Here is a 288358-nt window from a genome sequence, read left to right as displayed (position 1 = left end):
GGCCTGGCCACAGGCTTGCATGCCTCTCTTCCAGGCAGTGACTGTGAGTGCCGGAGCCCCCAGCGGAGACCCACTTCCATCAGCCACAATCCCACAGGGCGCCCCAGACCAATGTCCCCCAGGTGTTCTCATGACCTTGGAATCTTCTAGAAGCCCAGGAAAGGGAGGAAGGGTGGGGGTGTCTCAGGACTTTGGCATCCTCTAGAAGGCCAGGAAGGAAAGGACGCCTTGGGGGTGGTGTGCCTGCTTGGCCCTGCTCTGTGCCCTCAGGTCTCTGGGTCCCATGGACTGAGCCGCCCCCGGCCAGGGGCCAGGAAGGGCAGCCCCCCAGAGGAAGGTCGGTTCTGGGAGGGAGTGTGGAGGGGTTGCAGCAGGGCCAGACTTTGGCTGTGAACATGAGCTGGGCCCCCGAGTCTGCTGTCCACACCGGCCTCGCTCACCTCCACGTGCCACTGCTTGCCCAGTGCATTGACCACCCGGCCCTCGATGGGCCGGCGGCAGGCCCCGCAGATGGGGACCCCCATCTTGTCGTGGCAGGGCAGGCAGTAGAGCTCGCCCTTCAGCTCCCGGGCCTCTGCGGTCAGCTCCTTCCTGGAAGACAGCGCAGAGCCCCCAGTGACGGCACTGCCCAGCTCCCGCCCCTCCAGACCCAAGGCAGCAGCTTCTGAACAGCCCCCCACCCCAGTTCTGTCCCTGCAGAGCCCCTCAGGCAGGCGTTGCTTTCATCTCTGCTCTCTTTGGAGACTTCCTGTGCCCCAGACAGGCCCCAGGGCATGGGATTCCGGCTCGGCCCTCGCAGAAGGAGGCCTCTGTTTGGCACAGAGCTGTTCCCGGCCCCTCCGCCCCCAGATCAGACTGGGCATCTGGGACAGACCCAGCGGGGCGGGGGGACCCTGCAGCCTCTCCTTCCTCTCTCGTCCCTCGGGCACCTCTGAGTCTCCAGTCCTCCCTGAACGGAGCCCCAAAGAGAGGAGTCTCCTGCATGGATGTCCTCGGGCCCCCATTCTACCTGCCCCTGCACCCCACTCTCCCGTTGCCCCTCTGCCCACCTGGTCCTCCTCTCCAGCCCCATCACTGCCCTGGGGGGCTGTCCCACCTCCACCCAGCTCTCCCCCTACCCGCAGTGGGTGCAGCTGAAGTGGTCAGGGTGGTAGGCGTCGTTCTTGAACATGAGGGGCTGCTCGTCGATGACCAGGTGGCAGCGCTGACAGATGTACTTGCCCAGGCCCTTGGCCTTCTCGCGGTTGTGGCAGGGTCGGCACAGGTGTCTGTGGGGAGTGAGGCGGGTGTGAGGAACACAGCCTCCCCTCCGCAGCGCCCCCAGGCAGCTGGGCCACCTCCCTGGAGAAGACATCTCCGAACACCGAAGACAAAGGTCCGTCTAGTCAGAGCTGTGGTTTTTCCAGTGGTCATGTATGGATGTGAGAGCTGGACCATAAAGAAGGCTGAGCACCAAAGAACTGATGCTTTCAAACTGTGGTGTTGGAGAAGACTCTTGAGAGTCCCTTGGACTGCAAGGAGATCAAACCAGTCAACCCTAAAGAAAATCAATACATTGGAAGGGCTGATGCTGATGCTGAAGCTGAAGCTCCAATACTTTGGCCACCTGATGCGAAAAGCTGACTCATTAGAAAAGACCCTGATGCTGGGAAAGATTGAAGGCAGGAGGAGGAGAGGACAACAGAGGATGAGATGGTCGGATGGTATCACCGACTCGATGGACATGAGTTTGAGCAAGCTCCGGGAGTTGGTGAAGGGCAGGGAGGCCTGGCGTGCTGCAGTCCATGGGGTTGCAAAGAGTCGGACACGACTGAGCGACTGAACAACAACAACACCCTCACCCCTACAGCCTGAACAAATGTCGGGAAGCCTTGGGGGTTCAGCCCAGTGTCCCGGAACAGCCAGCCAACAATCTGCTGCTGGGAAGGCCACAGGTGAGCCCTCTAAGAGGAGCACAGGACAAAGAGCAGAAGGAAACACGGCGGCAAGTTGGTGCTGGTGTCTTTGGACGCAAGGCAAACACGGTGTTTTTCTTCTTTATGCTTTTTCTGAGCCTAGGACATCATGTGGACAAGAACAGCTCAAAAATTCACTTTATTTTTCAAATATCTTTCAACACATAGGAGTAACTGTACAGTGTGTTACCAGCCCACTGTGCCCAGTCAAGGAGCCAAGGAGTGCCAGGCCCGTCGGGCACTCAGGACCTGCTTCCTCAGGGGTCCTCCCAACAAAGAGGAACCCGGACGTCTACAGGCTTGCTCTGTCTCCAAAGACAAGCACGGTTGTGCCAGATGGAGCCCCCAGACCTAGGAACTGTCATTACAGAGTCTTTTTTGTAAAGACCTCCGAGTAATTTCTGATGGTACTTTCTCCTCTGGGCAACAGCTGCGGTCTCTACTGAGAGAAATCAACATGGTTTCTGTTTCCTTGGGCCTCACAGGCGGCAGGAATTTAGATTCACTGTCCCGGGCAAAGATGCATTAATACAAAGGCCCCAGTGCCCTGCTCCCATCCCCCACCTGCCACCTGATCTGCCAGTGCTGTCGGCATCTGGGCCTTCCTGCTCTCCCTTTTCCAGGCCCCCACCCCTCCCACCAGCCTCATGCCCACCTGATACCAGTGTTGGCCTCTTTCAGGGGCAGATCAAGTAAAGAATCTGCCTGCCAATGCAGGAGATGTAGAAGACTCGGGTTCGATCCCTGGGTTGGGAAGATCCCCTGGAGGAGGAAATGGCAACCCACTCCAGTATTCTTGTCTGGGAAATCCCATGGACACAGGAGCCTCGCGGGCTACAGTCCATGGGGTCGCAAAGAGTCTGACACAACTGAGCATCTAAGCACACACAGGGAGTCTTCTTGAAAGATTAACTCTCAGACTCAGGACCACGCCGCTCCCACCCCACACACCCCACACCCCCGCCAGGCAGGTGTGGTAGGCAGATCCTAGATGCCAGGGCAGCGAACTCCCTGCCCTTGACCATAGCATTGGCCACTGCATTTGGGTCTGGACTGCCCTCTGCTTGCCCCAAGTGTGTCTTATCTCCCCAGAGCTGAAGGACAAGGGCCCAAAGGAGTGCCCAGCAGCCACCTTCTAAGCTGTGAACAGGCTCCCAGCTGTACTCCTCCGAAGCCTGGGTGCCCCGCACAAGGCAGAGGCTCAGGATGCATCTTCTGATGCGTGAGTACATGAACAACTGTGAACAACAGGAAGGGGAGGACAGCAGGTGTCATCTCCCCAAGACCTGACGGCTACTGAGACTAGGCCATCTCCTGGCCTGGGACCCCTGGCTCCCTCTACCCGCCCAGGGCCCACAGTTGTGGCCTGGGCTCTAGTCTCCATCTCCTGGGCAAGGCTTTGCCCCCCTCCCCTGCAAGGTCCCTGAAGCCCAGTGGGCTCTCCCCACCCCACTCTCCCTAAGACACCCTCTGCCCAGCCCCATCCCGGGTCTCCTGCCATGGCAGAGCCTCCCCACGCCACACCTGCCACCTGCTATGTCTCTGTCTCAGAGAGTGTTTATTCCCCACCGCTCCACTCCAATTCTGATGCCTCCTCTTAGCAGCAGGACAACATTCAACCCATATGGAAAGATTTCTCCTCAAAGTTCACCGAAATGAGCACAACTCCTCAAAATCTGGTTGCAACACTCAGTGCCCTTAAAACCACTGTCATCAATCATCCAACAACCGACAGCTGCACTCAGGGAAGCCAGCCAGATTCCCGTGCTTCAAGCCACCATGAGCCAGTTCTCCCAGACAGCTACCTTGGGCCACAGTGGGGAGGGAGCCTCACACCCCACCAGCTCCGGGTCAAGACAGAACTGAGGAACCCTGCTCTCTCACAGGACCCCCAGATGAGAAATATCTTTTCAACAGACCTGATCCCAGCACCAGATCTAAGGACAACCTGCAGAATTTTTCCAAGGTAGAATGAAGATGGAACCTAGGAATTCTACCACTGAGGTGCAGCAGAAGAGAACAAGACAAAACACATACACATGCAGCCTAAGTTTTAGAGTGACACATGCTTGAGTCCGAATCCTAGCTCACTGGTTTGTGGCTGGAGCCTCAGTTTCCTCATCTGTAAAATGGGCAGTAATCCCAAGTGCACAGGACTGTGTGAAAGAGCACATTTCAGAGAGTACCTGTGGGAGGTTCCTCCCAGTGATAGCATGTATAGCTTTAAACATCTTAACTAAAAAGTTGTAAAGTCTTTTGAAACTAGAAATAGTGGTCTGGTGCCCTGTGCTACTGGGTGTATCGTTTTGGGAAAGACAGAGAGAAACAACTTTGCTGGAGTAGCCACTGTCGACATCCAAACAGCCACCCCCCAGACTCCCAGGAGGAGCCTTGGAGGAGCAGTAGGGGGCAGGCAGCAGTGGCTCTCTTCCCAGGCCTCCTGTCCAGAGGAGGAGCCCCCACAGACGAGGGCCAGGCCTCCGGGTCCCCACAGGCACAGACAGCGCCCCATTATGAGGCAGCCTGCAGCTGGGCCCTGCTGGAAATAAAGGCCATGATTTATTCCGCACACCCAAAGGGGGCCTCATTATACAGGGCAGGACACAAGGACCCTACAGCAAGTGTGCTGAAAGAATCCCCTCTCATTTGACCAAACAAGACTCCTCGGTCTCCCACCCTTCCCCATTCACAAGACCCCCTGCTCTGCTGATGGCCAGTGCAGGCTTGGGCACCCAGGCCCGTTGTCATGGCAACCAGCCCCTCCCTGGCCCCCTCCCCGTGGTAGGAAATTACCCTGTTCTGAAACATCCTGTTGTCTGTCGGTCCCAGCCAAGACCCCCACCCAGCCGGCGCCCACTCCACGGCTTGGTAGATAGTCACACACTCGGCCTCTGTGACGCTCGGCGACCCAGCTGGGGGCCAAAGGGAGGGGGGAGCTGGGACACACTGGAATATTCACAGCCCAGTGGCAGCAGAGGCAGCCAGAGGAGTGGCCCGCCACACAGGGGACCCCTCAGGAATGAAGCAGCCTTTCAGGGCCCGAGGGGGTGCAGCCTCCCTGCCTCTCCTTAAATAGCCAGCCGGCCTCTACCACAGCCACACGGAGCCACCACCCACCCACAGGCCGCAGCCCACCTGCTGCCCCAGACCCGCTGTGAGAGGTAAGGGCACGGCTGGGGAGCGGGGTCGGGGGCGCGGGCAGCCAGCGCGGGCCCAGCAGAGGCAGAACGGGATAATCTCTGCCATCTCGCTTCAACCTACTTATCGAGGCCTCCCTGGTCTGAATTAGAGCAGCCCGTGGGCGGTGCTCCTGTCTCACTGCGGGGGCTTTTAAAGGAAGAGTGGGTGCCCAGGCTGTGGCCCCATGGCTGCAGCGACAGTCCCCGCACTCTTCTCCTCTAGCCAGGGCACCTGGAGGGGCCCAACGAGTAGGCAGGAGGGACAGGTGCCGGCGACACCGACAGACCGCCTGCCACCTCAGCCTCCTCCCACTGCACGCCCACCCACGTCCCCTCCAGAGGCGAGCCCTGCACCTGCTCCATGGTCGGGGCCCCCACGCCCCCCATCCGCCCTGCCCCGAGCACAGTGAGACGTCGAGAGACCGTGAGAGCAGGCATTTCTAGGGACACGTGGAGAGGAGCAGGAGCCCCCCCAGACCCACTGCAAAACCGACATCAAAACTTGTAATGCAGGGGCAGGGTGGAGAAACCGCAACAAGCCTGACACAGCCTGAAAGCATTCTGAAATCAAGTCTGCACCCAGAGAGAGCATGGTGCATGCGGCCTTTAATGGTGGGGTTCAGAAGGCCCTGGGCAGGAGCAGAAAGCCGGGTGCCAGGCAGCCCACAGGGTGCCCCCTGTGCACACGTAGGGCACCACGCTCAGTCCACTGCTCGACTGCCACCATTTGGAAAGTCTTGCTTCTTGAACAAAGGGTGGTGCAAACTGTGTCGCTGTTCCTGGGGCCAGGCCCCCAGGAGAGGCGCTGAGCCTGGGAGACAGCTCCACACAAGCCTTGGAAGCAGGGACCCATCAGCCCCTGGAGGAAAAGCAGGCGGAGGTATTGGCTGTCACTGCTGGGTCTTCAGGATCTGGCTTCCTACTCCTGGGCTATTGCCCTGGCCAAATGACCCTGGACAAGTTAGCTGATGCTGAACCTCCATGTCCTCATCTGTAAAATGAGGCAGCGGACATCTGCCCCTGAGGACTCGTGGGCAGTGCCCGGACAGGCCTGCCTCACGCTGGGCAGAGAAGATAGTCAGTACCTGTGAGCAGACCTCATAGAGGGGCTGGGTGATGACTGTACCACCAGTGGGGTGGGCAGAGTCTGGGCGTCAGGGTAGCTCAGAGTGGAGGGTACCCAGCTCAGCCCCATCAAGACCCCTCCCTTACTTGGCCTCCAGGCCTCCCCCACTTCCCCCATTGCCTCAGGTCACACACACTTGGGAGCAACAAAAAATAATCTCTGTATTAGAATTTTAGGGAATCTGAACCACTCTGGGTCCAGGAGAGATTTGGGCAGGGGGACATCTCTGGATCCCTTCAATAATCAGAAGGTGGCATGATCAGGCGAGAGCCTCCGCTGGCTTGAGAATGACTGGCCAGATGCTCACTGCCCCTGACTTCCTCCTGCTCAGCCAGCTGTGGGGCAGCGGGGGTGCCTGGGGGTGCCCAGGGACCCCAGTGGTGGCTGATGAGGCATGACGCAGAGGGTCAAGCTGCTGCCTGGCCTGCCAGCTCCTCACACCCGCACTGCCCTCCTGCCCTCCTAGCTGCCCAAGTCTGAACCGCTGGCCCTGCTCCATCTACGTCAGGAACCCACACCTGGGGATGGCGCCCAGCCTCACACTTAGGGGCCGCCAGTGCTAACATCACCATGCTCCAGGAGCACCTGTCAGTCCCCGCCAGGACTGTTATCTTGGTCACTAAAAGGAGAGGACCCCAGGACAGGAGAAGGTCCTCTATGCCCCAGGTCCTCTGTGGCTCGTGTGTGCAACTGCTGCTCCCCGCTCCATTCCCGCTGCTCCTGTGAGCGCCCCCTCCTGCCCCCTCTGCAGCCCACAGGCGGGGGATGGGGCTGCTGGAAGGTGGGATCCAGGGGAGCTCCTGAAGCTGCACTGTAGGCAGAGGTGCCCTACGCTGAAACCCCAGGCCAGGAGAAGAGACTGGCAGCCGCCTCCCCAGCCCTCCATGGGGCTGCGGGCCGCGTGGGGTCTGCCTTCTCCTGCCCACATCTGTCCAAGGCCTGGGGGAGGCGGGGCATTCGGACCTTTCCTCTCCTTTGTGAATCTCCTGAGTCAACCAAAATCAAAATGGGAAATCTGTCACTCTGTCTGTTGGGGAGGGACCACCAGTGACCCACTCAGAACTGGGGTCACCAGACAGAAACAGTTTGTTTCTGAGGCCAGCAGGGCTCTGAGCCATGGCCCCTGGTTTATGCTGAGGGTAAACCAGGCGGGCAAGGCTGGGCAGAGACAGGCCACCTCCCTGGGTCCTGGCCTCTCTGGGGCTGCAGATCTTGGCCAGAACACCCTGGCCAGTCTCTCTACCTCTGGGACATATGGCTCTTCCTCTCCTGGAAAAGAATCTGCCTCCTGATAGTTAAAGTGACCCCATGGACTGTAGCCTATGCGCTTCCTCCATCCATGGAATTTTCCAGGCAAGAATACTGGAGTGGTTTGCCATTTCCTTCTCCAGGGGATCTTCCCCACCCAGGGATCGAACCAGGGTCTCCTGCATTGCAAGCAGATGCTTTTACTGTCTGAGCCACCACGGAAGCTCTAGTTAAACTACTCCAGGTAGTAAAACACCCACTGCAGGCCTGGGCCCACAGGCTTTCTAAGACACAAGTCTCTGCCCACTAACACGCCCGAAGCAGGGCTGGTGGCTGAGTTCAAAAAGCTCAAGACCTTGGGACGCTGGCCCGGACGGCCTTTGGGTGCTGTAGACAGAACAGGACACTGCATTCCTTGTAAGGCCCTCCCGTGGCTGGTGCTGGGAGCACTGGGGAACCTAGTGGACAGGCGGGTCAGGGAGGCTGAGCAGGGTTCACGTGATGCTGAGGAGGAGTCGGCCGAGCCCCCCACACTGGGCTCTCAGGACGAGGTGCCCCACCCATGAGAAGCAAGGCTCTGGGGACTCATGCACCCCACTGGTCAGACAGCACACAGGGGGGAGGGGCAGAAGATGAGGGCCCCTCCCTCAGCCCCCACCCCCACCAGGGCCTCAGACAGACAGACAGGTCACCATGCTCTCTCTCCCTATGATGCTGACTCCATCCCCCAGGCCTGAGAGGTGGCCTTCAGGGACCCCAGGGCCCTGCCCAGACTTCCCCATGCTCTACAGGGACACAGCTGCATGGTGGGGAGCTGACCCCAGTAATAGTTTGGCACCCGGGCCCTGGTTTTGGTTTTGCTTTCTGTGGCCTTCCAAAGCAGGGGGTGCAGGTTCGGTCCCTGGTCAGGGAGCTAAGATCCCACATGCCTTGAGGTTTAAAAAAAAAAAAAAAACAATCAAAATATAAAACAGAAAGAGTTTCATCCCTGGGTGGAGAAGAACCCCTGGAGAAGGGCATGGCAACCCACTCCAGTATTCTTGCCCGGAGAATTCCATGGACTCTGTCTACAGTCCATGGGATCGCAAAGAATTGGACATGACTGACACTTGCCCAACCCCAGCTGGACACAGGAGGTGCCCTGTAGCCCCCGAGGCAATGCCGAGCATGGTTGGGGTCAGCAGGTACTAGAGGCTTCCAAGAGCTCATGTCTGCAGAGGGTGATGCCTCGCCTGTCCCAGGCTCTCTGAAGCTGGCCTGTCTGCTTGTTCCCTCCAGGCTCAGTGCCTCTGCCTCTGGCTGAAGCATGAATGGCCTTGAGGAGGCCTCCCCAGGTATACTGGCCAACTCCTCCCTGGCCCCTGTGGAGCAATGCGGCCAAGAGACGCCCCTGGAAAACGTCCTCTTCGCCTCTTTCTACCTCCTGGATTTCATCCTCGCTTTTGTGGGCAACGCCCTGGCCCTGTGGCTCTTCATCCGGGATCACAAGTCCAGCACCCCTGCCAACGTGTTCCTGATGCACCTGGCCGTCGCCGACCTGTCCTGCGTGCTGGTCCTCCCCACCCGCCTGGTCTACCACTTCTCAGGGAATCACTGGCCCTTTGGGGAGATTCCGTGCCGGCTCACGGGCTTCCTCTTCTACCTCAACATGTATGCCAGCATCTACTTCCTCACCTGCATCAGCGCTGACCGCTTCCTGGCCATCGTGCACCCCGTCAAGTCCCTCAAGCTCCGCAGGCCGCTCCACGCCCACCTGGCCTGCGCCTTCCTCTGGGTGGTGGTGGCCGTGGCCATGGCCCCGCTGCTGGTGAGCCCGCAGACCGTACGGACCAACCACACGGTGGTCTGCCTGCAGCTCTACAGGGAAAAGGCTTCCCAGCATGCCCTGGCGTCCCTGGCCGTGGCCTTCACCTTCCCATTCGTCACCACGGTCACCTGCTACCTGCTGATCATCCGCAGCCTGCGGCAGGGCCCGCGCGTGGAGCGGCGCCTCAAGAACAAGGCGGTGCGCATGATCGCGGCGGTGCTGGCCATCTTCCTGGTCTGCTTCGTGCCCTATCACGTCCACCGCTCCGTCTACGTGCTGCGCTACCGCGGCCAGCGCACCTCGTGCGCCGCCCAGCGCGCGCTGGCGCTCGGCAACCGCATCACCTCCTGCCTCACCAGCCTCAACGGCGCGCTCGACCCCGTCATGTACTTCTTCGTGGCCGAGAAGTTCCGCGATGCCCTGCGCAGCCTGCTGTGCGGCAAGCGGCTCCCAGGGCTGCCCCCCAGTGCCGACGGCAGGACCAACGAGAGCTCGCTGAGCGCCAGGTCGGAGCTGTGAGCCTGGGCCCCGGCCCCTCCCCAACCCCACAGGGACCACCCCGCAGACCCACCGAGGACCCCCTCCCAGCCCCACAGGGACCACCCCGCAGACCCACCGAGGACCCCCTCCCAGCCCCACAGGGACCACCCCGGAGGACCCCTCCCAACCCCACGGACCACCCGCAACCCACCGAGGACCCCTCCCAACCGCACAGGGACCACCGCAGACCACCCGAGGACCCCTCCCAACCCCACAGGGACCACCCCGCAGACCCACCGAGGACCCCCTCCCAGCCCCACAGGGACCACCCCGCAGACCCACCGAGGACCCCCTCCCAGCCCCACAGGGACCCACCCCGCAGACCCACCGAGGACCCCCTCCCAGCACCACCGCCGCAGACAGGAGGACCCCTACCCCACAGGGACCACCCCGCAGACCCACCGAGGACCCCTCCCAGCCCCACAGGGACCACTCCGCGAACCCACCGAGGACCCCTCCAGCCCACAGGGACCACCCGCAGACGCCACCGAGGACCCCCTCCCAGCCCCACAGGGACCACCCCGCAAGACCCACCGAGGACCCCCTCCCAGCCCCACAGGGACCACCCCGCAACCCACCCGAGGACCCCCTCGCAGACCCACAGGGACCACTCCGCAGACCCACCCACCGAGGACCCCCTCCCAGCCCCACAGGGACCACCCCGCAGACCCACCGAGGACCCCCTCCCAACCCCACAGGGACCACCCCGCAGACCCACCGAGGACCCCCTCCCAACCCCACAGGGACCACCCCGCAGACCCACCGAGGAGGAGTCCACCTCCCCTGAGAAAAGAACCGAAACCCCAGCCGGTCACCGTGACCCGCTTCCAGGCCCGAACTCATCACCCAGTGCCGAGTCCCGTCTTGGCTGTCAGCAGCCCCTGGTGAGGCAGCGCCGAAGGGCCCAGACGGCCACTTCTCTGCGGGTACTGGACTGATCCTGCTCATTCACAGCCACTAGACACTCAGTGACTTGGACCCCGCCCCCTCCGCACCTCCCCCCGGTGATGGGCAAGGAGGCCAGAGGAACATTCCCGAACAATGAGCGTCTTTCTCTCCAAAGTGCCCCCTGCGAGGCTCTCGGCCTCCTTCTCACAACAGAAACACATGGCAGCGAAGCTTGGCAGAACACAGGGGACAGAGGGGAATGGCCTGCCAGAAGGCGGGCACGGGTGGGGGCAGGGCTCGGTGGAGGGTCAGGAGAAGGTGTCTAAAGATTTCCTGTCAAGTGCAAGGTGCTTTGAGTTCCCTTTGTGGCACGTTTCCCAAAGGCCCCTGCATTTAGGGGACACAGGCAGTACATGAGAGCCGAACACTGTAAGCACATTTCAGGGTGATCTCCAGGTGACGGCCAGCAACACAGGGCTTGTGGGACACATCAGCTCTCTGTCCCTCCTGGCACACACAGACCTGCATGTGCCGACAATCCCCCAGTGCTTCTTGGCAGCTGCCCTGTCCCTTCTGAGTCCTGGGGGAGCACAGACCATGGGTGGGCCATCACAGGGAGCCCAGCTTTGTCACTGCTGGGTTGGGGAGGCACGCAGCCTGGCCCATGAATCTATCTCCCACTAACCCAGACCCAGCAGGGGCAGAATCCTACTCCTCCCCAAGAGGCCTTCACCTGGCTGGCCAAGCTGTGAGGTGTTTTGCTTAGAGGGTGGCCTGTATGCCCCTCACGAGTCCTTTTATGTACTTGGTTATTCTGATCATAAGGGCTTCCCTGGTGGCTCAGTTGGTAAAGAATCTGCTTGCAATGCAGAAGACTGCCTGCAATGTAGGAGACCCGCCTTCGATTCTTGGGTCAGGAAGATCCCCTGGAGAAAGAAATGGCAACCCGCTCCAGGATTCTTGCCTGGGAAATCCCATGGACAGAGGAACCTGGTAGGCTACAGTCCAGGTCACAAAGAGTTGGACACAACTGAAGCAACTTAGCATGCATGCATACTGATCATAAACATAACTGTACTTTAATAACTGAAAGTTATTCTCTTTGGTTAATGCCAACTCCCTCCCCAGAACTTCTCTTCCTTCCATCCCAAGAATGGCAAAGTGGCGGCACAGGCAGCAGCATGGACTGTGCTTCTGCTGGCCCCACAGCCGGCCCACCCCGCACAGACTCTGACGTTCTGCCTTGTGGGTTTCAGAGTGCCAACCTGGGCCGCAGGGTGCCCCACCTGGCTGTCGCCACAGTAATACCTTATTTTCCCGAGCAAGTCCAGCCTTTTCTGGATTTTTCCAGCAAACACTAGAGCAGGAGTCCCTGCGTGAGCTGCAGCTCAGGCCCACACCTGGCAGGTGACCTCAGGGAGCAGCTCGGGACCCCTGCTGCACTGTCTGCCCCCCGTGGCCCCTCATATCAGCACTCAACACTCAGGCGCCTAGTGAGCACCCTGCAGACACCAGGATGAACAGCACACGTCTCTGCTGGAGAAGACAGACGGACAAGGTCACTACAGCGGCGTTAGGAAGTGGGGCTCCGAGAGAGCAAGAGATGGTGACCAGCGCCCAGACAGGGGAGCAAGCAGGGGGCAGACAGACAGCTGAGGTGTTGCTAACGAGGCAGGTGTGTGCTTCCGTGAGGCCTGATTGCCAGCAGAGGAGAAACTCAAAGTTGGCTGGGTGGGTTCTGTGGCATTTGGGATGCCTGCCAGACACTGTGGAGATGGCATGTGGGCAATGGGGTATTCCGAGGGAGAGGTCTAGGGTGGAGGCCTACATCTGGATTGCCCAGCAGAGACCCACCATTTGGGCCAAATGCAAAGCCCCAAAGGAGCCCGCCATAGAGAGACGGGTGGAGGAAGGGGAATGGAGCCAGGAGAGGGACAGCACAGCCAGAGACCACCAGAACCTGGGCTCCTAGGCACCCGGAGAGAAGCGGAGGAGACCACCAGAACCTGGGCTCCTAGGCACCCGGAGAGAAGCGGGAGTGGCAGTGAAGGCTGCGGGAGCCCTGAGCAGCTTGGGCAGTGGGGAGTAGATGGAGGAGCCGGCTGGGTGCTGGGAAGGGCTGCAGGGAGTCACCGTGGAGCGAAGGCTGACAGGGTGCTTTGAACCAGGGGGCCACCACGCCTGAGCCATTAGAAATGGACCAGCGAGGTCCAGAGCTGTGAGCCCTGCTGGAGGAGCAGGGAGTGAGCGGGGCTTTGGATTCAGGGACACAGCCCCCGCTGTGACAAGGGAGGGGAGCACAGGTGCAGGGCAGGGGAGGTCAGGGCAAGGGAGGGGGAAGGGAGGTCCTGGCTGTGGGGGTGGGGGTGCTGGAACAGTGAGGGGCAGAGAGGGGGAGGAGAAAAGAGCAGGTGTTCGTGGAAGGTGACAGCTTAGCCTGCTAAGGGAGCCCGGGCCTGAATTTTGGAGCACCCTTGGGTCCCAGCTGAGTGCTTTCCCCCCAGCAGCACACGTGGGGTCTGAGGACAGGGGGGTCAGCTGCAGCCTGGGTGGCCAGGCAGGCAGGAGCCTAACTCACAGCTCCTCATCTTCGCATTGCACCAAGAGCTCCCACTTCGGCCCCCTGCCTCCTGGCTGTCTACCGTCAGCCAACTCCCAAGAGCAGCCCTGAGCCTGGGGTGGCCTCGATTCCTCACCCCTCACTCTCCAGCCCCCATCCTCACCCGTAAACCAGACAGAGTTCTCCTGCCCACCTCGCAGGGATGGCAGCGGTGGCAGCCCCATTGGCAGCCCGAGTCACCTGGACCGGGCCTGGGCCTGTGGTGAGGCCCGTCTCACCTGCCTGCGTTCTTCACAAAGCCCAGGTCAGCCAGCTCCACATCGCACAGCTCACAGCGGAAGCATCCAGGGTGCCAGTTGTTGTTCATGGCCTTGATGACGCGGCCAATGATGAATTCGCCTGCAGGAGAGAGGTCCTGCTGGCCTTGTGCCCTCCCCCTCCAGAGTTCCTCCACACTGGGGCCCGCCTGGCTCTGCCTGGCCCCAGGGCGCCCTCCCCAGAGCTTGGGAAGGTGATGAGCACAGGGGTCCGAAGGCCACTGCTCAGAGAGACAGGGCTCCCTACACTCCCATCCCCGCTTCCCAGGCATATCGTGGAAGCCTTACCGCAGGACCCGCAGCACGGAGCAAACAGCATCTGGAAGTCATGCTCACAGTACTTCCGACCTTCGAACTGCAAATGGGGCCAGCAGAGAAAGGACAAGGAAGGCACTGTCATCCTCTGAGCTGCACTGGTCAGTGGGGTGAGGACCTGCCCTCGGGGAGGCTGGATAAGCACCCTACTTTGTACACCTGCTACCACCACAGGAAGCATTGCGTGGGGGACTTCCTGGAGGAGGTGATAAGGAGTGGAAAGATGGAAGGGGATGGGGGTCCTCAGAAGAGGGATTTCCACACAGGGAGCAGTCAGCACAAGGCCTGAGGGCAGGACAGGATTGCCCTGTCTGACTTGGGGAGAGTGCAGAGTGAGGGACCTCGAGGAAGCTGGCAACTCAGCAAGGCTGGCCCCTCAAAGGGCCACCGCTGTTTGCTGAAGATTTTGGCCTTATTGGTCCCAGGGGCAGGCTTAGGGCTCGGGGTGGATGTTAATGCCAGGAAGCCCAGGGATCAAGGTTGAATTCTGTGTATCCCTTGGCCCTGTTTCGTGTGTGAGAGGTCCACTCCCCCAGGGGCCACAAAAGATCTAGGGAAGGGACCCAGAAGAAGAGGCACAGGAATGGGGTGCAACAGAGCACCTCGAGTCCTGCATGATGTCCCCATCTGTCTGGGCAAGGAGGACCCTTGCACTGGCCCCAAGCGTGGCCAACACCTACCTCTGCCTTCTCCTCCCTTGACGATTTTATCTGGTTTTCCCCTGTTCCCTAAGAGTGTCTTATTAAGCTGCACCTGGCTAGAGCCCTACCCAGCAGGGGCAGCGGGAATTTAAATCATCATAGGCACATCCACAGAGCCCTGTACCACTCCACCCCTTCACCCCACCTCCACCACTGGCCAGCAATTCTGAGGAGGCACCATGGGGAACAGCAGCTCCTGCTCAGTCAGGCAGATCACACACCTCCCAGCCGTCTGTCAGCCAATCCCCTCAGCTTCAAAATCTAACCAGCCTCTGAGCATTGCCATGGTGTGCCCTGAGGCAGCCTGGCAGCATTTGCCAATTTCTGTGGTGTAAATATTCCCACCATGGTCAGTTTGAAGCTACCAAAATGCCGCTGACGTGGAATTGAGAAGAGATGTCAGCAGCCACCACGGTACTGCGTTTCCAGCACACAAGCACAGTAACAGGTAGTGAAACGGAATAAAACAATTAGGAAGTGATGAGTTTTGAGTATCTGCTACTTTTATCTCATTGTATGTATACATCATTCAACTTTTAATAATGACTGTATTTAGCAACCAGCCTGCAGGATCGCTGAAAATTTAACAATCTGCTCTTGGGACCAAGGGCAGCTCAGCCCTTCTCTTCCATCTGGATTACCAAAGAAATAACTAGTCCCACCTGTCCTCCTAGCTTCTGTCCCCACCCCTGCATAGTCTCTCCTCCACATAGCAACCAGAGAGGCCCTTTTCTACTGTCAGACAGACAGTATGGGTCCTGCCCCTCCCAGGATGAAGCCTAAGGCCCCATGAAGGCCTGCAGAGTTAAACAATTCTGCCTGCCCTCCCTCATCTTCTGCCGCCCCCTCTCATTTCCTCTGCTTCCATCACACCAGCCTCCTACTGCTCCAAAACCCACACACCCCAACCTCAGGGCCTTTGCGCTTGCTGTCCCCTCTGCTGAGAGCTCTTCCTGCAGGTACACACATGCTCCCTCACCTCCTTCAGGTCTGCTCAAACGTTACCTCCCTGCTCAGGCCCCCCCACCCCCACCCCCAGGACTCCTTATAACCTGAGCACTTAGCAGCATCAGGTATATGTTGGTTATGTTTACTGTCTGACCTTGGGGGCTCCCAGAGATGACAGGATGAACAGTGACTCCTTCAGCAGCACGCACACCAGGAGAGCACTGTTCACGGAGGTGAGGGCGGGACCCCCGCGGGGTGGCCAGCAAGGTTCTGGGCTGGCAGGAGCACCACTGGGCCCAAGGCCCGGCACGTCTGCGTCTGTCACTGGAGGACCGTGGCCAGGCGAGGCCCGCAGGCTGCCAGAGGGCAGACCCTGAGCTGGGCCAGGGGCTTGGGCTCCGGGAAGCAGGGGCAAGGGTCAGGGAGCACGCTCACCTCGTAGAAGAGCCCCTCGGGGAAGGGCCGGAAGCACTGGGCGCACACGAAGCAGTGCTCGTGGTATAGCTCTCCGTTGCTGTTGACGATCCGCTCGGCAGGGGCGAAGCGCGCCTGGCAGCGCTGGCACACGGCGTTGGCCAAGGCGCTGGACATGTTGCTGAGCAGGAGAAAGGAACAGAGGTCAGGACCCGCGGGCCGCACTCGAGGGACACACCTTCTGGGGCGGAGCACAGCACCATCCCCACCCCAGGCTGGCCTTGGCACCGTGGAGACTCAACATGCAGTCGGCCCACGCTGCCCCACACCAGCTTGGGTCACCCCGTGTGGCTGTCACCCACCCCTGTGGCCACCGTGTGCCGAGGACACGCCAGGTGCCAGCGTGTGCCAAGACGCAGTGGCCTTCCCAGATGACACCCCTGCCCAGCGTCTCCAGCTCACAGACGGACAGGCAGAGGCCTGGAGAGAGTGACCCCCCGAGGGCCACAGTGGGCAGAGGCAAAGCCGAGATTAGAACTAGTCGCTCACCCTGGAGCCCCATCTCTCCCCATACCCCGCAGCCCCCAGTGCCCTCTGTGGAGGCTCAGGCACAGGGCAGGCCATCGCTGGGCTCATGCCGGTCAGAGCAGCCAGGGGTCCAGTCCAGGCCCTCACTCGTGGTGCAGCAGGGGCTGGCCCGCGCTCTCTAAGCCCAATTGCCCAGCCAGAGAAGGACCCTAATCATGGCCATGACCGTGTGTTCTGGCCTTTAGATGACGGACACACAAGCTCTCTGCAGGGTGCGCGGCCCACTGGAGGCTTGCAAAGGACAGTGCTGTGGTTGTCATTGTCACTGACCCGGCCCCCAGGCTACTCAGTCAGGGTGCTGGGCCATCTCTCAAGGCATCAGGGACACCCGGGAACCCTCCTGTGCCTCCTGTCTCCCACTCAGGGAACCAGAGTGTCTCGGGTACAGAGCATCATCCAGGCACAGGGGAGCAGCTTGGGATTCACACACTTATTTCACCCCCGAGGCCACCCTGCTTTTCTAAGGCTCAGAGAGATTGAGTAACTTGAGCAAACTCACAGAGCAGATGACAAAGTCCAAATGTGAACTCAGGCTGAACCGATTGCAATGGCTCTTTCCCCTGCGCCACGAGTTAGATTCATCCCTGCCCCACCCCCCTCCAAACACAAAACCACCCTACCAGGGAGAAGGTGAGACTGTGAATATTTGGGAATGGGAGCAGGATGGGGAGCAACTCTCCTCATCCATGTGGGCAACGGCTGTCCCTGGGGCAAGTGATGGCTGTCCTTATGGGAGGCGTGAAAGCCAAACTGAACTCCAGGGGAAATCGCCACAGAGACACACGCTGGCTCCAGCCTAGGGCCTCGGCTCAGACAGGAGGAGGAACCTGGCGGTCAGCCACAAGAGCCTCTACAAATTCCCAGCACCCTAATGCCCGCGACCTTGACTGCAAGGCGGCAAACAGACTTTGTCTCTTGTCAACTCCGGTGGATTGTTGGTGGCTGCCGGGAAGGGTGGGCACAGAAGGGAGGGCAGGCTCAGCAAGGAGGATGCAACCAATCGGCCGTGTCATATAGACTCGTGCAGCGGCACAGCCCATCTTTGGAGGACGTCTTTCCAGCCGGCTCCGCCTCCCGCCCTGCTGAACCCCACCCTTCTCTCAGGGCTCCAGCACTCAGAAGTCTCAAGTGACGCTGCTTGTGCTGGAGTCCCAGGAAGGAGGAGCCCGGAGGCGGGTGAGGGCTCTGCCTCTCAGGTGTAGACTGTGGACAGTGGGTCCAGCAAAAGGTGGCTGCCACAGACACAAGGGGAGCTGGGCTGGGGCATCCAGGCAGAACTTCCTCTCTGCTCTGCCAGAGGGACCCTCACGGCAGGAGAAGGGCCAGAAGACTCTTCAGCAAGCCCTGTCAGGCAAGCAGACCTCCGCCTGCCCTCAGGTATAGTTGGGGGACCAAAACCACCTCCCATGTCCACATTTAGGCCAAAGGGGCGAGGAAGCAGGACAAAGGCAGGAGGGCTTGGGCAGAGCCCAAGTCGACAGGGAGGCTCCGCACACAGCGGCCACCACCTTCCTTTCCGGCTCACTGCTGGTCACCATGCAGGAACAGACAGGGCACGGACTGATCACCCAGGCCCCCAGGAGCTGGGCTGGACTCTGTCAACACAGGCACAGTTTCCTGTCCCAAGGACACCGTGAACCTGGAGGCCTTGTCTTCCCAAAACATACACCCAAGGTAGCTGGGAGGAAGTTCCAGTGCCTGGCCATGAACAAGACCTTGGCGGATCTTGGAGAAGTCAGAAATCAACAGGAAATCCTGTGACTCTGGGCCTGGAATTCCCCACCCAAAGAACTCAGAAAATGCAACCAAAACATGTATTCAAGTCCAGTCCCCGGCTTTCAGATTGTTCCAGACATCTGGACCCTGACCAAGTGAGTGCGCAGCAGGCCCATCACAAGTTTTCCCCTACAGAGCCCCGGCCTCACCCCAGAGCAGACATTCGGAGACAGCATCTCCACATGATGGGCACAGCAGCTGGCCCCTAAGAGAGCAGCTGGCTTTGCACTGTGCCTGGGTCTACCCTGGCTGGGGCCCTAGGAGGCTCAGGTCAACAATTTTGCCGTCTGTCCCCTACACGCCTCTCAGGTAGGTGGGGCATGGGGGAGACCACCTACCTCCCGCCCCGCTGGTTGCCCCAGACTTCCATGTCTGCAGCCCCACAGTCCTTGCTTGGGAAGAAAGCACTCCAACCCACTGACCAAAGACGGGGGATGAACAGACAAGCCCATGTGCCCTATAACTGGATCACAGCCCCATCAGAGACGATGCCAACTGTCCCCTGCAGGAGGCAGTCGCTCCGGGCTCAACCCCATGTGTTTAAATCCTGACAGCTCTAGCCACCAGTTGTGCCCCTGGAGAAAGGTACCAGCTCCCTGCGGCCTCGTTTCCTCATCCGCGAGGAGGTAGCCAGAGAAGCAGGAACTGCCCCTCAGAACTGAAGTAAAGAACTTGCTGCCTACAGCAGACAGCACGCGGAGCACAGGGCCAGGCGGGCCAAGCGCTGGATGAAAGAGCTGTTGTTTCCAGCAGCCCAGGGACCTCCCGCCCAGCCCAGCAGTGCTCCCTGCAAGACGGCAAAGGAGGGAGGCAGGCATTCCATGTCCTCCTTCACATTCTGCCTGAGAGCGGGGAGCACAGCCTGCTCAGTTAACATCAGGGAGACACCACCACCCCACCAGCACCTAGAAGCCAACCCCCTTGCTGGGGGCAGGGTGCAGGGGGCGGGCGTGGAGACTCACCCACAGATGTGCACATTGCCTAAGACGAGCTGGGGCAGCCAGTGGGGCCAGAGGTAGGTGCTCACCCCACCCTGTCCCCCTCTCCAACCCTCCCCAGCATCCCCAAACACTCTCAGTCTTATACCCAACATAAAAGAATTTGATGCAAGACATCTGGAGCTCTAGCCTAGGGTGTGGTGGGCGGAGTCCTTTCTGAGCCAGGTCCTCATGAGAGGAGGTTGCTGGTTCCAGATAAGGAAAGTGACCTACCAAGAGGGTCAGAAACCTGCTGAAGTCACACAGGATTGGATCTGTGCTCTCTTGTCCCCTCAGCTCCTGGTGGCATCACGCAGGCACGACCATTCAAAACTCTGTTTTTCCTACAACCTCAGACCAACCTCCATTGCAGCCTCCCACCCACCCAACCCTAGGAAGCCAGCGAAAGGGCCTGGGCGCAGGCAAGGCCAGCCATAGGGGACTTTCCACACTCAAGGGTGAGTCAGTGTTTGTGAGGCCAGGTCACAAGCCAGAAATTCAAGGCAATAGGAAGTTGAGGTTAGCATATGAACATGCGTGCATGCGTGCATGTGTGGACCATTCCTGACGCCTGATCTTCACGATCAGCCCTGTCCTCCTTGCCTCTAGACCAAGTTCTTGTGCTGCATTCATACTATGAAACCAGCCTCCACAAAGGCCCATCAGCACCCTGTCACCCACTCCCTGCCCCATGGCTCCCTCCACTCACATCTAGGGTCATCCAGAGACCAACCGGTGAGGGTTCCTGTTCACTCGGGGACGTCACTTGGCCTCCCAAGCCCTGAGTTCCCACCGGAGCAGTGGGCTTATCCAGTTCCTGCCCTGGTGTGGCCCCTGGTGAGAGCCCTGCGACACTGGTGCAGACACAAGTCCGGCTGCAGCAGGAGTCGCGCGGGTGCATCTGTGCAGCCTCTGCTTCCCACGCCCCAGGCGACAGCCTCCCGCTTGCCGCGTTCTCACCCCCAGATGTCTCTGAGGGCTCACTCCCCTCCCATGCACCTCCAAGTGCTCTGTTGTTACCGCTGAGCATCAGCCTCTAAACCTCCTCTTCTCCCCGGGTCCTCCAGGTACCCCACCTCTGTGACTGCTGCTCTGCCTCATCCCTAAATCCCTACCCCCTTCCTCCCAACTTTCAAGTCCTCCCCCACACTCTGCGCCCACACCCCAGGGTTCCCACCTGCTGCTTTGATGCAAAAGACAACAAACCCACAGCCCCCACTGCTCTCTTGCCCCAATTTCTAGCAGATCTTTCCACCCAGGTGGCCCCTGAGATGCTGCAAAATCAAGGAGTCCAGGACCCCCTCCCCCAGCCCCACTCTCACTCCGAGGGCTCCACTATCTATGTGCCCTTCAGACTCTCTCCGCCCCAGATTAACTCATCCTCAGAGACACCTTGAGGTCCATCCTGAGCCCCAGAGGCTCCTGCTCCCAGTGCCAAAGGAAGCGTTCATCATTGGTCTAGCCCAGCATTTCTCCCCAGGATAGAGCAGTTCAGGCTTTTGAGTCAGTCCAACCTGGCTTCAAGTCACTGCTTAGCCCCTTTTATAGATGAGTGATGTCCAACAGGCTCCTTGACCGCTCAGTTCCATCCGCTAGAAAGCAGCCAAAAAGTTTGGAGGAGCCTGAAAGCGGTAGTGGCGGTTACTTCGACAACTTATCTGAGCGCCCCATCCTCAGCGCCCTGCCCGAGTGCTGATCCCAGATCAGTAACCCCGGCTGGATGAAGCCGCGCCTCGCCCGCACTGTGACCGCCAAGCCAGGCGCTGTCCCCACGCCCCGGGCTGCGGGCAGCCGGGCGGCCGCCGCCGTCGGAAGGGCCAGGCGGGGTGTCCGAGGAAAGGCCCGCGGCCGCAGCTTTCCGGCCATTGTCCCCCGTGCCCCTGCCCTGCCCCCCGGGCCACCTACCCTGGCGCCGCGGGCGGCGGGCTCTGCCGGTGCTGGCGCCGCCGGTACAGCCCCGACGCGGCGAGAGCGCCCAGCCGGGTGGCCATGGCACGGGCCTCCCTCCCTCCTGCCGCCCGCTCCGCCGGGTCGAGGGACCCCAGCCTTGGAGGGCAGGTGCGGCCGCGGGCAGCCACGAACGACCGGACACCGCGGCCAGGCACCCACCCCTCTGCACCGGAGCTCACGTTACGCACTGCGATCTCCAAAGGGCAGCGGAGTCAACTCCAAATAGAAAGGATATTGTTCCCGCCGCGGGGGCAGCGCAATGAAAGCTGAGGCTAGCAGGATTGGGTCTGGGCTGGGGAGGCGACACGCTGGGAAGATCCCAACCAGCATAGAGGTGAGTCCACAGTGGCAGGGCAGGCTGCCTAGAGATTCCGAGCTGCCAGGAGTCTCCGAGGAAATCCTAGGCCCCCTGAAAGCGCTGACGATGGTATGTCCTCCTCTGAGGAGGGCAGTATGGACCTGAGCCAGCTTAGGAATCCTGCAGTCAAGAAGCTGATGAGGGATTCACACATGTGCCCACTTTCTGCCTTGGTCCCTTCCCTGAGAAAGTGTAGCCACCTAGGAGACCCAGGAGACCCAGCTTCCCTGATAGCTCAGCTGGTAAAGAATCTGCCTGCAATGCAGGAGACCCCAGTTCAATTCCTGGATCAGAAAGATCCTCTGGAGAAGGGATGGGCTCCTTACTCCAGTGTTCTTGGGCTTCCCTGATGGATCAGATGGCAAAGAATCTGCCTGCCATGTGGCAGACCTGGGTTGGACCCCTGGGTTGGGAAGATCCCCTGGAGGAGAGCATGGCAACCCACTACAGTATTCTTGCCTGGGAAATCCCTCGGACAGAGGAGCCTGGTGGGCTACAGTCCATGGTTGCAGAGTTGGACACAACTGAGCGACTAGGCACAGCACAGGAGACCCAGACCAGGGCAGCCTAGTCTCTGGACCTGGCCAACAAATAACCATCCACTCCAAAAGAAGTTCACACAGCCAAAACCTAGAGGGCATGCAGTCCCCCAGCTCTTCACGGAGCACAGAAGCAGCAGGATCTGATGGAAAACCCCCAGGAAGGCATGGTTTCCATGCATTTCTACCTAAAGGTATTTATTGGTGGGGCTACTGTGATCTATGTGCAAACACCCACGACCAGCATCTGAACTGTGGCCACTGACAGCCAAGGAAGAGCTATGATCAGCATTTAATAAGGATCCACAGCACTCACAGAAATCTATCACAGTGATTCCATTTCCCTGAAAAACCTCTCTAGTGAGGTCAGAAAGCATGAGCAGTACCTTCCCCTGCCTTCCATCATTCCAGACAGCAGGATGCTGGTCTTCTGACACTGGGGAAGGAGGAGACTTTAGAGGGGATCCACCAGCACTCAGATGCCAGGCCTACACATCCAAGAACGAACATCACCCATTAAATTCAAACTCAATGAAGTAAGTGCTCATTAACCACTCTGGGAGTCAACACCCAAACACAGCCAGGTGACTACAATCATTGTGTGCAGTACAGTTTGTCAATACACCTTGATTCCAAAGGTACCAAGTACTGATCAATTCAATAAATATTTTCTTAAAGGTGGCAACAGGGGCTAAAAAGGCATAGAGAAGCTGAGCCTGGAGCCAACAAGTAGAAGGATCACCTCCTGCCTTCTGATTTAGAGCTGAATGCTTAAGAAAGCTAGGGTATAGAGTTTTCTTAGGGCAGCTTCAAGTTGATGGCCCAGGGCCTAGGCCCCTCTTACCAGCCTCCATTCAACCTGACCCGTATGGAAATTCTGATCTCTAGAGCCCAGAGCTCTCAGAGTCACAGTTACATTTAGTGAGGGAACACGTCCACAGTGGTGGATAGACCTGGGAGGGAGGCTATAGCCACAACTGTTTTGCACATCATCATTTTAAATGAAGTTCAAGTCCAAGATTACCAAACACTAATTGATTCAACAAATATTTACTGTAAAAGGAGCACCAGAGGCTAGAAATTGAGAGAAGTTTAATGACTGAATGAGTCCAAATCCCAAATCTCTGCATAGCCTTGTTTTCCAATTGTGCAGCCTCTCTTGCAGGGTGAGGGTGCCAGGCATGCAGGCCTCCCTGTCCAGCATTCTGGCTCCAGAGAACAGAGCTGCGAAAACATAGCAAAAATGATGTCAGCAAAAATGGCAGAATAAGGACCTCTGAAAGTCTGTCCTTCTGTAAAATCAATGAAGGATTTCCTTGGTAGCTCAGCAGTAAAGAATCCGCTGGCCAATGCAGGAGACAGAGCTTCAATCCCTGGATTGGGACAATCCCCTGGGGAAGGAAATGGCAACCCACTCCAGTATCCTTGTCTGAGAAATCCCATGGACAGAGGAGCCTGGCAGGCTACAGTCCATGGGGTCGCAAAGTGTCAGACACAACTTAGGGACTAAACAACAACAAAAGCAATGAAAAAACTAGCAAAAACTGTCAGAGCCACCTTTTTCAGAACTCTATAAATTAACAAAAAGACTTGCAGTAACCAGACAGCAAAAAAAAAAAAAAAAGAAAGAAAAGAAAACAGCTGAGAAGACATATGGATGACCAAAAGGATGACATGAAAATATGCTCAATATATTATAATCATAATCATTAAGAAAATTCAAGTCAAAACCTCAATGAGATATCACCTCTCACCTGTCAGAATGGCTATTACCAAGAAGACAAGAAATAACAAGTATTGGTGAGGATGTGGGAAAAAAGGAACCTTTGCATACTGTTCAAGGGAATGTAAACTGATGCAGCCACCATGGAAACAGTATAGAGTTTCCTCAAAAAAAATAAAAATAGAATTACAATTTGATCCAGCAGTTCCACTTCTGGGTATTTACCTGAAGGAAACAAAAACACTAATTTGAAAAGATATACACACCCCTATGTTCATTGCAGCATTATTTACAAAAGCCAAGGTATGGAAACAACCTAAAGTGTTCATTGATGGATGAATGCATAAAGCAGATGTGGTATATAAGTGAAATGGAATACTATTTGGCCATAAAAAAGAACAAAGGGACTTCCCTGGTGCTTCAGCGGTTAAGAATCCACCTGCTAACACAGGGAGCACGGGTCTGATCCCTGGCCCAGGAGGATTCCACATGCCGCAGAGTAAGTAAGCCTGCGCGCCACAACCACTGAGTCCTCGAGCTGCAACTGCTGAAGCCCCTGGGCCTAGAACCCATGCTCTGCAACAAGAAGCCACCACAATAAGAAGCTTGCACACTGAAGTGAAGAACACCCCTCTCTCCCCAAAACGAGAGAAAGCCCCTGAGCAGCAATGAAGACTCAGTGCAGCAAAAAAAAAAAAAATGAATGAAATCTTGCCATATGCAACAATATGGATGAAACTTGAGGGTATTATGCTAAGTGAAATAAGTCAGAGAAAGAAAAATACTGCATGATCACACTTACATGTGGAATTTTATTTATTTATTTATTTATTTTTACATATGGAATTTTAAAAATTAAAGCCCAGGTCAGATACAGAGAATAGATTGATGGCTACCAGAGGTGGGGGCCAAAATGGGTGAAGGGAATCAACAGTACAAAATTCCATTTGTAAGATAAATAAGTCATGGGGATGTAATGTACAGCAGGGTGACTATAGTTAATAATACTGTATTTTGTATTTGAAAGTTGCTAAGAGAATAAATCTTAAAAGTCCTCATCACAAGGAAAAATATTTTATAATTATGGTGTCAGGTGCTAACTAGACTTACTGTGGTGATCAATTCACAATATATACAATTATAAAATCATTATATTGCAAATTTTCTAAAATTAATATTATATCACAATAAAAATAGATAAGCTAAAAAATAACTGGGATGGAATAAAAGCAAAAAAAAAAAAAAAAAGCTGAATCTTGGTAAGAACACTTTTATGGTATTTTAATTTATCTTAGTACCTTAATCCCCAATTCCTAACTCCATAGCTGCCCAGAAAAGTAACTGCCAACATTCCCAGTAATGGGGGAGAAGAGGGCTGAAATTCTTTCAAGGCTTCATTCCCAAAAGAATGACCTGGTCTTCCCTTGAAGATCACACTTGAAGGCTTTTCTTTATGTGACCTCAGTTGTACCAACCCAGTGCTGAAAGCCTCACCTAGGGAGAGTTTTTCAAATATATTATGATCATAAACACCTATGGTATCATCATCACAGAGAGTGGATAACAGTTGGGCAAACAGATGACTAACCTAAAGAGCTTAAAAGGAAAAACCAAGGAATTAGATGCGCTTAGGAGCTCTGAAAAGAACTGACATATCGCTGGGAATCCAGAAAGCCATGCACATGCCCAGGGCTGTGTATGCCCAGCAGAGCCCTGAGAAGGTCCTAAGCTCCCACGTCTGACAGGTCCTGTTAGCTCTGTGCAGCAGGAAGTGAGAGCTAAGGCAGAGTTGGAAAACGCCTGGTTGGACATTGAAATGTGCCTGAGAATACATACAGAGCCTTCAGTAAAAGCTGGGAGACATTGATTTTGTCAAATACAAATTTTGGCACTTGCCATAGGCACTTGCCACCTACCTCTCAGTTCAGTTCAGTCGCTCAGTCGTGTCCAACTCCTTGCGAACCCATGAATCGCAACTCTTTGCATGAGGTGGCCAAAGTACTGGAGTTTCAGCTTCAGCATCAGTCCTTCCAATGAATACCCAGGACTGATCTCCTTTAGGATGGACTGGTTGGATCTCCTTGCAGTCCAAGGGACTCTCAAGAGTCTTCTCCAACACCACAGTTCAAAAGCATCAATTCTTCAGTGCTCAGCTTTCTTCACAGTCCAACTCTCACATCCATACATGACCACTGGAAAAACCATAGCCTTGACTAGATGGACCTTTGTTCGCAAAGTAATGTCTCTGCTTTTTAATCTACTGTCTACGTTGGTCATAACTTTCCTTCCAAGGAGTAAGCGTCTTTTAATTTCATGGCTGCAATCACCATCTGCAGTGATTTTGGAGACCAAAGAAAAAAAAAGTCTGACACTCTTTCCACTGTGTCCCCATCTATTTGCCATGAAGTGATGGGACCAGATGCCATGATCTTAGTTTTCTGAATGTTAAGCTTTAAGCCAACTTTTTCACTCTTCTCTTTTCAAACTTCATCAAGAGGGCTTTTTTAGTTCTTCTTCACTTTCTGCCATAAAGATGGTGTCATCTGCATACCTGAGGTTATTGATATTTCTCATGGCAATCTTGATTCCAGCTTGTGGTTCTTCCAGCCCAGGGTTTCTCATGATGTACTCTGCATATAAGTTAAATAAGCAGGGTGACAATATACAGCATTGATGTACTCCTTTTCCTATTTGGAACCAGTCTGTTGTTCCATGTCCAGTTCTAACTGTTGCTTCCTGACCTGCATACAGGTTTCTCAAGAGGTGGTTCAGGTGGTCTGGTATTCCCATCTCTTGATGAATTTCCCACAGTTTATTGTGATCCACACAGCTAAGGCTTTGGCGTAGTCAATTTAAAGCAGAAATAATGTTTTTCTGGAACTCTCTTGGCTTTTTTGATGATCCAGTGGATGTGCAATTTGATCTTCTGTTTCCTCTGCTATTTTTCTAAAACCAGCTATGAATATCTGGAAGTTCACGGTTCACGTATTGTTGAAGCCTGGCTTGGAGAATTTTGAGCATTACTTTACTAGTGTGTGAGGTGAGTGCAATTGTGCAGTAGTTTGAGCGTTCTTTGGGATTGCCTTTCTTAGGGATTGGAATGAAAACGGACCTTTTCCAGTCCTGTGGCCACTGCTGAGTTTTCCAAATTGCTGGCATATTGAGTGCAGCACTTTCACAGCATCATCTTTTAGGATTTGAAATAGCTCAACTGGAATTCCATCACCTCCACTAGCTTTGTTCGTAGTGATGCTTCCTAAGGCCCACTTGACTTCACATTCCAGGATGTCTGGCTCTAGGTGAGTGTGAGTGATCACACCATTGTGATTATCTGGGTCATGAAGATCTTTTTTTTTTTTTTTTTCTGTGTATTCTTGCCGTCTCTTCTTAATATCTTCTGCTTCTGTTAGGTCCATACCATTTCTGTCCTGTATGGAACTCATCTTTGCCTGAAATTTTCTCTTGATATCTCTAATTTTCTTGAAGAGATCTCTAGTCTTTCCCATTCTGTTCTTTTCCTCTATTTTCTTTGCACTGGAGAGGCCTTACAAATAAGCTGTTGGAAAGAAGAGAAGCGAAAAGCAAAGGAGAAAAGGAAAGATATTCCCATTTGAATGCAGAGTTCCAAAGAATAGCCAGGAGAGATAAGAAAGCCTTCCTCAGCGATCAATGCAAAGAAATAGAGGAAAACAACAGAAATGGACAAGGTATTCCTAAAATTCACATGGAAATAAATGCAAGGAACTCAGAATAGTTATTGGAAACAACTTGAAGAAGAACAAAACCAGAGAACTCACGTTTTCCAATCTTCTAACTTACTACTGAGTTACAGTAATCAAAACAGTAAGGTACTGGCATAAGGACAGACAGATAGATCAATAGAATAGGATTGAGAATTCAGAAATAATCCCACACATCCATGGTCAACTGATTTTTTAATTTTATTTATTTATTTTAATTGGAGGCTAATTACTTCACAATATTGTAGTGGTTTTTGCCATACATTGACATGAATCAGCCATGGGTGTACATGTGTCCCCCATCCTGAAACCCTCTCCCACCTCCCTCCCCATCCCATCCCTCAGGGTTGTCCCAGTGCACCGGCTTTGAGTGCCCTGTTTCATGCATCAAACTTGGGCTGGTCATCTATTTCACATATGGTTATATGCATGTTTCAATGCTGTTCTCTCAAATTCCACCCTTGCCTTCTCCCACAGAGTCCAAAAGTCTGTTCTTTACATCTGTGTCTCTTTTGCTGTCTCACAAATAGAGTCATCGTTACTATTTTTCTAAATTCCATATATATGCGTTAATATACTGTATTGGTGTTTTTATTTCTGACTTACTTCACTCTGTATAATAGGCTCCAGTTTCATCCACCTCATTAGAACTGATTCACATGTGTTCTTTTTAATAGCTGAGTAATATTCCATGGTGTATATGCACCACAGCTTTCTTATCCATTTGTCTGCTGATGGACATCTAGGTTGCTTCCATGTCCTAGTTACTTTAAACAGTGCTGTGATGAACATTGGGGTACACGTGTCTCTTTCAATTCTGGTTTCCTCAGTGTGTATGCCCAGCTGTAGGATTGCTGGGTCATATGACAGTTCTATTTCCAGTTTTTTAAGGAATCTCCACAGTGTTCTCCATAGTGGCTGTACTAGTTTGCATTCCCACCAACAGTGTAAGAGGGTTCCCTTTTCTCCACACCCTCTCCAGCGTTTATTGTTTGTAGACTTTCAGATAGCAGCCATTCTGACTGGCATGATATGGTACCTCACTGTGGTTTTTATCTGCATTTCTCTGATAATGAGTGATGTTAAGCATCTTTTCATATGTTTGTTAACCATCGGTATGTCTTCTTTGGAGAAATTTCTGTTTAGTTCTTTGGCCCATTTTTTGGATTGGGTTGTTCATTTTTCTGGTATTGAACTGCATGAGCTGCTTCTATATTTTTGAGATTAATTCTTTGTCAGTTGCTTCATTTGTTATTGTTTTCTCCCATTCTTAAGGCTGCCTTTTCACCTTGCTTCGAGTTTCTTTCACTGTGCAAAAGCTTTTAAGTTTAATTAGGTCCCGTTTGTTTATTTTTGCTTTTATTTCCATTACTCTGGGAGGTGGGTCATAGAGTATCCTGCTGTGATTCCACATAGAGTATCCTGTGTGTCAGAGAGTGTTTTGCCTATGTTTTCCTCTAGGAGTTTTATAGTTTCTGGTCTTACATTTAGATCTTTAATCTATTTTGAGTTTATTTTTGTGTATGGTGTTAGAAAGTGTTCTAGTTTCATTCTTTTACAGGTGTTTGACCAGCCTTCCCAGCACCACTTGTTAAAGAGATTATCTTTTCTCTGTTGTATATTCTTGCCCCCTTTGTCAAAGATAAGGTATCCATAGGTGCATGGATTTATCTCTGGACTTTCTATTTGTTCCGTTGATCTATATTTCTGTCTTTGTGTGTCAGTACCATACTGTCTATATGACTGTAGCTTCTTAGTATAGTCTGAAGTCAGGCAGGTTGATTCCTCCAGTTCCATTCTTCTTTCTCAATTGCTTTGGCTATTCGAGGTTTTTTTTGTATTTCCATACAAATTATGAAATTATTTGTTCTAGTTCTCTGAAAAATACCATTGGTAGCTTGATAGCAGTTGCATTGAATCTATAAATTGGTTTGGGTAGTATACTCATTTTCACTATATTGATTGTTTCCACTCCAAAAACGTGGTATATTTCTCCATCTATTTGTGTCATGTTTGATTTCTTTCATCAGTCTTTTATAGTTTTCTATATATAGGTCTTTTGTTTCTTTAGGTAGATTTATTCCTAAGTATTTTATTATTTTCATTGCAATGGTGAATGGGATTGTTTCCTTAATTTATCTTTCTGTTTTCTCATTGTTAGTGTAGAGGAATGCAAGGGATTTCTGTGTGTTAATTCTATATTCTGCAACTTTACTATATTCATTGATTAGCTCTAGTAATCAATGGTAGTGTCTTTAGGGTTTTCTATGTAGAGGATCATGTCAGCTGCAAACAGTGAGAGTTTTACTTTTTCTTTTCCAATACAGAGTCCTTTTATTTCTTTTTTTTCTCTGATTGCTGTGGCTAAAATTTCCAAAAATATGTTGAATAGTAGCGGTGAGAGTGGGCACCCTGGTCTTGTTCCTGACTTTAGGGGAAATGCTTTCAATTTTCCACCATTGAGGATAATGTTTGCTCTGGGTTTATCATATATGGCTTTTATTATGGGTCAACTGACTTTTGACAAGCCTGACAAGACAATTCAATGATAAAAGAATAGTCTTGTCAACAAATGACCACTGAATAGTCACATGCAAAAGAATGATTTTAAACCTCTACTACAGGTCATATATAAAAACTGACTCATAAAATACAAAAATAAAAACCGACTCATGTACTGAAAACTGAAATATTAAAGAGTTAACACTAAAAACTCCAGAGAAAAAAGCATATGTGTAAATATCTATAAATTAGGTATGTTTCCTAGATATGACACCAAAAACTCAAGCAATCAAAAATAAATAAATAGGGACTTGCTGGTTAATCATCTGCCTTGCAATGTGGGGAACACAGGTTTCATCCCTGTTAGGGGAAGTAAGATCCCACATGCTGCAGAGAAACTAAACCCATGAGCCACAATAGAGAGTTCACACACAGCAGCAAAAGATCCCAGAGCTGCAATTAAGACTCTAGGCAGCCAAATAAATAAATAGGACTTCACCAAAATTTAGAGCCTTTGTGTATTTAAGGACACTACCAGGAAAATGAAGACCACCCACAGCAGAAAATATTTGCAAATTATATATCTGATAAATATCTAGTATCCAGAATACATGAACTCTTACAATCCAGCAATAAAAAGAACCCAATTTTAAAACAGGCACAGAATTTGACTAGACATTTCTCCAGATAAGATAAACATGAGCCAATAAGCTCCCGAGAAAGTGTCCAAGATCACAAGTCACTAGGGAAATAAAAGTCAAAACCATAATGTGGTATCACTTTACACCTACGAAAACAGATAACGATAAGTGGAGAAAATGGAACCCTCAGACATTCTTGATGTGAATGTAAAATTGATGCAGTTACTTGGAAAACAGCTTGACAATTCCTCAGTTTAACATAAAGTTATTACAGGACCCCAAAATTCCACTGCTAGGTATATTCTCCAGATAGTAGAAAATATATGTAGGACTATTCACAGCAGCATTTATTCATAAGAGCCAAAAGTGGAAACAAAATTTCCACCACAAATGAATTATACAGATAAAATGTGGTTTATCCATATAAGGGCATATTATTTGGTCAAAAAAGGAACAAAGTACTGATTCATACAACAATGTAAATGAACCTTGAAAACATTATGCTAAATGAAAGAAGCTAGGCAGAAAAAAAAAAAAGAGGCCACCTAATGTATGGCTCCATTTATATGAAACATCCAGAACAGGCAAACCTGTAGAGACAGAAAGCAGACTAGTGATTGCCAGGGGCTGGGGGAAGAAGGGATTAGCTGCAAATGGATTTCTTTTGGGGGTGATGAAAATATTCAGAATTAGTGGTGATGGTTGCACAACCTGGTAAATATACTGTAAACCACTGACCTGCACACTCTGATAGTGAATTTCATGGTACGGGATTCATATCTCAAATGTTAAAGCAGCACACACATAGGGAAGAATGCAACTATGCTGCTTACTAAGAGACAAGGGCCCCAGAAGCAGCAGGAAGCTAGGAGGCGGGGTTGCTATCTCTTTCTGGGTGGTGAGTGCCATCCCCAAGGCAGCCAGTGATACCACCACAGCCTCTCTGCCAGAGCCAGTCTCACTGGGGGGCTGAAGACAACTCGCCCAGATCCTTTGGCATGGCTGAGATGAATGATAATTTCAACCTTCTTACCCCACAGGACATTTTGAGTGATTGTATTTTCTTACTGTGCATGTATGTTTGGTTTTATACACACATATATGAGACATCTCATCTTAGTGAGATACAGTCATCTCACGTTAGCATCTCATTAAGATCATCTTATTAGGTCATCTCAAATAAACAGTCATCATCCAAAATTCAGAAGATCTGAATAAACAGAACAAGAAGGACTGTTCAGGTGCCTCCCTCTGCTCCCCTCCCTCCCTCCCTCCCCCAGCCCCCAGCAGAAATGAAGCCCTAAGGATGGTTTAAGTGTGACTGCACGTAGTCGGTGGGAGCAGAGAGTGGCCGTGTGACTGGAGAGGTAGGTCAGCCGCTGTGCAGCGAAAGCCCAGTCCCTCCCAAGCAGTATGCCAGCTCACAAGTGTTGAGTGCTCAGTTCTCAGGAATTCCAGGAACTGGTTCGCATCACCTGGGTAGCTTGAAGTGAGCCCAAGTAAGAGGTGTTACAGCACGGAACTGCGCATACCCTATAGATCAGGCCCCATAGCACTCCCATGGCCAGCCAGAGAGGGGAGTCTCCACCAGAAGAAAAGGGAGGAGGTGAGGGCCCTGGGCGGGGCGCCCCCATCAGGCCCAGTCTGGGGCTCAGGGCCCAGCTGCACATCCCCTGTCACCTGCTTCACACTTTGCTTAAACCCCTGAGTCCATCACAGCCCCCTGTGCTGTCCCAGGGGCTCTGGCTGCCACCCTAGCTGCTCCTTGGCAGGCTCCTCTGGGCATATTCCTGGGAAGGGTGGGGAACATCTGGGGGCACAGGTGGGGGGATGTGGTGGACAGGGGGAGGGGGCTGCCAGGTGTGAGGACAGGGATGCAGCAGCTCCACTCTGCACTGTACCAAGCATGGGGCCCGGCTGTGAGCTGGCAGCCTCTGTGGGTGTCAGTCATGTGGTAGGTGGGACTCCCCTCCAATAGGCCAAGCCACCGAGTCACAGATGTGCGCACCGTGCCCCAGGCTCCCTCCAGAGGACAGCCACTGACAGGTCAGGTCCCTGGGCAGGGGAGGTAACCCGCCCAAGGGTGGAAAACATTGACGTCAAAGGTCCCTTCAACTGGGACAAAGACACAGTGTTTTTAAGTCCAGAGTTCTCGGGGCTGCAGCCAGGGCTGAGCCTCTTCCCACAGCATGGAGGCTCCCTAAATAACCACGCCCATGTCCCAGGCTCACTCACTCTTCTGGCCTAGCTCAGCCCTCTCCTGGGCTATAGGCCCTCACGTCCAGTCTCAGGGTTTCCCCCCAAGACTTACCGCCGCTCTCTAAATGCTTCATGGCCCAACTAGCTCTGTGTCCGCTCCCACACCTGCCCCCACAAACTGGGCACCTGCCCTGGGTCCAAACTCCCCCTCCCAGGCCCCCTGAATACCCCTCCTCTTCTCTAGCCCCATGGCTGCCAAGGAGAGGCTTCGTTTCCTTCCCTGTCTCTTCCTCAGCAGCCCCTTTGCTAACGGTACTTGGAGGAGTCGTTCCAAAGTGCCCAGGCACGCATGTCACTCCAGGTCACTTCAGCGGCTCCCCCACTGACCTCCCTCTTGTCTTGCCTGCTTGGAGGGCGGGGCCTTACACCGTTGGCAGGGAGAGCCCAGAAGGTGCAGGAGGTATACACAAGGAGAGCGTAATTTCCAAAAATCAGTCTGGTCTTGGCAGTAAGGGATGATGTGGGGAAGACCAGCATCCAGGTGTGAGAACTGCCCTGGCATCTCATGGGGGTAGTGCATGTGTAGAGGGAATGGTGTCATGAAACAGAATGAAAATGAAACTCCACAGCTTCTGCGACAGGAAAAACCTCACCCACCCCAACGACTGGCCGGGTGTCCATTCCTCTGCCAGGCTGGCCCCTGTGCCTGTGTGTGGAAGAGGGGTCAGCCAGACCTGGCATGGGTGCTACCTGTGGTAGGCCAGCTTCAAAGGAGGATGGGGACATGGGCTCACAGACCACTCACGGCTCGTGAAAAACAAAAGAGCAGAAGAATACCCAAGAAAAGAAAACCACCAAAATGTTACTGAGGGCATTTCTGAAGAGTGGAACCACAGGCTATTTTCTTTCTTCCTTTCTTTCTTTTAATGTTTCTATTCCCTCTTTGTTTCTGGGTTTTTCCTAGTGAGGGAATGAAAGTATTAGTTGCTCAGTCGTGTCCAGCTCTTTGCAACCTCAGTGGACTATAGCCCACCAGGCTCCTCTGTCCAGGGAATTCTTCAGGCAGGAATACTGGAATGGTTAGCCACTCCCTTCTCCAGGGGATCTTCCTGACCCAGGGATAGAATCCAGATCTCCCACACTGCAGGCAGATTCTTTACTGTCTAAGGCACCAGGGGAGCCCCTAACTCTCTAAGATAAGCAGTTTTACTTTTAACCCAACTCAGTGTTTTCCAAGGCTCATTGCAGTCCCTGTGTCATTTGATGACTGGCATCTTTCGGGCTCAGGGTGCCCACTGGAGCTGGGCAGCAGCTGGAGCAGGCTGGCCCCTTGCCTGCATTCCCAGTTTCTCTTGCTGGGCTGTCCTCTGGCCAAGTTGATCCCCCCCTTTCCCTGGAAGACCCCCGGGCTTCAGGGGGGAAAGAATTCCTGCTGAGGGAACAGAGCTGCGTCTGGGTTTCTGCCTCTCCCCACCCCAGGGCATCAGAGCTGAAGCTACTATGGAAGCTGACAACCTGCAGCTTGGCCTTACACGATCTCCGCTGTGCCTGGAAAACCACCTGTCACGCATCCCAGCCCCACATCAACACCTGTCTGTCGCTGCTCCTGATTCTGTCGCTACTCCTGATTCTGTCCCTGTTCTCTCTCCCTTTTTTCCTCGGGAGCTTACAGGGTGGGGAATGAGGCAGCTGGCAGGGGTGCCCTGCGAGGGACAGGAAGGCAAGGGCACACTCGGGAGGGTGAGCACTGGGAGCGGGCTTTGTCGGCAGACCTGGGCTGGGGCGGGAGGTCTGGGATGTGGGCAGTAAACCGCATGTGAAGCACAGGATTCCCCAGAAAACAGGATCTGTGCTGGCTCCTGGGACTGCCCTAGGACTCCAGGCCATAGCCTTCATGGTGATCTGTGTGACCCTGAAGGCTGGGTGACTGCCCTGCACATCACCTAAGTTTTGGGGCCACCTCTCTGCCCTCTGTGGCTGCTCCCCATTTCTGGGTACTGCCTCTCCAAGCTCCTTTCCCCAGCAAAGCCACAGGGTCCCCGCCAGCCTCCAGCCCCAAGCCAAAGGGGTCATAAAGAAGAGCATCCTCCTCCAAGGGCTTGGCTAAAAGGGGGCCTGTGGGCCTCAGAGACCAGCCCCTCCCACCCCTGAGTCATGCATGTGTACCCAGCCAGGTTCCAGAAAGGGTTGCCGGGGCCAGCACTGGCCAGACACTGGTGGACGTGTGACTGGCCTGGTGAGTCACTTGGCCTATGGGGCGTCAGTCATCTCATCTGTGAAATGGCCACATGGGATATAAAAGTGGAAACCGGGCCAGGCCTGGGGGAGGTTCTGGGTTCAACCCATCCCTGTGCAGCCTGTGTTTGGGGGCAGGTCTGGCTAGGCCCCCAGACCGACCGTTTACCATTTTTACCACCCCCATCTTACAGAGCAGGAAACAGAGGCTCCAGAGGTGAGCTGTCACCAGGATCACCCAGCTAGCGGGCGGGGAAGCCGGTGGGAGCCGACCGCCTGGGTTTTGACGCCGTGCCTTTCTGTTGGTAGTGACCTTGAGCAAGTCCCTGGCCCCTCGGAGCGCTGGTTCTCGGGAGCAGGGGGCGGGTGTGGTAATGGCTCCAACGTCCGAGAAAGGACAGACCCTTCACCTGCCGCTGCCCGGGGCCGGCCAGAGGGCTGGACGCCCGGGAGCGGGGCGGGCGTCCCTGACCTGACCAGCGCTGCCACCCGGGGAGGGGTAGAGGTGGAGGGGCCGGGGCCTGGTGAGGCCGGGGTGCCCGCAGGGGTCTGGGCTGGCCGGGGTCCTGTCCCGCAGCCCCGCCCAGCCTGGAACCCCAGGCGCCCCCTCCCGGGCCCACGGCGCCCACCACCCAGGGGCGCGGGGAGGGGCAGTTACCTTCCAGTCATGATGGCTGCGCACGCCGAACCCGGGCCGCCTCGGGACCCCTAAGCCGCCGCCGCAGCTAGCCGAGCGCCCGCCGGCAGGTCCGCGCCCAGAGCGAGGAGACGCCCAAAAAAGGCAGGAGCCGCTCCGCCCGCCGCCCGCCGCCCGCCCCGCCCAGCCCGCCGAGCCGGAGGTGGGGGCTCGCTCTGGAGCGCAGGGTGGGGTGGGCCCGCCGTGCCCAGGAGGTGGGGGTGCGGGAGGCGGGGGCGAGGCGGTGGGCACAGTGCGCTGGAGGGCTGGGAGGGGGCGCCGCGCCACCCGCGCAGCCTCGCCTCTGGGGACACCCGAACACGGCCTGCGGAGCGCGCGGGTCACGTCCTCCCCGCCGGCTTCGCTTGCCACCTCCCGGATTCCCGGCATAGCTTTCCTTTAAAAGGGAGTGAAGTTAAAATAAACACGAACAAGCCCCCTCGCCCCGCGGGGGCGCCCCGCCCGGAGCTTTCCCCGCCCCGGCTGTCCCGGGCTGCCCTGGAACGCGAACACGTGCGGGGGAGGGAGCAACGGGGGAGAGATGCTGAAGCCACCTCCTCGCTGGTCCCCAACCCCGAGTCCCCGCTGCGGCCCCGGGCAGGAGAAGGGGTCACCTTCACGCTTTAATTCTGCAGACAGATGTATCTGGACACCGACTCTCTCCCGGGGCACTGGGGACTCCCAGTCCACGAAGTCCCGCTTCCAGGAAAGTCAAGGTCGAGGGGCGCGCCCTTTGAGTCAGGAGCCTGATTCTGCATACTTACAAGGCCAGTGCCCTCCCCCGGAGATACCCAAGTCATCCGAGTCTGTGAGCAGCCCCCTAACCTAGCAGAAGTTACTCTATAAAAAGATGAACCAAACGCAGAAGTTGAGGAGAACCAAGGAAAGCTAGAGAGGAGTCATTAAACTGACCTGTAGAAATATAAAAATTTAGGGAACATATTCTTAATAAAAATGTGAAATAAACAAAACCTTTACTCCACCTAAAGGCAGAAATTTCTAGCGAGGCAGTGGAGTGTAGCTCCTAATTCAAGGCAGCCCAAATACCATGACTGGGATGAAACTGAGCAGCCTGGTCTGTTAAACCAACTGAACATTGCCTTACTTCTTGGAGACAGACAAAAACTATCTAGAAATGGCCATGCCAAGTAGCAACCCACAAATAAACAGTGGAATTCAGAGCGATGAACTGATAGTAACGTGCAGCATTATACCTGCAGAGCAAGCTTGGAAAAGGCACCTGTTCCTAAGTAGCTGGTATCTTGAAACTATTGCAGTTTGCAGTTCTTTTTGCAAATGTGTCTTGGCTGATTCTGATTAACTGCAATTTGATGATTAAGTGAAAAGTATGGATGCTTTCTTGGGTCATCCGCCTGTTGATAGAGAAATGCTTTTTGTAATTGCCGACACAGAGACGCAAATGTGTTGGAGGTTGTGCACCAGCAATGGACTGGATGCTTAATCGAATATTGGGGTTTTGTGGGAACCAAAGGGGATGAAAAGTAGAGAGCAGAACACTAAAGGGACCTGCTCCCTATCTGGGGATCCCATGCCTGCCCTCCAGCCTTCTAGCCCCCCTTCGTATGTTCACTGAGCAGGAGGAGATCCACCTGGGGCCAAACCAGAGCTCTCTGCTGCTCACCTGTCACTCAGAGTGCCTCTTCCCTGGGCCAGGGCAAACTCAGCAAGAACTGGGTGGCGACTGTGCCATCATTCAGCCCTGCTAGAGAGATGGAGCCTCAAGAAGCTGTCTGCCAGCCTCCTACAGTGCTGCTACAGGTCAGATTTGCAGGAAAGAGCTGGCAGTTGCCTGGCAATGGTTATTCAGATGTTGAATCACTCATCACTTCTTCATTCAAGACTATTTATGGTTTATGAGCACTGGGGGTTCAGCTGTGAACAAGAGGACCTGGGCCGGGTTCTCACTGAGTTTAGCTGGGGTGCAGGACAAACGGCAAGCGATAAATAAATACGGTTTCAGTCAGGAACAGTATCGCAAAGAAAAGGCAGTGTACAGGGCTGCTTTAGAGTGGAGAGGCAAGTGGCGGTGACGACTGAATGAGGAAAAAAGTTAGCAAGTGCGGGGGCCTTGAGGTCATCAAGAAGGTGATTAGGAGAACAGGAGGGCGGGGCGTCGGAAATAAGGGAGAGGGCAGGGACGGAGCACAGGCTCGGAGTCTGAGCGCCGGACACAACACGCTGACACCAGCGTGGGTGAATCTCCAGACATTACTCGGAGAGAAGCCTTAAGCGAAAGAGGCCTGTTGCATTATTTGAAGCTCCCTGAGGTAGCCACAATTCTCAAATTTTTCCACCACCGATTAGTTTTTCTGCTGTAGTCAGTCGCTCACTGGAGTCTGACTCTGCGGCCCCGTGGACTCAGGTGGAATTCTCCGGGAAAAATGCTAGAGTTGGTTGCCATTTCCTTCTCCACGGGATCTTCCCCATTCAGGAATTGAACCCACATCACCAGGGAAGACCGGGTATCTCAGCATTCGTGGTATAATTCTTTGAGCTTTGCTGAATGCTTGACTGGGGTGTTTGTGGCAGGTGTGGATGTGATTTCTCCAGATGAATGCCAGATTTTCCTTCTCTCCTGCTTGTTGGCAATGTGGCAGGACAGCTGGGGCAGGTCAGATGAGGGGTATGTAACCCTGAAGAGCCTTTTGGGCATCCCAGGGAAGGTAGTAGGGTGCCATGAACCTGGTACTCAGCGAGGTCCCATCTCTGCAAAGATGTGGACGGTTTTGTGCAGATAGGGTTTCAACCCTGGGGCTCATGAGGTCACTGAAGGTGTCTGTGCTGAGTCAGAAGCCCTCTAAGGATGAGAGGTCAGGGGTCCCAGTAAAGGAGGGAAGCCAGGTTGTGAAGGTGGGGGTGAGGTGTCACAGAAGCCCAGAGAGCACGACTACTCTCTGCCCCCTTGTGCAAGCTGCTTCGGGTGCAGGTCAGGGAGGGACCTGGGTTTGGTGTCAGGAGGAGACCCATGGGAGTGAGGAAACAAGCTGGAAGGATAAGGCATGCGTGTGTTCTAAGTCGCTTCAGTTGTGTCTGACTCTTTGCGACCCTATGGACTGTAGTCCTCCGGGCTCCTCTGTCCGTGGGGTTCTCCAGGCAAGGTTACTGGAGAGGGCTGCCATGCCCTCCTCCAGATCTTCCTGACCCCGGGACTGAACCCGAATCTCTTCTGTCTCCTACATTGGCAGGCAGGGTCTTTACCACCAGCACCACCTGGGTAAGGCAGGGCCCTGCAGTGCCCTCTCCCAGGGTCCTGTGGTCCTGCGGATGGCGCTCCCTGGGGTGGGGAACACCGCAGCCGATGCGGGCAGTGGAGGTGGCAGAGAATTTTATAACTGCTTGGAGAAATCCTGCCCTGAAGAGAGCAGAGAAGTGGGCAGTTGTCCTGTGAGGGAGGGAGGAGGAAAGGGTGCAGTTCGGAGGCTGGGGTTTGACAGGGGGAGAGCTGCTGACACTCAGAAGTGAGGATTGAATCACCCACTGCATGTGATGATTCAGAGCAGGACAGATGAGCCTCTGGGATGTCAGAGGTCGAGGCTGGGCCACAGAGCAAGCAGTGGACGACGTGACAGCTGTCCTAGCGGAGACCGGGAGGGGCAGGCCCCGTGACATCTGGGTCTCAGGCTCTCTGTGAGCACCCCCATCCCAGAGGATTTCCTGGGCTGCCCCACACCACCCTCTCGCTCCCCACTCCCGCCCACTGCCACAGCAGAGCTAACTCAGTTCCCTGGAGGTCCCGTGGCAGGGGGAGAGGGAGGCGGTCCTGGGGGCCAAAGGAGGGGTTGGGCCGCCCTGGACCAGCATGGCAGCAGCAGTGAGAACTGGGGCCTCCAGGTGCCTTGAGCAAACGGCCTTTTCCCCAGAGCCACGTGGGGGTTTGGTGTGGGTGGAGGAGGAGGAGGTCTCAGGTTCCCCTCAGGAGCAGAGTGCCTTCCCAGCGGGCAGGACCAGTGTCATGCCCACTTAACAGTGGCCCATGTGATGTGAGGGCCCCAGCGGCTCCCCCTCCCTGGAACTGGTCTGGGCATTTCCCTGTCAGGGTGTTGGGGATGGTCCAACACTGAGCCTCGTAGAGTAGGGATGCATAACTCAAATCAGCCAGCTGCCTCAAGCCTGAAGTTTGTTCTGAAGAGGCCTGTGAGAATCCCTGGGGAAGGGCAGGGAAGCACCTGGCCTGTTCCAGCGGGAGCCTCTCCCCAGGCAGAGAAACAAACAGTGGGCGGCACACCCACTTCTCACACCCACCTCTGTGCACCCACACACACCAGGACATCTGTCATTTTAACAAATGCATATTTCTTTTTGGCTGTGCCACGCAGCATGCAGGATCTTAGTTTCCCTGCCAGAGATCAAACCCACGCCTTCTGCAGTGGAATTATGGAGTTCTGACCATAGGGAATTCCTAAGTTTTTCTATTTTAAAATGTGAGCATGCCCTCAGAACACAGCGGCTGACCGGCACAAAATGTACTTACTTACTTCTTGGACCATGCAGAACTCAGTGAAAGAAGCTGGTGGTATCATAACCCACTAATTCTTTTAACACTTGTAGAAAAACAAAGTTACTTAGTTGCTAAGTCATGTCGGACTCTTTTGTGACCCCCATGGACTATAGCCCACCAGGCTCCTCTGTCCATAGAATTTTCCAGGCAAGAATACTGGAGTGGGTTGCCATTTCCTTCTCCAGGGGATCTTCTCGACCCAGGGGATCTTTCCAACCCAGGGATCAAACCCACATCTCTTACGTCTCCTGCAATGGCAGAGCAGATTCTTTACCACTGAGACCCAGAGATGTTTTTCAATGTAAAGAGAACACAGGACCTTTATTCAGAGTCTGGTTTACTCAGGGGTGGAGCTGAGCCAAGAAGCTTTACCCCTCATGGCTCTGCTTCCTTTCCAAAGACTGCCTGCCTTGAACTTTGAAGAGAGAAATGTATTTCACTCTTACCTTAGCTCTGGGACAGACTTCACTCAACCCCCAGGTTTGGACCAAGAGTGGCCGAATTTGGACCCAGAAGGCCTCTAGCTGGCATTCAGCAAAGCCACATTTTTGCACCTCAAAGCATCCTGGCCTCAGTTACCCAACAAGAAGCCACCTGTGCACAGTGACCACAGAGTTCTTCACCAGCCTCCCCTGCTTCCACCTTTCTTCCACACGTTAAGGTTCGCATTGCTTCCCCTTTCTCATGAGGACAACCAATCATTAACCTTCCCACTGGAGCATCTCCAGCCTGTGTCTAGAACAAAGATCAGGTGCTCTCCACCCTCACCCCCAACCTGTCCAGACTTGCAGGAGGCCCAGCATCCAGCCAGGATGAGCTCGACATCCCCGCTGCAGCTGGTCCTTTACCCCAACAGTAGCATGACCACTTAGAAGCCATAGAGACAATGACGGGGAGAACCAGGGCTGGGCCCCACGCACATCTCGAGAGCGACAAACACCACTCAATGGGCACTGTGAAATGTCCCTACCTCAGAGGGCTGAGTTGCCCCTCGGCCTCCTCCTGCTGCTTCCTGACCCGAGTGGAGTGCTGCCAGTCACTTCTCTGGGGAACAGCAGCTGCCCGGCCCTCTTGGCACAGCCACGTGGAGAAGCCTGGGCAGCGGCTGGGAGTGTCCAGCCACCACCAGGTACCCAGGCATTTTGGCCCATCTCTCCCTGGACAGGAGGCTGGGCTAGAGCTGGAGGTGGAGCCAGAGGCCCTTCGAGGGTCCAGAGAGGATGGAGGAAGCCAAGGAAGGAAGGGCCAGCCTCCCTGGGGAGGTGCCTGCTGGGCGGGCCATTGAAAGTCTATTCCCCTGCAGGCCAGGAGCCAGGGCTGCAGGACAAACGGAGCAACAGCTGCCCTCTGAAATTGGAGGAGCCGGCAAAGGTACAGAAGCCAGGGTGGCCTCCACGTGCAGCCACTAAACTGAGCGTTCGCTAAACTGGGTTCATGAGCCCCTGGGAAGCCTGATGCTTAGAGCAGGTACACTCCCTGAAGCTGCCCCCTTCAAGGACGTGAGAAGAGAGAATCTGCAATCACTTGGAGTAACCTAAGAAAAGTTACTAAGACACCTCCCATAATTTTCTGCTATAAAAACTTCATGTATCGGGAACCGCCCAGAGGCAGAAAGAAGAAAACTTACCTTGAGCTGCATTACCCAAGATGAGAAGGACACTTTGGTTCCAGTCTTATTTGGGGAGTTATTTTGTGATCCCTTTGCAGTTACTTTGTGATCCTTTTGCAGAGTTATTTTGTGATCCTTTTGTGTTCCCAGTCCCACGTTCTGTTTCTTCATGGCAGACGTCCGCACTGTTTGGCTGCCCCGCTGTCCGGCACTGAGCATTCGTCACACTGTGTGGTACAAAAATGCTGCCCTGGGATCTCCCTGGACTTGTGCTGCTTGCGAGGGGTGGGGCCAGCATTCATGTGCGCTATGTGCACAACTTTTATGAGGATAACTGGTTTTCATTTTCCAGTCAAACGTTACACACCTCAAGGTTGGAACCATTTAACTTTTACACAACACAGCACCCAACAGAGGGCTGGCTAGATACAGAGCAGGCACTCAGCTATTCACTAGAACCAGCGATGTTATGCCGTGTTGCTGTGTTGTTTAGAATGACTTGTCTTCATGCTATAAATGTGCTATACACCAGAATGTAAATTCTCCAAAGATAAACTCCTGCCTTGTTCACTGCTCTATCCCTTGAACCAAGGGCAGGGTTCTACTCAGAGAAACTGCTCAGTAGTTAGATTAACACTATTTTGAATCTTCTTGGTAAGTTTTGTACATACATGATAAGGTGCCTAATTGTAAACTGCATATCACACTCCTGTTGCTGGAAGCATCTCAGATACCATTTTACTCAACACATAAATTCCTGAACTGAATTTGTATAAATTAAAAAGTGTACTTACACCTAAGTGAATCTGTAATTTGAAGACGTCTTGATAGAAAGTATTTTTTAAAAACTGGGATCTGTTTGAAAATGCAGTTGATGCTCAAATTCATCTTACATATGCTGGATTTTCATAGCGGTTCACTGGTCTGAGATTTGCCCCAGGAGAAGCAGGTCTGGGGACACTCCCCCCTTCCCCCCTCTGAATAAGGCACAGTAACTTTGACCAGCACTAATGTTGCTTCACGGACTGACCAGCTACAGGGAGGGGCAAGGCCTCTGACCAGTGCTATGCAGAGAAACTATAATTCCACCTGCACGTCTATCAGTTAGGTTTGAGTCCATTAATGTGGGGTAGCATGAGGGCAAAGCAGAAGTCAACTGTACATCTTTTTCCCTAGGGCCACCCGAAAGATGTCCATATGAAGACACTTGGAGCCCAAGGATTCTGCTGGGCAAGAAGGGTGCAGACACTGGAGGGAAAAGATGTAGGGAAAAGCCTGCATCTAATGGTTACTCTGAAGCTTAGAAATGTTGTATCAAGTGGACAAATCCATGCTCTTAAGAGCAGTGTGGCTTAGTGACTTGAAGAGTACAGACCACAGAATCAGGCTACATGGGTTCAAATACTGTCTGGCACTAACTAGCCATATGATGGACAACTGCTTCCCTGCCCTGGGCCTCAGTCTCCTCATCTATAAACAGGGTTAGTAACAATAATCCTGATAGAGATGTCATGGGGATTAAATAAACCCATATGTGGAAGTGATTCTCCAAAGTATTGAGGATACCAAACATACTTAGGTAGCCTGGATATACCAAGGTATAGCAAGGATACTTTTATTTATGTGGGTCATGTCCATCCATATTTACCATATTAAAAATGAAAATGAAAGTTTGTGATTAGTTACCAATTCATTTAAAATCAATAAGAACATTATTACATATTAACACAATATATGTTTATAAAAACTATGTTTTCCAAGACAAAGAATAATCACTAAGATCTATGCTCAACCAAGATGAAGTAGCAGGAACCAGACAAAATATGTAGAACAAGAGACCAAATATATGAAACAACTGTTTTCCAGAAACGGAACAGCAGGTAGCAAAGGATGGTGATCCATAGTGGACAGGAGAACAGACCAGTGGACAGGGGTTTCCCCAGGTTATTGCCTGGAGAGTGCTCCCAAACCCACGCCAGGAGAAGAGGAGCCCAGGCAGAGCCGAGAGGATTCCCGTCGAGATGGAGTGGAGAGCCCAGGGGGAGCTGGACCCTGGGGAGGAGAAGGCTGCACAGACAGAGGACTCCGAGGTCAGAGGGTCCCCCTCAAGTACCCAGCTGAGTGCTGACAAGCACGTGCATGTGAGAACAGCTCCTTTGGGGGGGAGGGGAAACACCCAAAAGAGTACACAGAAACAGTGCCTGGCACCCACATGGGGCCAAGAGGACTGCCTATTCCCAGCAGGCAGATTGAGAAATCCCAGGGTGGAGGAGGGTAAACTACCCAAACTGAACATGGAGAGTTACACTGACAACAATGCAGAGCCCCCTAGGAGCCTGTAACACTATCACAACATGGTAAAATACTGACACTAGTAGACCATGATAAGTTATGTATATACAACTTTTTGTTGTATATACAAGTACTAAAACATCTATACAAAGAGATAACACCAAAAAACACTATAGATGAAGCAACATGGAATTCTAAAAAAAACATTCAAGGGTTACATAGAGAAGCATGATTAAACGGAATGATACATACACAATTTGGACATATCTCAAGAGCATTTTTGTGAGTGGGAAAAAAAGCCAGTCTTAAAAGATGCCATACTGTGTGATTCATATAACAAATTTGAAATTAAAAATTGCAAATAAAAGCTATGACAAACCTAGACAGCATATTAAAAAGCAGAGACATTACTTTGCCAACAGAGGTCTGTATGATCAAAGCTATGGTTTTTCCAGTACTCATGTATGGATGTGAGAGTTGGACCATAAGGAAAGCTGAGCACCAAACAATTGATGCTTTCGAACTGTGGTGTTACAGAAGACTCTTGCGAGTCCATTGGACTGCAAGGAGATCAAATCAGTCAATCTTGAAGGAAATCAACCCTGAATATTCATTGGAAGGACTGATGCTGAAGATGAAGCTCCAGTATTTTGGCCACATGATGCGAGGAGTCAACTCATTGGAAAAGACCCTGATGCTGGGAAAGATTGAAGGCGGGAGGAGAAGGGGACAACAGAGGATGAAATGGTTGGATGGCATCACCAACTCAATGGACAGGAGTCTGAGCAAGCTTCAAGAGATGGTGAAGGACAGGGAAGTCTGGCTCATTGCAGTACATGGGGTCTCAAAGAATTGGACAGGACTGAGCAACTGACCAATAACAACAAGCGTTAGGAATGGTTGGAGAGAGAGTATATGGAAAGACTAGAGATTTCTTCAAGAAAATTAGAGATACCAACGGAACATTTCATGCAAAGATGGGCTCAATAAAGGACAGAAATGGTATGGATCTAACAGAAGAAGAAGACATTAAGAAGAGGTGGCAAGAGTACACAGAAGAACTCTACAAAAAGGATCTTCACAACCCAGAAAATCACGACAGTGTGATCACTCACACTCACCTAGAGCCAGACACCCTGGAATGTGAAGTCAAGTGGGCCTCAGAAAGCATCACTATGAACAAAGCTAGTGGGTGTGATGGAATTCCAGTTGAGCTATTTCAAATCCTGAAAGATGATGTGGTGAAAGTGCTGCACTCAATATGCCAGCAAATTTGGAAAATTCAGCAGTGGCCAGAGGACTGGAAAAGGTCAGTTTTCATTCCAATCCCTAAGAAAGGCAATGCCAAAGAATGCTCAAACTACCACACAATTGCACTCATCTCACACGCTAGTAAAGTAATGCTCAAAATTCTCCAAGCCAGGCTTCAGCAATACGTGAACCGTGAACTTCCAGATGTTCAAGCTGGTTTAGAAAAGGCAGAGGAACCAGAGATCAAATTGCCAACATCCGCTGGATCATCGAAAAAGCAAGAGAGTTCCAGAAAAACATCTATTTCTGCTTTATTGACTACGCCAAAGCCTTCGACTGTGTGGATCACAATAAACTGTGGAAAATTCTGAAAGAGATGGGAATACCAGACCACCTGACCTGCCTCTTGAGAAACTGTATGCAGGTCAGGAAGCAACAGTTAGAACTGGACATGGAACAACAGACTGGTTCCAAATAGGAGAGGGAGTAGATCAAGGCTGTATATTGTTACCTTACTTATTTAACTTGTATGCAGAGTATATCATGAGAAACGCTGGGCTGGAAGAAGCACAAGCTGGAATCAAGATTGCCAGGAGAAATATCAATAACCTCAGATATGCAGATGACACCACCCTTATGCAGGAAAGTGAAGAAGAACTAAAGAGCCTCTTGATGAAAGTGAAAGAGAAGAGTGAAAAAGTTGGCTTAAAGCTTAACATTAGAAAACTAAGATCATGGCATCCAGTCCCATCACTTCACAGCAAATAGATGGGGAAACAGTGGAAACAGTGGCTGACTTTATTTTTTTTTTTGCTCCAAAATCACTGCAGATGGTGACTGCAGCCATGAAATTGAAAGATGCTTGCTCCTTAGAAGGAAGGTTATGACCAACCTAGACAGCATATTAAAAAGCAGAGACATTACTTTGCCAACAAATGTCCATCTGGTCAAGGCTATGGTTTTTCCATTGGTCATGTATGGATGTGAGAGTTGGGCTATAAAGCTGAGCGCTGAAGAATTGATGCTTTTGAACTGTGGTGTTGGAGAAGACTCTTGAGAGTCCCTTGGACTGCAAGGAGATCCAACCAGTCCATCCTAAAGGAGATCAGTCCTGGGTGTTCATTGGAAGGACTGATGCTGAAGCTGAAACTCCAATACTTTGGCCACCTGATGTGAAGAGCTAACTCATTTGAAAAGACCCTGATGCTGGCGGGGATTGCAGGCAGGAGGAGAAGGGGCTGACAGAAGATGAGATGGTTGGATGGCATCACTGACTTAATGGACATGGGTTAGAGTGGACTACAGGAGTTGGTAATGGAGAGAGAGGCCTGGCGTGCTGCGGTTCATGGGGTCACAAAGAGTTGGACATGACTGAGCGACTGAACTGAACTGAAGTGTGACTGTAAAGGAGTTTTCTGATCAATTAGCATGAGCTGTGTCTTCATTTATCTAGATTTTATTTAATTTCATTTAACAATGTTTATAGTTTTCAGTGAACAAGTCTTGCACTTCTTTAGTTTATTCCAAAGCATTTCGTTCTTTTGGATATGATTGCAAATGCAATTGCCTTCTTAATTTCCTTTTCAGATATTTCATTGTTAGTGTATAGAAATACAATTAAGATTTGTATACTGATCTTGTATCCTATAATGGTGTTGAACTTGTGTTTTAATCCTCAAATTTTCACAGGGGATGTCTTAAGTTTTTCCACATACTAGATGTCATCTGCAAATAGAGAAGGTTTTACTTCTTCCCTTCCAATCTTGATGCTTTTTATTTTTCTCGCCTATTTTCTCTGACTGGAACCTCCAGTACACTGCTGAATAGAAAGTTTGTTCTTGCTGTTGGACTGAAAGTATAGTCTTTCTCCATGAAATATATTAGCTCTTATAAGCTAATGTAAACCTCCTTTATCATGTTGAGCAATTTCTGTGCCATCTTTAGTTGTTTATGTTTTATCACAGAGGGGTGGTTGGATTTTGTCAAATGTTTTTCCTGTATCTATTGAAAGGATTTTTGTTCTTTATTCTATTAATGTGGTGCATTACATTGATGTTCATATTTTATTCCAAGCTTACATTCCTTGGATAAATTCTACTTAATTATGGTGTGTAATCCACTGTACATGTTCCTGGATTTGGTTTGCTAATAATCAATTGAGAATTTGTTTGTATGCTCAGTCGTGTCCAACTCTTTGTGACCTCATATGGCTCATGGAATTCTCCAGACCAGAATACTGGAGTGGGTGGCCTTTCCCTTATCCAGGGGATCTTCCCAATCCAGGGATGGAACCCGGGTCTGCTACATTGCAGGTGGATTCTTTACTGAGATACCAGGGAAGCCCTTATATAGTCATGAGATATTGGTCTATAGTTTTCTCTGTGCTGTCTTTCTCTGGTGTTGGTACCAAGTACCTGATCTCGTGGTAGGAGGTGGGAAGTGTTCCCTCCTCTTTTATTTTTGGAAGAACTTGCAAAGGCTTTGGTGCCAAGTCTTCTTTAAACATCTGGTAGAATTCTCCTGTGAAACTTCTGGTCCTGGGTTTTCCTTTGTGGGTAGTTTTCGTTTGTGGTTTTTTCCCATATAGCAGCTTTTTTGAGATAAAATTCATATACCATAAAGTTCGCCCACTTAAAATGTACAGTTCAATTATTTATACTATACTACTCAGAGCTGTGCAGCCATCACCACAGCAAATTTTTTTTTAATTAATTATTTTAATTTTTACTTTTGGGCTCCACTGTGTAGCATGTGGGATCTTAGTTCCCCAACCAGGAATGGAAATCATGCCCCCTGCATTGGAAGTATGGAGTTTTAACCACTGGACCAACAAGGAAGTCCCCACGACCAAGTTTAGAACATTTTATCACCTCAAAAAGAAATCCCAAAGATAGGAGGAAATAACTTGTAAATACACTTGGGACTGTGACATCTGGATGAAGAGAATTGATTAATTAATCACAGATCTCAGCTCCTCCTTGTCATTGTCTGATACAAATAGGTACTGTCTAAAATTAACTTGTGCATAATGAGAACCTACTATACAGCACAGGGAACCCAACCCAGTGCTCTGTGGTGACCTAAATGGGAAAGAAATTTTAAAAAGAGGGCATATATGTATACATGCAGAGAAGGCCATGGCACCCCACTCCAGTACTCTTGCCTGGAAAATCCCATGGGCGGAGGAGCCTGGTAGGCTGCAGTCCATGGGGTTGCTAAGAGTCGGACACAACTGAGCGACTTCACTTTCACTTTTCACTTTTCATGCATTGGAGAAGGAAATGGCAACCCACTCCAGTGTTCATTCCTGGAGAATCCCAGGGACAGGGGAGCCTGGTGGGCTGCCGTCTATGGGGTCGCACAGAGTCGGACACGAATGAAGCGACTTAGCAGCAGCAGCATGTATACATGTGGCTGATTCACTTTGCTGTCCAGCAGAAAATAACTCAAAATTGTAAAGCAATTATATTCCATTAAATTAATAATAATAAATAAAATCAGCCTACTCATACTTCTTAGAAAAACAGAAATTGCACACACTTTAGCTAGTGGAGGTGATGGAATTCCAGCTGAGCTATTTAAAATCCTAAAAGATGATGCTATTAAATAAAGCTCTTCACTCAATAAGTCAGCAAATTTGGAAAACTCAACAGTGGCCACAAGGACTGGAAAAGGTCAGTTTTCATTCCAATCCCAAAGAAGGGCAGTGCCAAAGAATGTTAAAACTATCATACAATTGCACTCATTTCGCATGCTAGTAAGATTATGCTCAAAATCCTTCAAGCTCGGCTTTAGCAGTACATGAACGATAAACTTCCAGATGTACAAACTGGATATAGAAAAGGCAGAGGAACCAGAGATCAAACTGCCAAAATTCCTTGGATTATGGAGAAAGCAAAGGAGTTCCAGAAAAACATCTACTTCTGCTTCATTGACTACACTAAAGCCTTTGACTGTGTGGATCACAATAAACTGTAGGAAACTGTTAAAGAGATGGGAGTACCAAACCACCTTATCTGTCTCTTGAGAAACCCGTATGCAGGTCAAGAAGCAACAGTTAGAACCAGATATGAAACAACGACTGGTTCCAAATTGGGAAAGGCTGTATATTGTCACCCTACTTATTTAACTTACATGCAGAGTACATCATGGGAAATGTCAGACTGAATGAATCACAAGCTGGAATCAAGATTGCCTGCAGAAATATCAACCACCTCAGATATGCAGATGATACCACTCTAATGGCAGAAGGTGAAGAGGAACTAAAGAGCCTCCTGATGTTGGTGAAAGAGGAGAGTGAAAAAGCTGGTTTAAAACTCAACATTCAAAAAACTAAGATCATGGCATCCAGTCTCATCACTTCATGGCAAATAGAGGGGGAAAAGTGGAAACAGTGACAGACTTTATTTTCTTGGGCTCCAAAATCACTGCAGATGGTGATTGCAGCCATGAAATTAAAAGACACTTGCTCCTTGGAAGGAAAGCTATGACAAACCTAGAAAGTGTATTAAAAAGCAGAGACGTTACTTTGCCAACAAAGGTCCATATAGTCAAAGCTATAATTTTTCCAGTAGTCACATACAGACAGATGTGAGAGTTGGACCATAAAAAAGGTTGAGTGCCAAAGAACTGATGCTTTTGAATTGTAGTGTTGGACTCTTGAGAGTCCCTTGGACTGCAAGGAGATCCTAAAGAAAATCCTAAAGAAATCAACCCTAAACATTCATTGGAAAGACTGATGCTGAAGCTAAAGCTTCAGTACTTTTGCCACTTGATGCAAAGAGCCAACTCATTGGAAAAGACCCTGATTCTGGGAAAGACTGAAGGCAAAAGGAGAAGAGGAGAGCAGAGGATGAGATGATTAGATAGCATCACCGACTCAATGGACATGAATTTGAGCAAACTCCCAGAGATAGTGGAAGACAAAGGAACATAGTGTGCTACAGTTCACAGGGTCACAAAGAGTCAGACATGACTTAGTGACTGATAACAACAATCTGTGGGAAGTGGTGTCTCCTGTTTTTATTTTTTTTTTAATATTTACTTATTTATTTGGTTGCATAGGGTCTTAGTTGTGGCATGTGAATTCTTCATTGCAACATGTGGGTTCAGATGTTGCAGTGCCCTGGCTTAGTTGCTCCTTGGCATGTGACATCAGTTTCCTGACCAGGGATCAAACCCATGTCCCCTGCATTGCAAAGCAGATTCTTAATGGCTGGACCACCAAGGAAGTCTCTCATTGTGATTTTAATTTGCATTTTCCTGAGGATGAGCATCTTTTCAAGAAATTATTGGCCATTCATATACCTTCTTTAGAGAGATATCTACCCAAATACTTCATTCATTCTAAGATTGGACTATTTGTCTAAGTGTTCTTCATATAGTCTAGACACAAGTCCCTTATCATTTTTTTTCTCTTGTTATGCTTTCTCTTGTGTGCTTTAGGTGTTATATCCAAGAACCATTGTCCAATCCAAGCTCAAGAAGATTTACACCTATGTTTTCTTCTAAGAAACCTTTAAAGTTTTAGATCTTACATTTCAGTCCTTTATCCATCTTGAGTTAAATTTTATATGCGGTATGAGAGGGGTCCAACTACACTCTTTTGCTGTCAGACATCTGGTGGTCCCAGGACCATTTGTTGAAAAAACTCTTATTTCCCCCATCGAGTTATCTTGGCATCTTTGCTGAAAATCACCTGACCACAAATGTATGAGTTTATTTCTGTGTTCTTAGTTCTGTTCTTTTGATGTGTCTGTCTTTATGCCAGTAACATACTCTTAATTACTGTAGCGTCACAGTAAGTTCTGAAATTTGAAGTGTGAATCTTCCAATGTTGTTCTTTTTCTAGGTTATTTTGATTATTCTGGGTCTCAGATTTCCATATAAATTTTAGAATCAGCTTTGTCAATTTTGGTAAATTAATCAGCTCTTGCTTTGACGGGAATTGCATTGAATCTATAGATCAATTTGGGCAATATTGCCATTTTAACAATATTAGGTCTTCTAATCCATGAACGTAGTTGCCTCTCCATTTGTTTAGATATTATTTCAGTGAAGTTTTATAGTTTTCCATGTATCTTGCACTTTGGTTAAATTTATTCCAAAGTATTTTTGTGCTACTTTAAACGTAATTGTTGGGTAACAATTTACAGATTGTTTCTTGCTAGTTTATAGAAACACAGTTGATTTTGGATAGGAAGGCCATATTTAGAAAATGAAAAGAGCTAAACCAAATTTTAATTTCAGACAAACAACAAACAATTCTTTTAATATAAGTATGCCCCAAATATTGCATGGAACATACTTATTCCAAAACACTAATTATTGCTTATCTGACATTCAAATCCAGCATCCAGAGCATCCCATATTTCATCTGTAGGCAGCCCTGCATCTGGCAAAATAAACCAGGAGGCTCTGGACAGGGCACTGAGGCCCAGCAGAAGATGGGGAATTTATGAGAGACTATGAGAGTGAAAAATGAAACCCCCAGCACCTTCCCCCTCTCTGCTCCCAGAACCCTGGTTGGCGGGTCTGCACCTTATCCACATCATGTCCACTAAAAGATTCCAGAGGGAAAAAAATGAGAAAACATGCACAAGGAATCTGCCATCAGAATGACTTCAGACTTCTCAACAGCACTGGCGACAAGTTTGAAATTTCGAGGAAAAAGGATACCCAAACTGGATTTCTGTACAGCAACCAGACTTTACATAAGGGTGAAAGCAGAATAAAGACATTTCAGTCACATGGGGTCCCAGGGGCACTGCCTTAGGATGCTCTGGAGGAAGTGAAGCATCCACCCAAACCAGGGAACCAACCAGGAAAGAGGAGGACGAGTGTCTGAGAAAGGAGACATGAAGGGCCCTCCCAGGTGGGTAGCAGCCCCAGGAGGGCAGGTAAGGGGCAGGCCTGCAGGGTGCCCGTCCAAAGGAGCAAGAGGCAAATCTAAAGAAACAAGAAGCAGAAACACTTAAGAGATGATCTGATTTTATCGTACTGTGTGGAGAGGTCTGACAGAACTTGTCAAAGAACACAGGGATAACTTAGCACTTACAAAGCACTTATAAAATCAAACAAGTGAAAATGTATGAACTGTTACTGGAAAAGAAAAAAGAATCTTAGAAGAGAGGTGGCATCATAACACACTGTCTGCTTAGCTGTGAGTAGTGTGTATACAGTCATTATGAAATCAGCACTGAACTGAATAGTTACCAGAACTGTTACACAGCTACACTGGGGTTGTGATGGGATCGGGGAGGGGATGTGTGGGGAAGTGTAAGAAAGAACCTGATCTGCAATGACAGGGACTCAGAAAGTGTCTAACGTTAAAAATCAAGTTATGAGCATGTTATATGGAGATAAACACCGGAAGAAAAAGGTAAACGAGTTGATAATGGTTGCCTTTGAGAGGAACAGTGTGGAGTGAGGGCATGCAATTGCCTTTCATTTTAAGACGTGGTGTTTTCAAATCTGTACATGTATTACTACCATCAAAATAAAGTCACTACCTTACACATTAATCAAAAACTAACTCAAGATGGATCATAGACTTAAATGTAAGTGCTAAAACTATACAAGTTCTAGAACTAAACATCAGAAAAAATTTGGAGGACCTTGTATTAGACAAAGATTTCTTAGATGTGACACCAAAAGCACAATCCATTAAAAAAAAAAAACCTTGACAAACTGGACTTCATCAAAATGAAGAACTTATGCACTTTAAAAGACACTGTTGGGACTTACCTGGCAGTGCAGCCAGTGATTAAGACTCTGAGTTTCCAATGCAGGAGGTGAGGCTTCAGTTCCTGGTTGGAGAAAATTTCACATACTGTGTAGTGCAGCCTTTAAAAAAAGACACTGTTTAGAGAGTAAAAAGGCAAGCCAAAGACTAGGAGAAAATAACTATAACTATAATAAATAACTATAATATTATACATCTGATAAAGGATCTTTAACTGGAACTTATAAAGAACTCTCAGATCTCAGCAATAGGAAAATCCAAACTACTCCTTTTTCTAAAGTTTTTTTTAATAGTTTTGTTTATTTATTTACTTGCACCAGGTCTCTGTTGCTGTGCCGGCGTTTCTCCAGTTGCTGGGCACTGGTTTCTCCGCGCGGTGCTTCTCTCGCTGAGGAGCACAGGCTCCGAGGCACAGGGCTGCCGCGGGCTCAGGCGTGCGGCTCCTGGGCTCTGGAGCACAGGCTGAGCAGCTGTGGGCTTAGTTGCCCCTTGGCATGTGGGAGGTTCCAGATCAGGGATCGAACCCCTGTCTCCTGTGTTGGCAGGCAGACTCCTTACCACTGAGCCACAAGGGCAGCCCTCCTATTTTTAAACAGGCAAGCATTTTAAAAGACATATTGGATGGTACATATGCACATGAAAAGAGTCTCAATATCGTTAGTCATTAGGAAAAGATAATTTAAAACCACAATAAAATACCATATTAGAATGACTAAAATTTTTTTTTTTTTTTTTTGCTGCACTGCAAGGCTTGTGTGATCCTAGCTCCCTCTCCAGGAATCGAACTTGGAACCACCACAGTGAAAGCGCTGAGTCCTAACCACTGGACCACCAGGGAATTCTTAAGAGTGACTCTAATTTTTATAAGAAATTGACATGACCAACTGCTGATGAGGATGCAGAGCAACATCATTGGAGGGGTCACAAAAGGAAAACAATTTTGCAGTGAAGCCTATGACCCAGCAATCTCGCTCCCAGAAATTTACCCAAGAAAAGCAAACACTTAGTTTCCTTCAACTTGCACACAAATGTTTAAAGTGGTTTTTCTCATAATTACCCAAAACCTGAAGCACTCCAAATGTCCTTCACTTGGAGAATGAATTACTATACAATGAAGCACTACTCTCTCCTGAAGAGGTTTGAACTATGGAGATTCCTACAACATGGATGAATCTCAAAGGCATTGCCCTGAGTGGAACGAGCCAGTGACAAAGCCTGCAAACTACATGATTCCATTTATATGACTTAATAGATAAGATAAAACCGTGGGGAACAGAAAACATATCCGTGGTTGACAGGAGCTGAGAGTGGGGGAGGGGCCAACCACAAAGGGCCACAAAGGGAAGCAGGGATAATGAAACTTCCGTGTCTGGATTGTGGTGGTGGCCACAGGACTGTACAGATTTGTCAAAATTTGCAGAACTGGGGGAGGTCTCGAAACTGGGAGCCACACAAGAAGTCTGTGAAGGCACTGAGGGTCTCTGTCGCGGTTTTGGATGTGATGACCCAAGTCTAGACACATGCACACATCTTTCATGCTATATACTTTGCTTGGGGTAAGCTATACCTGCTTTAGCCTCCTTTGCAGCTATGTGTGACAATGGATTGAATTCTGGCCTGAAAGATATACATGGAAGTTGCCTGTGCAGTTTCTAGAGAGGGTCTTTAAAGGAAGGAATGAGTCTTCCCCTTCCTTCATCCTGCTGACTGGAATGTAGATACATTCTACATTCTGCTGGCACTCGAGCAGCAATATTGGACAATGAGGAGTCACACGTGGCAGGGCAATAATGTAGAAAAAGCCTGGGTTTCTCAGACCATGGAGCCTGGCAGCATCCCTGGAATGGATGCTTCTGGACTCCTTGAAAGTGACAGCAATGAAGTGCCTGAGCAGTTGTGATTTAGGGTTTTCTGTAACAAGCAGCCAAACCTAATCATAAGTGATACAAACACCATGGAGGACAAGTGAGCAACGGACAGGAGAGTTTCGAAGTCTGTGGAGGGTGGACTGGACAGGACCATCCAGGAGGAAGGAAGGGCAGTTACTGAGCGATGTGTTTGTTCTGGCAGCGGACACTGTGCCCAAACAAGGGCAGTGAGGATGGGGACAGGCCAGAAGACACTGAGGGGGTCAGTACTGAATGTGGACATGATAACCACAGCAGAGCAATGAGAGGGGTTCAAATTTCTGAGCCTTTCCCCCATCTGTGCTTAGTCTAGTTTCACTTGCTCACAGAAGGCCGGGGCAGAGGCCACGCACCCCGCACTTCAGAGCAGAGCTCCTAGGAAGAAATGGCCCCGTAAACACCTCAGCTCTATGTGCCACATGCAGAGACGCCAGAGACACCAGATGTGGGTGGTTTCAGCATTACTACTTCAGGAGATTGCTTAGCAAGCCAATGGTTAGGACTCCAAGCTTTCACTGCCATGGCCAGGTTCAATCCCTGGTTGTGGAACTAAGATCCCGCAAGTCGTGCGTCACAGCCAAACAAAAATACTTCAAAAATTACTAATTCAGTCTCTTTATTTGATATGTATCTATTCAGATTTTCTACGTTTCCTTGAGTCAGTTTCTACTGTGTTTCTATGAATTTGTCTGTTTCATCTGGATTATCTAATTTACGGGCATAGAACTGTTCATAATACTCTCTTATAATCCTTTTATTTCTGTAAACTTGATAGTGATTCTTTTCTTTCATTTCAGATTTTAGTTATGTGTGTGGGGGGGTGGTTGGTTTTTGTTTTGTTTTTTTGTCAGTTTGGGTAGAGGTTTACCAGTTTTGTCGATCTCTTCAAAGAACCGACTTTTATTTAATTGATTTTTCTCCCATTCCCTATTTATTTCCACTCTCCTATTTTGTTTCCTTCCTTCTGCTTGCATTGGGTTTAGTTTGCTCACGTTTCTAATTTCATAAGGTGAAAAGTTAGGTTATTGATTTGAGATCTTTCTTCTTTTTTAATATATAATTTGACAGGTATAAATTTCCCTCTTAGAAAACTAAGATCATGGCATCTGGTCCCATCACTTCTTGGCAAATAGATGGGGAAGCAATGGAAATAGTGAGAGACTTTATTTTGGGGGGCTCCAAAGTCACTGCAGATGATGACTGCAGCCATGAAATTACAACACGCTTGCTCCTTGGCAGAAAAGCTATGGCCAACCTAGACAGCTTACTAAAAAGCAGAGACATTACTTTGCCAACAAAGGTCCATCTAGTCAAAGCTATGGTTTTTCCAATAATCAAGTATGGATGTGAGAGTTGGACTATAAAGAAAGCTGAGCACCAAAGAACTGATGTTTTTGAACTGTGGTGTTAGAGAAGACTCTTGAGAGTCCCTTGGACTGCAAGGAGATTCAACCAGTCCGTTCTAAGGGAAATTAGTCCTGAATATTCATTGGAAGGACTGATGCTGAAGCTGAAACTCTGATACTTTGGTCACCTGATGTGAAGAACTGGCTCATTTGAAAAGACCCTGATGCTGGGAAAGATTGAAGGCAGGAGGAGAAGGGGACAACAGAGGATGAAATGGTTGGATGGCATCACCGACTCCATGGACATTAATTTGGGTAAACTCCGGGAGCTGGTGATGGAAAGGGAGGCCTGGAGTGCTGCAGTCCATGGGGTCGCAAAGAGTCAGACACAACTGAACGACTGAACTGACTGAAATTTCCCTCTGAACATGACTTTTTCTTCATCCTACAAGTTTTTGCTTATTTCTCTTCATTTTCATTCATCTCAACATATTTTCTAGTTTTCTTTGTGATTTATTCTTTGACCCTTTTGTTTTTTAGGACTATGTTTATTTCCACATATTTGTAAATTTCCTAAATTTCCTTCTGTTATGGAGTTCTCATTTCATTCCATGTGGTTAGAGAAATTATTTTCTATGATATCAGTCACCTTACATGTTTTGAGATTTGTTTTGTTGGCCTAGCATATGATCTATCCTGGAGACTGTTACATGTGCCCATGCAAAGAACGTATATTTTGCTGCTGTTGGGTTGAGTGATCTATAGATGTCCCCTTCCCTTCTCCGTTATTATTGTTATACGTATTGTTGTTCAGTCGCTCAGTCACGTCCAACTCTTTGTGACCCCATGGACTGCAGCACGCCAGTCTTCCCTGTCCTTCACCATCTCCGTGAGTTTGCTCAAAATCATGTCCATTGAGGCGGTGATGACATCCAGCCATCTGATCCGCTGTCCCCTTCTCTTCCCATCTTCAATCTTTTTCAAGCAATCTTTCCCAGCATTAGGGTCTCTTCCAGTGAGTTGGCTCTTCTCATCAAGTGGCCAAAGTATTGGAGCTTCAGGTTCAGCATCAGTCCTTTCAATGAATATTCAGGGTTGCTTTTCTTTAGGATTGACTAGTTTGATCTCCATGCTGTCCAAGGGACTCTCAGGAGTCATTTCCAACACCACAGTTCAAAAACATCAACTCTTCACCACTCAGCCTTCTTTATGGTCCAACTCTCACATCCATATACGACTACTGGAAAATCCGTAGCTTTGACTAAACGGACCTTTGTTGGCAAAGTAATGTCTCTGCTTTTTAATATGCTGTCTAGGTTTGTCATAGCTTTCCTTCCAAGGAGGAAGCCTTTTAATTCATGATTTTAATTCATGACCTTAATTCATGACCTTTTAATTCAAGACTTTAATTCATGACCTTTTAATTGATGACTTCATGGCTGTAGTCACAGTCTGCAGTGATTTTGGAGGCCAAGAAAATAAAGCCTGTCACTGTTTCCATTGCTTCCCCATCTAATTGCCACGAAGTGATGGGACCAGATGCCATGATCTTTGTTCATATATATATATATATAATATATATATGGAGACTATATATATTACTTCCATATAGATTACAAACCCAACAATACATTCTTATAGGCCTTCTTTACATAATCTTCTGTCTTGAAGAACCTGTGAGATGAAAGTGGAAACTCTATATATTTATAGAGTTTGCTACACTAAATTTCTTTTTTACCATGTCTGATTCTTCTGGTGGATGTGAGTTATCACTACCTTACCCCAAAACAGCTTTGCTCTCACCTCCCTCCTTTGTACTATTATTGTCAGATAACATTTTGATAAAATGTTGACATATATTATGTTTCTATAAGTGAAAATTCTAACAATACAGTTATATGCACACATTCTAGATAATTATTTTTTAAACAAGAGAATAAAGGAGGGAAAATGTGCAATTACACTGTCTTTTGTAATTTTGCACCTTTACCAACACTTTTTTTTTTCATATAGATTTGAATTACTCTCTTGTGTCATTTGCTTTTAGTCTGAAGAACTTATTTCAGCATTGTAAGTCAGGCTTGCTAGCAATGTATCTTCTCAGCTTCCCTTTATTTTGAAATGTCTTTATTTTTGAAAAATAATTTTGCTGAATATAGAATTCTTGGTTGACAGGTTTTTACTTTAAGCACTGCTGGCCTCCACTGTTTCTGATGAGATGTCAGCTATTAATCTTATATGTAATGAATTGTTTTCCTCTTACTGCTTTTTAAGATTTCCTCTTTATCTTTGACTTTCAGTGTTGTTAAGTGTGATATATTTCAGTGTGAATCTCTTTATATTTATCCTAGTTGAACTTCCTCATGCTTCTTGGACATACAGATTAATTTCTACCAACAAATTTGGGAAAATTTCAGTCAAGACTCCTAATAATTTTATGCCCCCTTTTCTCCATTATGCATATGTTGGTGCACTTAATAATGTCTCACATTTTTTTGTGGCTCTGATTATTTTTCTTCTTTTTCTTCCTCTGTCTTTCAGATTACATAATCTCTATTGAATCTGTCTTCAAGTTCACTGGTTCTTTCTTATGCCAACTCAAATTTGTAGAAATCCCCAATGAATTTTTTCATTTTGATTACTGTACCAGAATTTTCATCTCCAGAATTTTTTAAAAATAACTTCTCTTTCTTGATATTCTCTATCTTATGAGGCAATGTCATCAGCTGTTTTTGTTTTTTGTCACAAGGCACGGTTTGCAGGATCTTAGTTCCCCAACCAGGGACTGAACCTGGTCCATGGCAGTGAAAGCACTGAGAACTAAACACTGGACTGCTAGGGAATTCCCAAGTTTTCTTTTAATTTTTTTTTAAGATTTATTTTTGGCTATGCTGGTTCTTTGTTGCAGTGAGCAATGGTTACTCTTCATTGCAGTGCAAGGGCTTCTTATTGCAGTGACTTCTCTTGTTCCCAAGCATGGGCCTAGTTGTCCCACTGCATGTAGGATCTTCCCACACTCATGTCCCCTGATTGGCAGGCATATTCTTAACCACTAGACCCCCAGGGAAGACCTTTTAAAAATTCTTTGAATGTGATTTCCTTTAGTTCTTTGAGAATATTTATAATGGCTGCTTCTTGTGCGTGTCATGAATTATTGCTTTTTGTGTGTCAAATTGATTTTGTTGAAAACTGGATGTTTTAGATATCGTGCAACCCTGGATACTACTCTCTTTATCCCTCAGGAATTGATGTTGTTGTTCACTTGGTCATTTATTTGTTCAGTGACTTGCTAAACTAACTCTGTAACGTCTATGTCCCCTGCAGTGTAAAACTTCTGAAGTCCTTACTCAGATTTTGTTTTGCTTTTATATTTTAATCTGGCTTCCCAGGGGTCACCCCTGAGTCAGCATAAGCCACTTATTGGTCAAAGGTTGTACTTAAGCCCCCTTGAACAGTTAATATTTTTACACTTTACCATTGGATGTATGTATTGTTCAGATGCTGCTATTACAGTTTGAGGATTTTTTCCTTGGCCTACGTTCAGCCAGAGACCAGTAGCTTGGATTGTCCCTCTCTTACCCCCTGAAGAATGTTCAGCTTTGGCCATGCAGTCTTCCAAACTCCTTTATGTTAAATCTTGACTTCCTAGGCATCGCCTCTGCATTAGAGTAGCTTATTGTACAACAACTACCGTTGTTTCAGAACTTCTGCTTAAGGCCCTCATGCCAGTGAGGCTTCCACATTTTGCTTAGTTTTTGTGCAGACTGGAAAGTGTTTCCAAGTCTGCTCACATCCTGCTGTGATTGCTCCTAAGTGGTTTCACTCTAAGCCTAATGTTTGTATAACAGAATTCCTGACACCCATGGTTGACTGTAACCCCAGGAGCATTTTTCTTGGCTGTCTCCTTCCTTGGTTTTCTCTATCAAATATCTGGCTGCTCTACCATTTTGCTTATTGCTATTAGTATCATGGAGCTGAGTCCCCACTTAATTGCTTTCAACCAAAATCACCCTTGTTTTCAACAGCACTCTTAACATGGAATCTTCCACCCTCTGCTCTGAATAAAATCAGTCCCCTCAGACAGAGCAGGGAGTTCTTAGTGCTTACAGACTGACTCTCCCCTGGACAGAATCTCTGCACCATTGTACAGGATCTAGGTTTAGGGACAGCAACCCACTTATCTTAGAATCACATCTTCTATAAAAGTGGGCTCCTGGTCTTCCTGGGTTGCCCCTCTTGGTATGGAATCTCTCCACTGTAAGCAATTTTGGGTGTGCACTGGGAGTGGGGAATGAGGTCCCAGGATTCTCAGCCTGCTCATCTAGAGTAGATCTTCTGGTCCACAAGTAGAGTCTGGGGGGAATCCCTCTGCTTTCTGGTTGCACCAAGTATGGTGCCTGAAGTAGAGTTTCTATAAGATGGAGTTGGCGGGGGAGGGAGTGTGTTTTAGATCAGTTGCCAAAGAAATCTTGGTGAGATTTAGGTTTTCTTGAATGAATGTCTGTTTGCTGTATGCCCTTAGGACAATTTCCAGAGACTTTTGTTTTTAATAATTTTTCCAGCTAAATGGTTGTTGGGGAGAGTCCACCTGCCTTCACTCCAACATTCTGGAAATAGATTCACTTCTGTGATTTTTTTATTGACTTTTCATCCAGCAATATTGAATGCACAGGCTTTATTGGTCTCTCAGTATGTACTCCTCTAGTCAAAGCTGCCTGATAACTTAACCTGAGGGTATGCTCTAGCAGTTTTTAGTACCTAATTTTAAAAGCTGGGAGAAATAAGATTTGTCTTTCAAATATTTAAATTGTTCAGTTCCTTTAAGTTCTAATAAATTGTTGGTCTGAAAGTGATCATGCAACTTAACTGGCACTATTGGAAGATGTTCTACCGCATGAGTGAGTGAAAGTCACTCAGTCGTGTCCGACTCTGGAATCCTCCAGGCCAGAATACTGGAGTGGGTAGCCATTCCCTTTTCCTAGGGATCTTCCCAACCCAGGGATCAAACCCAGGTCTCCGGCATTGCAGGCAGATTCTTTACCATCTGAGCCACCAGGAAAGCCTGATCTACTGCATAAGATGTAACAAATTAAAACTTTAACACTGTGGAAGACAAAATGTGCTGGATAATTAAAGAGATGAGTCTATTCAGCCTTTTGCACTAGGGAAAAGTGTTCATTAATGAGGAATATCTCAAAGTAGTAGAAGGGGGTCTGGGACTTTACAGAGGCAGATAAACAAAAGAGTCATGAGAAAGGGTGGAGGGGGGTCCAGTCTGCAATCCCAGGGTGGTCCTTCCCAGTTAGCTGTCTCCCAGAACACTAGAGGGTCAGAAATTTCTCAATCATCACTGCTCTCCAGGAGCACAGATTTCAAATAAAATTCAATGTGGCTATTCCCTCAAATGCCAGTTGTTGAACTCAGAGGCAATCATAAACCTCCTGTGTAGGTGAAGAGGGGCCCAAGTGATTGTATGTCAGGCATTTGTTGGTGTCATTTTGTAAAACAGTTGAACCATCTGTTGGAAGCTGGTGGCAAAGGTCAGTTGTTTTTGGGTCCTAGAGATCAGACACCTTAAAAGAGGGGAGCCTAAATGCAAAAGGTGAATATTAATACAGAAACTGTATCGAAGAGCTGCAAGTTGAACCTGAAAGTATCTAGTACAGTGGATTCCAAGAGATCAGTAGGAGAAAATCTTTCGGCTATGCAGCAGCCCAGCTTATTCAGTTTCTTAACGCCCCCTTACTAGATGTCAATGTTCTTGGTGATGGTGTTGACAATTTTGGTTGCCTCCATGTAGGACATGTGTGACACAAGCCTTTGCCCACCTGTCCTGGGAAATCCAGTTCATAAAGGGTCTCCCGCAGTGGTGAGTCCTTCCAGATTTATAACAAGTCATCAGGCTTCAGTGCATAGGATCTCGCCAGAACCTGGGGAGATGGTCGGGTGACCCAGAGATCCAACAGAGATCTGGCTGTTCAGGTTTTAGCCTTGGTGATGTTAAGTCAGGTAGAAAAGAGGAAAACTGGAAACATTCATTTGGAAGGTTGTGGCCAGATATTCATGCAAACTGAGAACACCGAAAATGTAGTAAGGTTTGACAGTTTGGGAAAGGAAGCCGGATCCAGTTCAGTGTGCAAGTAGGTGTCAAAACTGATTCTTCTACAGTGTTGAGGAGGTCAATTAAATGTCCACCAGGTGAGACAAGGTTTGCACCTCCATCAGTTACCTGCAATTTACAAAGGAGGTGCAAAGTGGCTCAAAGACAAGGAACAGGGCTAGAATCTGAATACCTAGAAGAATGCACTGTGCATAGTTTTCTATTGAAACACAATTTTTTTCCATTCAGTCTCCAATTTCAAAGATAGACTGATTTTGCCCGTGAAATAAGACTAGTCTCATTAGATCTGGCCTGGTGTTTTCACAGGTGCAGCAAGACTTCCATAAGCCTTCCTAAGTTTACTGTTAAGTTTTCATAAAGAATCTCAGGTTACACTTTTCAGGCCTTCTCTAGTTGTGATGAGCAGAGGCTTTTGATGCATGGCTTCTCACTGAGGTGGCTTCTCTTGTTGTGAAGCACAGGCTGTAGGTACATGGGCTTCAGTAGATGCAGCATGTGTGCTTAGTAGTTGCTTGCAGGCTCTAGAGCACGACCTCAGTAGTTGTGGTGCATGGGTTTCAGTTGCTCTGCGTCCTGTGTAATCTTCAAGGACCAGAGATCGAACTTGTGTCCCCTGCATTGGCAGGTGGATTCTTATCCACTGTACCACCAGGATTGCACTTTTAAAAGCCTCTTGAGGCTAGAAAACCAAGTGAAGAATTTGCCACCTCACCTGCAGTACCTATAGACTTAGGTGAATTCCTCTCTTCTCAAGGCTCCCAAGATATCTTAAGTTTTCTGAGCCTTCCAGAAAGTGACCTTCCTCACTCACTTGTAAAGCTAGGGGACCTGTAAGCCAGGAACCAGGCTGGTGTTTCAAAGGTTTTGTAAGTATTGGTTCCATAAAGTCAACCTTAGCTTCTTAAAAGTGTCTGGTCATATCTGATTAAATGATCATCATTCTCAAACATGATATTTCAAGCAACACTTAGGTTCTATAACCAATATTTCCAGCTATATTATATGAGGAAGACAGAATCCTATTGAATTTATAATAATTCACATTGCTATTAAAATAAGAGAACTCAGTAAGAGTTTCTGAATTCTGGAGGGGTCAGGTAGGAAGAATAAGATTATCATTTTATAAACTGCATGTTTCTGTTTATTAAATAATAATCCACTATATTGTTGTGAGTTATAGATAACTTAGAAGAACAGAGGAAGTAGTTCCTTATACATCAGATAATTTTCAAAAGTTAAAGACTGGATGAGAGTTCATTACCAGAAGAGTGCAACTGACAAGGAAATCTGGTAATTTCTGCAGCATCTAAAACAAGATAATTAAGTGAACACCCCCCCCACTTAGATAAAATAATTATACACATTATTAGCCCTATTTCCAAAGAAGAATAAACAAGAAGAAATGATTTGTGATTTTCCAGGTATCCTTGGAGAAATTCAAAGACAATTTTAGGTGTAAAAGATATCTTGAAGGAATGTCATTCTCAAATACAACATTCTCAGTGAGATCTTGGAATTTTGTAATTTTTATTTCATTATACATTTAGGATTCAATATTGAGAACATAAAAATCAAAGCTGTCAGATTTGAACACTTACAATAGGAATCAAATCATGGGTGCCTGAGAAACCAATGTTTGGCCATTCATTTCAAAGTGACAATAAGACAAAAAAATAAACATAGATGGCAATATGATTGCAAAGAATCTTTCTCATGGTCAGTTGCTAAGTCGTGTCTCGACACTTTGTGACCCCATGGACTGTACAGTCTGCCAGATTCCTCTGTCCATGGGATTTTCCAGACAAGAATACTGGAGAGGGTTGCCATGTCCCCCTCCAGGGGATCCTTCTGACCCAGGGAGGGAATCTGCATCTCTTGTGTCTCCTGCCTTGGCAGGTGACTTCTTCACCACTGAGTCACCTGGGAAGCCCTGCAAAAAATCTTAACCCATTCTTAAATGAGGAACTTTGGCTTCTAATTAGTCAAAGACATGATAAATCAATATAAACTAAAGAAGGCTATTCTGGTAAGATACAGAATTTTTGTTGTTTAGATAGATTAAATAACAGAATAAGTGACCCTTTAAGTTTTATATGAAGGTAATCAACAGTAAACCAAGGAAACAAGCCCATGAAATTGAATAAAGCTAAAATTTTAACTTTTCAAATTCTGGTATTATAAATCAAGGCAAATAAAATTCATTTCCAAACTTTTTCTTTCATTGAACTCTGATAATCTGGGGCAAATGGGCACTATACTCTAGGCCAATCTCAAGATGTCCTAGCCCATTCAGGCTTCTATAACAAAATACCACAGACTACATCGCTTACAAACAACAGGAATGTATTTCTCATAGTTCTAGAGGCTGGAAATCCAAGATTTAAGTGCCAGTGTGGTGGGATGAGGACCTTTTTCCAGGCAGCAGACTTCTCCTTATACATGTACATAAATGAAGGGGGTAGGGAGATCCCTTGAGACTCATTTTTCAAACAAATATTTATTTATTTGAGCCCACTGGGTCTTAGTTGCAGCACACAGGATCTTTAGTTGCAGCATGCAGGATCCAGTTCTATGACCAGGCATCTTACCCAGGTCCCCTGCACTGAGAGTGCAGAGTCTCAGCCCCTGAACCAAGAGGTAAGTCCCTGGAGTCCCTTTTATAAGAGCACTAATCCTTTTCATGAGTTAGTAGTTAAGTCACTTAGTCGTGTCCAACTCTTTTCGACCCCGTGGACTGTAGCCCACCAGGCTCCTCCGTCCATGGGATTCTCCAGGCAAGAATAATGGAGTGGGTTGCCATTTCCTTCTCCAAAACCTCCTCCCAAAAGCCCTACCTGCTAACACCATCATCTCTAGAAGACAGGATTTCAACATATGTATTCTAGGGGGTGGATTTTCAGACCACAACACTGGGTGTTCACATGGTCAGAACTAATTTCATAATATCACTAAGATATCATTAATGTGCAGCATGGTCACCGTTGATATCGTCAAATGAATCAATGAGTAAGCATGTCAAAGTTTTTTCAATTTCCAAAACAGGAAATGTCAGTAGTTACAAGCACAGAGAAAGGTTTTGCGGTCCTCAATAAGCTTGAAGAGTGCAGAAAGGGGATAGAGGCTAAAAAACAACAAACAAATACTTCTTTAGGATAAAACTACTGTTTTCCTTGAAAAATAGATGTGTGTACTCAGTTGAGTTTCTCCCACTTGATCTAAACTACATATTAATGATAACTTTTACCAAAGCAACTAGGTTCAGTTCAGAGGTAATCGGGAGGACAGCTGTGCGCTGTCTGAGGCACACCAGCTGTCGCAGACTGGCAGAGCCCACGAGGAGACACAGGACAGGTGGGCACAGCCTCACGCCTCCCACACAGTGTGGGAGACGGTGGGTGTGAGCACACTTGCTGCAGACACAAAGACACAGCTCCCCGCAGCAATCAGAAATAGGAAGCAAAATAATGTAAGATCTGGGCAATTCCCTCTCACTCCCGTGGTTAAGACACAGCTCTTTCTCTGTTGGGGCCCGAATTCAGTCCCTGCTCAGGGACCTAAGGTCCTGCAAGCTGTGAGAGAAGGAAGGATGAAAGGAGTACAAAATTTAAATTATGCTTAGTAACAATGTTTCAGCATTCTCTTATTAAGTGATGATCTAGGTATTTTTGCTTAACTAATACAATATACTCTAAGTCCAAGGATTTAAGTTACCTAAACATCTTGGCAATTATCTTCAAGAAAAATAATTACTGTTGAAATAAAGTTTGTCAGTATAATGATTTGGTTAAATACAAACATGTATTTTATAATCTTAAACAGTTAACATAAGTAATGCTAGCTTATTTGATCTCTAAACTTATATAAATTTAAGAAATATATACCCAAGTAGAATAAAAATGTAAAGCACTTAATGGTCAGAGAAGACATAGCTGTTTTTATTAAACCAAAAATATTAAACTAGTCTCATTGCCTAAATAGTGTGAACTTATTCTTAAAACATTTGAGTTAATTTCAGCAAGAATGCCTTCCGTTCTTTGAAAGTATTAGAAGTTCAGTTTCCTTAACTTCTGGGAATTTTAAGAATATTGCATCTATAAGGTGCTTATTTATTTCTAAGTCAATCAAACTAGAGCTCCTTGAATTTAAGCAATTTCATAATATAACTTGGCAATACCACCCAGGCAGGAAAACATTACACACAATGAGAATTCACAGCCTTTCTGAATGACAGACACAGACCGAGAGCTTAGAGCTGCCACTCTGCCATCTCAGCCCCGGACACCAGTCATTACAGATTAGCAGAGACCACCAGTCCACAGCAAAGCACTGTTCTCTTCCCAGGAGATATAAAACTTTAATTCATAGCTCAAAGCAGATGAACAGGAAAGAGTAACAAACTAGACTCCCTGCCCCCACTCACCCAACAGAGACAAGATCTCTATATCCCAAATGGTCAGACCACGAAATCTAACAAATCCAGCACCAGGTACCAGGCAAGCGCTCAAAAAGAATCAAAACGGAACCCTCCCTGTGCTGGGGATGGACACGAGTTCAGAGCACAGGAGAAGTCAGGTGCACGTTGGCCCCAGATCTATGGACAGGAGTGAAGAGGCTCCTCACCAGGGTGGAGGAGCAGGGATCCGAGCACAGGCTTGGCTCCTGAACAAGTCATGGCATCCAAATGTCAAAGACAAAATGCACTGACATCTAAGGAGGTGGTTTTACTTGGGCTGTTGTGCTGGGGTGACTGTTCATTAATGAGGAATGCCTCAAAGAGGAAAGGGGCTGGGGTATTACAGAGGCAAATGGTGGAGGAGGGGTCATGGGGATGAGGGGTCTGTGTCTCAGACATAAAGACTGGATGTGAGATCACCAGCCCAGGTTGGATGCATGAGACAAGTGCTCGGGCCTGGTGCACTGGGAAGACCCAGAGGGAGTGGGTAGAGAGGGAGGTGGGAGGGGGGATCGGGATGGGGAATACATGTAAATCCATGGCTAATTCAAGTCAATGTATGACAAAAACCACTACAATATTGTAAAGTAATTAGCCTCCAACTAACAAAAATAAATGAAAAAAAAAAAAGACTGGATGTGAGACCTGGGGATTTCTCAACCATCACTGCTTCCAGGAGCACAGGGCCAAGACAACACTCAAACATTTTTAAAGCTGACTTCCCTTTTGGCTCAGTAGTAAAGAATCTGCCTGCCAGGATCCTCTATGACCCACCTCCCAGAGTAATGAAAATGAAAGCAAAAATAAACAAATGGGACCTAATTAAACTTAAAAGCTTTTGCACAACAAAGGAAACTATAAGCAAGGTGAAAAGACAGCCTTCAGAATGGGAGAAAATAATAGCAAATGAAGCAAATGACAAAGAATTAATCTCAAAAATATACAAGCAGCTCATGAAGCTCAATTCCAGAAAAATAAGCGACCCAATCAAAAAATGGGCCAAAGAATTAAACAGACATTTTTCCAAAGAAGACATACAGACAGCTAACAAACAAACACATGAAAAGATGCTCAACATCACTCATTATCAGAGAAATGCAAATCAAAACCACAATGCGGTACCATCTCACACCAGTCAGAATAGCTGCTATCAAACAGTCTACAAACAATAAATGCTAGAGAAGGTGTGGAGAAAAGGGAACCCTCTTATGCTATTGGTGGGAATGCAAACTAGTACAGCCACTATGGAGAACAGTGTGGAGATGCCTTAAAAAACTGGAAATAGAACTGCCATACGACCCAGCAATCCCACTGATGGGCATACACACCAAGGAAACCAGAACTGAAAGAGACACGTGTACCCCAATGTTCACTGCAGCACTGTTTACAAGGTAGGACATGGAAGCAACCTAGATGTCCATCGGCAGACAAATGGATAAGGAGGCTGTGGTACATATACACCATGGAATATTACTCAGCCATTAAAAAGAATTCATTTGAATCAGTTCTAATGAGGTGGATGAAACTGGAGCCTATTATACAGAGTGAAGTAAGCCAGAAATAAAAACACCAATACAGTATACTAACGCATATATATGGAATTTAGAAAGATGGTAACGATGACCCTATATGCGAGACAGCAAAAGAGACACAGATGTAAAGAACAGACCTTTGGACTCTGTGGGAGAAGGTGAGGGTGGGATGATTTGAGAGAATAGCATTGAAACATGTATATTATCATATGTGAAATAGATCGCCAGTCCAGGTTCGATGCATGAGACAAGGTGCTCAGGGCTGGTCCACTGGGAAGACCTAGAGGGATGGGTTGAGGAGGGAGGTGCGAGGGGGGGTTCAGGATGGGGAACACATGTGCACGCATGGCTGATTCATGTCAATGTATGGCAAAAACCACTACAATATTGTAAAGTAATTAGCTTCCAATTAAAATAAACTAAAAAAAAGAATCTGCCTTTCAGTGCAGGAAACATGGGTTTGATTTCCAATCCAGGAGGATCCCACATGCTTTGGAGCAACTAGGTCACTATGCCACTTTGAGACTGGGCTCAGAGCCCAGGAGCCACAACTACTGCGTCCACGTGCTGCAACTACTGAAGCCTGCACGCCCTAGAGCCCATGCTCTACAAGAGGAGCCACCGCAGTGAGAAGCCTGCACACTGCAGCCGGAGAGTAGCCCCTGCTTGCCACAGCTTGAGAAAAGCCTGCACAGCAGTGAAGACCCAGCAGCCAAAAATAAATAGCTTTTTTTTTAAATATTGCAAAATAAGTAAATAATTGGTAGGTGCTTGTTTCTTCTTTCCACTTAAGTTCAAGGAAATCATCAGGATTTCACAGACTATTAATTAGACAATAATGTGACTGGTGTACCAGAAGAGACTTAGGGAGAGCACAGGACAAGTCCTGAGACAGACAAGGGCACAGCGCGAGTCCCAGGACAGACAGAGCACGGGGCGAGGCCCCGGGACACACGGGAGCACGGGGCGGGGCCCGGGACACACGGGAGCACGGGGCGGGGCCCGGGACACACGGGCGCACGGGGCGGGGGCCCGGGACAGACGGGCGCACGGGGCGGGGGCCCGGGACACACGGGAGCACGGGGCGGGGCCCGGGACAGACGGGAGCACGGGGCGGGGCCCGGGACAGACGGGCGCACGGGGCGGGGGCCCGGGACACACGGGAGCACGGGGCGGGGGCCCGGGACACACGGGAGCACGGGGCGGGGGCCCGGGACACACGGGCGCACGGGGCGGGGGCCCGGGACACACGGGCGCACGGGGCGAGGCCCTGGACAGATGTGCGCACGGCATGAGTCCTGGGGCAGACAAGAGCACACCTCCTCAGACAAACTGAGTCAACTGCCCTAAAGTCACACATTCACACATCACAGCAGTCACCTTAGAAAGTCCTAGCACACACACAAACGCACCCCTTCCATGAGCCGCTTTCCCGGGAAGACTCCCGAGGCCCTGCAGAGCGCGCCCTCCCCTGGCCCCTTGCTCCAGTCACTGGGCGTTCCTCTGCTCCTGGCTGGGCCACACCTCCTCCACCTCTGGGCCCCAGGCTTGTCCCAGCCAGGCTACCCCTCATCCTGTCAGTGGGGGTGACATTCTTGGTCCCTGGCACCCTATGCTCTCAGGCCCCGACACAGATCACTCTGCTTCCTCTGCACCCACCGGGTCTGAGGCAGGGGGAGGGCTGTGGCCCCTTCCAGGGAACCAGCCCCCACTTCACCCTGGGGTCCTGAGTGAGAAGTGAGCCAAGGTCTAGTTTGGGGATCAGTAGGTGGGGGGAGAAGGGAGCCCTCTGCTGGACTGCAGTCAGACCAATCTACGAAGGACAAGTAAGAGGTCCTGATGAATCTTTTAACAACAAGAATTTGGCACGGCGTGGCCACAGAAAGGCAGCAGTGCCCAAGGAAGCAGCGCAGGGATGTGTCTCAGGTTAAGCAAGCTGGACGTTCAGAGCCCTGCTCGACCGTGAGACACCCTAGGATGGGCCCTCACGACGCATGAGGAGCTCCTGTGTAAGTCTGCCTGACTGCCCAGGAAGCTGGAGGAGACAGCCCAAGGAAAGGACCCCGACTCGGGCAGCCCCGTGCTGGAGCAGCAGTGAGGTCTGCAGAGCTGAGCTGAGAAACCACGGGGTCCTCGGGTCAGACTGCTCCGCCAGAGCCCCCCGGAGAGGATCAGCCAGCCCCGCCAAGACACCTGCACTTTTATCAATGCCTGACCCCACAGGCACCACCGGTGTCCCCTGCGCATGTACACACACACAAGTGCTGTGTTTGTGCTAAGTCACTTCAGTCGTGTCTGACTCTTCAGGACCCCATGGACTATAGTCCACCAGGCTGCTCTGTCCATGGGATTCTCCAGATGAGAATATTGCAGTGCCTTGCCATGCCCTCATTCAGGGGGTCTTCCTGATCCAGGGATCAAACCCACATCTCCTTACTCCTAGCACCACCTGGGAAGAACCCCCCTATCACAATGCTAACCAAATGCCCTGTTTCCAACATGCTCCAAGCACTCCAACATAGAAGCCATTGGCCACACGTGGCTCTCATGAACACAATTATATGTTATAAATTAATTTTAAATATTATGTATATGTGTAAATTTTAGTGCATTATAAATGCAATTCATTATAAATAATGAGTTAATTGAAATTTAAAATGAGGTTCTTAGCATCAAAACATGTATATTATCTAGGGTGAAACAGATCACCAGCCCAGGTTGGATGCATGAAACAAGTGCTCGGGGCTGGTGCACTGGGAAGACCCAGAGGGATCAGGTGGAGAGGGAGGTGGGAGGGGGGATCGGGATGGGGAATACATGTAAATCCATGGCTGATTCAAGTCAATGTATGACAAAAACCACTACAATACTGTAAAGTAATTAGCCTCCAACTAATAAAAATAAATGGAAAAAAAGTAAAAAATAAAAAAACTAAACAAAAAATAAATAAATAAAATAAAAAATAAAATAAAATGAGGTTCTTCTATCTCTATCTTCTATCTACCTGTCAGGCTGTTCACAGTTACATGTGGCTAGTGGCTCCAGAAATGAACATTCACCAAGAATCTCTCCCCATTTTCAAGCCAGTGAACTTATTGCTGGACTCTGGCTAGACTCCCTGCCCTATGCACTCCTTGCCCATAAATACAGCCCAAACATACAACGGACTCCCTTGTAACTGCTAGTTTGCTTTTCCCCAAACGTAATTCCTCTGCTGTTCCTAAATAAGTTCAACTTCTAGTAATTTGAGCTTGCCTCAATTTATCCCTTTATTTATATTGACACAAGTGAGATAACAAATTGCAATGGATTTTGAAAAAGCATACTGAAACCAAGCAAGATCTTTCCTGGAACAGACCTCCCCATGTCTCCCAGCTCTTATTTGTAGAAAAGCTTCAGCCTTCCAGGTGTTCCCCAAGTTCCAAAGAGCAAATATAATCAGAGAAATGAGAAAATGCAGAAACAAAGGAAAGGAATTAAGCAAGACAAAACAATAAGTTTAACAATTAAAAAGGTTGAGAACTTTAGTTCTCCCTCAAGGGCTGTAGATAATACCCGAGCTGTATCTTTGAGCTGTTCTGCAATCACTGAGACCCCCACCAGGTGGAAGAAGTCAGCTGCATGCACATCACCACCAAGACCCCAAACCAGTAGGAACCAGAAGGTTGTTGACTGTACTGACGTAAGAAGAAAACACACACACACACACAATGTAAGAGTTTTAAGTTTTATTTGGGGCAAAAGAAGGACTACAGCCTGGGAATAGTTTCTCAGAGCTATTGGATCTCAGAACTCTGAGGATCACCTATCTAGATCATCTCTAATTCCTGAGACTGGCGGGGTTGGGTGGGCGGGGAGAGACATAAAAAAATCTTTGTAAGAGTTCTGGTCTCAAGGCACAGGAAGAGAAAATCAAGTTTTCCTGGTAGGACTTGTTTCCTCAGGGTCAGAATTCTTAAGTTTTTTTCCTTCAAGCTAGCTTTCCCTACCCTTTGGGAATTAAACAGAAGTTCATTAACCTTCCACTGACATTGTGTACTTAATTGGTGCAACTGAAGGTTCGTAATTTTCATAGATAACCCTTTTCCTTCCTTTTTAAAAAATATTTATTCATTTACTTTTCGCTGCTCTGGGTCTTTGTTGCTGCGCGTGGGCTTTCTTGGGTTGAAAAACATATTCCAAATGTTATTTACAACTAGTGAGTTTTACATTGTGATATGTGATTCACGACTAACTTTAGAAAATGAAGCTATGAGATCTCTCTTTGTGTTTGTCTATATGTTTACCTATGCATTATCTTTGTTTTTACCTCTGTATGGGATTACCAAATTAATTCACAAGTGAGCTCTATTTAACTGGATTAAAGGAAATTAAAGGCTTATATAAATTCTAAAAAAAAATAACAGAGGAACTAACTGGCCACAATTAATTTCAAGTTCACATAAACTGGGAAATATCCAGCATTAAATTAATACCTGGAATACAGACATGACTTTAGAGTCATCATCTTGTAATATCCATAGCAAATTTGTCAGCAAAGAATGTTAACTTGATGTGAAGAAACTTTTAAAGAAATAAAATGTGAGATAAGAGCTTTTAGATACTCTATTAAGAATAATTATGCTTTAGAAATGTTTATCTAAAACAGTCTTTCCAAATTCTGGTAACTTGAAATTCTAGAGATGTGCTAAAATAAATTAACTGATGGAAGTTTACTGAATAGCTTAACGACTGATAGAAGCTTACATCATTTCCAAATAAAAGATACTGAAACACTGATAACTGAACATTGGCTTCCTTTTATATAAAAACAAAAAGTATATAGGACTATTAATGAGTATGTCTGGTGCCATGTTCTTTATAAGAAAGCAAATGTGTTTAGACATTATCACTCGTATTTATATTCCCCAAACTACAGAATGCTGATATAAATATCAGTTCATAATTGCTTACTTCTTAGTTTTCACAAGAAACTGAGGTTTTAAGAGCTGAGGATTCTACCATAAGACCCAGCAATCCCACTACCAGGCATATACCCTGAGAAAACCACAATTCAAAAGGACACATGTACCACCCCCACCCCCCACCCCCCGTTCATTGTAGCACTGTTTACAATAGCCAGGACATGGCAGCAACCTAGATGTCCAATGACAGACGCATGGATAAAGATGTGGTACATATATACAATGGAGTATTACTCAGACACTGAAAGAAACAAAATAAGAGTCATTTGTAGAGATGTGGATGGACCTGGAGTCTGTCACAGAGTGAAGACAAAAAAACCAAATATCGTATATTAATGCATATATGTGGAATCTAGAAAAATGATACAGATGAACCTTTTTTCATGGCAAGAACAGAGACACAGACATAGAGAATGGACATGGGGTAGGAGGAAGAGGAGGGTGGGACAAGTTGAGAGACGGGGATTGACATATATACACTACCATGAGTAAACTAGCTAGCAGGAAGCTGCTATGACGCCCATGAAGCTCAGCTCAGTGGTCTGTGATGGCCTAAGTAGGTGGGATAGGGGTGTGGTGGGAGGAGGTCTAAGAGGTAATATAAATCAATACAGTAATTAGCTTCATTGTACAGCAGAAACTAACACAACATTTTAAAGGAATTATAGTCCAATCTAAAGAAGAAAAAAAAACCCTGAGGATTCTAATTTTTAAATGTAATTAAAGCTAATAGAAAAAATATTTTTGTATACAGTAGCAAAGTATACTTTCAGTATATTTTCAGTAAAGAAGGCATGAGGAATGAAATTGCATTTTATTAAGAAACAAATAAGTAGGTCTGACTCAGAGCTGGCTGTTTCTGAATGGAAAAATAAAAGTGATAGATACAGCAAGTGATAAAAAGCTTTGTGGAATGTGGACCCCGCGCAAAGAGTTCTGTGTATGGTCAGGACTAAGGTATAAATTCATCTAAGTAAATAAATTTTAAAAGTGGGTGCTAAACTTGAATTTGGCTTAGCTTTTCTCTCTTGTTAAGAGGACAAGTTTTCTTAAGATGTTGAACTGCCCTGGATAATAGATTTTAAGCTTCTTTACCTCTTAAGTGATTTGTTCTGTATTTGCCTTTGAAGTTTTTTATTGTTATTAATACTTTGGCTAAGTGAATAACTACTGTTTCACAGTGAACTATGATCCTATCTGACTGAGCATTCTAAACCCTTTTGATATAGTTTTTTTTTTGACAAAACTTTCTAAATCAAAGTTAAATGAAGTCCTTTGATCTCTAGCTAACTTTAGGATGCTTCAAAGGGCCCCTCACACATCCCAAAGAGATATATTAAACAGTTTCATTTAGTATGTTAAATTACATAGGAAGCATTGTCAAATGCTTAATAAATCTTACAGTGTATGGTGAATATTAATATAGGTATTCTAGAAATTATATAAATTCCTAAATTCTGATGTGGCCTATAAAATATTGTTATAAATCTAGTTACTATCTTTAAGTGGTTTAATAGAAAAAATATTTTTGTATACAGTATGTTACAACAGTAACCAATTTAGTCAATTGGACTGCATTGTAATCAGAGTTTAAACATGTCTTAAATCTTCTGTCATAGACAGTTATGGTTTTATTCTATTGCCTCTGCAAAAATGCTTCCTCCTCAAGAACATTTATAGAAAGGGTTTTTGGATAAATAAAAGCTTCTGACTTTCAGACCATAATGCTGAACTTCATAAGAAATTAAAGAGTTTCAGTGAAAAATCTGATGGCTCATAAAAAGTTAACAAAAGCACTGAGTGAATTGGTGAATAGGGTTATAATTTTTATGGTTTCTATCTGAAAAATTACAGGCTGGAATCTGTGTTTTCCAAGTGTAAGGAAAACCTTAACCTTTAATTATGACTTACAGTAATTTGGTAAATTATACCTTTGCAAGAGGAAAACAATAGAATATGAAAGACTAGAGATCTCTTCAAGAAAATTAGAGATACCAAGGGAATATTTCATGCAAAGGTGGGCTCAATAAGGGACAGAAATGGTATGGACCTAACAGAAGAAGAAGACATTAAGAAGAGCTGGCAAGAATACACAGAACTGTACAAAAAAGATCTTCATGACCCAGATAATCATGATGGTGTGATCACTCACCTAGAGCCAGACATCCTGGAATGTGAAGTCAAGTGGGCCTTAGAAAGCATCACTACAAACAAAGCTAGTGGAGGAGATGGAATTCCAGTTGAGCTATTTCAAATCCTGAAAGATGATGCTGTGAAAGTGCTGCACTCAATATGCCAGCAAATCTGGAAAACTCAGCAGTGGCCACAGGACTGGAAAAGGTCAATTTCATTCCAATCCCTAAGAAAGGCAATGCCAAAGAATGCTCAAACTACCACACAATTGCACTCATCTCACACACTAGTAAAGTAATGCTCAAAATTCTCCAAGCCAGGCCTCAGCAATACGTGAACCGTGAACTTCCAGATGTTCAAGCTGGTTTTAGAAAAGGCAGAGGAACCAAAGATCAAATTGCCAACATCCACTGGATCATCGAAAAAGCAAGAGAGTTCCAGAAAAACATCTATTTCTGTTTTATTGACTACATCAAAGCCTTTGACTGTGTGAATCACACCAAACTGTGGAAAATCCTGAAAGAGATGGGAATACCAGACCACCTGATCTGCCTCTTGAGAAATCTGTAGGCAGGTCAAGAACCAAGTGTTAGAACTGGACATGGACCAACAGACTGGTTCCAAACCAGGAAAGGAGTACGTCAAGGCTGCATATTGTCACCCTGCTTATTTAACTTATATGCATTATACATCATGAGAAACGCTGGGCTGGATGAAGCACAAGCTGGAATCATGATTGCCAGAAGGAGTATCAGTAACCTCAGATATGCAGATGACGCCACCCTTATTGCAGAAAGCGAAGAACTGAAGAGCCTCTTGATGAAAGTAAAGGAGGAGAGGGAAAAAGTTGGCTTAAAGCTCAACATTCAGAAAACTAAGATCATGGTATCCAGTCCCATCACTTCGTGGCAAATAAATGGGGAAACAATGGAAACAGTGACAGACTTTATTTTTTCGGGTTCCAAAATCACCACACATGGTGACTGCAGCCATGAAATTAGAAGACGCTTGCTCCTTGGAAGAAAAGCTGTGACCAACCTAGACAGCACATTAAAAAGCAGAGACATTACTTCACAAACAAAGGTCTGTCTACTCAAAGCTATGGTTTTTCCAGTAGTCATGTGCGGATGTGAGAGTTGGACCATAAAGAAAGCTGAGTGGTGAAGAATTGATGCTTTTGAATGGTGGTGTTGGAGAACTCTTGAGAGTCCCTTGGACGGCAAGGAGATCCAACCAGTCCATGCTAAAGGAGATCAGTCCTGAATATTCATTGGAAGGACTGATGCTGAAGCTGAAACTCCAATACTTTGGCCACCTGATGCAAAGAACTGACTCATTGGATGAGACCCGGATGCTGGGAAAGATTGAAGGCAGGAGGAGAAGGGGATGAAAGAGGATGAGATGGTTGGATGCTATCACCAACTCGATAGACATGACTTTAAGTAAGCTCTGGGTTTGGTGATGGACAGGGAAGCCTGGTGTGCTGCAGTCCATGGGGTTGCAAAGAGTCGGACATGACTGAGGGACCAAACTGAAATGAACTGAACCAGGCTATTAGCCTACCGAATTCTGATGTCTCTATGATGAGAAAAGTGGGTGCTAGAAAACCACATGATACTTGAAATCTTTCAGCAGCTCAGGGAGGCACTTGTGCCATAACTCAAACTGAATCCTATACCTGATGAATCTTCTTAACAAATTTAATGAATCATATGAGAAATCACATTTCTGCCTTAAGTGACCCACTTCCTCATCTTGACTTGGCATGGGAAGTTCTTGGCTTAAATATTTACTTCTAACTCTTATTAATGTATTAGCTATATTTTGCCTGTTTTACAAGATTATTGTTCCTTATATTACCAAATGTGTGACTGAGCTTCCAACAAATATAATGCTGACTAGGCATCTGGAAGCAACTGATCAAATATATGGTTCTATATGAGATCAATTACTATAATAGTGTGATTCTTGATATAGGAAGATGCTACAGAGGGAATTTTTTCCTGGACTATAACAGACTAGCCAGACAGATAGTCCAGCATTACCTTTAGCTACTGTTTATACGACCTAGTCCAGTAATAGCATATTGAATGGCCTTTCAGCAAAATCTCTGCCAGACCTAGGAATGAGCCTTCCTAGCACCAGCGGACAAAATGGTCATAAAGTGCCTCTCAAAGCATGATCAAATTTATTACCATGAGGTGGCCCTGTCAACTACAAACTGGCACCTGCCATGGGTAATTGCCATCTACCTCCACAAGGATTAAACCAGTTGCTGCTTCAGCTGCTGATTTCCAACACTCCCTGAAAGGAGTTCAGGGTGGAGAGCAGATATGAGGCAGGCTATGCTCTGGGAAAAACTGGCAGAACAGGTCTTCAGGTAGATATTTTCAGGAGCCAATTTTATGAGCCCAGTTCTTGTGTCTTCTCATATCTAGAAAAGCACTCAAATTGTGACAACTGCTCATGACTAGCAGAAACCTTTTGCAAAAAAAAAAAAAAATGTGCTTGTTTCCATATTTCCCCTTCAGCAAAATCACATATATACTGACCTTCACCCTACCTCTTTGGAATAGTTTCTCAGGGCTATCTGAGATACTGTCTTCCAGGCTATAGTCCTCACATTTTGCCCCCTAAATAAAACTTCCTTCACAACTCTCACACTCTGTACTTTTTTTAAGTTGGCAGTTGAGACTCCCATATCACCCAGTTACCTCACCATCAACCAATCTGATAACTGTGCATGAGCTGACCATGCACCCTGTAACCCTCTCCCTCAGTTTCAGAAACCCATCCCTGAAAGCCATTGGAGAGTTCAGGTCATGTGAGCAAGGCACTTGGCACCCTACCATAAACACGATACTTTCCTCCACCACAATACAGGGGCAGCAGATTGGCTTTGCTGCACATTGGGCAAGTGGAACCAAGTTTGCTTGTTCAGTAACAATAGTCAAGATCCAACCAGGAAAACAAAGTATTAAAGGGAATAATTTAATATGGGAAAAGTGGTTACACAAGTAACAGGAAATCTGAAAAGTTAGACACGACAACAGCAGGAAATCATTAATACTTATCTTGTCATAAAGGACAAAGGACGGTCACCAGTCATCAGCTAGAGTTGTGCAGGGGAGGCCAGTACCAAGGAGGTGAGGGGAGCTAGTACAGACAAAAAAAAAAAAAATAAAACAGACACAAGGAGACACCCTCTCTTCTCCTGCAGTGCCTCCAAAGTCAGCGATAGAAGAAACAGCCTACAGCGCTCAGCCCTGCCTCCCATCCCCAGTGCTTCTGGGGCAAGTAAATAAAAGGCGTGTACAAGAATACACTGCTGTAGTACTTAACTAGGTTGCACTTTACATCACAAAAGACTTCCATGCCATCATATTTAAATTCACAATAGACACTTTAAAAATGGGTTTTTCAACCGAAGGCTTCTACATCCACAAAGGCTTTCAAGCACCTTTACTGCACTCAAATAGACAGCTGTGACAATCACGTCAACATCCGTTTGAGTGCCTTTAATGTAGCCTTCCAGGTCCGAAGAAAAGGGAGATGAAAGAGAACTTGGCCTCAAGCTGCTGGCACTGCTTTGAACAAATAAACTGTCACAACTGGGTTAGATGAGAACTCAGAGAAAGTGCACCTAAGTGAGAGATGTAAACAAGAGGTGCAGCTTACTCTGAATGTCTGACAACCAGAGAGAGCAGCGAAACCAGAAGTCCTAGCAGACACCCAGATGGCTGTGACCTACACAACAAGCCAAGGAACTTCAAGGAGGTTCTGGAAAAAGAGCAGGGCTGTAGGAGCCACCTCAGAATAGATCAGAAATTAAGCGGACGTGAACAAGCGCTTCAGAATTATCTGATGGGTCAGGAAACCTGTACCCAGAGGGGTATCAGAAGCATGACGATGTGGGCCAAAAATATAAATACAAGACCTGGGGTTGAAACAATAATATTGCCAGACCTATGCTGAAACGGGTAAGAGAAGCACATCAGCGGGAGTGGGCGGTTAACTCTGCTTCAGCTCTGTAGTTTTCCCAAAGAAACCACTTATGACATGCAGCGTGAGCTTCTTAAAAAATTAAATTATAGATTAGCATAGTTTTAAGACAGTATACCCTTTCTCCATTTTCCCCCAACGGCCAAATATTGGAAAACTACAGCACAGAATCACGATACTGATATCCATAAAGTCAAGTTTCTTTCATTCATAGCCACACGAGCTCACGCCCTTTAACTAACTTCTAATGCTGTCATAATTCACCCAAGCCCTGTCAGCGCCTACAGAGGACACCGAAGAAAGGTATTCAGAAGCTACACGCAGTAATCAGCCGCGGTCCCAGCCCGAGTGCCAGCCGAGACCATGAAGGCAGCGGAACAGAAGCCCCGCCCCTTCCGTCCCGGGGGACTAACAGCCGTCCGAGGTCCGGGCAGTTTCCAAAGCCGACTGAGTGGAGCCGGAAGTGGGCGGCAGCCCCCCCCCCCCCCCGCGCAACTACGCGGAAGCCTCCATCCAACATGGCGGACCTCAACCGCCAGCTGCAGGAATATCTGGCGCAGGGGAAAGCGGGCGGCCCGGTGGCCGCGGAGCCACTGCTCGCCGCGGACGAGGCGAAGGAGCCCGCGGCGGGGGCCGGGGCGTGGTTGGGCCGCGCGGGCCTGCGCTGGACGTGGACACAGAGCCCCGCGGAGCCGGCGGCGGGACAGACGTGTCTGCCCAGCGTGACGCGCACTCAGCGGCTGATGGCGAGTGGCGTGTGCCTGCTGCTGGCTGCGCTCTGCTTCGGCCTGGCCGCACTCTACGCGCCTGTGCTGCTGCTACGCGCCCGGAAGTTCGCGCTGCTGTGGTCGCTGGGCTCTGCGCTGGCACTAGCGGGAGGTACACTCCTGCGAGGCGGCGCAGCGTGTGGACGCCTGCTGCGCGGCGAGGAGGCGCCCTCCCGGCCCGCGCTGCTCTACGTGGTCGCGCTAGGCGCGACTCTGTACGCGGCGCTGTGTCTGCGGAGTACGTTGCTCACAGCGCTGGGCGCCTGCGCACAAGTGGCCGCACTGCTGGCCGCGTTGCTAGGCGTGCTACCCCGGGGCGCGGGCACCGCTCTGCGCTTCACGCTCGGGCGCTTGGGCCCGGGCGCCGCCCTCGCCAAGGCGCTCCCCGTTTGAGGCTCGCGCCGTCGGAAGGACGCAGAATCCGGCCCCGGGACACCACACGGAGCCGGTCCCCAGGATGGGCCATCGAGAGGACACGGGGAACCGGCTCTAGGCCCAGCGCCAGCAATCCAAGGACTGCGCCCGCCCGATCCCAGATAGCACAGCGTAGAAGCTGCTCCTTTACTGTGCCAGCGAACTGTAAACTGAGACACGAGCAGTTTGGGAATCTCCTCGATTTCAGCATTTTGTGCTACACTCGGCAGCAAGTGCTGTGAAAACCAGATTTTGTTTTGAATTGGTGGTACGCTATGAAACATTAGTGATAAATTGCTTTTGCGTTAACCGTGGTCTTAGATTGCACTCAGTAAAAAAAAAAAAAAAGAGAGAAAATAGCTTTTCCGTTTTGATTGACTGCCCTTATTTTCCCGGATTTCTTTCACATTTTGTCACCTAAAAAAATCCAGTGGTAGATCGCAGTAGTTTAGTTCCAGTAAATTTGCTTTCTTTCGCTCTTGGGAGTTTTTTCTCTTATTCTTCAACGTGAGTGTATCCATAGGAGTTAGCAGATTAAATGCTGACTTTTAGCCACTGGAATTTTTTCAAGTGCTTTAGTTAATACGGTTTATCTCAGTTTTTTCTTACTTTAGTGAAATTGTTAACATGATGTCTTATAAGGTTAAAGACAGTTGATTCTGCATTACATAAGGAAACCAAGGACCAAGAAGCATGGTAGCCAGTAAGGTGCACGTAAATGCTCAGAAGAGATCCATGGACATAACTCAGCTAAGGAAACGCCTGAGACAGGAAGATAATTCCCCATCCAGTTATCCTATTGGATGGAAACCATGGATTTCTACAAGGTCTAGTTTTTCATTCCTAATTTTATGATGTGCTTTTTAACCAATCTTAACGCAATGTAAGGTGCTTTTCATATCTAATTGCCAATTTTTCTTCATTTTTAGATTTAGCACCTTGCTCTAGGACTTACCTTAATTTATTGCCAGAAAGACTGGGCTCAGTATTCTGGTTAAGTCCATAAATAAGACAACGTTTTGTCCCTAGCTACATATTAACTAGGAAATAAGCTGTATTTTTTAAGTTTTAATTCTATGCCAGTGGTTCTCAGTTCACATGATTACTTGAGTCAAATCTCAGTTCAGTCGGAATCTCTGGGCTGGGTGGGGGGAGATTGGCATTAGTATTTTTTTAAGCTTCCCAGATGATTTCCTTTTTCCGCTAAGGTTGAGAACAACTTGAAAGTAATTGTTTCCTGGGACTGGATTAGCGTTGCTTAAACAGGTTGTCAGGCAAGAGAGTTTTGCCTCTTGCTCCAGCCTCAAAATTTATATTTATAGGCCTTGATTAGTGTCCTAAGCCCTGCTCCAAGAGGTGGACGCTAAAGTAGACTTACTTCCATCCCCCTTGTTTTGAAAGAAGGATGCTTCTCCCCACTGTCGTTTAATAGGGTTACCTACCTCAAGAGGCAGAACTACCCGGTGTTTGTAAAAGCATATCCACGGTTTGGGGGGAATGATTTATTTTTTTGACTGGAAAACGTAACCATTGGCTGCTTTTTCTACCCCCTAGTTAAATCTGTATTTTAGTTCTAAATTTTAGGCTGACGATTTTACCGACTTCAGCCCATTTTTATATTGATGCTATTTTTAAAAATTGTTTTTCCAGCATTTTCCCAAGAATTCACTGTTGGGAAATCTGTTTTTATAAAATTCAAAGCACAATATATTGTATGTAATTTGACAGTGATGATTTAAAATGCAGATATACACATTAAGTAATAAATAATGTTGAGTTCTCAGTTTTCTCTAAATGAATTCATTCTCAAAATGCGACCTGGTTATCTGCTTACTGAGGTAGTGTTTTTGAAGTTAAAGCCTTAAAATCTTATGATAAAGTTCTTACCACATGAGTCTCAGGAAAAAAAAAAAAACAAAACAGGAACCTTATCTCTAGAAAAGGCAGAAGAACCAGAGATCAAATTGCTAACATCCACTGGATCATAGAAAAAGCAAGGGAATTCCAGAAAAACATACTTCTGCTTCATTTGACTGCGCTAAAGCCTTTACTGTGAGGATCACAACAAACTGGAAAATTCTTAAAGACATGGGACTACCACACCACCTTACCTGTCTCCTGAGAAACCTGTATGCAGGTCAAGAAGCAACAGTTAGAAGTGGACATGATTCAACAGACTGAAAACAGACTGATTCAAAATTGAGAAAGGAGTTCATTAAGGCTGTATACTGTACCCTGATTATTTAGCATCATGTGAAATGTCAGACTGGTTGAATCACAGGTTGGAATCAAAATTGCCAGAAGAAATATCAACAACCTCAGATATGCAGATGATACCACTCCAATAGCAGAAAGTGAAGAGGAGCTAAAGAGCTTCCTGATGTGGTTGAAAGAGGAGCATGAAAAACCTGGCTTAAACTCAACATTCAAAAAATTAACGTCATGGCATCTGTCCCATCACTTCATGGCAAATAGATGGGGGAAAATTGGAAACAGTTGACAGATTTTATTTTCTTAGGCTCCAAAAAGACACTTGCTCCTTGGAAGGAAGGCTGTGACAAACCTAGACAGTATATTAAAAAGCAGACATCACTTTGCTGACAAAGGTCTGTATAGTCAAAGCTATAGTTTTTCCAGTAGTCATGTCTGGATGTGAGAGTTGAACCATAAAGAAAGTTGAGTGCTGAAGAATTAATGCTTTTGAGTTGTGGTGCTGGAGAAGACTCTTGCGAGTCCCTTGGACTGCAAGATTAAACCAATCAGTCCTAAAGGAAATCAACCCTGAATACTCATTGGAAAAACTAATGCTGAACCTCCAATACTTCGGCCATGTGATATGAAGAGCCAGCGTACTGCAAAAGACCCTGATGCTGGGAAAGACTGAGGGCGGGAGGACAAAGGGGCGACAGGATGAGATGGTTGGATGGCATCATTGACACAACGGACATGAAATTGAGCAAATTCCAGGAGATAGTGGAGGACAGAGGAGCCTGATATGCTACAGTCCATAGGATCGTAAAGAGACACAACTTAGCAACTGAACAACAATAAACTGTCTATTACGGTTTTGCTCTCTGGATCCCTTTTTATCCTCTTAGAATTTGATTACAACTTCTTTTAAAGCTATACCAGTAGAGGGCAAATAAATAATATCCACAAACCTAAAGCAATCTTGAGCCTCCTAAAGGTGTGTTTAGAGCAAGGTGCTGATAAATAGGATGTTTCAAATTGCAAAGTAAAGAGAAAAATCTCTTGACGCCTCTAGGTGCTAACACCCTAAAAAAAAGCAGTGTATGTGTGGTGAACATTTTATCTGCAGAAGTAACTTAGCTTTTTACCATTTTTTAAATTAATGGAGAACCAATTAGGAAGTTTTTATATACTCCAACTAAGTCAATATCCCTTTCCTAAGCAACCACTGACACTTTCCAGCACCACTAAATTTGTCAAATAAACCTGTCTCCAATGCCCAACTGAAGTTGTCAAAGTAGTGAGGGTGACCACAGGATGTCCTTTGAAGAAAAAAAAAAAGCCTTTTTATAAAAACAAAGTAAGGGGTCAATATAGAAAGTATCCTGGGGTTATCTCAAACTGAACTTTTGGCTTTCAATTCAAAGTGGGCCAAATCATTTAAAACTAAAAGAATCTGTTGTGGATGAGACCTTCCTGGCTTACTTTTAATTGAAAAATCCTCTGCCTTAAACACTGGTGTTTACACATAGCTAGTGTGGAAGAGGAAGACATTATTTAAATTTTGCAGAACTGGTTTAAGAAAGATTTTGATCCATTCCTTTTCAACTTAAAACCATTTGTGAAATGATTTACAGTATTCAAAAGGTATGTGTAGATGATTTCTAGCTTATGTTAAGTTCCCCTCATCAGAAAAAAGCAACTCAAGTCTAAGGTGTAATTACTAGGAGATACAGCCAAGGGAGACCCTCTGCTTGGACATCAGATTTTTTTTTCTTCAGTGTATAATTTTCCATTTGCCACAGCAGGTCTAACTAATAAGGCTTTGAATCTAACTTCAAACCACATTATAGTTTTGAAGTATCTTTCACTATGCTACAAAAGTAAGTGTGACAGAATGGCTAGATAAGAATTTGTTTAAAAACAAAATTCACAAATGAGTTAATTTAGATGACTTAGAGATTCCCATCAAGGATGTTCACAAATGTAAGCAGTAGTTGTACACCCCTCAGCAGACCAGAGGCAATGGAAACTACAGGTTTCCTTAAGGCAAGCACTTGACGACTAGTTGTTTTCTGTTAATTCTTGCGTAAATCACATTCTGTATTCATACAAAAACAACTTAATGTTTTTTCTCTGACAACTGTACATATAGAAACAAATTTTCGATTGGACATGAACTTAAATTTGTGGAGGTGCTCCATGTCTCATGACACTTAAAAAAAAAAGATTCCAGCTTTTATCTTCACAAACCCATGTGGGATTTCGGGCAGTGAGGGTGGACAGGACAAAACAAGGCCAGCTCCTCTGGGTAGCCAGCAGCAGGCTCTTCGTCTTGCAGACCTCACTCGGGGCACCTGGGATTCAGCTGCCCCAGAGCGAGTTCAGGGCTACATGGTGCAGGTCTCCTTTTCTTTCTCTCGGAAAGTCCACAAGTTCTTAAATACTGTCCAGAGAGGCCTAGGGGTTTTGAGCCCCAACTTCTACCGACCCCTCCCACCCCCCCTCGAAGCTCCTCGCCTTGGTGGGCCAGAGTTCATGTTACTCCCTCTACCCCAGTTACTGCCACTCCGGCCCCCTCTAGAAGGGGTACCACTCCCTGGAGGGCCCCCAAAAGGTTCATCTCTGTGGTATCCATCATGGTGGTCTCCATCCAAGGAGCTGGAACGTCCGGACTTAGGCACTCTCTGAGAAGGTCCTGGGCCCCCTCGGCCTGAAATGAAACAGTGGTTTTACATGTGACTTTTATTTTAACTTTTTAATAACTCCTGGTACAAACATTTACTCTGTGATGACAGTGGAACATGTCTGGTTTTGTTTGTTTTCTTAAACAGAGTTCTGAGAACATTAGCATGGTACTCAGAGCAGTAAAACTTTGCCTGCACTTTCCCTTTTCTCATCCCCGCCCTGGCTTGTGGTTGTGCCCCTCAGCATCAACGAGATACAGTGTTCCCCAAGGCTGTGACAGAACCGCTGGGGAGCCAAGAGATAAACACAGAGCCCCTTCTGGAGGTCACAGACCATGCTGGACTGTGCCTACCGTCTATGAGAAGTGTATCTTCACCTTCCTATGCCACCACGGCTGTTCTGGGGGAAGGTTTGAAAAGCACTGACTTAATATTAGAAGCAAGTAAGAAATACAGACTGCTGATGATGTTAATTACAAGTGCTCTACAGAATAAGTATTTACTATGATTATCCTAAAACTATATTTTACTTTTGATTTCTTGTTAAATAACTAGATAAAATATTCCCTGAAAAACAAAAATACAAAAAGAAAAACACTAGCTTTTAGTGCTTCTCCCAGGGATAGTTTTAGTTGTTCCAGGGTTAGACACACAAACCTCTAGGTATCATTAAAATTCTGACTTTTAAAATTTTTTTCCTGAGATGACAGCGTTTGGTCACATCTCCCATCGTGCACTATCAGAAAACTATTGCCAACTTTGTCTTAAATATTTGAATGGAATCTGAATCCAGCTAAGATGAGGTGAGGAAAGATAGCCAAAGGAATTTTGGCTTCTTTTCTTACAAAGCTCAGCCTAGGCCCCCTCATGGTACCCTGGCAGAGAAGCTGTCAGTCAGGATATCACTTCCACACTAGCCATGTGGCCTCAGCCTGGGTTTGAGTGTCCTGAGTGTCCACCCCAGCCAGCAACAAAATGTGTGTGTGGGTGGGGACTGGTGACATGGAATTGTTTCTGAGAGTTCTGCACTTAGAAGAACCAAACTACCAAGAACAAAAGGCAGAACTCTGTGAAGAAGGGATCCACAGGAGGCAGGTAGGCTGGGGAGGGGAGCGCAGTTTGGGGTGCATGGGCACTCTTTCCAGCAGCCTCCATGTCTGTCAGCCCAGCCTCACCTGAGACCACAGCTGTAGTTAGCATTCAGTAACTACCACTCCTGGCTGAAAGTCAGTGCTGCCTCTATAAAATAAAGATCCAGAGTTTCAAGTGGCAGAAATAATCCACTGCCCCCCTGAAAAGAAAACCACTTCCAGACCATATTCCCCAAAGTCCTTGTGACTGGCCACAAGCAGAGCTCCTTCTGGGTCCAAACTAAAAAAAAGGCACAGAACCTGAGAGAAGGCAACCCTCCCTGCCACTGAGACCGGCCTTGAGGGCTCAGAGCAGCCATTACCAGAGCACACTTGCCAATCGAGCAAGAGTCTCACAGATCAGCAGAGAAAGTACTGGGACAATCTGAAAAAGAGCCGGAGTGGAAAACGTGAACAAACCAGGCACTCCTGGAAGCAAGTGGAGGAGACCTATACAGAGACTGAGCCTGCAGTCACCCACTGGCTGTACCACAACTGGGAACACGTACCTCTGCAGCCTAAGCCCTGGAGGGTAAAGGACCCCTAGTACCCCAGTGGGGGGTGCCCCAGTAGGGACAGACAGAATAGGCATACACTGGGATGGGGCTTCTGGTAACTCTGAAGCCTTCTTGGCAGGGCTGTAGTATCCACAGCTCCCAAGCCGTAAGCACCAGCCTCACTTACCTTTGCCTCCTCGATCCTCAGAAGGACCTCCTGGAGCATCCATTTCTCTGTGCTCAGAGGTTCCCGGCCCATCATGCCAGGGGCGCTTTCGGGGTGGTAGAGATGCCATGTCCATGCCTTGGAGAGAAGAGGACCGTTCTCTGCTAGCTGGGGAATGACCATCGTGAGGGGGGTGATCAGGGCGGGGAGCATCACGGAAATGTTCATGTCCTGGCCCTAAAATGGGAAGCACAGATTCACAAGGCTAAGAATCTGACAATCTTATTGTATTTAAGTATGTTCATGCATGCTCAGCTGCTCAGTCATGTCCAACTCTTTGTGACCCCATGGACTGTAGCCTGCCAGGCTCCTCTATCCATAGGATTCTCCAGGCAAGAATACTGGAGTGGGTAGCCATAACCTTCTCCAGGGAATCTGCCCAACCCAGGGATCGACCCAGACTGCCTGCATTGCAGGTGGATTCTGTACTGCTGAGCCACTGGGGAACCCCATATTAAAGTACAATGTGACCTAAAGAAGACAGAAATTATACTGTTAAGTAGCAACTTGAAAAGGAATACTCATTCATGCAAGAAACATTTCCTAAATACCCGCCATAGGCCAGTGACATCACAAGTACACGGAAAGGTCAAGATTAGGGATCAACATACCCCCTAAAACAAGAGGAGTTGGTAAGGTCCAGAAAAGTGGTTCTCAGATTCTTTAGTTTCAGAATGTCTTCACACTCTTAAAAATTATTGAAGACCCCAAAGAGATTTCATCATGAGAGTTCTAACAACATCTGCCATGTTAGAAATTAAGACTGAGAAAACTTTAGTTCATTTAACTATATTTTCCATAAACAAAACTGTTCAGTGAAAAGAGTGGCATTTTGACAAATCTCTTTAATATCTGGCTCAGCAGGAGAAAGCTGGGTTCCCCCACCTGCTCCTGCATTCGGTTCACACTGCGGGTTGAAGATATGAAGACAACCCAGCCTCCCAGGGAAAGGTGAGTTGCTGGAGAGAGAACCCAGTGGACCCCTAGGAGAGTCCTCAGACCACACTCTGAGAACTGTCAGTCAGAGGACCCCTAAGGCACAAGCAGCTCTACTGCCTTACCTGGCTCTCTATTTCCATCCCAGGAATCTGGTTTCCGTCCTCCTTCAAAGCGAGGGAACTCATCAGGAGTGGGAAGCAAACCCTTCCTTCCTCCTACACAATGAAACAAAACACCACAACACTCGCAGACTATTCCAGGTGTGCTCACAGCAACCTAACTCTTCATCCCTGTCCTTCCTAGCCCCATGGTTTTTAGCTTACCTCGTGGGGTACCCCGACCTCGACCTCTGAGATCTCTTCCTCGGGCTGTTTCATCAGAAGCATCAAAATTCTCCTCTGGTCCAAAGTCTTCGGGCCCAGGAAAGCCATCTCTTCCTCTGGGGGGAGCACGGCCCTCATGTCTTGGGGGTGCTCCTCGTCTAAAGCTGTTAGGAAAAAACAACAGAATATCCATCTAATGGAATACCTTGTAGCTCCAAGTTCATGTTTGAAAGAAGCCTAATTATGTGAGGAAATATGATACAATGTTGAATGGGAGAAAAACAAAATTATGTATTTTTTTAAGTACCCATTTTATAATATGGCAGGTAAAAACGGGCAAGAGGGAAATGCACTAGAATGTGGGGTTATTTTTTCTTTCAGGCTTTTAGGAATAGTAACAGTGAGCATTTTTAAAGTGCTTATCTCATGCCAAGTGCTTTACAGTGTATTATCTCATTTGTTTTATCCTCACCACCACTTTATGAAAGTGACTCTATTCTACCCATGTGTATTTACATAGGACTCAGAGAAGTTAAGTCACTTACTTAAGAACACGCGGTTAAGTGCTGGGATGTGAACTCAGCCAGTCTTGACACTCAGTGCAGGCTCTTTACCACTGCCTCCCAAGTATTTTTCATTTTACCATTCACATCTTTGTGTATAAACATGACTTACATAATCAGAAAAAAAAAAAAAAAAGGCGGGGAGGGGACAGAGATCATGCCTACTCACTGCACTTGACTTGTTTGGGGGCATCTGTTCTGCCATCTGCCCTGGCCCATCTCTCTACTCAGGGGCAGGCCTAGGGGCCGTAAACTGCACCAATGGCCCCAGCCACAGCTGACTGATGGACGGGAAGGCATCTGGTTTGTGGGTAGCTCACCACTGCCAAGCTGACAATCTCATGCCTGGGCTAGTGGACCATTTCACCACCTCTCAAGAATTCTGGAATTGGGAAACTAAGTGGGCCAGGAGTGATACTGAAGCAGGACCGTTAATGAGGGGTGCCAGAGCTGCAGCAGAAGCCTGTGAGGAAGCAGAAGGAGGGGCCTGCCAGTAGGAAAGGTGCGTGAGCAACCAAGAGAGGCCACGGACACTGGAGAAAGGGTCAGAGAGGGGCAAGGGCTTAGGGCCCACCAGGCCTTCTGCTTTATCCTGAGTTTCCATTTGTTTATCTTATACTCCAACATTTTGAAAAATTTCAAATGTAAAGATGAACATATAGAGCAACAAATGCCCATAATCAGTTCTTAAGATTCTGCCACACAAACCTTGTCTTTTCACTATCTATTTACTAATTCACTTTCTAAGCCTTTTCAAAACCAGCTGTGACATAATGCTTCACCCCTTCATCCTTCAGTAGACTTCTTCTAAGAATAAGGACTTTCTCCTACATAACAACACTACTATCATTCTAAATAACATGTAATAGTATTTAATACACAATCCAATTTTAATTTCTCTGTCCTCAAAATGTCCTTTACAGTTGTCTTTATAGTTTTCAATCATACACTGTTATTTAGTGGTCCCATCTCTTTGGTCTACTTTAATCTAGAACAGCCCCCCTCTTGTGTTTTATCTTTTGTGACGTTGACTTTTTAATTTTTATTGGAATCGACCTTGACATTTTTGAAGGGTCCATACAGGGGTTTTACATAACATTCCACAATTTGAATTCTTCTGATTTTCCCATGATTAGATTCAGGTAAAACATTTCTGGTAAAACTTCTTATACCTTCACAGTGATGCCAGTCTGTCTCACTGTTTAGGATGTAAAAGTGATATGGCAACCAAATGTCATTGTTGTAAAGGTCCATTTTCTCCTTTGCAATTAAGTAATCCATGGAGTGACACCTGGGCAGTGTGAAAATATACTGATTCTCCACAATCCTTTTACTCGATGGCTTTCTGCATCCGCTGATGATCCTTGCCTGAATTAATTATGACACTGGTTGCTTAAAATAAGTGATTTTATAAGTCTACATCTGTAACTTGCTGTTTTAGTAAAAAGAGCTTTCCTTTTTTCACTCCACCATTCCAACTGTCTAGGTACCTTCTTAACACCTGTTTTGTAAGTTAATGAGCCATGCTCCTGCAAGCCAAGGAGGGGTACTCCAGATGCTGGGAATTAACCAGAGGGTGAGGGTGGAATTGAGAAGGGGAGGGAAGTGGAGCAGGAGTGTCAGCAGAGGGCGCTCCTCCCCAAGGCAGATTCCGGGAGCGGTCCCCACACAGGGCAGGACTCTTCCCTTGCCCAGGCATCCGCTGTACAACTGTCCTGGCGACAGAAGGGCAGAGGGACTCTAATCTGCCCTAGTTAGAAAATAGTTCCTGTTACAGACTAAACGTTTTTTTTGTCCCCTCCACAAAATTCATATGCTGAAGCTCTGTCCCCCAAAGTGACTTTGGAAATGGACCTCTGAGAGCTAGTTAGGTTAGATGAGGCTCTGCAGGTGGGGCCCCATGACAGAATATATGCTCTAATAAGAAGAAATACCACAAAGAGCTTGCTCAGTCTCTTTCCATCATGCAAGGGCAAGGGGAGACGGTGCCTGTCTACAAGCCAGGAAGAAAAATCTCACCAGAAACCTACACTGCTAGGCCTTGATTTGGGACTTCTAGCCTCCAAGACTGAGAAAAATCAATTTCTGTTGTTGAAACGCCTCAGTCGATATTTGTTAGTTGAGCAGTGTATCTCCTAACGAGCTGACCCTTCTAAAATATATCTCCCTCTGTAACAGATTCATTTATTCAGCAGTTACTGAGCACCCACAGGGTGTCACCACTACCGCTCTAGGTTCTGAGGACCTCCCTTCAGCAATATGTCAGACTTCTGGGAGATACAAGTAATGCACAGATAAATATATCACTAAATGTCAAGGACTGCTAAGTGCTCTGAAGGAACATAAAGCAGAGGAAAGGGACAGGAGGAAAGATCCAAGTGCAGTGAGCCACAAACACCGAGGAGACTGTACTCCCGGCGGAGGGAAAAGCAAGCGCAACATGAGCAGGACGTGTTTGGCATGTCAGGGATACAAACGGTGAACAGCACAAGTGTCTAGGTGTGGGTCTGTCACTGACGGATGAAATATAACACACACTCAGACAGAGTAAAATCTGAGACTCTGCACAGACACAGAGATTCAAGAAATCACGGTGCCAAAGCCACTGGAAATGGGGCTCCTGCACACATAAAAAGCCCCTTCAAAGAGTGAATACTTGGATATCATTTAGTGAGCTCTTAAATCTTTTTATTAAAAACTCCCCTCTGAGAGCTGCTTCCCTTGACCCCTCCATTTCACCCTCCCTGGATGTTTTATCAGTAACTCTTCTAACATACCCATGAGAACAGAGATCACCAACCTTTATCTCAATTACCTACTAGCAAGACTAGCATGATGAGCAAAGACATGGGAGAGATGACTGTGGCAGGAGGACAGGGGTGCTGGGCAGCACAGCACGGGCTCTGCAGCTGGATGGCCAGAGCAGGAGCTGCCCTTACATGCACCATCCGTGGGCCTTTCCAAAGTCAAGAACCTGCTCTCTCAGTGGCATCCCTCACCTGTACAGGCTGACAGTAACACCTCAACTCACAACTCACTCCAACAGTTGAATGAAGTAACATCTGGCACACAGTAAATACTCAATTATCATCATTGATTATTTTGAGTCTCACTTGAGATTTCACTAATTCTTGTTTTTTACTCCCTACTTCTTCTATTCATTTTTTTACCCCAAACAAGTCAAGTGTCCAAGCCTGACCTCAACCTATTTGAACAACACGATTATTCTTCAGCTTGATAGGGTTTTGTTAAGATCTTTAAGCAATTACACAAAAACTATCTACTCAATAATTCCTTTATTCTCTATCTAGATCTCTGTCTCATATTTCATCATTCCAACCAAGAGAACCTGGAGATTTCTATTCAAACCCAAGAAACTTTATAGTACACAGGCCCACCTATCTGTTTAAAATGACCAAGAAATAAGCAAATAGAGAAAGATTTCTAAACTGCAGAGATAATAGAGAACCACATAGATGTTAAAAGGCATATTATATTAGGTCTAAACACAAAACCTAGAGAGGGGAGGGCACTCTCTCCCCAGTGAAGGGGGAAAGAGATCCATATGGACAGAACAGATGGGAAGCTCCAGGGAGGAGGACATGGACCCATACAGCGTCTGGCCCACCTTTCTTCTCTGCGCCCTCGGAACCGCGGGTCCTCAGGGTCCCGGGGGAAGCGGTCGTCTCCAGGTCTGCGGCCTTCCCACGCCCCTGGGGGGCCCCGGGCTGCACCCCGGGCATCCCCCTCACTGAACTCCCTGTGGTCGGGGGGGAACGGAGGCCCAGGGCCCCCACGCCTCCACTTCTCTTCTTGTGGTAAAGGGCCTCCTCGCCCCTCAAATTCACGTAACCGGTGGCCAAAGCGCTTGTCGGGGTGGAAGTCGTCTGGTCTGCTGAAGTCATCGGGGAATTCGGGGTGAGGGCCGCGCCTATCAGGGGGACCCCTGCAGTCCTGGCTGCCCCGGAAAGGCCCCCTCTCGGGACCGTGCTCGGGGCCGCTGCTCTGCTCGTGCCGCCTCTCTGACATTGGGCCCATGTGATGGTTTGGAGGGCCGCGCGAATCACCTAAAGGAAACAAAACTGATGTTTACCTTGTCTTCCAGGAATCCTGTCAACATAGGTCTGATTTTCAGCATCTTAAAATTTCGGAGTGCAGTCTTTTATTGAGAGTGTTTTCCCTCCTTGGTTCCCAGCGTACTTAGGAGACAAATGTCTCTAAGGCGTCATATAATGAAAAGAACAAGGGTTTGGGGGTACAGACTTCAACTTCATCAATTCATTGGCTAAGCAACTCAACAGCTGCAGTAAAGGCTCATTCAGAACACAAGAACATCACAGGTATAAGGATGAGCCTCCCTTCCTGCCCCCATTCCTTCAGAGTGTTGTTGGGCCCACTGCTCCACACCCAGGGAACTCTTGCTGAAGGTCGGCCAGGAAGCTAAGTGCACGGGATTCACCTCTGCACTTGTGACAGCCTGCAAAGCCCACCACAGGGCCACCAGGCCACACTGCCCTGAGGTCTTTCCTTTAACTCCTAGTCCACTTCACTTGATTTGTTCACTGATGCTTTGATTCTTAACAAAATCTTCTGTAACGTACGTGGAAGCATGGGCCTCTCTAATAACTGCTGGGTGACCAAACAGCCTGCTGTTCTTCAGTTTCAGGGTTTATAGAAACACTTTTTCTGCCCCTTTCTAGAACATCCTTCATCTATAGTATCACCACCATTCTTCACAGACAGTGTGTAGAAATTAAAGATTTTTTTGAAATATTTTAATATATGCAGTATAGTTACTGAATAAAAATGCAAAGAGACCAATTACACTTAGTTTATCTCCTAACTGTAAAGGGGTTTGTTTTCCTGGCTACTGAATGATGACTGCAGCCATTGTAAATGTACACCTCTTTTCTGTCAACATAAAATTTATATCAAATATTTTTTTAAGGTATATAGCAAAAGGGACACTCTTGCTTCTAACTTCTAAAAATGTAATCCCTGCACTTTCCCAGCTCGTGACTTTTACTGTTTTTTCCCAGCAATAAAGACAAACTTCCTTTCCTTACATCACAGTCAGTCATAATCCTTACCCTTCCAACACCTTCCTCTTTCATTTTTACTCACTTCTCTTAGCCATTTCAATTCCTCTTCATCATTCAACATGGGTAAAAAACTTGGAAATCTCAGTATAAAAACACACCATGAGAAGTGTTTTTCTTCTAAAAACACCATTAGACGAGTCTCTTCTAACTTCTTCTATCCCCTCTGCCTTCTTTCCTTCCATTAAACCAGTCCTCTCGTGCTGAGGAAAAGTGTCTTCTAAGTTGCCTTTTTGTTCAAATACCCCAAGGCTCATTTCCTCCTGGTAAACAGCCCCTCACTTCCCAGTGTGATCCTGCAGCTAAGGGCTCATTCTCTGACTTCACGTACTTCAGAGTGGTGTGACCTCAGACACTGCAGCCCTTTGACCTGAGGAAGCTGAACACATTCCATTCAGACTTACCCATGAATAACAATCCTCCCATTACCTCTACCTGCTTAAAAGTACCCTGGCTCCTCCAAGGAAAGAAACCCACCACTACAAATTAGAAGGGATGTGGCCGCCGGTGACGGGGGCGGCGGCGCTGGTTAATCCAGTAGGGGATGGCAGGGCCACTTTCTCGGCTCCCCCTTCTCCCTTTGGTCCCTGGGAGGAGAAAGAGAGGAGGAAGAGGGAGAGGGAAGGGGGGTTGGGGGGGAGTGAAGAGAAAAGGGGAAGAGCAAGGAGGAAAGGGAAGTAGGTGGAGACAGACACAAGGTAGGGGAGAGGGAGAGAGGCAGGCTCTCAGTTTGCTGATGGCTGTATCTTGTGGGTAACAGACTTCTTTTCTCAGGGTCCCCAAATCCAGAGACTGGCTCTTGAAGCTTTCTTTTTCCCTGGTGGTCACCACTTCCACATGGTAAGACTAAAAGAAACATTCTCCTAATTCTTTTACCTCTCCCTTCCTATTTCTAACAACTCGCATAAATTCACAACTAAGCTTTAAATTCCCAGAGTCCCAGGCTGAATATGCTGACCAGGACTTTGCCTAATCTGATCAAATGGGGGCGGAACCCTCACATGTACTACAAGGTGCTGTGGGCTTAGCCACTTACAACTTAAAAGGGGTCTAGTTCTCTGTAGTGATGTCTCCACCATATTCATGATTCTCTGATGTGTTCCTCCCATGAAAAGGCAAACTCTGTGCTTTTCATAGTATCAACAACCTGAGGCACAACACACTGGAACACAGCTTTCTTCTTTTCAAAGGGTACAGAACAATGCAACCAGGAAACAATATATGACACAATTTGGGGGAAAGGGGGGGTGATACCAGAAACACTGCTGAAACGTCTGAATTCTTTATCCCATCAAAAATTCAAACAGAAACTGTTCCATTTTCTGGCATGGTAAAAATATACACTTGCATCAGATTAACACAGGAACCACTCCCATTTCCAGGAGGACAAGGCTGGCTTGCAGCACAGGCCCTGCTCCTGGTGGCTGTCCAAGCAGTTTCATCACCCGCCTCTGGTGGTGAGGAGCTGTGCCCTCTGGGCAGCATTCAGGGTAACCAAAGCAAATCTATGAAGACAACATAAGGCAAAGCTCTGACCTGAATTGACTATTCTCTTATTTTTCCTAGAGGTTCAAATGATCACATTCTATCAATTACTTACCAGTAGAACTACTGAAAGATTTACCCAAAGGAGGTAGAATGTAATCTCTTATTCAGCCGAGCAGATAGTTACCTTTGTTAGGGCCAGGTCCTTGTCCAGGGTTAAGAGGGGGGATGCGACCTTGTGCTCCCTGCTGCCCTAGTCCTGGTATCAGGGGTGGGGGGCCTGCATTCTGTCCTTCCTGAAAAGATGTGTTTAAAGCGGGGGTGTGAAATCAAAGGCTTATGCTTCATGAACAGCAATTTTATCATAATGTGACAAGATAAAAACATCAGGCTGCCCGCAAATCTTCCAGTAGTACATAAACAGCTAGGAGAACTGTCCTTATATCAGGGGAAAGAAGATAACTTCTCTGACCATAATAAAAGGAAACACATATTTTAAAACTGCTGATAGGTTTATTTAAAGCTAGATCTTTACTTGTAATGTCAAGCCAAAACCTCAATGGAAAGTCGGAAATCATAACATAAAAACAACAACACTCTGCACAGAGATGGAATTTCTGGCAAAAGTAAAGACCTGGAGACCTTCCAGGACAGGTAAACTCTGCTCTTGCATCCATGATCCCTTTCCAGCTACAGAAAATAATTCATCCTCTCAAAAGGTTATGACCAGGTTTAAAAGATCGGGAGCAGGAGAGCAGGAAAGGGGCCCCTGATGCGCAGGGCACTCACTCACTGTGTTCCCCTTTCACTGCCTTCTCTCTGCTGTCTAACTCCCCTGAGCCCAGCACCCACAGCTCACCCACAGCTCTGGTTCCTGGGTTCTCACAGCTTCTGTCTGACATGTACTTGCTGCTCTGATCCTCATAACCTCCTCGCTCTGCAGCCCCAGAGCTCAACCCGAGCTTGTCCCTAGTCCTGATACTCTGTATTTTTACCTAGCATTTCTAAATTCTGATTCCCCACACTGTCCAGTGATCGTGGATCTGGACTCCTGACAAATAATCAAATATACATCTAGTCATTCCTTCATGTAAAAAATGCATTAGTGACTGAACCTACCATCAACAGCAAAACTGCTTCCACATTCCAAACTAGCTACAAGAGCAGCCTTGACAGGACTCACTTACAGCCCTGCAGTCATAAACTGCCACCACGAGTTCACCACCAGCAGTGTCCACACTCCTCGTTCCCTGTGCCTTTTACTGCAGGGCAGCTCTTTTCAACATTTTTCATGTGATTACCTTAACACTTGAAAGCAATTCCATTAAATCTAACCAATTAGAACGACTGATTTAAATAACTGACCTGGTCAAGGTGAAGAAAGTCAGATATCAGCATAAGAAACACAAGCAAAGCTTTTCATCAGACAACCCCTGAGACGTGAAATGCCCTCTAATGTATTAATCCTCCATTTTCACTCCAGTATTTCTACAGGTAAATTAAATTTTAGAGCCCTTTTGCTTTTCTTGTATAAAATCTTCTACTATATGAAACAATATAAACATTAAATTGTCGCCACAGACCTGTCCTCTGGAATCTGACATGTTTACATAATTTCAGTCTCAAAGTGATAGCTAAAGTTCATCATATTTTTAGCCTACAAAACGAAAACTGTTCATTCACTAACATAAGGTTAGGTAGGTAAATATGATAAATATTTAAATATAATATAAAAACTTCGGGAGTTGGTGATGGACAGGGAGGCCTGGTGTGCTGCAGTCCATGGTGTCGTAAAGAGTCGGACATGACTGAGCGACTGAACTGAACTGAATATAAAAAACATACACAAATATACACTGTATTAATAAAATATAAAATATTTTTAAGTTTTAGGACAGTTCTGGATGGTAAACTTAGATTTATTAAACATCCTAAGTTCTGAAATGTGCCCAATAAATTCTGGAAATAGATTCAAATGCCATCAAATTCTTCATTGCTATGCCATTTTTAACGTCTGGAAGATGTGCTGAAGAGGAACATAACCTAGTTATTTAGGTGAATCCACTGGTCACCTTCACATTACAGACACTCAGAGGTGGTGTATGTTCTATACACAGGTGGTGTATGTTCTACACACAGCATCCACAGCAGGCCCTCTTCCACAGGAATCAAGAGCTTTTCAAAAGGTGAAGACCCAGGGAATCAACAGTGGTTCATTCACTCACTGTGGTTACAAACCAAGTTGTTCATACCCAAATAATTCTTTCAGACTATGAAATTCAGTAAAACATAAAAAACCACAGAGTCAAACAGTGTTCAGTCCACTCATGCCCATGCATCCTTCTGTAATTTGGCCCAAGAAAACTGAACTTCCACTACCTCTCAAGCATAGCTCAGCAAATGGGTGTAAAAAAAACTTGGCTGACAATAACAGAATTCTCTAAAGAGGGCCAAGAAAATTTCTGCAAAAATACTTCCTCTTGAAAATATTCTTATATGTGAACTAAAAACAACTTGAATAGAATTTCATCCAAAGGGTCACCATTTGAAAACGCGCAATTCTGAACTAACATCTCTAAAAGTTCAATGAAATCAAAATAGTGAGAACATAGTCTACAGTATACTCAAGAGTTAAACATCCCAGACTATCTCAAAAGTAGAGCTGGCAGGCAGATCAACAAGTGCCTCAGTTATCTGGAAGCCCATGAAACACCAGCCTATGAAGTAAAGGGCCCACAAAAGGGAACAGGATAGACCTGGAGCTCCCCATGCTCCCTCCTCAGCACCACAGCTCTTTTAGAGCCCTGAGACAAATATGAACTGTATTCAATCAGGAGTTCGTCTTTTCTGGAAGAGGCTGAGAGTAAAGATTCTGTTGCAATATATTTAATGATCTACTTAATTACTCTTATTTCTTTCTTCAGCCATGATGCTATTCTCAAGCCACTGTCGCTACTTGAGATGTCTACACCAGCTGTTCCTTCCTTTCACAGCACTTGGAAGTGCTTCCTCAGTGCAGAATGTATTTTCCCAAAGTGTAATGCCTACAAGTTGGAAATAAGTAATACCTGGTTGAAGGGGGCCCGGGGCCCATCACCTAGCAGAGCTGTTTTCTGCTGCTGGAATGGTATTGGCCCTTGAGATGGATGTGGCCCTCTTGCCGGGTTCTGCTGTCCCTGAGGTCCAGGGGGCCCTTGCATGCCACCCTGGGGTGGAGGTCCCAAAGAGCCCTGGGGCGGCCCCTGCTGACCTTGTGAGCCTGGAGGCCCCCTCAATTCCTGGGGAGGGCCCAGCATCGATCCTTGGGGTGGAGGGCCCTGCATGCCTCGCATCTCCTGAGGACCTCGCATCTCCTGAGGGCCATGTCCCAGCAGTCCACTTGGAGGATGAGGTCCTCTCATCTCTTGAGGCGGGTGACCCAGCATCATCCCTTGGGGAGCAGGACCCTGGTTCTCTCGGGGGCCTGGAGGACCCTGCATTCCTCTTGGATTCAATCCCATCAGAGGTCCCTGAGACACAGGACCTTGGATCCCTTGAGACCCTGGCCCACCTTGTATCCCGTGAGGATGGGGAGGTCCTTGCATTCCTCTGGGACCAGGTGGTCCCTGCATACCTGGAGTACCAGGAGGTCCCTGAGGGCCCAAGTGACCCTGGGGACCAGGTGGGCCTTGGGGGCCTATGTGACCTTGTGGGCCAGGTGGGCCCTGAGGACCCAAATGACCTTGAGGACCAGCATTACCCTGGGGTCCAGGTGGTCCTTGAGGTCCCAGAGGGCCATGAGGTCCGGGATGCCTTTGTATTCCCTGGGGCCCATGCATGTCCTGAGGCCTCGGCAACCCCTGGGGCGGTCCCTGGGGTCCTTGTGGTCCCATGAATCCTTGCGGCCCCCCACCTCCCTGATGCAGTGGAGGGCCTTGTGGTCCCATTTGTCCCTGTGGTCCAGGGGGTCTAAACTGTCCCTGTGGACCTGGAGGCCCCATTTGAGCCATGTTCATTGACAGCTGCTGAGATGGATGAGGCTGTTGAAAACCTTGAGGAATCTGAGACATTGGACCTTGTCCTGGAAAGGGCTGGGGTCCCAGGAGAGGGGTGCCAGATGAAGGAGGAGGCTGAATCTGCTCAGCCTGTTTCTGTGCAAGTCTTTCAATTTTAAGTTGCTAGAAAGAAAGAGAGGAAAATATGCTAATAAGTATGATATTATTACTATCACTTACTTTGCTTGGGGAATCTCAAAACAAACATAAGACATTATTGATTGACCTCTTAAGGCCCCAACAATAATTAGAATCCATATGACATTCAGATGTTCTGAAGGTACTCAGGCTTCCAGACTCTAAAATGTTTCTTTCCAGGTGCTGGGAAACAGCAGCCAGGACTATTTATATCCATTTTGATCAGGGAAATCCCAACAATTTACTAGTGTTTTATCATTCTAAGTAGCTATCAAGGTAGGAAAAATAAGAACAAACCAACTGCTCTAAAGCTAACAGAAAATTCTTTTTATCTATGGATAAATATGTGAATCCAAATTAAAACTGTTGGTTTTACCTTGTCTATTAAAAACGTATGTTCAACTGAGGTCTACTCATTGCTTGACTGGTCTGGTTTTAAAAGTCTTAGAAACAGCATCCTGCTAGAAACTAGCTTCCTAATGCAGCAATAAGAAATGATACTGCTCATCTGACCCATGGGAGAGTTCCTTTCCTTCTCCTCAAGAGCATATCAATAAAAAAACATTAACCACTACTTTCTTAGATCATCTTGAATTCCGTCAAAAGTGTCACACACCTCCAGAAGTTGTGGGTTAGTATACTGTAATGTGGCCATCTCTTGTTCAATTTCTGCTTGTGTTTTTTTCTTCTCTTCCAATTTAATGTCTTCTTTTCTGTCATTCAATACCTCGTTTGGGGCAGGAATTGGAACTTTGTTTTGCATCCATGCCTTGGGAATGAAGAGAACATTAAAGTATACCGTAAGTGTGTAAATTATAATGACAGAATGAGAAAACCATTCTATAATATCACCGGCTCATTCCAACCTGGTGAATACAAGTTGGTGCAGCTGGTGAATTATCTTTATTTCTAACTCTAATTCTCTAATTCTTAGCGACACAGGAATAGAGTTAGGCAAAGCACATTACTAGGTAGAAATTGCTAAGCTGAAAAAGCTGCAAGATTTCACATGCTATTAAGATGCAAAGCCTGCCTGCCTCTTCAAAAGGGCATGTGCACTTTTGCACACTGTGTGGGGGAACAAAGTGGAAGACAGAAAAAATATGTTGAAGAGGGTCAACATACTCTTTCCACTCCAAGTCTCTTTTCTTCTTCCAATAACTTGGATAATAATAAGGAGGTGAGAATAAAAGAATATCCAGAGAAGATTCATGACAAACTCAGCACTAACTGCAAAGCAGCAGATGGAGACTATGTCTAATAATGCCTGAAATATGTGAAGAAAGCTCCAGAAAGTCTATAGGACAGCCAGACATACCTTCAACAGATGAGATAATACAAGGGAAACCTATCCCTGCACCTCAGCGAGACTCACTAGTTCCCCACGCATGCGGAGGGCACGGGGAGGGGATGAGGGTGCACGCGGAGTTCCTCACCTGCTGGAACTGAGCAGGGATAGGCTTTGCATACGGAACCTTCTTCTGAGGCACTTTTTTCTGATCCTTTTGCATCACCTCCTCCATTCCCCAATCTAAACCTGGAATTGTCATTTCAATTTCATTTGACTCATCTTTCCCTATAACCAAGAAGAGAAGCAGTTAGCCAAGGAAATGAAAGAAAGTGGCCACCTCATCAGTGAATGTATTTTTGAAAGAACAAATTCTAAATATTATACAGCTTATATCACTTTTATCAATGTTTCTCAACATACATCATTTTGACATTTTCAAAATAACTTAATATCACAATTACAGGAAACAGGTAAAATTACAGAAAAAGTTTAGGTACAACTTCTCTTACCCATCTGTTCTTGTTCCATAGCTAATTTTAGTTGTTCTGGTATTCCCATCCCTGGAATTACTGCCAGACTATTAGGTTCAAGGTCATCTATAAATAGGAATATAGCCATTGTCAATAGAGATTTCATAAATGTAGTGGGCCAATAAAATTAACACTTTATAAAAATTATTGTTAGAGATTCATAAATCAATAAACTATAAAACTAAAATTCATTTTACATAATCTTCTCAATACTTAACACTTTTACTACAGACTATCATATTTCAAAGAAGAATAAACACACAAGAACCTCACCATATTCCACTCCATCTTCAGACATTCCAGGTAATAGGTTGAGGTTGTATCGATCTCGCATTTTATCACCTGGTCGGTTTCGGGTCCAAAATTTGCTGTCAAAATAAAAGTATTTGGAGGGAGGAGGAGAGAAGCAGAGTTTTAGTGTATCTCTGGGCACTTAACAACACTAAGCAGTCCTCTGGCAAAAACAACAGAGTTTTAAAATGCCTTATTCTAAAAATTTTTAATGTAGAAAGATTTTTTTTAATTAGAAGGCAAAACAAAATTCAAATAACAAAGTCATATTCAATACTCAACCTCCTTGTAATATATTATTTATAAACCACTGCAAACATGTACTTAAAATTAAGTTAGAAAATAAATACATTCATCTATGAATAAACTAAATATACATTTATCTCCAGCTGCTCCATAAACACAGCAATTCCTTGTCATTTCTGACACAGAGCTTACCTAGTATGGTCATTTGAGCCTGAGCAGAGAATATGTCCGAGGGGATGCCAAGCCAGACTCCAGATCATTCCTTCATGGGCCATCTCCATTCCACCTACTTCTTTCTCTACTCTGTAAGGGCACCACAGAAAGCAGTCTTTTTCACAAAAGTTATTCAGCTTCTCCTCCACCAAAGAAGGTACTTTCTTTTAGTGTAATACAAAGCTACCAAACTTGGTAACTTTGAATCTGGTCAATTCCACATGTTTCAGAGGTACCCAGTTGTGATCAGTAACAGTTTTCCAAAGAGCACCTCAGAGGGGAAAGGCCTTAGAAATTACCTTACCACAGGAAACAAGGAAGTCGGTCTTACTCTCCCTTTATGACTTCCGTAGCCAAAAAGAGAGGTGCTATGTTTTCTATTCCAAACTGGGTTTACAGATACAGGACATATGAACATTTAGAAAAAAATACAACACACTATCATTTTTTTCACTTTCGGGTGTGGTCTTCATACAATTTACAACTTCTTTACATAGAAAGTGCCACATACCCAACATGCCAAAATAACAAAGAGCCATCAGACCCTCCACTGGCAAAAAGTCCTTCATGAACAGGATGCCAGGCCACAGCTGTAAACAAAAACATACAGAAAGACAAAATTATTAAGATGTCAGAATTCTACAGTAATAGAATGAGAAGTATATCATAGTCACTGACCTGTAGCTTCTTTCTTATGACCTCGGAAGACTTGAAGCTCTTCTTTCAGATTTCGGATGTCGAAAAGTTTACAGAGGTGGTCACGTGATGCTGTGAGTAGCCAGTTGCCATTGAGATTTAATTTCACTTCCATTACTGTGTTTTTATGGGCATGACTAGAAACAAAGAACCAAGAAAATAATCCTGGGTCAGAATTCAAAACAAGTCTAAATCAATGGTCATTTATTTTTCTTGAAAAGTACATGGTAGTCAAGTTGGCAAAAAGTTTGGCCTAGAAGTAATAAAGCATGTAACATTACAGGACTACAGTTAAAATATACATGAAAGAAATAGGTCAAAGACAAAAATAATGTCCATTATCTAAGCAGTTTTTACTGACCAATTTAAAACAGCAGCAGAACTTCAACTGGGTAGAAAACTTTATCTGTGAAGCAAGGAAACACTTGAACACATAAATTAATATTCAATAAAGCTCATTAAATTTTAGAAATTCAATAAGCTGCTCTTATTAAGTCAAACATTAAAAAAGAACTTGAGATAGTTTGAGGGTTAATTGGAACTAAAGACTCTGCAACTGCTGAGGCCTGCACAATACACATCTCCTAGGAGCACCATTCACAAGGTGTTCTGTTTGCTTGTGGCCACTGGAGCTGTGCAACCAGGCAGCCTTGCTGCCAACCAGCTCACTCTGGACATGGCTCAGTTCTCAATCAGAGGGACTAGGAAACAGCTGCTTAGTAGGGGAGAAAAAAAAAAATCAACAACATATTACATGAACTGTGAATGCTCACAGATGAGTCAAAGAGAAAATTTTATGATATGGCTTTATTGTAACTAAACACCTCAGGCAAAAAAATGAGAACTGATTTAAAAACGGAGGGAAAACGTCTCTCTCTGAAGAGCTGTAGTGAGAAGGAGAAAGGTGGGCTGTCTAACACGTGGCACACATATCAACTCCATACAGTGCCAAGTGTATCAATATTATGAGAAATCTAGAGTAGTAGTAATAACCACCTCCTCCCTACCCCTTACCCCACGATACCCAAATTAAATTTACATGTATATGGGAGAACAAACATCAAGCCTGACTTTATGAGGAATTTAGAGAGAAATCACATTTAATAAACAAAAGGCCTATAGATAAGAGTCCATCTATTGTCTACACTGTTTCAGGAATACATGAGAGGAAAGAAGGCTAATAGTTAACAATTCAGTCAGCTTTGCTCTCTTTTTTTTTAAGGATCAAGGTGGGGTTCCTATCACTTACAGTGTTGCAAGACTCTGCCCAGTCTTGGGATCCCAGAACTTGATTGGCTGTTGACTATCTTTACTTCCTGAAACAACTAACCCTTTTGTTGGATGCCAGTCTACACACTTCACATCAGCACCGTGCCCTGTCGGAAACAAGTTAAGATAAAAACCTAATCAGCATAGACATTTAAAACAGGACTCCATTCTAATTTAAACCAAAGTAGAGACATCTATTAAATGTTCTGATCCTAGTGCTCAGTCTTCTTAAACTTTAAAATGCAACCTCCCCTTCTAGGCCACAATGCACAGGAACCATTTCTCTTCTGGAATTATTCTCACCTACTTGCTGGTAGGCCAGTCAAGACTTTTTTGGAAGCTTTACCTCTCAGGCCCCTGTATATAAAGCTTTTCAAACTTTTCATGATCTTCTATGTATTATCCTAATTATTAGAAACAACTCTTGTTCACTTTAGCTTTCCCACTTGCAGCAGTCCCTACAGATCGAAAGTTATAAATCCAGACATCATCACTTTCTAGACGTGACAATAGGAAAAGCATTCCACCTTTCTGATCCCATTTCCTGAAATATAGAATGAGAAAAATAATCCCTGCTTCACTCACACTTATGTCAGATGAGATGATAATAAAAGCTAGACAATCAAGTGCTCACTATATGATAGGCAGTGTATGAAGCACTTACAAGCATCACTTCTTTAAATCCTCACAAAATCCTGAGGAAAGCTGTTCTCCTCAACAAGAACAGGAGCTGGAACCTGAAACCAGTCTCCTGAATTAGGGATAGTAGTTCTCTTAACCACTGTGATTACTTCACAAGTGTAATAGACTAACTTACTAAAAATCACTAAAGCAAAAATCAGAATTTACAAACTGAAAAAAAAAATGAGCATGATTTTCGAAAACTTGGTTGCTATACAAAAAGAGCCTCAATAGTATTTTATATAGCAAATGCCCTAAGAAGCAAGTGGAGAGAGGTAAACAGCACTTGAAATAGCTCCTTCTCTAACCTGGATCAAATCTGGCTTCTATGAAGTGGGAAGGAGGAAGGCTACAGAAGAACAGAAAAATCGGAAAGGAAGGAAGGAAGAGATGGTTCTAGAGGCACTGGAGAGTGAAATATACACCATGCAGAAAGGGAATTCGCACCTCAAATAGGCAAGGACTTAACTAGAGACCATCCCTGTGCTAGCAAGCACTCGGAAGATACCAACTATCTGGAGAGCAATTTGGCAATGTGTATGAAAAAGCATGAAAAAAGTGTATGTCCTACAACCAGTAACTCCATGTCTCAGAAATGATCCTAAGGACATAATGTGTGTCCATAAAATTTGATTTGTAAGGATGTTTACTGATATAGTTTATTTTTAAATGTTCTTGAGTAGGAAATATACTACAAATTAAATTTCAGTATGGCATATGTGCTCAATGGAATATGATACACCTATTATAAATGATTTTATAGATAACAGCATGGTTAAAATGATCATGATACTAAGTTTATTTAAAAAAAAAACAACTGTGTATAGCATTCCTGATGCCATCACTGTAGAAGGCAAACAAATTAATAACATGAGGGACTGTGTGTGCACAGCTACATAGAGAAAAAAGGCAAGCAGCCTAGATACCAAGCTGTTACAATATTAAACTGAATAGTAATTTCAAGGTAATTATTTCTCTGTCTTCTGCTTTTATATTTCCTACAATAAATATATATTATTTTGTAACCAACAAACAGAAAAGGAAAAGAGGTTTTGTTGTTCCCTTAATTTTTTTTATTAAGAACTGAGGATGGAAAAATTGGATAGAAATATAATTCAAGCTCCCAGACCCTTGTTTGCCTTAAGAACTTTAAATGTCATTAACAATTTTATCCTTAAAAGATATGGCCAGAGAATTTTAAAACTTTATGGGTCACTGTCACCTAAAATTAAATATTGTATAGATATGTATTTTTATCAAATTTGAGTAGAAAGCACATGAGAAAGCATTTTTTAAAATGTGATGCACTGTGCAAAAAAGTTCATATTCTCAGCAGTCACCTCTACCTCACTTTCTCTGAGACACTTTTACTACATAAAGAAAGTATATCTGTTTAAAAACGTATATGCAAAAACAAACCAAAAAAAAAACAAAAAATAAAAAAACCCTATCAACCCATAAGAAAGGAACAGCAAAGTATATTTTAGTTGCTTTACTTTTGTTTTTGGAAGTTTTCTAAAATATTTAAATAGAATTCAAACAAGTGAGAAATCCCATTCATCCGTTTTTGTTAAATGAACTTACCCATACTCATTTATGTAACTAATATAAGTCAAATTGATCTGGACTGATTGAATATTATTTTATTGGTCACTGTCCCTAATAATAAAAATAATACCACTAGCAAACACATATACTCCTTACGTGTGGTGCTATTCTAAGCAAAGTATGTATTGCTCAGTCACTTCAGTCGTATCCAACTCTCTGTGATCCCACTGACTGTAGCCCTCCAGGCTCCTCCATCCATGGGATTCTCCAGGCAAGAATACTGGAGTAGGTTGCCATTTCCTTCTCACTGAGCCATAATTTTACATCTGATTACAAAGCACAGATAGGCTAACTAGCTTGCCCAAAATTATACACTCGATATGTGGCAGGGCAGATGTGTGAGTGCAGCAAGCTGGCCCCCAAGCCACTGCTCTTGTCGCCCATTACATACTGCCTCATCACATGTGAAAGGTCAGTTTGAGAGTTACAAAGGAAAACAAAAATATGTACCTTCCTACTGAATATTTGTTTTTCTGTGCAGAAAAACTCACCAAAGGACGGTGTATTTCAGACAGGGTACTGAAATACAAGAGGGGCTATGCAATTATTTTATCTTTGAAAAATGTACATATATTATCTACTTTAAAAAATAAATACAAATAATCTAAGAAAATATGTACAAAAAGTATGTGTAGCTTGCTAACATTTGTGGCTTAAATAGAGAGACACACAAACATATACAGAGGACACACATACATTTGCTCAAAAATGCATAAAATGTGTCTGAAAGACTATTCAAGAATCTGATAACATTAACTGCCACAAAGAATGAGAACTGGGTACTGAGAGAACAAGGGTAAGGACAGTTCACTGTATATTATTTGGTAATTTTAAAATATTGAAAACAAATGATCTTCAGAGAAAAAGATTCAATTAAAAATTTTAATTTAGTTAATGGATTACCTCTATGAAATCTTTACAAGTAGCATAAGTCATTTTCATAATTTTTCATGAAAAAGAAGAAAATAAATAATTGAGCTGGCATAGAAGGAAACTAATGTACAACTGATTCCTTCTCCAGGAAAAAAAGTTACTGAATTCCCAATGAAGAGACAAAAACTACTTCAAATAATGAAATTCTACCCTCTCCTGTCAATATGACACATTTAGATCCAGAAGAATTAAGCAAGTAGAAATTTATCCTAAGAAAATAATTTTAAAGGATTTTTTCAAACTTATTTTCAAAACATGGTATTTGAAGCCTTGTTCATACTGGTAAAAAAGTATAAAACAGTTTAGAAGTGGAATGACTAAATCAACTGTGCCACAGTCCAAAAATAGAAGAAACATACAACTACTGCAATGAAGCTTCTAGGAACAAAGAAAAATGCTCATAAAATAAAAGTGGACTTTTAAAAAGCAAACAATACATGCACAAACTGTGCATATGCTGTAAGGATGATTATAAAAATGCACATAAATAATTGTTATAAAAATGTACATACAGATAAGCAGGAAAGGAAAATTATATGGGAAATTATGAGAATAAAGGTAAGATTTTTCTATCTACATTTCCTAAAATATTGTGGTTTTAGTCATAAATAACATGGGTAGATTCTGCGTGTCTGAACTTTCTGATGTGCTTTTAAAATGGGAAAAAAATGCAAGCGACTTTGCTAGGTAATATCTTATCCATCAAATTGGCAAAAATTAATTTTGGTGACACAGTGTTAATATAGTTGTTTAGTCACTAGGTTGTGTTCGATTCTTCTGCAATCCCACAGACTAGCTCTCCAGGCTCCTCTGTCCATGGCACTTCCCAGGTAAGAATACTGGAGTGAGTTGCCATCTCCTTCTCCAGGGGATCTTCCTGACCCAGGGATCAAACCCATGTCTCCTGCATTGGCAGGAGGATTCTGTTAATGAGTTATAGACACTTTATACACAACTGGTTGAAAGGAAATTAGCACAACTTTCCAGGGGCTTTTGGCCCAATCAAAATGTTATATGCTTACAGCTTTTAATTCTGTAATCCCTCTGGTAGGAATCTACCATGTTTGCAGCTGTAAAAAGCACACCAAGATTTATATTTAAAGGTATTTATTGGACCTTATTTGAATTGTAAAACTGGAAACAATCTATATCAATGAGGGGCTATTTAGAAAAATTTAGGTACATCAATATAACTGAATACAATACAGCTATTAAAATTGAGGTTGGAACTGAAAGAGGAAATGTTTGAGTGACTTTATACCTTTATACCTTGATTATGGAGGTGGTTACAAAAATGAAGCAGTGGGAAGGAACTTTTTGGAGGGACAAAAATGTTATATATCTTGATCGTGCATATGTTATCGTGCATATATTTGTTAAAATTCATAGAACTGTACACCTAAACAGGGTATAAACCTGATTTCTAAAATCTTAAGCAGAAAAGCAAAGTGTCATTTAGCTCCATTTGTAAAGAAGAAAACATAAGAAAACATAATAGTTCAGGGAGAAGAAACGGTATGGGTTTAAGAAGCAATTTACTCTTTTATACTGATTGAAATTTCCAACATGTGCTTTTATTACTTTGTATAACGGCAACTGCTTCTGATTTCCTTCTATTCAAAACTCAAGGGACTGACTGACACCAGTTAGCACCTGTGTTTGCCAGTACAGAACTAACCAGTGCCTGGGGTCCCAGGGAGATACACTTCAGAGCCTCAGTGGGAATGTAAAGTTTCATTGAAAGCTTTTGGACTTGGTATGACTGAATTAAGTTCAAAGATATTAAAGGTTTTGTGACCTGGCATGCCATATATAAAAACTTAACCTTATATAAATTATTATCTCATGGAAAAATGACTTGAGTCCCAAACACAAGGCTTATCAATTTCAACCATTATCCCTACAGAACGCCTTTACAATAATTTTTATCATTTCAAAGATACAGAATTTCAGGACAGAATCATTCAAAGTGCTTTGTTATCCGCAAACATGGAAATTTCAAGAATGCAGTATTTTTAATGCTAAAGCAATTAATACATCCACATGACAACTTTTTATTGGCCTAGTGACCTAGATATTTTAGTAGTAAAAACATCTTGCTAATGGCTCAAGATTTTAGGACTAAAAACTTCTTGACAACGAAAGACCAAGTATTTTTTAAAGTGACATTTAAATGTTTCAGGTTTAGGCTCATAACTCTCAACACCGCCAGACCTGCTCCATACACTATAAAGGAACAGTGTGCAGACTTGTAGGGGACTGTAATAAACACATACAATCATCATTAGGATGGCAGAGCTTTAAGAACCCAGTGATGCAGGCACATGGTTGCCAAATAAAAACTCTAGAATCCCTGAGAAAGGTAAGAAGTATCTTGGTTGTAGTAGCAGTAGTAGTGTTAGTCGCTCAGCCATATCCAACTTTTTGCAGCCACACAGACTGTAGCCCACCAGCCTTCTCTGCTCAGGACTTCTCCAGGCCAGAATACTGGAGCAGGCAGCCAGGGGATCTTCCTGACCCAGGGATTGAACTCAGGTCTCCCGCATTATAGTTGAGACACCAAGGAAGCCCAGCTTGGCTGTATTTGACAGCAACTAGAAATGGGGGCTGTGTTTGAAGAAAGATTTCAATATTGATACTTGGAGGTACAACTGCCAAATTCTAATATATCCCAGTTGCAACTCATCAAATGAAATATAAGACTGTCATGATAAATCTGCATGTGAGACTCCTTTTGAATGCTTATCCTTAAGAATTTAACCTGCACTGTTCAACATAGTAGCTATTAGCCACATGTGGCTATTTAAATGTTTTAATTTAGATTAAAAATTAGGTCCCTCAGTCACACTACCAACATTTCAAGTGCTCAACAGCCCCATGTGACTAATGACTAGCATATTGGAAGCATAAATATAGAATATTTCCATCATCACAAGAAGTCCTATTGGACAACACTGATTTAGACTGTAATCAGTCATTTTAAAAAAATTTTCTTCTCCATAACCACATTATTTTTATTTACTATCTCAGTTATAAAATGAACAGCAACAACAAAAAATTATCTTCAATCAATACTTGAGCTAGTGAAGACCTGCAAAGTTATAAAGTCTTGTACAAGTTTTACAAGAGAAAACTGAGGCCTATTTGGGTTAGTCCACTGACCACTGGTAGCCAGTACTGCCTCCTTCCCATTTCCAATCTTCCCTTCACCTTACTAAATATAAAACATCCAAATAAAGGGGCAAAGAGTTTCTATTGTTTATCAAATTTTGCTTGCACAAATGTAACTGAGGAGGGTGCAGAAGGAAAACTTGTAAATACCTTTCCATCTTGAAAATATGAAAAGAATTTAGGGGTGAAACCTAAACACCAAAATAAGAATTACTTTTAACTGAGAAGTAATCACACTGACCTTGAAGAGCAAGGTCCTGTTAAATGTGGCAACCATGACCCAACTCCACCCAAAGAAATTCCAAATTAATCTAATCACACTGGGTTACTCTCAGAACTTAAGTTTTGAGGGCAGTGAGTTCTGCATCATTTCTTTGGTAGCTAAACAATCCTTCCAGATCCTCGCTAAATGAACAGTGACAGAATTAGCATCTCTGGGACACAGGTGGCATTTGCTTTGTGGGTTAACCAGTGTCTGACATCCAGAATTGTTTAGCTTATTACTTCATAATACTTGTTTGCAAAAAGCAACCATTAATTGTGATTAGAATTTATACTGAATGGGGAGATTAACAATAATTTTACTTACTCCACCTGATTCTTCTTTCACACATTCATCTATCTTTCACTTGTTCACTAATTCAAAATAAAGGTGCTCAACAGTACTTACTGGGCTCCTACTACGGGTGCTCAATCTCTAAAGCAAGTGATCTGCACACGAAACAGAACTGAACTCTGGGGAAGTATCTGTGGAACCACAAAGTTCAGGCACAAAAACTTTCAAGAAAGTTAATGCTTAAAAAAGTTTTCTGAATATAGACAGAAATTAAGGCAGCAAAAACTAATACAGGTTTTTTAGAGATAGCTGTCCACAAAACAAACAAAAAACCTTTTAAAATAAATGTTACATAACTATCTTGAAATAAGGTGCAGAATGCAGGAAAAAAAGTTTTTCCTAATGATAAAATGTTTAGATTTTTTTTTTAAAGGCTATCCTAGAAATATAATGCAGAGACTCCTTAATAAATCCTAAAATTTTAGGAATAGCAGGATAGATGTCCTTAGCTATGTGGTGAACAGCTCTAGGCTTATTTTTGTAGAAACTGGAGCCTTCCTGTTTATTAATAATGTCCTATCCCAGAATCATAAAGTATAGTGCAGTGAAGGCTGCTGCTGCTGCTGCTAAGTTGCTTCAGTCGTGTCCGACTCTGTGCGACCCCATAAACGGCAGCCCAGCAGGCTCCCCCGTCCCTGGGATTCTCCAGGCAAGAACACTGGAGTGGGTTGCCATTTCCTTCTCCAGTGTATGAAAATGAAAAGTGAAAGTGAAGTCGCTCAGTCGTGTCCGACTCTTAGCGACCCCTTGGACTGCAGCCTCCCAGGCTCCTCCGTCCATGGGATTTTCCAGGCAAGAGTACTGGAGTGGGGTGCCACTGCCTTCTCCGGCAGTGAAGGCCAGAAGCCAACAAAGGAACAAGGTCTGTTTTGGATCTTCCCTTCCCAGAGGTTCCCTAGCCTCTGTGAAACTGTATGTGAACTTAGTGCCCCTGTGCATTTTTCAAGAACCTCATCTCTCCTCCACAGCCTCACCAGACCCTAAGGGACCTATCAGCCCACATGGGTAAACAGCCCTGCCTTAAGACAGAGCATATGTCCCAAGGCTTGGTGAACAGTCTGAAAAGCAAGATACAGAATTTTATTTGAAGGTCAGAAATAGTGTCCATTTTCCCATTTTATTTTTCCTGGATCAGATCATTATATGAACAAATCTTAAGTTTTCTTTCATACATAGCTTACAAAAAGCACCAAGATTTTCTAATACAGGAAGGAAAAAAGCAAACAAAATTCAAGTACCACTTTGTACAACGTTAACAGTTGAAGAACTGCTATTCAAGAAAGTGTGTCAAACATTAACAACAAACTCAAGCTACTTTCAGCCACAAGAACAGAAAATATAACAGATTAGTTTAAGGCAAAGGGAATGTGTAGCCATGGTCCATAGCCAGACATTTCAGCAGATCAGCAGAATTAAGAATTTTAAAAATTAAGGAACATTAAGTTACCTGTACATTGGTCAATGAATATGCAATTTATTAGCACTTTTACCTTCCTTTTTTGTAGAATTTTAAACTTGATCCAACACTGAACATCAATTGAGAGTAATTACTATCTTTGTCATTTAAATCCAGAAAGGTACGTTAGTAAAAAGAACTATAAAATTAAATGGCAAGTAAATTTTGGAAAGTGTACACCTCTAGGCAGTGCTTACACAAAGCATTTTCTAAGCAACAACAGTGCACAGAATCATGGGTGAAGGGTTTCTTTGGTCAAATAGCTTGGGCAATGCTGAATTTTAAAAATTGACAAGTTTTTTCCCATGTCTGAGGCCCTTACAAGGCTTTCAATGTATATTACACATCTGTAGGTGAGAATGTGACTGTGAGTCTTTCTTCCTCAGAATACTTCCAAGTCCCTCCAAAGACCAATCTGCAAAATTCTGAAATGCTAGCTGAAATGATGAATGTAAATTCAGGTCAGTAGACAGTTTTGGAGCAGGAGAGGAACAAGTAAAAGGGCACCATATCTGTAATGTGTACTTCTTTTTAAAATTCATAAATATGTAAGCCAAAAGGTAAGGGTTTGACAGAGCTGAGTGGTAACACAGAAGTCTTTATCAGGTTATAAAAAACTATGGAAGATATAGTGTCAGAAGAGCATCGAGTATACAAACAGAAAAACTCATATGGAATAGGAAGTAGATACATCATAAATTTGCCAACCTTCTACTTAACTTACATATTTAATTTGCATATGCAAGGAAAATGGTTTCTGTACATTTGTACCATGTGTTTACATAGTACTGACAAAAGCTGACCTAAAAGAAATTGTCAAGTACATTAAAAATTGAAATCAAATATACATAAGATTAATGCCATGTAACTACTTCTGGCAAAGTGAAGGGAAAAAAAAGAATATATGACTAAGTGCATAATTTAAGTTCAATTAAAAATTTAAAGTATTCAAAAAATACAAGGCTATTTTGGAGAATATTTATCAAAGAAGATTAAAGGGAAGGAATGCAACAACCAAATATTCTTTCAGCCTCATTGCTGATATACTCCATTGATGACTGTTAACAATAAATATTACAAAGCACTTCAGCCATTTATTTGTCCAAGATGGGAGACAACCGGTGTCTCACACAGCGCAGAAACCAGCAGCGAAGTCCTTTATTAGAAAGGGTACACTGGTATGTGTGTGTGTCTGTGTGTAATTAGCTAGTCAAAGGTTCTCTAGTAAACATTTCTATGCACATAAATAATTCAATAGTAATATACAGATGGTACAATATTCTTTTAAATGATCAAGAAAAAAGCATATAGTCATTGCTTGAAAAATTAGAAAGAAAAGGCAAAAAAAGAAAAAAAAAACTTTAAAAGAATCAATAGGACCACCAGAAAGAGCAGTCCTATGCAACATTAATAATAAAGCTATTAGTGCCAGAAGATACCTTGGCCAAGAACGAAGAGAACTCCTAACTGAAGCTCCTACTAAAGAAGAAAAAACAAAACCATTTACAATGATACTTTTGGGTACTTCAAAGGTAAGCTTTCCTTCTGAAAACAGGTAAAACTATGATTCACCCAGCTGGACATATTAAAGAGACCATTTTTTTAAGTTGAAAGTTTAGATAGATAAAAGCAACACATAATCCAGGTCAAAGTACAGTTTATTAACCCCAGGGCAATCATAGCCATGCACAGTATCAACTGTACTCTGAATCTCTTGAGTTTAGCCAGAATCTTTTTGGGAACATTTGTACACTTTTGGTAAATGTGGTTCCCTATATAATTCTGCCATCTACTACTACCCATGCCTTGGAAGAAAGGAAGGTAACAATGGCAAAGTTAAAGAAATTTATCTAGATCAGAGCAAAAAGGTTATGTGAACCCCTAAATACTGCTGGGGTAAATGTATATCATATGATTCCCTGCAGGTTGTGTAATTTCTAACTATAACTAAGAATTTTTTCTACAAAAGAAATTCAGATACAGCCGTACACTCCAATTGGATCTTGATCATCATTTTCATTTCTATTTCAAAGCAGAAAAAAGATAATGGAGAAAACCTCAACTGGAAGCTTGGTCATGTTACCTAGTTTCCATCATAATGAAAACATATCTAATAATATATCCATTAGTTCATGGTGATATAAATAAAAGGAGGAGAGCAGCTGAATCACTCACATGAAAATTCCAAACAACTTAGGTTTACCCTCAAGGATGTGGAGCATAATTCCCAATTCTTTAGGTGTGGGCTGTGCTTCATGACTTCCTTTCAAAGAGAACTGTATGGAGGAGGGGGAAAGAAGTCGCCTTACACTGGAAAACTCACAGACACTGCTTCAACATGGTGATCAAAGTCAACATTAAGTCATGCTGACAGTATACACCTCATATTCTGATGTGACAGAAGTGCCACTTTACCTCTGTGATCTTCCTCCCCAAATTCCAGAACACCACACCAAAATCAGTCACGGGAAAAATATCAGATAAATCCCAATTGAGGGCCATTCCACAACTACCGTAAAACTTCTCATCAAAACACTGGCAGCAAAAAGACACAGAAACAAAGTTTTTTTAGTGATAAAATGGGGGGGGGGCGGGGGGGAGGGTGGGGGCGGGGCAGGGGGAGAGCTTGGAATCCAGAATTCTGTATCTAGCCAAAGACTCACTATAAATGAAGACATATAATAAATTTTCAGAATTTCACTCATAGATCTCAGAAATTAAAAAAAAAAAAATAACTATTCCAGAAATGTGGAAACCAAGTAATGCTTATTAGGAAAGGTGAAAATCCAAAACAGCTCAAATTAAATGTAACATATTATAAAGAACACCATGATTTCCTCATGGAGGTGTTTAAAATTTGCTAACTTGTACTTTGTTGAATGAATGATGAAAAGCCCAAAGTTCAAAAACAAACAAAAGAGTGTTCTTGGGGAAAACAACAGATCAATGTTTTATTTTGCCTCCCTCTCTGAGCAGTGTCAAGAGTGAATCATACAGATTCTCAACTTCACGTACAATCTGCTATATTTACTTCCCTCTGGAAGAAATAATCAAGAGATAAAGTGAGATTTGTCCACGAGGCCCACAGGTAGAGTGTCAGAACAGTTTTATTTGGAATCAAGGATATATTAAATATAATTTATGTAGGTACTATGTTTAGTGTTCATGTGCTATACAACGGTTAATAGTAAAAAGATTTGTAGTAAACCATCTGTTTAAACCTCAGATGTCATTTACCAGTTCTGGCCTTATATAATTTACATAACCTTGCTAAACCTTAATATTTTCATTTGTAAAATGGATTACTCAATTATTGGGGGCAGTTTCAAGAATGAAACGAAATGTATGAAGCACTTAGTACCATGCCTCGTACACATTTTGAATAGTCAAATTATAAAAATTCTTATCTTGATCCAATCTCTGCCTGGAAAAAGCTCACCACAAGGACAGAGATTTCCATGTAGAGCTAGTTGTTCAGCAAGAGCTGTCACTACCATGGGCAGAGTATGGGAAAGCAGAAAATGGTTCCATTTGAAAGTACTTCCCAAAAGTCAGACTTCTTAAGATTTTGCTAAATTTCAATCTTCAAATAACCCATGAGTTCTAATTACCAATACCCAACCTAAGTATTAGACTTGATCTAATGCCATTATTCTCTCAGAACTGGAAGACCTACAAAATTGAAGTCATCATTGCCTTTATTATATTATTTTGACTGTATTTTAATTAACTAAGAATAACAGGTAATACTTTTGACTACAGATAATAAAATAAGTAAAATTATGTACCCAAGCTCCTTCCTAAATTACTTTTACAAAATTTACAGCAGATGTACTTATTCCAAGACTGTCACTGACCACAAACTTTATGAAAATGTCAAAAAACTTCAACATAAATGTTGACATGCTCCAAAAATAGATGGGTTCAGTGATGAATAAACCAGGGCAGAAAACAAAACCCATAATACATAATGGGCCGCTGGGGCCTAAAAAAAAAAAAAAGGCTCTAGGCTCTGGGATAGCTCAGTGACAAAGGCTGTGATGCTATAATGAGGGTAATTACAGAACTCTCTATAGAGCAACTTGTCCAGGCTTCTCCTCCTGCCTTCCCATTTATATATAACAGCTGCATTCACCTAAAGCCAGACAATGGCTTTCTAAACAAAGCAAAAGGTAGTCTGGGAAGAAATCCCAGACAGGACTTAAAGTTGGAGAGGAAAGCACAAAGCTTGTGCCAATGCCACACTATGACCCCGGAGAGAGGAAAAAAGAAAGGAGAAGTGAAAAAGAAAGAAAGGGGAGGGGAGATTAGATAAGAGAGGAGGAGGAAAGGGGAGGGGGAAGAGCAGAGGTCCATCCAACCAAGAGTGAAATAAACTGAGTACTCCATCTCAGAATACAACACACTTACACTGGCAACTGTGCTAGTTGCCTGTTTACTCCAAGATTATTCTTCCCCATTCAGAGTGTGGCTCGCACAGACACAGAGTCTATGGTGAGGTCTACTATGGACAGAGGAGTGTTTTGGGCAAGTCGACATACTCAACTGCAAAAGAAATAAAAGACTGCAACTTCTACTAACCAACATAAATTTTCATTCAAATATTTGGCCAACCAAGGATCACTGGACATTTGAGAAAAATCAAACAGGAAGAAAGACCAGGAAAAGAAACAAACTTAAGTGATTCTAGGGAAAACAAACAGGAAGAACAGAACCAATCAAACTAAACACACATATACACACCTCAATTACTATGCGAAGAGTTTTAAAGGGTACATGCATTTCAAATAAACAACAAAACAGACTACCATTAAAAGTGGAAACACCAGAGAACCAACGGGAGGTCCTGGAAACTAACCATGCAGTGGATAAAATAAAAACTTCACCAGAAGGGTTGAGTATCAGATTGGGCATGAATGAAGATCGTATTCTGGAAGATAAAACAGAAGAAATCCCCCAATTCTTAGAGCAAAGGACAGAAACAGAAAATATGAAAGAAAAGGTAATACAAGGTAGATAGCTCCAAGAGGTGAACACTGAGATCCCTAAGACAGCAGAGATAATGGGAAATGATAATCAAAGAAAGGCAAAAACGGTTTGAATGGAATAAAGATTTGAGATTGCACATCGAAGTGAGCGAAAGAAATGAAATTTAAATTAAAAAAGAAAAAAGTCCACAGAGAAAAAGAGATGACTTAAAAAACATTCAGAAGGGAAAGCCAGGTTACATACAAAATAAAGAGAACTGGAATAGTATATGACTTCTCATCAGCAGAACTGAGAGAAGGCAGTGGAGGCCTTTAAAATTCTGAGGGAAAAGGATTTCAAATTCACAATTCGAAACCCAAACCATGAGTCAAGTATGACGGCAAATTACAGACCTCTCCAGACATAAGAAATTTGGTATTAACCTCTCAAGCACTGTTTGAAGGTGGTGAGCAGAGTGTATCTTTAACTAAACTGGGAGGCAGTGAGTGGACTTAATAAGGAAAGGCAAAAAAAATCCCAGTGTGTCTGTCGTCGCAGGCACAGAAGACAATCAGTCCAAATTAGAGCAAGAAGTCAGAGAACCAGGTGAAAAGTATCTTCAAAAGCAAAAACAAAACATTTACTGTCACCACAGAATTTAAAAACTTCCTATGATAAAGGCTTTTAGTGCCATTAAGAAAGAAAAGTAATTAGAAATTTTAAAAAAACTAAATCATGACATTATTTTAACAGTTTATAAGACAATGGTTAAGAAAACAGACTCTCACTTGATCTTGACATTCAAGTAGGACAACTTTTAACTGCCACAGTTTATTATAAATCTGATAACACTATTTGTTTCTGAGATCAGTAGGATCATTCATAGTCACAATTCTACTTATTGGTTTCTTTTTATTTTTTTTAGAATGTTCAGTAGTTATAAATCCTTGGCAGTGTTTTTTTTTTTTTTTAAGTATTCATTTTTAAATAAAGACAGATAAAAGAAAAAAGGTATAAAGACATTGAGGGCATAGATTTCCTTAGGTAACAAATTGGTGAGTCAAAGAATGTTGTATAAAGGTGATGGCCCCCCAAAATAAAGAACTAAGAATGTTGAAAGCTATACGAGAAACTATCAAAGCAACCATAATTCATAACAAAGGCATGACTGGTGGTGTCAGTACTTGAAATTCTTCACCTTTCATGATAGGAAGCAAACAGGTACTGTGTCACACAGATATACCAAGAAATGTATTATTTTAAATTCTGATGGTAACCACAGGAATAAACAGTTTAAAAGGACTGTCCAAATTCCATCACTCTATGGGGCTGGAGAAAATTTTACATGTACATTTTATTTATAAATTTTTAAAATAAGCTTAGGAACTACCCTGGTAGTCCACTGGTTAAGATTCTGAGTTTCCACTACAGGGCGAGTGAGTTTTATCCTTGGTCAGGGAACTAATTAAGAAACCACCTGTCTCGAGGCATGGTAAAAAAGAACTCCCAAAACAAACGTAAATAAAATAAGCTTACATTTTTAAATGGTAGAAATTTTCTAAAATGTTAAGCCTACAGAATCTATAATTTTTGGCTGGACCATAATAACATTGTTAATCACTAATGACTCCAGGATGGTGAGGAAATCTCAGAAGTATCTTTCCAAAGAAAGTTTGAATGTTCATACTCTGATCCATTAAGTTTACTGTTAGGATTCTATCGTAAAGGAAAATTTACATGAGTGGGAACAACCATAAAGGTACAGGAAGCTTGGTGCACAACTATGTGAAAACTTCTTGCAATTCCTAAATGTCTATCAATGATAATGGTGAAATAAGCTATGAGACATACATGCTATGAAATGTTATAGAGCAGTTACCTGAGAAGACTGGAATAGTAACAACATGAAAAGATGATCATGATATACTGTGTTGTGAGGAAAGCAAATAGCCAAACAGTACATGTAGTATAGTCTCATTTTAGTAGGTTTTCTTCAACGACTTTTTATATATGCATAAGAGTTGCGGAAACATTCACACCAAATTATGAATGAAATAGTGATTACCTCTCAAGGTGAGGAGAGATAAGACACTGACTTTTTATTTCTAAGTGCTTGAACTTTTTATGAACCTTTATTACCTTTGTAAAAGGTGGAAAATTCTAGAGAAAAGTTTCAAAATTAATCCCACCCAGTTCTTTCCTTACCATTCCACCCCTCCCTTCCCACAACACTGAGGTATCACAGATCTCAGCCTTCCATGTGGCACAGGGTGGGAATGTGTGAATCCAGACATTACAATTCTCTCCAAAGCTCACCTCCATGTGTTACACAGAATATACTTGTTGCCATGCATGACTGATGAAAAAAATGCATCTTAATGTTGCATGTGGTCTTCAGCCTGGTTGGTTAGGGAATGGTGCTGTGAACAAAGCCAAGGTTGCAAATGATATCCACATGTAGGTTCAGTAAGTGTTATGAAGTCAGCCTGAATTTGTATTCATCATTTGTAATCTTTCTGGTGACAGGACAAGATGTGGAAAAGTCAACATAAACCCATTTTAACTATTGAGGACACCTCTTAAAAGGTAAATACTGATAGTGGGCTCCAGTCTCTTGATTGTATTTTGAACACATTTGTGTATATGCACAACCACAGTTTATGGATTTTTTTGCCAGTCAACCACACTAAGTCGTGTCATCAGTGTTTCCCAGAGAGAAAATGTTGGTGAGCAGGTATCTGCAGCAACACTGCCTGTCTGTCCTCTATGGGACCAGTGTGATGGTGAAGAGTGTGGGACCACGCAGTTCTCAAGTTTCTGGTATTTAATTCTCAGCTTCAGCCATCACACCAAACACAAATAAAAGTAATGTGGCAGAATGAAGGTTTCTCAACCTTACTGTGCTTGAAGAATGACTTTTCATTTACTACTAATTTTCAGAAAATGCAAAAATAAAAGCAGAAAATCAAAGACTAAAGAAAAACAGAATAAGGACTTATAATGTGACCACATTGCTACTTATATAAACATCTCTAAAACTGGAGAATGTGATTTCGATCTAAAGTAAAATGTCTATTTAAAATGCTCAAATAACTCACACCACAGAGATGTATCATTTTTTTGGCCTTTATATTTTTTTCAAGATATTATAAACCTAGCAGTAATAAGGTTGGGAAAAAATATTCTGCTGTATCTATGGAATATCTCAGTATATTTTATATATTCACCAAATATAAATTTTCCTAGCCAGAACTCAAAAAACCAGCTAGTGATTCGTGTCTGAGTCTTTGCAACCCCATGGACTATACAGTCCATGGAATTCTCTAGGCCAGAATACTGGAGTGGGTAGCTGGTCCCTTCTCCGGGTGATCTTCCCAACCCAGAGATCAAACCCAGGTCTCCCACATTGCAGGAGGATTCTTTACGAGCTGAGCCACCAGGGAAGCCCAAGGATACTGGAGTAGATGCGTAGCCTATCCCTTCTCCAGGGGATCTTGCTGACCCAGGAATCGAACCGGGGTCTCCTGCATTGCAGGCGGATTCTTTTATCAGCTTAGCTACCAGGGAAGCCCAGTGATTCTCAGGAAGGATTCAAATGTAGTACCTATCCAAAACCCAAACAAGCAACCAAAAAAAGGGAAAGAACAGGACTTTGGAGACAGTGCATGGGGAATAACAGAAGTGAACAACTGCTAAGGTAGTGCTGTGGTTCTAAGATGACAGCGGAAATAAAGGATGAGGACTTATATAAATAAAGCTTCAAAAAATAAGTCATACTTCCATTTCAGTAGAATGTTATTTATTTAAATATGGCTTACAATACAATTAATTGTATCAATGACACTTCTAAACCTAAGAATCACTACCGAAATAGGATAATCTTATATAACCCATCCCATTTCTTGATCTAGTAATCGCCTCATAAACAAACCCTTTATAGTATCTTTCCTAATCAATTTTAACCTCCTCGTAAACCAAATTAACTTAAATGTGACGTTCTTTACATCCTCCATGCTTTTCCCACCTTGCCTAGTACATGCATGATCTAAGCGACAAACATTTGCGTCAACCCTACAACATGAGAAGTGCCTTCCATGTGCTTCTGGGACCCTCACAACAACCCTGTGAGGTAGGTGTCATCAGCCCCACTTGACGGAGGAGGAAACGCATACAGAAGAGACTGACTTGCCCAGCTGCAGAGCTGGGATTCAAAGCCACACCTGCTGCTCTCAAGTGAGTAATGTTTAAGGTACTCTGGAGGAAAAACAAAGACTGCCCAAGTAGAAACTGCAACTGTACCCAGAATTTTGGAACAGCTAGAAGGAGGTTCAGTAACATTAATGATTTCTTCTTCCTTGTCCCTTAACCACTGGAAATAGCAATTACACTATATTCTCCTATATTTTAAAGGTAACAATACACCAACCAGAGAATTTACCCCTCCGTTTTTTATAGAAAAAAATTACGTTACAAATAAGATTTGCACACATCATTGACTATGAAAAGACAATAGTATACTTGTACTATTCTGGTACTTCTGGTAGGTGGATAGCTACAAAGAAAACATAAATGCAAATCTACTGGTTACAGTAAATAACAGGAAGAGTCAATTTTGTGGGGATCATGAAAGTGGAATGCTGCCCAGATAAATTATAAAACCTTTAAATCAAGGTTACTTTAAATCAAGAGAACATATCATAAACCTTTGTGCCTAAATTACAAGGAGATATATTCTGGCATCTACATGTAACTTACACACAGATTAAAAATGGTACCATAGTAAGTTCCCTATCAATCTTGAAATCTGATAACTCTGGAATACTCTTTCCCATGCAAAAATATTTACTGTACTTATTAAATAAAATCTAAATAATAGTTCATTATAGAGTGTTTAAAACCACAATTAAACACATTTTTTTTTAACTCATTTTTTGACGTTTAATGGTCTTTAAGAAAAAACCTTATTTTGAAAAGTTATCATCCTTAGCTTGGTCCAGATCAACCATATTTTTTATGCTTCTACTGCTCTACTAAAAGCATCAAGATGTCAAAAGTTTTGCGATCTAAATTCTTTCTTAAAGGTTTTTCAAAGCTAGCATGAAGATTTTAATGACAAAATGTGATTATATTCTTTGTATCTACAGGAAAATTCTATACACCAATGGCAGAACTAGTAATATCACATGAAGAGACTAGTTTACCTACAATGTGTCTTGTCTAATGGAGCTAAACATTTTGAATTCTCTTATCATGTAACACTATCCAAATGTGCTCTATACTTTTAATAAAGTCTTAATTACAAATCTAACTTTTCCAGTATTAAAACTTACTAAGCTGTTACCAAATGATAAATGTGTTACCAAATGATTCAGTGTTAAGGCAAATACTCAGTTTATTATTCAAGGTAAAATACAACAGAAAAAGCATATTCTGCAGTTTCCTAGGAGGCAAATTTTATTCTGAAGACCTTCAGATTTTAAAAAGATTATCTCCAGACTTGCATGAGCAAATGTTCTAAAGTATCTGGTTTTAAAAGTTACCACTTTTAAAATTACAAACCTGTAAGAACTACCTCATGAATCAGGGGGATACTTTTTTATGCACTATAATAATGCAATGCTTACAGGGAACTCAAATAGGGACTCTCTAACCATCTAGAATTGTGGACGGGGAGGGAGATGGGGGCGAGGTTCAGGACGGAGGGGACATGGGTATACCTGTGGCTGATTCTTGTTGATGTTTAACAGAAAACAATAAAATTCTATAAAGCAATTATCCTTCAATTAAAAAATATAATTTAAAAAAAGACTTGGAAGAGGAAAGAAAAATAACGCAGTGCTTACTTTAGAATATATATGAAGATATTAAAATAGATGCTTTTAAACCAAAAATCTCCAGCTATCACTTGTATTGCTCATGAAAACAGAAATGAATAAATGAATAAATATAAAAAGAGGTTCATATAGTTTTCTTTTCAGTGACCTTGGATTAATATGACTAGAGTGGAGTTATGAAAAACATGGTCCTTTTATTTTTGCCTTGAGAGTTCATAAAGAATTTTACAATTATTGTAATTATTAATTGTAAGGTTCTAAACAGTGGTAAGTCTTAAAAGCCTTTACAATCCCTCTGATGTATATGGCTATGTATTAACACAGACAATACAGAAAATAGACAGTTGACTCTTCCCAGATGTAAAGAAAGAACTCCTAAAGTACAAAAAACTAATCCTGAGACACTAAATTTAGTAGAGTAAACCCTTAGGATCCCCAGAGAGATTAATAAAAGTTTATTCATTTTATTTCTTAAAATGAACATGTTTTTACCCACTACAGGTATCCCCTGCTTTTCCAAAGTTCACTTTACAGCACTTCACTTTTACGAAAGACCTACATTAGTACAGGCATACCTCAGAAATGTTGTGGGTTTGGATCTAGAACACCACAATAAAGCAATCTACATGAACCTCTGGTCTCCCAGTGCTTACGCTCACACACACTGTGGTCTATTAAGTGTATAAGAGCAGTGTACCTAAAAACACAGTGTACATACCTTAATTAAAAACTGATGCTGTTGGAAAACAGCATGATAGGGCCTGTGCAACACAGGGTTAGAAACGGACCCTCAACTTGTGAAAAACGCTAACAGAAGGAAATCCAAAGAGGATTTCTGCTTTTACAAAAAAGGCAAAAGCATTCAAGTTTCACAGCAAAGCCAATATAGAAGAGTGGTCTCCCTGAACAGCAGCAGTGGTGCCATCAAGCTCCTTCCTTAGGAACTACACTCAGCACCTCTGCAACAAGCCATGGTAGCTGAGCACTGCAACCGTGAGCATCCATGCTTTGTCTCGATTTATTCTGTACATCTGCTCATAAGCTGTGTCCTACTTTAGGATAGTGGGGGAAACCTATGACTACTTATAACCAGCTGAAAACTGGCAAGCTTCCCAGTTGCTGTCTTATAAAAATACCCCTGTCAATATCACCGCAGCTTGTTCAAGTGACAGACCCAATATGACACTGCTATTAAATCTTGGCCTCCCCCAGCTGGTTCCTACATAATGAAAGGCCACTTGGACTTAAAAGCTATGGAGGGCGGGAGGCAGGGGGCGGTGGGGCAGAGCAGTCACTTCCTCTGAGAACTAATCTGATGCCCACAACTAAGCCTCAGTGTTACTACAAACTGCTCTGACAATTACAGCTAAACCATTCTGTTCTGTTGGACAATCTCACTAAACATCTATATTAAATTAAGTCATTCTGAGATCATCATGAGGTGAGACAAAAATAAGGTCCTGCACAAACCACAAAATACCAAACATCTTTCTTATGCTAAAAGAATGACAGCCCTCACATCCTTTAACCCTCGTCCTAATGATCCAGTCCAAAGTCTATAATATAATCTTTATAAGATCCTCTTACTGAGACACCTCAGATTCCCTAAGGCCTATGTTCTTTGCTGTGACGAGTAATAAATACAACTTGTTAAACTACAGGTATGTTTCTGGTGGTCTCTGACCGCAGGTATACTTGTCAATACTAATTGCAGAATAAAAACAGACTAAGTCTTCTAGGGTTACAAAATGACTCTAAAACATGGCTTATTAATACTCATTTCATTATTCACAAGGAAGGTCACTTTGGATGATTTTGGTGTAAGATTTCTTCCATTTTGCTTTTAATGTCAAAACCATGCTAAAATGTGTTGAAGAATTCAGACAAAAAGCATTACCACCACTCATACTGAGAAGGCATAGGAGAAACCCGTCTAGCCAAGCTGATTAGGAGAATGAACAGGAGTTTAACAGGAGTCATTTCAAGTGGAGGCATGCGCAAGTACATCCAGATTCAAAAGTAGTTTAAAACCAAGGATCCCACAGAAATACACAGCAATAATAAAACCAAAGGTATATAAGGAAAAGGTGAAAGAAAATAACTCTTGCTTGCCTTTTTTTAAACAAAAGTGCTCATCATAACTACTGGGAAAACCTGGATAACAGGTTAGCTATGAGAAGAAAATGAAGATTTTAATATGTACTTTCTCAACTGAAAGATTTTTTAAAATGTGCGAAAAACTCTCACTTCACAGCTGAATGTTATTTTTGCAAGAATTAATCTGCCAACTTAGAATAAACAAGCTTCTATAATAGAAACAAATCTACTACAAACACTAAAATGAGGATTCTGTCAAAAAATATTTTAAAGTTAATCTATTCATAACTATATGTTTAACACAAAAGTTAAAAACTATTAAGTCTTAAAGAACCTGAAGATAATAATAATAAAAAAGAAGTTTCTGGATTAAAGAAAAAAACAGAAAATATCTTTTAATTTGTCAACTATAAAATCTTTTCAAAAAAAAAAAAAAGCCCTATATACCAAAACAAAAAAAAAATCACCCATTACTTACTTTCCAGATAAAACTGGAAGATTATCGTGTCTAGGGTTGTGGACAGAGGTAAATGCACGCAGTTCCCTAAGTGTCTACTGTGTCCTTCCTGGCCACAGAAGACATGTCAGGAACTTCAGTCTTGAGATCTCAAACATGAAAGTCACTGTCACCAAAGGCACATCATTCCTTAGGAACATGCACCGTGTGGGCATTATGGTTGAGAAAAAACACTTTCACCACCACTGCCCTCTATCTGTGTGCTACATACGTTAAAATCTGATTTCCCTTGTCGGATTTACTTTTTCCAAGGCATGAAAACCCAGTTATTCAACAAGCAGGACAAGCAATGATTTAAACTTATTTGATGGGATCCTGCAGTTAAAAAACACAACTTCTATATATCAATAAAAAAATGTTCAAAAGCATGTAATGCCAGTGTAACTTACAGTAGGAAAAGGAAACTTGTGGACTCCCTAGGAAAAGGAAACACATGGTAAATGAGTCCACGATGTTTAGAGAATATTGGTAAATATGCATGTTACATTTTATTTAGTTTTATATCCTTTCACCAACATTTGTACCAGAGTATTAGAAGTAATCCAAGAAGGCTGACTGTTCCACTAAATCCAACCTCCTCTGTAAATCTCTTCTAAATTTAATTCTTTCAAGAAACGTGGATTACTCGCCCATTGGATTTTAACACATTTATTCAAATGTGACTGTAAAATGATGATGAAGGAAACATCACAATACTGACTACTATTCTTTTTACAGTCTAGACCTTAACAACAGTGCCAAGCCTTGTCTCTTTCAATTATCACAGTCTTTGGCGAGCCTCCACCAGGACTGAAATTCTCCTCAAACATAGTGAGTCTTTTAATACCACAGGCTTCAATTTCTAATATCCAATTCCCAAAATCAAAACTGTGTCATCATCTTATTTTTTCATGGTGGGAGGACAAAAAAGTTTCCTTTTTAAAAATGTGGTGCAAAATATAAAGGAATAAACTACATTTAAAACATCTAATTGAAAAGTTTATTTACAGTAACATTTATATAACATTTAATGATGTTTCTGCTAGAATTTAATAACCCAAATAATTTGCCTAGCATATACTCTTGAATATTGTTTTAATAAACCTTTTATTTTTACCCAAAACACCACTGGTGATTTATATTTATATGATATATTAAAACATTAAATCTGTAAAACTAAAAATAATCCTCAAAAATTAGATTGATAATAAGCCACTTGAAAACTATGTAAATCAAGTAGTTTCCATAAATCTCTGAGAACTAAATAAAATGACCTGATTTGACCATCACAAAAAATATGTAAAATATTAAAAACACCAAACTTTTGGTTGAAGTATTTCAAAACATTCAGGGCCTACTATCCAGCATTAGTGGCTCAATCATGTCTGACTTTTTGCAACCCATGAACTGTAGCCTACCAGACTTCTTGTTCCATGGGATTTTCCAGGCAAGAATACTGGAATGGGTTGCCATTTCCTTCTTCAGGGGATCTTCCCAAACCAGGGATCAAAATCAAACTCCCGCACTGTGGACAGACTCTTTACCGTCTGAGTCACTAGAGAAGGCCCACAGTACAGGCATTAGCTAGGAGAGAACACCACAGGGCCTACAGAGAACATTACAAGTGAGCACCGTATTATACAACCTCAAGAGAGAAGCAGGATTTACATTGACAAATCATGGAACTCACAAAGCTCTTTAACTTCTAATATGTCCTATGACATCATCCTGTTTGCTCACTTTACCAGCTGGGCCCGTATCTGCTCCACCCTGTGTGAAGACTTCGCTCCTACCCAGCAAACACACCTTACCCAGCCAGTCTGCTGTCACCTGCCAAGCTGGACAGGACAGGGACAGAGCATGATCAGGAAGCCCAAGCAGATGACACGAGGTTTCTGTATTTAAGTTTTGTCTACTGTGACAAAAAAATATGTGGAATATTCTTTCCCCAAGACTTCTAACTTACTGCTGGTCACATTACTCATCAAAGATGACCAAAAAATAACATTTTACTAGGGCTATCACTAGCTTGCCCAACTTTATTACATTGCTAAGTGGAGTCTGAAGTTTAAAATCATGATCAATCTGGTCAATACATAAAAAACCTGTCCTTTCCCCAGAGAAAAATAAATGCTGTCTTGATGAAGCTGTCTTTAGACACCAATTACCACAGTCTACTGCAATGTGATAAACTGTGAAGACTGAATAACTTCAGTTATTTTTCAGTTATTCAGAACTCTGAACTGGTTCACCATGGGACTAGGCCAATTTACAAAATATCTGAAGAAATAAAAGAACTAGGGAAATGTTGAAAATGCGGCTTAAATGTCAAGATTATGCCATGTATCAGCAGAAGAATCCAGCACGCATCTTGAACAGTGAGTAGTCATTAGATATTCAATTCATCTAACAAAACAGAATCTTGAAGTGTTTCCATGTGTTCGTGCTCAGTCGCATCTGACTCTTTGCAATGCCACAGACTGTACCTCACCAGGCTCCTCTGTCCATGGGATTCTTCTGGAAATAATACTGAAGTGGGTTGCTATTTCCTCCTCCAGGGGATCTTCCTTGACCCAGGGATTGAACCTGAGTCTTCTGTGTCTCCTTCACTGGCAGGCAGATTCTTTACCATTGAGCCCCCTGGGACTCCCTTAAATGTTTCCGTAGGAGATCCTAAAAAACCCAATTCTAAGTGCTGAGTTTTTTATACCTGAAAACATTAGAAAATCACGACAACTGTGTTTAAACAAGTACTCCTATTTACGAATGACCTGTAAATAAAACCTGTACTACTGAAACACCAATGACAATGGTTGAAAAACATTTAACAAGAAAAGTAAAATACACTTCTGAAACAGCCATTTTTGTCTTTAACTAGGCAGAGCTAGGGAAACAGGTTCTGAAATTAGCTTTGAAGCTTGACAGCATTCACTGAACACTTGTTATGGCACTAGTTAAGTGCTTCTTCTGAATTAACCCATTTACTTCTCACAACTTAGTAAGGTCAGCACTATTATTAATCCCCATTATACACACGAGGACATACCAAAGCAATGTGACTCACACAGCTGCTAACAGCTAAACTGTGACCAACATTCAGATTCCAGAGCCTGTGATTGTGGTACTACGCAATACTATCTCTTTATAAACTAAGTTTTGTTATGTAATAGGAAACTAGTAAATGAACAATTAGTAAAAACGAAAAACTAGTAAAATCAGAAAAATTAAAAAGACATTTTCAAAAGGCTACAGAATAAAGGAAAGGAAATTAAGAAAGCTGTACAAGAGAAGGTGAGATAACAGAAACCACAAATTGACAAAATAAATAGTGGGGAAAAAGGAAAAATAATTTAATGAAAATATCTTTGACAGTCTAAACTACTTAATAAAAGGCTTAGGGGGAAAAGTAGAATGAAGGAATCATTAGAATGCTGAAAATACTCTGTATCCTGATCTAAGAGGTGATTACAGATGAATGTTTAAGTATGTAAAACTAACTCACACTGTAAACTTAAGATTTGTATACTTTACTGTATACACGTATGTATAATGATTTGAAAGTATAAATACATACCCTACCCATTTTAACCCTTGATAATGAATGTATCCACATGCTTGACTTTCAGGCTTTTGGGTCTGCCTTAAAACAAGAAACTACAGGAACAGACAATCTAATCCAGGTTAAATATTTTCAAATAGAACCATCCACCTGAAAAAGCAGTGCCTTCTAAAATCTCCCTAACAGCTGGCAAAGCTAACCATGGCAAAATCTCAGCAAAGGAAAGCCTAATAGCTTACATAATAACCCATTATCTTATCTTTGTAAAAAAAAAAAAATTCCATAATTAACTCCAAATACAAAGTCCTAGGGCTTCCCAGCTGACACTACTGGTAAAGAAACAGCCTGCCAATGCAGGAGCCATGAGAGAGCCAAGTTCAGTCGCTGGGGGTGGGAGGATTCCCTGGAGGAGGGCACGGCAACCCACTCCAGTACACTTGCCCGGAGAGTCCTATGGACAGGGGGGCCTAGCAGGTGGCAAAGGGTCCTTAGGGCTGCAGAGCTGGATACTTCTGAAGTGACTTAGCACACATGATGATGTCCTAATTTTCTCCCTATCCCCGTTATTCTAGAGCTATATACAATAAATCCAATCCTACTCCCATACAAGCCTTTAAATATTTGAAGATGACAAAACTTTTTCTTCAGATTCTCTTATCCAAGCTGAATATTAAACTTCCCTGTACCTTCCCTCATGATTTCCAGATCCTTCTCCATTCTAATCATCTCCCATGATAGCTATGCCCCATCACCTGGGAAATCCCTTGGACAGAGAAGCCTAGTGGGCTCCAGTCCATGGGGTCACAAAAAAGTTGCACACGACTTAAGAGACTAAACACACACACACACATCATTCTGAAACATCCATTTTTTACAAGTGAGGGATGGCATGACACCTCAAGAATTCACACTTATCAGCTAAAACCCATGGTTATTTTTATGTGAACTCTCATATACCAATCTAGTAAACGCCAGAATTGAGACGGAAAACCTAAATACAGAACTTTACATTTATCTCTATTTAAGATTTTATACAATAATTTTCTATTCACTAAATTTAACATGACACTATCTTCTGAATATGGTAAGATTCAAGAGATTCTCTCCAGAGGAGAATTTCTTATAGTTGTGAATCACCTGTTAACTTGCAAAAGTCATCTTTAATAAAACATATTAAAAAGGAGAGAGGCCAAGTAAAGGATCTTGCAGCAATTTCTGCAAACATGCCTCACAGATAACAAACATCCAATGAACTTTTTTGGAGATACCAGTCAGTCATGCAGCTATAACGCCACGATCTACCATGACCTGCAGATTAATTCAAAAGACTGACTACGGTTTGAAACAATTCCTTTATCTCCCCCTCTAGTAATTCTCTAACACTAGGGTTGTTTTAGCATGACCTATTTCTATTGCAAACCACTGGTTTTCAATGGGAACAGTAATGTCCCTTAACGAGCATTCTGTAAAGACTTTTCTTCTCAGAGTCTGTTTGGATATGCACTGGTGCCTTTTTTAAAAAAGTTTTGTATGTATGAGTTATTACCAATAAATTTCATTTCAGAAGAGTAACAGTTAAAACTATTTATTTTTAGAAAGCAATCAGTAGGGCTTACAGGACTGAGACCACCCACTCTCACCTTTGGAGACTCCTGGTAAGACAAAGCACTTGTGTTTCACGTAAGGAGGTCCTGCTGCAGGTAGAACACTGAGCTCCAGCTGTGGAGTCGCTTGGGTCTCCTTAGCACTCTCTGTGCTTCCCCGGTGGCTCAGCTGGTAGAGAATCCGCCTGCCATGCAGGAGACCCTGGTTTGCTTCCTGGGTCAGGAAGATCCGCTAGACAAGGGATAGGCTACCTGCTCCAGGATTCTTGGGCTTCCCTTGTGGCTTGGGAATTCCCTGGTAAAGAATCCACCTGCAATGCGGGAGACCTGGGTTTGATCCCTGGGTTGGGAGGATCCACTGGAGAAGCGAAAGGCTACCCACTCCAGTATTACGGCCTAGAGAATTCCATGGCCTGTGTACATGGGGTTGCAGAGAGTTGGACACGACAGAGCAACTTTCACTTTAGTACTCTTTGGTCTGCATTCATGCTGATTTCCCTCAGTGTTTCCTAACTGTTTTAATGTGCCAGAATACTTATAATTCAAACAGCAGCAACTCAGCCGCTTTTAAAGTTGCATAACCTAACCTGGATCTCTACAAGGCTCCTGGTCAGAACTGCAGAGGCACGCACAGTCAGGGCAGGGCTGCCCCCACGCGGTGCTGCACACTGGCGGAGAAGCTCTACCAGCCCCTGCAAAAAGGCGCCTTGTGGTCGCTGGGCCCTTCTTGGGGCTCCCTGGAAACCAATTCAACAGTTAAAAACATCAAATTAAAGTGGATACACCTCACTGGGATAATGCAAGTAACGTGACATTCTAGAACCAGGCTAAGAAGGTCAAGTTCTCTCAGAGAGAACTGTATTAAAATATATTCACTAGAAAAGAAAAAAAAAAGAAGCCTCAGCAGATTGATTTTGAGTCATAATAGTGTGTTTTGGACAAATTAAGATTATTTTATGATACAATCTGTAAAAAAAAAAGGATAAATGACCAAGAAACTACCATTTCTTCCTTTAAATAGAAATTCTTAGTCTCTTATAACTAAACAGATCATAGCACTGTAGGTGCTTCTTAGAAATTCCCAACATCTGATTTAAATCAAATTTTAAGATGGCTTTCAGATATACAATAAAAGTGAGTAAAGGAAGAAAGCGACTATGAAAAAATATGTTTCGGTACTTAACCTCCTTCACTGGCAAACAACTTACTTGTGGTGATACCATATTTTAATTGTACCATATTTTAATTATATTTTTATTAAAGGATCTACCCACTGAAAATGAAGATGCCAAAAGCATATTATACCTTTACTTTTATCAGCTCTTTCCAATGTTCTGAATTTTAATTTTAAAAACTATAAAAATCTTGGTTAGCCGAGCTCTAAAGGGCAACTAATTCACCAGCAAACAGAAACTTAAGCCTCACTCAAACTGAAGCACACAATTACAGAACATTTACTAAATGCAAAGATAAAAACTGACTGCCTAGATGACAAGTCATAGTGATTTGTTGCTGTCAAAAAATTGGAATCTCTATACACAAAAGAATGTCTGGAAATTACTCTTGACTCCTAATTAAAACACAGAATGACTGTAACAGTGTGCAGCCCTGGCATCCCAAGAAAGCCAAGATCTATTTTCAACAAGTTTTTGGAACATATGTGCAATATTTTAAATAAGTACAGAGTTAGAACAAAGCTCAGTATAAAAACCTAAAACGATACTGTAAAATATGAATGGACTGTACTAAATGAATATTTCAGGATCCTACTATACTAATTTCTTCAAACAATTTGCTTCTTCCCTCTCATGATATACCCAGATAATTATTTATGTAGGAAAACATACCATGATCCAGTCTGTTCAGGGGAGCAGGGGGAAAAGAGCCTTCAATAAACACTTCCTCAAAATAAGGAAACACAAGGAAAACAGGTATCAACCAATATATTTATGGGCCCACATGATTGATTGGATGATTATATAAGATGTGCCCAAAGTTCTTTTAATAATAAAACATGCTATGTTAGTGAAAGGAGTTAATTCTGCTACAGGCTATATTAAAGGAAGCTGAGTAGCTTTTCATCTTGGGGAGAACACAAAGGATTCTGTGGAATGTTTTGTACAAATATATAAAGGTCCCTTAATAGCAAACTTCATGGTTTGCCAATTTTAAATAAAATATTACCAATAAAAAAGCATCAGAGACTTTTTTGAACACTCAAGACTTTGTAAATATGTCTTCACACAGTTCAGAAACACACTGCTAAACCAAAAGATCGTCACAGAGGGGCTTCTCTCATTAAAGAACCACAGTCACATGCAGTCAGGGAGAGATACACAGAGACTTATAAAAAATATTAACAGTATTATTTTCTTATGCTGTGTGTACTCAGGGGTTCATTTCCTCTCCATGAATGGTGTATTTTAAAACTGAAAACAGATCTTACCTCCTGAGTAAGCCTCAGTATAACTCCTTATGTCCATGTTTATTTATTTAACCCGGTATACAGCTTGTAACTCATTTGCAGTTTGAACTAGTCATTGTGATTGAAAACCTATACCCTACATGGACAGCTTTAAAATAGAAAGGCAAAATAAAATTGAGACTCTATAGTTGTCTCTACCCAATACTTCTCTTCTTTCCCTGCAAAAACCTTTATTCTACAATTCGATCATCACAGCTCAGGAAGACATTATTACATCCATGCTGATGATACTTTTAAAACATAGAAGAGGCAATTTAGCATAACGCTTCAGAGTATGAACTTTAGAGTTGAGATAAGAGGGGTTCAAATCTGAGCCTCACCTCTTACAAGTTATATGACCTCGGGGAAGTTCACTTTTTCTAAAATGTGGAATAAACTATATTTATCTCATAGGGGTATTGGTAAGATTAAATGAACTACGTAGAATAAGTGTAATGTGTCAGTTACTCCTGCTAAAATCAAGAAGGTAAAACAATGCATACTAAAGCTAGTAAATTGGATTCTTTTTAATAGCATATATTATGCTGGCAGACTACAGTCCACGGAGTCACAAAGAGTCAGACACAACTAAGCACAAAAGAATAAAATTTTTCTTCTCGTTAACTACAGTATTCTTACTGATTCTGTATCTCCAATCTTTCTCATTTTCATTTTAGTCACAAATGATCTGTTTCTAACTTTATATTGATAAAAGTACACTTCTAAGACTCTCATTGACTCCTTCCCCCAATACCCACCATTTTAAGTTTGTGAAAATAAACTTTAAGAAGCATGAGGGTAGGAAGACATCATACCTTATTTTTTAAAAATGTGTTCTACCTATGGACAATATATGCTCATGAATAAATGGATTTTAATGCCTCTATTTCACTTGAAGTCAAGTGTATAAACACCCAGAGGCTCATTTAGACTTATGTATTCTTGGTGCTTAAAGGTTATTTTAATCCCAGTCTATAAATTGAGTGCTGTAATTCATACTAGAAAAGAAAGATAAATGTGTGCAAATTATGCTGATTTGCATATACTTTGGAAATGGATGAGCATACACATGGTATTTCTCAATGCTGCAATATATTCAACTTCACAGGTGTTTCCTTTTCCCATCTATGGAACAAACATGACAACCTCAAAGTAGCAAATCTGACAATAGATCGATGCTCATTTAAACATTAAAAATACTGATTATTTTCTCTTGTGTAACATCTTCTTTTTCCAAGAAGCATAAGAACAATCTCAGTAAGGACACTCACTAAAAAGCAACTGTAAATTCTGTACTCAAAAGTACCATATAATGCACACAGGGATCCTGTAAGCTTACAGCTACAAGACATTAAGAAGATATGAGAGCTGTCTTCAAATACTTGAAGGGCTGCCATGTAGAAGAGTTCAGATTTAATTTTTTGTGTTCCAGAAGGCAGGAAAAGTTTTAAGAAAGCAGGTTTCTGATTTAAATAAAGAACTTTCTGAAAATTAGAGCTACATAAAACTGAACCTCTTTTTAGAGGTTCATGTGAGGTAGTGAATACTGTATGGGCTTCTCTGGTGGCTCAGTGGTAAAGAATCTGCCTGCCAATGCAAGACACTCGGGTTCAATACTTAGGTCAGGAAGATCCTCTGGAGGAGGAAATAGCTACCCAATCCAGTACTCTTGCATGAGAAATCCCATGTGCAAAGGAGCCTGGTGAGCTACAGTCCATAGGGTCGCAAAGAGTCGGACACAACTGAGCAACTAGCCACGCACACACAGTTAAATACTGTATCACTAAAAATGTCTGTGAGTAGAAAGATGGTTTGGGGGAATGATGTAGGAAAGTATGAGAGAAACAGCTGGACTATGTGCTCACAAAAATCCCCTTCAATCAAAATGTTGTTGGATTTTCTTAACTTAATCCCAAGTGGTGGTCTGATGCACAACACTAGCATGCCATAGAAGTGTGCTCACCTGCCTGATGTCATAGAGCCTATCGCACCTTTATAAAGGGCAAGAGACATTTTAAAGGCCTCCTATTTGCTTAACTCTGGGACTCAATTTTCTATGAACAGAACTAAATTAAATTCACTTCATTTTTGTAAGAATTTCACCTCATCACTTGAGACAACTTGAGTTCCATAATCCCCTGATCCCCAGCCCAACAAGGGAATAGGAAAATTATGACAACACTGGTTTTGTTACTTTTATAATCATGTCTAAAATTCAGAAAATTTAGAAAAATGAGGAATGATAGTTTTCTGTCAGATAATTAGAACCTAACAACCCATCTTACTACACCAGATCCACTATCAGAAGTACTACTTAGGTGGTATAATTAACTTGGTTTACTGTATTTATATTTCTCATGTACTCACTAAGGTCCTAAGAAAAAAATCATGACCATAAAGCAAATATAATACTGTTTACAGGAAGACAACAACATGAATAAGCTAGAATACAGATCCTAAAATTACATGGAAGTTCACTGCATTTTTGTGCATTTTTTACATATCCATAGTAAAAACTTAAAAGAATACCCACATAAAATATAAAATTCAACTCTCAATTAATATAGACATGATACTGGTGTGTTTTTTAAGCTATATGAAGAACACATAATGATTCAGCATTCACGTAATTTTATCCAAATTCACCTGGACTCAAATTTGAAAATATTTAACTGCTAATTAATACCTAACTTACACTCTAAATCTCAGAAGTATCAAGTTCTTAAGCACTGTTTAGGAACAGTTTCATTAATAAAACTGAGTAACACTTCATTGGCACTTGGGGTTAAAAACACTATATTAGTTTTTCTTCTTTATTTAATACAAGATGCATAGTGGTATTATATCAGACTTCATGGTTATTAAGGTCTAGGTCATTGTAAAATTAATGGTTTTGATCCTTTAGAATTACATCAATACTTAAAATTATTTGGTTTCCTCTATATTTCTTAGGATTTTCAAAGTCTAGAAAAAGTTATCATTGTTTAACAGCTAAGACTTCTCATAGTAGAATTAGGATCGGATAGGTGTCAAGTGATAGGATGCCAATCCTGGCTCTGAACTAAACTGTAACCTTGACTGTTTCATTTAATCTCCTGAGTCTTGGGGCTCATCCATAAAATAGCAGATTAGATGATTTCAAAGGCTCCATCTAGTTTCTAAAGTTGTCAATATTATGACCTCATCATGAGTACACCCCTTCAGTAGGACAGGTCCTTATGCTAGCTATCACAATACATTACTGTGGATAAAACCCACAAAATGAGCAAAGCCAGCAATGTTTAAAAATTGTGATTAAAAAAATACACTGGCTTGAAATATGGGTTAAATATCAAGAACACTAAACTTCTTGTCTTGAAAGCATCAACTCTATATGCTGTAAATAAACCTCTGAAAAGGTGTAAGAAACAACTCAAGCAAGATAACTCACTCTACCAACTCTTGAACAAAAAAGGGCAATCTCTGAATAGTAATTTCTTGACACCCAATGTCTTGACACCCATTCTCTCACTATGCATGTATGTGTCAGAGGAAGATGACACTTTTATGGCATAATGGAATCAAGAGTATGGAAGACAATGTACTCTTTGTTAATACCTGAGAAAACTACCTTCCTAGTTAATAATAAACTGAGATGTATGTAAATGTTGTGTCAATATTTATATTGAATATATAAAACACACAGTTAATTCCTTAACTCTAACACTATTAAGTTCACATCAATAGTGTTGATGTACTACTGTGAGTTATTTCAACAGCCCCACCTTAGAAAACTAAGTTAATCCAAGTGAAAATATGGATTTCTTTTCTAGGATAGAGTAATTCACAGATGTTAGTTTATAACTATGATATCAATAAAAGTAAATAAAAACCCTTCCAATACTTAGTAACAAGTGGGCCATGTAGTATAAATGCAATATACTGAAAAACCACCTCCTTTCAGAAATACCAATATTGAGAAGTGTAGCTACTGAGACTTTGGTTAATGCCTATTGAAAAAGGAATGTCAGAAGAATGTGAGTTATATAAATAAAATTATAGTGTCATTATGTTGGAGAAAGCCATCCTGGGTACAAGGCAGGAAAAGGAATACAGCCCTAACAAATGCGTGTGTATTTAATTTATAGCTCAAAATATTAATAGCAAAAATAGACAAAAAGTGATTGTGAACCAGAAAGAGTTCAGGTTTCTTTAAAGAGCCTGGCTGAGATGGTGTGTATGTAAAACAACTGAATGAAGATGTAAGCTGGTATTGTGGTACTGTGATGATTTAAACCACAAATGCCTTCCCTATTTAAATATTCCAATCAGTACTGTTAGTACACGTACCTCGGAGAATTCTTTCCTCATGGCAACGAAGAAAGTCCCAGATTCTAACAGTGCCGTCATCAGAGCATGTAGCAAATTTATTATCCGTGGGTGAGAAACTGTTACATGAAGACACACAGCAGGGGAAAGAAGTCAGCATTTAACAGATTATCTGTGCTTCTCAGACAGGGAAAAATAAAAACACTGTGCGGCGTTATAAACAGGAGAGGGAAGCATCCAACAGTGAAGAAGCCCTTAAAGAGAATGTGGTCAGCTAATCAACGTATCTCAACAAAAGAATAATTCAGAGCAGCTGCTTCTTAGTTTTCAATCATCAATATTCAGAGAACTTAATGAGGGTATTATTAGTACCAATGCTATGCAGACTCCCCACAGTACAGTATTTCCTATGGTATCAACAGAAAACATAGAGCTGATTAAGTATAGAACTAAGCAAACTCTCTTTGCAATATTCCTATAAAGTCTTTTAAAAGCACATAGGAATACTGCTCAAAAAAAACTAGCACCAGCTTCTGCTTTGAACTTCATATAATGATAAGCTGAAAAGTTTCAGGCCGGCTGTTTTAAGACTAGTTGTTAAAACATTCCTTCATATGATGTTTCTCACTTATGTAAAAGGTTTGTGGAAAATGTTCACACCTTCTTTCAGGCAAGTTATCCCATGAATGTTACACTTTTTGAAGAAAACTAACATGGGGACATTCCGACTGTTTAAAGCCAAAGAATATGCCGCAAAGGAGGGATCCATTTCTTGCTCCCTGTAAAAGACCATCAAGTTTCTCATTTAACTCTAAGAACTCCCCTGAACTTCTGAACCTTATGCTTAAGAAAGGACCACTTTCGAAAATTCAATGTACAGTCAGGAGAATAAGGCACAGTCTTTGCAGATGTGTGTTTATCCAATAAGTCTTTGTTAAGATTCTGAAAGTAGAAACAAGTGACTACAGTGGGTGATGTTTCTATAAAGATGTCAACCTCCTCCCTCGTGTGGGTGGCACAACCATAAAGAATGCTGCTTAGCTTTCTTCTGAAGCTGCAGCATTTCTTCAAGCCTGTTTTTGAAACTTATTCTTTTCCATTTCTACTATACATATCTCACTGATATGTAAAAATATACAACTTAATGAAAATATTTTAAACTCCCACTTATCACACATTTGCATTACTGATGTCATCAACAGTGAATCAGAAGGAAAGTCCTACAGTCTTCTTGACAATGGTCTGCTTACAGCTTCAAAGCTTGAAAGAACCCGCTCATTAATCCATTAATGTTTGCCACATCCAGAGTTACTTGGAGAGTTTTTAGCCCTACTAGACTTTCCTTTTGAAGTCGTGGCATAACCAAGCCAACCAGGTCTTCACTTAAGCCTTTTTTTTTTTCCCTTGTATTTTGTGAGAACTCTGAAGGTGTTTTCTGTAGGCTTTAGATTTTATTCAGTTGTATAATTAAAGACTGAATTCTTTATTTGGAATGAAATATTCTTGTCTTACATAGTAGGTAATAAAAATGAATAACGTATACACATTATTAACCATAAATGAAAAGAGAAAACCAGTGCAAAATGCGGCAGACAATACATCTCTAACATATTGCAAAGGCTCATATCGGGACAACACTACTTCAGGTAAGTGCCAGCAAAATGGTGAATGTGTGAAAACAAAGAAAAATATTGTGTTTATAGGGTGCAAAAAGTTTCCCAGAATCTGACAGAACCCATGCATGTCTGCACCCAGAGTACACTTAGAGAATAATTTAACCATGACAATAGGGACTACAGAAAATGGTATATTGTGTATAAACCTGGCCTCTCTAATCGCCTCCTTATGTGCCTGGAACATCTTGACGTTGTTCATGTTCGACTGCCAATATTTCACATATCCTCCGTGGTCTGCTGTCAACATCCACATGTCATTATGTGACCAAGTCATGGCTCTCACTGGGCTATCATGAGCCTGTGAAAACACAAAACATTTATAAACATCACATCAAAGACCATACAATGGAAGGCAATGATCTGTCCAATTGTAAGTTTAAAAATGCCAATAACACAGAATGATGCTACCATCTGACGATTACTGTTACCTGTAATATTGTTTCAAAATTGAAAGTGAGTCCATTCCACAAGGTGAACTCTCCACTAGAAGCTCCAGTGACCAACCTTCTTCCTTCTGGAGTCCACTGGGAAAGAAAAAAAGACATTATACAAGGTCACAAATCCATAACCTTAATTAATTTTTAAAACACTCAGAAAGTCTTTATAAGATATCCAACAATTGACATTAAGTGGACAATACTTTCACTTCAGAATATGACTCAGATTTATAAGTAAATACTTTGCCAGAAAAGAAATTAACACATCCCAACAAAAGCTCCAGCACTTAGCTCATTAAATAAATTAAAAAGTAAGTGCATTACAATTATTTGTTAAGTTACACACACCTAGGCACCCTAAAGAGCATTTCAAAACAGAATATCTGAAGATCTACTTTTTTCTAGAATACATGGGAGATCAACATATTAATAAATAAGACCGTCAGTCTCCAGAAAAACTCACAGACTGAATGAGTGAAAGATTTGATTTATTACAGCTGCTAGTGGACCATTCAGGCAGAAAAGTTACCAGTGTTTTATGAAAATAACAAAACAGTGTAACAGTAAATATCAATTTAAGGAAATCAAGGCTATCAAATTTTTTCTGGAAACTAAATGTACAATACATATACAGTTCTTCTTCATTCACAATATCAAGTAATGACAAGTCTCAGGCTAATCTAGTCTCAAACAAAAAAAAAAAGCAATACAACAGAGGCATGACTAACAGTACCCCAGTATTTCAATGTCACAATCTGCATTCTGAAGGAATCTGTGACATATGCCTATCAACTCAAAACACAACGTACTTTTATTTTCAAGTTTCTATGACAGATTACACATGTTTTCCATAGATGTAAACACAAGAAATATCAATACAACAATCCTACTTTACATTGTAAAAAGTGTGACACAGGGCTGAAAAATACAAGGGTACTTATAGGATGAAACATACAAAATCAAGTTTATTTGGTAAATTACACAGATACACATGACAAGCCAGCCTTTTACTGCTTACCTGAAGATCACGATTTTGATGATTATTTTAAAAAACCTTTCTACTTTCCTAGTTTCTGTTATCTGCTATGGATCCCAACTCGAAAGACTACAGGCAACCACACTGTAGACACAAGACCCACAGTCTTTATGTCTTTAACACCTGTAATCTGGACTTGTCTCTACTACGTGCAAATTTCTTAAGACCTTACAGCTTGATTCCCAAATGAGAAATTTACCCATCTAACAAGATACAAGACATGGAATGCTCAGATTCTATTCACCTCAAAAAGGTTTTCTATGTTATGCTAAAAAGAAATTAAAATTAGCTGCACATCATACTCCTTTTATGAAATCCTCTGCCATACAAAATTACACTACAAATTGGTTGGCTCTACTAACACAAAAGCCATTCAAATAATGTTCCTTTTCTAATGTTTACTACTGTAACAGGCCTCTGAAACAAAGAGGCCTGGCTGACTGTCACATTTGTATGGAGCTGAAGCCAGCATCTCTTCCAGCCCTCTCAGTTCTCTGGGCTGTCGATCACACCTCTCTAATAAGAAGACCTGCTTATTTTGCTCATTTGCCACAAATGTCTTTCCTCTGTCCCATTATTTTTTCAATTCTTATTCCCTCAGCTTTGACTATTAACTATCTTACATTTCTGGACTTGATATACTGCTAACCAACAAGTACTTTCTTACTAGCAAAACACATACACAAAAACATTATACTATTATCTATAGGAATATTAGCTGGATGCCTGGGACACAGAGATGGGAAGACTTCTTTATCACAAACCCTTCAAATTTTAATAATTTGAACCATGTCAATGTACTGTTTATTTTAATACAATATTTTAAAAATTTTAGCTTTTGCACTACAAAGGAAACTATAAGTAAGGTGAAAAGACAGCCCTCAGATTGGGAGAAAATAATAGCAAATGAAGAAACAGACAAAGGATTAATCTCAAAAATATACAAGCAACTCCTGCAGCTCAATTCCAGAAAAATAAATGACCCAATCAAAAAATGGGCCAAAGAACTAAACAGACATTTCTCCAAAGAAGACATACAGATGGCTAACAAACACATGAAAAGATGCTCAACATCACTCATTATCAGAGAAATGCAAATCAAAACCTCAATGAGGTACCATTACACGCCAGTCAGGATGGCTGCTATCCAAAAGTCTACAAGCAATAAATGCTGGAGAGGGTGTGGAGAAAAGGGAACCCTCTTACACTGTTGGTGGGAATGCAAACTAGTACAGCCGCTATGGAGAACAGTGTGGAGATTTCTTAAAAAACTGGAAATAGAACTGCCATATGACCCAGCAATCCCACTTCTGGGCATACACACTGAGGAAACCAGATCTGAAAGAGACACGTGCACCCCAATGTTCATCGCAGCACTGTTTATAATAGCCAGGACATGGAAGCAACCTAGATGCCCATCAGCAGATGAATGGATAAGGAAGCTGTGGTACATATACACCATGGAATATTACTCAGCCATTAAAAAGAATTCATTTGAATCCAGTCCTAATGAGATGGATGAAACTGGAGCCCATTATACAGAGTGAAGTAAGCCAGAAAGATAAAGAACATTACAGCATACTAACACATATATATGGAATTTAGAAAGGTGATAACGATAACCCTATATGCAAAACAGAAAAAGAGACACAGAAATACAGAACAGACTTTTGAACTCTGTGGGAGAAGGTGAGGGTGGGATATTTCAAAAGAACAGCATGTATACTATCTATGGTGAAACAGATCACCAGCCCAGGTGGGATGCATGAGACAAGTGCTCCGGCCTGGTGCACTGGGAAGACCCAGAGGAATCGGGTGGAGAGGGAGGTGGGAGGGGGGATCGGGATTGGGAATACATGTAAATCCATGGCTGATTCATATCAATGTATGACAAACCCACTGGAAAAAAAAAAAAAAAAATTTTTAGTGAAAATGTATTGAGTACCCAGAAGGTACCTTCATTGATGACAACTATGGTCTACCATTGGCCTTCAGCTCTTCTTGGGTGTTTCCCTTCCTAGTAACCCTAAGAGTTTTGATTCACCTTGAGATGCTGTTCTCTATATTGCAACAAAACATTTCTATTCAAGAGCAAGTCAGACACCTGCTGCAATATATACCATGGCTAGCTCAGAGAGAATTCTACAGAAATTGCAACATAAAAGCAATCCAAAAGTACTACCTTACTAAACATGGATATAAGAGATAAACTGGATATTCCAAAATAAAAATATAAGCAATACACTGATTTTTATCCCAGTTATATATTTTAAACAATGCTTCATTTTCTTTGTCCTATTAAATAATTTGCAGGCTAATTTTTCAAAATTAATTTTTCCAAAAAGTATCAAACTGAATACTTACCCTGACAACAAATACTGGACACTTTACTTTATTTGTTGATGTTCGTACAAACTTTGTTGTTACTGCATTCATAGGATTATTCAACATCCCAATAGGTGGAACCAGCTACAAAAAAAGAAAAGTAGATTTAAAGAGCTTCCGGATCACACACAGGGTATAAACCAAGGACATGGTAAGGTAATCATTTCAACATTTAAAGACAAATTCAGGACCATACAGGACAAGTATTGTAATATATTAGTCTATAGTAATCAAAGGAAGAAATGGAAGTACAGGAAAGTTAAATGCCTATTATTTATTACTAAATAAACAATAAAATCAAGTGCCAGATTTCCCAAATTACTTCTCAAAGTCAACACACTAAAACATATTCATAACAAGCAAGGTTTAAAATTAACTTCTCTGTTACAAAGACTCTTTGGCAGTGCAACCTTTCATTAGACATTGCTTTAAGCCCCAAATCAAAAGTTCATCCATCATCAGATTAAAAGAAAAATTTAAATGCAGGTTAAAAAAAAAAACATGGTTTATGCAGATACACTATCCTTTCAGGAATGTTTTAATTATTTTAAAAAAAATGTAAAAAGAAAAGTCCATGTTTAAATTAGAGATCTCATAGTTCCTAGGTCCAAGCAAAGAGGTTTTTATTAAGCTAGTATGACATATCTTATACTTACATCATTATAATAACCTGCATCAGGCTGAATTGCTCGCATATCTCTCTGGTCTCTCTGCCATATTCTATTCTGTTAAAAATCAATCAATCAATCAATCAATCAATCAATCAATATACAGTCTAATTATACTCAACTTGAAACTTAAGTAAATATTTACAAAATGTAAGCTGTCATCAAATGGGGAATTTTTTACCATGTTCTAAAACATAGATGATAGTGTTTATCTTAAGAGATTTCCCCCTTTTCCTACTGACAATGCTTAGAATTTCCTCTCTTTACTCATATTATGCCCAACCAATCATCCAAGATGCTATTGACCCCAACACATTCTCATAGACAGACATTCCCAATTCCTTCAAATTCCTCAGCACAAAACAATTCCTCTTATCCTGGTCTCAGTTTTCTTAACTCCTCCCAAACTCTCTTAGTCTAGTTTGTTTCAACTGAAACATCTGAAAAAGCCTAAATCTATCTTTACCTCTGAATGAATATTTTTCTGATAAGTACCTGCAACACAATAATCACGCCCAACAGGCATATAGGTCTTTTAGCAATTTGTCTCAGGTAATGAAAAGTAGACAAATTTTCTTCATAGGAATCAAAACAGACCAAAACCTGATTAAAGTGGAGATGGTAATAAAAAGCAAATCAGAGACTTAAAAAAGGTTAAGACAAATAAATAAAGAATTCATAGGGGAGATCTGTCAAGCTGACACAGGTTTAGGTAGACCCCCTACTCTGCCGTCACATGCCATATCAGAGTTTCACCCAAGAAGACTGCAGCAGGTGCTCAACCCTCTAAGTAAACAGGGTCCCTTCCCTTGAGGGGCTTGGAGAGCCCAGCATGCTGGACATACACATCACTATTCTGAACACATGTTCTCATACAAATATCCTTATGTTGATAATCTCCTAACATTTTATATACACTACAAGTTTAATGAGTGCTTTAAAACTGGAACAAAAGTCTCTCTTCTGAAGTATGTTGTGAACCTTTAGAACAAAGTGTATTTTTAAACTACAGCCTTTAAAATTTTTGGAAATTATTCATGCATTCAGAGGGTGAAAAAAAAACCACCCAGTACTCTATTTAACTGAGGTGACTGGCCTCATTTGAAATATTATTTCATCCTCCTAATTCAAAAAACATAGGTATACTCATTATCCTACATTTTAAAACTTTTCTTCTTTTTAAAAAACCAAAGTCTGGTCATCTGAAGCACATTAACTGGACTTACCTCCAAATACTTAATCACAGATGGATTATAGTCTATGGTTTTCCGGTTCACTGCTTTTCTCATTCGCTTTCCATCAAAGGTAAGCTGCTGCATTGCTTGCTGCTGTGCAAAATCTGGCCGCTTATAAAACAGTTGTCGAGGTGCCTGGTGTTGGAACCTTGGCATATGGAAAAACCGAGGAGGAGAACCAATTTCTGTAGCCATGGCGATGTTTTCGTTCTACGACACCTGGGAAAGGAAAAAGTACTTTCACTACAAATATGTCAGCACTATAACACTACCAGAAAACATTTTTAAATGAGCATTTTTTCTACACTCCTGTACCTTTTTCTAATATGCATCATTTCTAGCTTTTAGTCAACCTATTTACAAAATGAACTAGTTAATGGCAGAAACCAGTTACAATTTGAAAAAGGTCAATTCACAGATTAAGTGCTAATAAGTATTTGTTGTGGGGGTTTCCCTGGTGGTCCAGTGGTTAAAAATCCACTTGCAATTCAGGGCACACTGGTTCAATCCCTGAAGATGTCATATACCATGGGACAACTAAGCCCGTGTGCCACAACTACTGAGCCCACACTCCAGAGTCCAAGAACTGCAAATACTGAGTCCATGTGCTGCAATTACTGAAACCCACACACCCTGGAGCCCGTGCTCTGCAATGAGAAGCCTGAGCACGGCAACTAGAATAGCCCCTGCTTGCCCCAACTAGAGACAGCCCATGCAGAGCAACGAAGATCCAGCACAGCCCCCCCACCCCAAAAAAAGAATAAATAAATAATTTAATAAGTATTTGTTGTAAAATTTAGCCTGGTGGAAGGAAACATCTGTTTTTAAGACCTTGGGGCAAGTGTATTTTGCACATGTGGGGTGGCTAAACTGCAGAGGGAAGGAAGGTAAAATCACTGAGAACTTCATATTTTTAAAATGAAGTTTTCATCATATGTTTGATAATAAAACAGCTCATTTTAAGACCCTCATTTTATACAAGAGTCACTAAAAAAAAAAACTTAAGCTTCATTTCTATCCTCTTAAATTTCTTAGGACAAGTGTAAAAAGTAGAATAAACTATCTTATTTCATATGAATTCTAAAAGTATGTTTATCTAATTTCAGGCTCAAAGTAACTACCATAGAAATGTATTTCTCAGTATGTACATCTACAATTCTATACAGGCAGTATTAGGCTAACATCTGAAGAAAAAATGTTAGGGGCTTAGTTTTTCAACCTTAGTGCTCTCCAATTAAATTTACATACCATTAATACAAATGTGCATGATTTAAAAACACATTTCAAGCGTATTTTAAAAATCAGATCATGAAAAATACATAAAGGGTGTTAGCATTTCTGCATTTCTGTTTCAAAAAGAGCAAAGATTATTTGTCTATATTCTTACATTTACCTTCCTTAATGCAAGACACTAAATTAAGGACCTGAAAATAAATTTGTGATTTCCTTTGGATGAAAATCAGTACTACTTAATACATCCTTGTCACTTTAGTGTCTCCTGAAACCATCTGATATTGATAACAGAAAGGAAATGGAGGAGGAAAGGTGGGAGTGGGGAGATTAAGTCCTGACTCTCACGATACCAAAAATAAATAGGAACTTCCCTGGAGGTCCAGTAATACAAGGGACTTGGGTTCACTCCCTGGTCGGGGAACTAAGATCCCATATGCCTTGGGGCAACCAGGCCCATGTGCAGGAACTAGAGGTGCCCACATGTCGAAACGAAGACCCAGCACAGACAAACTTTTAAAATTAGGTGAACTTTTTTAAATTTGAGAAATAAAACATGTTGTTGTGGTTGTTGTTTTCAGTTGCTAAGTCATGTCCAACTCTTTTCAACTCCAGGGACTGCAGCACATGAGGTTTCCCTGTCCTTCACTACATCCCAGAATTTGCTCAAACCCGTCCACTGAGTCAGCGATGCCGTCCAACCATAGTATACTCTGTTGCCCCTTCTCTTTCCACCCTCAATCCTTCTCAACATCAGGGTCATTTTCAGTGAGCTGGCTCTTGAAGTTTTGGAGCTTCAGCATCAGTCTTTCCAAAGAATATCAGGGTTGATTTCTTTTAGGGTTGACTGGTGAGATCTCCTTGCAGTCCAAAGGACTCTCAAGAGTCTTCTCCAGCACCACAGTTCAAAAGCATCAATTCTTCAGCATTCAGCCTTCTTTATGGTCCAACTCTCACATCCATACATGACTACTGGAAAAACCATAACTTTGACTATATAGACTTTTGTCAGCAAAGTGATTTCTTTGCTTTTTAATTTGCTGTCTAGGTTTGTCATAGCTTTCCTTCTAAGGAGCAAGTGTCTTTTAATTTAATTGATGCAGTCACCGTCCACAGTGATTTTTCAAGCCCAAGAAAATAAAATCTGTCATTGCTTCCACTTTTTCCCCTTCTACCTGCCAGGAAGTCATGGCTGGGACCAGATGCCATGATCTTAGTGTTCTGAATGCTGAGTTTTAAACCAGCATTCTCTCTTTCCTCTTTCATCCTCATCAAGAGGCTCTTCAGTTCCTCTTCGCTTTCTGCCATTAGAGTTGCTGGGAGAAATATCAACAGCCTCAGATATGTAGATGATACCACTCTAAATCTGAGGCTGTTGTTATTTCTCCCGGCAATCTTGATTCCAGCTTGTAAGTCATCCAGCCCGGCATTTTGCATGATGTACTCTGCAGAGAAATTAAATAAACAGGGTGACAATACAAAGCCTTCACATACTGCTTTCCCAGTTTTGAACCAGTTCATTGTTCTGTGTCCAGTTTTAACTGTTGCTTCTTGACTGGTATATAGGTTTCTCGGGAGATAGGTATAGTGGTCTGGTATTCCAATTTCTTTTGAGAATTTGCCACAGTTTTTTGTGTTCCACAAAGTCAAAGGCTTTAGTGTAGTTAATGAAGCAGAAATCTATATTTTTCTGGAATTCCCTTGCTTTCTCTATGATCCAACGAATGTAGGCAATTTGAACTCTGGCTCCTCTGCCTTTTCTAAACCCAGTTTGCACACCTTGAAGTTCTTGGTTCACGTACTGCTAAGGCCTAGCTTGAAGGATTTTGAGCATTACCATGCTAGCATGTAAAGTCAGTGCAACTGTATGGTAGTCCGAACATTCTTTGGCACTGTCCTTCTTTGGGATTGAAAATGCAAACTGATCTTTTCCAGTTCTGTAGCCACTGCTGAGTTTTCCAAATTTGCTGGCATATTGAGTACAGCACTTTAACAGCATAACCTTTGAGGATTTTAATTAAACAGCTCAGCCGGAATTCCATCATCTCCACTAGCTTTGTTCATAGCAAAATAATAAAACATGAATGTAAAAAAAAAAAAAAAAAAAACATGAATGTAATATTATTACCACTACTCTGGAACAATTCCAGAAGACCCTAACAAATGTTAATTTGAATTGAGATGAGACAGGGCTTCCCTGGTGGCTCAATGGTAAAGAATTCGCCTCTAAATGCAAGAGATGCAGGTTGGATTCCCTGGACTGGGAAGATTCCCTGGAGAAGGAAATGGCAACCCACTCCAGTATTCTTACCTGAGAAATCCCAAGGACAGAGGAGCCTGGTATGCTATAACCCATGGGGTCACAAAGAGTCAGACACAACTTAGCAACTAAAAACAACAGTGCAATGAGACACATTCTGTATCTCTTTTCAGGCTGTGTATGTACGAATTAAACAGACTGCAAATGCCTCAATAAAGTTGGTGAGGTACCGGGGTCCAGCCCCAGCAGGATCCAGGGGAACCCTCAGGATGAACGGCGTCGGCGAGAGAGAGACACATAGGACCGGCCTTGATAGGGCCAAGTCTGCTAGGGAGAGAGAGAGAGAAAGAAAGAAAGAGACCAGACCAGGAATATGCAGCAGAGTCTGGCAGTTGCTTTATTTTTCACCATAGCCTTTATACCCTAAGTTGGTACATTTCTAAGGGGCAGATAAGCATACAGACTTAGTTTAACATTATATCAGCTTGTCCTTCACGAAACCAGGTGTGTTCTGTATATTTTTGTTTATGAGAGTCTTTTCCCATAGATTTTTTGTACATTATTTTTTGGCCTTGAGGTTAGCAGAAAACAGAAAATTGGCAGTCTCATGGTACAGCAAGTTGTAACATAATAGACATACAATCCTGTTAACATAAAAGTCAGTCTTTTTGCAGAAATTCTCAGCTAAATTTATCTAAAAAGTTTAACACACAAAGACTCTGTGGCTCTGGTGAGGCAGCCCCTGTTTAGCCCTCTTAGTTAAAATTAACAATTATCTTATTGTTTTTACACTAGGGCTAAACTCTTATTTTACTAGATCTGTAACTATATTAACAATAGTGTCCACTGCACAACCTCAGCACATTAACATCAATCAAACGTTGATCTAATAACCACTTTTAAAACAATATTTTTTGTATTCTCTAATAGGGCTTCCTCACCCCCCAAAGGGCTCTGTGCCTATTAGGGCCTTTTTTATGGTTAATCTCTATGTATAATATCTTTCGGCTTTCAGGCCTGTTGACAGTTTATGGCTTGCACCTGGTGCAACTTTAAGCAACTTCAGTAGCCGACCCTGTCTTTTTTGTGGTTAATCTATTTTCTTTCTATTAGGTGTCATCTCCAAGGGAACTAGATAGGGTTACATTTTTACAGAACAGAAATGCAAAGGATTGCAAAAACAGCAGATATGGCACAAAACAGGCTCTTAGTCCACAAGTTAATTACCTGCGAGAAGTCACCAGCTAATCTCTATCTAAACTATTTTCTATTAGGCACATTTGTGGCTATAATATTTGTGGAGCTTTTCTCACCCCGCGAAGGGGCCTATACTTAATAGTTTCTTTTGTTAGTGTACTGTGCTTAGGATGTTTAAAACAATCATGAGCATTTTGTGCAATGAGAGCACACATTTATCAAACCAGCCAGAATGCCAGCAAAAGGGTCTGAACTGAAGCATTTCCTTCATCCCTGGCCCCTTCATAGGGTACCAGCGTCCAGGAGATTTATTAATTAGCTTTTAAGTTGGTCTTTATTCAGTGAAAGAGGAGCAGGAGAGCTCTCGGCAGGCAACACAAGAATCTGCAGCAGGGCAAATAAGAACAACAGCAGATAAAGGGGGAGGATATAGGGTAGGGTAGAGGCCGAGGCCAACCTGGAGGGTCCCTTATCCTAGACGGCCTTGCCTGTCAGGTATTTTCCTCGTGACCTCGTCATGGATGGGGTCTCGGACGGCCTTGCCTGCCCAGTATTTTCTTCATGACCTCGTCACGGGCGGGACCTCCCATAATGGCTCCCCGACAGTGAGGGAATCTGTTTATTCAGCTATCCCATGAATCCAATTAAGTTTCAGCATCCAGACTTCAACTAAAGGCTTTAATTTTGATATCTCTGTCAATAATTCTAAAAGAATGCAGCTTTGGCAAGTATACTTTTAAATTACTATTTTTTCACTTTATGATCTTCAAATTTCTAATTTTATTTAAGTAAAATTATCCTAATATTCTAGTTTCTATTATTGATATCAAATGAGAAAAGATTTTTACACATATCAAAAGAGGCTTAATTATTCAGCCAAAAAAAAAAAAGGGAATGAAGTACTGACATATGCTACAACATGGATGACTCTCAAAACCACTACATAAACAAAAGAAGCCAAAGATAAAAGGTCACATAATACATGCCTTCATTTATACCCAAATTCAGAACAGGTTAATACATAGTGACAGAAAGTGCATCAGTGGCTGGCGGGTAAAGGGAAGAAAGGGCAATGACTACATAATGGGAATGGGGCTTCCTTTGATGATGAAACTATCTGGAACTAGGTAGAGGCGGCAGCCGCACAGCACTGTGGCTACACTGAGTAGTACTGAGTGAGACACTTTAACGTGGTCAGGACAGTGAATTTTATCTTATGTGACTTCTACCTCACTCAAAAAATAGGGGTTTAGTCCACCGGAAAAAAATTTTATATGGAGTAGAGGAAACACTGGCAGGCTACAGACTACACGGTCACAGGAGTCAGATGCTACTTAGTGATTAAACCACCAGCACCACAGATGAAACGTTTACCGAAAGCTGATGGTACTAAAGCTGGGTGATGGGTACATGGATATAAAGCACTCATCAAGAGCCAAACCTAGGATCTACTGTATAAATATGAAGTCAAATGCAAAACAATCAATATGTTGTTACTAACACTTTTAAATAATTGACTTGTTAAAGCCAGAAAAAAAAATATTACTCTTTCATTTAAGACATCACAGGTACTTCCTGGCGGTCCAGTGGTTAAGATCCATGCTTCCAATTCAGGGGGCACAGGTTCCATACTTCATTGGCGAACTAACACCCCACATGCCATGAGGTATGTCAAAAACAAGACTAAACTCAGGTCAGTTAAGTCACTCAGTCGTGTCCAATTCTTTGTGACTCCATGGACAAATAAAAATAAAGCTTTCAAAAAGACTTTACAGAGGATGGGAGAAAATATACTTCCCTTTATTGATCTGTTGATAAAAACTTGTTCTAAAAAAAAAGGCCTTTCACTTCTCCATGAATGGTCAAGTACCACCTGTGTTCTATAAATAAAGGTCCAGCATGAAGAAAAAGAGACCAAAAAAAAGTATATTCCAAATCAAAATCCAGCCCTAAAATAAAACATAAACAAATCTTCATAAATGCCTTAACACATGTCAGCATCACTTCCTGCAAACCACTATAACTTGTCCAAATCAAAAACAGAGCCATTTAGTGGTTGCTATGAGCTTAAGTGTGTCCCTCCACAAATTCCTATGTGGAAGTCCTAACCTCCCAATACCTAGGAATATAACTGTATTTGGGGATAAAGCTCTGATCCTTATGACTAGTACCCTAATAAGAAGAGAAGATTATGACACAGACACGCACAGGAGAGCCAAGGGAAAACAACAGCCACCTACAAGCCAAGAAGAGAGGTCTCAGAAGAAACTAACCCCCTGCTCACATCTTAATCTTAGACTTCTAACTTGCAAAACTGTGCAAAAATTGTTTGCTGTTTACGCCACCCAGTCTATGGCACTTTGTCCTGGCAACCCGAGCAGATTAACACAGAGGTAGAGTAAGCACCTAGACCTCCTCCTGATCCTCCTTCAACGTGGGTTGCCAGAAGATTTCTGCAATAGTGATATAACAGCTCTCCTTGATTGCAACAGCAGAAAACTTGATATATGAGGTTAAAACTGAGTGGCCCAGAGAGAAAGAACCATCAATCAAATCACTGAAACTATCCTTTCCAAGCTTCACTCAGGAGACTGTAATTCAAGGAACCATATACATAACCAAACACAAAAAAAGAAGAGCTTTACCTTTCATAAAAATAATTACTGTAATTTCTACTCACTGCAGTATTCACATTTGAGCTACACTAACAGAGATGACAAATTTAAACTAGAAGTCAGGGTCATCCCAAAGCATATTTATGTCATATCTGGGGTGGAGCATGAGGGAGAAATAGAGGAAATGGGGTACGGGGAAGGAGGCTGTAGGCAAGACAGAAACTGAAGTAGAATGACGACAAGAAATCTGTGTATGATTATTAAATACATATCAACAATAGAACCAAACTGCTAAGTAAAAAAACTCCACCTGAAACACTGAATTCACCATCTTTCTCATACACACTAACCTTCAACATTTCAAGGAATCGGCACAATTTTACCAAGTGCCTACTTTTTATTATACCTTGCATCAGGTACAACATATTGTTCTGATTCAACGAATATCACTTCTAAGTTCACAGAACAGATTTCGTACTTTGTGATGTCTGGTCCCCACCTCTATTTTTGGCAAATACAAAGACTCCTGAATCCACAAAAGCAAGCAGCATATTCTTAGCCTTCAAGCTTTCTCCAAAATTAGGCAAGTCATGCAATTTCTCTGCATCTGTTTTCTCAACCTGGACAAGTTTAATGTAGATAACTCCAAAGATACTTTTTGCTAAAAGATACTATTTTGGATGAAATATACTATTCCTTTAGCCAATGTACTGATTAGTCTGTGAACAAACTGGAATACCCAGACTTAGTTCTCAGATACTCGTGCATGCAAATCCATACAAGCATTCTAATTCTGCTTCTTGTCCCAACTATTACAAAATAACCTCTTTTATAATCTTAGTCATCTGATATTACCAAGATTACAAATGAAGATAGGAAAAACAAAAAACAAATGCTCTTTTTTTTGGCCACACTGCACAGCATATAGGGTCTCAGTTCCCTGACCAGTGATGGAACCACTCCCCTTTCACTGAAAGGCAAAGTCTGAACTTCTGGACTGCCAATGAAGTCCCTACACAAATGCTTTTCTTAAAGAAGTCATTACAAGCTTCATGCTGTAGAATTGTGCTAAACAATAACTCATTTCACTGAGACTAACGTCTGATTAAAGTAATAAAAACTATGAAAAAATGTAAAAATAAAAACTGTATAAACAAAAACACTATTTTAAAGGATATATGCACCCCATTGTTCATTACAGCACTGTTTACAATAGCCAAGACGTGGTAGCAACCTAAATGTCCATCAACAGAGAAATGGATAAAGAAAATGTGGCGCATATACAATGGAGACTTACTCAGCCATTAAAAAGAATGAAATAATGCCATCTGCAGCAACATGGATGAGCCTAGAGAGTGTCGTACTGAGTGAAGTACATCAGAGAAGCAGAAATGTATGACATCCCTTATGATGAAATCTAAAAAGAAATGACACAAGTGAGCGTACTTTCACAACAAGAGACTCACAGACTTATGACACAGACATTAGAAGACAAACAGGGTTGCCAGGGGGAAGGCGCAGCTAGAGACTTGGGGAGGCTCATGTAGGCACTGCTATAGTGTATAGCACACAGAACTCTGCTCCATGTTATGTGTCAGCCTGGATGGGCGGGGAGTTTAGGGGAGAATGGACACATATTTATGTATCGCTGAGTCCCTTGCTGTTCACCTGAGACTACCACAGCATTGTTAATTGGCTGTCGGCCAATACAAAATAAAAAGTTTAAAGCTTAAAAAAAAAAACTATACCAGTAGTATCACAACTCAAAAATTAGAGCAATAATAGCAGAATGAACAGAAAGTGATGAGAGAAGACAAACTGGAATTTATATAGTAAAAGTTATTATTAATATAATGAGCAGCCACCAAGTTCACTGAAGCAGTTACTAACTAGTCATGAATACATACACTTAGGAACTCTTGAATTTGTTAAAGAATCCCTATGACATGGGAAAGCATAATGAGAAATGTAATTCACTTCAATAAGTAATCAGTGAGCACTAACGACCTGACAGGCTAAAGACAGAAATGCACACAAAGCTTGTTCTCAAGACAGTTTATCAAAACAGAAAAGCTCATAAAGAAAGCAATGTGAAAATACTACTACAGTGAGAACCTACTATGCTTGTTTGCCAGGACTATTTATAGGCAATAGGGATATAACACAGGGTGCTTACTGCACAATTCAACCTTAAGAAGTTTAAATTCGGATGGGGTGACAGAAGGTCAGAGTAAAAGACATTGAGGAAAGACACAAAAATAAGATTCATTCGTGCTCGCTTTGGCAGCACATATACTAAAATTGGAACGATACAGAGAATATTAGCATGGTCCCTGCGCAAGGATGACACGCAAATTCGTGACGCGTTCCATATTTTTACCTAGATGCCCATCAGCAGACGAATGGATAAGGAAGCTGTGGTACATATACACCATGGAATATTACTCAGCCATTAAAAAGAATTCATTTGAATCAGTTCTAATGAGATGGATGAAACTGGAGCCCATTATACAGAGTGAAGTAAGCCAGAAAGATAAAGAACATTACAGCATACTAACACATACATATGGAATTTAGAAAGATGGTAATGATAACCCTATATGCAAAACAGAAAAAGAGACACAGAACAGTACAGACTTTTGGACTCTGTGGGAGAGGGCGAGGGTGGGATGTTTCAAGAGAACAGCATCAAAACATGTATATTATCTAGGGTGAAACAGATCACCAGCCCAGGTTGGATGGATGAGACAAGTGCTCGGGCCTGGTGCACTGGGAGGACCCAGAGGGATCGGGTGGAGAGGGAGGTGGGTGGGGGGGGGGGATCGGGAAGGGGAACACATGTAAATCCATGGCTGATTCATGTCAATGTATGACAAAAACCACTACAATATTGTAAAGTAATTAGCCTCCAACTAATAAAAATAAATGAAAATAAAAAATAAAAAAAAAAGACTCATTCATTTAGAATACCATGGCCTGAATAATCTTTTCCCCAACCAAATATAATCCAAAATAATCTTCCCCAAACAGTTCTGACTCCATAAGAAAAACTTTACCATCACAGCCTATCTCAAACCAAAACACAGGGGGAAAGGTGTACAGTTGACTCTTGAACAACAGAGGGTTAACCCAAGTATAACTTACAGTCAGCCCTCCATATTCATGGTTCTTCACAACTTCATATGCAACCAACAATGAACAATGCAGTACTATCACATTTACTACTGAAAATCATCAACACTGAACCTGTACAGATCAAACTCACACTGGTCAAGGGTCAACTCTATTTTTAACTGGAAAATAACACTGTTAAACCTTAACTAATTCCACAAATTCAATCCAAAATGGATCTACTAAATGCTTCACACAACTGAATAAAAAAATCTTTACAATTCAGGAGAACAGACCCGAGGCTCTGCATCAAAAGAAAGCTCTATTGCCTGAAAGTTCATCAACTAACCTAAAGGAGTGTTTATTGTTTAAACCAGAAGATCCCATTCTTGAAGTCAACATGTCTGACAACTAGCATTACCTCAGTAGTTTAAAAAATAGAACTTACAACATTAAACCACACACTTTAAAGGTAAGAACGGCTTCTGTGAAACGTTTCAATTCTGCATGTGTCTATGCTTAGGTGTGAGCACACTGACTGAAGGACAGAAGAGCCCGGCATGCTGCAGTCCATGTGGTCGCAAAAAGTCAGACATGATTTAGTGACTAAACAACAAATACACTGGGTCACAATATAAAAAATATTTCCTTCCTGTCAAAAGTGAAAGCAAATGGCTTAATGTTAACAAACCATGAAGTGAAAACGAAGAGTTTCTTATTTATGCCATTGCCCACTTCTGATGACTTAATTTCTACTGCCAGTGAGTATTCATACCCAAAGAAGTTCAAATACAGCATCCGTCCAGTGTGGGTACAGTATCTGGCTACAGAAGCTACAGCACCAGAATCTGGCTGAATTATAAAATATAACAATTCTTACCAAGTCAACCACTAATTAAGAGCTTCTGATCAGAAGCAAATGAAAGCTTGTTTCCCCAATGAGAGGAAAGAATTCTAACCCAAAGCAAATTACTGATGCTTGTAGGACAGCAAGTACAGTTAATGTAGGGCTTTAAAATAACAAAACATTTTAAGACCTCACCCTCATTAACACAAACCTAGGTTAGAACCTCAGCCTAGGAACCTCAATTGTATTGATTATCTCCAGACCAATAGGTCGTAAGATGGATAAATCTACCTAAAAGAGATTTGATACCTAATCTGCCATAGAAGGGAAAACCACTAGACCATTTGGATATGACCTAAATAAAACCCCTTATGAATACACAGTGGAAGTGACAAATAGATTCAAGGGACTAGACCTGAAAGACAGAGTGCCTGAAGAACTATTGACAGAGGTTCGTGACATTGTACAGGAGGCAGGGATCAAGACCATCCCCAAGAAAAAGAAATGCAAAAAATCAAAATGGCTATCTGAGGAGGCCTTACAAATATCTGTGAAAAGAAGAGAAGCGAAAGGCAAAGGAGAACAGGAAAGATATACCCATTTGAGTGTGGAGTTCCAAAGAATAGCAAGGAGAGATGAGAATGCCTTCCTCAGAGGTCAAGGCAAAGAAATAGAGGAAATAATAGAATGGGAAAGTCTAGAGATCTCTTTAACAAAATCAGAGATACCAAGGGAACTTTTCATGCAGAGATGAGCACAATAAAGGACAGAAATGCTATGGACCTAACAGAAGCAGAAGATATTAAAAAGAGGTGGCAAGAACACACAGAAGAGCCATACAAAAGAGATCTTCACAACCCAGATAATCACAATGGTGTGATCACTCACCTAGAGCCAGACATCCTGGAATGCAAAGTCAAGTGGGCCTTAGGAAACATCACTACGAACAAAGCTCGTGGAGGTGATGGAATTCCAGTTGAGCTATTTCAAACCCTAAAAGATGATGCTGTGAAAGTGCTGCACTCAGTATGCCAGCAAATTTGGAAAACTCGGCAGTGGCCACAGGACTGGAAAAGGTCAGTTTTCATTCCAATCTCAAAGAAAGGCAATGCCAAAGAATGCTCAAACTACCACACCATTGCACTCATCTCACACACTAGCAAAGTAATGCTCAAAATTCTCCAAGCCGGGCTTCAACAGCATGTGAACCGAGAACTGCCAGATGTCCAAGCTGGTTTTAGAAAAGGCAGAAGAATCAGAGTTCAAATTGCCAACATCTGCTGGATCATTGAAAAAGCAAGAGAGCTTCAGAAAAACATCTGCTTCATTGACTACGCAAAAGCCTTTGACTGTGTGGATCACAATAAACTGTGGAAAAATTCTTCAAGATGGGAATGAGTATCAGACCACCTTACCTGCCTCTTGAGAAATCTGTATGCAGGTCAAGAAGCAACAGTTAGAACTGGACATGGAACAACAGACTGGTTCCAAATAGGGAAAGGAGTATCTCAAGGCTGTATATTGTCACCCTGCTTATTTAACTTAATATGCAGAGTACATCATGAGAAATGCTGGGCTGGATGAAGCACAAGCTGGGATCAAGCTTGCCAGGAGAAATATCAATAACCTCAGATATGCAGATGACACCACCCTTATGGCAAAAAGCAAAGAACTAAAGAGCCTCTTGATGAAAGTGAAAAAGGAGAGTGAAAAAGTTGGCTTAAAACTCAACATTCATAAAGCTAAGATCATGGCATCTGGTCCCATCACTTCATGGCAAATAGATGTGGAAACAGTGGAAACAGTGAAAGACTTTATTTTTTTGGACTCCAAAATCACTGAAGATGGTGACTACAGCCATGAAATTAAAAGAAGCTTGCTCCTTGGAAGAAAAGTTATGACCCAACCTAGACAGCATATTAAAAAGCAGAGACATTACTTTGCCAACAAAGGTCCGTCTAGTCAAAGCTATGGTTTTTCCAGTAGTCATGTATGGATGTGAGAGTTGGACTATAGAGAAAGCTGAGCACCGAAGAATTGATGCTTTTGAACTGTGGTGTTGGAGAAGACTCTTCAGAGTCCCTTGGACAGCAAGGAGATCCAACCAGTCCATCCTAAAGGAAATCAGTCCTGAATATTCATTGGAAGGACCGATGCTGAAGCTGAAACTCCAATACTTTGGCCACCTGATGTGAAGAACTGACTCATTTGAAAAGACCCTGATGCTGGGAAAGATTGAAGGTGGGAGAAGAAGGGGACGACAGAGGATGAGATGGTTGGATGGTATCACCGACTCAATAGGCATGAGTCTGAGTAAACTCCAGGAGTTGGTGATGGATAAGGAAGCCTGGCATGCTGCAGTCCATGGGGTCGCAGAGAGTCGGACACGACTGAGCAACTAAACTGAACTGAACTGTCACAGAACTTGAAGGGGATCTACACTGAGTGGTTAAAAAAAAAAAAAAGACCAATAACAAAATGAACATTGTGTTCTCTCTTCGATGTCCAATCATTGATAAATATGAATCCTGAACAAGCCAAGAGACATTATACTGAGATCATTCCATTAAAAAAAAAAAAACAAAACAGTAAGGAAACTGTTTAAATAAGTAGTTTATAAAAGTTCACAAGTGTTCTGGACATGTGGACACAGTGGGGAAGGGACAAGAGTGGAACAAAAAGAGAGAATAACATCAACATATACACATGATCAGCTGTAAGACTGACGGCTGACGAGAACGTGCCATGTAGCATACCGAGCCCAGTCTGGCGCTCTGTGATGACCTGTGGGGATAGGATGAGGGGAGGAAGGGAAGCTAGGGAAGAAGGAGTTGTACGTACAGTTACGGCTGATTTGCGTCATCACACGGCAGAAACCAACACAACACTGTAAATATTTTTTAAATACATTTACATTTAAAAATGGGGGAAAAAATCAACTCTCCATTAGAAAAAAAACTTCACACAATTCTATATCTTGTTGGTAACTAAATATGACATTAAAAATCAATTTCAGTTAATCCTCAGTGCAGGAGTTTTCCAACTTTTATTGCTCTCAGCCTCAGATTTAACTGCACAATATTTTGTAACTTGGGGTAAGCAGCTTTCGTTGTATACCTAGGTACAAGGTTACTGAGACATTTTAGTGGATGTTGCACTGGACGAGCTTAATGAATGTTTCCTGATGCTGTATTTGGGCTTTTACATTCAGTTTTCTGTGCCATTTCAAAGGCACAGAAATATTAAAAAATAGCTTTAATGCATATGACCACAAATCTGTCTACTTAGAGAGTACAACTTAGTATTTCAAAAGTGTGATTCTGGGATAAGAAACCTGTACCATGAACTGTTCTCAATGGAGATAAAGTCACTGGTTATTGTGTGTGTGTTTTCCCCCCTTGTCATTACCATAGAAAGAGGGTTTTGCCATTATTACAGTGTTTAAAACTGAATTATACATTAATTTGTCAACTGTTTAAATCAATAAAAACTAAGCAAACCAATTCTCACTGGATTAGTGAATCATATTTGCGCAAGTAAACAAAAGCTATGCCCCAGCTAAGATAACCATAAAGTGACCTCCCAAATTAAAGACAAAGAATTCAAAAAATAAAATAAAAATAAAGACAACGAATTCAAACACTGAAGGATGAGCTGAAGTCAGCAGTTCCTAAGGTTAGATTTTAAGGCTCTCATCTTCATTCTGATTTGATAGTATGGGATATGAACTGGGCAGCTGAAGTTTTAAAAACTTCTAGGTGATACTTTAGTGTGGCAAAGTTTGGGAACCACGGAACAAAATAACTTGGATAGCCTACTTCTAAAACAGCTGCTTGCTCTTTTTTCTAAAAGCCATACTCAGCATCTTGTGGGATCTTCGTTCCCCAACAGGAATCAAATCCAGGTCACAGCAGTGAAAATGCCAAATACTACCCAATATACTGCCATGAAATTCTCTGAAAGAGTTTCTCTACAGTAGCAAATTGTTGTTTCAGGACTCCTTTACTCTTAAAAACTGAGGCTTCCTTCCCACCCAATTTTTGTTTATTGTGGTATTTATAGCCATAGATACTTACCACATTAGAAATTAAAGAAATTAAAATTTAAAAATTAGAAAAATTAAAAGTATTTAACCTATTTTAGAACAAAGATAAATTCATTACAATAACTATTTTCCCTTCACCAAAAACAACCAGTGAGGGATGCATTGTGTTTTACATTCCTGCAAATCTCTTTAATGTCTAGCTTAACTGAAAACAGGTGAAATCGCATGGCTTTTTTTTTTTCAAGTTGGACTTTTTTTTAAAAAATTTATTTATTGTATCTTTGGCTGCACTGGGTTTTTGTGAGGGCTTTTTGGAGGGCTTTCTCTAGGCTTCGTGGTATGTGAAATGTTCCCAGACCAGGAGACAAACCTGTGTCCCCTGAATTGGCAGGTGGGTTCTTATCCCATGCACCACCACAGAAGTCCTCTTGTCAGCTTCTGTATTCAATCTGTTACAGCAAGTTCCTTAAAGTACAGGGAAAATGTCTGGGCACACAGAGATATATATTAGGAAACAGGAAGAAAATTATAGGTACTCTTTGACATCCCAACAAAACTTGATGAGTGATAGTTTATTAAATATTAATTATAATGCAACATCGATAAGCTTTTTGAACTGTTATGTTAAAATACACTGGTTTATTTTGCACTTTGAAACTTTAAACCATGGGTGATTTTACAACAACATGCACTGATCACTTGGAAAGCAACGGTTCCACAAAATTAGGTACTTCATCTGTCCCTGACCTCATCATAAAAACTACTAACTACTGGGAAAGTCAACCTCACAGACACAAGTTTTCCAAAACTGTAACTCTTGCTTGAAAACTAAATTCTTATCACTGGCAACAAATCCTAACAGTTGTTTTCCTTGAAGCAACACTCTACTTACATTCATTGTCAAGAAAAATATTTAACATATACTCAAGAAGTCTGAATGCCATAGCTCGTCATCCTTCCCATTTAAATTTATTTAATCCTTTATATACTTTTTAAAATTATAGTTGATTTACAATGTTGTGATAATTGCTGCTACACAGCAAAGTGATTCAGTTATACATACACATATATACACGCTTTTCAATATTCTTTTCCATTATAGTTTATCACAAGGTATTGAATATAGTTCCCTGTGTGATACAGTAGGAACTTCTTGTTTATACAGTCTATATAAAATAGTCTGTATCTACTAACCCCAAATTCCCATTCCATCCCCCCCTCTTCCTCTCCCGCAGCAACCGCCAAGTCTGTACTCTGTGCCTGTGAGTCTGTTTCATAGATAAGTTAATTTGAGTCATAATTTAATTCCACAGAAGATATCATATGGTATTTGTCTTTCTCCTGACTTAGCTTCACTTGTATGACAATCTCTAGATCTATCCACATTGCTGCAAACATTACTTATTATGAATAAACAGCAACCCACTCCATACATGTACACACCTCCTTTACCCACTCACCTGCCTATGGACACCTAGGGTGTCTCCACAGCCTGATTACTGTAATGTATGAACACAGAGGGTGTGGGTACTTTTTGCATTATAACTTTATCTAGATAATATGCCCAGGAGTGGAATTGCTGGATCATATGACAACTCTATTTTTAGCTTTTTGAGGAAGCTCCATACCATTTTTCCAGAGTGGCTGCACTAGTTTATATTCCCACCAACAGTGTAGGAAGGTTCCCTTTTCCCCACACCCTCTCTGGCATTTTTTAATTTGTTCAGTTCAGTTACTCAGTCGTGAATGCTTTGCCTATGTTCTCTTCTAGGAGTTTCATAGTGTAGTCTCTTATACATAGTCTTTAAGCCATTTTAAATTTTTGTGTGTGATGTGAGGGTATGTTCTAACTTTATTTATATGAAGCTGTCCAACCTTCCCAACACCATTTGCTGAAAAGACTATCTTATCGCCACTGTATATGCTTGCCTCCTTTGTCAAAAATTAGTTAACTGATTGTAGGTGTGTAGGGGTGTTTCTGGGCTCTCTATTCTGTTCTATTGATCCATATATGCTTTTGTGCCAATACCATGCTGTTTTGTAGTATTGTCTAAAGTCTGGAGGGTGATTCCTCCTGCTTTGTTCTTTTCCCTCATGATTGCTTTGGCAATCCTGGGTCTTTTATGGTTCCATGCAAACTTCAGAATTCTTTGTTCTAGTTCTGTGAAAAATGTAATGGGTACTGTGACAGGGATCATATTAAATCTGTAGATTGCTTTAGGCAGTACGGCCATTTTAACAATATTAATTCTTCCAATCCAAGAGCATGGGATACCTTTTCATATCTCTGAATCATCTTCAATTTCCTATATTAGTTTTACAGTTCTCAGCATATTAAGCCTTTCACCTTCCTGGTGAATATACTTTTTTTTTTTAAAGCGGTTTTTAGCTCCACAGCAAGTGAGCAGAAAGTGCAGAATTCCTAAAACACACACACAAACACAGTGCCCCTCCCCCAATATTCAGCATCAGAGTGAAAGTTAAAATCAGTGTACCAACATTAATGCATCACTGCCTCTCAAAGCCTGAAGTTTATATGAGGGTTCATTCTCACTACTGTACATCCCATGAGTTTTGAAAGACGTATTCAGATTGGTTTCTTTCACGTGGAAACATGTATTTAAACCCCTCTAGGTCTTTTCCACAATAGGTTAGCTCATTTCTTTTCAGCACTAACATTCCATTGTCTGGATGGATCACACTTATCCACTCACCTATAAAGTATTGCTTGGTTACATAAGTTTTGGCAATTATGAATAAAGTTACTGTAAATATTCATATGGAGGTCTTTTCTATGCACTTATTTTTAACTCATCTGGTTAAACTCCAAGGAGTGTGATTACTGGATCCACTGATAAAGAGTATAATTCATTTTGTAAAACAACTAACAAACTGTGCGAAGTGGCAGCACCATTTTGCATTCCCACCAGCAGTAGCAGTGAATGCAACTTTGTGTTGCTCCATATCCGCACCAGCTGTTACTGTTTTGGATTTTAGACATTCTAATAGGTGTGTGGAGGTATCTCATTGTTGTAATTTGCTATTCTCTAATAATGTGTGATGCTGTGCATCTTCCCATATTCTTATTTATCACCTGTTTATCCTCTTCAGTGAGATCTTTTGTCTATTTTTTAAACTGAGTTGTTTATGTTCTTACTGAGCTTCCCTGGTGGTTCGGACAGTAAAGAATCCGCCTGCAATGTGGAAGACCTAGGTTTGATCCCTGGGTAGGAAGATCCCCTTGAGGATGGCATAGCAATCTCTCCAGTATTCCTGCCTGGAGAATCCCCACTGTCAGATGATTCTGGTGGGCTACAGTCCATGGGGTCGCAAAGAGTTGGACATGACTGAGCGACTAAGTACACATGTTCTTATTGCTAAATTTTAAGAGTTCTCTGCATATTTCAGATAACAGTCTTCTATGAGACGCATCTTCTGCAAATATCTTCTCCCAGTCTGTGGCTTGTCTTCTTATACTCTTGATGATTTTTAAAGCTACATGCAATAAAATTCATGTTTTGGTATATGCTTCTAAGTTCTGACAAACACCATGGAATAATCAAGACGTAAAAGGGTTCCATCACCCCCATATATTCCTAGCCCCTAGCAACCACTAATCTCTTTCTCATCCCTGTAGTTTTTTTAGACAAGCTGTGTGGCATGCAGGATCTTAGTTCCCTGATTAGGAATCTAACCCACACCACCTGCAGTGGAAGCAGGAATCTTAACCACTGGACCACCAGGGAAATCCTCTCATCATGGTAGTTTTTGTCTTTCACACAATGTCATATAAAGAGAATCATACATTGTATATAGCCATATAAGTGTGGCATTTCCCATTTAGCATAGTACTTCGGGGTTTGCCAAAGTGGTTGCTCGTATCAAAAAATTCTTTCGGTGGACTTCCCTGGTGGTCCAGTGGTTAAGAACTCTTCCAATGTAAGGGATATGGGTTTGATCCTTGGTTGGGGAACTAAGATCCCACAAACCACAGGGCAACTAAGGATGTGTGCCATAACTAGAGAAGCTCATGCATCACAACAAAAGATCCCACATTTCCCAACCAAGACCCAACACAGACAAAATAAAAGTAAATTTTAAAATTCCTTTTTTTTTTTACTGTTGAATTCTATGGATGTATCACAACTGCTTATCCATTGACCAATTCACAAACATCTGGATTTTTTTCAGTGCTTGGTAATTTGAACAAAATTGCTATAAACATTCACAGTAGTTTTTGTGTGAACATAAATTCTCATTTTTCTTGAGTAAATATCTAGGATTGAAACTACTGGGTCATGTAAGTTTAACTTTATGGGAAACAAACTGTTACCCAAAGTGGTTGTACCATTTTTGCATTCCAAACAGCAATGTGTACAAGTTCCAGTTGCTCTCTGCTGTGTGCTCAGTAGCTCAGTCCTAGCCCACATCCTCACTAACACTTGGTATACAGTTTGCTAAGTGGAGGACAAGGTTGTCTGTTTTGCTTCTCAGTCATTCTAATAGTCGAGAAGTAGTAAAGGTCACACAAACACACACACACACGGGCTTCTCAAGTGGTTCAGTGGTAAACACACCCACATCCACCCACACCCACACCCATGGGATTCTCAGGTGGTTCAGGGGTAAAGAAACCACCTGCCAATGCAGGAGACATGGGTTTCACTCCTGGTCAGAAGATCCCCTAGAGAAGGAACTGAAAACCCACTCCAGTATTCTTGCCTGGAAAATCCCATGGACAAAGAAGCCTGGTGGGCTATAGTCCATGGGGGTTGCAAAGAGTCAAACATGACTTAGCAACTAAGCAGGCATATAAATAAAACTATGTATATAATTGTGGTTACTTCTGGCTCTGCTGGGTATTCATTGCTATGCAAGCTTTTCTCTAGTTGTGGTGAGCAGGGGCTACTCTATGGCAAGCAGGCTTCTCACTGCAGTGGCTTCTCTTGTTGTGGAGCTTGGATTCTAGGGTACATGGACTTCAGTAGTTGCAGCTCCCAAGCTCCAGAGCACAGGCTCAAGAGTTGTGGTGCTTGGCCTTAGTTGCTTCGCTGCATACGGGATCTTTCAGGATCAGGGATCAAACTCATGTATCTCCTGCATTGTCAAGAAGATTCTTACCACTGGGCCACCGGGGAAGTCCCAAGAAGTAGTATCTTGCTGAGGTTTAATTTGCAATTCCCTAGAGACTAATCATGTAGAAGTCTTTTCAGGTACTTACTGGTCACTCAAATATTTTCAGCAGAGCTTCTGTTCAAATCTTTTGCCTACTACTGTTAAAGTGAATTGTTTTCTTTCCTTCTTTTATTTTTTGGCCCCACTCCATGGCTTGTGGGATTTTAGTTCCTCAACCAGGGACTTAACACAGGCCCTTAGCACTGAGTAGCAGGGAGCCATCATCACTGGACTTCAGTGGGATTCCTGGGGTTGTTTTCTTACTGTTGAGTTTCTAGAGAATTCTTTCAACAATCTACAAACAAAATCTTTATCAGATATGTGATCTGCAAGTACTTTCTATCAATCTAACACTTTTCATTCTCTCCATTTCTTTCAGAGTAGAAGTTTCCAAGTTAATGAAACCAAATTTATTGATTGATTTTGTGCTTTCGATTATATCTGAGAAGTCTCTATCTAAGCCAAGACTACAAAGATTTTTCTCCTGTGTCAATTTTACTGTCTTGCATTTCTCAATTATTCTGTAACCAATTACAAAAAAGACTCTTTCTTCTACTGAACAGCCTTTTGCATTTTGCAGAGGTCTGCCTCAACACCTTGATTACTCTAACTGTAAAGAACGTCTTGAAATCAGCTAAATTTCATATCAGATTCTCCAACGATGCTGTTCTTTAGCAAAAGCCTTTTAGCAATCTGTGTTTCTTTGCCATTCTATGATTTTCTAAAAGCAGCTTATCATTCATTATCTACAAAATATGTTTCTGGGATTCTGATTTGGTGGATCAATTTGAGAAGAAATTACATCTTAATGTTTAGTCTTCAAAACCACAAACAGGTAAATTCGCTACAACTGGACCTTCTTTAATTTCTTTCATCAGTGTTTTATACTTTTCAGCTCAGAGATCCTATACACATTTTGCCAAACTTACATCTATTTTTTTGGTACTACTTAAATGTTAACCAGTTTTGACATAATTCCATTGCTGGTATACAGAAATACAACTAATTGTATACACTGTCTATATATGCTGAAATCTTGCTAAACTCATTAGTTCTAGAAGCTTTCCTGCAGACTTCTTGGTGATTTCTGCATAGACAACCAAGTCATTTGCAAATAGAGGCAATTTTATTTCTTCCTTTCTGTTCTGAAAGTCCTCTGTACTTTTTTTTTTCCTGTTTTATTGCACTGTTCTAAATTTGAAGGGCAAAAGCACTGTCTTTCGCCATTAAAGTATGTACCATTAAATATGACATTGTGTTACGACACTCAGTTGTGTCTGACTCTTCGTGACCCCATGCCTGGCTCCTGGGTACACGGGATTTTCCAGGCAAGAATACTGGAGTAGGCTGCTATTTCCTTCTCCACGGACCTTCCTGACCCAGGGATCGAACACAGGTCTCCTGCACTGCAGGCAGATTCTTTACCGTCTGAGCCACCAGGGAAGCCCAAATATGACATTAGTCATAAACTTTTACAGGTGCCCTTCATGAGTGAATGGTGCTTTCTAGGTGGTGCCAGTGGTAAAGAATCCACCTACCAATGCACAAGGTGCAAGAGACAGGAGTTCGAAAAGGAAAGTATGAAAAACTGTATCAAATCACTAACCTCTACAAAGACTAGTCTATTAATATGATAAATTATCCCTAACTGATCTTCAAATGTTGAACAGCCTTTCATTTCCAGAATACATCCCATTTAGTCACGTCTTACTATTTTATAATCGGCTATATGTGAATCACTAATATTTTGTGACTTTTGCATCTCTGTTTGCAAGGTGTACTGATATATTTTACTTTCTTGTATATCTTTATTTGCTTTTATATTAAGCCTTATATACTGAATTGGAAAGCATTTCTTCTAACATTTCCTGGAAAGACTATAAAACCTGTATCATTTCCTCTTTTTTTTTTTAAACTGGCTGCTGGCGTGCCAGATCTTAGTTCCCCAACCAGTAATTAAGCCCATGCCCTCTGCAGTGGATGCGCAGTCTTAATCACTGGACCACCAGTAAAGTCTTAAATCCTCCTTAAATGTTTCATAAACTTCACCTGTAAAACCATCTGAATCTCAAGTTTCCTTTCCTGAAAGGATTTTTAACTAAGAAAAAAATATGTTTCTTTCAAACATATGGACTATTCAGGTTAGCTATTTCTTCTTGAGTAGGTTTTAGTAGTTTGTGTAGTCACTGGAATTGATCATTTTCACTCAAGCTATCAAATTTTAGGGCACAGTTTTCCTGGTATTCCCTCATTGTCATTTAGTGATAGCCCCTCTTTCATTCCTGATGGTTAATTTAGGCCCCTATCCTCTATACTTGCCACACTTCTCTCTGAACAGCCTGTCATTCTTTCATGTACAAAATGGGTTCCATGGGAAAAAGTGAGTATAATCATTACATAATTTTCCATCAAGAGAAATGCCATACTTTCATAAGTGGGAAAAACTGCTTTATCCAAACTTCTCATTTCATTACACAGTATGTATCTGTCTGCTCAGGCTGCCGTAACAAACTACCACAGACTGAAAGACTTAAACAACAGAAATTTATTTTCCCACAGTTGTGGAGCTGAAAATCTGAGACCAGGGTACAAGCACAGTCCAAGTCCCAGTGAGGGTTCTCTTCCCGGCTTGCCGACGGCCACCTTCCTGCTGCTTCCTCATAGGGCAGAGAAGAGACAAGAAGTTCTCTGATGTCTCTTCTTGTAAAGACACTAATCCCACTATGAAGGCTATAGCTTCACGATTTCATGTAAACCTAATGATCTCCCAAAGGCCCCATCTCCAAATGTCATTACACTGGGAGTTACTGTTTCAGCATTCAAATTTCACAGGGACACAATTCTGTCCACAGTACACTACACTGTATTTAAAAACCAACATTCAACAATTAACATTTAAATAAATTATTTTTACTGCTTGCCAATGCCACACTTAAAAGCTTTCTTCACTTTAACTACCAGTGTAAGGTGATAGTAAACATAAAATGACTACTCACACAGTTGGTGCCACTGCCTTGAATCATGTTAAGGAGTCAGCATTTTTATCCATTACTGCCCTTTATACCAGAACCGCGTATGTCAATATAGAAAAAATGTCTAGTAATATCTTGCGTGCTAAGCCGCTTCAGTCATGTCCAACTCTCTGCATCCCCATGGGCTGCAGCCCACCAGGCTCCTCTGTCCATGGGATTTTTCAGGCAAGAGCACTGGAGTGGGTTGCCATGTCCTCCCCTCCAGGGGAGCTTCCCAACCCAGGGATCAAACCAGAATCTCTTATATCTAACTTGCATTGGCAGGTGGGTTCTTTAACACTAGTGCCACCTGAGAAGCATTAGTAGTTCTGACTTCACTTTGAGAACTCACCACTGCCTTACAGAGTTGAGTTCAAATAACTAGCATAGAAAAAAATTTTATAAACTGCGAAAATTATTAGGAATTTAAGGTATTCACATAGTACTCACAGCAGATACAACTAATACTAAAAAACTGATCCATTCCTAATTCCATTTTCAAATTCACTAATGAAAATGATCAAGTTACACTTTCATCTGATGAAATAAACCTCAGAAGGAAACAGAAAGTTCTACAGGATCTAAAAAAGAAAAAAACTAAATTTGGTTGTGATAAAACAAATAAAGAAAGCAGGCCATTTTATACTGTAAGTGCACTCATGTTTTTATAGGATTATATCACTTATAGACAAATACACCAGAAATATTATCAGTGATGATCTCAGGAAGGGAATTAGCTGACTCAGGATAAGAAATTTAGACTATGTTCCCTTTAAGTTTTTTAGGGTCATGTCTTACATTTACAGCTTAAAACCATTTTGAATTTATTTGTGTATATGATGTGAGAGAATGTTCTAATTTCATTGTTTCACACACAGCTGTCCAGCTTTCCCAACACCACTTGAAGAGACTGGCTTTCCTCCAATGTATATTCTTACCTCCTTTGTTGTAGATAATAACTAACTGTAGATGCTTGGGTTTATTTCTTGGCTCTCTATTCAGTCCCACAGATCTATTATCTATGTGTTTTTGTGCCAGTAGAATACTGTTCGGATTATTGCAGCTCTGTAGTATAGTCTTAAGTCTGGAATGGTTATACCTCCAAGCGTTGTTCTTTCTTCTCAGGATGGCTTTGGCAATTTGGAGTCCTTTGTGGTCCCATAAATTTTAGGATTATTTATTTTAGTTCTGTGGAAAATGCCATTGGTGTTTTGGTAGGGATTACACTAAATCTGTAGATTGTGTTGGGTAGTATGCCCATTATAACAACATTAATTTTCCAATTCAAGAGCACAGAATATCTTTCCAATTCTTTGAATCATCTTCAATTTCTGTCCTTAGGGTTTATAGTTTTTGGCATATAGGTCTTTCACCACCTTCATTATATCTTTTCCTAGGTATTTAAGTTTTCTGATATAATTTTAAACAGGATTTTTTCTGACAGTTCATTATTAGTGTACAGATGTGCAACAGATTTCAAGTGTATTAGTCTTAAATCCCATTGCCTTGCTGAAATAATTTATTAGTTCTAATACAGTTTTTTTTTCGTGTGGAGACTTCAGGATTCTGTATATACAGAGTATCATGTCATCTGCAAATACTGACAGTTTTACTTCCTCCCTTCCAATTTGGATACCTTTTATTTCTTTTTCTTATCTCATTGCTGTGGCTAGGACTTCCAACACTATGTTAAAAAGAGGTGGTAAGAATGAGCATACTTGTCTTGTTCTGAATTTATCAGGAAGAGTAAACTAGAAAAGAACATAGGCAGAACATTCTTTGACACAAATCATAATCATGTTTTTTCAGATCAGTCTCCCACAGCAAAAGAAACAAAAGCAAAAATTAAAACAAAACAAAACACAGGACTCTAATCAAACTTAAAGGTTTTGCACAGCAAAGGAAATCATAAAGCAAAACAACAACCTAGGAATGGGCAAAAAGATTTATGACTGATGCGACTAACAACAGAGAAGGCATGGCAACCCACTCCAGCACTCTTGCCTGGAAAATCCCATGGACAGAAGAGCCTGGTAAGCTGCAGTCCATGGGGTCGCAGAGTCCAACACGACTGAAGTGACAGCAGCAGCAGCAGCAGCGGCGGCTAACAAGGAATTAATTTCCAAACAGCTTATACAACTATCAAACAAACAACCCCATCCAAACACTGAGCAGAAGATCTAAACAGACACTTCTCCAAAGAAGATGTATATGGTCAACAGGCACATGAAAAGATGCTCAACATCAGCAATTATTAGAGAAATACAAATCAAAACCACAATGAGGTATCACCTCACACATTAAGAATGGCCAACATCAAAAAGTCTACAAATAAAAATTGCTGGAGAGTGTGTGCAGAAAAGGGATCCCTCATACACACACTGTCGGTGGAAATGTAAACTGGTACAGTGACTGTAGAAAACAGTTCGGAGGTTCCTTTAACAACTAAAGACATAGTTACCATGTGATCTAGCAATTCCACTCTTGGGTATATATACATCTGGGAAAAATAAAAATTCTAAAGACTTGAAAAGATACATGCAGCCCAACGTTTGCAGCAGCACTACAGCCAAGAAATGGACTCAACCCAAGTGCCCATCAACAGACAGCTGGCTTAAGAAAACAACAGATTACCCAATCATAAGAGAAGAAGGAAATATTGCCATTTTTAAGAACATGGACAGACCTGGAAAATATTAGCCTTAGTGAAATAAGTCAGACAGAAAGACAAATTCTATATGATAAACTTATATGTGCAGTCTAAAAAATAACACAAGTGAATCTATATACAAAATTGGAGAAGGCAATGGCAACCCACTCCAGTACGCTTGCCTGGAAAATTCCATGGACGGAGGAGCCTGGTAGGCTGCAGTCCATGGGGTCGCAGAGAGTTGGACACGACTGAGAGACTTCACTTTTACTTTTCACTTTCCTGCATTGCAGAAGGCAATGGCAACCCACTCCAGTGTTCTTGCCTGGAAAATCCCAGGGACGGAGGAGCCTGGTGGGCTGCCGTCTATGGGGACGGAGTCGGACACGACTGAAGCAACTTAGTAGCAGCATACACAAAATGGAAACAGATGTAAAAAACAAACTTATGATTATCAAACTTATGCTTATCAAAGGGAAGGGGGAAGGGACAAATCAAGAGTACAGGATTAACAGATACAAACTACTAAACAGGACTCCCCTGGTGATCCCATGGTAAAAAATCTACCTGCCAATGCAGGAAACAGGTTCAATACCTGGTCTGGGAAGATTCCACATGATGCTGGGCAATTAAGCCCATACACCACAACTACAGAAGCCCACGTGCCCAAGAGCACATGCTCTGCAACAAGAAAAGCCACCACAATGAGAAGTCCAAGCACTACAACTAGAGAAAGCCCAAGTGCAGCAGCAAAGGCCCATCTCAGCCAAAAACAATTTAAAAAAAAATTTTTAAGAACTACTGTACATAAAGTAGATAAGCAACAAGGATTACTGTAAAGCTCAGGGAATTATACCCAGAATCTTGTAATAACCTGTAATGGAATATAATCTAAGAAAAAAATTGAATCACCGTCCTGTGTATCTGAAATTAACACAATATTATAAATCAAATTTTTAGAAAAAAAGAAATTCAGTTAACACCTTTTGAATTTTAGATTATATATGTATCACCCCAAAAGTAAATGAAATTTCTTTCATAGTTAGTATATAATGACTTGGTACATTAAAAATCAATTTAAGGGCTTCTGTGATGGATAAGAATCTGCCTTATAATGCAAGGGACGTCAGTTTGATCCCTGGTCCCGGAAGAGTCCGTGTATTAAGGAGCCACAAAGCCCTGCAGCACAGCTACGGAGCCCACGCACTGCAACCACTGACGCCCAGACACCGAGAGCCTGTGCTCAGTGAGCAGCCACCACCGCACAGCGACACGCGGCAGCGCCGCGACTACAGAAAGCCCACCCGCGGCAACAGAGGCCCACCATGGCCAAAAAACAAACACATACATCTATCTTTTTAATTCCATTTAAAGCACTTGTAAAATTTCATCCTCTCACTCAACTCGGGAAATAGAAGGCAGGATTCACTTTTATTTTTTAAAAATATTTTTCCATTCCAATATATGGTATGCATGTCACCGACTCAATGGACATGAGTTAGAGCAAACTCCAGGAGACAGTGAAGGACAGGGGAGGCTAGCGTGCTGCTAAGTCCATAGAGTAGAACAGAGTCGGACATGACTTAGCAACTGAACAACATAATCTTTCTAAAATAAAAGGAGTCTAACTAAATCTCCTTAAATGACTGGATGGTATCGATTTATGTGACAGAAATATAAATTCAGTTGCAAACTCTCTGTTGGATTGAGTTTTCAATAAAAAACCTGAGATCTTAGTTGGAAGCTCTGTAAGACTGAAAAACAACATGCATGCCATATACACAATTAGTCCCTCCAAATGAAGAATTCAGTCCAATATAGTATTTCTAGACAACTGACAATCAGCTTCATTATAACATTATTTGAAACGAATAAGGCACAAGTCTAATATCTAGAGTTTACCTGAAACATTTTTAACCAAAATTAACTTAAAACAGGAAATACAACTTTCAAAAAAAACAGCTGTCCTTTCCTATGTGCTTAAGCAATACTTTCTATTCCCAAACTGTAAGCTACTAATAATATAAAAGCCTCTGGAGATTGATGATTATCACTACAAGGTGATTAAGCTATAAAATGGTGTGGAGGTTTCCCCCAAAATTAAAAACACAACTACCATAGGATCTAGCAATCCCAAAGAAAACAAAAATATTAACTGAGAAAGATACATGCACCCTCATTAACTGCAACATTATTTAACTTATTGTGGTGATAATTCTGCACTATAAACATATGAAATCATTATGTTGTACACCTGAAAATAATAAAATGTTATGTCAATTATACCTCAGTTTTTTAAGTGCCAAACAAGTTATATAAGATAATTTATTCAACTACTATAATTCAATTAGGCAAATTTGGTAAACAGACCTTATTAGTTAAATTAGAGTAACAATTAGATGAGGTAATTATTGCTGATTTCTTGTCTGATAACACCATTATAATCATTTAAGAAAATGTCTTTATCCCTACAGATGATGAACACTGAAATTTTAAGTCTGTGTCTTTCAGAGTTCAGGAAAAAAGAAAAACTAAACCAATAAATGAAAACCATGCTGCAATATGTAGCACAATTTAACCTCTCCCTAAAGACTATTAGAAGGCACTTGAAGATCCTGTTTCATCTTGGTGTCAAATTAATACGGACACTAATGATATATTAATACATACTGTAACCCAAATCTGCACTGAAAGTGAAAGTCACTCAGTCGTGTCCAATTCTTTGCGACCCCATGGACTATGCAGTCCATGGAATTCTCCAGGCCAGAATACTGACGGAATACTGAGTGGGTAGCCTTTCACTTCTCCAGGGGATCGTCCCAACCTAGGAATCAAACCCAGGTTCGGGTTTGAATGCGGGAGCATTGCATGCAGATTCTTTACCAGCTGAGTCACAAGGGAAGCCCAACCCAAATCTGCATTGCTTATTAACAATTTGCATATTTTTAAACCTTGATCCACTGTGAAACAATATATGGAGATGATAGAAATCTGGGAGAAAAGGAGAACTTGAGAGAGGAAGTAAATCCACAAGTTCTACACCCCCAGATTCAACCAAGTGTGGACGGGGAAAAAACTATTTTTAATTCTTCAAAGTTTCAAAAAACTTGGAATTTCCAATTTCCTAGAGAAGGCAATGGCAACCCACTCCAGTACTCTTGCCTGGAAAATCCCATGGACGGAGAAGCCTGGTGGGCTGCCGTCTACAGGGTCGCACAGAGTCAGACACTACTGAAGCAACTTAGCAGCAGCAGCAGCAGTAACTATTTCCAAAGCATTGTTCTTGCATTTACAACTATTCATATAGCATTTACATTTTGTGTAAGTAATCTAGAGATGATTTAAAATATAGGGGAGGATGTCTGTAGGTTATATGCAAACACTATGCCATTTTATACTAGGGACCAATCCCTCAAACCAATCCCTCACAGAGACTTAGAGACAACTATATAGCACCACGGTTACTTGTTAACTGTACATGAATCATGGATTATACCTAAATTATTTACTTTTTCCCCCATAATAATAACAGCTTAAGAGTTTTCCATATTACAGAAGGCTTTGCAAATGTTTTAACAACTTCCCAAATGTTCTATTAAATATGACATTATTTACTTAAGACAGGAAAAACGTAGGAAAAGACCAAACTGGTTTTTTGGATACGATTTTTTAAGCAGTTCAAATCTAAGCTTAGAAGAAAAGTTTAGCATTAAGTACCTTTACCTTCATGGATAAGTTTCAGCTTGCTGTTGCCAAGAGAAGAGTGTCTGAGCTATAGAAGGCATAATTAGTTCGAAGAATTCAGCCTTTCTGCAAACTTCAGAGTTCTTGTAAACTTCAAAATACGGTTTCATATATAAATGACTATTGTGAGAGGACGCTGCCTCTCTATCTATAACCATTTCACCTGGACGATCTAATCAGTCCTATGAATGTATCCCTAAATGTGGTTTTTGAAAACGAAATTGTTGTCTCATGACAATGAAATATTTGTTATTTATGGAGGAAAATATATTAAATTTTGAATTAAGTGTGCAAGCTCCCTAGTCAATGACTTTAACCTTAACTGTGTATGTTTGTAAAGTGTTAATTCTCCTGCATTAAACATATTAAATAATTCCATCTACTTTGAAGGAGAGAACAAAGAAGAGACAGAAGCTGGGCGCTCCTTCATATGCCTATGAGGAAGTAAAGAATGAAATAATGTCCCATGTAGAGATGGTTATTTTGAAATATGATAAAGATTATCATTGAAGTGGGCTTCCCGGGTGGTGCTAGTGATTTAAAAAAAAAAAAAAAAGCCCGCCTGCCAATGCAGGAGATATATTAAGAGACTCAGGTTTAGTCCCTTGGTAGGGAAGATTCTCTGGAGGAGGGAATGGCAACCCACTCCAGCACTCCTGCCTGGAGAATCCCATGGACAGAGAAGCCTGGAAGGCTACAGTCCATAGGGTCTCAAAGAGTCAGACATGACTGAAGCAACTTATTATGCAGGTACGCACATTACTGAGGTAAAACAACTCTATTAACTATAGTTATAGTTGGTTGGCAAGAGGTCAGGAGAACATGGATGATGAGAGAAAACTTCATGGTCCAATTTGTTCAGCTTTTGAAGCATCGGTTGTGCGATGTCCGGTCAGGAGTTGTCACGACCTCTCACCAGCCATCATTTCTTCAAACATCTTGACAACTTTTTGCACGGAAAATGCTTCCACTACCAGAGGGAGGCAGAATATGCATTCCAAAAGTTCATCAAACCCCAAAGCATGGATCTTTATGCTACAGGAATAAACTTATTCCTCACTGGCAAAAATGTGTTGACTATAATGGTTCCTATTTTGATTAATAAAGATATGTTTGAGTCTAGTTATTACGATTTAAAATTCAGTGTCTGAAATGACACTTTTGTACCAACCTAATATGTTAATAACTAAGTTTATCTTTAAGGGCTTCGCACGTGGCTCAGTGCTGAAGAATCTGCCTGCCATGCAGGCAACCTGGGTTCAATCCTTGGGTCAGGGAACATCCCCAGGAGAAAGGAATAGCAACCCACTCTAGTATTCTTGCCTGGAAAATCCTGGCAAGGGATTTTCCCTAGCAGGGATCCCTAGTAGGCTACAGTCCAGGGGGTCGAAGAGAGTCGGACATAACTGAGTACAGCACAAGTTATCTTTAAACAAAAGGACATATAACCTAAGGCTATGTTTTGGTAGACTGATTGAACTAGTGTCAAAAAGGCTCACAGGAATCGAAAGTTCCTAGGAACAATGGCTCAGTGTTTGCCACTTCAGTGTTTGTGGAAACTTTATAGAACATAACTTTGATGAATCAGTTTAGTTCAGTTTAGTTCAGTCGCTCAGTCAAGTCTGACACTTCGCAACCCCATGGACTGCAGCACGCCAAGACTCCCTGTCCATCACCAACTCCTAGAGTTTACTCAAACTCATGTCCACTGAGTTGGTGATGCCATCCAACCATCTCATCCTCTGTCGTCCTCTTCTCTTCCCACCTTCAATCTTTCTCAGCATCAGGGTCTTTTCAACTGAGTCAGTTCTTCACATCGGATGGCCAAAGTATCAGAGTTTCAGCTTCAGCCTCGGTCCTTCCAATGAATATTCATGACTGATTTCCTTTAGGATGGACTGGTTGGATCTCCTTGCAGTCCAAGGGACTCTCAAGAGTCTTCTCCAACACCACAGTTCAAAAGCATCAATTCTTCGGTGCTCAGCTTTCTTTCAAGTCCAACTCTCACATCCATACATAACTACGGGAAAAACTATAGCTTTGACTAGACGGACCTTTGTTGGCAAAGAAATGACTCTGCTTTTTAATATGCTGTCTAGGTTGGTCATAACTTTTCTTCCAAGGAGCAAGCATCTTTTAATTTCACAGCTGCAGTCACCATGTGCAGTGATTCTGGAGCCCAAGAAAATTAAGTCTGCTTTCCTATCTATCTGCCATGAAGTGATGGGACCAGATGCCATGATCTTAGTTTTACGAATGTTGAGTTTTAAGCCAACTTTTTCAATCTCCTCTTTCACTTTCACCAAGAGGCTCTTCAGATCTTCTTTGCTTTCAGCCATAAGGGAGGTGTCATCTGCATATCTAAGGTTATTGATATTTCTCCCGGTAAGCTTGATTCCAGCTTGTGCTTCATCCAGCCCAGCATTTCCCATGATGCACTCTGCATATAAGTTAAATAAGCAGGGTGACAATATACAGCCTTGACGTACTCCTTTCCCTATTTGGAATCAGTCTGTTCTTCCATGTGCAGTTCTAACTGTTGCTTCTTGACCTGCATACAGATTTCTCAGGAGACAGGTCAGGTGGTCTGGTATTCCCATCTCTTGAAGAATTTTCCAGTTTGTGCGATCCACACAATCAAAGGCTTTGGTGTAGTCAATGAAGCAGAAGTAGATGTTTTTCTGGAACTCTCTTGCTTTTTCAATGATCCAACGGATCTTGGCAATTTGATCTCTGGTTATTCTGTCTTTTCTAAATCCAGCTTGAACATCTGGAAGTTCACGGTTCATGGCGAAGCCTCACTTGGAAAATTCTGAGCATCACTTTGCTAGCGTGTGACATGACTGCAATTGTGCAGTAATTTGAGCATTCTTTGGCATTGCCTTTCTTTGGGATTGGAATGAAAACTGACCCTTTCCAGTCCTGTGGCCACTGCCGAGTTTTCCAAATTTGCTGGCATATTGAGTGCAACACTTTCACAGCATCATCTTTTAGGGTTTGAAATAGCTCAACTGGAATTCCATCCCCTCCACTAGCTTTGTTCGTAGTGATGCTTTCTAAGGCCCACTTGACTTCACACTCCAGGATGTCTGGCTCTAAGTGAGTGATCACACCATCGTGATTATCTGGGTCGTGAAGATCTTTTTTGTATAGTTCTTCTGTGTGTTCTTGCCACCTCTTCTTACTATCTTCTGCCTCTGTTAGGTCCATAGCATTTCTGTCCTTTATTGTGCTCATCTCTGCATGAAAAGTTCCCTTGGTATCTCTAATTTTCTGGAAGAGATCTCTAGTCTTTCCCATTCTATTGTTTTCCTCTATCTCTTTGCATTGATCGCTGAGGAAGGGTTTCTTATTTCTCCATGCCATTCTCTGGAACTCTGCATTCAAATGGGTATACCTTCCCTTGTCTCCTTTGCCTTTCGCTTCTCTTCTTTTCTCGGCTATTTGTAAGGTTTCCTCAGACAACCATTTTCCCTTCTTGCATTTTTTTTCTTGGGGATGGTCTTGATCACTGCCCCTGTACAACGTCATTGAACCTCCATCCATCCTTCAGGCACTCTTGTTTATCAGATCTAATCCCTTGAATCTATTTGTCACCTCCACTGTATAATCATAATGGATTCAATTTAGTTCATACCTGAATAGTCTGGTGGTTTTCCCTACTTTCTTCAATTTACATCTGAATTTGGCAATAAGGAGTTCATGATCTGAGCCACAGTCAGCTCCCAGTCTTGTTTTTGCTGACTCTATAGAGCTTCTTCATCTTTGACTACAAAGAATATAATCAATCTGATTTCGGTGTTGACCATCTGGTGATGTCCATATGTAGACTCTTCTCTTGTGTTGGAAAAAGGTGTTTGCTATGACCAGTGCGTTCTCTTGGCAAAACTCTGTTAGCCTTTGCCCTCCTTCATTCTTCACTCCATGGCCAAATTTGCCTGTTACTCCAGGTATCTCTTGACTTCCTACTTTTGCATTCCAGTCCCCTATAATGAAAAGGACATCTTTTTTAGGTGTTAGTTCTAGAAGGCCTTGTAGGTCTTCATAGAACCATTCAACTTCAGCTTCTTCAGCATTACTGATTGGGGCATAGACTTGGATTACCATGATATTGAACAGTTTGCCTTGGAAGCAAACAGAGACCATTCTGTCATTTTTGAGATTGCATCCAAGTACTGCATTTCAGACTCTCTTATTGATTATGATGGCTACTCCATTTCTTCTAACGGATTCTTGCCCATAGTAGTAGATATAATGGTCATCTGAGTTAAATTCACCCATTCCACTCCATTTTAGTTCACTGATTCCTAAAATGTCAATGTTCACTCTTGCCATCTCCTGTTCGACCACCTTCAATTTGCCTTGATTCCTGGACCTAACATTCCAGGTTCCTATGCAATATTGTTCTTTACAGCAATATTGCTCTTTACAGCGCAGCACTGGAGCAACTGTGAGGAGATACCCCACCTCCAAGGGCAGAGAAGCCCCAGCAAGATGGTAGGAGGGGCAAAATCGCTTTTAAACTCAAATCCCATACCCATCAGAGATGCTCAGAGGGCTCAAACAAACCTTGTGTGCACCAGGCCCCAGAGACCCCACAGAGACTGAGACAGAACTGTGTTTGAGTGTCTCCTGTGGAGTATGGGTCAGCAGTGGACTGCTGCAGGGGCAGGGGCTCTGGGTGCAGGAGACCTGGGTGTGGCATAAGTCCTCTTGAAGGAGGTTGCCATTAACCACACCATAGAGCCACCAGAACCTACACAGGACTGGGGAAACAGACTCTTGGAGGGCACAAACAGAACCCTGTGCACACCAGGACCCAGGAGTAGTGACCCCACAAGAGACTGACCCAGACTTACCAGTGCTATGAATAACAAAAATTAACTGGAGTTGGCAGCACTTACTATTCACAAGTGGAAAAAAGAAGGCTGAATAAGACAAAGAATTCTCAAGGACATTCTCGTTATCTTTTTCTCTCCAAGAACCGAACCTGGCCCCTCAGCAGTGAAAGCACAGAATCCTAATCACTGGATCACCAGGAAATTCTCATTTTTTATAAAACAACTTCAACTGTAGAACCCTTTCTTCAAGCTACATCTTAAAAGTAAGCTCAAGAAAGACTTCCCTGATAGTCCAGCGGTTAGCAATCTGCCTTCCAATGCAGGGGAAATGCAGGTTCAATTCCTAAGTGGGGAAATAAGATCTCACATGCTGCAGGGCAATTAAGCCCGAAAGTGTCACAACTAGAGTCCATGAGCCTCAATGAAAGATCCAATACGACAACTACTGAGCCAACGCACAGCAACTAGTGAAACCCACACACCCTGAAGCCTGTGCTCGGCAACAAGAGAATCCACCACAATGAGAAGCATGCACACCATAACTAAAGTAGCCTCCACTCACTACAACTAGAGAAAACCTGCACACAGCAATGAAGACCCAGCACAGCCAAAAATAAACAAATGAAATTTTTAAAAAATATACAGCAAAGTTGTACCACTGTCATGCTATTCCCATCCCTTCCACAGAACCCCTCAGCCTTGGGGGAGGGCACACTGTATTGTTAGCATGCAAAGAGCCACCCACTGGGGAAGACAGGCCTCTAGTTCAGGCTCTCCTGCCCTGAAGAAACGTGTGACACTCTGGTTCTTTCTTCCCTTAATTTCTAAAACAAAGGAACAGCATTAAGAACCATCAATATCACCCAATAGTTAAAAATTTGTAAAGCACAGAATGACTTATATCTTGTATCCGAAATGCAAGAAAACTTCTGCAATTTTTAAACCATGTTGCACTTGGCTGTGATTTCCAGGAGTACCTTTATATATTTATAAATTTCAAAGAACCATTATTTATAAATTTCAAAGAACCATTCTATGATTTAACAGGGATTCATGTAGCCAACTAAAAAATTCTCTCTTACAACAAAGTTTCTCAGTTCAGTTCACAAGCATAATAGGCAACAAGAGTTATCAATACCTCTGTGTATCTATATTATAAAACTTTAGATAACCATTAAAATGCTTGAAATATTTTTTAAAATTACACGTGATCTAATATTAAGTGGAAAAATCAGACTGTGGAAGAATTACAATTATTTTAAAAGAACTGTACAACTTTTCCTCAAAAGCCAAAAGATGAGAAGGAACACATAACGAAGATAATAGAGCATGGACTCATGGTAAAATTTTGTTGTCTTCTTTACACCTTGAGTTTTTCCAAGTTGTCCACAATGGACAAGGAGGTCTATATAAGAAGCTAGGAGGGGACTTTTTTCCTTTCACTTTTGTTTTTCAATGCTATTCTGAAATCTCTAAGTCTGCCAAATACTCTCACAGCCTTTGCTGGTGTATTTCTATACCAATGTTCTCAATTACTTTTGTAAGCTTATGCTTATTTATTCCACTTAAATTTATTCAGCAGTCTGCATTTCCAAAGTGTATTATGCCATAATCATGGAAAAGCAGACATTATACTGGTAAAAACTATATGTCTGCCTATTTAAACTATAAATTCCTTTTAAGCAAGAACTGAACGCTTTTAATCTCTGTATTCCAGTGTCTTGCATACAGCCTGGCACACTAAAAATGGTAATAAATATTGGGCTGGCCAAGAAACTCAATTCAGTTTTTTTCCATAAGCTGTCTTTAGGATCATTTAGTTGTCTTTAACTTCACTGAAAACAGTCTTGTTAGACTGTATTGTGACAGCTGTCATACCACCGTGTATTTAAAAAAAATCAACACTGGTGAATTTTTGTGTAGCTATTTTAATATTGAAGATGAAAGAAAAAAGCAACATTTTAAATGTGCATTTAACAAATCAAAATTGGTGCATTTTTGTGTAGCTATTTTAAAACTGATGAAAGAAAAAAAGCAACACTTTTGGCATGTTATGCTAGTAAGGTAATTCTCCAAGCCAGGCTTCAGCAATATGTGAACCATGAATTTCCAGATAAGATGTTCAAGCTGGTTTTAGAAAAGGCAGAGGAACCAGAGATAAATTGCCAATATCTGCTGGATCATCGAAAAAGCAAGAGAGTTCCAGAAAAACATCTATTTCTGCTTTATTGACTATGCCAAAGCCTTTGACTGTGTGGACCACAATAAACTGTGGAAAATTCTTCAAGAGATGGGAATATCAGACCACCTGACCTGCCTCCTGAGAAATCTGTATGCAGGTCAGGAAGCAACAGTTAGGACCACAGACTGTTTCTAGATAGGAAAAGGAGTACGTCAAGGCTGTATATTGTCACCCTGCTTATTTAACTTATATTCAGAGTGCATCATGGGAAATGCTGGGCTGGATGAAGCACAAGCTGGAATCAAGATTGCCAGGAGAAATATCAATAACCTCAGATATGCAGATGACACCACCCTTATGGCAGAATGTGAAGAAGAACTAAGGAGCCTCTTGATGAAAGTGAAAGAAGAGAGTGAAAAAGTTGGCTTAAAGCTCAACATTCGTAAAACTAAGATCATGGCATCTGGTCCCATCACTTCATGGCAAATTGATGGGGAAACAGTGGCAGACTATTTTTTGGGGGCCCCAAAAATCACTGCACATGGTGACTGTAGCCATGAAATTAAAAGATGCTTACTCCTTGGAAGGAAAGTTATGACCAACCTAGACAGCTTATTAAAAAGCAGAGACATTACTTTGCCAACAAAGGTCCATCTAGTCAAGGCTATGGTTTTTCCAGTGGTCATGTATGGATGTCAGAGCTGGAGTAGGCTGAGTGCCAAAGAATTGATGCTTTTGAACTGTGGTATTGGGGAAGACTCTTTAGAGTCCCTTGGACTGCAAGGAGATCCAACCAGTCCATCCTAAAGGAGATCAGTCCTGGGTGTTCATTGGAAGGACTGATGTTGAAGCTGAAAATCCAATACTTTGGCCACCTGATACGAAGAGCTGACTCGGTTGAAAAGACCCTGATGCTGGGAAAGACTGAAAGCAGGAGGAGAAGGGGATGACAAAGGATAAGATGGTTGGATGGCATCCCTGACTCAATGGAGATGAGTCTGAGTAGACGCCAGGAGTTGGTGATGGACAAGGAAGCCTGGAGTGCTGTGGTCCACAGGGTCACGAAGAGTTGGACACAACCGAGCGACTAAACTGAACTGATGTTTTATTATCTCAGGAAAGGTAAAAACACAACTGAAACGAAAAAAAGATTTGTGCAGTGTATGGAGAAGTGTATGTGACTGATCCAACATGTCACAACTGGTTTACAAATTTCCATGCTGGAGACTTCTCCCCTGGGCAACGTTCCATGGTAAGGTAGACCAGTTGAAGTTCATAGTGATCCAATCAAGACATTAACTGAGAATAATCAACTTTATACAACTCAGGAGAAAAGAGCCCAAAATTAGTCAACAGAAAACATATAATCTTCCATCTGGATAATACAAGGATTTCTTTGATGACCAGGCAAAACTGTTACAGCTTGGCTGGGAAGTTCAGATTCATCCACTGTATTCACCAGACATTGCAACTTCAGATTTCCATTTATTTGTCTTTACAAAATTCTCATAATGGAAAAAATGTCAATTCCTGGAAGACTATAAAAGGCACTTGGAACAGTTTCTTGCACAAAAAGATAAAAAGTTTGGGGAAGATGGAATTACTAAGTTGCCTGAAAAATGGGAGAAGGTAGTGGAACAAAACTGTGAATACGTTGTTAAATAAAGTTCTTGGAGAAAATGAAAAATGTGTCTTTTATTTTTATTTAAATCCAAAGGGACTTTTTGGTCAACCCAATATATGTTAAAATATATGTTCACAGGAAATCATCACTGGAACACCTAGTAATAGTTGCTACAGACAGGCTCCACCAATGGATGCTAAAAATTTGAGAACAAACACAGTATATTTACACAGCTTAAAAATATTTCTTCCAAGACATTTATTAACTACAAAAAACATATTATACAGTGGAGAAGTCCAGCAAACACAGCAAGTATTTGCTCATAGAACAGACCACAGGTGATGAGCTAAGAGAATATTTATCAAATTAAAAGGGCCTATTTGCAACAGTCTAATTTAAAATACAGAATGTGTAGCATAAACAAAACAAACATTTTTGAGGTGACAGGATAACCCTTGAGATGTACAAAGATAAAGTGCACTCTCCAGAATAACTTAATAGATACAATGTAACAGACCTGTAAACTGTCCATCGAGAGACATGCCTCCTGTATTAAGACTCTTGGACAGAGAAAGCAAATGAAGGCTTCAACCAATCAATCAGGTTGGCAGGGCATAGATGCTTGATCTGCAAATGTGATACTTCTGTTAAATCTTGAAGAAAAAAAAAAGGTATATGTATGAGAAAGAAAAAGGCAAAAGGACTGCTTTTTAAACAAGTCCTACTAGTTAAACTAGTTAACCAAGTCCAACGAGACAACCAAATGGCTGTCTGCTGGGGAAAAAACATTTCTGGAGGAAAAAACAGTTACTAAAAGCTGTATGAATGGACCAGATATTACATAGTATTAGGGAATTACGGCTGATTTTCTTAGATGTGTTACTGCATGCTGACACTGCTTGCTGAAGCATCATTTGTCATGATATCCACAATTACTCTCAAACGGTTAAAAGGTATGAATGTATGTATATAGAGATAGAGTGCTACTGGTTGCATTACATTCCCTCAAAATTCATATGGTGAAGTCTTCACCACCACCGCCGCCACACCTACTCCCCTATATCACTGCAGATATCATATTAATTAAGATGGAATCATACACGAGCAGAATGGGTCAATAATTCAACATGATTAGTGTTTTTATAAAAAGGGGAAATTTAGAACACATGCTGGCACAGGCCAAGGAACTACCAGAAACCAGGTAGGAAAATACTGGAACAGATCTGTCCCTAGCACCTTCAGAGGGACCACAGCCCTGCTGAACCATCATCTCAGACACCAAACCTCCAGAAATGGAAGACAGCAAATGTCTATTTGTTTAAGTCTGTGGTTCAGAAGAGGCAAAGGAGTACATCAAGGCTATACATTGTCACCCTGCTTATTTAACTTATACGCAGAGTACATCATGTGAAATGCCAGGCTGGAATCAAGACTGCCAGGAGAAATATCAACAATCTAAGCTATGGAGATGACACCAACCTTATGGCAGAAAGTGAAGAGGAACTAAAGAGCCTCATTATGAAGGTGAAAGAGCATAGTGAAAAAAAAAACTGGCTTAAAACTCAGCATTAAAAAAACTAAAATCACAGCATTCAGTCTCATCACTTCATAGAAAATAGATGGGGAAAAAATGGAAACAGTGACAGATTTTATCTTATTGGGCTCCAAAAATCACTGGACAGTGACTGCAGCCCTGAAATTAAAAGATGCTTGCTCCTTGCAAGAAAAGCTACAACAAACCTACACAGTGTATTAAAAAGCTGAGACATCACTTTGCCAACAAAGGTCCATAGAGTCAAAGCTATCGTTTCTCCAGCAGTTATATACGGATGTGCGAGTTGGACCATAAAGAAGGCTGAGCACCAAAGAATTGATGCTCTTGAACTATGGTGCTGGAGAAGGCGCTTCAGAGTTCCTTGAACAGCAAGGAGATCAAATCAGTCAATCCTAAAGGAAACCAACCCAGAATATTCATTGGAAGGACTGATGCTGAAGCTCCAATACTTTGGCCACTTGATGTTAAGAGCCAACTCACTGGAAAAGATCCCTGATGCTGGGAAAGACTGAGGGCAGGAGAAGGGGGAAACAAAGGATGACATGGTTGGATGGCATTATCAACTCAATGGACATGAGTCTGAGCAACTCCGAGGATAGTAAAGGAGAGGGAAGTCTGGCATGCTGCAGTCCATGGGGTCGCAAAGGTCAGACATGACTTAGCGACTGAACAGACTTTAGTGACTGAACTTACATTTTGATATATCAGCCCTAACAAGAAAATACAGAAAATCCTAACAAATGTTGAATTTAAGAGGCAAATGTATGGTATTAACTCCTTTCTTCAATTTCTCTGGATATCTAAAATGTTTAACACCATAGGGTAAAGCCTTAGAAATCTGTGAATATTCTGTTCTATAGTAACCATTCATTTAACAGGCACTGATGATACTATCTATTCAAATAAGGAGCTTTGTTTATCAACATCCAAAAAATAACTTGCAGGGATTTTGACTGGGATCATATTGAATCTATAAACTAAGCTGAGGAGAACTGACCACTTCACGATATTGAATCATCCTAATGTACTATGTCACTTCAGTCGTGTCTGACTCTTTGCAACCCCATGGACCTTAGCCCACCAGGCTCCTCAGTCCATAGGGTTCTTCAAGCAAGAATACTGGAGTGGGATGCCATCTCCTTCTCCTATCCATGTATTAAACATTGTGCTGTGAGATGTCATGGGAAGACACAGAGGGGGAGCACAAATGCAAAACAAAGATTCAGATGAACTAACATATATGGTGATTTACAAAAAGGATACACCAAAGGGAGAAAGGGAGTGAGGTAATTCCAAGCAGAGGAAACAGCAAGTAAAGAGAGAACTACAGAGGTTTTGCTTTTTTGTTTTGAAATATAACTGACATAAAACACTACATTAGTTTCAGGTGTACTCGATTTTAAGCAGTTTTGTTTGTTTTTTAATGGTTCAAAGACAGGGTACTGAGGAGAGGGAGCAGTTGAGGAAGAAGCTGGAAACCTAAGTTCACATAGTGGAGCTAGATTCTGAAATGTTCATTATGCCAACCTAGACACAAGAGTTTATATGCATCGATCAAATAAAGCAGGAAGCTTTACCTGGGTCCTATGGATACATAAATGGGCATCAGTTCTAGTTCAGTCACTCAGTAGTAGCTGACTGTTTGCGACCCCATGGACTGCAGCACGCCAGGCCTCCCTGTCCACCACCAACTCCTAGAGTTTACCCAAACTCATGTCTGTTGAGTCGGTGATGCCATCCAACCATCTCATCCTCTGTCATCCCCTTCTCCTCCCACCTTCAATCTTTCCCAGCATCAGGGTCTTTTCAAATGAGTCAGCTCTTCATATCACATGGCCAAAGTATTGGAGTTTCAGCTTCAACATCAGTCCTTCCAATGAACACTCAGGACTGATCTCCTTTAGGATGGACTGGCTGGATCTCCCTGCAGTCCAAGGGACTCTCAAGAGTCTTCTCCATCACCACAGTTCAAAAGCATCAATTCTTCGGTGCTCAGTTTTCTTCATAGACCAACTCTCACATCCATACATGACCACTGGAAAAACCATAGCCTTGACTAGACGGACCTTTCTGGTAAAGTAATGTCTCTGCTTTTTAATATGCTGTCTAGGTTGGTCATAACTTTCCTTCCAAGGAGTAAGTGTCTTTTAATTTCGTGGCTGCAGTCACCATCTGCAGTGATTTTAGAGCCCAAAAAAATAAAAGTCTGCCACTGTTTTCCCATCTATTTGCCATGAAGTGATGGGACCAGATGCCATGATCTTAGTTTTCTGAATGTTGAGCTTTAAGCCAACTTTTTCACTCTCCTCTTTCACTTTCATCAAGAGGCTCTTTAGTTTGTCTTCACTTTCTGCCATAAGGGTGGTGTCATACACACTGCTGTATTTAAAGTGGATAACCAACAAAAGCCTATTGTATAGCACATGGTGCTCAGTCACTTCAACCATGTCCGACTCTTTGTGACCCCATGGACTCGCCAGGCTCCTCTGTCCATGGGATTCTCCAGGCAAGAATACTGGAATGGGCTGCCATTTCCTTCTCTGCTCAATCTTATGTGCCATCCTGGATGGGAGGGCGGTTTGGGGGAGAATGGATACATGTGTATGTATGGCTGAGTCACTTCACTGTTCACCTGAAACTATCACACATTGTTAATCAGCTATGATGACACCACCCTTATGGCAGAGAGTGAAGAAGAACTAAGGAGCCTCTTGATGAAAGTGAAAGAGGAGTGAAAAAGCTGGCTTAAAAAAAAAAAAGTTGGCTTAAAGCTCAACATTCAGAAAACTAAGGTCATGGCATCCGGTCCTATCACTTCATGACAAATAGATGGGGAAACAGTGGCTGACTTTATTTTTAGGAGCTCTAAAATCACTGCAGATGGTGACCGCAGCCATGAAACTAAAAGATGCTTACTCCTTGGAAGGAAAGTTATGACCAACCTAGACAGCATATTAAAAAGCAGAGACATTACTTTGTCAACAAAGGTCCATCTAGTCAAGGCTATGCTTTTTCCGGTAGTCATGTATGGATGTGAGAGTTGGACTATAAAGAAAGCTGAGCACCGAAGAATTGATGCTTTTGAACTGTGGTGTTGGAGAAGACTCTTGAGAGTCCCTTGGATTGCAAGGAGATCCAACCAGTCCCTCCTAAAGGAGATCAGTCCTGAGTGTTGATTGGAAGGACTGATGTTGAAGCTGAAACTCCAATACTTTGGCCATGTGATATGAAGAGCTGACTCATTTGAAAAGACCCTGAGGCTGGGGAAGATTGAGCGCAGGAGAAGGGGATGACAGAGGATGAGATGGTTGGATGGCATCACCGACTCAACAGACATGAGTTTGTATAGACTCCAGAAGTTGGTGATGGACAGGGAGGCCTGGCGTGCTGCAGTCCATGGGGTCGCAAAGGGTGGGACACGACTGAGCGACTGAACTGGAACTGAACCCCAACACAAAATGTTTTTGGTGTTAAAAAAAATTAAATTTAAGAAAAAAGGGATTTCAATGACCCTCCCACCTCATAATTACAGGTAAAATTCTAATATGGGTATTCACTTTTTTTTCTGGGAAGAAAAATATAACTTTTATCAGATTTCTATGGGGTCCAAAAAGTATAGAAAGCACTACTGTAGGCAATAATAAATCATCCCAGGAACATATATCACATGAAAATTATCAAAAAGGGACAAATTAGTGATTTTAAATTCCTCTTGTTACTCATGCTGAAAATGACTCATCATTTACTAGAAAGTAATATCATTCAAGAAAGCAGAAACTATGATAATAGAAGTGATAGTCTGGTGTGAGAAAAACAACCATATTCATACATTGACAGTACACTTTCTTTGACCAAGCACTTCCATTCCATGAATTTATCCCTACATATGCTCACACATGCACAAACACATATCCATAAGGTTATTCAATGGAGTACTGTGTTTAATAACAAAAGACTGGAAACTACCCATGTCTATGAATTAGAGAACTAGTTAACACGAAATACCCATACAATACATATTAAGCAACTATTATAAAGAAGGTAGTTCTATTCAGAATCTCCAAGATATATTGTTAAGTGAAAAACAGTACAAAGCAGTGCACAGACTACTACCATGGATGTGAGAATCAACAAAAAAGGCGCACACACACACATCTGCAGTAAATACACGTGCTACGTGCTGCGCTTAGTCCCTCAGTCAGCTCTGACTCTGACCCCACGGACTGTAGCCTGCCAGGAACCTCTGTCCAGGGGGATTCTCCAGGCAAGAAAGCTGGAGTGGGTTGCCATGCTCTCCTGCAGGGTATCTTCCCAACCCAGGGATCAAAACCCAGGTCTCCCAGACTGCAGGCGGAGTCCCTACCACCTGAGCCACCAGGGAAGCCCGTGAATACTAAAATGGATGGCCTATTCCTTCTCCAGGGGATCTTCCCAACCTAGAATCGAGCCAGGGTCCTCTGCATTGCAGGCAGTTTCTTTACCAGCTGAGCTACCAGGGAAGCCCCACATTTTCTATATATATAACACAAATTATCACTGGAAAAATTCGCAACAAACTGATAACTATAGTTACTGGATAGATGAAAGAGGCTTGGAGGACAGCCACAAGGAAGAGATAGATCACTGTATATCCTCTTACACTCTTCACTTTTTTTGGTAATGAGGCTAGTGGTAAAGGACCCACCTGCCAATGCAGGAGACATAAGAGATATGGGTTCGATCCCTGCGTTGGGAAGATCCCCTGGAGAAGGACATGGCAACCCACTCCAGTATTCTTGCCTGGAGAACCCCACAGACAAAGGAGCCTGGCAGGCTACAGGCCACAGGTTCACCAAGAGTCTGACGCGACTGAAGTGACTTAGCACACATGCAGTATAAAAGTATGAATGAACAAATGCCTAAAGATAAAATAACTTATAAAAGAAATTACTAAGTAGGGTTATGAACATAGGCAATGAACTGGAAATGAACATTCTGGGCACAAAACTGTTGTAAAAAACACAGCTGCAAATGAGCATTGTGGGTAGAAAATGTGGGTGGTAAAAAGAAAAACTATAATTTGAGAACATGACACACATGAGGGAGGAACCTAGCTACTCATTTGAGATGTGGCATGTTTGGATAAAAAATATCTACCAAGAGGGAATTCCCCAGTGGTCCAGTGGTTAGGACTCTACATTTCTCTTGCAGAGGCCTCACGTTCAATCCCTGGTCAGGAAACTAAGATCCCACAAGCCTCACAGCATGACCAAATAATTTAATTAATTTCTAAAATATCTACCAAAAGATATTCTGTCAAATACTAGATTTAAAAGCTGAAATCATTGTTACTAAAACAGAAGTACAACAAAGTCCCAGGTGGTAATCAATTTTGAACAAAGCTACATATAACAACCTCAAGACCACAGAATAATATGATCACTTACTTCCTGATGGAAGATCTTCCTATTTTAGACTTTTCTGGCTATGTAAACTTATAATTTTAGCTCTCTCATGAAGACAGTGAACAAAAAAGCTCTCCAAAGTTACACTGAAATGTTGATGGGTTTTGGGGGGTTTTTTTAAGGTGGAGAAAAGAATACTACACAGGTTTTCAAGTGACCTGTATTCTTCCACTGTGTGACTTCGAACAAAGTTAATCTCTTCAATCCTGCTTCTTTAAGAGTCTAGATCTTATGACCTCTAAAGTTAAATAATTCTAAAATTTCAAGATTATACAGACAGCAGGTAAGAATTTTCCAGTTTCTTTTCAACTCAGTTTTAAATTTAGCTTAACAACTAAACTGAATATAAAAACATTTAACAAAATACACAATCATTACCAAAGGCAGAATCCTAAACAGATGGTCCTGAATATTTCTAATTTGTCAACAGCAAGATAAAGTGAAAAGCTTAAGGTTTTGAGTGCCTCCTGATTTTGGCACAGTGATTCCGCTTCTGCTTTTATTACCCACACTGGCCTACAAGCCTAACTAGTTCCTCAGTCACTGGGGCATTTGTGGTGTTTTTACCCTATGACACATACTGTCTTAGTTTGGTCTTCCCCTTCAAACAAATCAGTCTGAATTTCAAAAATACACTGGTTATTAAGGATATAATTACTGAGTTAAAAAGTAAAGTTTAAAAAAATTTCACCAATGAAACATAAGTCCGTTATTTTTTATGTGAATCTCCCCTTTATAAAGGTTCAGTATAGTTACATAAAATTGCTTTTATTACAGCTAAAACTAAAGCTTATTAATTTCTTACCACAAAGGCAAACTCATCAGAGCTTTCTAAACAGTCAAATTCATTTTCTTAGGCATACTCATGGACAACAATCTACATTTTTCGTTGGGAAAATCAATTGCTTAACCAATTACTAGCTGCACTAAATGCAGCAAATATATATATTTGTGACTCAGGTTAGGTGAAGCCTTTTTAAGATACAACACCAGAAGCACAATCAACCCAAGAAAAAATGGACAAACTGGACATCATCAAAATTACAACGTTTTTGCGCTTCAATAAAACCATCTTTAAAGTGAAAAGACAGGGCTTCCTTGGTGGCTGACCGGTAAAGAATTTGCCTGCCAATGCAGGAGACACGGGTTTGATCCCTGATTCAGAGGGATCACACATGCGACAGAGCAACTAACCTCATGTACCACAACTACTGAGCCCATGTGCTGCAACTACTGAGACCCGTGCACTCTAGAGCCTGTGCTGCACAACAAAAGAAGCCACCACAACGAGAAACCTGAGCACAGCAACCACACGAGCCCCCCGCCCCCCACCAGCCCCTGCAACTAGAGAAAGCCCTCTCAGTAAGGAAGACCCAGAAAGCCAAAAATAAATAGAAGTATTAAAAGAAAAAAAAAGAAAATGAAAAGACAATCCACATAATTAGAAAAAAATTCTGCAGACCATGTAACTGATAAGGGACTAGCATTTAGAATATATAAAGAACTCTCACAGCTCAATATTAAAAAGACAACCAATATTTTAAGTGGACAATAGCTGCTTCTCTAAAGATATACAAATGGTTAGTAACGACATGAAAAGACGCTAAGCATCATTAGGAAAATGCAAATCAAAACACAAAGGGAAAACACTTCATACAGGGTTGGTGAGAATGTGGAGAAATTGGAACCCTCATATACTGTTGGTAGGAATGAATATAAAATAGTTCAGCCTCTTAGGAAACCAGGTCAGAATTTCCCTAAATTCTAAGAATACAATTACCATAATACCCAGCAATTCTAATTCTAGGTACATTCCCAAGAGAACCAAAAGCATTATATCCACACAAAAACTTGTACACGAATGGTCATAGCAGTATTATTTGCTATAATCAAGAAGTGAAAACAACCAGATACTTTATTTACTAGGTTACCTCTTTATTATAAACAACAGAAATCAGAAAAAGCCAGGTAGAAGATATGCACAAGGTAATGAATGGAGGAAGGGTCTCAGAGTTCTCAGAGCCCACCAGTTTTCTTGAGAATCTTCATGTGGTCACCAATCCGGAAGCTCTCCAAACCATGAGCCATGTTCTTTCAGAGTATTTATGAAGGCTTCCTAACCTGGGCATGTTTGACTAAATAACTGGCAATTAATTCAACCTCCAACCCCCCTCCCCTCCTAGAGGGTGGAACTGGAAAGTTCTAATCCTCTTAACATGTGTGGATTCCCTTCACCCTTAGGTGCTTTCCAAAAGTCACCTCATTAACATAAACTCGATTTAAGGGGTTTTAAGTGATTTAAGGGGTTTGTTGGGCTTCCCTGGTGGCTCAGAGGTTAAAGCGCCTGCCTGCAATGCGGGAGACCTGGGTTCGATCCCTGGGTCGGGAAGATTCCCTGGAGAAGGAAACGGCAACCCACTCCAGTATTCTTGCCTGGAGAATCCCATGGACAGATAGCCTGGTGGGCTACAGTCCATGGGATCTCAAAGAGTCGGACACGACTGAGTGACTTCACTTTCTTTCACTTTCAAGGGGTTTGTCATGAATATCAAAACACCTTTATCACTCGAATCACTTAGAAAATTCCAAGAGTTTTAGGAGTTCTATGCCAGAAACCTGACAAAGACAAAACACATGCTTCTTACTATAAATCACATGGGGGATGGGGGAGTACTGAATTGACATAGCATGATTTCTTGGATATATTGTTAGGAAAAAATAAGGGTCCCACACACACAAATGAGAATATATTAACCTTAAGAACTTTTGTGCAGTAAAAGACACAATCAACAGAGTGAAAAGGCAACCTATAGAATGGAAGAAAACATCTGCAAATCCAATAGCGGTTAATATTCAGAATAAATGAAGAACTCCTACAACTCAACAACAAAAATCAAATTACCCAAGCTTCCCTGGTGGTTCAGTGGTAAAGAATCTGCCTGCCAATGCAGAAGACACAAGTTTGATCCCTGGTCTGGGAAGATCCTGTTGCCATAGAGCAACTAAGCCCCTATGCCACAACTATCGAGCCTGTGCTCCAGAGCCCGGGAATCACAACGACTGAGCCCTTGCACCGCCACTACTAAAGCCCGCAACTCCTAGACGACTCAGCAACAAGAGCGGCCACAGCAATGACTAGCCCATGCCCTACGACTAGAAAGCAGCGCCCGAAGGCCACAACTAGAGAAAAGACCCAGTACAGCCAAAAAATAAATAAAATTATTGTTTTAAAAAACAAGTTTTTTATAGTATACCTCTTTTGTAAGAAAAAGAAAATAAGGATACAGACATAAACATACCATACTTTGGTTGAGTAAGAAAGGAATAGACAGCTCAGAAACAGAAGCAAGATTTACATACTCTTTCAATATTGTATCAAGTTTTAAGCCATGTAAATATTTACTATATTAAAAAGTAAAGAAAAAGAAAAAAAAAAAAGTAAAGAAAAAAACACACCCAATCATTAACAAAAAGCAAAAAGTCTGACTTAATAGTCAAAACTAATCAAATTGCTCAAATAAACAAAAAAGTGTCATTTCAAGTAACTTTTGAACACAGTTCTTTTTTTTGGTGGGGGCAGGGGGAGGGTGGCTGTGCTGGGTCTCCCCTCCTGCCGGCAGGCTGTCTTTAGTTGCAGTGATGGGGTAGTGGTGAGCTACTCTCTAGCTGTGGTGCGCAGGCTTCTCATTGCAGTGGCTTCTCTGGTTGCAGAGCACGGGCTCTAGAGCACATGGACTTAGTTGCCCACAGCATGTGGAATCTTTCCAGCCCAGGGATTGAGCCAGTGTCCCCAGTACTGGCAGAAGGATTCTTAACCACTGGACTACCAGGGAAGTCCTCTAACTGTTCATTTTTAGTGGAATACGATCTAAGGAAAAAGGACTGAAAAGAAATCAACTGCACTCAGTTGAATCTACTTTCCTTGTAACAAATCCCAATAACAATGTTCACTTTAAACTGGAATTTAAAATACTAATACAAACAGTTTTTGAAAACATGTTTTCTATCTGTCCAATGAAGGGAGCCCAGAACACAGACACTCTAGTAACAGTGTATATGTTACCAACCACCCAAATCTGAAAATTTATGAATATCATTTTCTATCAAAAGAAAATAAGACTTTTTGGAGAAACAGAAAAACATAAAAAAAACAGGAAAACACAGAAAGACGTGGGTTATTTTGTTTTGCTAAAAAACCAAGAAAAAAGCTCTCCAAGATTAATTAGGTTCAGCCAAAAGGGAATTCCTTTTGAAGAGGGAATTCCCTGGTGAACACAGAGCTTCCACTGCAGGGGGCATGGGTTCTACCCCTGATCCAGGAATAAGTCACGTGGCATGACAAAAAAAAAAAAAACCATGGGGTGGGGTGGGAATACAAGAACCAGCTTAAAGAGGGACTCACACTAGCCAAGTCTGCAACAACTTAAGCATGGAAAACAGTAACAACTACAACTGACTAACACATCAAAAAAAAAAAAAAACAGTAATACTCCAAAAATCAGGAGAAAACAAAACTAGTAGACTAGACTTAAAGAAAAGTTAGTCATTAAAGAAAGAAAGGCCATAGAAACAACTGACCAACCAAAGACTAAAGAGGGCTTCCCTGGTGGCTCAGTGGAAAAGAAATCTGCCTGTCAATGCAAGAGACACAGGTTTGTTTTTTTTTTTTTCCATTTATTTTTATTAGTTGGTTTTGATCCCTGATCTGGGAAGATCCCACAGGCCTCAGAGCAACTAAGTCCGCGTGCCACAACTATCGAGCCTGTGCTCAAGAGCCCAGGAGCCGCAACTAGAAAAAAGCTCACTCAGCAACAAAGACCCAGCACAGTCAAAAATGAATAAATTTTTTTAAGTTTAAAAAAATCATAAAGACTAAATAAATATGACAATTAAATACAACGTTCAATTCTAGACTGGAACCTAAATTACAGAGGAAAAAACTCTGCAAGGGATGTCATTGAGACAACTGGAGAAACTGTAATATGAAATCTGAGTATCAGATATCGTACCTACATTAAGTCCATCAGTTCAGTTCAGTCACTCAGTCATATCCGACTCTTCGCGACTTCATGGACTGCAGAACACCAGGCTTCCCTGTCCATCCCCAATTCCCAGAGCTTGCTCAAAACTCAAGTCTGTAGAATCTGTTAATATTCTGGGTATTAAAGAGAATGGTGTCCTTAAGGGAAAGATGCATGGTAGCTATCAAGAACTCCAGATGTTTCAGGAAAAAACACACAGAATAGGGGGAATTCCCTGCCAGTCAGCTGAAACTACTGAGCCCAAGGGCTGCAACTATCAAAGCCCGCATGCCTAGAGCCTGTGCTGTGCAAGAAGAAAAGGCACCGCAGTGAGAAGCCTGTGCAGATGACTAGGAAGTAGCCCCTGCTTGCCACGACTAGAGAAAGTCCACGCACAGCAACAAAGACCCAGATCATCAAAAACCATAAATAAATAAAATTTTAAAAACTATAAAGGAGGGGGAAGCACTTTTTTTTTTTTAACAGAAAACAGCCAAGAAATAACAGAGCCGTGGGGAGAATTTTTGTAGAAAGTTCACTTATTCAATTTTTATAACTCCAAATTAAATGACTAGGCCAACAATCATCAACCATTAGGTGACAGGGGAAAATGTACCTTTTCAATGAAGAAATTCAATGGACACCACACTAAACAAGTAAATTTAGCATTGTAAACAGTGGGGCAAACATCTGGAAATACTCACCACCTTATTAATAGATCACTAGAAACAGGAGAACCAGAATTCTGTCTTTCCTGATGCATGCAATGTAAATTACATACTACCATCTATGAAGTATTTGCGCCAAAAATACTGACCCAAATTTAATTAAATCTCTCTAGATCTAACTTTCAATTTATAGGAAATTTAAAAATAGAGAAACAAGTTAAATGACATTTTAAGCATTCAATTAGAAAATCCCAAATACAGCATATTCTTTAGAAGTCCATGCCAGAGACAACGTTAACTGAAAGTGAAAGTGAAGTCGCTCAGTCGTGTCCAACTCTGTAGCCCGCCAGGCTCCTCTGTCCATGGGATTCTCCAGGCAAGAATACTGGAGTGGGCTGCCATTTCCTTCTCCAGGGGATCTTCCCAACCCAGGGTTTACGTTAACTGACTAAAGCATAATAAAGGGAACTGTTTTTATATAGTTTCAACTGGAGGCTGGTTTACAATAAAAATATATAAAGTGTAGAAAAATGGCATTAGTTTAAAGAGGTATTTAGGGAACAAATAGCATGATATCAGCATTTAATTTCAACTGGTTGTTGAAGGGAGAGGTATGCTGAGAGTTAAAGCAAAATGGTCAAAATGTTAGTAACAGATAAATCTAAATGAAAGGCAATAGGTGTTCACTGCATTCTTCTTTCAGCTTTTCTGGATGTTTGCAATTTATCCTAACACACAAAGAAAAACAGTTACCAGAATATCCTACACACAAATAAAGGGAAATTGCTCCTTAACCGAATCTTACTAGTGGGGAAAGTAAAAAGAGCAGGTGGCTATATAACAAAGTCAGCCTTAAAGCACAGCTGTGCATCTGTCAACCCACCCAAGGACCCGCTCGAAAGGTAAGGCATAGTGTCAGGTGCTAGGGTAACAGAAGGCAGTCACACAGACCTTAGGTTAACCAGAGGCACAGTTGAAGATAAACAAATATTCACTGAAGACCTCACCTGTCCCTTCACTGGGACAAGATGTAGCTGGACTTTGAGAAATGGACAGGATATGCAGTATGAAAGGAGGGGGATGGGCAAACACGTCACCAGTAGGGGCAAAGGAGCAGAAATAAACCCAGTCTGTGTGAAGTACAGATCTCAGGAGAGTCATGATGAGGATTTTTGTAGAAAAACCATTCACTCAATTTTTATAATGCTTTAGGCTTTATGAGCACAAAAAAAATATACGCACTGTAGCATCTGCCTTCTAAGAGCTGACAAAGTAGTGGAGAAGTTATGCTCCAATCAAAATACATTAAATAGGACTTCTCTGGTGGTCCAGTGGTTGGGAATCCGCCTGCCAATTCAGGGGGCCTGGGTTCCATCCCTGGTCCCAGAAGATGCTACACGCCATGAGACAACTGAGCCCTGTGCCACAGCTGAAGCCTGCGCAGCCTAGAGCCCACTGCTTTGCAAACCACAGCTGGAGAAAACCCATGTGCCCAGAGCAGCCAAAAATAACTGGATAAAGTTAAAGTTAAAAAATACATTAAGAGGTATACACAAAACTCTTTCATTAAACACAGGGAAGGGAGTACTTACTTTACCAGAGGAATAAGATTGATCCAATCTTTGTTTCCAACAAAGACATTTGAGTTAATTTTTAAAAAGTAAAAATGGGGAAGGTAGAAATGGACCAAATGGATGAAGGGGATCAAAATATACAAATTTCCAATTCTAAAGTAAGTTAAACATAGCAACTACAGTTAACACTATATTGCATATTGAAATTTTCTAAATGAGTAGATCTTCAAAGTTCTCATAACAAAAAAAAGGATAACTGTATGGTGATGGACTCATTGTGATCATTCTGCAATATATACTAATAGAAAAGCATTACTGTACTTATGTACACCTAAAACTAACAACTCAATTAGAAAAAAAAAAAAAAGGACTTCATCAAATTCAAGTCACAAAAGAAAAACGCCAAAATTTACTGAATGCTATGTACTTTTTTTACCTTGGAGATAAGTACTATAACTAACATTTTTAAACTGAAGTTCAGCATGTAAGTGACCAAATGTAAAAAAGCTAGGTAGTGGAGAGACTAACCAGTAGACAGACCTTCAAACCTAGGTCTATCTACTGCTAAAACCCATAGCCTTTCCAATAAATACTACCTAGATCTTAGAAAATTACAAGCACTCAAATTATGATTATAAGATGCAAAACAAACATTATAAAGTCAGTCACTACTAAAAAATACTAAAATGTTCTAAGGCCAGAAAGGATGAGAGTAAAAATATTTTCCAATACAATGCATATATGAGTATCAGAGAAATTTTCACTAATCTAAAAGAAAAAAAACAATCTCTCAAAAGCAGAAGTTACAACACAAATAAAATCCTGGACTAAAAAAAAAAAAAAAATCCTGGACTAATGTTTGGCAGAAAACTAGGACAATTGGAATCTTAAAAAACAAATCTGGAATGCTTAAAAGACTGGTGAGCTGGACAACTAAATATACTTTGATAATGAAGATTTCTAACCTGCGGGCTCTAATTACTACTACTTTAATGTAAAAGTCCCCTTTTCTGCTAAGCAACCTCAAAAGGATAACATAAATACATTCTTAGGTGAAAAGCTTTCACTAATATCTTTGTCAATATATTTGTGACAGTTATAAAACTTTACGTTGCCTTACTTTCTTATTCTGAAATATGAAATAGTTTCAGCAACAATTAACATTTTTCCCTAAGTAGTGTGAAAAGTATACAGAACTTGTTACTTAGCATACAAGAGCTCTGAATAAGCACCTTAAATGGTTACTAAAGGTGTAATTAAAGCCTTAGGTCAGGGTAAAATTGATGGCAATACCTGCGTTTTAATATTTTTCACCAACCAAAGAATGCAAGTTAAGCCATCAACTTCAGAGATAAGGATTTATCTTTTTCCTAAAGCACTGTGATTTAAGGCCAACCTTCTACTAAAATTCCTCCTCCAAATACCAAAAGTTAAAAATTTTTCTCTAAACTTCAAGAAAAAGGCCAAATACAGAACGTAAGGCCTCAACATAAATGCAAATCGATACAGTATTTTGTCTTCTTCTAGGCAAGGAAACCAATTAAAAAGTGCAAAAGTACTTTATGGTAATAAGAGAGGCCAAATGCAATTAAGATTAGAGGGGAAAAAATGCCATCGGGGAACAATGAACACGTTTCTGTTTAACTAAAAGTTTTTGTTTGAACTAAATAAGTCTACCTCTGCATCACATTCACAGGCAAAAATACTGCGTGCACTAATCTCCAGAGGGTACTTAAAAGTCCACTCAGGCTTCGTAAGAGGTACTCCTCACAGGCTTTTTGTTCATATTCTAGTCTTCCAAAGTTCCCGTAACACTCAACATAATGTCATCTGAGTAGAAAATACTTCAAATCATTCATGACAGGTTTTCTAGAAATAATCCATGTTTTTCTGATTTGATTTAAACAGGTCCAATTACCGAATTCCCTATCGACCCGCCTCCTTCTCCTTTCTCCGGAAGAACCACCAATTACAAGGGTTTACATGGACATATCAACAGTTTTTACATTTCCTCAAAAAAAAAAAAAAAAAGCCTTCTCTAATCCTAAGTATCTAACTGCCAGAACTCAAAATCAGAAATATGCAGGGAGTTACTAACGGCCACTTGCAGAGAGCACGATCTAAACCAAACAAAACAGTAATAAAGCTATTCCAAAGGAGCAGGAGCAGAGGTTTTTTGCCTACCTAGCTGTGGATTTATACCTGTTAAAATTACAGACTTCAGGTCACGATAAAAACGAGGCTAAACCTTCGCCGTTTCACAGGTTTCTATTAACTAACTTCCCATGACCTCTTCAACCAACCACTCAAACCATTCAACTCTCGGCCCAACCCCTTCCACTCCCGCCCCCAATTTCAGTTTTAAGGCGCTTCACTCCTCCAAACTTCTGTGTTCCTCGCGGCCTACCCTACCTACGTCTTCGCGTCGCCACAGGTCCCAAGTCAGGGCCTTAGCCTTGCCGTGTCCGCCATTCCCGGTATGCCTCAAGCTGCTAGCCCCCTCCCGTAAGGCCCAAACCCGCCTCAAAGAGCTCTCGGGAGGTCGATCCTCCCAACTCTTCCAACTCGTCCACAGGCACCCCTGAGGTCCCCAAAGCACGCAACGGCCGAGCATGAAAATGGCGGAGTGCGGCCGCCTGCGGCAGGTGAGCGGTCCCATGCCGCCGCCGCACTCACCCTCAGGCGCTGATCAGAGGTCCTAATGACTGGCGAGCGATATGTTCGTCTTCACAGTCAGGAATGTCTCTCCCGTCGGGGCCCCCCCCTCCTCCCCTCTCAATCCCACTCCTCCAAAAGAGCAGCCGCCATCTTCCCCTATGAGCCACCGAGCGCACGTCCGTGTGTCATCACGCACCGGCGTACGCCTCTACGTCACGCGCGCCCGGGCCGAAGGACTCCGTAGGGTAACTCTGCGCATGTGTTTAGCTGAGAGGCGGGGCCTGACCGGAACTTCACGCGGCCTCTCGGAGCGACTTCTTTGTTACGGATGAGAAGAGGTCCTCGTTCCTTGGAGAGAAGGGATCAGGGGAGGTGGTGCCGCCTTACTGTTTTTCACCCTGTGAGCTACCCCTGGTGCTGTTAGAAATACCCCTATTTGGAAAATTTAAATGAGAAATTTGTTCGTGGGCTGTACTGCAGTTGCTAGTATGTTTATTCACCCGTGAAATTAGGGGTTCTGGCTGACAATATCTTGAGAATGTGAAGAAACGCACCGAGCTGAGTCAAGCACACCTTGACTTGTTTGTGCATTCCTAGTGTCTCTTAAGTATCTCCTTTCTAAATGAGAGTGGATACTGAGTTATAAAACTTGAGCCCTAGGGTACAACCAGTTTAGAAAAGGGTTTCCGCAGTGTCTATTAAAGTTAAGCATACACTCACCCTAAAACAGCAGTTCCCCTGCAAGAGAACTGAGTGCACGTGTCCACCAAAGGTTTACACGAGAATGTTCATAGCAGCTTTATTTGTAACAGGGCTTTCCTGGTGATTCAGACAGTAGAGAATCCGCCTGCATGCAGGAGACCTGAATTCAATCCCTGGGTCTGGAAGATCCCCTGGAGAAGGGAATGGCTACTTGTCCCAGTAGTCTTTCCTGGAGATTTCTTTGGACAGAGGAACCTGTGTACCAGTAAATAAATTGTGGTATAGTCATGCCATTGATAGGGACAGAGTAAAGGGACACGTGTGCTCAGTCACTCAGTGGTATGGGACTTTCCAGTCCCAAGGACAATAGCCGGACAGGCTTCTCTGTCAGTGGAATTTTCACAGTAAGAACGGTGGAGTAGGTTGCCATTTCCATTTCCTTTTCCAGGGGATCTTACTGACCCAGGGATTGAACCCTTGTCTCTTGCCTCTCCTGCATTGGCAGGTGGATTCTTTGCCACTGCGCAACCATGTAGGTGATTAAATAATTAATCCCACTAGAGAATTTTAAGTAGAAAAAATAGGGGAGACCCCTGTTAGTTAATGATTACTAAAGAGAGTTGGTTTGCTTAACAACAAAACCATGCTACAGAAGCGGGAGACAGACCTGAAATCATTAAAACAATGGTGGCATGAGCCCCCCATCCTACCTAGGGAGCTCAGTAAATTAATGATCTCTAGGACACGCTCTCTGCACGTGTAAAAAACAATAATTTGTGGACCTAGCTTGACCATGTAGGGATAAGAAAACCCATGCCCAGCTGGTAGAAGGAGCGGATAATGAAAGTATGACTTCTACTCAAGACAGAGTTCTCCCCTTCCCGACTTTTCCTTTGATTATAAAACTGCAGCCCACTAAGTTCTCAGGACACGGCATCCCCTTGGCCTGCCTGTTGTAAACCTCAGGAGCATCCTGTTCTAATCAGGTCACTTCTCATCTACCACTTTGCCTCTTGCTGAATTCTTTCTGTACTGAGACATAAAGGACTGTGGTACCAGAGCACTTCAAAGCTCCTGAAACGGCACCTAACAGTTTGAAAAGCAATTAACTTAACCAAGCTGATGCAAGTGATTTTCAATGCTTGATTTGGATAGTTTGAGTATTTTGGCTGTCTTTCTCATGGTATAATGTCAGTGGTTCTCAATTACTGCAACTGGTCTACCTGACCATGAAGCATCATGCAGCAAGAAAAAATCTCCAGCATGAAACTTGGCCAACCACTTTGACATGTTCAATCAGTCACAGCACCTTCACCATACATTGCACAAATCTTTTTTTTTTTTTTTTGGCATTTCAGTTGTGCTTTTACCTTTGTTGAAATAATAAAGCATAATATGCCAAAAAATGTTGCTTTTTTTCCTCCCAGCCTCAGTATTAAAATGGCTACACAAAATTCACTAATTTTGACTTTTTTTTTTAATGCAAGGCTGATACGACAGCTATCACAATATAACCTAACAAAATTGTTTCAAATGAAGTTAAAGACAACTAAGCACTACTAGAGCCATCTTACGGAAAAAACGAAATGAATTTCTTGGCCAACCCAATACATACCTTAATTATAAAATTATTGTTTTTTCTTCATAAAAAGTGCTAACCATCATTTGACAGTACACAAACTTGAAAGCAAAAAGCAAAGATTTAGGAAATCTACACTACTCCAGAGTAGTGTTAAAAAACAAAATTAAACTGAGTAAATTTTAAAGATTTTATTGAATTTATTTAATGATTCATGAATCAGGCAGCACCCAATCTAACAGATGGAAAGGTGCTCCAAGGAGAGTATAGGCAGAAGGGACAAGGAAGTTCTCCCAAAAAAAAGTAGAATGGTGGCAAAGTCACTTTCCTTTATGGGATGAGATCTATCAAGTAGGTTACTACTTAATTGGAGCTGTTTATGTGATTCTTGGTTGACTGACTGAGGATTGCATTCCTGGGAGAGCAAAGGTGTAATTAAATCTCAGTTTGGTGCTGTGAGACTTAGCATAAGTGACTCCATTTGGGGCCTGTTGTCTTGTTTTTATCAGTTTCCCCCTTTCAGTGAGATGCTCAGGCTAACTGAGATGTGATGAAAGGAAATGGCACTACTCCCAGCTCTTTCTCTGAAGTTCTCTAAGCTTTTGCTGAATCTCTCTGTGGCATTTATAGGCGCTACATCAGATTCACATACTTTAAGTCAGTCATTCTCTTCATTCCTTTTCTGATGCTCTGGATTTAGGGAGATCTTTTGCTAGCTCATTAGTGGCTGCAAACATGCATTTGAAGATTTTCAGAGAAGACTGAGCCCTGGGGAGACTACTTTGATTACCACAAGCAGGATAATTCCCAATACCTGACATGTACTTTGGAGCTGCAGCCCCCAAGACCCAAATCAATCAGAATCAAATAAGTCAGAGAAAGACCACATTGAAGGGTCGTTTTCATAAGATAACTGGTTTGTTCTCTGATCTTATATAGCCGAATCTTAGCTTCTTCAGAAGTGTCAATCCAAGTGCAACAAGTCACATTAGCCTTAACACAAACTCCTCCTTACTCAGGAGATAATCAAGGATTATTCTAGTATCAAAAACCATTTCTGCCAGAGAGTCTCGGGATTTTTATCAGACAGCTATGGCTTTAGCAGCAGATTCTACAATATCTTCAAGAGTTGAGGAAAGGTTCCTGGTCACAACTTCATTTGCACTTACCCCTAGCCAAGGGAGTAGGAACCTGCCATAGGAAGTGAATTTGAATCATAAGTGCCTCCTGGTAATTGCCATTTGGATCTGTGGCTCAGGACTCAAAAAGTGATGGCCATGGAGCGCAGTAAAATTTAAGAGCATTAAAGGAGCTTCCCAGGTGGCACAGTGGTGAAGAAGCCACCTACCAATGCAGGAGACACAGACACAGGTTTGATCCCTGGGTCCGGAAGATCTCCTGGAAAACGAATGGCAATCCACTCTGGTATTCTTGCCTGGAAAATCCCCAGAAAGAGGAGCCTGGCTGGCTACAGTCCATGGCGTCGCAAAGAGACGTGACTGAGCCTTGTTGGCTAAAGTCCATGGTGTCACAAAGAGTCAGACGTGACTGAGCAACTGAGCATGCACCCACAAACTGCACAGGTAGTTCTTTCAATCCATTCTGATGGTCTGTGTCTTTTAATCCATTCTGATGGTCTGTGTCTTATAACTGATACATTTAGACCATTCATATTTAAAGTGTTATTGAGATAGTCGGATTACTATATACCATATTTGTAACTATTTTCTATCCTTTGCCCTTGTTCTCCCTTTTTTGTGCTACTCTCCACACCCCTTGAGCTGAGTGGGCCACAGGAAACTTTAAAACAGCTCTGACTTCCTAGTCATCACTCATACAAGTCAATGTTTTCCGCATGATCTGCAGAGTGCAAACATGTGAGCATTATGAAAAACAAGAATAAGGCTTGATGGTAAAAAATTTTTTTGATGGTAAATTATGAAGAAGACCCAAGGATTCTGAGAGAAAAGTGGGGAGAGGGGTTGAGAGAGGGGATGAACCTGTTGCACTCAATAAGAGGACTGTGTGCCTGGAGGGGACAGGACAAGGACTTCTGTCCGCGGACAACAGCCACAAACTACCCACTTTTGTGGAACACTGCAGGGCAGGGGGTGGGAATGTTGTATCTCTGGGTGCCCACTTTTCTCCAGTATCACAGAGGTCAGACCTACACATGTGTATCTCATCGAAATGGGGCTCATAACAAGGTCCAGCCTGGAAAGAACATAGACACTGACTTCTTCTCTAGGAAGCACTATTCACTCAGGCTAGCATTCACCTCTTAGACCCCAAGGGAGTGACTGGATCCTAACCTGGAGGAAAATGACTTGGTTGGCCCGACGGTTTTGTGTCCAACCAAACCCTGGCAGGTGATGAGGGAACCATAACAACAAGCTTACTTCTTGTGCCCGCCTCATAAGCAGGGCTCCTGGGGCAGAGACCGGGATAAATATGCCCCTAAAGGCAGTCTTGCTGGCAGGGCTACTCGGCTCTTGGCTAGAAGAAGGGGGGCTCTACCAGGGCATGCCTCTGGGGATGTGACTTAAGGTAGGGGAAGCAGTGCGTCCAAAAACGGGGTTACTGTTACTCTAGTGCTGGGTCCTGTGGCCACCATGGGGGTTCTCTGACCAAAGAAGCCCCAGATATTGAGGCCAGAGCTTTCCCCATAGCGGTGTTTTATACTCAGCCCCTTGACCCCATGTCTCTCCTATAATGCTGAGTGTTGAGAATCAGTCCAGATCTGGGGTAAAATCCACACATGTTCCTGAAACCCTCAACCTGAAGGAAGCAGGGCTTGTGCTGCCAAGATCTTGGCAAGTGCTGGCCCCCAGTGCCTTTCGTGGGGGTGAGGGGCAGCGTCTGCCCAGGTAATTGCCCATGGAACACTTGGATAAGGTCAGTCCTCGGATAGAGAACCGGGCTTCAAGCACTCTTCTTCAGTTCCCAGCCTCTAAAGGAGAAACAGGCACTGTTTGGCCTGCTTCTGGGATGCAGCTCTTGAATACAGGAGCCAAGGATGGGAGCAGGTGCCTGGAGCTGCCCCGAGCAAAGGTCCTGGAGAGATGGCACGTGTGCAGAGGACACTCAGGACTGGAGGCCGTGCAAGTGCAGTTCACCCCAGACTCTCGGGCGCTTCCCAGTGTCCTGGGGTCTAAGGGCTGGAGATGTCTGCCTTAAGGGTAATGAGCTTATTCCAAGGCAGTGGCCCTTCTCCCCAGGCCAGGCCATGGAGCTGTGGGGGAACTAACTGTACAGGAAAGAGTCCTCAGTCCCGACCCAGCAGAGAGGGAACTGGAAAGCAGGTTTCCTGGTTCAGCACCCCTGAGCAAAGTGGCAACTTTGGGATCACCAACTGTGTGTCCTCCTGCCCTTTCCCTGGTGCCCACACCATCACGATGCTGCCACTGGGGAGGGCAACTGAAGTGGCAGCCAGGCAGGCAAGGAGGGACATGGGTACATGTGTCTGTGAGAGGGTAGGAGCCTGGCTTTAAATGGTACTAAATAGCACACACAAATGTCCTAATCATGGAGAAAAGCCATTGCAAACTCAAGAAGGACGCAATGACCTGGACTCACCCCGTAGATCAACATAGCCTCAGCCCTTAAAACTCTCCCGCCTTTGGATTCAGTGCAGCCGAGCTCAGGCTGAGTTCTGCTGTCTCTCCCTTACTGCACTAATCTTGAATAACATCTTCCTTGCCTGTTTAACATTCTTGGGTGCAATTTTCGTTTTGAAAATAGTAAAATGTAGGCCTTATAGCAATATAGTCTTTTACTCGATTTTTTATGTTTTAGTTGTCATATGTATAACATCAACATGAATTGAACCCCACCCTCTGAGATTATGGTATAATTTTATCTCATGCAAAATTTATATACATATATTAAAAAAATTTAAGAGGAGAATATAATAAACTGTCACATTTATCCAGATACTACCACTTCCGTTGCTCTTCCTTTATCCCTGAAGTTCCAGATTCGGGAACTCTTGTGTGTTTTCACTTTAATCTGAAGAAATTCCTTTAATATTGTTTTATATCTAGTTGCCTGATGATTAATGCCCCTAGGCTTTTTTCATCTTCATCAACCTTTGTTCTGCGTTCAATTGTAAGTATATCTTTGCTGCATATAATGTCCTGGATTGGTAGTTTTTTCTTCCAGTATTTTAAATATATTTTCTGGCCCCTGTTTTCTGATAAGAAATTGCAGACCTTTGAATTGATATTCTTTTATGTATAGCATGTCATTTTTCTCTCACTACTCTCAAGATTTTTCTTCACCTTTGATTTTTAGCAGATTAATTATGACATGTTAGGTTGAGGCTTTTCTGAGGTTCCGAGATCTGTGTTTTACAATTTTGTGAAGTTTTGGCTATTTTCCCTTACCTATTTTCTTCTATGTTAACTTCTTTCCTTCACTGGAATGGAAATTATACCTTATTTTTTAATTGAAGTACAGTTGATTTACAGTATCACCTTAGTTTCAGATGTAAAGTATCAGTTCAGTTCAATTGCTCAGTCGTGTCCAACTCTTCGCGACCCCATAGACTGCAGTACTCCAGGCTTCTCTGTCCATCACCAACTCCCAGAGCTTGCTCAAACTCATGTCCATAGAGTTGGCGATGACATCCAACCATCTCACGCTCTGTCATCCCTTCTCCTCCTGCCTTCAATCTTTCTCAGCATCAGGGTTTTTTCTAAGGAGTCAGTTTTTCACATCAGGTGGCAAAAATATTGGAGTTTCAGCTTCAGCATCAGTCTTTCCAGTGAATATTCAGGACTGAATTCCTTTAGGATTGACCGGGTTGATCTCCTTGCAGTCCAAGGGACTCTCAAGAGTCTTCTCCAACACCATAGTTTAAAAGCATCAATTCTTCAGCACTCAGTTTTCTTTATAGTCCAACTCTCACATCCATTCATGACTACTGGAAAAACCATAGCTTTGATTAGACAGACCTTTGTCAGCAACGTAATGTCTCTGTCTTTTTAATGTGCTGTCTAGGTTGCTCATAGCTTTTCTTCCAAGAAGCAAGTATTTTTTAAATTTCATGGCTGCAATCACCATCTGCAGTGATATTGGAGCCCAAGAAAATAAAGTCTGTCACTCTTTGCATTGTTTCCCCATCTATTTGCCATGAGGTGATGGGACTGGATGCCATGATCTTCGTTTTTTGAATGTTGAGTTTTAAGCCAACTTTTTCACTCTCTTCTTTCACTTTCATCAAGAGGCTCTTCAGATCTTCTTTGCTTTCTGCCGTAAGGGCGGTGTCATCTGCATATCTGAGGTTATTGATATTCCTCCCAGCAATCTTGATTCCAGCTTGTGCTTCTTCCAGCCCAGCGTTTCTCATGATGTACTCTGCATATAAGTTAAATAAGCAGGGTGACAATATACAGCCTTGACGTACTCCTTTCCCTATTTGGAACCAATCTGTTGTTCCATGACCAGTTCTAACTGTTGCTTCCTGACCTGCATACAGATTTCTCAGGAGCCAGGTCAGGTGGTCTGGAATTCCCATCTCTTGAAGAATTTTCCACAGTTTGTTGTGATCCACACAGTCAAAGGCTTTGGCATAGTCAATAAAGCAGAAGTAGATGTTTTTTTGAAACTCATTGCTTTTTCAATGATCCAATTGATATTGGCAATCTGATCTCTGGTTATTCTGCCTTTTCTAAATCCAGCTTGAACATCTGGAAGTTCATGGTTCACATACTGTTGAAGCCTGCCTTGGAGAATTTTGAGCATCAGTTTGCTAGCATGTGACATAAGTGCAACGGTGCGGTAGTTTGAGCATTCTTTGGGATTGCCTTTCTTTGGGATTGGAATGAAAACTGACCTTTTCCAATCCTGTGGCCACTGCTGAGTTTTCCAAATTTGCTGGCATATTGAGTGCAGCACTTTCACAGCATCATCTTTTAGGATTTGAAATAGCTTAACTGGAATTCCATCACCTCCACTAGCTTTGTTCGTAGTGATGTTTCCTAAGACCTACTTGACTTTGCATTCCAGGCTGTCTGGCCCTAGGTGAGTGATTACACCATTGTGATTATCTGGGTCGTGAAGATCTTTTTTGTACAGTTCTTCTGTGTATTCTTGCCAGCTCTTCTTAATATCTTCTGCTTCTGTTAGGTCCATACCATTTCTGTCCTTTATTGAGCCCATCTTTGCTTGAAAAGTTCCCTTGGTATCTCTAATTTTCTTGAAGAGATCTCTAGTCTTTCCCATTCTATTGTTTTCCTCTATTTCTTTGCATTAATCACTGAGGAACACTTTCTTATCTCCGATACTTTGGCCATCTGATGTGAAGAAATGACTCTTTTGAAAATATCCTGATGCTGGGAAAGATTGAAGGCAGGAGAAAAGGGGGACAACAGAGGATGAGTCGGATGCATCACCGACTCAATGGACATGAGTTTGAGTAAACTCTGGGAGGTGGTGATGGACAGGGAGGCCTGGCGTGCTGCAGTCCATGGGGTCGTAAAGAGTGAGACACCACTGAGCTAAGGGGAAGAGCATGTTTGGGTTCATACAGGACCCACATCTCACTACGGAACCATCCTAGGTGGCTGTGCATGATCCAGATACACCACAGGTTACTCCTGAGAAAATAGTACCCTTGTGGATTAGATAAAAGGCATGGTAAAATGTGTGGATCTCAAGAAAGGGGACTATCGGACTCTGCCTATGAATGCCAAGTGGTCCATCTCCGGTGAAGCAGCTGATATCCTTTGCTTGCTAGACTAGCTTTATGATGGTCACAGTTTCAATGCACAGAACATGCCACTCATCTAGGGCATGGCAAGTGCTGTGATTAGAGGCCCCTTTTGCATGGCCTCATGTAGACTTACAGCTGTAAAAGCAAACAGTGGCCCCAAAGTGACTTCCTGGGTGTTTTTATTTTTATTTTTTTTTCCTGGGTGTTTTTAAAATATTGATTTATTTATTTGGCTGTGCTGAGTCTCACGTATGGCTCGCTGGATGTTTTGTTGCGGCATGTGGAATCTAGTTACCTGACTAGGGATTGAACCAGGCCCCCTGCATTGAGAACGTGGAATCTTAGCCGCTGGACCACCAGGGAAGTCCCAGCTTATTGGATTTTCCTCTCTCAGTCTCACCTTATGGGTCTTAAGGATGTGAATTAAAAATAGATTAATTAGAGATTTCCCAGGTGGCCCAGTGGCTAAGACTCAGAGCTCCCAATGTAGGGGACCCAGGTTCAATCCCTAGTCAGTGAGCTAGATTCCACATGCTACAACGAAGATTGAAGATCATGGGTGCCTCAACTAAGACCTGGAGCAGCCAAATAAATAAGTAAATTTTTAAAAATAGATTAATTAACAAAAATATGTAGAGAGATAGAAAGGAGTATAAAGGGACTCCTCCCAGCAGAATGGAAACGCCTACATGGTTTGAATGGAATGGGCTGAATAAAGCAGACAGTAGTGGCACCAAAACAAAGGTCTTCATGGAGCCCTATTGAAGGATAGTGGACCATTAGGACCTCCTCAGGGTCCCCCCCAAAAGTCTGTCCATTCTACTTCACCCAGTTTGGAGGAATTTTAAAAACCAGAAGGCAAAGATTACAGTTGATTCCAGTTTCCAAAGATTCCAGTTGATTAACCTGGAATCAACTGGGGCAATTGTCAGCAGATTTATCAAGATAAAGATTGACAAAAGAGCCAGGGTATCTTGGCTCAACCCTCTGCAGGAACATAAAGCCTTATGCTCCTGAGTTTTGGCATGATGAGGGTGTGGAGAAGTTTCTCAGACTCCTTGATAAGGGAACCTCATGAACTCTGAGCTACTGAAATCTGTTGGGAAAATCCTAGTGGAGCCTACAATTAAATTGAAAAATGTAGAAATACAAGAGTTGGTAGGATTAAGGTGAAATTTTGGGGTAAAATTTGAAATGTTTATTTAGGCTCTGTGTGAGGTGGCTGTGTCTGCTTCACTTGAATGTATTATGGGGATAGTTATTGTGTCTGACTAGAGAATGTTTCCCCTCCCTGCTAGGATAAAACAAAGGCACAGAAATCTACCCTTCAAGCAGTATTAATTGGAAATGCTAGTGAGAATTCTTAAAGAGATGGGAGTAGCAGACCACCTTACCCGCCTCCTAAGAAACCTGTATGCAGGGGAAGAAGCAACAGTTAGAACCGGACATGGAACAAAGGATGTGTTCAAAATTGGGAAAGGAGTACATCGAGTCTTTATGTTGTCATCCTGCTTATTTAACTTATATGCAGAGTACATCATGTGACATACCAGGCTGGATGAATCACAAGCTGGAATCAAGATGGCCAGAAGAAATATCAACAGCCTCAGATATGCAGGTGATACCAGTCTCATGGCAGAAAGTGAAGAGGAGCTAAAGAGCCTCTTAAGGAAGGGGAAAGGAGAGTGAAAAAAGGTGGCTTAAAACTCAGCATTCAAAAAACTAAGATCACGGCATCCAGTCCCATCGCTTCATGGCAAATAGATGGGGAAATGATGTAAACAGTGACAGAGTTTATTTTCTTGGGCTCCAAAATCACAGCAGGGCTTCCCTGGTGGCTCAGATGGTAAAGAATCTGCCTGCAATGAAGGAGATCTGGGTTCGATCACTGAGTCAGGAAGATCCCCTGAAGAAGGGCATGGCAACTGACTCCAGTATTCTTACCTGGAAAATCCTATAAACAGAGGAGCTAGTGGGCTACAGTCCATGGGGTTGCAAAGAGTTGGACACAAATCAGTAACTAACACACAAAATCACTGCAGATGGTGACTGCCACCATGAAATTAAAAGGCGCTCCGTGAAAGAAAAAATTTGACAAACCAAGAAAGCATATGAAAAAGCAGAGAATCACTTTGCCAACCATGTTAAGCATAGTCAAAGCTATGGTTTTTCCAGTAATTGTGTACACATGTGAGAGTTGGACCATAAAGAAGGCTGTGTAGAGTGCAGACTGGGGATTACGGCAAAGTCCTCTGGGCCCCCACCTGCTCCCCTGCAACAACCTCTGGCATCTTGGACTAAAGAATTTCCATTTGAGGAACAAGTATAACTTGAATCAGATATTAATTAACTCTGCCCTACAACTGAAGGACATAAAATAGTTGAAACCCAAACTATCCATAATATCTTGGGAAATCACAGAGAGACACTGTAATATGAAGGGCAATGCCCAGATGCTGCAAGGGGAATGTAAAGAGTTAGCACACTTGTGAGCAAGTACGATCTTTTCCTTTAGGACTGACTGGAGAACCACATGAGGGGCTGCCTGAATCCACTGTCACTTGGACAGCGCCCTATAAACAGCTCTTGATTGACCAGCACAGAGCTGCTTAGCTTTTGGATGGCAGTTCTAAGGTCAACAGAGTGTGTTCTATTTGGAAGACTGTCATGTTGATCAAAGAAAGTAAAAATAAATTAGCTCAGCAGGCTAAACTGAATGGTGTTTGCCCCTGTTTTTTACTGATGGGATGTGACCTAGAGCCAGGCCAATATAGTCAGGCATGAGAGTACTGGAAAACAGTCCTATTAGAAGGATGCCCATGGACTTCCCTGGTGGCCCAGTGGTTTAAACTCCACGCTCCCACTGCAGGGGGCCCAGGTTCGATCCCTGGTCAGGGAACTAGATCCCATATGCTGCAGCTAAGAGTTTGCATGTGGCAACTAAAAAAGATCTTGCATGATGCAACAAAGACCCAGTGCAGGCAAATAAATAAATAGATATTTTAAAAATATATATCTTTAAAAAAGACGGATACACAGTTTTGTTGCTGTTGTTGTTGTCAAGTCATCAGTTGTGTCCAACTCTTTGTGACCCCATGGAATGCAGTACACCAGGCTTCCCTGTCCTTCACTATCTCCTGAAGTTTGCTCAAACTCATGTCCACGGAGTTGATGACGCCATCCAACCATCTCATCCTCTGTCACCCCCTTCTCCTTCACAATACTGTACATCAACTACACACCAATAAAACGTTTTTAAACTAAAAAAAAAAAAAAAAGACGGATACCCGAACAGGATGTAGCCTTATGGAAATCAGTATGGAAATTTGAAGAGTGTTTTAAAGGCGGGTGTCTCAATGTCCATCAGAAAAACCCTTTTCTTAAGGGTTGATTAGAATAGAAATCTATTCTATTTATGGAGTGGAAATATCAGTGTGCTTGCTTGAGGTGGCCATCTTGGCCCATGGACTGCAATAAAACAGAAGTGTTTTCTTCTTGCACCCTTTGAGACACGAAATGCCAATAAGAACTGTTCTGTCAGCCAAGAACAGTGACGGAAACTGCAGATGACCACAGAGCAGATTCCCCAGGGGGAAAGCTGGTATGGGACCAATGTCAGAGTCTCAGGGGGCTCTCCTTGCATCCTGATGGGAATAGACCCTGACTTTGGGCCAGACTATAAGTTCCAGCTGGTAAAGGCAGATGCTCAGTGTACAACAGAAGAACCAGAACAGAAGATTCTGGACCAATTTAGAATATCCAGTTAGATTTTCTTAGACCAAGGAACACACACTCATTCTCAGAATAGTGACCTGATAGAGAATTGGGATGGGCAAGTAGATCATTAATTCGTCTAAAACAAGGGGTATGCATGCATGCTAAGTTGCTTCAGTCATGTCCGACTCTTTGCAACCCTGTGGACTGTAACCTGCCAGGCTCCTGTGTCCATGGAGTTCTCCAGGCAAGGATACTGGAGTGGGTTTTTGTGCCTTCATCCAAAGGATCGTCCCTATCCAGGAATCAAACCTGCATCTCGCATGTCTTCTGCATTGGCAGGTGGGTTCTTCACCACTAGCTTCACTCGGGAGCCCGAAACACAGGGAGACGGAGTTATGACAGGCTCGCTTCCTCACCTTTACAAGAGTTTGCTCACACTCACCACGACCAGTGCTGAGGATGTGTCCCCACTAGGTAGATCCTCCTACTTTCCTGATGGATCTGGGAAGAGGTTGTGGGAGAGAATGCTGGTATGACTACGAAGTTTCTTTTATTGTTTTGGCTGCACTGGGTCTTCATTGCGGTGCACAGTCGTTCTCTAGTTGTGGTTCATGGGCTTTAGAGTTGAGGGCTATGTAGTTGTAGTGTGTGGGCTTAGTTACCCTGTAGCATGTGGGATCTTAGTTCCCAGACCAGGGATTGAACCCCTGTCCCCAGCACTGGAAGGCAGATACTTAACCACTGGACCACACAGGAAGTCCCTGTCTATGTACTTCTTCCCACTGGGGAAAGATGATGGTATGTCTATATATGTTTCCTTCTTCCCCCATCACCTCAATTTTTTTTTTTCTTCCTACTGACCCAGTAATTCCAGGGTTGGGTTGCAACTACAACTGTCAGAATCAGGCATGGTTTCTAGATAATAAATTGTAACTATATCTTTATATTTTTATGTCAGAATCCTTAAAGACCTGATTGAGTGAGTTGTGCTTTCACTTCCTCTGGTCAAAATGGGGGTTCACAGTAAATGCACCTGTACTGTCTAGTGTAGAAATAGCACATTGGTTCTGTATCAGAGGAGAGAAAGGGAAGTAATACTGAGGGTAAAGGAATGAATACATGGATTATGCAATGGAAGCAATCTTGTACCCTTCAAAAAAAAAGCTCTTAGTTCAGTTACTCCAGATGCCAGAAAGAGTGAAGCGTATATAGCTGAGACAGCTCCTTTTTTTGGAAACTGACATTCTCAAATGGAAGTCTGCATGGTTGTGTGACCCTGGCCCATGGGGACATCTTGGATGTAAACACCATGTAGATGGGCTGAACTAATTATGAATGACTGAAAGGAACATTAGTAATGTGTCAGTATCTTTTGACTTTTATTTTTCAGGTTACATCTGCCATTTTGCAATATGGTCTAACACTGGCATTATTAGTAAAATTATAATATGGTATTGATAGACACATGTATTGGGAAGCACTGAAACTAAAAAACCTGTACCCCACACTTGCTCCTCCAAATGTTAGTTATATTCATGCTGATAGTCTTGCTGTATTTGTTATATAAATGCTATAGCAAGTGTCGATGCTCAGATTGGTATGATCATTTTGCTATAAGGAAACCATGGTCAAAGACTAGGAGAGGGGAGGGCAGACAGAGATCAACTTTAATCATTTGGGCAATGCTTTAGTCAATGATGCCTACATAATGAAACCCCAGTAAAATTTAGAGACACTAAAAGCTCAGTGGAGTTTTTGTTTGGTGAACACATGCATGTGCTGGAGGGTGATGTACTCTGACCCCACAGGGAGAGGAGATGGAAGCTATGCTTCCAGGATCCTCTCACAGACCGCATCCTATGTAATAAATATATAATAGTAAATAATAAAATAAAACTTCAATAATAAGTATAGCCCTTTCCTGAGTTCTGTGAATCATTAACAGTAAAGTATCAAACCTGAGGGAGTCATGAGGACCCCTAAATTTATCTACAGTCTTTTGGAAGTACCAGTAGTCTAGGGAACCACTGAATTGTGGCTGGGTGTCTGAAGAAAGGACAGTCCTGTGGAAGAATTTGTTCTTAACGTTGGGGTCTGATAGTAACTCTGAGTGGTTACAGTCATAATGCGATTGCAAGACACCCAACTAGGGTGGAAAGAGGATGTGCTCATACATACGAGGTAATGGTAAGAGGATTTTAAAAAATACTTTATATATTCATCTATTTATTTATTTGGCTGTGTAGGGTCTTAGCTGCCACACACAGGATCCCTGTTGTGTGGTGTGGGATCTTTCATTGTGGTGCACGGATTCCCCAGTTGTGGTTGTCGGGCTTAGTTGCTCCACAGCATATGGGATCCTAGTTCCCTGACCTGGGATCTGCCGGGACCCATTATGGGAGGTCCCGCCCGTGACGAGGTCATGAAGAAAATACCGGGCAGGCAAGGCCGTCCAGGACCCCATCCATGACGAGGTCATGAGGAAAATTCCTGACAGGCAAGGCCGTCTAGGATAAGGGACCCTCCAGGTTGGCCTCGGCCTCTACCCCACCCTGTATCCTCCCCGCTTTTCTGATGTTGTTCTTGTTTGCCCTGCTGCGTATTTTTGTGTTGCCTGCTGAGAGCGCTCCTGTTCCTCTTTCATTGAATAATGACCAACTTAAAACCCTAATTAATAAATCTCCTGGACGCTGGTATGAAGGGGACAGGGATGAAGGAAATGCTTCAATTCAAACCCTTTTGCTGGCATTCTGGCTTGTTTGATAAATGTGTGCTCTCATTGCAAAAAATGCTCATGATTGTTCTAAACATCCTAAGCACAGTACGCTAACAAAAGAAACCATTAAGCATAGGTCTCTCCGCTTGGTGAGAAAAGCTCCACAAATATTATAGCCACAAATGTGCCTAATAGAAAATAGTTGAGATAGAGATTAGCTGGTGACTGCTTGCAGGTAATTAACTTTTAGACTAAGAGCCTGTTCTGTGCCATATCTGCTGTTTTTGCAATCCTTTGCATTTCTGTTCTGTAAAAATGTAACCCTATCTAGTTCCCATGGAGATGACACCTAATAGAAAGAAAATAGATTAACCACAAAAAAGACAGGGTCGGCTACTGAAGTTGCTTAAAGTTGCACCAGGTGCAAGCCATAAACTGTCAACAGGCCTGAAAGCCAAAAGATATTATACATAGAGATTAACCATAAAAAAGGCTCTAATAGGCACAGAGCCCTTTGTGGGGTGAGGAAGCCCTATTAGAGAATACAAAAAAATATTGTTTTAAAAGTGGTTATTAGATCAACGTTTGATTGATGTTAATGTACTGAGGTTGTGCAGTGGAAACTATTGTTAATATAGTTGCAGATCTAGTAAAATAAGAGTTTAGCCCTAGTGTAAAAACAATAAGATAATTGTTAATTTTAACCAGGGGTGATAAACAGGGGCTGCCTCTCCAGAGCCGCAGAGTCTGTGTGTGCTAAACTTTTTAGATAAATTTAGCTGAGAATTTCTGCAAAAAGACTGACTTTTATGTTAACAAGATTGTATTTCTATTATGTTGCAACCTGCTGTACCATGAGACTCCCAATTTTCTGTTTTTTGCTAACCTCAAGGCCAGAAGATAATGTACAAAAAATCTATGGGAAAAGACTCTCATAAGCAAAAAATATACAGAGCACACCTGGTTTCGTGAAGGACAAGCTGATGTCATGTGAAACTAAGTCTGTATGCTTATCTGCCCCTTAGAAATGTACCAACTTAGGGTATAAAGGCTACGGTCAAAAATAAAGCAACGGCCAGACTCTGCTGCACACTCCGGTCTGGTCTCTTTCTTTCTCTCCTTTTTTCTTTCTCCCTCTCTCTCATTCGCCGATGCCGTTCATCCTGAGGGTTCCCCTGGATCCTGCTGGGGCTGGACCCCAGCAGGTATCAAACCCACACCCCCTGCATTATAAGGCAGACTCCAAACCACTGGACCATCCAGGGAAGTCCCAGATGACAGAATTTTTACTGAAAAATTTGACACTTGCATTTTTGCTGTGGAAGGGAAATGTAATCTATGGGAAAGACACACCACACAAAGTGACGTGAAGATGTATCCCAGACCCTATGACAAATCTGTACTATCTAAAGAGAATGCAGCAGTTTACAGAAACACAGCCATAGTTCTTTACCTAGAAAATCATTTTCTTTTGCCTCCTCTCAATCCTCACTTCCACCAGAAAGTTGAAATAGGGCTGGTTCTCTAGATAAAAGCCAGGAGGAAAAACCCACCTTTCTTATCATCTGGATTTTTTTTTTTCCCAGAAAGTAACTGACCCAGAATATGTACAGTTTGTTTGTTTGTTTGTTTTTTGCTTTCTCTTGAGGCCATCTGCAGTTACAGAAATGAACGCACTGTGAGGATCAGGTCACACTATGTTTGCACAGATACTTTGTTCTCCTTTTGACTTTAGAGAATCAGAGGAGAAACAGTGGTCAAGACAAGAAAACTTATAAGCAAGAATAGAAGACACCTACACATACCAAAAGACATAAATGTTTCCTGGAGGATGTGTCTCAAGTCTATCCTGGTTGTCCATTTCAAAAGTCTTAACTGAAAAGGAAAAATCGCTGCTGGAGAAAGGTCCCTTACCAACAGTTTATAACCTGATACTCCCATATTTTAATGCCTCTTAAGTCAGAAACAGTTGACAAAAGAAGGGGGGAAGAGTTGACAGAAGGGAAGAGGGGGCGCTGGGACTTTGGGGTTAGTAGATGCAAACTTTTACATTTAGAATGAATAAACAAGGTCCTAGAGTAGAGCACAGGGAACTATATCCAGTCTCCTGGTAATGAAAAAGAATATAAAAAAGAATATATATGTGAATGACTAAGTCACTTTTCTGTACAGCAGAAATTAACACAAACAACATTGTAAATCAACTATACTTCGATAAAAAGAAAGAAGGAAACAGTTGGCAAGAGAGTACCCATTCCAGTCCTCCAAGGAAACTGTAAATAAACTCTATGATGTGCATGATCAGATCATATCTGAACTAGGCTGATTAAGAAAAAACTCAAGAAAGCAACATTTCTGCCTCAGACAAAGACAATCTTAACTTGGCATTAGATGGCCGCCCCTTACCTGCTCTGCTCCCTGGTCCTCTGGGGGAACTCAGAGGATGCAGATAAACTTTCAGTACACTGATGGGCCTGCTCACTCACTGCTTTTACTTAGCTATATGAGGGAGTTGCAAAAAGGGTGTTGGACGCCAGTGTTCCTCTGAGCTCTTACTTGTCCTCATGGCTTGTATCTCCCACTATTTGTGCATTTCTAGGGCTTGTGGTGACAGCGATATCAAGTAGCACTAAACTATCTCCCCAGTTCTTTATTTTGGACGAGGTGCTAAGGAATAGCCCAGCAGTGGCAGAGGTTGACCAGTCTGCCCTTTTTGCCTGCAAACTCTCAGAATCTGCAAGCTGACTGGAAGCATCTAAATTCTATGTGCTGTTTGCTCATTCCCAGAAGGGCTGACATGACATTTCCAGAAAATACCAATTATAGGTGAGGCTGGGCAGCAACCAAACCAACCAAATGCTCTTCCACAGCCAGTGTGAGGGTTAGATGTACACTCATTCCATTTGGAAAACCTCTTGGTCAGTATCCCCTGAGGATGAACATAGGCATCGCTGTGACCCAGTGGTCCTTCTGGCAGAGGAATAAAGAATACAGCATAAATGCACACACATGTTCCCAGAAGACATTTACAGGAAGGTACATAGCAGCATTATTCTTAAATTTCCCAAAGGTGTAAACTACCCAAACCCCCCTAACAGTAGAATGTGTGAACCAGTTCTAGCATATTTCAGCAAGTGTGTGGTATAGTTTCATAGGGAAGAAGGATCCTTAAAATATACAGTTATATGAGTGAGTTTCATGAAATGTAGAGCAAATGAAGTTGACACAAGAGGAATTATCATTTCCTTTATTTGCAAGTAGTTGACAGTGGAGACCCCTGGTGCAAAATGCAAAAGAGGTCTGAAGGAACTTTGGGGTGCTGGGTTCGAGTCACGTATTTTGGGTTTTGTCTTTATTTTTTAATTTAGGGGATGATTACATAGTTTGTGGAAATTCATTGAACTAAGCAATCATGTTATGAAAGATTTTGCGATATGTTTATAATACTTCCATTTAAACATTTTTTTAAAAGTATGTTTCGAAGATACTTTGAAAATCTCAGCAGTGACATATTTGTTTCATGCATACTGCACTTTTGAGGAATTCTTACACATACAGAAAATGGAAACTCAATAATACTGTGGTGGACATTACACCAGTGGCTTACGCCTTCCTCCATCACCCCTTTTACCTTAATAAGAGGGTTTTAATTATATTTTAGGTCAGCAATGTGCTCATCTGAAATAAGTACTGACACAAAGCTAAGTTTATTAAAGGCTATAATAGACTGTTTATGATGTCAAGAGCAAATAATTTGTTTGATATGTTCAAATATGAGTAAACAGACACTCTGCAAAAGGTATATTTGTAATTTCATTCTACTTTATGATGCAAATGTAATTAAAGAAAAGAAATGAGGACTGGAAATGATTAAATGTAAGATCCAGATACCAGAAGATAGAGCCCATGCATTTTCAAATGCCTAAACTTTTACCTTCTTTCTTCTGTCAAGGGCTGGAGATTCTAGAGTTGTCGGAATCACAAGTATATTTAAAATATTTTTAAAAGTAGGTGTAGAACTAAAAGCATGGTCAAAGAATTACAGATTATCAAACATGTCTTGGCAGATTATTAAAGGAAACAATTGGAAATATTAGAAATAAAAAAATACAGAAATTAAAACTAAAAACTCATTTAATGAGCTATCAAAGACTAGAGATAGGTGAAAAAAAACATAGAAATGGAAGTTAGATCTGACATATTTTCCCAACTCAGATATACAAATAAATGGAATACTCAATTAAGGAGGTTAACATAAAAAAACAGACAAACAAATAAAAAAAGAAATAAATAGATAAATAAACAAAAAGTTTAAATAATATGAAACAGGATGAGATCTGATAACCTTCTAATTTTATTCCAAGGAGAAAGTGAAGAGAATGGAGGAGAGAAAACATTGAAGTGATTACAGCCAAATAGTTCTTAGATTTGATAAAATCTATGAATTCTCAGCTTTAAGAAACAGGATGAAAGCCATGGTGTGTGGAGAAATTAAAAATTCACGTACAGCTATATTGAGATGCAAGGAAAACAAAGAGAAAGATGAAAAAGAACTGCTTTTACCCCAAAAGAACAACCAGCAACGGTAAATCAAAGGCACTGAAATAACACCTTAATGTGTCAGAATTCAAAAGAAGATTAGTATAGAATCATATACTTCAACCTGCACTCAAATAATAGTAAAAATAAAGATGGTTTCTCAAACTGAGGTGATTAAAGGGAGAATGATCTCAGAAGGAATGTTCAGCAAATATTGACAAACATACATGTAGGCAGAAATGAGATATTCACTAGCAAAAAAAAATAATGCTTCCCAGGCTTACCTGGTGGCTTAGTGGTAAAGAATCCACCTGCCAATGCAGGGGACACAGGTTTTGATCCTTGGTCTTGGAAGATCCCACATGCTACAGAGCAACTATGCCCACAAAGCACAAATACTGAGCCAGTGCTCTAGAGCCCATGAGCCATAACTACTGGAAGCCCACATGCTCAGAGCCTGTGGTCTGCAGTCAGAGAAGCCACTTTAGTCAGAAAAACGGTAGAATGTATGAATTCCATAATAGCACAATGATAAAAATTACAAAATAATAACAATAGTGCGTAAATCTGAAAGGAGAAAGGAAGCATGAAACTACTGTCAACTAAAAAAAGAGGCACAACATGAGACTGTGGGTTAAGTTTTATTTGGGGCAAAATGAGGACTGCAGCCTGGGAGACAGCACCTCAGATAGCTCTGAGAGATTGCTCCAAAGAGGCAGTAGGGAAGGTCAGCGTATAAGATGTTGGTGAAGGGGGAGTTCAGTGTAATCAAGTGCTTGTTTTACAAAAGGTTTTCTGCTAGTCACCATGTCACCATGGAGCTGATGTCACCATGAAGGGATTTAGTGCTTTTTGGATATGAGGAGATGCAAAGATTGGGATCATGAAATCAGTTCCTAAAAATATCTATTTAAAGACTTATTCCACCAGTTTTCTTGGAGCACAGAGTGCCTCATTCTCCACACTCAACTTCCCTCAGGACTTATTGAAGGTCAACAACTGCTGCGGTACAGGGTTCAGTCTCCACACAGGCAGATGGCAAGTGCCCTTGGCAAGTGCCAATTTGTAGTTAACACTGTCAAGACAAATAGCCAAAAAAAAAGTTATATATATATATATATATACATAGCTTGCTGTTATTGGTTAGGTGTTATGTCATGTCTGACTTTTGAGGACAGAGGAGCCTAGTGGTCTACAGTTCATGGGGTCTCAAAGAGTCAGACACAACTGAGCGACTAACACTCTCATTTCTTCACAGTGGAGGTTTGGAGATTGATTAAAAGGATAGGTAGGAAAAAAAAAGGATAGGTAGGATTTGAATCACTGCAGACCATGACTGTAACCATGAAATTAAAAGACACTCTGGAAGGATGTAAGAGCTGGACCATAAAGAAAGCTGAGTGCCAAAGAATTGATGCTTTTGAACTGTGGTCTTGGAGAAGACTCTTGAAAGTCCCTTGCACTGCAAGGAGATCAAACCAGTCAGTCCTAAAGGGAATCAGTCGTGAATGTTCACTGGAAGGACTGATGCTAAAGCTGAAAACTCCAATACTTTGGCCACCTGATGCAAAGAACTGACTCACTGGAAAAGACCCTGATGCTGGGGAAGAGTGAAGGCCAGAGGAGAAGGGGACAACAGAGGATGAGATGCTTGGATGGCATCACCAGTTCGATGGACATCAGTTTTAGCAAGCTCTGGGAGTTGGTGTTAGACAGGGAAGCCTGGAGTGCTGCAGTCCATGCGGTTGCAAATAGTTGGGCCTGAGTGACTGAACTAAGCTCATTGGAAGGACTGATGCTGAAACTGAAGCTCCGATTGTTTAGCCATCTAGTGAAAAGAGCCAACTCATTGGAAAAGACCCTGATGCTAGGAAATATTGAAGGCAAAAGAGGAAGAGGGAGGCAGAGGATGAGATGGTTAGATAGCATCACCAACTCAATGGACATGAATTTAAGCAAACTCAGGAGATAGTGAAGGACAAGAGGAACCTGGCGTGTTGCAGTCCATGCGATCACAAGGAGTCGAATACGACTTAGTGACTGAACAACAACAGGCTTTGCATTGCTTGTAAAACCGCATTTCTGTTTTTGTAAAGGTTCAATTTATAAAATGGAATGGGAGGGAAGTAGGAGCTAGATGACAGGAACTGGCTATGTGACAGGTAAATGAGAGCTCATAAAGGTATTCTATCTTTGTATATATTTGAAACATTCTTTAAGGAAATATTGAACAATTGCTCCTTATCAATTGGGGGGAATAGGTAATACGTTCAAATAGCACAAAATTCAAGTTACAAAAGGGAAAAAAAGTGAAAAGATAATTGCTTTCTCATTCAGTCACCTCTCTGAAGGCAGCCACTCTTACCAGTTTCTTATGTGTCCTTCCAGACATGAAACTGCACACCTCAGATTGGGATTCTGAGCCCAGTCACTCTTCAGATTGGATTTAAGCCCACAATCTCCCAACTGAAACAGCACCCCTGGTCTCAGGATTCGTTCTATCTAAGCACTGCAGGCATTCAGCAAGAGACAAAGTGCTAAGTAGATGTTAATATAGGACTTTTGTGATGGATACAAGCAGAGGCAAGAGGACTTTGTCCTGAGAACTAAGTGGGGTAGTAGGTTTTTTTTAGGGAGATATATGTGCCATAGACAGAGTGTGGGCCATCTGAGATGGTGAGAGGCCCTGGGAGAAACACACTCCCCAGAGTGTGGTCCACCTCCTATGGCAAGAGCAGTGCCAAAATATGGGGTGATTAGTTTTATGGGCGGGGTAATTTCACAGGCTAACAAGTGGGAGGATTATTCCAATTATTTGGGGAAGGGATGAGGATCTCCAGGAATTGTGCCACCACCCAGTTTTTGCCTTTTATGGCCTCAGAGCTCATGGGGGGAGCTCTTCGGGTGTGTCGTTTAGCTGATGTATTACAATGAGCGGATAATGAGGCTCCAGGTCTACTGGAAGTCAAGTCTTCCACTATCTTGGGCCTAGTTGTTTTTTTGTTAAATTTTTTCTTTTGGCTGCATCAGGTCTTAGCTGCGGCAGGAAGGAACTTTGCTGTATCATATGGGATATTTCTTTACGGAGCAAACTCTGTAGTTGCAGCATGCGAGCTTCTGTGGTTGCAGCCTGTGGGCTCTCTAGTGGCATGGAGGCTTAGTTGCTCTGCAGCATGTGGAATCTCAGTTCCCCAACCAGGGGTCAAACCAGTGTCCCCTGCATTACAAGACAGATTCTTAATCACTGGACCATCAGGGAAGTACCCTCTAGTTGGTGCCAACCAGTTTTTGTTGTATCATCTATGTCCTTCTTTTAAAGGCTGTACTCTGTCCCCTTCCCTGCTATATATTATATAATATATGGAAATAGTATATAAAGACATTATTTTTTCCTACACAAGAAGGATGTGATACAATTCCTTGCTCCTTTTGTGGCAACATGTCTTGGCGCTTTTCTTAGTCTCAGCTTCTCAGTTTTCTGTTTTATGGGTAAATGATCACTTATTTTATGAGTCCTACACTGATGGCACTTAGGTTACTTTTAATCTTTTGCTAGTACAACTAATGCTGCAATTGCCATCCTTGTATGTTTTTTAAACATCTAAACACACATCCACATATCACCTCCCACTGGATTAAAGTAGATTATTTCTAGAGGTCTATATCCTGTAGATAATGCAGAGTTCTAGATAATGTTTTATAGCATGTGGGATCTTAGCTCCCTGGCCAGGAATCGAACGCATGCCCCCTGCACTGGGAGTGTGGAGTCTTAATCACTGGACTGCCAGGGAAATCCCAAGATTTTTCTGAGAGGCCAAGAAAGCAAGGCTTTCCAACACAGCAACACCAACAACAAATCAGAAACAGAACAAACTATGTGCCTGCGTTAAAGACCAAAGAAGACAATGCATATAATCTCCTTGAATACTCAGTTCTGATGTTTAGAGAAAATAAAAATTTGCATTTAGAATACTGTATACACAACTACAGGTTTGGCTTATAAAGCAAGAACACTGGACTCCAGGTCAATAGGCCTGGGTCAGAGTCCTGGTTCTGCCACATGGTGAACTGATGTTGGCCTGCACTGCCTCTGTTTTTTCCTCTAATGCCTGTTAGAGAATTTAAGGAGCACTCGGCAAATTCAATCCCCAGCCCGAGGTTTACCCTTCGGACACACGCAAATGCTTCTATTATAGCCTCATCCCATTTGTGTCCTGAATACTTTCTATCACCAGAAATCCCCTGGGTCACATAGTCCTGGATTCAAAAAGCTTCTGGAATTTACATCTTACCTTTGTGATTTACTGCATGCATAATATAGATTTTTCTGAGTTTCAGTTTCTTCTTTGGTGAAATGAAATGCTTTTGTCAGGCGAGTGTATGCTCCTCGGTTCTTGTCTCGTCACAACAATGATTTGGAGCGACAGACATTAAAGCCCTCGGCGCGTCACAGCTCTCGGGTCTTGAACAAACCGTGCCATAGCTCTTAGACAAATCAGTGTTACAGCTCTATTTTATTTAGAAGATAGCAGGAGAATCCATCCTCCAAGAAGAGAAGAGCGTGGAGGAGCACGCCAGTGTGCAGTTGGGTGGGGGGGTGCGGGTGTGGTAGCGGGGCGTGGAGAGAGAGAGAGAGCGTATGCATGTGGGGCAGAGAGCAAGCGGGAGCGCGCTTGGCTCCTCCTTTTATATGTTTTCTTCCCCCAGGGCCTGCCCTATGCAATTGGGCTCAGCCAGGAGTGCTGTTCTACCTGAAGTCCTCACTCTGGTCCTCGGACCTTTCTTTGACCTTCCTTTGTTCTATTTTCACCGGCTTTTCCCTTCCTTGTCTTTTAGCCACAGCCATTTTGGACTCCTTTTCCCTATTCTAACTACCTAAACTTTCATGGAATGCTCAAAACAAATTGTAAACCTGACCACATTTCCTCTCCACTGCTATCATTCTGGTCCAGATATAGGCAGAGTGTGCCTGTATCTAGTTGAGAAGAGCTTTACATTTTTAAAGGATTAAGAAAAAAGACAAAGAGTCTGGGATGATGATCATATGTAATCCACAATGAGTGAAGTATTCTCTGCTCCTCTACAGAAAGCGTGTTGACCTCTGCTCTAGTCCAGGCCATGCTTGCCTGGATTATTATGGTTGCCTCCTAACTGTTCTCGCTTCTCCCCACTTTCATCTTGGTTTCTTCTTCCACCCAACTCCAATCCATTGTCTACACTGCAGCCAGAATGACCCATTTCAGACACAAACCAGAGCTTATGTCCCCCTTACTTGAAGCCTCCAAATGGCTTCCCAATGTACAGAGTATAAAATCCAAACCCCTTGCTGCCATCTCGGCTCCTGCTAGTTTTGCCCTAGTTGTTGAATCTATGCTTGTTTTCTCTGCACCCACATCCCTGTCCCTCCCCCACCCTTTCCACTTTGCATCCTCTCTCCTTATCTGGAACTCTTTTTTTCCCCCTAGATTTCACCATCTTGGCAGCTCAAATTGCAACTCTTTAAAGAGGCCAGCCCCAAGCACCATGTCTAATCTAGCACTCTTCTCAGGCTAATCTGCTTCATTGCTTTTCTTATCCCTTTCTCCCCACTAGAACGTAGACTCCAGGAGCACTGGAACCTTCTCATCTAGATCTCCTTTTTGAATCCCAGTCTATTTGGTGGGTGTTCAATAAAATGTGTTGAATGAATGAATGAGCAGATATGGAGAAGGTTATAAGAGCATTAGTGAGCATTAAAGCATAAGGGCGTGCCTTGGAGTGTTTTTAAAAATTCCCCAAGGGTTGTGGTGAAGTTTCGATAAGATGTATAAAACACTTAGCATCTGGCCACAAACACCTGGGCTCAAGGGCAGTCTGCCGTCGCCCCTTCTCTATTTCAAATGCAAATAAACCTGGGAGTTACAAGACATCTGTGGGTAGGTGTGTGTGAAAGAGACATAGAAAGGAGGAGAGATTCAGTTGAGACAACCCCGGGGCCATACTAGTTACTAAAATACTGAAATATTTCCATAAGTAACCTCTGATCACTCCTGTCTCCCCAGGACCTCACTATGATCTGGCAACTAGAGAGTTACTGCCTGACAACATCCAGGCCATCGGCCTAGCTCCTAGGTCATTAAATGTTTTGAAAAGCACCTGCTTATTGAAAATTTATAACTGGCAGAAGTAAGTTACTGGAGAAGGTGAGTTCTGACTAGCTGCTGAAAAGAACATTTTTTACCAAGAGCCGCCTCTGGTAAAGGCAGAGTCCTCTGTATCTTGTCTTATATAGAAAAGCAAGCTATTATTATTATTAAAACTAGCTCATTTTCCCCCACCAAGAACAGGACACATTGATAATGGTTTTTCTACTTCACAGAGGCATATACAACTGTCAGCTCCCTCATGTGATACTGAAATGCAAATAGAGATGTTGAAAGCTGTGAGATTCTAGATGAAGAGCTGTGTGGTTTCCCCAGCTGTGAGTTTGCAATAAAAAGGAAGTGTGTGCCAGGCTGGCTCCAGGTGGCATTGGAACCCTGCTAAGGTGTTTTCAGGCCAAGATTGGTTGACACAGTCTATCCAGGGGTCAGCAGGCCTGCACATTCTGAGTTCCTGTCCACACAGAGAAGAGGAAGGCGCTTGGCAGACCTCTGTCCATGCTAAAGTACACTGACCTGAGTAAGAAGGCAAGTTCAGTTCTTAAATGCTCTGTAAGGAAGGGAAGTATAAATGTTTACCTCTTTTGTGTCTGTTTACTCAAGCATCTAATTTTTACTTTAAGGGAAAAAAAAAGTAAGTTTTATGTATTTCTCCAGTTTTATTGAGATGTAATTGACACGAAACTTTGTATTAGTTTATGGCATCACCAACTCAATGGACATGACTTTGAGTATGCTTCAGGAGTTGGTGATGGACAGGGAGGCCTGGTGTGCTGCAGTCCATGGGTCGCAAAGAGTTGGACACGACTGAGTGACTTAACTGAACTGAACTGATGGTGTATAACATAATGGTGTACAACATAATATAAGCAAAATGACCACCACAATAAGTTTAATTAACATCCATCACCTCACATATTTACAATTTTTTTTCCCATGAAGAGAACTTTTAAGGTCTCCTCTCTTGTGTGTGTGCTAAGTCACTTCAGTCGTGTCTGACTCTTTGCAACCCAGTGGACCCTATGTAGCCCGCCAGGCTCCTCTGTCCATGGGATTCTCCAGGCAAGAATACTGGAGTGGATTGGCATGCCCTTCTCCAGGGGATCTTCCCAACCCGGGAATTGAACCGGGTCTCCTGCATTGCAGGCAGATTCTCTACCATCTGAGCCACCAGGGAAGCCCCTCTCATAGCAACTTTCAAATATATAATGCAGTATTTTTAACTCCAGTCATCATGCTGTACATTATACCCCCAGGACTTACAACTGGAAGCTTTGTACCTTTTGCCCAACTTCACCCATTTCCCCCACTCCTGACCCCCCCATCTCTGGCAACCACATATCTGTTCTGTTTCTGTGAGCTGGGTTTTTTAGATTCCACATATAACTGAGATCATGTGGCATTTGTCCTTCTCTGTCTGACTTATTTCAATTAGCATGATACCCTCAAGGTCCAGCAAAATAAAAAATATTTTAATTACAAACCATTTAGTTCCTGAAAAACTCACCTGTTTAACAGATGAGTATAGTCCACAAACAAGCGACCATAACATACTCTGCCAATTTCTCTACTAGACAAAGTGAGAATCAGCTCTGGATAGAGAGCTTTTTCTGTACTTAAGATATCTGTTTTGTTTTTTGAGAAATAAGACTCTGTATTTTCAGCAACATGGATGGACCTAGAGATTATCACATTAAGTGAAGCAAGCCAAAGACAAACATGATTTCACTTATATGTGGAATCCAAAAAAAATGATAACAAATGAATCCATTCACAAAACAAAAACATATCCACAGACATAGAAAAGAAACTCCTGGCCACCAAAGGGGAAAGGGGGTCCAGTAAACTATGAGCTTGGGATTAAAATAGACACACCACCATACACGGAGTAGATAACCAACAAGGACCTACTGTATACCACAGGGAATTATACTCAATATCTCATAATAACCTATAATGGAAAAGAATTCCTACAGGGACCTCAGTGAATTTCACCTGGGATGGGCCTGGGGCTGCAGGGCACCAACTTGGTGGCAACTTTGCACACATCCTAGCAGTGCACCACCTTGGCGGGCTTGAGGATAGCGATGATGCCGCCCCCGCAGTCACACCCAGTTCATCCATGATTTCCTTGTTGAGATCCAGCGGCATGCTCTCCTGGATCCTATTATCCACAAACATCCCTGCATAACTGACAGAAGGTCCTAGAGGAATGCCAACTTCCTTAGAGAACAGGGTCCATTCAGAAAGGACCACAGTAACTGAGACTGTTGTCTCCCTGGTCTTCACGCTGCTCCCTGGAGTACTGTGTGGCCTTGGCAGGTGACTTCACCATCGGGCCTCCGTGTCCTCATTAGAAGCCTTTAAGTACTGTGTCCTCCCACTCTAGCTGCAGAGTCCGCTTCATGTGTGCATGCTAAATCACTTCAACTGTGTCCAACTCTTTGCGACCCACAAGACTCTATCTGTGGGATTCTCCAGGCAAGATTACTGGAGTGTGTTCCCATGCCCTCCTCCAGGGGAACTTCCCAGCCCGGGGGTTGAACCCAGGTCTTCTGTGGCTCCTGCACTGCAGGCAGATTCTTTACTGCTGAGCCACCGGGGACGCCCCACAGAGTTCCCTACTGGACTCAATTTCCTGTCTCTACCATTAAAGCCCATCTCTAGTGCTGCCTTTCTTTCCCTCTGGGCCCACGACTACTCATGCCACTCACCTTCACTTCTGGCAGCACCCAAGATACTTGCTCTACAGTAAATCCTCTACATATGAACCTTCAAGTTGTGACTTTCAAATATGTGAACATGTCTTGACAACCTGATGGAACTGGAGGCCCAGAGTAAGGACAAAAGAGAAGTAACTGAAGAACCAAAGAGATTCATGATTCAGGAAATGGCAAGGGGGTTTTCTTTTTTTTGACAAGGCATTGTTAGTTTTTTTTTGATAGTAGATGTTTACTAGTTTTCACAATCAATAGCCAGACAAAAAAAAAAAAAGATAATTATAGTTGAATGCCATAATGGGAACATGATTAACTTAACAATATGAAATAACCATACACAATTTGGGAGGTCAAGCAGAGTGACGTGGTAAGTGGAAATGCATACACGCACATGTTTTCATTCACCCAGCCAGTCTGTCTTTTGGTTGGTGCATTTAATCCATTCACATTTAAGGTAATTATTGATATGTATTATACTATTACTGTTTTCTTAATTGTTTGGGGTTTATTTTCAGTAGGCCTTTTCCTCCTTTTGTGTTTCCTTTAGCATTTTTTGTAAAGCTGGTTTGATGGTGCTGAATTCTCTTAACTTTTGCTTGTCTGGCAAGTTTTTGATTTCTCCATCAAATCTGAAGGAGAGTCTTGCTGGGTAGAGTATTGTTTGTTGTAGGTTCTTCCCTTTCATCACTTTAAATATATCATGCCATTCCCTTTTGGCTTGTAGAGTTTCTGTTGAGAAATCAGCTGGTAACCTAATGGGAGTTCTTTTGTATGTTGTCATTTTTCCCTTGTTGCTTTTAATGTTTTATCTCTGTCTTTAATTTTTGTCTGTTTGATTACTGTGTGTCTTGTGTGTTCCTCCTTGGGTTTATCCTGCCTAGGACTCTCTGTGCATCCTGGACTTGGTTGACTATTTCCTTTCCCATGTTAGGGAAGTTTTCAGTTATTATCTCTTCAAATATTTTCTCAGGTCCTTTTTCTCTTCTTCTGGGACCCCTATGATGGGAACATTGGTGCATTTAATGTTGTCCCAGAGATCTGTTAGTCTGTCTTCATTTTTTTTTTAAGTCTTTTTTCTATGTTCTGTGACAGTGATTTCCACCATTCTATCTCCAGGTCATTTATTTTCCATTTTTCTGCCTTAGTTATTCTGCTCTGGATTGCTTCTAGTGTATTATTCATCTCTGTTTCTTCTTCAGTTCTTGTAGGTCTTTGGTAAACATTTCTTGCATCTTCTCCATTCTTTTCCCAAGATCCTGGATCATCTTCACTACCATTATTCTGAATTCTTTTCCTGGAAGGTTGCCTATCTCCACTTCATTTAGTTGCCTTTCTGGGGTTTTATCTTGTCCCTTCATCTGCTTTTTCACCCTGATTAACATTTTTCATCCTGATTAACTGTAATGTGGTTTTCCTAGCTGATGCAGGATTGTGCTTCTTCTTGCTTCTTCTGTCTGCCCTCTGATGAGGAGGCTAAGAGTCTTGTGTAAGCTTCCTGATTCAGGGGACTGGCAATGTGAAAAACTGGGTCTTGCTCTGATGGGCAGGGCCTTGCTCAGTAAAGCTTTAATCCAATTATCTGCTGATGGGTGGGGTTGTGTTCCCTCCCTGTTAGTTGTCTGGCCTGAGGTGACCCAGTCTTGGGGTCTATGGGCACTATGGTAGGGTTCATGGTGACCTCCAAAAGGGTTTACACCAAGGGGGAACTTCAGAGCCGGGACCCTGTGGTGAGTCCCTGCCAACCCATGCCTCCACAGGAGACCCTCCAACACTAGCAGGTAGCTCTGGTTCAGTCTCCTGTGGGGTCACTGCACCTTTCCTCTGGCTCTTGGTTTGCACAAGATTTTGTTTGTGTCCTCCAAGACTGGAGTCTCTGTTTCCCTCAGTTCTGTGGAAGTCCTATAATCAAATCCCACTGGCCTTCACAGATTCTCTGGGGATTCCCAGTCCCTTTGTCAGATCTCCAGGCTGGGAAGACTGATGTGGGCTTCAGAACCTCCTTAACAGTTGGAGAACTTCTTTAGTATTACTGTTCCCCAGTTTGTGGGTCACCCAGTGGGCATGGGATTTGATTTTATCATGATTGAACCCCTCCTACCCTCCAGCTGCAGCTTCTTCTTTGTCTTTGGAAGTGAGGTATCTTTCTGGTGGGTTCCAGCATCCTCCTATTAATGGTTGCTCAACAGTTAGCTGCGACTTTGGTGCTCTAGCAGGAGAGGAGTGCGTTCTTCTACTCCACCATCTTGAACAAGAATCCAAAGCTTTTCTGGTTTTGAGGCACAGGACCTGAATGTAGAGTGGTAAGTGAAGGTAAATGGCAGGAGCCATGCATAATGCAATTCAGTGCTACCATGTCATCTATGATGAGAAAAAAAGAGTTACTACCCAGATATCACCAGATTGTTTTTTCAATGGGGTAGATAGAATTGAATCCAGCAAGGAACCAGAACTTGTGCTGTCAATGACAGGCATGAGTGAAATTTCAGCTTGCCCTCTGTCTCTTATCACTGACAATCATTCAGCTCTACCATCTCCCACATCATCTTTCTTCTGAGTCACCTGATTAACGCCAGGAACCAGAAGGTCTGTCTCCTCAGTGAAATGTGTTGTTTTCAGTCACTAAGTCAAGTCTGACCCCATGCACTGCAGCATGCCAGACTCCTTTGTCCTCCATTATCTCCCAGAGTTTACTCAAATTCATGTCCACTGAATTGGTATGCTATCTAAACATCTCATCCTAAAAAATAAATAAATAAACATCTCATCCTCTGCCAACCCCTTCTCCTTTTGCCTTTAATCTTTACTAGCATCAGGATCTTTTCCAGTGAGTCGTCTCTTTATATCAGGTGGCCAAAGTATTAGAGCTTCAGCTTCAGTATCAGTCCTTCCAATGAATAATCAGGGTTGATTGCCTTTAAGATTGACTGGTTTGATCTCCTTGCAGTCCAAGGGACTCTCAAGAGTCTTCTCCAGAACTACAGTTTGAAAGCATCAATTCTTAGGGACTCAGCCTTCTTTATGGTCCAACACTCACATCCGTACCTGACTACTGGAAAGACCATAGGTTTGACTATACGGACCTTTGTCAGCAAAGTGATGTCTCTGCTTTTTAATACACCATCTAGGTTTGTCATAGCTTTTCTTCCAAGGAGCGTCTTTTAATTTTGTGGCTGCAGTCACCGTCCACAATGATTTTGGAGTCCAAGAAAAAATAAAATCTGTCACTGCTTCCATTTTTCCCCTTCTATCTGCCATGAAGTGAAGAGACTGGATACCATGATCTTAGTTTTTTGAATGTTGAGTTTCAAGCCAGGCTTTTCACTCTCTTCTTTCACCTTCATCAGGAGACTCTTTAGTTCTTCATTTTCGGCCATAAGAGTGGTATCATCTGCATATCTGAGGTTGTTGATATTTCTCCCAGCAATCTTGATTCCAGCTTGTGAGTGAAATGTGGTCTCTGCCAAAAGAACCAGGTGAACAAGGATGCTTGTCTTTTATTCAAGGCTTCATGTTAAAAAAATGTCTCCTCCAAGAACTCAAAATCTGAAACTGTGCCACGTGTGGGTTTGAATTCAAATTTATGCCATACATTCTATGCTATAGGAATCTCTATGCTGAGAAGTTACTGTAAGAAATATTCCAAAAAAAGAGAGAAATATTTCAAGGCCATTGATACCAGAAGCCTAGGAGACCTGCAGACCCCTCTGTAAAAACATGTCAATAAACTCGACACATTTCCTCTCTAAAGGGCAAAATTAACAAACAAATAGAGAACTAGAACTTGAGATAATCAGTCTGAAAGCGAGTAGAAATTAAATGTCTTTAAGTTATGAAAGAAGCAATAGAAACCATGATGAAAGAATAAGACACTGTGGAAAAAAGAACAAGGTGATTTGGAAAACATCAAGTTGAAAATTATGAAGTAGAGACTACAGTCACTGAAGTAAGAATTCAGTTAGCAGGACTGAAGAGGATGGAAATGGGGGAGGAAGAGGGGACGTGACTATTAATGGTGTAAGTTTCTCTTTGAAATGATGGAATGTTCCACACTTAATTCTTGTGATGGCTTCACAGTTCTGTGGCTATACTAAAGAATATACTAATTAATAAATTAATTTGTAAACCTTAAATGTGTATGTCAATTCTACTTCAATAAAGCAGTTTAAAAAAAAAAACCTCAGAGGGGAATTCCCTGACAGTTCAGTGCCCCTGGTCAGGGAGCTAAGATCCCACAAGCTGCATGGTGTGGCCCAAACAAAAAAAAAAAAAGGTGAGAGAGGAAGGAGCATGGGAAATAAGCTGCAGTTAAAAGTGGCAATGACTAAGAACTGTCCCAAATTATAGAGGGCATGAATCCATAGACAGCAGCAGCAAAAATTTCCAGAGTGTAAGACTGAACCCATTCCTCGACATCTTGAAGTGAAATTGTAAAACACGAAAAAACAAGAAGGAACTCATAAAAGCAGTTAGAAACAACAGATTATTTACAAAGGAACATTAAGACTGTCAGAAATCTTACCAGCAACAAATAGCATCCTCAAAGGACCCTGGAAAGTTAATGTCTTTGTAGAACATGGAATTCTACAACTACTACTCAAAATGAGGGTGGACATACTTGGCTAAAGAAAGGCCAAGAACATTTACTCTCATTCTCTTATTCAAAGAACTACCAAAGGAACAACTCCGTGAAAATGAAAACTAACCCAGGAGGAAGGAGGGATGCAGAGAGGCAATGATGAGCAAGTAAATTGTTAAAAATATGGACAAGTCTCTGCATTGACTGTAAACATCGTGTATTTGTGTGTGTATTGAGGGTAATTAAAACAGAGTGAATCTAAAATCCTGGACAAAAACAGCACAGAGGTGGGAGCAGAGACTCAGGGATGATTTTGTGGTCTTTGTATTACTCAGGAGAGTAACAGACTTCAGACGGGAAATATATTTTCTTTTTGTTTGTCTCACTGAGGCTGCAGACTCTAAGAGTAGGTGTTCTATCTTGTTTCTGTATCCTCATGTGTGTAAAGCAGCACCTGACACAAAGAAGTTGCTCACTGTGTAAATAGAGGGGATTCTTTTGTACCTTTTAAATGAGAAAAATGTCACCTCATTTAAACATTCTTGAAAACTAAATAGGGTGCACATTTCCCCATTAACTTGGTAATTGAATGTAACTTGTGTCTATGTCCTTTCTGAAATTGGAGTCCTAATATTATATCTTTTAAAATTTATTTTTAAAAGCTGTTTATAAACATCTTCACCTTCTGCTTGTCTTCTCTGCTATGTCTCTCAATTGCCTTTTTTAGGGATTTTACACAATTTATGTAATCTTTCACCTTTTTAAATTCTTCTATCATTAAGTTTAGAAAGTATTGCTTTTATTGCTTTTTACATGTCTTCTAACTTCAACATGAGTTTCAACATGAACTGTTAAGTTCCCTATTAACAAGGAGAATGTATTTAAGACATGTGTGGTCACAGGCTGGTGTTGATATGGCTTGGGAGATAGAGGCTGGTCTGAATTTAAAAGGACTTCAGTTTGAATCCAGGAGTAGCCGGTGCCTGAACCACATTTACTAGTAGAATTATAAAATATAAATATCGGAAGCCTTTAAAGGTAATAAATCTTGGGAGTTTTGCTTTTGAAATTCAACATACAAGTTTTCAGCCTACTTAAAAGGCAGAATTAATTAGGGAAGAGGTTTTCAACACAAGATGAAGTATTCAACTTTTCACTATTCACAAATGTTACCTTAAAATAGCCATTATAATTTTGTCCATGAGCACTAGTATTAAAGAGGCAGGTTTTTAAAACCGGAATTTGTACCATACACAAAAACTGGACTCAGTGATGCATAGAAAGTGATATACACCTTTAGCCTTCAAAACTCTGGAGATCACGATTTGGATTAATGGTCTGCCGTTGTTACTGCTGCTCCTGTGAGCACTGTCAATCTTGCTGAAATGCTGGCAATGCTTTGCAGGACATTTGTGTTGGGAGCTAAGAGCTGGGTTGTCCACTGGCTACATGTGACTATTTAAAAAAAAAATCTTTTTGCTGTGCTGGATCCTAGTTGCAGCATGTGGGATCCAGTTCCTTGACCAGGGATCAACCCTGGGCCCACTGCATTCTGAGTGTCATAGCCACTGAACCATTGGGGAGATTCCGTGACATTTTTAAATTTAAGACAACATTTACAGTGCAGTTCCTCAAGTGCTCAAGGGCTACTGGTAGCAGGCAGATAACAGAATAGTCCTATGCGTTCCTCTGGACAGCGCTGCCTTGTCTTCCACAATTCTCAGGGGTCTTCTGGGCTGCTTCTCCACCTCCACCCTGTCTCACCAAACCCTCGCTTCCAACTGTGTTATTTCAAGTACATTCTTGCTCTCCCTGCACTCCTCACCGTCCTGAAAACAGGGGCAGTGGATTACTAAACAACACTTACCTCTTAAGCAGCCCTCGCTGTCGTCAGTGGAAGTCGGTCAGGCGTGCTCTACTCTCCGCGACCCCATGGACTGCAGCCGCCAGATTCCCCTGTCCATGGAGTTCTCCAGGCAAGGGTGCCGGCGTGGAGAGCTGTTCCCTTCTCCAGGGGGTCTTCCCAACCCAGGGATCGAACCCAGGCCTCCCGCATTGCAGGTGGATTCAAAGCCCTCCCTTAGCATCGTGCACACAAAACTGCAAGACTCCAGCAGATAGAACTGCCTTCACCCTGCTGTCACTGCTCAACGTTCTGCCTTTTAGTCCCAAACTGTCCTCCCGCTGATGCTGGAAGGACACAGGGGAGCCACATGCAGACGCATCAGTGACTGTTCATTTGTTTCACCCAGGGGTAGGTCACCCAACAACTTGAGGGCAGTAGCCCTGTTTCTGCGATATTTCTCACGAGTGTCTAGATATTTAATAACGATTGTACCAGCACTGGGACTGACCAGAACTTTCCCCAGGAGAAATCTGAACTAAGCACCAGGAAACTCTTGTTGGTGTTCTTCTAAGTGCAATAGTCAAACTTACAGAGGGGTGTATTTTAAAAATGCCTCCTTACATTTTTTTTATTAGTTGGAGGCTAACTACTTTACAACATCGTAGTGGTTTTTGCCATACATTGACATGAATCAATGAATTAATGAAGTTAATGAAGTGCCATACTGCTTTAAAATGCTTCCTGGAAAAACATGATAAAGCAAGTATGACAAACGTGTTAAATGTAGGTGATGAACATACTGGTGTGATCAATGCATTAGCCTTTTAGCTCTTCTGGGCTTAGATTTTTAATAAAAAGTTGAATGTCACACAACCAACATACCCTGTGTGTTTCAATGGTTCAGGTATTTCTTTAGTTCATCCTTTTATTGCTAAATGGTATTCCACTGTATGGCTATATCAGATTTGTTGATCGACCCACCTGCTGGTGGACATTCAGACCGTTTCATGTTGGGGGCTATTATGAATAATGCTGTAATTATTTATACACAAGTCTTTGTGTGGGCTTCAATGTGTGGGTTTGAGAGATAAGCATAAAATACTCATTTTTATTTTATAAGCATAAAATAGTCATTTTATGCAGTTTGTGCTTAGGCCACATTCAGTAGTGCTGTTTTTCAAGACTCAAGTTTAATAAATTTTTATAAAACCAAAATGACTAGAATTTTCAGGAAAGCTTTTCTGGTTCATTTAGTTTTCCAGTGAGGTGAGGCTTTGACAACATGATATCTTTATTTCAATGTGTCTGAATTCTGCTTTTGCCAACAGTGCAAGTCTAGCGATGTTTCACAGATGATCCAAGAGTTTGCAAGGTCTCCTGCTCACTGGACAGTGAGCTGCTGTCCAGGACTGTAGAGAACTGGTCCAGCAGAAGGCACAGACCAGGCTGAGCATCTGTAACACTGCATGAGGTTGCTTTTACCCATCATCCTGACATGAGCTATCGTTTTTTAAATCTGCTTTTAGTTGCCTTACTACCTGCCATTTATTAGCGCCTAACTATACGCCAGGTGCGTTACACAGTGCAAGATTCTCCAGCGGCTCCCCTCAGAGAACCAGGTGGGAACACCACAGCGATGGCCCAGGTCCTGCTCCCGCCACACAGCACACACACCTGGACGACAGCTCGAGTCTGGTATCTGGGTCTGTTTTCTGTTCCACTGCCTGGTGCCAACCACGTAACTGCCTCTTTCAAAAAGTAACTCCACAGGCTTCAAAAAGTAGTCAGTTTGCTTTGTTTTCATAGTCTGATACCAGTGCCAGTGGGTAGGCTACCAAATCCTTGCACCAATTTCTATGAAGCAAGCTAATAACAGCTAGCTAACATGTACTGGGATATAGTGTATGTCAGATACCAACAGGCTCTTTTTAATAATTTTCTCATTCAACTTTCAGTATCTATTATTATCCACATTTTACAATTGAGAACACTGATGAGTCTCAAAGAAATGAAGTCGCCCAAGGATGAAAAGTATTTCCTCAAATTGAGGAAATACTCCTTTAATTGAGGTATAACTGACATTTCCTTCAAATAATGGTGACTTAGAAACCATGTCATTTCAGAAACCGAAAATAATTTATAAAAATAAGAAAACTTTATTTTTGCCTTAGAAGCTGACATAAAACGGCCTTGACTTTTTAAAGCCAACTTTGTTCTTTCCGCAACCTTATCCTTGGATCATGAATTTACTTGGCGTCAACAAGCACGCCAAAGAAAAATCCCCAAACTGTGAAGAAAACAGGTGTATTTCCCCTCTAAAAATTGAGAGCCAAATATTCAGCTATTAAAGTAAAGTATTTTCCTTGCAACCAGTCTCAGATCGAGCGACGTCACTCTAGTGGCTCAGCAAGTGGCAGGCTCCCTCCTTCCAAACCACCATGGAAGGCCTGCTGCTGAGAGGGAGGCCGGACATCTGGACCTGAGGCCCACGCGAGGGCACAACAAAGTGCTCCCTGCTTCACACCCGGCCTAGGAGGGGAGTCTCCATTCGGGAGTGACGAAGTAAGTGCTTTAAGAACACATACTCCACATATACGTTCCACAGGAATCCAAGAAAAAGGCACAGTGCTTGTCCAGCAAAAGGCTGTGTGCTCCACAATACCCAGCAGTTATCCTCAGGATGACAGAGGAGCTGCTCTTCTCAGAAACCCCTTTCCTGTCTCCGGGGTTACGCACAATGATGCCAGGGCTCTACATCCTCTCTTTAAGAATTTCAAACAGTGATATAGGTCTGGTTTAATTCATCCTTTTGCATTTAGGTAAGACTGTTTCCCATACTAGTTTTACATGTTCTAGAAGAGCTTAAAAAACTATGAACACATTGATATTAAAACATGACATGTTAGGAATCAAAAGAATACAAGGGCCAAAGACCATGATATGAGGCAGTCAGTAGTGTTGCTTATATGCACGTCCCCCCACCTCGTCCTTCCCAGAGGCAAGCTCACACAGCCATGAGCAACTACTGCAAGGCCTCGCCAAGCCTGTACAGGTCATCACTGGCCAATAGTCAAGCTTGAAATAGCAACCTAAACCAAAACAAAGCACTGGGTTGTTCTATCCAAAGGAAGGCCAAGTGTCTTCTGCCACAGAATTTCTGTGCGAGTCAGCCCTAGACCCTGAGCGAGGGGCACTGGGCTGGGGATGTGACATAGCTCCCCAGCAGCAGTGATGTCTGGAGACTAATACTGGAAGCTGCGCTTGGTCTGGATGTCATCAAGGATCTGCTGTAGCTCCTCATCTTCAAACCGCCCCTCCAGGCTACAAGAAGAAAACCAAAAGTCAGTGTCACGGCAACTGACAGTGCTCCCACCCTCTTCTTTCATAAGTACAGATCTTGGAGCACCATTGGCTCATCTCTCCGCTCACCCCTAAACACTGACACCTTTACGTTTCAACTCAATTTCTTTCCTTTCCTTTGAAAACATTATTAAGTATTTCAAATACAAAAAAGGTATAGAAGAATTATCCCCACTTGACTCATTAATAAACATTGACAGACACAAATCAATGGTTCTGTGTGTGCTCCCCTACTCCAAAACCTTCTCTTCCTTCCCTAGGAGTAACAATCATCTTAAATTTGGCATTCATTATTCCTACATATATTTTTATACTTACTACTGTATACATAAATGTACCTATAAGCAATACATAACACTATTTTTAAACTATAAGAAACAGCATTGTACTGTATGTATCCTTCTGCAATTTTTTCACTCAACATTCATTCTGGCACACGTTGACATTATCTCACATTGTTCTAGTTCACTTATTTTTTTCACTGCTTTATAATAAACATTGCAAGACTGCACAAAGATTTATTTATCCAGTCTTGTAGACTGAAGACTGTTGGCAAGTTTCCACTATCACTAATAATGCAGCAATATACACTGGAATACATGTCTCCTTTTAAATTATGTTTGAACTGCTTTTAGGACACATACCCAGGAATATAGTTTGGCGTCATGGGGTGTATTTAACTTTACTGGATGTAGCCAAATTATTCTCCAAAGTGACTGTATTAATTTGTACTCCTATCATCAGTGGACCAGAGTTTTAGCTGTTTCACATTTTTGCCAACAACTGGCATACTATAAAAACACTGGTCTCACTACAAAGGCACTCATTCTCCTGGGCTGGCCAAAAAGTTTGGTTTTTTCCTTAAGATGGCTCTATTAGCACTTAGGTGTCTTTAATTTCATTCAAAACAATTTTGTTAGACTATATTGTGACATCTGTCATATCAGCATGCATTAAAAAAAAAAACTTACCAAAATTGAATTATTGTGTGGCCACTTCTATACTGAAAAAAAGCAACATTTTTGGCCTATTATGCTTTATTTCAAGAAAGTAACACAACTGAAGTGCAAAAAAAAGATTTGTGCAGTGTATGGAGAAGGTGCTGTGACTGACTGAACATGTCAAAAGTGGTTTGTGAACTTTCGTGCTGGAGATTTCTCACTGGACAATGTCCCACAGTCAGACAGAACAGCTGAAGTTGATAGCAATGAAATCAACACAATAATTGAGAAAACAATCGACACTATACCACGCAGGAGATAGATAGCCAACATACTCAAAATATCTGAATCAAGCATTGAAAATCATTTGCACCAGCTTGGTTATGTTAATTGCTTTGATGTCTGAGTTCTACAAAAGTTATGAAAAAAAAAAAACAACCCAAACCCTTCTTGACTGTATTTCCTGTGCAATTCTCTACATGAATGTAACAAAAGCATTTTGTTTTAAAAACAAAGTTTGAAAGGCGATGAAAGTGAATACTGTACAATAATGCAGAATGGAAGAGATCCTGGGGCAAGCAAAATCAATCACCACCAACATGCCAAAGACCAGTCTTCATCCAAAGAAGGTGATGTTGTATACATGGTGGCATCGGAAGGGAGTCATCTATTATGAGCTCTTTTTGGAAAAGATCCCAATTAGATCAACTGAAAGCAGCACTCGACAAAAAGTGTCAGGAATTAGTCAACAGAAAATGCATAATCTTCTATCAGGATACCTCAAGACCAAATGTTTCTTTGACAACCAGGCAGAAACTGTTATAGCTTGGCTGGGAAGTTTTGATTCATCCGCCATATTCACGGGAGCCTCTTGATGAAGGTAAAAGAGGAGAGTGAAAAAGGTGGCTTAAAACTCAACATTCAAAAAACAAAGATCATGGCACCTGGTCCCATCACTTCATGGCAAATAGATGGGGAAACAATGGAAACAGTGAGAGACTTTATTTTCTTGGGCTCCAAAATTACTGCAGATGGTGACTGCAGCCATGAAATTAAAAGACGCTTGCTCCTTAGAAGAAAACCTATAACAAACTAGAGAGTGTATTAAAAAGCAGAGACATTACTTTGTCAACAAAGATCCACAAAGTCAAAGCTATGGTTTTTCCAGTAGTCATGTATGGATGTGAGAGTTGGACTATAAAGAAAACTGAGTGCTGAAGAATTGATGCTTTTGAACTGTGGTGTTGGAGAAGACTCTTCAGAGTCCCTTGGACTGCAAGGAGATCAAACCAGTCAATCCTAAAGAAAATCAATCCTGAATAATCATTGGAAGGACTGATGCTGAAGTTCTAATATTTTGGCCACCTGATGCGAACAGGTGACTCATTAGAAGAGACCCTGATGCTGGGAAAGATTGAAGGCAGCAGGAGAAAGGGATGACAGAGGATGAGATGCTTGGATGGTATCACTGACTCAATGGACATGAGTTTGAGCAAGCTCCAGGAGATGGTGCAGGACAATCCTGGCTTGCTGCAGTCCATCCATGGGGTTGCAAAAAGTCCAACACAACTAAGCGACTGAATAACAAATTCACCAGACACTGCACCTTCATATTTCCATTTATTTTGGTCTGTACAAAATTCTATTAATGGAAAAAATTTCAATTTTTTTCCTCTTCAATAGAAGACGGTAAAAGGAACCTGGAACAGTTCTTTGATCAAAAAGATAAAAAGTTTGGCGAAGATGGAATTATGAAGTTGCTTGAAAAATGGCAGAAGGTAGTAGAACAAAATGGTGAATACGTTTTTCAATAAAGTTCTTAATGAAAATAAAAAATGTGTTTTATTTTTACTTTTAAAACCAAACGAATTTTTTGGCCAACCCAATGGTGGTGATATCCAGATATCACACAGCTTTTAAACACAGTAATTCTATTTGTAGGAATTTATTCAACATACACAGAACTTTTCACCACCAGTACTAACCTTGGGATCAGAGCCTTGGACTCCTCAGCAGTCTCTGGACAAAGGTTGGCTAAACAGGCCAACTCAAACTTATGAAGCTTCTTCTGGAGCAGCAAGCTGATCACAGGGGAGAAATACCAAAACAAGCCAAATGATGAATAAGAAAAAGGGGATGAAATGTAGGTAGCAAGGAAGAGAAAAAATGTAAAGCATCTGCAATCTTTCCATTAAGATCAGGTTTGCTGCAAAATCCCACATTCAAATCAATTCCTGTTCCTGTTTCTCTTCCTGGAGAGCAGGAAGCTATGAATCAGGCAAAGACAATAAAAGTAATCTGAGCACACCTAAGAAGGATTCTTGTGATGAAAACTTACCAAAAAAATGCTCTCTACCTGGAGGACCATACCATCTTTTCCCCAAGAATTGATTTTGTTGTTTTCTGCTCTTCCTACCACTGTTCTTTACTTCCTTTGTTAATTTTATGTCTTAACACACGATGTTAGATTTCCCGGATCTAGTAGGCATTTTGACTTGGAGGAAATTCTCTTTTTTAAAAAAATTTTTACTTGATTTTTGGCCACAATGAATGGATTGCAGAATCTTAGTTCCTTGACCAGGGATCGAACCCAGACCCTCTGCAGCGGAAGTGCAGAGTCCTAACCACTGGACCACCAGGGAATGCCTCAAACTCTTTTACATGTATCTAAGAAATAAATATAGGCATATCTTAGTTTGTACAAATCTGTGTATAAGCTGCATCTTATTTTAAATGTACTTCTAGTTCCAACTGTGAAAAAGAACATCATTAATACGAATCATATCCTGGATTCTCACACATCTACTATTTTTTCTAGAAAGATAATATCATTTTAGTAGAATATTTTATCAAGAGTCAATGACATCAACTATATGTTAAATTTTCTAAACTTTAAAAAATATTTAATTTATCTAACTATCTAGTTTTCCCTGTGATGGGTCTCCGCTGCTGCACACGTGCTTTCTCTAGCTGGAGCGAGCTCCGGCTTCTCGCCGCGGAGCACGGGCGCCGAAGCGCAAGCTCAGAAGCTGTGCCGCATGCGCTCAGTGGCCCCTCGGGCACGCAGACTCTTCCCCAACCTGGAAGCAAACCAGTGTCCCCGGCACTGAAAGGCAGATTCTCAATCACTGGACCACCAGGGAAATCAAACTTCTTAAAACACAGGTTGTCCATGATAAATTCGGTTTCAGAAAGGACCTGTTTTTGAAAGTCTTATTTTTGGCTGTGCTGTGCGGCATGCAGCTTCTTAGCTCCCTGACCAGGCATCTAACCTGCATCCTCCTCAGTGAAAGCACAGGGTTTTAACCACTGGAATGCCTGTGAAACCCTTGATTATCTGATCAGACAAAATCATCTACTGTCCTTATCACCTGATTACAAGTCTACTAGTTATTAAACAAAATTGAGAAAATAAAGACAGAAAAATGGCACCCATATTACTACCTAAACAAAATCAACATTACCATCTTATATACCATTCCAAACATTTTTCTATGTTTTAGAAATAAACTCACTCATTCTATTGTTTAACTTTTGGTCACCTAATAAAGCTATTTTCATTTTGTAAAGAAAAACTTACACAGGTTTATAATGTAGTAAATCTATGTATATGGAGGGGTTTGTTTGTAAAATGAACACATGCTCATTTATAGCAAACACCCCCCTCAAAAAAACCCAACCAATATGGGAAAATAAGCTGAAATTCTACCCAGAAATAACTAGTGCTAACATATTCATGGAGTTCCTCTTCCCCTTCTCTACATAATTAAAAAAAAAAAGAAATCATAACATGTTATTCTGTAACTGGCCTTTCTTCACTCAACAATACAGTCACTGTCTTCCACATTTTTTTTTAAATTTATTTTTATTAGTTGGAGGCTAATTACTTTACAATATTGTAGTGGTTTTTGTCATACATTGACATGAATCAGCCATGGATTTACATGTATTCCCCATCCCGATCCCCCCTCCCACCTCCCTCTCCACCCGATTCCCCTGGGTCATCCCAGTGCACCAGGCCCGAGCACTTGTCTCATGCATACAGCCTGGGCTGGTGATCTGTTTCACCCTAGATAATATACATGTTCCTATGCTGTTCCCTCGAAACATTTTACACACGTACCTTTTCCTTCGACTTGGCATTCAACAGGCATTCAACCTGTTGCTTAATTTATATAGCAAACGTCCTGCTCTTGAACACTTCCCTTGCTTCCAATTATTCATCATTTTGAATAATGCATTCTGAACATCATTGTAAATACATACTTCATTATGTATCTGATTACTGTGTGTTTTAAAGATAAATTTCTGGAAGCAGAATTACTCAGTCGAAAGATATGACCGTCTGGAAGGCTTCTGAGAGACAGTGCCCTGAAAGAGCTTTACCGTTATACACTTCCACCAGCAGTAAAAGATGGTGGCTGTTTCCCTTACTTCTTACACTAGGTTTCCCATTCTTTGTCTGTTTGGCTTAAAACAACTTATTATTTCAATTCAGGAGGCCAGAAGTCTGATTAAGATGTTGTCAGGGTCATGCTCTTCCTAAAGTCTCTAGGACAGAAGCTGTTTCCTGCCGTTTCTTAGCTTCTGGTGCCACTGACAATCCTTGGTGCTCCCTGGCTTGTAAATATGACAACCATTCTCTGCCTGCATTGTCATATGGTATTTTCCCTGTCATACTCTCCTTATAAGGGTAACAGTCATACTGGATTAGAATGCACTTTAACTGAATATGACCTCATCTTGACTTGTCTGCAAAGATTCTATCTCCATAAAAAGACACATTCACAGGTACTGGGGATTTAGTGCTTCAACATCCTTTGAGGGGACACATTTCAACCTATAACATGGTCCAAAGGGGAGAGGTTTGGTCTCAAAAGGTTCCAAGAGAAATAGTCACTGGGGAGGCTTCAAAAACATTAGTCAAAGACCCAGGCCTACTGAGGAACAGGTAAAGGATGAAAAGGGCTTCCCAGGTGGCTCAAGCAGTAAAGAATCCGCCTGCCAGTGCAGGGGACGTGGGATGGTTTCCCACTCTTTTAAAATCTACTTAGCCATTTTAGCATGTCTTTGATTTCCTTGAAGATGAACATTACTTCATATGAATTAGATAGTCATTTGAAGTTGTGATATAAATCTAGTCATTAAAGACTAAGTTCATTTTTATAAACTGGGTGTCACCTCTTACTTTTTAGAGCTCTTAACATTAAGGATTATCAATCCTTTCCCAGTTTACTTATACTTACATTTTAAGTATGGCAGTCTATTTGATATAAGGAAGTTTAAAGATATTTATTGCAAATTCATTTACTTATTCAACTAAAAACTAGTTACTGCCTTTAATGAAATAGACAGTGATGAATATGATCAAGTCCTTGCTCTTGCAAAGCTTACAGCCAACTAGAGTTTATCAACCTTCCTCACATATAAAGTCCTACTAACCACAGCCAAAATTGTACATTCACTCATGTTATCACATAGTATTTTTATGCATCATAGTTTACATTTGCGTTCTTAATTTCTAAAGAAACCAGTTTGGAATAAGGTATACAGGGTTAAAACTCTGTTTCAAAATATTTTCCCACTAACTTAGCAAGCCACCTTTGTCATATACTGGAATCATATAAAATATAATAAATTTGGAGGTGAATCTGTTCCTTAATTTCCTATTCTGTCCCAATGATCTATCCTCACGCCAAAGTGTCACTATTTTAATTATTGCCATTTTTTAATGTATTTTAACATCCTATAGAGCAAATTCCCTTTTATTTTTCTTTTTTAAGTTTTTTCCTGACACGTCTTACAAATTTAAGATCTTTTGCGGGGGGGGGCGGTATTCATTTATTTATTTATTTTTCACTGCTGAGGATATATTTTTTTCGGCACCATTTCAAATAGACTGTGCTACTCACTGGTAGGATTCAAATAATTGGTGTCTTGCCTCAGCCACTATGATCTATTACCATTTTATCTTAGTTGAATTATATGGAAAAGTAAGCTTTATCATGAGTATATTTGAGAGAGAGAGAGAGTGATGAGTGAGTGAGTGTGCAGGCTTCTCAGGTTGCTCAGTGGTTAAAGAATTTTCGCCGGCCAATGTTGGAAAGATCCCCTGGAGTAGGAAATGGCAGCCCACCCCAGTATTCTCACCTGGAAAATTCTAGGGACAGAGGAGCCTGGAGGGCATATATATATATATATATATATACACATATATACATCAATTCCCCTGAGGATTTAGAATGGCAGTAAAGGTATACACTAATTTGAAGAGAAATGACATTGTTATAGTATTAAGACCTTTTATTTGTGAATGTTTAAGTCCACCTTCATTTATTCATTTTTTTGGTCAAACAATTAGCAATTTTGTATGGAACGTTTTCCCCATGAATACACTCAAACTTTTCACAACAGTCCATACTTCACATAGTTTTATCACCTCATTTTCTGCACATTTAACTTTCTTTTTTTTGTGGCTGCACTGAGCAGCTTATGGGCTCTTAGTTCCCCAACCAGAGACTGAACTGAGTTGCTGCAGTGGAAGTTCTGAGTCCTAACTGGACCGCTAGGGAACTCCCTCTGTACATTTAACTTATGTTAACATCCTTCAATTTCATTTTCTATCGTAATTTTTAATGACAACATAGGAGTTCATCAAATGGATTTACCACTATTTATTTAATTACTACTGAATATTTAGGTTGTTTTTCACCTTTGACTACTATAATTCTTTTTAGAGTCTGCATATATCCATCTTTTTGTTCATCTGCTTTTCCTTAGGACAGTTACTTCTCAAACATTTTCACAGGAGTGGAGAAAACAAGCGCCCCCAGGCAACCTGGGGGCATAACGACTTTCTGCAACTGCAAGGATTGAAGTCTTATGATTTAATTCAAGAATTCATATACATTTTTTGTTTTACTTCACAGCATACTGGTATCTGCTTTAATGTAGAAATGTATTAAATCATATACCATCAAATAAAACTGATACTTCAAGAAAGAGATGCTACCCAGTTTATAAAAATGGACTTATCCAGTGGCTTGATTTATATCAAACTTCAGGTAACTATCTAATTCATACAAATAAAGTTCATCCCCAAGGAAACCAAAGAAATGTTAAAATAGCTCTTGTTTTCTCTGGGGCTACCTGTATGCTCCAGCCCCTCACTGTTCCCAGAACATGTCCAACGCAATTTGAGAAGCAACGCCTTAGGGAGAATAAAGGCTAAAAACCAGTCACCATTTGAAAGGTAAAGATCCAAAAGAATAATCCAAATTTATGTTTGTTTAGTTATTAGCCATGCCATTAAGCATGTGGGATCTTGGTTCCCTGACCAGGGATGGAACCAAATTCTTAACCATTGGACCTCAAGGGTAGTCCCTCTTGCTATGTTAATGAATATAATTATAAACATTATATAATTATATACTTATATACTATATTAAAATAATATATTAATATGTAATAATGTATTATATAATATATAGTATATACTATACAATATAATATAAATATAATTATATAATTAATTATATAATAATATATTCCACCAGGATAATTCCCTGGTGGTTCAGTGGTTAATACTCCACACTTTACACTTCCACTGTAGGGAGCGTGGGTTCAATCCCAGCTTGGGGAACTAGACTTCACATGCAAAAGGGCAACTAAAGCGATCTGCCACAACTGCTGAGCCCTATACTCTGGAGCCTGCAAGTCACAATTAGCGAGAAGCCGGCATGCTGCAGTGAAGAGCTGATGTGCAGACACCAGGACCTGACACAGACAGATACGTAAATAGGTATTTAAAAAACACAGCAAGACCTCTAGGACATATCAAGTGAATAATAAATAAATAAGTCCACTTTATTTAAAACATAACAGGGCTGTGTGTTTATGACTTGTATGTATATGAATTCATGGAATAAGCTCTGGAGGGCTAACAACAAACTTTTGACAGTAGTCACTCTGCAGGGAGGTAAGTGGGATCTGGGGTACAGAAAAAGTAGGCAAGGAGGATTTTGGCCTAACAAGCTACTTTAAATTTTGTCAAAGATATAATTTTACTCACATGAATCATACAGACGATGCTCATGAGGTAGCAGGGGGGTGGGATGGGTGAGTGGGGATGGTGGTGGTGACAGCATTCTACATGCAGATATCCAACAGTCTGGATTAATAAGAACTTTCTTTCAGCACTCACCTACGGACACTGGCAATGGTCTCTCTGTTTTTGAAACGACTGAAACGGGCAGTGTAATTTAAAGTTTTCATGAAGACCTCGGAAAGTTCCTGCTCATCCTCTGCACTCTCATTCTGCTGCTTTCGATGCTCAAGAAGCATATGAACTTCCGAATTCAGAAGTGTCTCAGCTGTTTCAAACTCTATTTGCGAGAAGCATAAATGTCAACTGAAAATATTTCTTCCCAAGTCAGCTTCTAAATGTTCATTTGCCTTAGTGACTGTCAGCAAATTTCTGCCCCTGCAGAAATCCAGAGGCTTCACATCCTACAACTGCACAGTGTTCAAACAAACAAAACACCTTAAATAAAAAGAACCGAGACAAAACCCAAGTACCAAAAACTGGTTTATCATGAAATTCAGAAAACCACCTACCTCTCAGTTATCACACCTTAAAAAAGAAAACAAACATACATGTCCATTATGCCTACAACGTCCATGAAGCTGTCCTCGGAAATATTTCACCCTGAGTCTATGAAATACAATACTGAAAGCAATCTCTATATACAGTACTAAATAGAATTACAGTACAACCAAGGAGATCCAACCAGTCCATCCTAAAGGAGATCAGTCCTGGGTGTTCATTGGAAGGACTGATGCTGAAGCTGAAACTCCAATACTTTGGCCACCTCATGCGAAGACTTGACTCACTGGAAAAGACCCTGATGCTGGGAGGGATTGGGGGCAGGAGGAGGAGGGGACGACAGAGGATGAGATGGCTGGATAGCATCACCGACTCGATGGACATGAGTTTAAGTAAACTCCGGGAGTTTGTGATGGACAGGGAGGCCTGGCGTGCTGCGATTCATGGGGTCGCAAAGAGTCGGACACGATTGAGCGACTGAACTGAGCTGACAACCGCTAAGTGGGCTTAGCAGTAAAGAATCCACCTGCCAATGCAGGAGACCTGGGCCTGATCCCTTGGTGGGGAAGATCCCCTGGAGAAGGAAATGGCAACCTACTCCTGTATTCTTGCCTGGGAAATTCCATGGACAGAGGAGCCTGGGGGGGCTACAGTCCAAGGGATCACAAAAGAGTTGACACAACAACTTTGCGACTGAACTGCATCATCACCCATCAAGTACTACCTAGTCCTTTAAAAGAATAGAACAGTTCTACACAATTTATGATTTCTATAGCATAATCCTATTTTTGCAAAGAATAAAGAGTATATGTATAAGTATATATTTATAAATAAGCATGGTTTAGAAGGATAAACACTAAACTATTTATAGTTGTTTGGGTGAAAAGGTGTGGACTTTAATGTTTTACTCTGCATATATTAGTAAACATTTTTTTTAAAAGGAGGGTACTGTTTAAGTTTTCCCCACTTTGTTGTTGTTGTTCACTAACTTCGTGTTTTTCAGTACCTGTAAGATACATTTTGAAGTCTTAAGCTTTCTACTTATTTTGGGTTTTTAAATTACACATTACAGAGAAGGCAATGGCACCCCACTCCAGTACTCTTGCCTGGAAAATCCCATGGATGGAGGAGCCTGGTAGGCTGCAGTCCATGGGGTCGCCAAGAGTCGGACATGACTGAGCGATTTCACGTTCACTTTTCACTTTTATGCATTGGAGAAGGAAATGGCAACCCACTCCAGTGTTCTTGCCTGGAGAATCCCAGGGATGGGGTCGCACAGAGTCGAAGACGACTGAAGTGACTTAGCAGTAAATTACACATTAAGTCCATCACACAGCACAGAAGTTCCCTGATAGCAAACCGTGCTTTACTCGCTGTTATCTCACAAAGACTCTCTTCTCTCATAACCAAACTCTGGCCAGGCTCCTGTGCGCCCTTTTCTCGAGTAGACTCAAGGTTGTTCCACAAAGACGAAGAAAACACTAACACGATTTCTAACAGCTCAAGGTTGCATCCCTGGGATGACTCTGGCTCCTTTACAATGGCTGCTTCTGAAAACTGAAGGCTGTCAAAATAATTTGTTTGTTCCAGACAACATCTGAAGATACGGCCCTCGTCTCACAGCGCAGAGCGAAGGGTGTGGGAGGGAAGGCGCCTAACCCCATAACCACCAGTTAACAAATCCAAATGAGCTTCAAACGGACCAACCCCCGCTTCTCGTAATTTTTCACTTCCCTGACTATGAGCCCCTGCTCACCCCTCTCCCTATTATTTCTTCATTCTCCCTTTAAAACGCCCAGTCACCTTTGTACAAATACAATCTAGATAGATTCCACGCTTCACGCTTTTCCCTACTGCAATAGTATATTAACCTGCCATTACCCCTTTAGTGTTGGCTTTATCTTTGACACAACCGTCCAGCACTTCCCAGTTTATGGGCTAAAACAACTTAAACACGAACAAGAGGCCACCCGGGGCGATGTAGAGTTGGAGCCGACGGCTCCAGGGCTGCCGGTGTGGACGCCAGCTGGCCAGTTCCCGCGGTACCGTGCCCAGCCGGCCCGCACCCTCCTCCTCCGCTCCCTTCGCCACGCCTGCCCAGGCCCACCTTTGGGAAAGATGAGTTGTGATGCGTCCTCCTCTACATCTCCTGAGCGCGGATCGCTACCGCCTGCCGCCATCCTCTCGCCGAGAACCTGTATTCACGCTGTCGGAAGCGGAAGCTCTTTCCGGCCGCCGCCACGGAAGGGGCGTGTCCTTGGGGATGGGGCGGGGCCCCACTGGAGATGGGCGGGCCGCGATGGGTGGGCGAGACATCCACGAAGTGGGCGGGGCCACGGGACCAAGCGGCCTTAGACGCGAGCGGAGAGGGGCCAGAGCGGTGGCGTCTTGCAGGTCTCTGCAAGTGCCGCGGCAGGGTGGCGTATCCTGCGGCCACGGCGGGAGAAAACCGGCACTTTCTTCAACAGTAGGTACTTCGCCGCGAGTCGTGGGCACTGCTCACTTGGCATTTCTGAGCCTCGGCTGTCTCACCTGTGAAGTGCGGATGAGGACACATACCGGTTTCCAGGGCGCAGAGGCAGGATTAGATGAGATGCCGGAACGCGCTGACCGACCCAAGGATCTCTCCTTGATGGGAAGCTGGGTAGGTGACTCTGAAAACATTCAGTATAATTCCTCCAATGCCTCAAAGCATTTAAAATATTTGATTTGTAGTGGATTTTTTCCAATACTTCTAAACATGTGGATAGTGATATTGAGAAGCCTGTTGGAACATTTGGATGATACTTAGAATAAGTAAGCAAATGAAAAATGATTCTGTTTCCAACTTGAGAGAAAACAGATGGTTGTACAATGAAGGAAATAACCATAGTGCACTGCTTGGCTCAGGACTGAACCATCTATAAGTAAGTATATAAACTGTTCACAAAAAATGAAGATATTACCAGACAAGGGTATGCACCTGTATTCCTTTCATTTATAATTCCTTTAAATTATAATTTATAAAAGTTAATTTGCCTTATATATGTGTTTCCAAAAGAAATGTATCAGGTGAATTAATGGTAGGTTATATAGTGCTGGCAGAGCTTATTACTGCTTCAAAGTGCTTTCCTACACAGTTCATTAGAGCTGCAGACCAATGCCCGGAGAAGGAGTCTGGGAACATGCCCCAGCTGGGTGTGGGATGACAGTCCTGAGCTCAGTGTAGGCCCCCTTCTCCCATCTATCCATCCAATAGGCTTTTGCAGAACACCTACCTACTACATAACTGGACCTTAACACTTGCTGGCTCCAGTATCAGCCAAATCCCCAGCACACAGCAGGAAGAGAAGTCAACAGGGAAGAGAAGAGAAGAGAGGAGAACCACAAATAATCCACAGTGATGTTTCACAGGCTGCTTTATCCACATTTTCATTCAGGAAACCATTATAAACATGTCGGTGCAAGGCCCTGAATTCAAAATGAATCAGTCCTAGAGCTGTACCCAAGAGGAGCTCACCAAGAGTAGCTGATGAAAGATCTGAACTTCACTTCCATCATAAAAGAGAGTGACAGAAGATACAGAGAAAGAGATCATTAAGTTCCTCAAGAGCTACTATGGTTCTTTGTACTGTATTGGCTCAGAGTCAAGTTCTTCAACCAGCCCAGTGAGTGCCTTTCAAAGGCAGATATTCAAGCCAAGGTCACAGACCCTAGATTTATCTGGAAGCAGATTTACAGCAGACTTGAGCACCTCCTCCATCCTTACAAGAACTCTGATTTCTGACCACATGGCTTACTTAACATTTCTCAGACAACAGAATGGTTAAAATGGCAAATTTTATGTTATATGTGAGTCCATGGGGTCACAGAGTCGGATGTGACTAACACGTCTGTTTTGCTACCACAAAAAACCAACAAAAAAGGCATGGATTTCCATGCCGTTTAACTACAGGTGGTATTACAAATATGAAATACTACTCTAGAATCATAATTTCTCTTGAAGGAACAAAATTCCTCTCACACACTCCAGAGTTATTACCCCAGTCTGTTTAATCAGCTGTAATCTATTTCCAAAATCATCACCTAACCCTGATAATGTACACCTGTGGCCAAGTATCAGGGATTCGGATCTGGGTATCTTAAAAAAAAAATTACATCCTTGCAAATAATTTCAGCCAAAGACTAACAATATCAGTATATGAATGTAAAGTTTGAAGTTATTCCTTGCTATTTTCTCCAAACACACCTTATCCTTTCTAGGCCATCCAAAACTAAGAAATATTTCCTTTAGATCAGACCACACAATGTCCCAGGGTCACTGTTGGGTTTGTTAACCTCATGATATATCTTAAATTTGAGCATTTCCCCACTACCCCCTTTCAGGTTGTAGCTTTCTGGGCAAGATCACTGGAAAATCTAAGAACTATGAACCTTAGTTCAGAAAATTTGGCTCTTAAAAAACCAGTGGTACTGCTAGCAACCACAAAAAAATATAAAAATGAAAGGCTATTGGGGATCAACACCATACAAAATATGCAGGCTGAGTAAATATGATCTGGTTGGCTAGCTTTAAATAATGACTATTCAAAAATTACTATTACTACTATCTACTATTCAAAAAAAAAAAAAAAGACAAGACAAAGAACAATTTTTACCCATTATGATTTATTCTCTACAATACTTTGTTAAAGAGTTCAATGATTTGCACTCAGAAGTTATATAGCCAAGAGGCAACCAAGTGTAATACAAAGAATTGGTCTAAAGTCTTTGCACTGAAGGCCATACAAAGTCTCTTGCTTCAGGGAAATAAGAATGAAAATAAACAAAAAGAACAAATAGCTCCCTAGGTTCCAGAATCTCAATAGAAAATAACATCAACAGTTAGTGAAATTGTAGGTGTTAACATACCATGGAAAACAGATCTTGTGCAAATATTAAAATTAACACCCAGGACTTCTGTATAGATGATTTTTATTATAAACAATAAAATATATGTAATGTCTGAACTACAAACCTTTCATGTTGAAATGGTCTCTAACATGAGTTGCTTTAATATTATGAAGCAAAAAAGTTTAAGAACCTCACAGTGGAAACAATCCAACACTGATAAACTCTAGTGATCAAAGACATTCTCTTTTAATGAAGAACAAGGACAATTCGAAATTACAGAGAGAATGTCCTAGCTGTGGGTATCATGAGACAAGCCAACTTTCCAGACCGAAAGGCACTCACAGCTAGGGATGAAACGAACTCCGAACCAACCAGCCACAGTGGGCTGGTCCCTTAAAAACAGGGGTTACTGTTCAGCTCGAGCAGTCCAAGGACATAGGAAACACGGAGCAGAGAACATCCCCTTCTCTTTAAACCACCACTCACACCACGTATACTGGCCACCCGCATCACTGCTTTGGTCAAGCAACATGGAAGGCAGCTCAGTTCCCATTCGGAGTTGTCATTTCCCTACGCAAAGCTGCCATATGGATGATCCAGACTTAGTATTTTTCCTGAGAGCCACCTGCCACACATCTTCATAAGGTGACCATGACCGTTTATTTCCAGACCCCTTCCTGACTTGGCTCCATTCAGGACACACACTGAGTGCCATCCCTCACAGGGCCAAACAGTTTTCCTTGGTCGACTCCTGAGTCCTCTTACTAAAGGAAGGAACTCGAGCGTCTCCATTGCTGGACTTGGATGGGAGCATAAGGGAATGTGCGGGGAGTAAGGCTTCTTCACTCCAAAAACCAGAGCCCACTTCAGTGTGATGCTGGGCTTAAGCCCGATTCTTGTGCACTGATTTTTTTCCCCCATTTCCTGGGGTTTTAAATTTTCTGGTTTTTTTCCTTAAATGGCAGGTATCCTACCCCACCCTCAATAAAATTAAACAAAACAAAACAACACAACTATACACTGGGAAAGACAAATAGGGCAACATTTCTACAAGAAAAAATAGGCTTGAAAGAGCATGGCACTGTAAATGCTTGCATGACCAGTCTCACTGAGCGTGCTCAGGGGTGAAAGTTTAGCACCATTTTTTTTGCTTTTTTTAAACTTTAGAAATTAAACACAACTTTTAACATAGAAGACTTGAACAGTAATGAGTGTAGCCCTATGTATCAATACTGTTGTACAAATTGGAGGTGGGTGGTTTAGTCCAGAGCTGACCACCCTGACATCAATCCATGGCACCTAAGTAACCGTCGTCACATTTGTTTGCAACAAGACATTTATTATTCTCAGCAGCAGGAAATCATGAAACAACTTCATCTTCAGAAGCCTGTTTTCATTAGCACTGCGAGGGAAAGGGGGCAGGATGTGGGAGTGCGGCCCAGCAGCGAGACAGTGCTGGAGCCTGGCCCGCACATCTGGACATCAGCCCACGCTTCCCTGGCACATTCCACACCCTTAACAGCAGAGGATGGTGCCAAGCACACCTGCTCGCCCTAACCCATCTCTTCAAGAAACAGGACAGCAACGCCTAGAAAAGCATGTGTGTCATTCCTCAGACTGTGTCCCTGCTCCCCCCACCCCCCGCTCCTGGCAGAAGAAAACTCAAAAGATCTTTTGACTTTTTTTGAATATTTGCCCATTTCGGAAAGCCACACCACTACCACATAAACATTAAAAATAAATTAAATCAAAACATTATGTTCACTGGGTTGACACCCAATCCACTTTAGAGTTCTCTAAGCATATTGTTGGAAACCAGTGTATCACCTGTAGGGCCTTTTCTTCCAACTGGCCACCTCTTCCTGTGAATCATTTCAGCAGTGCCTCTGTGACAATGTTTTCAAAGCATCTTCCAAATTCCCAACTTCTATGAACTTTGCCACCATATGAGTGAAGAATAGGCAAGAGGGAGGAGAAACCTGCTGACAGCCATTTGGAATCAGCAAGAATGGGAAAGGGAAATATGCCACATGAAAGTATGAATGACCTAAAATAAAATAAGCTATTTGGAACTCTGCCACAGTGGGGTGAAGTTTTCCCAGCGCATTAGGCAAGATAAAGATTCACCTTGTTTAATTACACAGCTTTGTTCTAAAGTCCCCATAAAGGACTGAAACATTAACAGTTTTCCCACTTCTACAAGCAAACTAGAAAAAGGAACTCCTCTGCTTAAAGGTCTCTCAGGATGTTTGCCTGAAAAGAAAAACAGCTTGGAGACCTTGGATTCTCTCCTATGACGATGTATCCTTCTAAAACCCAACCCAAGTGCTTGTTGGAACGTCTCTGAGAACCTAGATCCAGCTATAGGCACTGCTACCAGTAGAGGAGTGAGGTAGCCAGGTGGTAAGGAAGAGGTCTCTCCCTTGACACTGCATGCAGTGATGCCATGAGGACCTCCCGCAGGCATCCCAGTCCATCCGCAGCAGGCCAAACCACAGAGCTCGGTTCAGTACCAGAAGACTCGATGCAGGAAGAGTGCCAGAAAATCCAACTGAGAGTGGGATGAGAATTAGAACCTTCGAGGCTAACTGAGCAATGAGATCTGCAACGCCATCCAAAGGGCTTCTGGTCGTGAGGTGGGCCTCTGTCCAGGAGCCACAGGACTCATGGTGCCCACGTTCGACCCTAACATGGCGTCCGCTTATGAAGCATGGAGGTTGTGATCAACTCTTGGTATGCAAGTAACTGCAAGTTTAAAAAAAGGAATTTAAAACAACCTAAAAATGTTTCTTGTTGGTCTCCGTTGCCCAGACTGCCAGGGGAATACACCTACTTGATCTGGGGAGGCTGCAGGTGTGTGTGGGGTAGGCCTTCATGGACCATCAATTCCAGCTTCCACCGTGCGCCCGACACACAGGCGGCAAATCAGCAGCGGCACCTGCATGCCAAAGTCTTCTGAGCCCACACGGAATTCTCACTAGTCATGGAGGAGCCCCAATCCAATGGAACCCCGTATTGAGGAAAGGCTGAGATAAGGCTTGGGCCCTCAAGTTCTGTTTCATTCAATATAACCCCTCCCCCCCGCCCCCCACCTCAGTCAGCCGGAGGCAGACTTGGCAACGGAAGCTAGCATCATAAAATGGTGCAGTAATAGAAGTAACTGGACCAGGAAGAGGAGGCATCTGCTCCAATGATGTCATAGCCATTGGTGGCCACAGGGGGGTGGGACTGGTCATGCAGCCGTGTGTCAGGAGTAATGATTGTAGAGGGGCGGGGCATGAAGAGTGCCATTCTGGAAACAATGCTGTCGAGAAGCTATATATTCTGCATAACTGATTGTCACCTTCTCACTTCGGTACCTGTGTAAGGAAACAGGAAAGGGTGTTAGGAACCCCAAATACTTCATTTCAAAATCACGCAGCAGAGTAAACCAAAAGCTTATTCCACATTTTGAAAGAATAAAATGGAAGACCAAGAGCAATCTTACTTACAGAAAATGAAAGACAGCACAAGAAAACAGTGTTGTTATTACAAATGAACAAGATGAAAAAGCACAGTCACAGTTCACCCCTGAGAATGTTTTCTGTACATCCCACCTTTAAACACTTCATATGCTTATCATTAGGCTGCTCTTAAGCAATCTGCTACTAGGGTCTGGATGAAGAATTTAAGGTCAAATTATATGGGTGGCAGACGGGAAGATGGCTGCACCAATGCCCAGTGTAAAATGCATTATCTATTTCAGGTTAAAATGTGATAAATTTGACAGAAATGCAACTTCAACTTGCAGAAAAGCAACAAACAAGTTATTTATAACTAAAAGGGGCACAGATACCTAATTCTGGGTCAAATTCTGATGAAGCAGGTTAAAAGATCCTGGGTCTCACTTCCCAGATGAATGTGCCATATCATTATATCACAGGGTCATCAGAACAGAATTCATAGCACTTTGGCCTTGCTCTAAAAAGAGCCATGAGTCAGGATGCAAAGCATGGGGTGTTACAAACCTATGGAGCCTACTACAGACCACAGGAGCTGGGTGTGACAATCCTTACCCAGAGCCATCTCTTTCCCTCTGTAATCACTCCTCCACTGCAAGGTGATTATTCCTGAATTTTGACAGGGAAATGGCTGTTCAAATAAATTATAATAATAATGATAATAATAATGCTTTGTATTTGAAGATTTTTCTTTTTTGGAATCCAAAGCATTTCAAAAACATGGGGTTATCTTCCAAATAGACCTGTGAGGTTACTACATGATTATTCAGCATTTTACAGATGAAGAGGCCAACAGAGGCCCACACAAACCCACAGAAGCTACACCTCTCAGTATTTCCAATTTCAACAGGGATGGGAAGAGAACTGACATCTACTGACCACCTACAATACTGCCTGGCCCCAGACTAGAATTTCTGCATACATTACCTTACCACACTCTAGAACAACCCCAAGGCAGGATTTTTTTTTCCTGCTCAGAGAGGCCCAAGTCACACAGCTGGAAGTGGTGGAGCTGGGATTTAGGGTCCAATTCATGCAGATTTTACTATAGCCTCCCCATAGATGTATTTGCTCCTAACAGGCAGAGGCGTTTCCTTGTTACTAGTCCTTCAACACGCCACCTGACTGCATGTGGTGCCTTCGACTGGCCCAGGACTTCTGTTATTAAGAGCCTTCTCTCCTGCTTTCAGCCTTCCCACTCAGCCTCCCAACAAGTGGGTCTGGCAAAGACACCCATGACTGTTCAGCAGCATCTCTGCCCCCACCATGCCATCAGCTGAACTGTGGACACGCCCGGGATGCTGGGGAGCCTCTGCTTTCACTCCTACTGCTTCCTCAGAGCTTCAACCTCACAAATACTTCTTTGGTTTGGAGACATTAGCAGGGAACATTTTTCTCTTCCCTGTCTATCAAAAGTATCTTCCAACTAACCCCAACTAAGTTAAAATGACAAGGAAAATGAGACAGTGGCTTACCTGGTGAGTTTGATGGTTTTTCTGAATTCACTGGTAATTGGAGCCTTAAAGCCACCTTTCCTGAGCAAGGAATCTATCGTCTGGATCTGATCCCAGTCTGAGGAGGAGACAGGTGCATGGAGGTCAGTGCACAGTGACAGAACCAGGCAGGCAGTGCCCTAACGCAGCGACAGGAGGGCAGCAGCCAGACCCGCCGCGGGCAGAGCGAGCTGGGTGCTGCCCCCGCATCCCGGAGTCCTGTCTGCCTTGCTGGCAGTCCAAGGAAAGCCTGAGACGTGCGAGGATGCCCAGCACACACCATCAATGGCCTTCCCCTTCTTCTGAGTCTTTCCTGTCAGGTATGAGCCCAGGACAACTATCTAGGAGCAAATGTGGTCCCAACTTAGTTGGCCTAGTGCGCTAACTAGGGCTGCTCTGGGAGAAGGGAGAATTCATATTCTGCAGCTTGCATTCCTTTATGTGGCCTTGCTTCATTTTGATGATTTCTAGGAGTCATTGTCTACTACAGACTTGACAGCAGGACAGAAGCTGTTCCCTTAGGAAGGATGGGAAAGTTGTTTGCACACCTACTGCTGTGTTGTTCTAGAAGTATTTTCACCACATACAACCAATTATATCAAATTGAAAACCAAACAAATCACTCCATAACAAACTCCATAAATCACTGCAGTAGGTGCCTTGATTTTAATTTCCTCAATCAGTTTTCAAATAGCAAAAGTGTTTGATTACTTACCTAAATTATCATCACATATCACTATCAGGAAATATTCCTGGTCCATCTCCTTGGACAGAAATGCCAGATTTATGACCTCAAAGAGGTGGCTAAAAGGTTTCCTCCTTTTTAAGCCATATCCCCACTGCTTTCCATGATGGGAACCAACAAGGCAATCCCTCACCACATAATCAGTTCATTGATACACTGAACTCAGTATTTTTCTCTATTTCAGTTTCATACTTAACTACTAGATATTATTTTCAAAAAAAGACTAGTTCCAAGAAAGAAAGAAAATTGGGTTGTACCCTGTAGAATGCATAAGCAACATCTTAAGGTATTCTTCTAAATATTCTTTTAAAGAGAAAACCTGCCCAACCCACTTCCTACCTTTAGGGTCCCACTGCAGGAACTACTGAGTTCTTTTTTCCTATAATTACCACTGCAGTTTTTGGGCCAAGAAATACTGCTACTCATTGAAAGTAAGTGAAACAGGCACCTGAGAAGTATTTACCCCTTTTCTTTCCCAGCTCTTTTGGGGAGTTTATTCCTTATTCTGTAAGAATTTGATAGATATGGAGAGGAAGAAAGCCACTCATACTTAGTTACATTGGACTAAAAGGCAACACATCCCATTCTCCTGCCCTCTACCTGACAACACTGAAGGTACCATTCACAGTGAAGGGTATCACTCCATCCGTCTAACTCACCTTGCTCCTTTGCAACCTCAGGTAAGTAAGTGGCTGTACGTTTGACGCCTTTTTCATTGATGAATTCAATTCGAATCCCATGGACCCCAACCTACAAAAACACACAACCAATAAATGCTGTTTACTTACTCTAATGGAACTTCACAATTATCCTCATGTAAATTGACACTGTCCCCTGACCAGCTTGACCCAGGGCTGAGAAAAGGGGAGCCTCATGCTGTTCAAGACTGACTCTCTCTCAGGCATAGAAGCCAAAGAAACTGCTGCTTCAGGGAAAGGGAGACTCTAAGTGCAGCCACCTCTCTGAGACTATGGAGGCTACATAAATCAATTCTCTTAATAACGCATCCAATAATTGTGAATATTCCACCTTTAATATTCAAGAACAGGCTGCAGGATTTGATCAGGGTTCCTGACTTCACATGTGGCTCCTAATAACAACATTTATTCAGGGGCTTACCAAGAAGAATCAGGAATGTTCTCCTTTATCCCATTATTTATTAGACATGGGAAAAGGACATGGGAGAGAGTAGACTGGTAAGAAAGGGATTTCTTACTGCTGCTAATATCAAAGTATCTTTTCTGTCACCCAGGTTGCCTACAACTGCCTCTGACCTCAGCTCTCACATGCTTATACCCTTGCTCAATGAAGGAGATACATTACCATGTACTAACCCGAACCCAAATGCAACGAGAGATGCAGAGTTCCAAATGCGGCTGTTCTCACCTCCCAGTCCAGGTAATCACTGGCATCCTCAAAGTTAGTAAGGAGGGAGACAGAGCAGAAAAGTTTAGGCAGCTCCTCTCGGGTCAGGGGGGGAAATCGGCTGTCCTTAAGTGCACTGGAGGGGACAGAAAACATAAGTGAGGCTGCTCCGGAATTGGGAGCCAACATCATGAGCCTGAAAGTTTATGGCTCTTGAGTTCTGCAAAAAACATTCACTACCCATCAACACGAACATGCTAAAAACAACCGATGCTACTAACTGTCTATACTTGAACTGCTAAGTGACTCACCAGATTAAAGCCCCCACAGCTCCTGACTATCAAAAAGAAACACTCAAGCTTTACCACTCAGAAGAAACAGGCAGTTATTTTCAAGTTTTGCAAATAATCTACCCGTCTCACGTGTGGTGTCATTACCTGGTTAGCGTGTATTCCCTGAGTCCTGAATGAAGATTCATGGCTGAGAAGGTCCCAATGCAGCCACGAAGCCGCTTGTCCCGCCCTGTCTTCCATGTCACAAAGAGTGGACTGAAAGAGCAAGCAGGCAGCGATCAGAAAAGAAAGCCCTGGCTTTACCCCCGTCCGCCTGTTCTTCCCCAGCACGACTGCTTTCTGATGTGGGCTGTCTGAGAGGCTGTGGCCTCGGGAGCTGTGTGGCCCCAAGGTGGAAATGGAGAGGAGATGGCCCTGAGGCACAGGGAGGCTCCTGCAGCCCCCCTGCGGCCCCTGCTCTCAGCTCCGCGCCACTCCACATGGAGGTGCTGTTTCCGTCTTCCTCTGCTCAGGACTCTCTTCTTCTAGTTCTCCACATCTTCCTCCTCCTGTTTACTCTCTTTCTCTGTGTCTATGTCTCCCAGTTCCATCCTTCCTGAAGACATACTAACCTGCACACCTTCTCCCCTCAACCCCATACTGCACCCATTATTTCTGTCTCTGTTTATAAATTCCAGAAAAAAAAAAAAAAAGTCTCCCTGAGAAAGCTTATTCTGCGGACTTCCCTGGTGGTTAAGAATACACCAGGCAACGCAGGGGGTTATGGGTTCAATCCCACATACAACAAGCCTGTCTGTCACAACTACTGAGCCAGAGCGCCACAACTAGACTCTGTTCGCCATAACAAAATATCCTGGATGATGCAATGAAGACCCCATGTGCCTCAACTAAGACCCAACACAGCCAAATGAACAAATAAATAAATATGTTAAAAAAGAAGGCTTACTCTGGGATTTTCCTAGTGTTCCAGTGGCTAAGAATCTGCGTTCCAATGCAGTAAACGTGAGTTTGATTGCTAGCTGGGGAATTAAGATCCCACGTACCGAGGGACAACTAAACCCCGAGTGTCACAACTAGAGAGAATCCCACGCGCCGCAACTAAGATCCAATGCTGTCAGAAATAAATAATTCTTTTTTAAAAAAAAAAGCTTATTTTCAGCAGAAGTTACCACTTTCCAGGCCAAAGTCATACTGCCTTAGGCTACATCAGATAGACACTAATAGATATTTAGACACAGGTTACCGGGCTGCCGCCTCTTCCCAAAATTCTTCCATGTTCCTATGTCTTTACCTCTTAAGATTCTTGAGTTAACACTGCTAAAAAGCAACTTACATCTTTCAGGTTACCTTTGATCATTATTACAAGGCAAGATCTCCCAGCTACCCATCTTTTCCTTTCAGTAAAACAGCTGAACAGCACCAGCCAAAGTTAACATTCCAAAACCTACTCAAAACGCTTCCAGCAATTCCACTGTGCCCACACCCTACAAAGCTGTGGTCACCACTTACTCTTCAAAGTCTGTGTCCCTCTCCTGCAAGGGACACACCTAATCCCACTCAGATCAAGGCTCAGACTCTCCATCTACTTAGGATTTTTCTTTCCACAGATGTCACATGGCAATACTTCCCTAAAAAGCGAGCACATTTTCTCATTTCCTCTCCTCTGACACAATCACAGACTAACTTCCCCTCTACCTCTGCCCAGACAGTGTGAGACACACCCTGTTTAGCTTTTGTGTGTGATCTGTCAACTCAAGTCTCCTGAGAGCAAGGACTGTTTCTTCATACCTGTCTATTCCTTGCCCAGTCCTCAGTATGGCGCTAACAGTTCTTAGTCAGTGAATCCTCTAAAAGCACCTCCTAAAAAATAAAAGAGCAGCACTTCTCTCTAAATGCACCTCGAAGCTGGTTCCAATTCTGAGAAACAAAGCCTTAGCATGTCTGTCTTCACTTGACTTCACCCATTACATACACATATTCCTTACTTAAGTCACTAACACCTCATGGGAACTTGGGAGTCTTGAACTAAAAACATCAAAACAAATTCTGACATTCTTGGTGGGGTACTGGCAGCCCCATGGGACTGATAGTAAGTGATGGGACTCTTGTTAACAGCATCTCAGTTCCCAGTAAATGAGCTCATCTCCAGCCTGGCTGGAGTGAACACTGGTAGTGAACACTGGTAGTTCACTCGGATTTCAGCAATGCCCGGGTCCACAATGGTGTGGTGGTGTGACTTCTCCACATGAGGGTTTGAATGACCTACCCCCTGCCATATGAAACCAAAAGACAATCAAAATCAAAACCCTCCTGATTTCCAGAATGTAACTTTAATGACAAGCCAACAACTCCTTCAAATGTAGCCTAGTATCCACTTTTGATATTCTAGATATTGTCTGGATACTTTTCTTCATTCTTTTCCCATTAACCTTTGCCCAAACCATGTTAAAGCTTTTTACAAGTAGAAGATTCTTGCAAGAAAGCGACCCCAGAAAGAGGCCTCTGCGCCGTCCCCGCGTCCTCGGCGAGTGACCGCTACTCACTAGGGGTCGTTGGTGAACCTGGGGAGCCGCGGCTGCGGGAAGCCATAGAGGTGACAGTAGAGGACGTCAAAGCAGTAGCAGCACATCTCTGCGGTCACCACCAGGTTCTTGGCGGTGTTGGCAGTCCCATTGGGCCGGGGGAGAGGGCTCAGCGCTCCCGATGCGGGATTCATTCGTGTGATGGGAGAGTTTCCAGGTCCCAGAGTTAAGTCCGACACATTCTCCCGACCACTGCTGCCATCCACATGCTGGTGGTTTTGAAGAGGTCCTGAACTCGAGCCGGGGACAGTTGTGGACTGGTTCCCGTGACTGTGCGTTCCACTTCCAGATAACTTAGGCTTCTTGACCCCACAACAACCTGCTGCCAGCTTGGGCTCAAGTGGAGGAACACAACGTCTTTTTCCCATCCTGATTCAGTGCTTGAGGTCCGGAATGCTGCAGAACCCTAATCCAAAAGAGAACACCCAAGCATTAATTCAAATGGTTAGTTACAAGAACACAAAAATCAAAGAGAAAGGGTCTACATGGAAGGGGTAGGAGTTATTGAGTTCTTTCTCACACAGGTCACACTGGTCACAAAGGGCGTCAAACCAGTGGGCTGGAAGAGACTCTGCATTCCAGACCAGGGACACCTAACCGTTACCTGAGGGGAAACTATTTTTCATTTTCCATGAAGGTTATGGTCATCATGGATGGAGGCAGGCCACAAACGGCTCTCTCGTGCCCAGGTCTCCTCGGGCAGAAAGACGGGTAGAGTGGCAGCCAGTCTGCAGGCGGATGGGGACATTTCAAGACCGACTGGAAGGCCGCACTTGACCTGACAGGCTCTTCAGCAGGATGCTCTCTCTACATTTGTAGAGGCTCCAACCTGAACCACTCTGTTTTTAAAGAACCCCAGAGGAACTTTCATATTTTTCCTTGTTAACCACATCTTTTCCACGTTTTCCTCATCACCAACCTCAACTTACCTATGTGACTTTAGCGCCAGACCTCTGTGAGGATGAGAAGCAGCCGCTGTTCCGACGAGAGCACGCTAGCACAAGGCTCCCGCCCGCCTTTCTGTGCTCACAGTGACCCTGCACAGTCTTACTTATCTTCTTCCCTTCTCCTCTGAACATACTCCAATTTCTACACTTCTATACTTTCAAGACCCCATTCAAAAAAAAAGCTACAACCAAGCAGAAACCTTTATTCACACAAATGACCCAAGCTTCAGTCCTTTTGTGAGGTAGCCATTTCTGCCCTGTCACAGGAAGGCAGAGATGTAAAGGCATGAGTCTGACAAAATGTGGCATCAGATGGGAGTTCCAGCTGATAAAGGGGAGGAAGGAATCTTTTTCCATTAAATCCTTTTTCTTTTTTTGAACCGTTCCACAATCTCTACTTTTATTGCCTAATTAGATTTTATTTCCATCTGGACAGCTTATTTTTTATTGGTGCGTGACGATATGATTTGTTTTCTGTTTTTCCTTCTGGACCCTGGATGAAAAGAAAACTCAGTTCTGGGAGGGACTGTCAGATAAGGGTACAGAATATGGTGAAATGGTGCTCGGTATCCTCAAAAAAATTAGCAAAATCAATCCTAGAAGATCCCTTATTTGCCCTCTTGCTAGTTAATAAATAGACTGCTGGGGAAAGGGAGGAATAGATTCAAGGGCAAAGAAGGGTCCAGATGGGATGAGGAAAGCAGGGACAGGTGTGTCTACCCCACTCTCTCCTGCTCTCACTTACACCTATCCTCTAAATAAAGTAGTAGTAGACTTTACTGCTGCTGCTACTCCTAAGTCACTTCAGTCGTGTCCGACTCTGTGCGACCCCATCCCTGGGATTCTCCAGGCAAGAACACTGGAGTGGGTTGCCATTTCCTTCTCCTAAATCCTTTTTCTCAAGAAGCCCAAGGTAAAGATATATAGCTGTACCATGACCCAGATCCTTTCTGTTGTCTATGTCAACAATCCAGACTCAGGGAAATAGATCCTAGTTATTTCAATGTTGATAATACCAGAGTTTGTAAAATCCTGCTAACCTGAGAAAAATGTACTTTGTTTTTTCACAAATCACTACATGTTAGTTGTAGCCTCCTACTCAAAATATATAATTTTTATCTAAAATTTTCTCTGTAATTTGAACACGCAGCACACAATTGCCTTTTTAGGCACTACTCTATTGTATAGTATTTTGGTTGTAGTGTCTACAATCTTTTAAGTAAAATTAGATATGTACATACCCATTTCCAATGCTGTTATTTCTACAAACACAACTTGTCACTTTAGATTGAATGAGATCCAAAAATTTCACAAATAGTGCTTTTGTTTCTGATATATCCTGATCCCTAACAAAATACACATTTTTGTATTTAAGACAATTCTTTGGAAGAAAGTTGTCTCCAGCAGAGGAGTAACAGTTTACACATTTCGATGTCTAGCTTGTAACAGGCTTCTTTTTGAGAAAGCTTCCTGCATGTGATACAGTAAAACCTCCAGTGAATAGACTGTTTCTGAGTGTGGATATCACTGTCTTGTTCAGACTGTTAAGAGAGGGAGCAGGAGGTTCTGGTTAAAAATGTTGCCTCCCGAGTCAAATGGCCTGGGTTCAAATGTGATTCCTCCAGGATTAACCTCTCTATGCCTCAGTTTCCGCAAACTGGGAGTAATAATAGTACTTGCCTCATGGGGCTGTTAGGAGAATTGAGAATTGAGAATTGAGAATCTATGTGAAGTGCTTCCATACAGTTTCTGGCATAAAGTTAGCTGCTTCTATCATCTGGGCTCTCATCTGACTGCTCCCCCCAGAGGTGGAGGCTCTGGGAAGGCTAGGACTTTGCTGCACACTCAAGGCTTAGAGCACCACAGATGCTCTTTAAATAGGATTTCACTTAATCCTCAGAACCACCCAGCAAGGATGATATTAGCATCATTTTACAAAGGAGGAAACTTAGGTTTAGCAAGAAAGGTAATCTGCCACTAAGTGGCAGAGTCAGGATCTGGACCACGATCTATCTGTCAGACTACAAGGCTCGGGTCTTCCCACCATGCCACAAAGAACAGAGCCTGCCAGTAATATCCATTGGATTCAGTCCCTTTCCTAAGGGCGTGATTAAAAAAAAAAAATCAAGGGTATACTAAAAACTAAAAGAATAGCTTGCAAAATTTCGCCAACAAAAATGGAGCCGAGGGAAGTTGACTTCCCTGGTAGACCAGTGGTTAAGAATCCACCTTCCAGTTCAGCGGATATGGGTTCAACCCGCAGCTGGGGGGCTGATTCCCACATGCCACAGAGCGACTAAGCTTGTACATTGCAGCTACCGAGGCTGCAGGCTCTAGAGCCCATGCTCTGCAGCAAGAGAAGCCCTCCCACACCACAACTAGAGAATCCCCTCGAGACGCAACAAAGACCTAGTGTGGCCAAAATAATTTTAAAAAGAGGAGGAGCAGGGGAAAGAAATCAAAACCTAAGCCCAAAGCTCTGCCACCACCCTGACAATGGCCAGTACCCCTGCCATAGTCACCCGAGTCCACAAGGGATGTCACTGTCCTCTGAGCTCTTACTTGACTTTCCTCCTCGGGCATAACTGTAGGCAGAGGGTTTAGAGCATGTATTCAATGAAGCAGAGGGACCTTCTCTCGAGAGCTAGAGCTTTAACAGCACCAAGAGGGGCCTGCGGCTCTGCCTCTAGAGTCCCAACATTCAAAGAAGCAGAGAGAAGGGATGAAATAACAGTAAGGTGAAAAAACAAATCCTTCTTCATTCTCCTTACACCATAGGATGCTTGAAGGAAGAGAGAAATGTCATGAGATAGTGGTAACTCAGGTGTTCCTCCGAAGGTGCTATCAGCTCTCTGATGGGCGAAACACCCTATAACAGAGCAGTGGGTTTTCAAACCATGCCAAGGCAGGTGAGGTCAAGCTTAGGAAGATTCTGCCTACACCAGCAGTCCCCAATCTTTCTGGCCCAGGGACTGGTTTCAGAGAAGACAATTTTCCCACGGGGGTGAGGTGGGGATGGTTTCCGGACGATTCAAACACGTTAACTGTGCACTTTATTTTTAATCTAATGCCACTGCTGCTCTGACAGGAGGTACTGGTCCGAGGCCTGCAGCTGGAGACCCCTGGCCCACCCATGATGTACAATCACTGCTCTGGAGTGGGGCATACCGAGAGATTACATTTAGCAATCCCCCACACCATCCCCAACTGTGATTTGTAATCAACAGGGCCAACCCAAACCTCGTGGATCCTCAGGACCAAGACCACTAAACAGACAATTCAATCAATGTTCTCAATTAGTGACTAAAGGCAGAGTTAGAGACTTTCTGCATCAGAAGTATATTAGAAGGCATTTCTTTAAAATTAATTCCATAAAACTTAAATCTACAGAAAACTTCAAACAAAGTAAAATAGTATAATGAACCCAATACCTAGGTTTAATAATTTTCAACAAAGGGCCAAACTTATTTCATCCACAGCCTACTTACTCCATCTCCCTCACCCTACTGAATTATTTAAGGTTTGTTTTTTAAACGGGCCAAAACTTTACTTATCTGTCAGTGTAAAGGAAACATTAACTAAATGGTACAGACTGTGAAGGTGCTGGCAGTGAGTACTTTTATTTACATAGCAACCACTGCCTGTCAATTCCATCAGGTTTCTCTCTAAAGTAAGGCTCTCCTAACCCGACTCCAACAAAGGGGGCATCTCACCACGGCTGTGTCCCAGACCTGGCTTCCGGGACTGCCTCACAGCAACAAAAGACACACTTGATTCTCCAACAGCTCTGTTTCTGAGGGCACAGTGTAAGATCCTCCAGAATAACAGTATTTCAATGCAATAGACTAACCTGCTGTGACCAACAAAAAATACCCCTAATGGCATACATATTCTACCTCTCATAGAAAACTATGCCTTTGTTCTCATCCTTCCCCAAAACTTCATAAAAACTACCAGCAACGGCACCCTGATTACAGGAGTAACCGAATGGTTACTGTCAAGCTGGTTCATCTGAAGTAACTGGAATCAGGTAAAAACCCTTGCGTTATAAACACATATACCACGAAGACCCTTCTGGAGCCTTCAGTCAGCTAACCTCAAGGCCATTTTAAGGGCCTATAATAGTGATGTCATTTTCCTACACTCCATCTACTTTAGAACAAACAATGAGAACAAGCTAGTTAAAACTGGATTTCTACCAGATGGAGACAATACCCATACTTCCACAAAGAGCTGGAGGAAATAACAGGAGTCACTGTTTTACCTCTTAAGGCCTCCTAACCTAGCAAGTATCCAATGAAGTTGTTTTCAGTGTTGACAATCATCATGCCCTTTATCTGACATGTAATGCTCAAGGGATCCTGACCCTCACGAGGGTCCACAACAAAGGCACCTTTGCGGCCCTCTCTGAGAGGAAGGTGAGTGGCGTGCTGCAGACCTGGGCCAAGTGGCATACAAAGCCACCTGAATTCCAGCCAGCACTGAACTCACCAATACCTTTAGTCGCAGAAGCTGGGCTGCATTTCTGTTTGTTTTCCCACAACACCTAACCCAGCATCCTGCATATGGCACACACACCAACAGTCTTATTTACAGATCTCCCAGCAACTTCATTTAAGTTAGCCTTTTTAATAAAACGAGTATTTATGGTACAACCTGATCTTTACTCTGTTCCACCGTGAGGTGCTAACTGTTGCATGTGTCAGAAGCTGAAGGTGACTGAAATACAAGTATGTATTCTTATCAACAATGTCAATTCTACTCAGCCCAAACCAAGGAGTGGTTTAATTCATAGCAAAATGCATAGCTAATGTGGACCATTCATTCTAAAAATCAGGTCAAATACCCCCTACACTAACTTTGTGGTTTTATTTATGCTGGTCGCTGTTCTCTGCCAAATTACCAGTATTTATGCTGGTCGCTGTTCTCTGCCAAATTACACCTAGGCTTGGCCTCAGGTGCTGTTTAACTGTAGGTTGCTCAAGGCTTTCCTTCCAAACAACGTACCTAGTTCCTAAACTGCATGTGACAAGAATTTTCCTACTTTTCAAAAATGATGGAGCACTTTAAGAGCATTATTTGTCTGGAGGGCAATTTACAATTTCAGAAGTTAATGGAAATGATGTGTCATAAACTGCTGATATTTATAAACAAGATGTGGAGACCAGTGCTGAGGGGAGGGTGTGAGGACATCCTGACAGACACAGCTAGCTGGGCAGCAGGGTCTTCTTCCCTCACTGGGGGTCCCTTCCAAGGCTCCAAAGTCCACTGAAAACAACAAGCTGATGCCTTCCCAGAGCAGCTCCCATCCTCAGAGGACAGAGTCCAGGCTTTGGGGTCATCATCTAGGCGCAAATCCCAAATCTGACTGAGCAGGTACAGGCTGTGCAAACTCAGGCAGGCTGGCTGTCTCTGTGGATCTAGGCTCCTGCTACCACAGAGGGTTTATTCGTGAGCATTCATTGAGTAAGACATGAACAACATCTAGCAGATCTTTGGCACAGAACTACTATTTATTAAAGCGTCTGCTATTCTATTAATATGGGGTTGTTATTCTAATGACCGTGATGCTTTTCCTCTTTGGAGACCCATACTTCTAATAAGTCATCCACTGATCTTTTCATCGTGAGATGCCAGGAAGTATAAGGAATATTGGGCTGACAGCTGTGCACAGTTCTACTCTACAAGAGTCCTCTTTTAAGTTTGAAGCCATATAACAAAAAGAAACTAAAATTGCTAAATACGCTACTATTACAGAAATCTTGATATATATTGAGTACTAACAGAACTACCGAGTCAAAATAGTTAGATTTCCAATAACCAATAATAATTTTCTAGATAAAAATATCCAGAAAGGCTAGGAGATAGAAAAAAAAGATAGGTTCACCTTTGGAAGACAAGTTTCAAAATAGCTATTCAGGGGCATGACCTTTTAACAACAACAACAAAAAGAAATAGACTTGGGAGGTAGGAAAAAGGGAAGAAAAAAGGAGGGGGGGGGTCTCTGCATTTTCTTCTGTTGTTATTAGTGTCCAGATGTCTATTCAAACCAAGTTTATACAGAAGGGAACAGACTGTTGTTTCCTTTGCGACACAGAAGTGAACTGAAATTCAATTCAATAATTATTTGAGTAGTGAAATGGCACATAAACTATATTCTGGCCTACTTAGGGAACTATTCCAAGAAATAGTCAGATGAAAGACCCACAAAACATTCTGGACATTGTTTCAAATAATCATCTCTATATTTCTGAAAGCCGATCATACACACATACACATCTGAAACATTTGCTGTGTAAAAATTTTCCCTGCAAAAAACAGATCTCCCTATACAACTGCTTTTTAAATTTACAGATTTAGAAAAACACACAATACTATACACCTTCGTGTGAGCTTAGCTTAAGGAAAAACGTGAATATAAGAAATCAAATGTTTTGTTTTCTTTTTAGATCCCCTCCCTTAACTATGTGAGCTATGGCAGGATGCCAGATCTTTCTGGGCCTCAGTTCTTTCATTTGTAAAATGAAAATATCTGTCCCCTGCCTTCCTCATAGAGAGACGGTGAGGTTCCAATAAGACATGAAGCATTCTGAAAAACTTTTTTACAAGTGTTTGCATACCATCAACAGACTCGAGGGGACCCAGCGGTAATAAAAAATTTCCCAGAACTCTGTTTACATGTAGAATTTTAGTTAGTTTTAAGAAAACAGTATCACCCTAGCAGATTTAGGGCAAAATGTTCCAAAATTCTCTGAAAATTATAACCATATGGAAGACATCTGATAATTGACCTTGACAGAAACTCTATTAACCTCTGAGTTATGATCTTTGTCTTTAAAGGCGAACCTTTATGTAACCCAAGGGTAAGTGTAATGCTACAAAACCATCTAAGCCACTCTAACAGGATTATGGAAAATAAACTTGTTTTTTACCAATTAAAATTATTTTAAAAGCGAGGAAGTGGAAGGATTCATCAAGTTTAAGATACTCATGTAAGTAGAAAAACAGAAATGAACAAAGTAAACATATATTCTAGTCCAAGCACAGGCCTAAAACCAAATAAACAAAAAATAAGTAACACAATTCCATTCTAAGTATGTCCAAGGTAATACTCACTGAAAGCAGAAAGTTTGTATTGTCAGGGGAACAGCTATAACAGAGGAGGGGAGCTATTTTGTCTCTGACATAAATTTTCTTCCTTCCGATTCCATTCCTTCTTCCTGTACCTAAGATGGAAACGCAGGTGCAGTGAGTGAACAACATCAAGGCGGTGCGGAGGTAAGAGATGGTTTTTGAAAGGACTACAACAGAGTAATTTCTAGGAAGGAAAAAAAAAAAAAAGCTAAGGAACAGGCTTTCCTTAATTCAAAATATTTCAAAATCTAAATATAAGGTGGCAAGGGCAGCCCCCTGCACTAAATCACCTCATTCCTGGCCTCAACACCAAGAAGGGAGGACAAGGAAGATTAAAGGTTTTATTGAACCTGAACATGAAACACACATTAAAACTTCCTCCACCACTAATTTAGATCAAAAGTTGCTCTCAGGCCAAGATACACCATCTCAAGGCTCTCTGCTGGTTTCAGACTACAAACAAGATTCCCAAATCCTCTGCAAATGTGGTGCGGAAGGATTACTGGACCGCATGTCAGGGTCCCGAGGACAGGCCATCTTGTTATCCCAGTTGGAGATGATAACTGTCCGTAACAGTCCGTCATCATTACTCTTAGGCTGGCATAAATCTCTTCATAATCTCTTCACCAACTCTCCCCACCCCCCAGTAGTAGATATCTGAGTTATTCCCAAAGATGTAAACAGGAGACTCCAGGCCCCACCCACTCTATCCAAGGAGAGGGCAGTGAAAGAGGATAGGCCCAGAGGGATAAGGGTGAGAGAGTGTGGCAAAGTGAGGAGTTCAGATCAGGACAGGGAACGGAGGAGGGCAAGTAATGAAGGGCAAAATCCACAGCCTGGGAAGGAGGGAGGAATAAAACCCACAGAGTATCAGGTGGAGAGATGATGGAAATAGGAGCTTTGGGTGGATAAGGAAGGACAGAATCAAAGTGGGGTTTAAAAAAAAAAAAAAGATTAGTGAAAGGCGAGAGCGTGCGTGTTAAAGAGTTTAGCAACCAAAGGGCGAGATACAGGGGGGGAGAGAAGAGACCGGAGCGGGGAGGGGCCAAGCGGGCAGAGAGAAAGGTAAAAGGTAAGAAAAAGGTGATGGAAGGAAAGCGCGGGGCGCCAGGATTCGGGAAACGACCCAGCGACGGGTAGGGCAGCTAAGGCCGAGCCGCGGGGGTGGAATCCAGACGCCAAGCGGGGGAGGGGGCGACGGGACGGGGGGCGAGGGCCGCCAGGCGGCGCCGGAGACCACCAAACTTTATACGACCCGAGACTGTTTCCAGGAGGGAGTGTAGAAAGAGTGGGAGCCTCGCCTGGCCTCGCCCGGCCTCTCCGCGCTGCCCGGGGCAGGGGCGTCCGCCCACCCCCTCCCCAGCGCGTCCCCCGACCCTCCTGCCCCCGGTAAGCACACGCGGCCCGCAGGCCCAGCCTGCCGCCTCCCTACCCGGCCGCTCAGAAACCCCTCCCCCACGCTGCCCCGGGACCCTCGCCCCGAACCCGGGGGACCCGCTCCCCAGCCCCTCCAGTCGCCGCGGGGTGAGGAGGCCCGGAGGGCACGGCGGCAGATCGAGAGAGGGCGGCCCGGCGGGGCGGGAAGAGGGCGCGGCGCGGACCGAGTTTCCCACCTTTTCTCCTGGCCCAGACGTAGCCGGGGCAGACGGGACCTCTCGCGCTCTGCCTCCTTCTCCTGCTTCATGGAGCCATGCGCCTGGGTGGGGGCTCCCGAGAGAAGCGGGCCGCGGGCGGGCCGGACGCGCGGCGCGGACGGGGCGGGGCCAAGAAGGCCGGCAGGGGGCGGGCGGAGGAGGAAGCGGCGGGGCGGCGGTGGCGGCAGGGAAGAACTGCTAGAGGTATTCCCCGGGCAGCTGGAGGACTGAGCCGAGTCGGGACCCGAGTCTTCCGGTATCCCAGCAGCCACCGGAGGCAGTGAGGTAATGGAGGAAGAATGTAGGGAGTCCTCCAGTGGACCACACGCCCTCTAGCGAGGCGCCAAAACCATAGAGATTAGGGGGCCGCCGGAGCACCGCCCCGCTACTGTCACGTGGCCTAACTCTGCGTACTTTATTGGCTGGCGCCGACTCTACTGGGTTGAATTTAGGAGACTGCTTCCTATTCTTGTGGCGGAATCTGAGGCAGTTGGAATAAAGAGCGGAGGACAGTGAGGCGCGAGAGGAGGTTTGCAGGCTGCTTGCCCCCAGGTCGTTGAGCGGGCCGAGGGGTGCGCTGGGCTGTCTGGCCGGCCGGCGCAGAGCACGCCGGGTCCCCTTGGCTTCTGCGAGCGAGTGCAGAGCGCGCCGGGAGTTGTAGTGCGGCCGGCTGGGCGGCGTTGTCCGCCGCGACGAGGCCTGAGTGCCAGCTGGGTATGCCAGCCCGGGTGCCCGGGCCTCGCAGCTCCGCCCTCTCCCTCGTTAGAACCCAAGCGCCGTGGCGCGCGTCGCTTCCCCCGACCGAGCCGCAGCCTTAGAAAGCAGCCAGAAAGGGGCAGCTCAGACCAGCCTTAAATGAAGCCGACCCCTGGCTCTGGGCAGATCCGCGGGAGAGATGTTTCAGGCTCTGGGCCAGTCTCCTCATGGACGAGAAAGAGCAAACCAGACCGGGGTGGTGCCAACAGCCCATCTCTGTCTTGACCCTCTGCGTCCCAGTCTGGAGACCACGCAGGTGGAATTGCCCACAGTACAGGCTTAATTCAGTAGGTCGACTAAGCACATTCCTCAGTACTGGCAGGGCAGGGGCCTCAAAAAGAGCACTACAAAAACCAGCTTTTTAAAATTAGGAGTGAATAGTTGTAATTTCAAGTATTTGCTATTTCATATGATGACTTAGCACTCATTTTAATTCCAGATGGAGTTGCACTAAAAGTCTTATTTCTGCCTTGCTCCCTCACCTTAACCAAATAGTTTAGGCTCTACAGCAAAAGCATGCTCTGTTTTAAAGCATTTCCAGTCTTGCCAAAAACACAGTCAAGCCCACAGTTTTGTTTATGCACAAAGGAGTCCTAACGTGTTTGTCCTCAAGGAGCAAAGACAAGTATCTAGTAAAAAATGCAAATCATATCTTAACAGTGAAGCTTTCCAGCAAAAACCTTCTGCTCTGGAATGCATAATGTACTAAAGCATAATAAGATCTACTACTACAGACTTTTAGCTTAATTACCTGTACGCAGCAAAAACCGAGGAAACGGAGTGATTGGTGCCTCTCAGACCTGGAACTCTCAGAAAACCTGCCAAAGAGCAGCAGTGGGAAGAAGAGACGATGATGCCTTGCAGAACAGGAGGTCGATTTTTTTTTTTAAGCCATCTATAGCAGTCTTCATAATTCCTGTCAGTTTTGACGCGCTTATCTGTTGTTGAGGCCCACGTTGGCCAGTTTCTAACCTCTTGTCAGACTGAAAAACTCCAAATTAAATAATCCCATGGTCTAGAGCCAAAAGCAGGAGGCAGCAAGCCAGAGATCATTTGTTTGTTTCTGAAGAAGATCAGATATTGACTTTAACTAATTTAAGTTTCACATAGTGAAGGTCTTTCCAGCTGAAAGTTTTAAAACACGGCATCTGGAAAAGGGCCTCAGTCTATTGCTCCCGGGGTGGTACTATGTTGTCATTGAGCAATCCACAGATAAGGAAGTTATTGCTCCCTGGTTATGAAGCTGCCAGGAGGTAAATGATGGAACCAGGTTGGATTTGAAACACTCTCAAATTAAAAAAAACAACAGAAAAAAACCTTGCCTTGAGCTGTGAAAAGGCATTTTACTGAGAAGTAGGACCCATATATTGTTGCTGTTGTTTACTGAGGCCAAAAGGCAAAGGGTTAGGACTTTTTAAAAAGTCACTTTGGGGTCACCTCACATCAGCAAGCAACAGTGTGAACTGGTGCAAGAAATAAACAGTGAAATTAGGATTAGGAACAAGGAAGAAACGAGAGCAATTTATGCCATAAATGTAGAAGGGCCTGTGTCTTACTGTCTCATTTCTTGCACGTGATTCAGAAACCTGGTACATAGTAGGCATACAATAATTATTTGTAGCCTGAATGATTAAGTGAAGAAGAAAGCCAGAAAGCAGTGGGAAAGTAATATATTAGTAGTTGGGAAAGGGGAACTACAGGAGAGCTAAGTGCCTCAAGCACTATGCATGGTCCTGAAATGTGACCCTAATCTGTACCACTCTATCAAAATACCCTCAGATCAAATCACCTGTCTCCCTATCTTTCCATTATTCTGACCTTGAATGGTTAAGAATAAATGGTTATGTAAGAGATTAGATCTTAATTGTTTCCACCACAAAAAAAGAAATGATCATTAGGTCACATGATAGAGATATTAGGTAACTCTCCTGGTGGTAATCATAGTACAGTATATATGTGTCAAACCAACGCATTGTGTACCTTAAACTTTTGTTAATACAATGTTATATGTCAATTATATCTCAATATTTTAAAAAGTATGTTATAGGTCAATTATATCTCAATTTCTAAAATAATGATTAAGAGAGAATGGAGGGACTTCCCTGGTAGTACAGTGGATAAGAGTCCGCCTACCAGTGCAGGGGACACAGGATAGATGCCTGGTCTGGAGGGAGGATCCCACATGCCCCAGAGCAACTAAAGCCCATATACAGCTACTCTAGAGCCCAGGGGCCGCAACTACTGAAGCCCACATGCCCTAGAGTCTGTGCTCTGCAACAAGAGAAGCCATGCAGAGAAGCCTGTGCACCGCAACATAGAGTAGCGGTGCAAGTAGAGAAAGCTACTCTCTACTTATTGCAAGTAGAGAAAGCCTTCACATAGCAACGAAGACATGTACAGCCAAAAAAAATTTAAAAACTAAATAATTTTAAAAAATAATTTGAAAAAGAGAGAATGGAATCAGACTTCATGGTTTCAAATTCTAGTCCTGCTATGAAGACCTGTGACCTAGGGCAAGTTAGACTATTAGTGATTTCATTTTACCATCTATAAAATGGGGATTGTAGCAGTCCCTATGAATTTAAATGTTTGTACTTATAAAAGCTGTTGTCCTCGTTAGCATAGTGGTGCGTATCCCCGCCTGTCACACAGGAGACCAGGGTTCAATTCCCCGACGGGGAGGCAACACACCCTTTAGCTTCCCTTGTAGCTGTTGGTAAAGAATCTGCCTGCAATGCAGGAGACCTGGGTTCGATCCCTGGGTTGGGAAGATCCCCTGGAGAAGGAAATGGCAACCCACTCCAGTATTCTTGCCTGGAAAATCCTATGGACAGAGAAGCCTGGAAGGCTAACAGTCCATGGGGTCGCAAGAGTCGGACACAACTTAGTGACTAAAACACCATAACACCATACTTATAAAGCTATGATAGGGTTAACATGTCAAAAATCACTCTGTCACTGTGAGCCTCATTAGTATTAGGGTGCTGAATAAGCATGAAATTAGCCTGCAAACCAAACACATGCATTCTTTTGGATGTACAGCTTCGATGGGCAATGCATTGATGTACCAAAGACATTTACCAAACTGTGACCATGACATAAAGTTTCACAGGATATATTAATGGGAATTATAGATTTCATACTGTTCATATTGTTCATAGGGTTCTCTCAGCAAGAAGACTGGAATGGTTTGCCATTCTCTTCTTCAGTGGACCACATTTTGTCAGAACTCTCCACTGTGACCTGTCTGTCTTGGGTGGCCCTGCACGTCATGGCTCATAGTTTCATTGAGTTATGCAGCCCATTTTCCTGACAAGGCTGTGAGCCATGAACCAAAGCTCAAGTTGCCACCATTCACTGGATCATAGAGAAAGCAAGGGAATTCCAGAAAAACATCTACTTCTGCTTCATTGACTACACTAAAGCCTTTGTGTGGATCACAACAAACTGAAAAATTTTTTTTTTTTTTTTAAATATATATTTATTTATTTGACTGCATGAGGTCTTAGTTACAGAGACTTAGTTACAGCACATGGGATCTTGTTCCCTGACCAGGGTTGAACCCGGGCCCCCTGCATTGGAAGCAGAGAGTCTTAGCCACTGAACCACCAGGGAAGTCCCCCAAACCAGTCAATCCTAAAGGAAATCAATCCTGACTATTCATTGGAAGGATTGCTGCTGAAGATGAAGTTCCAGTACTTTGGCCAACTGATGTGAAGAGCCAATTCATTGGAAAAGACTCTGATTCTGGGAAAGATTGAATGCAAAAGGAGAAGAGGGCAGTAGAGGATGAGATGGTTAGATAGCATCACTGACTCACTGGACATGAATTTGAGCAAACTCTGGGAGATAGTGAAGGACAGGGAAGCCTGGCATGCTTATGTCCATGGGATCCCAAAGAGTCGGAAACAACTTAGCGACTGAACAACAGTTACAGATTTCATTTGTCCCACTTTCCAGACTGACATGAGTCTGGTCTTGGTAGTAGATACAGAATCTGCATCTGTGCTCTGGCCGCCATAAACATGTCTGTGTATCTTTTGTATGGTTATGTGTATCCTTGGAAGGGTGAGTTCATTTGGGTACTTAAGAGCAATGTTGAGGGGACTTTCCTGGTGGTCCAGTGGTGAGGACTCTGTGCTTTCATTGCAGGGGGTGCGAGTTCCATCCCTGGTCGGGTAACTGGAATCCTGCATGCTGCAGCTTGGCAAAAAAAATTTTTTTTTTAATTTTTAATAAATAAATAAGAAAACTAGAGAGACGTGAGCACTAAATGTAACCTGATCCCAGACTGAATCCTGGAGCAGGAAAAAAGTTAAAAAAACAAAAACAAAAAAGAGAGTTTCCTTGGTGGTCCAATGGTAAAGAATCCACCTTGCAATTCAGGGGCACAGGTTCAATTCCTGGCCTGGAAAGAGCCCACGTGGCGCAGGGCAGCTAAGCCTGTGTGCTGTGACCGCTGAGCCTGAACGCTGGAGCCCTCGAACCACAACTGCTGAAACCTGTGTACCCCAGAACCTGAACTCCACAGCAAGAGAAGCCCCCACCATGAGAAGCCTGCACACCCCAACTGGAGGGTAACCCCTGCTTGTTGCAACTGGAGAAAGCCCATGCACAGCAATGGAAATCCAGCACAACCAAAGATAAAAATTAACTAATTAATTTTTTAAAAGATGAATACTTACCTGATTAAAATAAATCTTTACATATACAAGTGTGTACGTGAGTTGAATATTTTCAGATATATGAGGTAGTATAAATAAACTAAGTCCCACAGCGTTTTCTTTGTGTTAGAGTTGAACCACATTACTCTTGAGAAGATAAGCTTTTAAACTTTGTATGTCACTTTGGTACACAGTTCATCAAAAATTTCCTAAACTTCTACTAATATTATTGGTGAAATAAATGAAACCAGGTCGGAAAGCTTAAGTTGTTCTTGTTGTTCAGTCTCCCGTGACCCCGTGGACTGCAGCATGCCAGGCCTCCCTGTCCCTGACCATCTCCCAGAGTTTGCCCAAGTTCTTGTTCATTGCTTCGGTGATATGGTGGAGCCATCCCTCCTCTGATGCCCTCTGTTCTTTCTGCCCTCATTCTTTTCCAGCATCAGGGACTTTTGCAGTGAGTCATCTGTTCACATCAGATGACCAAAATACTAGAACTTCAGCATCAGTCCTTCCAGTGAATATTCAGGGTTGATCTCCCTTAAGATAGACTGGTTTGATCTCCTTGCCATCCAAGGGATTTTCAGAAGTCTTCTCCCAGCACCACAGTTCAAAGGTATCAGTTCTTTGGCATCTGCCTTTTTTGTGGTCCAGCTTTCATAGCTGTATGTGACCACTGGGAAGACCATAGCCTTGACTATACAGACCTTTGTTGGCAGAGTAATATCTCTGCTTTTCAACACACTGTCTAGGTTTGTCATCGCTTTCCTGCCAAGAAGCAATCGTCTTCTGGTTTCATAGCTGCAGTCACTGTCAGCTGTGATTTTGGAGCCCAAGAAGAGGAAATCTGTCACTGCTTCCACCTTTTCCCTTTCTGTTTACCATGCAGTAGCTCAAGTTACACATCTGTTTATCTTATAAATACTTTTAATGTCTTGTCTGTACTGAGAATTTTGTATTGCTTTTTTATTGAGAGATACACATGTAGAATGTGCAACTCATAAGTGTACAGTTCAGCAAGTTCTTACTTGTAAATTCTTAGTATACATCCATGTGACAACCATCCGAATTAGGACGTAGAAATTTCCAGCAGCCCAGAACGCTTCTATGTGCCTCCACCTGTATTAATCTCTCTTCAAAAGTTAACCATTATTCTGACTGCTATCACCTTGGAATAGTTTTCCTTGTTCTTGAATGTCATAGAAATTGCTTCATACAGTGTGGATTCTTTTGTGTCTAGTTTCTTTCGCTCAGTGTTATGTCCTAAGAGTTCATCTCTGGTTCTCTACAGCTATATTTCACCATTTTTCTTTGCTTCATAAACTACTATGTCATTCAATACATATTGAATGAATATGCCACAATTTGTCTTTCCAGATTTATTTTAAAACAATTTTCTGCCACGTGGCACAACCAAAAAATAGGAAAAAAGAAGAATCATTCCTTTCTCTGAATCTAGCGATTTTAAATTTTCCCCCCAAATATCCTGTTTTTTCAGCAGTCTCAGTGTAGTTCATCCTCAAATGCATGTCCTAAAACTGGCTGCCGTATCTTCAGGACCCAGTCAGGAAGGAGGTATGGCAGCAATAGATCTTCAGTTGTCTAGCTTCAGGCTTATGTCACCTCTCCTTCTCTCTGCCGTCACTGTGCCAGCAGAGAGCTGAATCTTCCTGATGTTCCACAAAACATCACCCTGATCATTACATTCATGACATCTTCCTACATAGACCAAGGAGCAGGAAGTGGCAGGTACCTCAGATGCATTAGAAAGTTGAATATGTTCCAGGAGGTCGGAAATAACTCCTAATCTTGGTTACAAGTATCCTATCAGTTAAGATCTAGGAAATAGAAACTTTTGTTTGAAATGCACGAGATGTTTCAGACAAAACGGATGGGCCACCACAGGCTGGTGCTGGACTGAGAGACTATTGCATGTCTGGTGCTGAGATCTCTAAGAGAGTCTGTAGGGGTGCCCTTGAGGAGAGCCACAGGAGCTGAAGATGAGAGGGGCTGCCTTCTTCACCATCTTCCAGTCTCCCACCAGCACTTCTCATTGGCAGAACCTGAAAAGAAATTAGATGGCAAGGGCTTCTAGGAAATATAGTTTACAGATTCCAGGCCTAGCATCACAGAGCAGAATAGATAGAGAAAGGTAGGCTTGGCCTGAGCAGTAACAGGTAAATAATGGCACAGCCATCAATTCAAGGTTCCTCCAAAATAAGATTGCCCTCTGTGTTACTGGGAATATGCCGGCAGCACATCCTTCAGGTTTGGGTTGAAATCTTTGAAGTTTGAGGCCTTATTCCAATAATGTTGAAAGCTGGCACCATCCCTGAACTGCCTAGCACCTTAGGGCTTGCTGACTTTCTGAACTTCTGGCTCCTAAAGCTGCACTGGTCAGATATACAGGAGGGGAAGGAAAGGGCCAGAGATCAGACACACTTTCCTTTCTTTGCCCTCTCTGAGGTCAGTGGACACATTACAAAAGTCCAGCCTTACATGGAACTTCCTAGGTGGTCCAGTGGCCAAGACTCTGCACTCCCAATGCAGGGGGCTTGGGTTCAATCCCTGGTCAGGGAACTAAATCCCACATGCCATAACTAAGATTCAGCACAGCCACAGAAATTAATTAGTTTTAAAAAGTAAATGCCTTACAAATATAAGAAGGAGTCTTTTAATATAATTACTTTGTGTTTCTCAGAGATGGAAACCAAAAAGAGTAATTGAAGACATCTATTTTTCCTTCACTGTTCTGTTTTGAGATCTTTATGTGCAGACATGATGGGGGAAAATAAGACTGAATAAGCAGCTAACATCTAGCCAATACAAAAGGAAAGGCAAGAGACAGGGCCCCAGAAGGAAGGAGCTAGTGAGAAGCCACAAGCCCAGAGATTTATTCAGGCTCAGGAAGATTACAGTTAGCTTGGGGATTGCTCAGGGGAAACAGAAGTAGCCACGTTGGACGGAAATCACTGAACAGACACAGAACAATGAAAACACTGAATCACCAAGAGTACACACCAAGGCAGAGGAAAAGCAGCTCAACATGCCTGGAAACATCTTTGCCCACTGACCCCTGTCATGAAGGCTTTCCAGCTGCAGCCATGCAATTGATACGTTGAATACATCACAGCGTGAAATACCACATAACTACAGCACTGGGCACACAAACATGTCCGTCCAAAAGAGGGAATATGTGAGTGAATTTCGAAGGCTATGAGTATTTTCTGACTTCTCAGGGTAAGGATCTTAACTGACAGAAAAGCTCTAAGCTTTGGAGCCTTAGAACCCTGGCACACATTTCTCCAGAGAAGCAGAGAGCCCAGACATCTCAATCTCGTGATTATTTTTCTTCCAATCACAAAGCTGTAGGAAGGAGGATGCAAGGAGAATAAGCAAAGAGGGCCCAGGATGGGGAGGGGGACAGCGTGTCTCTGCTCAGGGGCGCAGAAGAGGACAGACCTGCACACAGATGTACGTGCCGCTGGGCCCACTTACTCCCTGTGTTGACTGGAGAGTGAATCTGGGTCTTTCTGACTCTGTACCTTGACCGGACAACAATAGCTCCACTTCTGCCAGCAGCCCAATTTAGACACAAGACCTCCTCTGTATAGTTCTACCTCTTGCCTACTCAGCGAGGACTTAAAAATCCCCCTTGAGAACTGAATTTTCTCCTTTTCGTTTTCTTTATACAGCTGGAACTTTAAAGAAGTGAGGTTTGGGATCTTCTGGATTGCATTATCCACTGTGCTGTGAGGAAGAGCTGCTCCCAAGCTAGGTGCTGGGAATGACTGGGACCTCTCCACGGGTTTCCATACCCCCCAGTCCCCTTGCCCAAACTAGCAGGGAGGCGGAGGTGGAGGAAACACGGGCTCCTTTGAACAACCATCATGCCTGTACCTGTAGCCTTACTCAACCTCTTGGATGGTGGTCCCTCCCAGGAGGGCTACTATGTATCTCCTTGTCTGTTTCTCTCTCTGGAATGAAAGCTTTTCCAAAACAGAACTGGGTATTTTTCACTTCCATCTCTTTAGCTCGCAGGTGTGCACATAGTATGTGCACAATAAATATTTAACAGGTAAATTAAAAATAAACATGCTTAAGATGATTTAGGAGAAGAAAAATTATTGTTAGCAAAAATAGGATTTTAAAAAGTGCAGGATGTATTTAACACAGTGCTAGAAATTTTAAATAGCACAATACAGCAAGAAAGGAAAATAAAAGGATACAGGTTGGAAGGCAATAAAGAAAACTGTCTCCATTTGTAGATGATGTGATTGTCTATGTAGAACATCCCTAGGGGACTACCAAAAACTTCTAGAACTAATAAATGAGTTAAGCAAGGCCACAGGATAAAAGAAATCAACACACAAAAATCAATCATACTTCCACATCCTAGCAATGAAAGATGAAATTAAAAATATAGACCAGTTAGGGATCTCCATGGTGGTCAGTGGTTAGGACTGCATGCTCTCAGTGCAGGGGGCCTGGGTTTGACCTCTCATTAGGGATCCCATATGTCATGACTAAGAGCCTGTATTCTCCAAGGAAGATCCTACGTCCAGCAACTGACTTGACCCAGCCAAATATTAATAAAATATATAATATATAAAAAGTATATGTTGTATAAACATATACATGTATATATTATGTATATATCAGTTACAATTCCCCCCCCCAAATCAAACACTTGGGTATAAATCTAATAAAATATGTAAAGGCTTGTATCAATATAATGAAAACTATAAAATGCTTATGAAAGAAGTAAAAAAAAATCTAAAAAACAAAAAGACATAGTGTGTTCATGTATTGGAAGAATCAGTATAATAAAGATATTGATTCTCCTCAAGTTAATCTATATAAATAAAGATTTAATGCAATTCCTTTAAAAATTCTACCAAGGGTTTTTGTAGACATAGAAAATCTTAATTTAAAATTTGTATGGAAAGGAATAGGAACTAGAATATCTATAGCAATTTTGAAAAAGAAAAGTAAAATGGGATGACTCAGTCTGACTGATACTAAGGCTTCCTTATATAGCTACAGTAATCAAGGGCTGTGGTATTGAATGCACATTTTTCCAAAGAAAATATATGAAAGGTCAACAGTTATTCAAAAGATACTCAACATCACTAGTTGTTAGGGAAATGCAAATTAAAATCACAATGAGGACTTTCCTGGTGCAGTGGTCTGATGCAAAGAAGATCGCACATGCTTTGGAGCAACTAACCCCATGCACCACAATGAAAACTAGCCCCTTCCTTGGTGCAGCTAGAGAAAGCCTGTGTGCAGCCAATAAATAAATAAATAGATAGATTTAAAAACCATAATAGCTAAAAAAAAAAAAAAAAAAAACCCAAAAAACCCACAATGAGTTAACATGCCTGTTAGAATGGCCATCATAACAACCCTAAAAAAAAGAGAAAACAAATGGTAAGGAGCACATGGAGAAGAGAACCTTTGTGACCGAAGGATTAGATTATAAATGGGTCCTTAGCTGCTATGGAAAACAATGTGGAGGGTCCTCAAAAAAATTAAAAATAGAATTACCATTGTTGTTTAGTCACTAAGTTGTGTCCAACTCTTTTTCGATCCCATCGACTGTAGCCCGCCAGGCTCCACTGTTCATGAGATTTCCCAAGCTAGAAGGTTGGAATGGGTTACCATTTCCTTTTCCAGGGAGTCTTCCTGACCCAGGGATCAAACCCACGTCTCCTGAATTGGCAGGCAGATTCTTTCCCAGAACTACCATAGAAGCCCGGAATTACCATATGATCCAGCAATTCCATTCATGGGACTATATCTAAAGGAACCAAAAACACTAACTCGAAAATATGTCTGCACCCCCATGTTTATAGCAGTGTTATTTGTATTAGCCAAGACATGAAAACAACCTAAGTATCCATAGATGGATAAATGAATTAAAAAGTTGTGTTGTATGTAGACAACAGAATATCATTCAGTCATAAAATATGAAGAAATCCTACCACTTGGGACAACACAGATGAACCTTGAGAGCATTATGCTAAGTAAAGTAAGTCAGATAGAGAAAGACAAACCCTGTATAATCTCACTTATATGTGGAATTTAAAAATAAGCAAATAAAAGAACTCATAGAAAAATAGATCAGACTTGTGGTTACCAGAGGCAAAGGGTGTGAGAAGGGGAATTGGAGGAAGGTGGTCAAAAAGCTTAAACCTCCAGCTATAAGACAAATAAATACTAGAGATATTATGCACCATGTGATGACTATAGTTAACACTTTATACATGGTTGACATAAAGGAACAATGTTAAGAGTAAGTCCTAAAAGCTCTCATCTCAAAGAGAGCCTTTTTCCCCTTTTTCCTCTCTTTTTATTGTATCTCTATGAGATGATGAATGTTAGCTGAACCTATTGTGGTAGTCATTTCACAATATATGTAAATCAAACCATCATGCTCTGTACCTTAAACTTATACAGTGATATATGTCAGTTATTTCTCAGCGAAACTGGGAAAAAAGAGACCATGGTATTGGTTAAGAGACAAACAAATAGACTACAGAAGAGAGAAAGCAGAGACACCCGACAGAAGTACAGCCAACTGTTTTCTTTCAAAAAGATGAGAAAGCAGTTCAGTGGAAGAAAAGAGAGTCTTTTTAACAAGTGGTGCTGGAGTAATTAGACATCCTTAGGCAAACAAAACGAAAACAAGAAAAGAAAAAGAAAAACAAATCTTGGCATAACCTCGCAACTTTTACCTGACATTAAGGTTTTTTCACTTGATATTTACTCAAGATGAATCATAGACTTTACAATGTAGAACTATAAAACTTTTAGAAGAAAAAAACAGCAGAAAATCTTCAGAATCTAAGGCTTGGTGAATAGTTCTCAGACATGGTAAATAAAAACACCATCCATAAGAGAATAAAAGTGATAAATTAGATTTCATAAAAATTTTTTTTCTCTGTGAAAGACCTTCTCAAAAAGGATAAAAAGACAAACTACAGAAAGGAAGAAAAATCTTGCAGGTCACATAGTCAATAAAGAACTCATATCTAGGATATAGAAAGAACTCTCACAACTGCACGTAAAGAACATACTATCCAATTAGGTCAAAACGCATTAATAAACATTTCATTGAAGAGGATATATGGAAGGAAAATAAGCACATGAAAAGATATTCAGTATCACTGGGCAAATTAAGACCATACTGGGATGTTCTTACATACCTGTCAGAGGAGCTGAAATAAAAAGTAGTGGTTAAACAAAATACTGGCAAGGATCCGAGAGAGTGGGTCCCTCATACAGTGTTGACGGGAATGTAAAATGGTACAATCATTTTGAAAATTGTTCAGCAGTTTCTTAAAAACTAAACGTATACTTTCCATAGTGGTGGTGGTTTAGTTGCTAAGTCATGTCCAACTCTTTGCAACCCCATGGACTGTAGCCCATCAGGCTCCTTAGTCTGTGGGATTTCCCAGGTAAGAATATTGGAGGGGGTAGTCATTTCCTTCTCCAGGGGATCTTCCCAACCCACGGATCGAAACTGTGTCCTCCTGCATTGGCAGGCAGATCATCACTGAGCCACCTGGGAAGCCCAATAGGACCCAACAATTCACCAGCGGATATTTATTGTAATGAAAAGTTATGTCTTCACAAAAACCTTTATATAATTGTCACAGCAGCTTCATTTGTACTAGTCTAAAACTAGAATACTGCTCAGTCATAAAAATGAACCAACTCTTGCTGACCTGGCCAAAGGGAGCTCAAGGGTGAAGACCTGGGGGTAGTGTATCGTGAGATCCCCATGAACATACCTTTACCACACTTTAGCCTAGCCATCAGGTTGGCTCAGCTTCATTCTTCACTGTAAGGACAGGCTGGGACTAGGTCTGGCATCTCATCCTTCTCATCCTAGTAAGTGGTCAGGCCTGACTCCATGACCTAATTCAGGCCAAAGACAGTTCCTGAACAAGAGCGGTAGCTTACCTTCCTCTTGGCACTGCTGGCTGGAGTATGGCGCCTTGTAGCTCATGACCTTGGGGGAGCTGGAGAGAAACCATGTTGACTGTATTGTTTGAAGCAGTTCATGCCTGGAGGTAGGAGCTACCTCCAGACTCATCATTTATGTGTGTCAATAGATGACGTCTTCTATTAAAAGAACTAACAAGGGGCTTCCCTGGTAGTTCAGCGGTAGAAGCCACCTGCCAGTGCAGGAGACACAGGTTCATTAGATCCCCTGGTCTGGAAAGATTCCACATACAGCAGAGCAACTAAGCTCACCCATCACAGCTATTGAGCCTGTCCTCTAGAGCCCAGAAACTGCAGCTATTGAGCCCACCCACCCTAGAACCTGTGTTTCCCAACAAGAGAAGCCACTGCAATGAAAAGACCACAAACTGCAACAATGCGTAGCCCCCTCTCTCTGAAACTAGAGAAAAGCCTGCACAGCAATGAAAAAGCCAAAAATAAATAAATAACATTATTATTATTTTTTAAAAGAACACTATAAAGTGTCCTTGGAACAGTTCAAATGATAGTAGGCAACAAAAATGCCTCTGAGAGAGTTGCTGAAACCCTAAAAGAGGGAGTGTGCTAGGGAAGAATTATTCTGTGTTCCCTGAGCCCCATCTTCCATCCTCGCAAAAACAGAAGATTCTAAAGAAATCAGATTTCTGCAGGAGCAGTCACCCAGTTTTCTGATCCTATTTTGTATCAGTCTTATTAAGGAATAACTTTCCAGTTCCATCT

The 288358-nt window shown here is 42.8% G+C and overlaps 6 protein-coding genes, 1 long non-coding RNA gene and 2 other non-coding genes across 18 annotated transcripts in view; 4 read left to right on the top strand and 5 right to left on the bottom strand.

Annotated features, from left to right (window-relative positions):
• Positions 1 to 41540, bottom strand: part of LIMS2 (LIM zinc finger domain containing 2) — a 44040-nt gene extending 2500 nt beyond the window's left edge. The window contains exons 1-6 of one of the 4 annotated variants that reach the window (XM_043487452.1): positions 41392 to 41540; positions 16020 to 16179; positions 13909 to 13975; positions 13582 to 13702; positions 1119 to 1268; positions 441 to 591 (exon numbers count right to left, since the gene is read on the bottom strand). In XM_043487452.1, the coding sequence (XP_043343387.1) occupies positions 441 to 591; positions 1119 to 1268; positions 13582 to 13702; positions 13909 to 13975; positions 16020 to 16175 (645 nt within the window). In that variant the 5' untranslated portion in view covers positions 16176 to 16179; positions 41392 to 41540. Of the gene's footprint in view, positions 1 to 440; positions 592 to 1118; positions 1269 to 13581; positions 13703 to 13908; positions 13976 to 16019; positions 16180 to 20853; positions 21036 to 21244; positions 21509 to 35884; positions 36290 to 41391 lie in introns of those variants that run through there. The other 3 variants (XM_043487451.1, XM_043487450.1, XM_043487453.1) reach the window with 3 other exon arrangements.
• On the top strand, positions 4839 to 9941 carry GPR17 (G protein-coupled receptor 17). Its single transcript, XM_043487454.1, has 2 exons — positions 4839 to 5116; positions 8787 to 9941. The coding sequence occupies exon 2, from the start codon at positions 8815 to 8817 to the stop codon at positions 9832 to 9834; it is 1020 nt and encodes a 339-aa protein (XP_043343389.1). The 5' UTR covers positions 4839 to 5116; positions 8787 to 8814; the 3' UTR covers positions 9835 to 9941.
• Positions 35000 to 42547, top strand: LOC122453533. The gene is made up of 3 exons (XR_006273096.1): positions 35000 to 35443; positions 41725 to 41792; positions 42207 to 42547. It is a non-coding gene; the product is annotated as an uncharacterized LOC122453533 (long non-coding RNA).
• Positions 42548 to 79673: 37126 nt separating this feature from the next.
• On the top strand, positions 79674 to 82739 carry SFT2D3 (SFT2 domain containing 3). Its single transcript, XM_043488170.1, has one exon. It carries the CDS (start codon positions 80294 to 80296, stop codon positions 80933 to 80935), a length of 642 nt encoding a protein of 213 aa, XP_043344105.1. The 5' UTR covers positions 79674 to 80293; the 3' UTR covers positions 80936 to 82739.
• Positions 82740 to 85217: 2478 nt separating this feature from the next.
• On the bottom strand, positions 85218 to 201678 carry WDR33 (WD repeat domain 33). 7 transcript variants are annotated; one of them, XM_043488180.1, is made up of 23 exons: positions 201506 to 201665; positions 185085 to 185220; positions 146027 to 146254; positions 144789 to 144857; positions 144112 to 144216; positions 140703 to 140798; positions 140421 to 140572; positions 138620 to 138717; positions 104784 to 104910; positions 103517 to 103671; positions 103350 to 103428; positions 102818 to 102928; positions 102362 to 102456; positions 102068 to 102154; positions 101704 to 101843; positions 100884 to 101036; positions 99164 to 100252; positions 96283 to 96391; positions 93140 to 93578; positions 88949 to 89112; positions 88748 to 88840; positions 87648 to 87863; positions 85218 to 85859 (listed from the first exon to the last, which is right to left on the bottom strand). In XM_043488180.1, exons 3-23 carry the CDS (start codon positions 146228 to 146230, stop codon positions 85630 to 85632), a joined length of 4011 nt encoding a protein of 1336 aa, XP_043344115.1. In that variant the 5' UTR covers positions 146231 to 146254; positions 185085 to 185220; positions 201506 to 201665; the 3' UTR covers positions 85218 to 85629. The 7 variants fall into 7 exon arrangements, with proteins under 7 accessions (XP_043344115.1, XP_043344117.1, XP_043344116.1 ...); XM_043488182.1 differs by lacking the exon at positions 185085 to 185220 and adding an exon at positions 161711 to 161826; XM_043488181.1 differs by lacking the exon at positions 185085 to 185220 and adding an exon at positions 154635 to 154754.
• Positions 155609 to 155715, top strand: LOC122454043. The gene has a single exon (XR_006273265.1). It is a non-coding gene; the product is annotated as a U6 spliceosomal RNA (small nuclear RNA).
• A 37191-nt stretch (positions 201679 to 238869) lies between the features above and the next one.
• Positions 238870 to 251899, bottom strand: POLR2D (RNA polymerase II subunit D). Its single transcript, XM_043487711.1, has 4 exons — positions 251751 to 251899; positions 249242 to 249422; positions 243024 to 243119; positions 238870 to 240058 (listed from the first exon to the last, which is right to left on the bottom strand). Exons 1-4 carry the CDS (start codon positions 251821 to 251823, stop codon positions 239980 to 239982), a joined length of 429 nt encoding a protein of 142 aa, XP_043343646.1. The 5' UTR covers positions 251824 to 251899; the 3' UTR covers positions 238870 to 239979.
• Positions 243608 to 243680, bottom strand: TRNAG-UCC. Its single transcript has one exon. It is a non-coding gene; the product is annotated as a tRNA-Gly (tRNA).
• A 2372-nt stretch (positions 251900 to 254271) lies between the features above and the next one.
• On the bottom strand, positions 254272 to 274682 carry AMMECR1L (AMMECR1 like). The gene is made up of 8 exons (XM_043487710.1): positions 274188 to 274682; positions 272557 to 272666; positions 264455 to 264899; positions 262056 to 262166; positions 261640 to 261754; positions 260913 to 261003; positions 259491 to 259587; positions 254272 to 257874 (listed from the first exon to the last, which is right to left on the bottom strand). The coding sequence occupies exons 3-8, from the start codon at positions 264859 to 264861 to the stop codon at positions 257763 to 257765; spliced, it is 933 nt and encodes a 310-aa protein (XP_043343645.1). The 5' UTR covers positions 264862 to 264899; positions 272557 to 272666; positions 274188 to 274682; the 3' UTR covers positions 254272 to 257762.
• Between the last annotated feature and the right edge of the window lie 13676 nt (positions 274683 to 288358).

Source organism: Cervus canadensis, chromosome 15 (genome assembly GCF_019320065.1).
Source record: "Cervus canadensis isolate Bull #8, Minnesota chromosome 15, ASM1932006v1, whole genome shotgun sequence".
In the NCBI taxonomy this organism is placed as follows: Eukaryota; Metazoa; Chordata; class Mammalia; order Artiodactyla; family Cervidae; genus Cervus; species Cervus canadensis.
This window is presented reverse-complemented; position numbering and strand designations above follow the sequence as displayed.

Bases quoted from the DNA above. Each gene is read 5' to 3' on its own strand.
- GPR17 (XM_043487454.1), top strand. From the start codon at position 8,815: ATGAATGGCCTTGAGGAGGCCTCCCCAGGTATACTGGCCAACTCCTCC.
- SFT2D3 (XM_043488170.1), top strand. From the start codon at position 80,294: ATGGCGGACCTCAACCGCCAGCTGCAGGAATATCTGGCGCAGGGGAAA.
- WDR33 (XM_043488179.1), bottom strand. From the start codon at position 146,230: ATGGCTACAGAAATTGGTTCTCCTCCTCGGTTTTTCCATATGCCAAGG. The intron at 96,392-99,163 runs GTATTACTTATT...ACATCTTTTCAG, and splicing joins CCCGGGCCCCCTTCAACCAG to GAAGGACAGAATGCAGGCCC. The intron at 89,113-93,139 runs GTGGGCCAGACG...TTTTCCTAACAG, and splicing joins CGAGGGCGCAGAGAAGAAAG to CTTTAGACGAGGAGCACCCC.
- POLR2D (XM_043487711.1), bottom strand. From the start codon at position 251,823: ATGGCGGCAGGCGGTAGCGATCCGCGCTCAGGAGATGTAGAGGAGGAC. The intron at 243,120-249,241 runs GTGAGTGCTGAA...CCCTGTGATCAG, and splicing joins ACCATTGCCAGTGTCCGTAG to CTTGCTGCTCCAGAAGAAGC. The intron at 240,059-243,023 runs GTTAGTACTGGT...TTCTTCTTGTAG, and splicing joins TCCAAGGCTCTGATCCCAAG to CCTGGAGGGGCGGTTTGAAG.
- AMMECR1L (XM_043487710.1), bottom strand. From the start codon at position 264,861: ATGGGAAAAAGACGTTGTGTTCCTCCACTTGAGCCCAAGCTGGCAGCA. The intron at 259,588-260,912 runs GTGAGTTAGACG...TCTCCTCCTCAG, and splicing joins TGAGGTTGCAAAGGAGCAAG to ACTGGGATCAGATCCAGACG. The intron at 257,875-259,490 runs GTAAGCCACTGT...TTCCTTACACAG, and splicing joins AAAACCATCAAACTCACCAG to GTACCGAAGTGAGAAGGTGA.